The sequence below is a fragment of the Netta rufina genome (genome assembly GCF_964035555.1).
Source record: "Netta rufina genome assembly, chromosome: 24".
NCBI classification, from domain to species: Eukaryota; Metazoa; Chordata; class Aves; order Anseriformes; family Anatidae; genus Netta; species Netta rufina.
This window is the reverse complement of record NC_140148.1, coordinates 5,058,312-5,317,947: the sequence shown is the minus strand read 5'-3', so window position 1 is coordinate 5,317,947 and position 259,636 is coordinate 5,058,312. Positions and strand designations below refer to the sequence as shown.

Below are 259,636 nucleotides of genomic sequence, written 5' to 3'. Positions count from 1 at the left end.
TTTTGGGCTGCTGCTGTATTTTCGGGGGATGTCAGCAGTTGTCCATGTTGCTTTTGGTGCTCCCTGCTCAGACCCTTGTCCACTCCTGAGTGTGTGCTGGGCAGCTGGGCCTAGTTTACATCTCCCTGTGTCATTTACAGCCTATCTGCCTCCTGGCCCTGCTCTCATGGAGCAGATGCCTGGTATCAGCCCTCTGGGGCCATCCTCGTGTGCCGCTTGTGCGTCGTGTGAGCACAGGCTGGGGCTGGGACCATCGGGTGCTCAGCCCTGCACTGGGGACTGGAACTCAGCAGGGCTCACAGCTCACCCCAGATGTGTTCAGCATCTCAGTGCTGTTAACTCCTGTAGGGCCAAGGGAAGTCATTTATCCGTGGGCAATCCTCTTGTATGCAAGAAAAAAACAACAGGAAACACCAGGAAAAAAACACCACCAACAACAACAAAAACATTTCTGGGTACTAGTGATGTTTTGGGTGTTGACAAAGCTACATCTCATGTCCTGCCACCATCCCTCTACCACCAGCCCCACCTTGTTGCTCTCAGAGCACAATTTGGTGCTAGCATGGTCCTGGGAGAACCTGCGATCTGGGTCTGGATTTGTCCACAATACCCAGCCCTCTTTCCTCCTTCCACAGTGTTCATAACCCTTCTTAGGGAGCTGTGCTGAATTTGGCTGCAGCAGCCAGTGTGGTGGCAGCATGCACCTTGTGGTCCAGGCCAGCAACCCTGCCACAGAGCATCGGCATCCCTGGGAGGCATCAGGACAGGTCGTAGGAGCACACAGCACCCGAGGAGCAGAAGGTAAAGCCAAGGCAGCTCCTAAACCCTCTCCCAGCTACTGGTGGAAATGGGAAGGCACTGGACTGACGTAGGCCCAGGGAAAGAGGAAGCAGCCCTGTCAAAGAGCATCCAGGCATCCCGCGGTGTGCTGGCTCTCTGCGGAAGCTGAACAGGGCAGGGGGTAATGGAGGGCTGGGCCTGGGAGCCACCAGGTTTGGAAAACACCGGGAAGGGTTTCCTGCAGCTGCTGGGGGCCAGGGGCATCGCCCACACACTTGGCAGGCTGCCGTGTTGGGGCTCAGCCGTCCCACCCAGGCAGTGCCAGGAGCTGCCCCATCACCTCCCATATAGGGCCTGGCCCCATGGCCTTGCTGCAGTGCAGCCTTGGCAGAGAGGTCCCATGGAGGATGAAGGCTCCTGCCTGGTGCTCCTACCACCTCCTGCAGTGCCTGGTGGCCTTGTGCCTACCATGAGGGCAGCATGGGGAGCAACCCAGTGCCCAGCTGGGCCCTGGGGGCCAGGCTCACCATCTCCTGGAGCTGCTCAAGCCCTGAATTGATCAAGCCAGGGGCCCAGGCTGCAGCAGGCTCGGTGCCTGTGGGGCTGGCGGCATGCTCGGCACAGCACCGCACGTCCCAAGGCTTGGGGGCTGCAGCCTCAGCTCTGGAGCCAAGTGCTCGGCCGCTCTTTCACAGCACAGGGAGGGCTTTGTCCTAGGAAGGGGACATCTGTCAGCCCTCTGGGGTGGCTCCATTCCCAGCTCCAGCCTCTCCAGAGCTGGGTGTAAAGGCCAGCAGTCCTGCTGCCACAGTGGGCACACCTGTGCACCGATGGCCATCAGCATGCATCACCCCTTGCCTGCCAGAGAGCAGAGCCTTGGGGCTGCTCTGCCAACCGCTCTGGTCACTGTGGGCACGTCCCTGAGCCGGGCATGTCCCCCAGGCTGTTTACCCGCAGGCCGGGATGCAGGATGCAGCCCAGCAGCGTGGGAAGGAGCCAGTTCTCAGGCAGGCTGATCCCAACGGGGAGTGCAGCTGGAAAACACTGACCTGCAGCGGGTCCGGGGCTATCATGCGAGCTCTTGGAGCCATGGCTGAGCACGCAGCCTTGTGCACAGGCTGGGAATTTTCCACGGAAATGGTTGTTCCCTGGGAATGGGGACTGTGCGCAGCTGGGCCTGACCCTGCTCCCTGCAGAGCGGCTGGAATTACCCCCCAGAGGCCCGGCCACAGGGGCAGCCGAGCTGTAGCAGTGGTGCAGCGGGTAAACTGAGGCACAGCCACGATGGTGGGGACTGTGGCTCCGTCCTGGGCACGAGTTCATCGGGGCTCAGCAATGGGGCTGTCAGCCAGGAGAGCGATCACAGCCCAGCCCCTGCATCATCCCCGTTTGTCCCCATCCCGCCTGACTCCCAAGGGGCCTTGGAGCATTGAGCAACAGGGCCCCACTGGGGTGACCCAGCCCTGCCCCCAGTGTCCCTGTCCCCATCCTGCTCCTGGTGTCCCCATCCCTGCCCTGTTCCCAGTGTCCCTCTCCCCATCCCCAAAGCATCTGACACTGTCCTGCGTGACATCCTTGCCTCCAAGTTGGAGAGACGTGGATGTGATGGATGGGCTGCTCGGGGGATGAGGAAGTGGCTGTGTGGTCACGCTCAAAATGCTCAAAAGTGCTCAGCTCTGGGCCTCCAGCACCAGCAGGACATGGAGCTGCTGGAGAGGGTCCGGGGCAGGCCGTGAGGATGTTCAGGGGCTGGGGCAGCTCCGCTGTGAGGCCAGGCTGAGAGCTGGGGGGGTTCAGCCTGGGGAGGGGAAGGCCCCGGGGAGAGCTCCCAGGGGGCTGTCAGGGCCTGAAGGGGGCTGCAGGACAGCTGGGGAGGGACTGTTTGTTGGGGTGCAGTGACAGGGTGAGGGAGAATTAAACAGAGGGGGGCTTGAGACGAGATCAAAGGGACAAATCCTTCACTCTGAGGGCGGTGAGGCCCTGGCCCAGGCTGCCCCGAGGAGCTGTGGGTGCCCCATCCCAGGGCCGGCTGGGGCTGGGGGCAGCCAGGGCGGTGTAACCCCAACACCTTCACGGTCCCTCAGCCCCCAGCCCGCCTCAGCTCCGCCGTGGGTGGGTTCATGGGGCCGGGGGGGGGTTGGTTACGGGGCTCCGCGCATGCGTTCCCCGACGCCCCCTTGCCCGGGCTCGGCGAGCCCGCCGCGGCGGAGCGAGGGGGAGGCTGCCGGGACCGCCGCGGCCATGAGCCGGAGCGGAGACGGGCGGCGGCGGCGTGAGTGAGGGGAGACCGGGGAGGGGGCTGAGAGGGGACCGGGGGCTGAGGGGAGGCTGAAGGGGTCGGGGGGCTCCTCGCTGCACGCCCGCAGCGCCCCCGGCGCCCTTCGTGCCCCGAGGGGGGGACCCGCGGCTGTCCCCGCGCTGGGTCCTGCCCGGAGGTGGCTTTTAGCGGCGGGGGCTGGGAGCGAGGTTTTCCCCAGGGAAGGAATGGAGAAGCTCGTCGCAGCGTTTGGTGTTGGAGATGTGCTGTAGCAGGCGGACTTTGAAGCGGTTTCACGGCCCTCGGTGGTAAATGTGGCTGTTTCGTGCCATAAGAACTCGTATGGAAGGCGGCAGCCCCTAGGAACAGGTATTTTGGCTCTTTAAGAGGCACCAGCAGTGGCACCCCGGGCACTGACAGCACCTAGAGGTGGCCGTGCCACCCACGGCTGGGTCTGGGCTGAGCCGAGCGCTGGGCTCCCCGTTACGGCTGCTGTTGCGTCTCCAGAACAAGCTACAAAATGCACGGTGCCCTGCGGTCCTTGGCCAGGTACACGCTTATAACGCTGCTGCCACGCTTAGCCCCGTCTCAAGGTAGACTTGTGCAGCGGTGCTGCTTGGCGTTTCTGCCTGGGCAGTCTGAATGCAGGGTGCCAAGAGAAAAATTCAGCCCCTGCATCAGCTAACGATGCTGTTGTTATCAAAGTTTTGGCCTCTGCTAGGCCTTTCACCTGTTGTTTGAAAATTTTGCAAGGATCACATCTGTACGGTTATTTTTAGTATTTTATTTTACTTTTTTTTTTTTATCCAGTTCCCTTTGTGCTGGGAGGAATCCATTCTGACTTTCTGGCTGTTGAGACCTTGCTTCCTAGGGAAGTGCTAATTTTGTTCCACTATCCAATTGATTGCAAACAGGAGACTGTGTATAGATTTAATTAGGGCATGTACGTCCAATATGGATTCTTGAGCAACAATTGGTAGCACTGGATTCAGCTCTTTTACTGGATGTTTAGTTAGCCCTTACCAATAAGAGGGAAAACAAAACACTTGCGTTTTATAGGCAATTGTTCTTGATATTTCCGTGTCTCATTTCCATGCTTTCTGCACTCTGTAAGCCAGGGATAATTGGTAGAAAAAATTCCTGTTCCTTTTCTGTTAGAAAGCTGTTTCTCAGTGACGTTCAGCAAGCCTGCTGTCAGTGCAGTTACTCAAACCCACCTTTGTTGAGCTCATTGCAAATGAGAAAAAACGACATTGTTGTCAAGAGTTGTGGCTAGGAAAATAAAAGGTGCCCTTCTCCTTGGTTTGGATTCTTTTGAAGAATGCACTGAAGTTATCCGTATGCTTTCCTGGGGGAACAAGAAAGCTCTGCTCTGATATATGAAGCTAGATAAGTAAGACTTTTCTTTTAAAGACAATTAATATACAAATACAGAGGTAACTTGAGCTTTATTATACCGTTCCTCGTTCTTCCCACACAGCTGAACGGAGCTGAAGGATCTGTGTTTGCAGCAATCCTAAAATCCACTTCGTTGTTTGTGGTTCCGAGGGAGCATGAGGACAGCGTTTGCGTTCCCTCTGCTGTCGCGCTCGTGACTGAGGCAGATCCCGAGGGCGTGACCGTGGGTGGGATAACTCTTGCATATTTTCTGCATCTGACGGATGCGCAGGCTGCTCGCCGGCCGTCCTCTGCTCGCTGGTCAGCGGCCAAGCTGGTACCTAGCGGATGGCCCCGGCGTTCCCGTAGTTTGAACACGGTGCCTTGCTGAGTGAAGTGTTGGCAGCCAGGATCTGAGAGCAGGCTCCGACCCTCCTGCGGCCGCCGGCTTTTTGCCATGCCTGCAGCTGTGACACAGCCGCGGTAAGGGAAGCGCCGGGCGCGGAGCAGCGCTGGGGCTGAGCTGATGCGTGGTGGGGCTGGGCACCGTGGCTGCGTGCTGCCGGTCACTCGTGTTGAGCTTGGTGTCAGGCTTGGGAATATTTCTGTGGTTCCTCGGAGGAGAATCACCCTTCTGCAGTGTCTTTTCCCCTCGGAAAACAGTGCCCAGAGTAATGTTTCTGAATTGAACTGGCAAAAGGATGGGGCAAACCAGAACAAGGAAAGTATTTTGTTATGCTTTGACGTACGTTTGAAGGCTTATATTTAAGATGAAACCTATTTTATAAGACCATCTCTTTTTTTTTTTTTTTTTTTTTTTCCAACTGTCAAAGACCTGTGCAGTTAGTATTCGTTGTGGTACTTGTCTTTATCGCCTGCCTTCTCTCGGCATTGTGTTTGCTTTTAAGACTGGCTTTATCGAGTTTCAATTCAGTTCAAAATGTGAAAAGTCATTAAAAAATGTAATGACTGGCTGTACCCCTTCCAAAGTGCCTACCTTTAGGACTTCAGGACTTAAGACTAAAATTGCAAGTTTTTGTTATCAGTGATGGAGCAGACTTTGGATTATCGGTAATAGAAAACATTTCTATTTAAAAAAAGCAATGTAACTAAGTGTTTTTTAAATTGATGCAGCAGCACTGAGTGGTGTGTGAGTTTGAATCGACTTACAGGTCTGAATGCGTGATTACAAATGGGGAATTGTCCTTTTCTGCCCATTTTCTAGATGGATTCCGTCAGTACCCATTCTTAGCCCTTCATAAGTGAATATTCTTGTTTGTTGCTTGGAAGAAAACATCCCAGTCATCACAGATAACATGCAGGTGATGCAAATATCGGTAAATAACTGAAAAATTAGGGTCGTAGATTGAGAGCGCTGTGGCTCACTTGGACCGAGTTAGAGAAGAGCCCAGAAGGGGTCAGGAACCATCTGACATGAAGGCTGCCAGCGGGTCTTGTCCACTGCTCAACAAAGGGAAGGCTGAAAGAAAAAATCTGGTAACTGTGTTTGTGGGGAAAACAGCTGGAGCAGCAGAATGGGCTTCAGACTAACATAGGCACAGCAAGGCTCTGGGCAAGTTCAGACCAATTTAAGAATCCAGGAAAGATTTTAGTGCGTGCTCCACGGTTTTAATTTTAGACACGTTTTTTCTAAAGAATTTTCTGTGGTTTAAAAAGATAATTAGTTTGGGAATTGTGCTGCATAGGTGAAATATTAAAAGGATTTTTCTGGCTTTGCATAGTTTTGTATCTGACAAGGACAAGATTCAAGGGCAAAAATCTTAAACTAAAATCTACTTGGTGGTGGAAAGTTTGCAATGAGTTTTTAATGTACAGAGTTGTTCACTTAGTAATGTGTTGACTGCCAGCAACTCCTCCAAGTCCCCAAAATTCCCCTAAAACAGCCTTTTTTCTTTTTCTTTTTTTTTTTTTTTTTACCGTCCAGAGCAAGCCAAGGGTGAGATCCAGAACATTTCTTGTGGTGCCTGGAATTGTCTGCAGGTGTAATTCAGACACTTAAGACCAACAAAGTAACGTAGAAACTTTATCAGGAGTAATTTTCTCCTGACAGTGGCTCTTTTGGTGGCTGCGTTACGGACCGAGCGCCTGGGACATGCGTGGGTCGGGTCCTGCTGCTCAGGAGCCTCAGTGCACCCTGCGCAGCTTTCACTGAGCAGCCCCGCTGGGGGTAAGGACGTGTTACGGTGTGGTGACCCCTCAGCTCCTTCTAAAAGCAAAACGGGGTCTGTGGAAGATGGGAAGGGAGAAACCCAGGCAGATTGTGCTCATCCCCTGACTTTTGGTGAATGTTCTTGAATCCGTTCACCAGTATTGCCCCGGCGGTCACTTGTACGCAGCCACAGGTGCACAGTGCCCCGTCCTCTGTAGCTGTACAGCTGTAGTTCCCGTTAACGCTGTGCTTTGTCCTCTTACAACAGCTTTGACAGAAGCTGGGTTCTCCCATTGGCTTCACCAACTCGTCGTGGTTTCGCTCACCTGCTGTGAGGCAGCGCAGGGCACTCGTGTCCCGATTTTCCCCGCTGGGAAGCGTCGCAGCCGGGCTGTGCCTCGCTCCTGCGTGGGAGCCGAGCGTGGCCACCAGGGCTGGGGAGCTCGTGGTTCCTTCTTCCACCAGCACGAGGGGTTTAAATGCCACAGCTCTTCCTTCGCAGCAGCCTGTCCAAAGTGCCACGCTATAGATAGTGACGGGTGATGAGCCATCCTCTGCTGCTCCTTTTGAGGCTGGGACGAGCAGGGAGATTACAGACTTGCTGTCTGCGCTGTGCCAAGCGGGAGGGAGGCGATTTGGTGGCTGTTTTTCTGATACCACTTTGGATTTTCACCAGCCTTTTTCTTGCATGTAGGCAACCAACGCGAATTACAACAGGTCTCTTGTTTGTGCTTTAGCCTGATTGCTCAGACGGACCCTCTGAATGGTGACGCAGACTCAGACAATGGTAATGATCATTAAACAGTTGGAGTAAAAAGTTGGGCGGATAATGGGCCCCTTTGTTCCCCACAGCTCGACGGGCTCTGTGAGGAGGGATGATGTCTGGCTGAAGGTGATCCTTTCTTCCCATGCTGCTTCCAGGTTTTGCTTTTCATCCTGCAAACACCTTTGGAGTGTCTCCTAGATAACAGGAGTTACTCCAGTGAGAAACATTTCATAAATGCTTCCCACTTCTTATATTTTTCCCCTTATGCTAGCTCTGGCTTTACTGCTGCTGGCCTGCGTGAGGATGCAGGGACAGCAGCTACAGGTCCCCGTGTTATGGGCGTGCTGCTGACAGCAGGTCCCTGCTCCACGGCCACGTCCCCTTCTGGGGACCAGCCCTGTTGGCTGCACTTTGTGCAGTGGTGGAGGTGCAGTGCAGGACCCCACCTAATTATTGCAGGACCCCAACTAATTATCGGCCATCCCATTTGCTCACTGGGCTTCCTGTGGGCAGTGGGGCTGGAATTGCAGCACCTCGTACTTGTGCTGCGTTCGCTTCTGACTGAAGCTGTGGCTAACAATGGTAGAGTGATAGGAATTCAGATTTTACTTACTATTTTACTTACATTACTTACATTTTACTTACTTACATTGCTCGATGTTTAAATTCTGCTTCTGGAAAGAATTACTCTTTAAACACCCAAACAATCTGTTCGCTCCCCAGTGTTTATCATCTTTTTGATTGACTGTTCACTTTCTACTAGAAGCCACAAAAATAAGTTTATCATCAAATCCCTTCTTGGAAGGGAAGGCTGCATTGTTGGATTTCCTTTTCTGTGCTACTCCTACAATAAACACAAATCCTTATCACTGTGTGGGTAGTAACACAGGTCAATCCAAATTGTGGACTGTCTGGAAGATCTGGTTGGGATTTTTAAAAACTTGGGTTTCTCTGAAATATAGTGCACCTTAGTCCGTCATTTTGAGCTAAATTGGTCTACGGCTACATGTGGCCGGGCAGGTAGGGTGCTACCAAGTATTTTCTGGGTAACGCGCTTCTGAAGGCAGTACTGAGAATGGCAAATAGTGCAGGAAAAAAAAAAAAAAAAAGCATTTTTCCTTCTGCAAATGTAGGTAGCTTCGTTCCATACCTCCATAATAATTTCTTAATGATTACATTTCAAGAAAGAACCCAGGGGTTATAATAACACGAGATACAGGGCATTCTTACTCTACAAATAAAAAGCTATATTTGGAAAAATAGTGTATTTATGGGCAAAAGCGTATCAAGGGAAATGCGATGGAAAATTTGAGTCAGATGAGCTGATGTATGAGGCATTTTCCTATGGAGTCATTGGGCTGAAAAATGTTTTATATGCCTAAACTTGAACAGATGTGTGCGCGCACACAGCCCCCCGCCGGTTTAATATTAGCCGTTCTGTTTGGATCCCTGTGATTAATTTAGAAACAGAGCTGGTTTAGTCTGTTTTCCGGGGGCTATGGGGTATTTCCAGATCATCCAGGTACTTAAGCCTGTGCCTAGCAGTAAATATGCAAGCAGCCCGGTTATTAGGAGGATCTCTTTCAAGCTTTAAATTAGGCATGTGCTTAAATGTCTCGCTGAACTGGGATTTGTGCTTTGCAGAGGAGCGAGGGGTTTCTCCCTATTAGCTTTCTGAGATGAAAATCGTTGGAGCCAGCCAGCTTTTTGCCTAAATAAGGACACGATACCAGCTTTCCGCTCTTACGGATGTTAGTTCCACCTTTTTAGTTACACGTCTGTCAGAGGACAGCCAGGATTGCATATACCTGACCCTGATGCTGTTGAGGTATGGAGAGGAGGCGTTTGTTTTAGGTGATGGGCACATTTTGCCTGCTGTGCTCCTCAAGTACAAATACAGCGTTCAGCGGTGCCGGAGAGGTGGATGACAATAGTATTTCATGATTTTCCTTTGAGTACCTTTTACCGTGTTCCTCTCAGCCATTAATCTGCCTCTGAGGATTGTTGGATTTGCCTTGCAGGTGGCTGTGCACGCTGCTTCCTCTCTCCTAAAAATCCCAGAAGCCCTCCCCAAAAAGCACCGCGACGCAACCTCATGGTTCCACTTTTTTTTTTTTTTTTCCGATTGAGCTGAACTAACGAAGGAATGTGAAAGGTGATTTGTGGTTTTCAAACCAAGGATAGCTACGGTGTGCTTCTGAAGTAGGTGGTGTGCGGGATGTCGGGCAGCTCTTGGGGCATAAAGGTGTGTTGGGTCCTGCGGTGACATCCCGGGGCTGGACAGGCTAGTCGAGCCTGGAAGGGGGATTGTACATGTATTTCTTGTGCATGGGGATGCTTCCCCTGTTACCTTGAGGGGGAGTTTCTGGCTCCCTGGGTGCTCTGGGAGCCTTGCTGTTATGTTACACGGGTGGTGCTGTGCAGGTCGGGGGTTTGGGGTGGGTGGCTTGTGCACACCGGGCTGGTACAGATGGTAGGGTGATCCTAAATGGTGTAAAAGACAAAATTATGTATGAAAAATGCGTGTCTTGCTGTTATGCTGTCATGGATGCAACATTTACTCCTGATTGTACTTAAAAATAGAAAAAAAAATGATTCTCCCACTAAATATGTTTTTTTAGGTGATTAACAAATGCCTCAATTTTAAATAAAGCAGTCAGTCGTGTACAAGAGTTCCTTTGGCTTTCAAATGCATAGCTGAACTATTTTTAAAAGGAGAAATATTTTCGTGTTAGAGACGGATTCCCAGGATATTTCAAAACCCAAAATTGAAGCGCTCGGGAGGATGTACACATCGACGTCCCGTGCAGCCATATGGCAGTGATCTTCCGAAGTCCCTGGCTCGCTTGAAGTCTTCACTCCCACTGCACTTGGAATCTGCACCTCTCCAGCAGGATCCAGCTTGATTTGTATTCCTCAGCCTGCTCCTGTGCTTTTTGCAGCCTGTAGCCAAGCCCTTATTGATCTGGATGTCTGGAAGGCCTGATTCCCTGGAGTGCTGCCTTGCGGAGCTGCTGGCAGAAACAAATCGCGGCTGCACAGGAACAGCCGCGCCGGGGTGGCCGCCTGGCCTCGCGTCCTGGTGTGGCACCGGCCCGCGGTGGGGGCTGAGACGAAAGCCCAACAGAAGCATCTTTGAAACCCCTCGCAGCATTTTGACTGCTTTGTGCTTGGAGACTCACCCACTGCATGAACAACTGTCCCTTTCTTTGGGTTTGAAGGAGCAGTGAGTAATCGACTGCATTCCACCTCCAGGCTACTCCGTTCTTTGCAGCTCCCTACCCTTTTGCCCCTTTAACCTTTCTTTTTTTTTTCCCCTACTGATCTTCCTACATCAGCCAGCGTGTGCCTGTGGTGGGTTTTGTCCTTCTCCGAAGCTGTTTGCTTCTGCTCTCTTGTTTCTGTGGTGGGGACGGCGTGGGTGATGCTGTGTCCGGGATGTGGGGAGCCACCAGTGCTCATGGAGCCGCAGCAGCGTGCTCTGAGCTCCCTGCCTTCCTTCTCCAATACTGGTCAAGTGCTGGTTGCTTCCTGGGATGTGCTGAGCAGCGCTGGAGCTTTTCTGGAGCAGCCTGTCAGCCTCAGCATCTCTCTCTCTGCGCTGAGGTCAACTCAGGGCTCATCCTTTTTAGTGGGAAATAGGATTTTATTACTTACTGGTGTATGCCTCACTTTATCTACATGCAATTTCATCTACCACTTTACTACCAGGTTACTTACAGCCATAATATTTTTCTGCTATTCTTCACAGCTGCTTGACTTCCTTGCCTGGGGTATTACCATCAGCATACGTGGTCGCTGCCCACCCTCCTACTGTCCCGTTGGCTCAGATAATTGCCTGGTCCCAGAAAAACTGCTGTGACTCCCTCCCTTGCTGGAAGTGACTGTTTACTCCCACCCTTGTTTGTTATCTCTTGCCCAGTTGTTTATCCCTGCGGGGACAGTCCCTGTTCCGGTTTGGCATTGCAGATTCCTTGTGAGAAGCCTTTGAGGAAGCCACAAGTTTTGAAAATTGAAGTGGTCTGCGCTGCCTTCTGCGAGGCTGGGAGTCCCATTACAGAAGTCTCAATGATTTTCTTTTTTTTTCTGGTGTATCATATTTGTACAGATACATCAGTAGTCTGCTAATTCTTGTCTGCATTTTAAATATTGTCTATTTTTCCTGGAAGAGTGCTGGGTTTGGAGGCCTACAAGTCACCAGGGTTTCTTTGTCTTACACAAGTGGCATCACGCTCACCTCCCTGCTGTCCCCAGGTACCAAGGCGGTTTTAGGAAGGCTGTAGCTGGCTTGCAGGTTTCCTCTTTGGTGAACGCCACCCAGGGCTGGCAACCCGCTGCTCCTCACTTTGGCTCTTTGTTTTGTGACCTCTTTTTTTTTTCCCAGCCATTTCAGTGTCAGCCAGTTTGCCAGAGTCCCCAGAGGAACAGATGGGTCTGGTTTTTGTACCGTGAGTAGAAATGCGAAGAAGGCGTTTCACTTTTCCTGTGAGCCACTGTCCCTCTGTTAGCAGCACGAAGAAGCGAGCCTGCTCCTGCTGGTGGCTTCCTGCAGGGAGGCTCCCCTCGAGGGACGCCCAGGTTGCCTGTGGCTCCAGCAGTGGTGGGACAGGAGCTGCGGTCATCATGGGTGAGCCAGATGGCAGCAGCGTGGGGCAGGTACCTTAGGAAGGGAATCCACCAAATCATTGGCAGTTCCTTGCTAGGAATTACCTCGCTTGGCAGCTGATCCCCTGTTTCTCCGAGGGAATGAGAAGTGATGCAGCTCGAGCTGCTGGAGCATCCTTTGTGGTGAGGATGTTTCCCAAGGCAAGCTTGCCCCTCTGCGAGAGCGTGGTTGGGCCGCTTGTGCCTGCCAGCGGTCAGCACACTGGTAAAGCAATCACAGGAGTAGTTTGTGACACATCCTTAAGTATATGAGGCTGTGCCTGCATTTACCTCCACAGCATCCAGTGTGCTAACGTATTTTCACAAGCTTGTATATTCCCGTGAGTATTTTATTCTTGTAATGTCACTGGGAAATTAATTGTAAGCGAACTGATGGTGAAGCCTTAGCCAGACTTGGGAGTAAAATGGTTGTCCAAAGACTGCAGAGGACTCCAGCCGATGGCTGAAAGGAGGCTGTGTTGGTAGAGGGTCTGTTCTGATATGCTCTGCTTTCTGTTTCTCTTTAGCTATAAAAGAAAACAAAAATAATTTTCATAACCCTTTGCTGTTACAGGTAACTGTCTAAGCAAGGTCTTCTAAGGCCAAACCGCTAACCTGGCCAGCGTGCTGCAGTCCTGCTGCTGCTGCTGCCCACCTGGTGTGGAGGTGAAGCTGAACATTGGGTCTCGGTGGCTCTGTAGCCTTGCTAAATGGCAGCTGTGTGCTGTCTCCCAGGCAGAGCTCAGAACATGTACAACACAGGCAGGAAGCTCATTCGGCGACTAACAAGGTTAGGTTAAGAAGTGACCACCTGCCTGGAATCCTGAAGGCTCAGAAGTAAGAAGCTGGGGGAAGTTCTGCATTGTTGGGCGGTTCTGGCAGTAGTCAAGGTGCTTTTCTCCGTCTCCAGCAGTACCAGAGAGCAGCAGGGACCGTGGTCTGTCTGAACTCAAGTGCCAAGCTTTTCAGTATGCCGCTACATCTCCAGGTCACGTGCCTGATTTAAGCAGTTTCCCTGCATTGGGGAGGCTAATGTGCATCGCAGGTGCTGCCACTTTTAATGATCCTTGTTAATAAGGAGCCTGGTGCAGTGTATGGTGGGGTAAAGTAGGCAGTTGACGTGAAATGAACTGTCTGCTGCTTTGTGCTTGGTTTAGTGCATCCTCTTCCATGAAGCACAGCGGGAAAAGGGCTTCTAGTTCTTCATAAATTAAAGTTATTTGTGGCTGTTTTCAGGAAGGCAAAAAAAATAAAGTTGTATGTGTGTTTTGGCAGCTCATGGCTGCTGTGGTGGTTGTGTGAGGAGCAGCGTGGAGGGCACAATCCATGCTTCAGCTTCCTTCCCAAGGGGTCTGTAAACGTATTCAGGTCTTTCAGGGAAAATGACAATTTGCGGCTTCTTATTTCACTCTAGGAAATAATTTCCAACAAAAAATTTCACGTAGTAAGTTTCTATCCACATTAATATTCTGTATTTTTTATCTTTGGCGAAATAAAGCTGTTCAAACTCCCATTGAACTCAAGCCGGAGTAAAATTTTAATTACAGTTCAGCAATCTGCTCGGATTCACCGCACTCCTTTTCCTCAAAACAAATTGTACTGAAAACAGATTAAGTGAAACAAACTTCTCAATTATTTCTGCAGTTTAGGAAGTTGCCGCAGCAGGCAGTATATGACAGAAGAAACAGTTTGCCTGACAAGCTTGTGTTTCTGCCGTTACCTTGTTCTAGCGCAGAGCTTCCTCTTCGCGTGGCACTCTGGAAGGAGCATCTGTGTGATCTGTACTGCACCCAGCCACGTGCAGGCTGGATACCCGGTCATACTGAAAGTGCTTTTGGAGGTCTGGGGTTCTCTGTCCTTGGCTGTCGGTCAGCATGACCCTTGTGCATAGCTGCGGTGTGCCAGTAACTTGCAGTAACCGACGGCGAGAAGGCGGCCTCCTGGCTTAGCTGGCTGCTGACAGCTTCCATCTTCCTGAGGTTAGTGCTTTCTGTCTGAGGAGCCTCACAGTCGTGTGAAGACACAGAGGTCTGGAAAGCTGTCCTGCCTGTCTGAACAGGTGGGAAGTCCTGACCAGGTTTAGCAGAGCTAATTTAAGTGCGGGACATCTTGTGAAGCGGTCTCTGGTAAGGATTTGGAATACACGTTCCATTGCAGGCTCCTCTTTTGCCTTCAGAACATCCTTTTCTGTACAGTCAAGTCACAAAGCTGCCATTGAGGAAACAATTACATGGATTTGAGTGATGCCGTTGTAGGGAGAGGTGGCATCTCTTGCTAGACCAGCTGACAGAGCTGGGAAAGAGCAGTCGTCTTGGAATCTGGGTCACAGTGAAACTGCGGCCATTCTTAAATGTTGCAGAGTGACTGATCAGGGGCGTTGTGGCAGACAGTGTCATGGCACAGGGTGTCTGTTGTATTTGTGTGTCATTCACGCCAGTTTTTGAGGCTTCCTTATGAAGCAAGCACTAGCAGAGTTCCTTTTTCCTGTCATAATACGGTGCTGGGTGAATTAGGTGTTCATACCCATTCCATTGTCTCCAGCTGAGAGCCTCTGACTTACAGGAGCAGACAGAATTGCTCTCTTTTGGCTTCTCTCTTTTTTCTTTTTTTTTTTTTTTTTCTTTTTTTCCCCCAAAATGGCTGTGAGAGTGATATTTGGGTCAGCTGCCTCGCGTGTGTCATTTTCTTTTGACACTCATCCCTCTGAGCGTGTAAGAGGAGCCTGGTGGGGAAAAGCTGTGGTGCTGTTGGCTGCAGTGGAATTAGGAGTGGTTAGAGGGGTTTTGTGGTTATTTGAGTCACTGATCACGTCACGATGGGGAAATATCTCTCATGCCTGCCTGAAACGGTGCGCGGGTGAAGATGGCCAACCTCAGACCTCACTGCGAGGGAGGCAGAGGGACCCTGTAAGTGCTCACACGCCTGGGCACGTACAAAGGTGGCTGCTCTGCAGCAGCATGTGTCCATCTTGCAGGGCTGTTTCAGGTAGGGCATTGTGCTCCGATTTGCATCCTGAGCGTGCAAACTGTTGTGGTTCTCCTGGGGTCTGCTCTTCACTTGTTTGCCTCCAGTGTAGTCCCAAGCAGTGGTGCTGGGCCTGTCGGAAGATGCTGTTTTTCCCTCTGAAAGGAGCTTAATGTCCTGAAGTGTGCTGAACCTGTAGGATTAGTCAGCAGGTGTGTACAGTAACCCAAGCCTGCTGTCACTTTGGAGTGCTGTTTGTCACTTGGTACCTGGCTTTTGTGCTATGCCCCATTGTATTGCCTTTCCATCTTTACCGTTTCACTGCCCATAGCTGTTTATGCTAAAATAACTGCTGAGGACACAGGTGTGATGGGCTTCTAAATGTTAAAAATACTGTACTGTTAGGTATTGTTTATATAGCACTGCACATGGCGTGTTGTGGGTGACTGCACACCCAAGCTTATATGGGCATTCAGCCTGCACTGTGGATGGAAAAGGTTTTATGACCCAATATCACTTTCCTGTGTATTTCAAGTCTCTGTATAACCTTTCCTCTCTGTTACATTCATTCTTAGAGGAAAAACAGCTTTACTGCTGTGGTCCCAGCCTCTTCTCAGTGACACCTAGTGCAGGGACTGCAGGTGATGGACACAGATTGAAACGCAGGAAATTCCACTTAGAGGAAGAACAACGTTTTTCTGTGAGTGTGGGCAAATGTCGGAGCCAGCTGCTCAGGGAGCTTGTGGATTATCCATCCTCGGAGGTATTCAAAGCCCGACTGGATGTGGTCCTGACTGCCCGCTCTGATCACTGCCACTTTGAGCAGCATGTTTTGCTGGGCATCTCTAGAGGTCCCCACCACAGACTCGATGAGCCTGTGAAAGGCAACTCCCCAAAAATGCATCCTTGGAGCATAGGATGTGTCTGAGTCTATAGCCATTGCTCGGGAGCCTGCCCTGGAGTTCTGTTGAGGTAGTAGGCTGAAAACAGCAGATAGAATTAGTAGTTTCAACTGCAAGTTGGCAGAATACTGTAACTTTTTAGGGTAATGCATATTGGCACAAGGAAAACCAGAGGTTGTCGAAGTATAAATGAATGACTGAGGTGAGTGGGTGCTTCTGTTGCATAAAATGAAGCTGTCACAGCGTTGGACTCGTTGGGCGTTTGGCATGCTTAGCTCTGAAGCATTTCATCAAGTGGTAGCACTTCATGTCCTGAGCCAAGGAGCACGTGTTATCTCATCGAAAGAATATCTAGCTGGGAGCAGCTCCTGGCGAGAACTTCTTGGTATCTGGAAGATGAGTGCTGAGTATCTCTGATCATCTCTCAGAAAAGCCTGCAGAATCCATTTCGTGTGGAATAAAGGGAGCCAACAGCTCAGCCAGGAGTATTTTGTAGTCCTGAATCCATCATGGCCCAACTCAGCAATTTGGTTAGTCATTTGTGTTGGTAGGAACAGTCGTTCCTGAGGACACACTGCTGACCTTGGATGTTACAAGGGTGAGCGTAGCAGTCCCTGGCTGTGCTGTGTGCAGACAGCCTGCTCTGGGTCAGGTTTTGGTTAAACACTTGGCCTTGAAACACCAGGCTTGGCTGTTTCCTCTCATATGGCTTGAGGTCCAGATTCAATCTTTTCTCAAAAAGAAATTGCCCTTTTCAAACCCTGTAAAGCCTTGTGTTCAGTGTCTGACACAGGGAAGGAGCTGGTGTATGTTCCCAACTCCTGTGCAGAGAAGAGCAAGCACAACAATGCTGGGGCCCAGTGCAGGGCAGAGCCCGAGTCAGTAAATGGTGGTGGGCCTCTGTCAGTGCTACACAAGGCCAGCTCGTATAGGAGCTGTTCAAAGTCACCTGGGCTTCACGGGCTTAGATTACATTGCAGAGAAATGCTTTGAAGTGTGTGAGACTCAAGAGGTGTTCAGACTAAAGAGAGAGCTGTGGAGAGCTTGAGCAGAGTGAGCCCGGTGGCTGTGTGAGCTCCAGCAGCAGTTCTTCATCCGTGCGAACTGTGTGAAGGGAGAAGGCTTACTGGCATACAAGCCTCAGCCCAGTACCATGCTGCTACAGCCCAGGTTTGGTCTGAGGCTGTGCCTTACTGCCCTGAGGATCGAGTGTTTCCTTGCAAAGACTGTCAAATATGCCGAGTCTCGTTGTGTAATCTGCTGACCCCTTTATTTTCTCCATTATTATATTTCACATCAGAGCGCCAGCGTCACCTGGGGCTTGCTTCTGAAGTTTCTTGGTGTCTCGAGTCAGTAGGACGGATCTGAAGCTCAACTTCCTTAAATTTATTGCACGTCTGACAGCTCTGACCCGAGCTGCTACAGAAATGCCCAAGTTGGGAGCTTGCTGTACCACTCTGCAGCTGAGCCACCTCTTCCCTGCTGGTTTGAAGGGCACTGAGTGCTGAGCCTGTATAAAAGGACACAGGCTGACAGGGACCCAAAAGCAGGACTCCAAAAATCCCTCGACGTGACAGAGACTCGACAGCTCAGCCTCTGTTTTTGATGAAGGTTTCCAGTCCCCAGTGTACCTGAGTGGGGCTTGCAGCTTGTCCTGTCCTTGTGCTGGAGCTGCCCCGATGGGCGCTGCTCTTCAGAAGGGATCTCGTGTACTCCGAGGTGTCTGCCCTGGAAACGCCGCGTCCTGGTTGCTGTAGGTGAAGTAAATGCTCGTTCTGGCCAGCACAGAACATGCAACAATTTTGTTTGAATTGTGTCACTGCGGGGGAGTGTTGCTAAAATTGTCACTTGGCTTTCCATGTTAGCACTACCTAGAGGGCACTCTGAGGCTACTGGAGGTTCATGTCTTAGCTGCACATTCCACTTTATCTTTAAGCTGAATGCTTGGGTGGATATATGTGTGTTGATTTTCAAAAAGATATGTATTTGACATCTTTATTTTTCTGACAGCACAAGAATCTTATTATATCTCTACCTCCTACCCACATTTCAGTATGCTGTTTATATTCTGCACAGAATCTGCGGTCTGATCGTTCGACGAAGGGGTTTTTAGGCTCGGGGGGGTTGGTCTGGGGATCAGCAGAACCTTGTTAACGTGCCTGGGATTTCAAGGCGCTGCTCAGAAGCTGTTCCCAAATTGACATTGATGCTGTGGCTTTTTCAGAACTGCTCTCTCTGCTTTGCCACCATGAGGCTTACGAGACGACTGGGTACTTCCAGTTACTCAGGAAAGCATTGTGTTTTGTCCGAAAAGTACCAGGCTTTTAACTCCAAAATGTTACATAATACAGATTTAAAAATAAAAATAAAAATCAGTACAGTTGTTTTCATACCGTTTTTCAGCTACACGGTGCTGCAAGCACTTCTTTAAAACACAGGAATAAAGGTAATAATGATGACTGGAATAATGGTGACTGAGCATGCCTCCTTCGCGAGTGAGGGAAGCGAGGAGCTGCCTGGGCTCTGTCACACAGGAGGATCCCCTGGTCCTTCCCCTTGTGCCCCCGGGGAGGACGGGTGCTGGAGCTGCTGGGAGCATGCTGCCAGCCTGGGTGCGTGGTGGGCTCATACTCTGTCGGTGCTGGGTATGGCCGAGGCTTTCTCCCTTCTTAATAGTGAGTTCTGACTCATTTTCCAGGTTTAAAAAAATAAAATAAAATGCAAAAATGCTGTGCTTCCTCAAAAATTGTAAATCATGCAATTTCTTACATTTCAATGTAAATGAGATTTGAATGAATAATGCTAATTATTCATTCATCCTAATTCAAATCCTATTTTAATTAGCCTCTGGGCCTAATTTCACTTTCATGCAGCATGAAACCTCTTTTGATTATCAACAGAATTGCCATGCATTTATTCTTGATTTTTTTTTTTCTGATCAGCACACATCTTTTTACACTGCTTAAAAACAAAACAAAACAAATATTTCAGCAATAAATTAATCAAATTTAATTAGGATGACACGGTAGGATATGTTTTAAGAAAAAAAAAAGTGCTCTTATAAAAACATTCCTGGTTATGATCATCTTTTGGCTTCAGAGGCTTTCTCCTATGCCTGCTGTTTAAGCGAGGTGCCGGTGTCGTGCTGAGGGTCGGTGGCATTGAGAGCTTCAGCTCCTGCTCTCCCCCAGGAGCTGGATCTCGGGGCAAGAAGGAGCACGGGGCTGTGCCGTGCCTCAGGTACGTGCAGGGGAAGCCAAGCAGGGAGCTGAAGCCCCTACTGGGGTTGTCTGTGGTCGGGGGAGGGTCTCGCAGGATTTGCCTGTGTGCCCTGGCAGCAGCCCGACAGCCGTGGCCAAAGCTGGGTGTAGCTTCCTTCTGCCCAGCCCGAGCCTGGTGTCGGACATCACGAAGGCATTTTGGATTCGGAAGGGGTTTGGGTTATGGAAGTCTTTTGGGATTCGACAGCCTGTTCTTCAAGCCTGGCTGTCGCACGGCGCACCGAGCTGTAGGTGCCGTATGTCACAGGGCACGGAGGCATCGCAGGGAGCGTTTCCCAGGAGCTGCTCTGGGCCAAGCTGCCTCCACTCCTCCTGTCCCTGCTGCATCTCGGTCACCTCACCTGGAGACAGGATTTTAAGGTAGCTGAGTAATCTGCCATTCAGAGGCGCGTTTTCTTCCCTGACCGCAGGGAGGCTATTACAGCTAGACTGGAAAGCTGGAACAAGGTGAAATTAATCCCGTGTTTAAACACATTCAGAAGCACACACGGGTTGGACAGGAGAAGCTCCACGCAAGGGGCTGTTCAGTGCTTGTGTCAGTGTTTGAACAACAGGGATGTGGTAAATCAGCTCGGAGGTTTCCTGCAGTGAAACTGTTAACTTGAAAATGATTTTTTTCTTCCATGTACCTGCTCCAAATTCTTCTTCTTCATCCTTTTTTTTTTTTTTTTTTCTTTTCCCTGTCTGGATGTCAGTATCTGCAGGGAGCTGGTGCACAGAACTTTAATTCACAGGAGCCAGCTCGCTGTCAGAGATAGCATCGTGCTGCTTGCATCCCGCGTCCTGTCTGCTCCAAGGAGCTGCCTCTGCTCTAAGTGCTGGGATGAGCTTATGACAAATACAAGGAATGAAAGTCTCTCTCAAATGCACTTTCTGGCATGACTTAAATTAGCTGAAATTGCTGACATTTTGCCTTTTTCAGATGTGTGTCAGTGTCCATAGACTTTTGCTTCAAACAATGGAAAATTATTGAGTTAAATGTTGCCAGAACAACAAATCTAGGAGACACTAAGTGTACATTAGGTGAAGGTTACTGCAGTATATCTGGTCCTGCAGTACACATGTTGTAGAGGCAGAAATATGTGTTCTCTAGCCTTGGCTGATCTCATGAAACTCAAGAATTTTAAGTGCCTAATCCTGTTTATAACTTTTTTTCCAGTTACTTCCCATTAGGATGGGCCGAGCACCTCAGTAGAACAGCGGATTAATGCCAGGTCGTTTCTCTTGAGCCTAAAGGTTTCCTAAAAGACAAAGAAGGTGCCAAACATTCTTTGCCAGCTGGTGGATTTTCCCATATTTGTATCAGCAGCGCTGCTCTGGACTGAAACTAATTTTAGAATAAATGGCACTTGCTATCAAAGAGAAACAGAGCTGTTCAGCAACTTCAAATTGTAGCAGTAAGAGCTCTCTAATCAACAGAAATCTTGGTTAGTAAATATATAGCTGATATGGCTTCCTCACTTGAAAGCTGTGGTTAATCGAAATGTAAATGTCTGCGTTGTTAGTGTCTGTGTGCATTTGTGATGCCGTCCTCAGGTAGAACACACACCTTGAAAAGGCTGACGTGTACCTTGAAAAACATGGTGCCATCCCAAGGTAGCAGCTCATCTAAAGCTCAAGATTCAGATTCCTCTCTCATATGGATACTGCTCTAATTTAAATCTTCTCTGCTAGCAGCCATCCAGGAATGAACACTGCCACCTGAAAAGTTAAAGGCTGGTTCCTGCCCTTAGTCCAAATTAAAACTGGCAACAGTGTTTGTTTTTGAGTTTACTCAGTAGCTTCCTTATAGAAAAGAATTTGGCCCTAACATTGTCAGTGAGTGAAAATTAACCCCTTTTTAAACTTTTTTTTTTCCTCATTGCTAAGTTAAAACACATCAGCTAGCAGCGTGCACGTGCCATTGTATGTTCTTGTTTGGTGTCTGGATTGATAAAGCATCTCGGTGCGAATGGGAGTGTTGTCGCTCTTAACTGTTCCCTGGGTTTGGACACAGGTGTCGCTTGAGCTCTCTGTTCAGCATATGGGAGTGTCCTCAAGCACACAGTATCTCCAGCCTCTGCTACCCATGTTGAGTCCTAATCTAAAAGAGCCACTGGAAAATGCCAAGCACAGGGGTCTGAAGCAGCCTCTCACATCTTGCTGTAACGTAGAACTCAGGGTTGCAAAGCTGAAGTCGGGGAGCTTTCTGAGACAAGGGGTCAGAGCCTGAAGCTTGGGCTTGGACCCCTCTGGTCTCTTTTGCCCATTAAAATGCTTTTTTTTTCTTTTTTTTTTTTTTCTTTCAGCCAATTCTGTCTATGGCATAGTGGTAGTATAGTTGCCTACTAAGAAGAGCGTCGATTATAAGCCTTACGTTGATTGCATGCTCAACTGACGGACACTAGGTTAAGTGAATCACCAGTAATCCATCCCTTTCTTCCCATGTTTCCCAGCTTAACAAATTGAACTCTCTAAATCTTTCACTTTCAGGCATCCTCCCCGTTCTTCAGATGGCTTTGAGACTGCTACATTCACTTTCTGACATTTAAGCAACTCTTGAAGGATGCGGGCACGGACATTGTATGCTGTCTCGCTAATAAGGAGGTAAGGTCACCCTTCTCGCTCCTGTTTGCATGTTACACTACCAAGGATTGCATTAATCACTTTTGTTCTGTTGCCAGTACTCGTTGACACCCTTGCCCATTAGGACCCTGACTCCCTTTCCTATTAACTGCTGTCCAGAGTAACTGCTCTCTTGTTCTTCTGCTTAGCTCTATGTCCTTGCATTAAGCTTGGCTAAAGCATTTTTTTTGTTGTTTCGGCGGACTCAGCCTCTCAAACAATGCGTTTTTTTGCATCACTGATATTCTTATCTTTATTTATCAGTCTGCAAACTTCTGGGCTGTTTGTTGATTTTGTCAGCAGCCATTTTCTGTTCAGGGGAAAAAGCAGACTGGTTGCCAGACCTGTTTCTAGTCTTTGTAGGACTTGCTGTAATTAAGAGTGATTGATCTTTGTTCTAATGTGGGAATCATTATTCAAGATCTTTAACTTTAATTCTCTTAACGTGTGCTTTTTTTAATACTCTATCATGCTATCTTTTTTTCTCATTGTTATGAAGTAATAAATCAAACGTTCTGCAGAACCCAACCACATCATGCCCATGCTGTTGCCTTTTCAGTTAAAGATTTTATTCTGCATTGATTGCATCCCTTCAAATTTTGTTACATTGCCTGTGAACAACTCTGTAGTTGTGTGGAAGAAGATGTAAATCTTAGTTTTCTTCCAGTCTCCTCAAATTTCTCTGCTTTGAGACCAAATAAATTTTAAGATTAGAAATACCAGAGATTTATCCAGTTCTGGTTTTAGGACCTTTCACAGAATCACAGAACGGCTGGGGTTGGAAGGGACCTCTGAAGATCATCTAGTCCAGCCCCCCTGACAAGCAGGATCACCTAGAGCACATTGCGCAGGATGGCATCCAGGTGGGTTTGGAATACCTCCAGAGAAGGAGACTCCACAACCTCTCTGGGCAACCTGTCCCAGTGCTCTGTCACCCTCACTGTAAAGTGCCCCCTTTTATTGAGCCAGAACCTCCTGTGCTTCAGTTTGTGCCCGTGGCCTCTCGTCCTGTCACTGGGCACAACAGAAAAGAGACCGGCTCCATCCTCTCGACACCCTCCCCTCGGATATTTATACACATTTATGAGGTCTTCTCTTTTTCAGGCTAAACAGGCCCAGTTCTCTCAGCCTGTCCCTGTACAACAGATGCTCCATTCCTCTCATTATCTCCATAGCCCTTTTTGAACTCACTCAGTAGTTCTATGTCCTTCTGCTACTGGGGAGCCCAGAACTAGGCACAATACTCCACATGTTGCCTCAGCAGGGCTGAGCAGAGAGGAAGGAACACCTCCCATGAGCTGCTGGCAACACTTCCGAATGCAGCCCAGTATCCCATTGGCCTTCTTGGCCACAAGGGCACATTGCTGCCTCCCAGTCAGCTGGCTGTCCACCAGGACCACCAGGTCCCTCCCTGCAGAGCTGCTCTCCAGCAGGTCAGCCCCCAGCCTGTACTGGTGCTTGGGGTTTTTCCTCCATAGGTGCAGGATCCTGCGCTTGCCCTTTTTGAACTTCATGAGGTTCCTCACGGCCCAACCCTGCAGCCTGTCAAGGTCCCTCTGAATGGCAACACAGCCCTCTGGGGTTTCAGCCACTCCTCCCACCTGTGTGTCATCAGCAAACTTGCTGAGGGTGCACTCCGTTCCATTGTCCAAGTCATTGATGAGTAAGTTGAACACTGGGCCCAGTACTGACTGCAGGGGGACACCGCTAGCTTCAGGCCTCCAACTAGAATCTGTACCACTGATCACAACCCTTCTGAGCTCTGCCATCCAGCCAATTGCCAATCCACCTCACTGTCCACTCATCTAGGCTGCACTTTCTGAGCTTGTCTATGAGGATGTTATGGGAGACAGTGTCAAAAGCCTTGCTGAAGTCAAGGCAGACCACATCCACTGCTCTCCCCTCATCTACCCAACCAGTCATCTCATCATAGAAGAATATCAGGCTGGTTAAACATGACTTCCCCTTGGTGAATCCATGCTGACTATTTCTGATCACTTTCTTATACTCCACAGATTTGGAGATGACCTCCAGGATGAGCTATTGAATCGCCTTTCCAGGGATGGAGGTGGGGCTGACTGGCCTGTAGTGGCCTGGGTCCTCTTTCTTGCCCTTTTTGAAGACTGGTGTCATATTGGCTCTCTTCCAGTCCTCAGGTACCTCTCCTGTTCTCCACAACCTTTCAGAGATGATGGAGAGTGGTCTAGCAATAACAATAGGGATTGATCTTCTTCGGCCAAGGGAAAGTCTCCCTTTCTCTGGACTTCCTCTTTTGTCTCCAGCATCTGAGATTCCTGAGGGCTGATTGTAGCAGTAAAGACTGAAGAAAAAAGGCATTCAGCAACTCTGCCTTCTTCGTATCATTTGTCACCAGGGCACCCGCCCCATTCAGCAGTGGGCCGACATTTTCCCATCTTCCTTTTTCTACTGATGTATTTAAAGAAGCCCTTCTTGTTGTCCTTGACATCCCTTGCCAGATTTAATTCCAGCTGGGACTTGGCCTTCCTTGTCACATCCCTGCATACTCTGGCAGTGTCCCTATATTCCTCCCAAGTGGTCTGTCCCTTTTTTCACATGCTGTAAACTTCCTTCTTCTGTTTGAGCTTCACCAGGAGCTCCCTGCATACCCATGCAGGTCTCCTGGCCCCTTTGCTTGCTCATAGGGATGCACTGATCTTGAGCTTGGAAGAAGTGATACTCGAATACTGACCCCCCTTCCTTCCAGGGTGCTAACCCATGGAATTCTTCCAGTTAAATCCCCGAAGAAGACAAAATCTGCTCTCCTGAAGTCCAGGGTCTCAATACTACTTTTTGCCCTGCTTCCTCCTAGCAAGATCCTGAACCTTTGACCAAGTGTTCCTCATTTTTTTCTGACTTGAAAATTTCTATTACTATTACATCTTTAACATCATCAGAGGACTGAAAGATATCGCCTGTGCTACAGCAATGTCAAATGTTTCTTTCTATCCTTAACGTTTTACCAGGTTTACTACTTAAAGCACCAGGTAGGCCCGTAGTGTTGCTAGCTTTTTGTTCATTATAATACTTTGCAGTGTCCCAGCTCTGAGTTTCCACTGATAGTGTGTTTTTGTGTGTTTTTGTTTGTTTGTTCGTTTGTTTTACTGTTAAAATGACAAACTTATATTGGTTGCTATCTAATAGGTATCTTTAACTAGATTTTCCTTCCACTCTCCCAGTGGCACTACGAGATACATATACTAAGGTCTTCTGTGCCTTAAAGGGAGACTGTTGGCCTCCCTGAGGGATTGAGCCAAAATACACAGAATGAGCACTTTGACCATAAGGTTAGAAGTGAGATGTCACTTGGGTCACACGCTGTCTCTGGCTTAGACCTGCAGGACAGCATTGGTCAGGTCACAATCTATATAAGGTTGTCCTGTCCTTAGAACAAAGATAATAGCAGTTGCGTGCCTCTCAGGCTTTGGCTGGGCAATTCGTTTCTGCCTTGCAGCAGCTGGCATTGCTCCATAGATAGAACTGTTTCCACTGTCTATGGCGGAGGCCAACATTGCCAGCTCAGACTTCAACAGCTCTTGGATGCCTTCACGCAGTTAAAACAAATCCTAATTTCAGTGGTGGGACATAGCCAGTGGTGCCCATAAAATTTCACAGGAGCTGAGCTTTTGTTCCACTATATTTAGGAGATTTCAGCCTGAAATGTAAATGTTATTTTTAACATTTGAAATACAGAGCAGCTGTGTCTTTCTCTTCTGCTTGGAAATAGCTTTGAATGCAAGTTTTGTTTGTGAAATGGCAGATAACTCTTTTTTTTTTATTTATTTATGTATATGTATAGTGGACTTCTCAAAAGCCTGCAGAGGAGACACAGGATCTTCAAGCAAATCCTGGCAGCTGGAGTTTCCCGGTAGCAGGTGATAGCACAAACAAAAGTTGTGTGTTTGGTTGTAAAATTCTAGTCTAATTCTCTTAACCGAATATTTGTGGCATTTAGGCTTAAGCCGATAAACTCAAACATCTGGGGATTTTGTTTGTTTGTTTCTTTTTAGATAAAATTATTTGACCACCATGAGTTGGAGTTTTCTGACCCGTCTGTTAGAGGAGATCCACAATCACTCAACCTTTGTTGGCAAAATCTGGCTGACAGTGTTGATTGTATTTCGGATTGTCCTAACTGCTGTGGGAGGAGAATCCATTTATTATGATGAACAAAGCAAGTTTGTGTGCAACACAGAGCAGCCTGGCTGTGAGAATGTTTGTTACGATGCTTTTGCTCCTCTTTCACATGTGAGATTTTGGGTGTTTCAGATCATTCTTGTAGCCACTCCATCTGTGATGTATTTAGGCTACGCAATTCACAAAATTGCCCGGATGGTGGAACACAGCGAAGCTGACAGAAGAATCAGAAGTAAAAGCTTCTCAACGCGCTGGAAACAACACCGTGGCTTAGAGGAAGCTGAAGATGACCACGAGGAAGACCCAATGATGTACCCAGAAATAGAGCTGGAAAGTGAACGGGAGAACAAAGAGCAGCCGGCCCCTGCCAAAGCTAAACATGATGGCAGGCGACGAATTCGTGAAGATGGACTAATGAGAATTTACGTGCTACAGCTTCTGGCAAGGACTACGTTTGAAATTGGATTTCTTGTGGGTCAGTATCTTTTGTATGGTTTTGAGGTCAGCCCCATATTTGTGTGTAGCAGAAAGCCGTGCCCGCATAAGATAGATTGCTTCATTTCAAGGCCAACTGAAAAGACCATTTTCCTGCTAATAATGTATGGGGTGAGCTGTATGTGTTTACTTTTGAATGTCTGGGAGATGCTCCATTTAGGATTTGGCACAATCCGGGACACATTAAACAACAAGAGAAAAGAGCTGGAAGATTCTGGTACTTATAACTACCCTTTTACTTGGAATACACCATCTGCTCCTCCTGGCTATAACATTGCAGTCAAGCCAGATCAGATCCAATATACTGAACTGTCCAATGCCAAAATGGCCTACAAACAGAACAAAGCCAACATAGCTCAGGAACAGCAGTATGGAAGCAATGAAGAAAACATTCCTGCTGACCTGGAAAATCTGCAGAGGGAAATTAAAGTGGCTCAGGAACGCCTGGACCTTGCGATCCAGGCTTACAACAACCAAAACAATCCCAGCAGCTCCAGAGAGAAGAAGTCCAAAGCAGGCTCAAACAAAAGCAGTGCCAGTAGCAAATCAGGAGACGGAAAGAACTGTGTCTGGATTTAACGTTGGCCGTGTTTATATATTGTTTTTTTCTCCTAGTTTATCATAACCAGCAACCCCTTGAATAATGGCTTCCATTAAGTAAATATTTGGTTCTGCTTATTTTCAGGGATACCGTTGGCTAGTGATTCAAGCTCTAAGAAAGTGTTTATACGCATATTCTAGGATTATAGAACTTTATTCTTCTGCCTTCCAAGCCAGGAGACAAATAGGTATATTTAAATCATTCTCATTGAACGGTTTATGCTGTATGTACAGTATTATAGTACATTTATTATGCACAATTTTTGTATTTGTACACTGGATCTCTGAAGTTACACATTTTTATATTAATAAGGAGAAAACAGTAGGTAGTTGTTAGCATTTTGCTAGTTTTATTACTGTGGTCCGCAGGTTTGTTGTTGTTTTTTGTTTGTTTTAAATGTAAAAACTTTCTATGCTGCATTTCAGAAGTGCCTTGAACATGCACACAGCACAGAGTCTCCAGTTATCCAGGCAGCCCATGGGTGCCAGTATCTTCATAGCAGGGCAGAGAAAGATTTGGAAAACATCTGCTAATGGTGCTCTTGACTGTATCTTTTACAAAAATGATGTGCTACTTACAAAACGGAAGTGTCAAACTATAGCTATTATGTGCTACATTTTTTTGTCCTATGGAAAATGGGGGAAAAAATGCGTGTGTGTTAGAGTACTTGTTCAGAGCAAGCCTGCCAGCCATAATGCAGAGTGGGGTCAGACCTCCCTGCAAGCTTTATTCAACAGGAGGGAAGAGAGACTTCAAACTTTTGTAAAACATTCAGTTAAAGTAAGTAGAAACTACTGTATTCAGTAATTCCACATATTTATGTGATATCTACGGAAAGATGTTTCTGAGGTCTCTTGTTACATAACACCCCACTCCCCAAGGGCATCACGTTGTTACAATACCTTTTGGGTAAGATTTTTGTATTTTCCAGAGTAATCTGATTAGATGGAGTCATGTTAATTTTGTTTCTCGATGCATTACATTGAAGAAATAACCTTCCTTCCCCCACAACTCTGTACACACAAGCTGTCTGCACAAGTTCTGTTACAAAGCCCATTCCGAATATGAATGATAATGCCTTATTCCAGACCCCTCTTCCTTCCATTATGTCCGAGGAACTTAGTTCAGACAGAGCAATATGTATAATTTAGATTTCTGCTTGAGAGACCAGTCAGATTTGGCATTCTGTGGTTTTGGCATTAAACTTGAATTTATAATTAGAAAAAAGGGGAATGCGGTATTCATCGCCTCTGGCGGTGTCTTTTTGGCAAGGATGAGCATTAATATCTGAGGGATGCTGGTAAATGTGTATGCTTTTTGCTATTATTTATAAAGTGTTCAGGGCCTTGCTCTGTTTCCTCTTCTGTTAGTTTTTTTTGTGTATTTAATTTATTTTGGGGGCCTGCTTCCAATGGGAAGGGGACTGTTCTGTTTCAAGGCTACCTCAGTCCGTAGTGCCCTTGTTACAGTCTGACCAGGAGCAGGACTGAGAAGTAAAGCTACACAGAGAACGTGTAAACCTGTACTCCATTCCTGTCTGCAGAACAGCTAAGCATAGGCTTTATGTTAAATATAAACTAAGGATAAACAGGCGTGTGCTTGCAGTTATCATCTACCCAAGCACTTGCTGAAAATAGATATTTTGCTGAATTGTTCTCCGTCTGTTTTTGCTCTGGGACACCAGACAGTCGGAGTGTCCAGGCATAGATATCTCTCCCAGCTATCTCTCAGCTCTGCCTTAGAGAGATGTAAGTGTGCCCAGAGCCAGTGCAACCCTCCACAGAACGTCAGCAAGAGCTTCCCCAGTTTGCTGCCAGCAGAAAGGTTTGGAAGAAAACTTGTTTTCTGGCTTTTTGTTTAACAGAACATCCTGGGCTCTGTGCTGGAAGAGGAGTAACCTCTGAATTTAACGCAGAGAAGTTTCCGGGTGATGTCTTTTAGATGATAAACTCAGTAAGTATATACCCACTTCTAAAAGCTGAAGTGGAGTTTCAGGCAGGGATGGCTAGCTGGTGAGATTGGACTAGCTGTGCGGGGTGAGAAAGTTTATTAATAGTGTTTCTCCAGTTAAACAGGAGTCTAAAGAGAAGTGTGCTGCCTGAGGATGGGCAGAGAGGCTTTGCCAGCAAAGAGCTGCATGTAATGGAGAAGTTGGGTGAAAAACATGTTGTCAGAAAGTACTAGGGAAAGACGTTTGGAGCCTGGAGATAAACACAGATTCATGGCTACATTCCACTCATTATCCTGAGCGCTGCATCTCAGTTGTTCTTTTCAGCTTCCCAAAAGGGTTGTGTTGCCCTTAACCCCTTGTGGTGGTTTCAGAACTCCCTTTCATCAACTGAACGGCAAGAAGCTAAAATTCTTTCCCCCTGTTGCTCTCTATGCAAACTGCATCAGTGCAGCCATTTCTTGTTAATGGCATAAAACCTGTTTGCAATCAGTTCACAACAGCTGCTTCACCTGTTGTTTATATGAGCCCTTTCCTAATTCATGATCTAAACCATTACCTGCATAAAGTTACCTTCTCAGGTCAGTCCTGTGAGCTTTTGTCCAAACCACTAAGTAATTCTCTTAGCAAGCAAAGTGTGTAGAGTATTTCAATCCCAACACTAAGTTCATTCCAAAAATGCAAAGTGATGGATCTGTTTTTATTACTGTTTTATTTCCATTTTAATTGTGTATAAAGTGCACATTTTCTTTGAAACTGTTTGTTATTAGTAGAGGATGTATGTTGAAACTCTAACTGTTCATGTCTGTGACTGTATTCAGTTTCAAAGTATTGGGTTGGATTTTTTTCCTTTTGAAGAAATGATACATGCATTACTTGAAAATGCTCTCTTGCTTTGGCTTAATGTAGCCATTCTGAAATAAATATTCAGAACAGTCTTTTGGACAAAGAAAAACACTGAACATAACTTGAGTTTGTGTTGTCGTTCTCTGGTTTTGGATGCAGTTTGGAAAAAAAAAGTATTAAATCCAGTGGATTACTGAACATTGTCTGAGACGACTTCTTTTTCCAACAGTGAATATGCTTTGGATATGAGAGTGAAGAATAGGGGTATTTCAGTGATTTGTATTGGAATACAGCTTGAAGTTTTTTAAAATTTGACCTTGTTCAGTATAATAAAGAGTGAGTTTCTAACTGCCGTTCTGCATGTGAATTGATCTTCAGTGACAAGAACAACTGAATTTAAAAAAGAAAAATGTAAACTTTGAAAGTCAGACCTTGGAAAGGGTACCACTCATGAAAACACAAAAATCTGCATTTATGCATATGAATGAGCGTGCTGATATTGTCCAGTGAACTGTGCTGCATTAGCTGCCCTAATTTAGCTGCAGTTTTTGAAGGAACATAAGGGAACTGGCTGCCCAGCTCCTTTTAAAAATTGCAGCTGAATGCCCGTCTGTTTTGCTGTCACAAAAGATAGCTTTTGTAAGTGTCCCATGCTTTCCCCTTGTTTGGCCTCGTTGAAAATTTGGCCTCAGCCTTGGAAGCGTGCATAAGGTGGCATTAACCCATTTGCCATGTCACGTAGCTACAGGAAAGCGAGGAGTGAAGTGGATTTGATGGTGTGGACCTGAGATAAAAAGCTGCTTGTTCCTCAGAAAGGTTCAGCCTCGGCCTCCCACGCGCCCCGTGCTGCTTCGGCCTGCCCTGCAGCCTGCCAGCGGCCGCGACCTCCACAGCCAGGCTGGGAAGCGCCGGCCACAGCCACATGGCACAGGTTCGGCTGTGCCATGGGTTTGGGTTCGGCTTCAGCACAGTTGGGCACAGATAATGGGGCCTGGGCTCCCACTGCCTCACCTCTGCAACTCCAGCCAGATGCTTGAACCCGCAGTTATCTTTAAGCACGTGATTATCTCTGTGTGAGTCAATGCAGCCAGCTGCAGGCATCCAGTTAAGCACATGCTGAAGTATTTCAACGTGCAGAAGCCTTGGTTTAACATCAAATTGGTGGCGAGGAATTCTGAAGTGCTTCAGGCATTTAAATATAACTGGAAAAGAAGGGTGTGAGAGCAGCGTGCTGTGCTGATGGGGTGTGTTGGGAAATCACCTCATGGAAACCATCACGCGGTGGCTGCGGTCGGTGTTGTGCTCAGCACAGGGAAACGCAGAGGTCGGGGCTGGGATCCTCTGCAGCCACCCCAGGTGTGGTCCCGCAGCTCTGTGCAGATGCCTGGTGCTGTTGGAGATGCTCCAGTGTGTTTCACGTGGCCACCAGCTGCTGCTGCCAAGGGACAGGTCCCCCGGGCTCCTGCAATGCATCTGCTAGCCCTGTGCCGGTGCCTCAGGTACGCGAGGACATCTCAGCACCATGCCCCCAGATGTGATCCTGACCGACCCTTCACACCTCTAGGCAAGTCACTGACCATGTCCCCCTTATTGTCCTCTGCTATAAAGCAAGGATAGCATGACATTTTGTACCAGGTATTGTAAGTATAAATGAGATCATCTCTCCCGAACAGTTTTCCTGCTGGAAGCAGTGGTTAGGGGGTGAATATTGTTAGCATTAAGCATTCCTGTGGGTAGTTTAGCTACAATCTTGTCACAGCTACACAATGCTCGTAGCTTAATCTGCTGATAGGTGAAGAATTCTTGCAATCAGGTGCACACCTTGCCAGCTACGAGGTTACTCCTTTGTAAAGGAGCTGTTTATTGAGACACGCATGGTTGCTCTCAGAGCGCTTGTGGCGTTCCTGATTCCTGTGAATCAGACGTGCTGTGCTTTGCACGTTGTGCAGTTACCATGAAATAGTTCCTGAAAGACCAATCTGTGTGTGTGAGTTAAATTATGTTTTGCTCTTAGTGGTGTAGCTAGACACAATCCACCTTTCCACAGCAGCGTGGAAAGGAGCACGGGGACTTCAGCTCCTTCGGGGCTTGCCATTCATTTTCTCTGTATTAGAGGAGACTTAAAATACCAGTTCATCATTGCTTGGAAAATGACATTTTGCTTTCTACAGAGTGACATTATAGTTGTTGTTTCAATTCCATGGTGATAGCTGAGGAAAAATGCCTCAGAACGGGGATTTAGAGGCACCTGATCAATGCTAATCAGTGGTATGGAACAGTACCTACACTTCAGACTTTGTTGTCCTCCCTTTTATTTTGCTATTGAACGGGGTGTTCTCATTCTTTGGCAAACGAAGAGTCTCATGTTTGCTCATGGAGGACCCAAGCCCACCACTTCCCTGGGAGCAGAACCAAGGCTCCCATGGCCGCATCTAAATTGCCTCGCGGTTGTACACCCCAGGATCTGTGCACGTTAACCCTGGTTCAGGTCTGAGAAAAGCACCTTCAGGACTTCTCCTGGTGTACCTGGGTTTCCTTTTTGTGTCCTGGGGTTCGAGGTGGTGCAGGCCCGTGCATCTTCTGTGGCACGCTTTGGCTGCAGGTTGGTCTTGGTCTCCAGGTAGAAATTAAGATCTGAATCTCTCGCCATCAATGAAATTTCATGTCAGCAAATAAACAGTGATATATTTCCACTTTGTGGAAATATTGGAAGACACATGAGTAGTGTGTTGTGCCAACTCCTAAGCTTTTATCTTGCCCTTACTTAAAAACATTGTGACTTGAGTGCTTTTTTTTTTCTTGCCCTTTATTTCTTCTGTCCAGAAATTCAGTACTGCCATTAATGACTGCTTGCCAGGCTTTGTATCTTTTTCCATGAGCTTTAAATCACGTGAAATTCCCTTGTTCTATATGGAAAATGTCACACATGGATATGGGCAGGTGCCAGGACGTATCTGTGTATCAGAGTTTTGAAGTCACCTTTGGCTGTTACTCTCCCTGACTTTTTGTGCAGGGAGGAAGGGGAGGAGACCAATTGAAGCTGAATTTAAATGTAACGGGGGAAAAACGCTTTTGCTTTATTTTGTTGATAGCAGTATTTTTTCTTTTCCTCTGAAAGTGGTTCTGCAATATTTAGTGATTTGTTGCTGCACATGTTCTCATGTTGTTCACAGAAAATTACGACAACAAATGATGGAGATCCTTTGGGTGTTTGTATTATGTCCCCTGATTGTTTCCATTGACTGGAATTAGACCACAGACCGCAGTAAATGCCACTGGTGTGTCCTGGTGAAAAGCTTTGTGAAAGTACGAAGTTACAAAGAAAAGTTTTCCATGGGACTGGGGCCTGCTGGCTGGCAAGCAGCTTAACTGGTGTTAGAAGCCCAGGGAGGTCTCCCAGCCCTTGTGTGTTAAATGCTCCCCCGCAAACAGCTGTTTTGTCTGGTTTAAATGGAGGGTGGAGAGACACATGAGAGATCCAACTGCTGCTTGGATCAGCTTCATTGCAGAGTGCCTGCCTGAAGGAGCGCGAGGAGCGTGGGGAGAGAGGCAGCAGAGGGACAGCCATCAAACCGCCTGGGGTTTGCTCAGCAAAGCAGCACGTTTCATTAATCGGTTCCTGCACTAATTGAAGGCCCATGTGGTCAGTGGTCTGGTCCCCCAGGTATGTAGGACGTTTTATAAGCTGCATAAAGAGTAGCCTCTGTTAGCTGTCCAGCCCGTTGGAATGAGCTGGGTTCTGCTGCGCTGAGTGACCCTCCAGCACAGACAGAGCCCTTTATCTAACATGTAAAGCATGAATCAGAAAATGGGGCTGATTAGTCAACCATATTTGGTAATAAACTTGTTAACGTTTCAAAAGCTCTTTGAAGGAGCTGTTGAAAAGTCAGTTTGATTACATCAGCTGCATGCTGAATCTCTATGGGCATGCAGCTGGAACGTGTTCAGCATGTGCGATTAACACATAGGTTCCCTGGCAGCGTGTGCTTTCTGTAAGCTCCAAGAGAAGGCACATAACTGTGCTTGTATGAACACACACCACTGTGAATGGTCTTAAAATGAGGTGAAAAGACAGATATGAAAATATACAGAGTGGGTTTATCAGAATTAGGGCTGCTGGATTGATATGGTAAATTTTGTGATAAGGTGAATGACTCAGAAGAGAAAATTGGTAAATATAAACTCTGTGTCTGTTACTCCCAGTCCTGTTGCAGTGCCACATAAGACATGGTGAGAGCTGAAAGGTTCGTTATTCCTTGGAGCAGTGCAGCACATGATGCAAACACAGGAGGGAGAATGGGGAATTGCCCCCCTGAGGGCAGGAGCTGTGCTCTTTGTCTTTAAAAGAGCAGTCGTGGAACAGCTCCTCATTGATATTTTTCATTGATTTTTTTCCCCTGCAAATATCAAGTGTACTAATAGAATTTACTAGTACCGTGGCACTGAGAAGCATTTTGTAAAGTCAGTGAAGGTTTGGTTGATGTTTCTGTTATCCATGCTACAGACCTGGTGTGAACCTGGATGTATGGTTCTCAGTCTCTTAAAGCAAATCTGCTTTCACTGTGGAAACGTGTTGTCTTGCCTTGTTTTTCAGTATCTCTTTTTAGCCCTCCTGCAGGTGCTGGCTGACTTCAAGCAAATTAAAGAGAACCTCAGGATGTTTCCAGTCCCATAAAACAGCAATAACCAGAAATGCTTCTGCTGAAAACCAGAATATTAGCAAAGGACTTCTGTAGCATGGCTGGGCAGCTGCTAAGATGAGGTAGCAGATCACGTAGCAGCAGCTCCAAGCCTTCCAGAAGCACCTGCAGGCTTTGGTCTTACGGGCACACAGTGGAGGATGCATGGCCAGGAGCCCCTCCGTGGCAAGAGCTAAAATAAGAGAAGACGTGTGACTATATCAAACAGAAAATGGGTTTATTAAAGGAAACGCAGGGAGCGAGGTGCAGCTGGATGTTTTGCCTCTGTGCATAGAGCATGAACGTGATTCACCTGGCACAGTTCAGATGATGTACAGTGTCTGGCACTCCAGTCAGGGAAATCCTGGCTGTTAGTTGCATAGAATAGCACCTAGATGCTGCAGGGCAGGCTGGAGACCATGGAGCTATACAGGTATAAAAACAGGCCCTTCACCATGCGTGTTACATGTAGCTAGGCAGAGGAGTGCCATGTGCTGCAGATACTCCAGAGAGGAGAGCTGAGATCTTCTGGAGCTTGAGAGACTTCAAAACTAATTTAATCAATTGCTGGTATGTAGTTACAAATCTAAATTTTTAAGAAAAAAAAAAGGAAAGAAATGCTGGTAGACCTGTGGAGGATCTAGAGTGCAGGGGAGGACCACAGGAGGCCTGCACTGTGCGTGACAGTGCACTAGAGAGCCCTGTGAGGCCTCCAGAGGCCTCTAGATTCCAGGAAGAGTCCTTATTTTGCCTCTAGGGTTCAAGAGGAGACCTGTAGGGCACCCTAGAGTGCCCTGGGAGGCCTCCAGGGCATCCTATAGGAAACTGGGGGTCACAGGGAGGCTTTCTGGGGCAGCTAGAGAGCACTGGAGCAGAATTTATGTAACCATCTCCTTAGGCTGGCTTTTACCATTTTTCTGGGATCTTCTTTCTTAATCAGAATTTCCTATTTCCTTACTGGACATCAGAACATACATACTAATAGGAAATGCAAAAAATCCTAACATTATAGAGGATCATAACTTATTATTATTATTGTTGTTGTTGTTATTATTATTATTGTTGTTGTTATTATTATTATTATTATTAAAAGCATAAAAATAAAAGCAGGTCGTTATATAACACTGTAGCTCCAACCAGCTCATCAGCAAAAAAAGGGAATAAGTGATGAAAAAACAGACTTCAGTGCCACTCATTAACCTCAAATTTCACCTTACAGCCTTGTGGCATTCTCTGAGCTCCTCCCCTGCCACGATGCTCCAGCAATGAGCTACTCTCCCTCCCCTGGTATGTCAGGGAGAAATATTCACGGACAGTGTGCTCTAGCAGACGTGCTGATGAAGGAAACTTCAGGGCAGCTTGAGAATTCTTGGAAATGCCATCTTCTGGGCAAACCAGAACGTAAAGCTTTCCTGCTTGCCCTCTGTCTGGCATTAATCTCCTATTATCTTCAAGACTAAACATAAGAATATCAAGCCTCTAATGTGGTGACAGGCCATAAGAGACCTTCCCTCTGACTAGTTTGATCTGTTTATATCTCTGCTTAATTAAATACAGAAAACTCCATATATATGCATTTGGTTGCGGTATTCTTGTGCCACGTTTCCTTTATAGCATCTCTGCCAGCCCAGTGAGGAGCCAGGAGTGGTGCTCCCCCAGAAGGTCTACCAGGACCCCCCAGTGCCCTGGAGGTCTCCCAGGGCACTCTAGAGTGCCATACGAGCCTCCTCTTGAACCCTAGAGGTAAAATAAGGACTCTTCCTGGAACCTAGAGGCCTCTGGAGGCCTTGCAGGGCTCTCTAGTGCACTCTTGGGCACACTTCAGGTATCCTGTAGTCGTCTCCTGCACTCTAGATCCTCCGTAGGTCTACAAGGGCCACCCAATGCCCTCTAGCTCCCCCGGAAAGCCCCCAGAAACCAAGACCATGGAAAGAAATGCTCAGGAAAACAGGAAAGTCAGCCTTTTCTTTGTCAGGGGCCAATTTAACTCAACAATCTCTGGTCCCTAGCTCATACAGTTTAATGTAAAGGTAATGAGTGTTTAATGCTTAGCTTGGGACTGCAGGCAGGGCCGGCAAGCTGCGGGTCCTGGTGTGTTGCGCCCTGTGCTGAGACACGATGGCCTGAGCCTGTGGGGTGGGGAGTTCAGCAGCTGCCGTCTCTCTGTGCTCTGACAGCGCCGACAAGGTGAAATGGGCCCACTGGGTATTCTCAATTAAATTTTGCTGACCTGGATTTGAACTGCTGAGCTGTAAAACAGGCTGCACCTATCTTACGCGCACGGTTCCAGAAGCAATCAGGCGTTGTTTTGAGTCATGCCAGTGTCTGCCTCGGCTCCTTATGGGTTAAAGCTCACCAGCAGCAGAAATGTGAACTCGAGCATTCAGAGGGCCGTTAATAAAGAGCAGCAGCGAGGCTGGCCAAAGCCTGGAATGACATAATCTTTGAGCTGGAAAAGACCTATAAGGCAATGCAGTCGGCATTCTGGCCAGCAGAAGATTGCTTCTTAAAGGGCATTGGGAAATTTCTTGTACAGCCCAGTCATAACAGACTAAAAGAATTGGGTTTCCCCCATTGTCCCCAGGATATTTGTCCGTCCCACCCCCACTGGAGCTGGCAGCAGTGGCGCAGCCAAAGCAGAGAACAAAAAGCCTTCAATCACATTTTCAGGCCACTGGCTGTCTTCTGGGCTAGCAAAATCCCTTCCTTCTCCATTCTGAGCACCCTCAGTGCGCTGTCTGCATGCCGAGGGGCCGCTTTCAGAGGCGAGCAGTTTCTGATGCAGCAGCTCGGTGACACATGAGCTGCCGATTACCTCCAGTGTGTGCGCGCCCCATTTCGGCATGAGGCATGCGTGGGGTCAGGCCCCAGCCCCTGCCTTGGCAGCAGAGAGGCTCCAGCCCCCCTCTGCGAGCAGTAGCCCCGGTCATGAGCAGCTTTGTCTTATTATTAGTATTATCTGACCTTTGGCTTTTCCCTTTGGTGGCTCCGAACTGCTCTCACCTGTCATTTCAGTGGCTAAGCTGGCTTTGGAGACTCAGCTCTTCCCTTCTCACCCCTCACCGCCCTGAAACTGAGAGTTTGGTGCTGTTGTAGGGGCTGGGGGGTGAATACCAACCCAGCCTGCAGTGCCCTGCGTTGGGACCTGAGCCACCAGGAGCTCCCTCCACCTGAACTCATTAACCCTCAAAGAATTATTAAAAGAGATTTTGGATTTGGCATGAGCCTGGTTTGGGTGCAGGTGTCCCTCTGCTGCTGAGGGTTCCTTCTAGCCATTAGAAATCGAGTCGCTGGTGACTCAAATGGGTCAGCAGAAGGTTTTAGCATGGATAGCTTTGTGTTTACTGAAAAATTGGGATTCAGCTTTCCTGTGCAAAATGCTTTAAGCACTGTGTAGTGCTGGGTGTGTTTACTACCCTCAAGGTGCTCGGTAGCATGACTTAGCAGGAGGGAGCCTGAGGGGTGGCGTGGTCTCTGCGACCTGTTCACAAAGCTGCGACAAGCATTTTCCAAACCATGTGTCACCCTTCAGCCTCACCCATTTCAGCTCAGCACCTCCGGAGTGGCCAGCTCAGCCTGCCCAGGTCCTGCTGCTTCACCTGACGCTGGAGTCACCTCCGCTGCAGGCGCAGTATGCTCGGCAAACCCTCAGTGGCTGGGAGCGCTGCTCCTTCCCCTGGAGCGCGTGGTCTCTGATCAGCGCACCGGAGTGCCATTTGGACTGACAGCGTTGTGTAAGCCATGCGGAGCCGAGGCAGCTCGGAGACACTCACTGCTTTTTCCCTGAACTGCCTCTTTTCCGCGCACTGATTTGTTTCTTGTTTCCAGCTGGGGCCTAAATAACGAAATTCCCACAGCAGGTGAGACAGAACCAAGATCTGCTTTCACTTGATATGTGCGTTCTCCTTTATACCTTTTATCAGATGTTTGCCTGCAGAATTTCTCTGTGGTCGCATTGAATTTTCCTGTGACAAAAAGGAAATTGTCCTAAAATGTCCCTGTGCCAAAGGAGAGCCTCAGCTCAGAGAGGCAGCCTTGCATAGCTGAATGGGGCAAGAATTATGGGGCAGGACCGCACCAAATTCTTGTTGGCCCGGTATGGGCACCGTGCACCAGTGCGCCTGGGGGAGAGCCGGATCAGGCGCTGCCCTCACCAACCCCTCTCTCTCCAGACCCCAGTCTCCCACCAGGGAAAGGCGCTGGCACAGCCGAGCAGCATCTTCCAGGGTGTGAAGTGACTAGAGCAGAAAGTGCCTGCTGCTCGGGGTGTGGGTGCAGGTAGCGCTGCAGCTCCTGGTGGGCGGTGGGGCATGGCCAGAGGGCTTCTGGCAGGGAAGGGGCAGATGGGCAGAAGACATGGCTTCAGTGTGAGCGTGCTTCTCAGCCTTCAGCGGGCTTCCTGGATGGAAAACACATGTACTGGTTTGTGGTCAGAGTTCAGCTCTGTGCCTCCAGTTATTTGCTGTATCTGCATGGAAACAAGGACATGGATTTTGAGCTGCGTTGCAGTGTGTGAAGCCAATATTTGGCGTATTGCTTGCTTTCGCCTTTTGATTTACCCCCCAACAAAAACTCCCTTCAGGGTGACATTTCTCCATTTCGTTTCACACAGCAGCATTGGCTCATGACCCTCTGACATCTCCCTCTGCTCTCTTAAGCTGACCAAAACATCTCGACTTTCTTACGGGTACAAAAGCTGAAAAATCATAGCCTCCGTCTGCTTGTGCAAGCTGCTGCTCACGTGGCACTGTGCCATGCTGTGGCCTCTGCTGCGACCATATTCCCGAGGAGTCCATGAGGATTTTCTTCCTTGCGTGTACCCTAAAAGCAAGGTCTGCCTCATTAGATTATAGCTGAAAAGTCACAGCCAGATGGTCAAACATCAGTGTCTGCAACCAAAGGAGCAGAGAGATTTTTAGGTTCAAGGGTTCCCTATTATGTAATGGCACAGACACAGAGGAGGCTGCAGAAGACTTGGCTTCTTATTTCTTTAGTTTTACTAATTATGAGAGGATTTTTTAATTTTTTTTTCCCCAGCATGGACTTTGTGATTGGCAGGATCCACCCTTAAGAGGCTCATTGCTATTTTCAGTGAAAAGACAGGGAAATAACTTTGATTTTAGCCCTCTAAGCAACAGCTGCTCTGACAAACACACCCTCCGTGCGTACCCAAGCTGTTACTCCCTGCAGGCTGTCAGGTGTGCTGTGTTACAGGAGGACACATCACACCGGGATCAGGGAGAGGGCTCTGCAAGTGACCTCTGAGGGCCTGGAAAGCCAGCACTGGCTGCACAGCAAGGACTGCCTTTGTTGGAGGAGCGTTGTGTTGGACACAGTGCCAGCAAGCCCAGAGGTTGGTGACAGCATCTCGGCATGCAGCACAGGCGTGGAAGTCTGTGGCTTCTCTCCTGGCATACGGTTAACTTTTAGTAAGTGTTGCTGAAGTGTCTTCTGGCTGGGGATGCTGAGAAGTCTGGCTCAGAGCTGCCTGTGACGACTGGGCTTTAGCCTAAACCTGGTGAGTTAAAAGTAGGAGAAAATTCTTGAGAAGGACAGGCAGCAATGGGGCAGCATGCAGCTGGCCGGTGCTCTGTGACGGCATGCTCTGGGGCAGTCCCTGTTCAAGGCAAAGGAGGGGGGTGCTGTGGTTAAAACAGAGCTGGAGAAGCTCATGGGGCAGAGGATCTGCATTGGGTACACCTGGGCGCTGGACCCTGCTGCCTCTCACAGATTTTATTGTGCTGGGGAGCTCCTCCCTTGCGCCACACACATCCAACCCCGCTGCAGCACCCTCCCTGTGAGCCCCGGCCAGGAGCCTGCTCTAAGCACGCTGCCGGAGCTGGGGTGACTTTAAGCCTTTTTTTTTTTTTTTTTTTTTTTTTTTTTTTTTTTTTTTTGTGCTCCTCACCCCGAGGGCGTTCTGTAACTCAACATCCAAAAAAAGCCTGTGGGTTATTTCTCATACACGCATCACAGTGGTATCCAGATACCAGCCCGACATTGCAGGGGGGCATGGAGGAAGATTCTCCCACCACCACCAGGGCCAAGGGGACGGTGGCTGCCTCCCCCTACTGTCACCTCGAGCCTGTCTTTGTGCCCACGTTGTTGGGGGTGTTACTGCTGTGCTGTCAGGAAGCTGGGGTCTGGGCGCTGGGCACCATGCGCTTTGGCCTCCCAGCTGCTGGGGCTGGCCATGGTTCTCTGAGCCGTCCGGTGTGGGGCTGGCTGGCAGCAGTGACAAACATGTCCCCTGTCCTACCCATATGGCTGAAGGACATCAAACAGCAGCAGCATGCTGCAGCCCTAGCCCTGGTCTGTGCCTTCATCCTCGGCCTCCGTCCTCCCAGAGCTGAGGCCCTCAAAGTGCATGTGGCCCAGCAGCGTGTCAGGGATGCCAGCGCACTGCTCCTGCCGTCCAGTCCAGGCGTGCAGATGCTCATGGACTGGACTGGGGGAGCCCTCTCGTGGCCGATGTGCCAAGGAATATGGCTGGAATGAGGAGTCTGGCTGGAATGAGGCTGGCTGGGCCGAGGAGTCTGGCAGGGCTGATCTTTGCATGACAAGACCAGAAGCCAAATCCAAGCCTCGCTGCAACCCCGGGGCCAGCAGCTCTCCCTGCTCCCAGGGCCAGGCAGGACGCTGCTGCCTCCTTGGTGCTGCTCTCCTGGGGGCTACCCCAGCCCCTTCCCCAGGGTGCAGGCTGCAGCTTCCCCAGGAGGCCAGCTGGGGATGGGGGCTCAGACAGTGCCTTGTGCTGCCTGGTGAGTGTCCCCGAGCCTGGGCCCATGGCCAGGGCTGGTCCCATGGAGGCTGCTCCAGACCCATGAGTCCCCTGGGAACACTGGCAGGACCCTGAATGGAACTGACCCAGCCCTGGGGTGTCCCTGGGGGGGGACAGGGACCTGCTCGTGTGTGCTTGCAATGGGATGGGGACAAGGTGTGGTGTCCCCTCAAAGGGACAGGGACCTGCCCATGTGCCCCTGCAGTGGGATGCCTGCTCTTGCATTCCAGAGGTGGGCAAGATGCTGGCCCCCCCCAGGAGGCAGGGGCTGGTGCACAAGCCTGCATCATGGCACAGGGAGTAGGCCACGTCCTTGTCACAGGGCAGGCACTGGGCTGTGTAGTGCTGTGCTGGGACAGGGAGCAGCCACGTCCCCGCCATGGGGCAGGGTCCCCAGACAGGCAAGGGGACAGAGTGTGGTGGCACTTACCACCAGCTGTTGCCTCCATGCTGCTCTGCTGCCCCTCAGTCGAACATGATGGTTAGGATGTCCCCAACCCACAAAGCCCACCTGGAGTGGCACATGGGGTGCAGGGAAGGAGGGTGGCGGGGAATGTGTGGGACCAGAACATCACCATGGCCATGACATCTCAGAAGAGGTGCAATTTGGGGCAGTGCACGTCACACCACCCTGCACAGCCGCTCCCACCCCACCGTGCCCCAGAGGAAGGAAGAGACCCCACTGAGTTTTCCAAGTCTTTATTGTAAATAAAGTCTGCGACATTGCAGGAGGCGTCCCGGGGGCCGGGCGACGTGCACCCAGCGGGTCCCACCAGCTCCCTGGCGCGTGCGAAGCGGGAGCGCAGGCACGAGGCGAGGTGCGGCCGGTGGGGGGGGGACGGGGAGGGCCAGGCCGAGCGCAGGGAGGGCCGGGTAGTGCGAGCGAGGCGGTGCAGGGCGGCTGGCGGGCAGCAGCGGGCCAGGGGCTTGCTGCCAGCCCCGGGGCTTCTCCTGGCATCAGCTGGGCCGGGGCTGTTCGGCTGGGCCTGGTGGGGGCTGAGGGGGGGGCTCGGGAAGCACTGGGTGCCCCCCCCTTTTTTTCTCCCCCAGTCTGGCCCTCCCCAGCGCGTGAGCGGCACTGCTTGACTGTATGGCATTAAAATCATTGAGAAAAAAAATATTTATATATATTTATATATTAATGTCCCCCAAACCAGTGACGAATGTGGCTTCTTGCTGTGAAAGTGGCAGCAGAGGAAGGACACAGCGCCCCCCTCCACACAGGGCCTGGGGAGGGGATGTCCCCTCGCAGCGGGGATCACCCCGCCACTGCAGCCCTGACAGCTTTGGGGACAGTGTGGTGACAGAGATGGTGGTGCAGGAGGACGGAGGGGACAGGGAGGGGTCCCGATACAAATACCCCCGCCCTCCACCCCCATGGCCCTCAGTCCCAGCCACGAGGCACCCACCTGCATTCACACGCGGTGGCTGAGGCACGCAAGGGGCCACCACCACCGCTGCTGAGCCCGGGGATGTCCGGCCACCCCCTCACATCCTGCTGCACCCCCACACCGGCCCACCCCATAGGGCTGGGGACATGGGGACAACAGGCACGGTGCTGGCCCTGGGTGGGGGTCCACAGCCAGTGATGCTTGAGCTAGCACAGCTGAGGCACCCTTGGGTGCTGCAGGCTCTCACAGCACACCAGGGGACAAGTCTGGGCTTAGGGACTCCAGCCCTAGGTCACCCCCCCCAGGCACCCACCCTCCCCTGCCTCCATGCTGGCTCCAGGGGATGACAGCGGGGACCTCCCCATAGTACCGAGTCTCAGCGATGCTCCGAGGGACCTGTGGAGGCCCTGAGTGCTCTGTGGGTGTGTGGTTGGGGGGGGACACCTCATGCAGGGCGCCACAGGGACAGGGGGTGGGTGACACGTACACCCCCCAACAGCCATGAGGGTGACATGTGGCACGAGCTGTGCCTGCCATGGGGACCACTGACAGGGGTAGGGTGACACGGCCCCGGGCTCACCCTGTACCTCAGCACCTGAGTGTGGCCCCTTGCCCTCCCCAGTGCCACCATTTTAAGGGTTCACCTGTCAGGGCTGGGGAGGTGGGGGGAGGACACATGACACAGGGAGAGCCTGGCACCCATGGGTGCTGGACCCCAGTGCTATGGACAGGAGGCGGAAGAGTGCAGCCATGAGATGGAGTAAAAAGGGGGGAGAAACTGGGGGGGTGGAGGGGGCAGAGAAGGGGGTTGTACACCTACTGCACATCCAGGGGGCTGCTTTTTGGTCTCCGCAGCTGGGGGTGCGGATCCAGCCCCTGGGGTGGTGGGGAACAGGCCCTGCTCTGGGGCGGGGAAGGGTTGGAAAAACAAACTGGCCTGGTAGTGGGAGATACTGGCCTGGAACTGGGGGATTCTGCCCCCAAAGCTGGAAGATGCTGATGTGGGTTTGGGGAGGGGGGAGGGAGGAATCCCAGCCCCACCCCACCCCCCAGAGCCATGCGGGTTTGGGGGCTCCTGGCACGGCCCCCCCAGGTACATTCATCGCGGTGCCATGAGTGACTCCAGCCCCGGGGGGCCTGGACATTCGTGGTGGTGCGGCAGGGGTCGAGGAGGGGGGGGTCCTGCAACCAGGCCCCCCCTGTGCTCTCCTCCCTCCTCAGGCGGACTCCTGGCAGCTGCGCCCCGTTTAATTGCTGTTAATTAGGCGCTGGAGGGGGGGGGCACGAGGCAGGGAGGCTCCGCTCAGGTCCCCCCGGACCTGCAACACAGAAGTGAGGAGCGCTTTAGTGTGGGGATGCGACACAGGGGGTGGGGGGGGGTGGGGGACACAGGGGACACTGAGCCCAAAAGAGCCAGCACCAGGGGGGGCCGCTGCCAGAGCCCTGCTCGCCTGCTGCAGGCACCCGGCAAGTTTATTCCCAGGGTTGGTCCCCCCCCCTCGGCTGGCTCTTTGAAGCTATGGGGGGGGCCACAGAGATGGAGACAGCACAGGGGCAGCCGGACACACAGCGACACGGACAGACGGGCCCATGGCGGCAGTCCCAGCCCGGGGACGGGGGTCCCGTGCCGCTGGGCCGCTGGTGCCTGACGGTGACGAGGAGACGACGGGGGGACAGGCGGCGGGGGCTACACTCCCTGCTGTGCCGGGTCGTACCTTCCTCGGCGGATGTTCCTGGGGGTGGCGGGGGGAGAGGACAGGAGCGTCAGTGTCCCCCCCATGTCTCCCTTTCTCCATTTCATGTCCCCTCCTCTGCCACTGCCCCCTGACCCATGACACCCCCTGGTTCCACGGGCAGTGGCCATAGCCCTGTGCACATAGGGGTGCTGGTGCCCGAGGACACAGCGGGACGGGGCTGGGGGGAGCCCCCCCGGGACCCCGCACCTGGGGACAGATGGGCAGGACACAGCTGGGGTCAGGGTGACAGTGAGGTCCCGGTGCTGCATGCAGGCAGGGCCAGGGGGCAAAGGGGTATGGGGACAGGGGCACCAGGCATCCTCGCATCCCCAGCGGATGGCACCAGGGCCACCTTCCCCAGTGTCATGCTGGGAGATGAGGAGGAGAAGGATGAAGCATGCGGCATCTGCTTACTTAAATCCCCAGCCAGTCCCTCCTAGGACAATGGCAGCCACCAGCACGGCTCCAGCGATGGAGCCAATAATGATATTGGTGCCACTGGGACCTGGGCCAGGGAGAAGAGGACAGGGACACAGATCAGCAGGGACAGGGCCACAGGACACCCCAGGGACCCGGCTGTGCCCAGCTGAGGCACAGTCCTGGGATGGGTGGGGAGGGAGCTGGGGACACGGTGCGAGCCCCCACACAGCGCACACTGACCCTTGTATCGCTCCGTCTCGCCTGTGGGCTTTGGCTCGGGGATGGGGTCGTAGACACTGCAGTCCTTCCCCGTCCACTCGGGCTGGCAGATGCACTTGCCCTCATTGCTGCAGACCTGTGAGGGGGCAGCATCAGCACCGAGCAATGGCCCTGCGCACCCCTGTGAGCCCCCCCCGTCCTCACCCCATGGTCAAAACAGATCTTCCCATCCCAGCTGCCGGGACAGGAGCTGAAGTTAAAGGCTGTCACTGGAAGGCATTTATGGTCAAGACACAGCATGCTGGGCCCGCAGGGCGTCCCGTCCTCCACGTAGCTCAGGTCCGAGCCGTCCACCAGCTGCACGTGGCCGCCCCTGCGGGAGGGCAGCAAGTGGGTGATGCAGGGACCCCTGCGCCCCAGGGTGGCCCCAGCCCTGTGCCCGCGGTGGCACCCACCTGCAGTCCACATAGCGGTTTTGATGGAAGAAGGTCATAGTGGCAATCTCGCCGCTGAGCTCGCCCAGCCGGGGCGTGCCCGAGATGTTGGCGCAGAGGAGGAAGCCGCAGAGCACGTCCCTGCAAGGCACGGGGGGGGGCGATGGCACCAAGGGGGATGCGTGGCAGGTGGGAGGGCGTGGGTGGGGGGCTTGCTCACTGCTTGTTGCACTGCATCCAGCCCGAGCCCTCGCGCCCGCAGTTGCCCCTCTCGGTCCCCTCCACATTGAGCTTCTCATAGCAGAAACGCTCTGCTGAGCCTGGGAGAAAGCAGGTGTCACCCATTTGCCCCCGGTTGCCCACCCCCAGCAACTCCCCCGCTGCAGGGGACGGGGCGTGGGGCTCCTCTGAGCACCCTGGGGCTTTCTGCAAAGACATCGCCACCCCATGCTCCCTGATGGGCACGAGGTATGGGATGGGCAGGGCACTTACTGCGGCCCCACAGCGCGTTGCACTGCCGGTCTCGGGTTTTGCAGCGCCCACCATAGCATCGGCCCTGGGGAGCAGGGAGCGGTGTCACGGCATGACTGGCACCCGTGGGTGAGTGCCCAAGGAGGGGGCTTGGGCGGTGCAGGGTGGCAACCCCAGGTGCGTGTGCTTGGGGCACACGACCCCAGAAACACAGCCCCAGTTGCATGAGCACGGGGATGGCTTGCACGGCACAAGAACCCATGCACACAGAGGGTTTGCAGCGCACGGGGACCATGCCTGCGGGCACACATGCACAAGGAAGACTTATGTGACATAAGGGCCATCTCTGCTGATGCACACACATGGGAAAGCCTGCAGGGTATGGCGACCATGACTGCATGCACAGGGAAATTGCGTGGCAACGTGACCATGGCTGCAGGTGCACACACTGCTGTGCAGGCATGGACGACCCCAGGCACTGGGAGGGCTTGCATGGCCCAGGGACCAGAGCTGCAGTGGGGTCCTGCTCTCCCCAGTGCATGCACCCCATGCACTGCAGCTGCCAGCACCGATGCTGGAGCCCACAGGATGTGCCCGAGCCCCTGACTGCGTCCCACAGGGCAGACTCACCTGCTCGTTTTCGCAGAAGTAGCCATCCAGCTTGTGGAGGTTGGGGGGACACTGGAGGTGGGCAAAGAAGATGGGTGAGGCCATGAGCCCCCTTGAGGCCCCACAGCCCCTCTCTGTCCCTGCCAGCCCAAGTCCTCACCTGGCTCGAGTCCCCAGTGCAGGTCTCGGGGATATCACACTCGTTCACAGCCTCCCGGCAGGACACGCCACGCGGCTCATACTGCGCAGGGGAAGGCACACGCGTCGGCACAGAAACCCCCGCAGCCCCCAGGGACTTTGTGTGCCGCAGGACACAGTCCCCGCCACCTGCCCCGCACCTTGCAGCCCTTGCAGCACAGCCCGTCGCTGCACATGGCGTCGTGGGTCAGCGTGCACTTCTTGCAGCAGTTGCCTCCGCTCTTGGCGCATTCCTGCCGGGGCCGGCGGCAAGCATGTGAGCCTGCTGCCAGCCCTGCTGCTCACCACCGGCCCCGGGCCCCGCTCACCGCCAGCGAGCCGCAGTCGCACTCCTCGCCCGCCTCCACGAAGCCGTTGCCGCACTCCGGAGGGTCCAGGAGCTGCCAGGGAGAGAGACGGCTGAAGCTGGGGGCATGCGGCTGGTGCTGGGCACAGCACTCCCACCCCCAGAGCTCCCAGGGTGGGGTGAGCCCCCCGGCACCCCAAAAGGGCTCTGCACCCCCAGGGACAGCAGGACCTGCCAACCTCTCATTTTGCAGGTAATTGTGCACCTCAGTCAGTCAATTAAGAACCGGGGCTGAAGCCAGCACCATTACCTTGCGTGTCACAGGGCTGGGGCAGGCCATGAGCCTCAGGGGACCCCCTGACCCTCCCCAGCATTGCTCACCCCCATTTTGCACCCAGCCCGGTGCCGGGCCCACTACCTTCAGGGGCTTGTTGAAGAGGCAGCTGCCACCGCCGTCCTGCAGGAACTGGTTGTACTCGTCGATGCTGCAGCGGGAAAACTTCCGTGGGAGGTAGTACCTGCGGCGGGGGGATGCGGTGACCCTGGGGAACACCAGCCCCAGGCAGCATCTCCCCACCCCGGTGCTGCGGAGTGGGCTGCCCAAAGCCAACAGGTCCATGCAGGGACGCAGCCCCCTGAGGGGCACTCACCCCGTGTCCTCCATGATGCAGCCCAGCCACGCGTCGGGACACCGGCAGTCCCCTGCGAGGAGAGAGGAGAGGAGCTGCATCCCCTGGCAGCCCCCAGGGGTGGCACCCCGTGCCTCCCGCCCGGCGGGTACCTGCCGAGGTGCGGTGCTTGTTCCACATCATGCCCACGTTCTGCCCCAGCGTCTGTGCCAGCGTCACGGCCATAGCTGCCACGTTGCCATACTGCACGGGAGGGACAGCGGGGTCACGGGGGGGGGACCCCACGCCCAGCCCACCCGCCTGCTTTCCTCACCCACCTCGTTGACCCCCCCGCCGCGGCCAGGCGAGCAGATGCCCCCCACGAAGGCGGTGCCGCTGCGGCTGCTCTGAAACGTCCGTCCCCTGCAAGGGTGAGGGAGGAGGTGATGGGCAAAGTGGCTGCTGGCTCCCAGCCCCGGGGGAGGCGGCGTGGCCACGGCGCTCACGAGAAGAGGTGGACGGTGTCGCTCTGCTCCGGCATCGCCTCACGCCGGTACTTCATGAACTCGTTCAGCGTCTCCAGCGAGTCCTCCTCCATGCGGATCCGGTCCTCGGAGGCCCACGTCTCCATGGCCACCAGCACGATGCGGGTGTTCAGCTGCTCCTTGTAGATCTGCGAGGGCAAGAAGACGGCGCTAGGGACAAACCCGCAGGGGGCCAGGGACGAACCCGCTGGGGACAGCCCCGCGCTCACCATGTCGGCCAGGTTGACCACGGACTTGGCGAAGTTGCTGGTGAGGACCACAGACTTGCGGAGCTGCAGGAACTGGGGGGAGCAGAGGTGAGGAGGACTGCAGCCAGCCCATGCTGCCCGCTCTGCTCGGCTCCTCTCAGCCCGGTGCTTACCAGCTGATGGTCATTCACCACCGCCAGCTCGATGTACTTGGTCTCGCTGTGAACTGTGTGCTGGGCTCGTCGCACCTGCCAGTAGGAGCCAGGAGCTGAGCCACTCCCCACACCCCAGGGGGATGCATGGGGCAGGACTGGCCCCACGGAGCCTCTCGCTTTGAGGGAGAGTGCAGTGAATGAGATTTTTGAGCCCTGTTTTGTGGCTCGAGGTACATTTGGGAAGCACTGGCATCATCCTACTGACAGCTGGCAGGATGGACAGAGCCTGGCTGGGGCTGAGCAGCCCCATCCCCTGCCCGGTGTCCTCCATCCCATGCCCACAGCCCTGCCACCCTCACTTGCCTGCCGCCGCCGCCGCAGCTTGGGCAAACTGCCCGAGACGTAGTGGTCCAGTGCAGCAAAGAGGCAGCCTGGAGGGAAGGGAGACAGCTGGCGGTGTGCGGGATGAAGGCACTGCCCTGCGTGCTCGGGAACAGCAGGGGGCACAGACGCAGTGGCATGGATGCCAGCCCTCAGGAGCGTGGCGCTCACCTGGCTGGGCGCAGCTTGGAGTGCGCTGGATGACGTGTGGCCGAAGGTCCTGCGGTGGGGAGAGAAGCGTCACCAACACCCAACAGCCCCCGTTCTCCAGCTCCCCGCGTCCCCAAGGCCATGTCCCACAACACCCCTGAGCCACAGCCAGACCCTGCGATGGGGAAACTGAGGCAGGGGTGAGCTCACCTGCTCGTGCTCAGCACCCGCCTGGGGTTCAATCAGGTACGTGTCCCTGCCATCCGAGAAGACACCGCTGCAAAGGAAGCCCAGAGGTGTAAGAGGATGCTGGCGGGGTGTAGCAACCACTCAAAACATCCGTTTTGACCCAAATTGTGGACTTGGGGTACTCACTGCAGGCCCTGGCAGCTGGAGAGCGCGGCGAAGGAACGGGGCCGGCCGCGGACCCGGCCCTGGTAGTAGCAGTGCTCCCCAGCACCCTGTGAGAGCCAGGAGAGGCCACTGAACCTGTGGGGCCAGCACTGCCTCTGCGGTGTGGTGAGCTCCACACGACAGGCAGGGCCAGCACCAGCCACCCGAGGAGCTATTTCTGGAAATCCCATTTGTCTTTTTCACACTGCCTCTGCTGGAGCCGTGCTGCTCCCTGCAGCCACCAGTCCCGCTTGGACCCCCCCATGGCAGCTATGGCACCGCCGGGCCCCATCCTGCCCATCGCAGGTGGCTACACCCATCGCTGGTGTCCCCTGGGGTTCACTGCCTTCCTGGCCCAGCACCCAAACAGGCACCAGCACGGTCCCGGAGCAAGGCTGTGAGCACAGCAATGTGCTGAACCGTGCCAGGGGCAAACGGGGAGCCCTTTGCAGCAGTGCCCATGGTATGCGTGTCCCTGTGTCATCTGCTGAGGCAGTGCCCAGACACCTGGTGCTGGGCACAGAGGCTCCACGAGGAGCCACCCATGGCCATCATCCACGAACCGAGGGCTGCAGCGGGCAGGAGATCGGTGCTCACAGCCCGGCATGGAACTGTGGGCCCTGTGGTGCTGCTTGGCACAGCGTGGCATGGTGCTTACTGTGCTGTGGCTGCTGTTCTTGCCCGTGCCGACGTGCCGCTCCACGTAGTGTGAGGCGAGGAGGTGGCTGCAGGGAAGAGCAGAGGGGTGAGAGGCCGTAGGGCAGCGAGCAGGAGGATGACGGAGATGGCTGTGCCCCTGCCCCATGCGCCCCCATCCTCTGGCATGCACCCATGTGCTGCCCCGTGCACCCAGCGTCACCTTGGTGCAGAAACCCTGTGGTCCAGGAAACCCAAGGCCTGCGGCCCCCCCACTATGGCACTGGCTCCTCTTATACCCCCTCTGCCTCCGGAGTGCAGCTCTGCCCACAGCCAGGCAGACTCAGGGCTTCGTTACTGGAGCTGGGAGAGCTCCAAGCGACTCCATCAAATATTAAGGACGCCTGTGCCAGCACGCCGAGCGGCACATGCTGTGCCAGGCTCCAAGTGGCCACAGTGGGGACATCTACTGTCCCCTTTCCCCAAGTGCCAGTGGGCACCAAGATGCCACCGCTTCTGCACCCCATCCCTCTTGTGGGGGCAGTGGCAGTCCCACAGCAGTCCATTCCCACCCCCCAGGACACTTACTGGTTGAGCTCGAGGTCGAGGGTGAAGGCTGAGCCGAAGGCACGCACCACGAAGCTCACCTGTGCCAGGTGCACCCCCTGCAAGAGAGTAGCAGCAGTGAGGCATGGACGGCTCCGTGCGTCCAGTGCTGGGAGAAATCCCATTGGAATCGCGAAAAATCACAGCCAGGTCTGAGCAGAGCAGAGTGTTTGCATGGCAGTGTGGGAATGAGGAGCAGCTGATGTGCCCGCTGCCACCCCAAGCCAGGATCTGGCCTTAAACCTGTCACGGATCTGGTGTCACACCAAGGAGCGTGGCAGACTTTTTGGCTCCTCGGTCCCACAGCAGCTGGGCTGGCACAGGAATGCCTCTGGCTGACATTGCCATCATGTGTTGCACGTTGCAAACCCTGCCGTGAGATCACCAGCAGCTCCTGAACCCCCCAGGCCAGGCAAGGACCGCACGCCGCGATGCAGCACGGCATCACTCCGACAGCCCCGCTCACAGTGCCCCAAAAGCCTGCGCCCATGGGTGCCCGGCACCGAGCCCTGCCCTGATAAAGGGTGCAGGCACCAAAAGCAGCCAAGGCTCCCACCTGGAGCTGATGAAGGCTTTTCTGATTTTTACCTAAAGAAAAAATAATAATCATCAGACCTCAATCATGTGATCTCTGAAGGTGTTCTTTCAATTAAAGAAAAAAAAAAAAGGAAATGAAAGGAAATCATTTTTTCACCCCAAACTTCACTAGCTGTGACCCAAGCTGCCCGTGGTCTCAGTGCTGGGAGCATCCCGGAGCAGCAGCGCTGGGGACCGGCGCGTCACCGAGCAGCATTTCGGTGGAAGCCACTGCTGCTCCCGCAGCCCGGCCGGACATCGCCAAACACACTCCGGGATGCCAAGGTGCCAAACTCCTCCGAGACAAACTCCTCCGAGCCGGTAACCAGACACCGGTGGCTGTGGGGGAGTCACCTTCGCCCTGCCCGGGGCTGCCAGAGCTCAGCCCCCAGCCCTGGCAGGGCTGCAGCAGCCCAGGCTCAGCGTGTGGAGCTGGCGCTTCACCCGCCCTGCAGCGCCCGCTGCTCGTGACCTAATTCCTGCGAGCGGCAGTGTGCCGGAGGCGGGAGCCGCGCTCTGCAGCGCCCGGCTGAGACCTGGCAAACTCCTCGCGTGGGTGAGGGGCTGCCCGGTGGCTCCTCACCTCCAGCCCACACCGTGCCCCAAAGCACCCTCGCCTCTGACACGCTGCTGTCACTCGCTGTCCCCGTGTGTCCCACAGGAGACAACGCTCGCCCCGGCTGCCACGGTCCCGAGCCACCCACCAGCCCCTGGGGGAAGCCACAGCAAGGAGAAGCCAAATCATCAGGACACACTTCTCCCATGTCTTTTTGGGGTGAAAGCCCCTGTTATCTGCTTTGCTGAACCAAAAAGCTGTGACTGCAGCATGGGTCAGGGGCACAGTGCCAAAACCAGCAGGGACAGCTGCTCCTTGGCCACCGATGGGCGTCCCTGCACCGCCAGGCGCATGGGCAGCAGCATCGGCACCGTGTCCTGCCCAGGGTGCGGGAGAGAAGCAGCCAGGTGTTAAGCTGGAAGCCAAAATCGAAGTGCTGGATGATGGTCCCGGCACCTCCAGCTCTGTGGAGGGAAGGTGATGCCCCCTTTGGGGCTGGCAGACCTGATGTGGGGTCCCCCCGTTGTCTCCCAACCCTTCCCCACCGAGGGGGTCTCCGGGCTGCAGGGGCCATGCCCAGGGCACCCCATCCTCAGGCTGCTGGCAGAGCCCTGCCAGGTGCTGCACCAAGGGCACCCGGAGCAGGAGCCACCCACCAGGTGCCAGCCATCCACGGGCACAGCTCAGCACAGGGTGACAGGGATATGGGATGGCCCCACTGGCCCCTTTGCCACCACCAAGCAGCCACACAGCGTCCCCAGAGCTGGTCCTGGGAGGGGACGTCCCAGCCGTGGATGACATTGAACCGAGACTGTGTCCTTCAGTGGGCCAAGCAGTGCAGCTGGGAGCAGCGTGCGGGGGCTCTGCTGGGACCCACGGCAGCACCCGACCCTGTCCCCTGGGGCCTGCGGCCGCACCGCCTGCCCCACGGCAGCGCTTCCTCATGCCTCTGCTTAATGCCTCCCAAAAAACCACCAGCACCGGCAGTGCTGCAGCCATCCCCTGGTGATTCTTCCCCCCCCTCCATAACATCCTCGCCGTTAGGAGGTTTTACTTAATGCCAAGCTTAAATCACCTTCGCTGCAATTTAAGCCCATTATTTCTCCTTTTATCCAGCAAGGATGTGGGGAATCGATTATTGCTGGTCTCTGCGGCTGCCGCCTCTTTGAAAGCTTCCCCCCGCGCGATGGGCTCTCACCGGCTCCCCGAAATGCAGCCATCCCCTGGCTCCAGGCAAAGCGGCCGTACCAGCGCGTGACCGCCTGCCTGGCGTGGTTTGGGGCTGGCAGGATGAGGGTCGATGGCCGGCATGGCCGTGCCGCGGGGCCACGGCTCCAATTTGGGGCCACAGCTCCTGTTTGGGGCCACGGCTCTAGCTTCGAGCGCCGAGCAGTGAGCCCATCCATTATGCATGAGCCCTGCCAGCGTGCTGCCCTTCAATCTCTCCTAACGCCCGCACGCGCACCTCCGGTACCGAGGTTTAATGGAAGCCATCAGGGCCTCGCCGGCCGGGGGGGGAAAGGCAGCAGTGGCACAGCCATCGGGCCGCTCGTGGCTGTGTGAGGCTGTGCCCGACCGTGAGGGCAGCAGGAGCCACCGCAGGCCCCGGTACGGCGGGAGCAACCCTCGCGCCCGGGGGGCCCCCAGCCCCAGCCTGAAAGAGAGCGGAGGGGGGATGCGGTTCACTTACAGGGCCTCCTCCTCCTCCTCTAGGCTCATTCCTGACCCTGGTGTCCAGCTGATGCTTCTGGACTTCTCCTCCTGAGCTCTGCCCCACTAACCTGCTGGGGTGGGTGATTTCGGAAACAACCCGCCCGTCCTGCCATCCGGCCCGCGGGAGCCTCCGCTGCGGAGCGCCGGCGTGCGCGGCGGGACCTGCGGGCGAGGAGAGGGTCGGTGGGGGGGGGGGACACGGGTGGGCTGCCGGGGGGACACGTCCTGGGGGGGGGACCCGAGGCTGGGCTGTGTCCCGGCAGGGACGTGTCCCCGAGGGACAGGGGGCTGGTGTGGGGCCGTGTCCCGGGGTGGGGGACCCGAGCATGGCGCTGTGCCCGGGAGAGGACACCGAGGGTGCCAGGTACACGGCGGGGATGCTCCGGGGGCCGTGGGGAGGGCGGCCCGTGCCGGCGGGGACACCCAGGGGACACGGGACTGGGAGAGCGACGGGTCCCGGAGGGGACAGGGAGGGGGACACCGGGAACGGCTCCGCAGCCGGAGCAACGCGGCCGGGGGCCACCTCCCGGGGGGTCACCGGGGTGGGGGGGGGAAGGACACGAACGGGGCCCGTCCCGGGGGCTCCCCCCGCGATCAACCGGGCCCGGGGGAGGGTCGGGGTCCGCCGGGGGCAGCGGGGGCCGGGGGCGGTGGGGCCGGGGCCCCTCCCGCGCGGCTGCGGGGCGGCGCTGCGGAGAAATGTGTCGATGCAGCAAAAAAGCCCGCAGCGGCGGCGGGGCCGGGAGCGGGACCGGGAGCGGGACCGGGAGCGGCACCTACCTGCCCGCGGCGTGAGCGAGAGGAGCGCGGCCAGCAGCCAGCTCCGCAGCGGGCTCATGGCTCCCTCATAATCCGCCCGCGGCGCTCCGGGCTCTGCCGCGCCGGGCGGCCCCGCGGCACCGGGCTCCCTCCGGCCCCTCCTCCGCCCGGGCCGGGCATGGGCGGCGGCGGCGGCGGCGGGGCCGAGCGGGGCCGAGCGGGGCCGAGGGAGCGGCCGCGGCCCCGTGCGCGCCGCCCCCGCCACCTGCACGCGCACTGCACCGGGCCCCGCCGCTCCCGCCCCCGCCGGCACCGGCGCCGGCACCGGCACCGGCAGGGCCCGCCCCGGGCCCGCCCCGCCGCGCCCCGCCCCCGCCCCCCGCCTGCCGCAGCGCCGCGGCCCCCCCCCGGCATTGCAGAGCGGGACCGGGCGGCACCGGAGCCCCCGCCGGTAGCGAAGGGGAGCCGGGACCGCAGCCACGGCCGCCCTTACGGCCCCCCTGGAAGCCCCCAGTCGGTACCGACCCCTCCCCAGTCGGTACCGGAGACCCCAGTCGGTGCCAGCCCCCCCCGCAGCCGGTACCAGGCGCCCCCCAGCCGGTACTGGAGCCCCCCCCGGTATCAAATCAGAGCCGGTACCGGAGCCCCGCCAGCCCTTACACCCCCCCGCAGCCGGTACCAAAGCCCCCAGTTGCCCCCAGTATCACCCCCCCAGCCTGTACCAGGCCCCCACCTCCAGCCGGTACAGGAGTCCCCAGCCGCTCCCACAGCCCCCACCAGTATCAAAACCAAGCTGGTACCAGAGCCCTGCCACCCCTTACACCCCCCCCTAAAGCCGGTACTGAAGCCCCCAGTCGGTCCCAGCCCCCCATCGGTACCGGAGCTCCCACCCGTATCAAGTCCGAGCTCTGAGCCAGGGGGCCCGGGTCAGGATGGAGGTGCCTGGGGAACTGGGGCAACCCCAGGGTGCTGCCGGGGGGTGCTGACACCCGGGGGAGCTGTGGGGTCCCCACTCACACCCCAGCTGGCCCCAATCCCCCTGCACCAGCTGGGGACACGCAGGGAAGGTAACAGCACGCCCAGGGTGCTCCCGTGCTGCCCCCGTTCTGGGGAGTGCTGCAAGGCCCCGTTTCCAACCTGGACAAAAAGACCAATTGTTTTTTTGGAAAAAAACGATGAATTCCCTTTCATTCCGCAGCAGGACACAGCCGTGGGATCAAGGGTGCAGAAGAGCAGGGGAAGGTGACATAGCCTGGAGGGGGGGAGCAGATCCACAGGAGGGACATGGCACAGACACCGGCGGTGCGGGGGTCCCGGGGGGAGCAGGAGGGGTGTGGAGCTGCACAAGTGGGTCAGCGCAAAGCTTCCCGGGGAGCAGCCGCCGCCTCCTCTCCCCGGAGCATAGCAGAAAACAGCTCAGCTGCGGCTGGACCGAGGCAGAGGCTCATTTATAATAGAGCTGATGCCTCCCCCCCCACCTCGTCTGGCTGGCGGGGAAGGCCCTGGGGACCCCCACGGCAGCGCCAAGCCCAAGGAAACGTTTCCCCGCACGTGCTGGGGCTCAGCACATCCATGGGGCTGGGGGAGGTGGAAGTTCGTCGAGGATTTTGAGCAGGGACTCATGGTCAACAACTGTGCAAAAAGGGGACAGGAGCATTTAGCAGGGGAAGCGAAGGCATGGACACACCAAGGGGCACGGAGCAGGGATGGGAGAGGCGAATTGCCCCGGCCCTCCCCATTTCCTCTCCCTGATGCTTCACAGAGCCTTAACACATCGGGAAGGGTTGCCCATGAGGCTGGGAGCGGGCTCTGGGGACTTGCCATCACCTCCGATACCACCAAACCCAGAGCGTGCTGCCACATCCCACAAAGCCTTCCCCAGGCCCAAAGAGCAGGGTGGCAGCAGGAGGGAGGGCCGTGGGTGCAGTGACAAGGGGGACAAGAGCTGCACAGGAGGGGTCTGGGCCAGCTGATGCCAGCTGGGCACCTGCTGGAAGGCTTGGGCAGTCCTCAAGGGTGCACTGAGCAGCTCAGCTGCCCTCAAGAAGTGCCAGAGTTTGGCTGTTGCACCAGGGAGGGTTTAGCTTCAGAAGGACGGCTGAAGTCCCCAGTGCAGCCTCCTGCCCAAAGCAGGGCTGTCATCCACCTCCAGGCAATACTCAGGCAGGGGGGAATTTCCAAGGCCAGACAGCCCCCCCAGTGCCCCAGGACTGTCCCACCCTCCTGGGCAGGGAGCTTTTCCTTTTCATAACCTGCACCCAAGCTCAGAAGGCCCCCCTGGGCCACCTGGCACTGCTGAAAGAAGAGATTGACTCCATCACATCCGTAATTGCCCTTTCCCAAGGCACAGGCAGCTTTTTGACACCTCTCAGTAAGGGCAGCCCACCCCAGGTCCGCTCCCTGGCCATCTCAGCAGCCTCCACCACCATCTCTTCAATTTCTCCACATCCCTCTCCACCTGGGGCCATCCCACACATGGCCGTCCCCACACTAAGCAGAGGTACAATGCCTTCCCTCCACCTGCTGACCACATTCCTAATGCAAGCCCCAGCCTGGGGGTTGTTCTGGGACTGCTGGCTCCTACTGAACCCAGTGCCCCCTGCAGCTCCTTCTCAGCAAGGCTCCTGCTCAAAGCCAGGCACCCAGCCCAAAGCCAGGGAAGATTCACACTCCTTGGAGGTAGCTGTGAGAAACGAGGCAGACAAATTTTACCCAACATACAGCAGAAGAGTATCTCTTTCACTTTATTTAAAAGTTTAAAAGTTCATTTAAAAAAAGTCAGCTTATTACCAGCTACAAACATCCGTAAACACTCAAGACATCCAACGCAGCCCCAAACCACAAGAACACAGATCTCACTGCCACAGCCCTCCTCCTCCCCATCTCTGCAACCCCAAAGACAGCGTGGAAGGGGGAACAGGCCATGCCCTGAATGGGGCAAAGAGCCTATTCCTGCTGAAGACGTACCACTAGAGACGGACCACCTCGTCAGCAGCCTGGTGAGGAGTTAAAGAAGGAAGCTACCAGCTACAAGAGGAGAGAAGATCCCAGCCCCTGAGGACAGTGAAATCACTGCAGCACCCAGCAGATCCCAACAGTTTCAGATTTGAATGCCTGCACGAGGAGGACACGCGTCACCCTACCCTACCCAGGCCAGGATGATGAGCTGCCTGTGGTGCTTCCTCACACATCCAGTGAAATGCAGCCACGAGGAGCTGGGCTGTGACTCGCAGCCGCTGGTGTCTTTCCTCCAGGGAATCAGGCAAGAAGATGTCAGAGCCTAGAGAAGGCAGCGCTGGACAGGGATGCGTTGCAACGGAGAGGTGTTGGCACATCTCAATCCCTCGGGCTCAGCCCAGGCTGTCTGGAGGAGGCTGTGCAGGCACCATCCTCACTCCAGCTCCCAGCTGGCCCTAACAGCGAGGGTGCCTTGTTAAATCCCTTTCCAGCCACTCTGCAGCTCCCATTAAGGGACCAGAGAACTGCCAGGAGGTGGTTTTAGCTTGTCCAGCTGCCAAAAAAGGTCTCAAATATAGGGAGGGGGGCTTCTTTGGTCTCTGTGCAGTAGTTCCGGCAGCTCTTGTCACCTTTGGTTGCCCACTCAAAATCTGAATTCTGCTTCAGGACTGAGCAGAGCTGAGACTCGTACCCACTGTCTCTCACATTGACATGTGTCCTTTGGAGCAAATCCCTGTCCACAGCCCGAATCCTGCTGTCTTGGACACCCGTTAGTGTAGAGAGCAGCTGGACATCCCAGTCTGACTCAGAAGAACTCTTCCTGAAGTTATCATCAGCCTGTGTATTACACGGAAGACGGTGAAGGAGCCCAGGGCACGGAGTCTGTTCCTTGCTGTGGCTGGGGAGGCTGGGTAGTTCAGGGGCTATTTTTTCTCCTGTTTTGACACAGAAGGAGCAGCAACATCTGGCTTCAGCCACAGGCAGTTTTGCAGAGGGCGACTGGCCAGCAGGACAGCTGCTCTTGCTCATTGTGGACTCCAGAGCAGGACTGAGCACATTCCTGGGTGTATTTCCATTCTCCCCTCCAAGCTTCCCATGGGAACTCATGTTCCCTCTGCTCCAGCCATGCTTGCTGACAGTGCTCACTACAGCAGTCTCTGTGGGATCAAACCCCACAGACAGAGCTTCGAGGGAACCTGGCTGTGATGCAGGGTCCACAGGGTTCCCACAAAGGCACAGATCCAAAACAGGAGGGTGATGAGGCCTGGTGGAGAGCTTTGTGCTTAGGGGCCAGCTGCCAGCCTCCACACCAGGCAAGCCTGGCTCAGGCGTCTGTCCTGCACCCTGCACACCCATCCCACCACCCACTGGGCTTGCCTGCTTACACAGTGAGCGGCCACCACCCAGCTCCAGCCTGGGCTTCTTTCCCACCTGGGTGCTCTGACTGGAGGAGAGCTGGCGTTTCCTGGAGACAGGCAGTGCTTGTGGAAGATGGCTGACAGACCCGAGCACCTGCTGGTTATCAGGTTCAGAGGAAGAAGCGATTGCCTCTCCGACATGACTGGCTGCTACACAAGTGCCCCAGGCAAACTCAGGAGCCAAGTCTGAGTCCGTATCCCCCACCACAGCAAACTCCTCCGTGGTAGCACGTGCAGCACAGACCCCTGCAGTGAGTCCTGCTCTGACAGACAGCCCCAAGGAGCAGTTCTCAGACAATCCCCCCTCTTCTCTGGGGTTACTGACCCTGTCCCTGGGCAGGCCAGAGGAGTATTCCTTGATCTTCAGCCCAGGATCAGGCTCTGCATCAAACAGATCCACAGCACCCTGCTCAGCCTGCTGGCTTTCCTTTCCCAGCTCTGCTGTCAGCTTCTCAATTCCTCCAGTAACTTGTGCTCGAGGCATTAAGTGTTCATCTGTCAGGCAGCATGGCGGCACCCTGAAAAGAACCATCCGTTAATGCTCATTCTCCCTAGGCCTGGCGACACCCTCCCCCCAGCAAGATGAAGCATTTTCTGCAGAGGCAGTAAGAAATTTTAGACAGGTAAGGCTCAGCAAACAGCGATACTGCTGCTGGCAGAGGAGACGAGCAGGCTGAGATCCTTCGTGCTGCCCAACAGCCCACGGTCTGGGCACAGGAGTGTAACAGAGCAGCAGGCTTGTGCCAGACATGGGACAGAGGAGACAGGTCTGTTCTTTCCAGTTTAAGAGGCACTAGAAGCCCACAGAGAGTTCCATGAAGCAAAGAACCCACAGAAACTGAGAAAGACCATTTCCCACAGCTTGCCTAAGCCTTGTTGGCCCAGCCAGCAACACCGTGTTGGTTTTTTAGTTAATCCCAGCCCTCAGCTCCATGCTGGCATATTCCCTGGCACAGGGCACAAACTAAGATCTAGTACTACAGTAGCACAGTGATTCAGGCCTGTTCCCGTGAGCACACCACGCAGTATGGTGCTGCTGTTCTGCTCCAGGAGTTACCACATACACAGAGACTTACTTGGCTGGCTGCTCCACAAAGTCATTGGTGAGCTGCGAAATGACACGATCCACAGGGGCGTACCGCGAGTCGTCCAGCGCGAACCGCTTGTGCTGGGGGCTCTGGAGATGCTGGAAAGTGGCAAAAGCCCTTTTAGCAACACTCATCCTTTCACAGAATTTGTAGTAACAGCCACTTCCCACAGCCTAGAGGGCACACAGTCTTTTCAGCAGATAGAGCCATTGTTCGGAAGCAGATCTGGGAAACGTAGGCAACGCTGTTACCCCCAGTTGCTTACAGCGAGTATGCTGTTCCCATAGACACCTGATGATGAGGAGGCTGTGTCTATATCTAACAGCAGCCTACAGCTTTCCCCAGCAGCTACTAAAAAGGCAGATTCCAAGTATGTACTGTCTATCACTAGAGGCTGTGCTCTGAAAGCCACATTGTTCAGCATCTTGCAGGAGATAAAAACCTCTTCTCACCTTTTTAATCAGCCTATCCCTCCCAGCTGCTGCAGAATGGGGTTCTCATCTTACATTTCAGGTAACAGGACGACCCCTGAGACTCTCCTAGCCCCAGAAATGAGCATGTCATGCTCTGATCTTCATAACTAGCTTACCCAGACCAAAAAATCTGGGTAGATATTCCATGGCTTTCACCTATAATGCAGATCCCACTACATCCACAAAGGCTGTACAAACCTGCCTTCCTTCCAAAATGGGTTTGTATTGATAACAGGGACATTGTGATCCTCTAAGCCACTGAGTGGTCTCTGTAACTTTTGCAAGGAGCCAGGTCCCAGGGGAGCCTTTACCTTTTGCAGCTCTTCAAATGTCTCTCGACAGCACTCACAAAACCCCCTCTTCTTCTTTGGCACAGTGACAGGCGTGGACTGGGGGCTCTTCTCCCCGTTGCTGTGCATCGGACAGCCCTCCACACCCCTACAAGGTAACAGCAAACATCTTCCCTGCCCTCATGTCACAGCAGCAGCAGGCACCCAGCTGCCTGCACAAGGCCAGGGACACAGCGCTGCCTTTGAGCTACAGCTGTTTAACCCAGAGCAGTGCTCCTTTCACCCACGCTCACAAGTGCTTCTCCATGCCCTGGTAGCCAGCAGGGCAGCAGGATTAAAAACTTGCACAGAAGTAGCTACAACCTACCTGGCTCTGCAAGAATTTGAGAGGTTTTTCAGAGGCTCGAATGGGCTGGAACTTTTGGGTGCCAGGAAGTTCAGGTCGGGAAAGCTTTTAAACTGGTGGTGGAAGGGCCGGAATTGCCTGAAAGAAGCACATCAGGACATCTGGCAGTGATTGTGATGGCAAGGTTAGAGAGCTGTCCTTCCCTCAGAGGGGCTCAAGGCACTGTCTCTGTTATGACAGGATACTGCCCACTGCTGTCCTTATGTGTGGCTGTTCCAGAGACTTCCTACTTCTCATTGGAGCGGGGAAATACTAAACTGGATCCCCAGTAAGCGGCACTGAGGGGGGGATGTTTTAGCCAGCAGCAGCTAGTGCAGTATTTTCAGCTACACTGCAGCATTGGAAGGCTTCAATTCCCAGACCACATTTCTCTTCCTCATACTTCAATGCAAGCAGCATGTAAAACCTAGTATTTGACCCTGTAGCTGCCTTAAATGTTGTCTTCAGAATAATTAGTTGGTACTGTGGATACCGTTAGAGTTACAGAGTTGTTAGAAACACCACAGAGATCAAATCCCCTTGTGCTGGATGCTGTAATCAAATTACAGGCCTTGACCTTTATGTGCCTCGATCTCCTTCCCCATTTCAGAGGGCTCAAACAGATTAAGTGACCTGCAAGGATCACATATGGAATCTGAGCAAGGAAGTAAACTCTGTTGTCAAGTCTCATTTAGCAACTTCTTTCACCCTGACACACAAGCCACCTAGATTATTTCTCTAAACTCCCTTTGCCTCCTCTAGGAGAGTGTCACCTTTCTGGTGAGTAACAGGGTCTTCAAAGAAGCCTTGGGGACAGAATATTCAATGCCACACAATAAGGAAAAGCAGGAATAGATTCCCTCCCTGGGAGCCCTGAAGTTTTAATATAGTTTGGCTGTGATACTTAGAATGGTCTCATTTACCTGCTCTGGTCTTCAACCTTCAGAAAAGGGGGCTTCAGTTTTCCTGCTAGAAAGACAGCTGGTTAGAAGTTACCCTGGCCAAATTCCCTACTTATTCATTCATTCCTCAACAGAAATGGGCTACAGAGCCAAGCTCATCGGTACTTCTTACACCCATGTGTGCCAAGTGCTGGCTAAGTGCAGCTAAGACAGGATCCAGCAAACAGCTCTTTGGGAAATCTGCAACAGCCCCCACCTCCAGAGCAATTTCTAGGGTGAACAAACCCTACAGGCAGTCCACTAGTGGAGTCTTTCCTCCTTTGAAAGAACATCCAGCCCCAGAGGTTTGCATCTCAAACATCTCAACAGCCTTAGTAGTCAGTGGCCTAACCCCAAACCTCCAGTTTGGACTTGAATCTTAAGAACTGTCAGGCATCCCCAGTGCAACATGCCACCAAGCATGAGAAACAAGTCTGGAAGAAACAAAGCGCAGCTACAGTCACATAAGCACAGTGCTCTGCCTCAGCCTTTCCAGTGCTGGTTTCTCCCCTGACTTTTATACAGCAGCCCAGAGTTCAGAATGGCTCAGGCCAGGACAGCCGAGTCTAATAGCTAAGAGCTGCTGGAGACACACCAACGTGATACAGAGCCAAGCCTGCCACGAGAACTCTGCTAGAGAGCAGTGCCTGGCCTTAGCTTGGTCCCTTAGGAGGTCAAACAGCAGCTATGTTTTGTACAGAGACATATCTTAAGGAAGCAGAAAAAAGCCTCAGCAGTGCATTCAGAGAAAAGGTTTTCAGAGGCAGGCAAATAACCAAGATAGGAAAAACTACCTTGCCCCTCTTGCCTTGCAGGTCTGTTCAACTCACAAGTGATAACACTGTGCTTAGCACACATATCTGAGTACAGACCTGGTTAAGAAACAGAAGAACACTAGGGTATTCCTGCTGAGCATCTGCCTGAACCTGAAACCAACACTCTCCTCTCTCTCTCCTTGCCTCTGAAGGGTGAGGTGTTTTGTTTTCTTGTGATCCTGGAACTCAGTGCTATTTTCTCTGAAGAAATTTTAACCTCATTCTCCAGAAAGGCAGAGTCCACCTGTTAGTTTCTCGAGTCTCATCCGGAGCTTGTACCAAATGTGCCGTTATGTTGCTAAAGGAGCTATTTAAGTACAGGATCAATGTTTCCACATAAATGCTGCCAAATGCTTAGCACTTCTGAGAGCAAGGCCACATTTAGGGGCCTAGATAAAACCAAGGCTGGTGGGCAGGCCCTAAGCTCTTGTGGCAGAGTGCTAAATGGTGACAAACCATTCAGCTGTCACCACAAGTCCCCAAGCAGAGTTCAAAGTGTGCCACAATTATGAGCTCTGAGCTTGCAGCAGACAATCTGGCTTACTCAACAGTTTTTCATGCTATTTTTCACATCTTTCCCACAAAACTGGAAAATAGTTTGTGTCCCACAAAGAATCCAGGTTGGAGTCTGCTTTAAGATGTTCTCCAATGAGAAAAATCTAAAAGTCACAAATAGGCACAATTATGTCACTGGTGCCAATTCCAGTGGCACAAGTGGCTCTTGTCTAATTGCAGATGAGAACCTGGGCTTCCCCCCTCCTTTGGGAGCGTTAGCCCTAGATTGTGTCTCAACAACGGATTTCAGCCTAACAGCAGTGAGTGGGTTGTGAGGAACATGCTCTCCTCTCTAGGATGCATTATTCTTCAAAACTTCTTTTGAGCCAGCGGATTCAACACACAGTGCCAGCAGCACAGTTCTTAAGTGCCTTGGGATTCTGGGAGTTGAGCTGCAAACTGTTCATGGGATTTTAAAAACACTGCCTGAAATCAAAGGCATAACATTCTCATCTGCATTAGGAGGCTGTAGCTAGACTCAGACAAGGAGTTACAAAAAATGTTCAAGAGAAACTGCCTTAAACAGTTGTGGTATCTTGCTTTGCTGAAGTTTCAGATAAATGTTCAATTTCTAAATGAGGCTTCTTCAAGCAGCTCCACATTTGAATGTGAAGGGGAACACAGCTTCCAGACTCACCTTTGCGAATTTTTGATCCAGATGCAAGGCATTTCACCTAAAGGAAAAAGAGATGCATTTAATATGGGAGCCAGTGCAGGCAGAACCGTAATTACTGATCCCGATGCAACAAACTGAGATTACAGCAGTCTCACTCACCACTTCACAGCTCTTGCATTGCAGACTATATCGCCTCCCCCTGATTATTTTGTCTCCCAAATTACCTAAAGGTACTTTAAATATGAGGCTGCCACTCTCTAATCTTCTGCCTTACCTTCTCACTGACCTCTCCAATACATTAAAAGATAGGTCAGAAAGCCAGTACACTAGCTACATACAATTTTATTTTTTAACCCTTAGTCCCCTACAAGTCAAAATCAGCACTAGCTGTGCTACAGATGAGGTTGATAACTACCATCTGTCTTGTTCTCTGCTTTTATCCCCACTTTAAGAATTCTTTGACTGTTGCCATCCCCATCAATGAACAAAAGCACCAATGCTGAATGAAAACCTAGGTCACCCTGCTTACTAACCCACTGGCATTAGATGAGCTAGGAGGAGTGCTCAAGAGCTACCAAGGGATCCCAAGCACTTCCAACTGGGCTAGAGTTAGGTCAGTTACCTCTGTCTTCTGGCTCTGCTTCCTCGATCCTGAGATGGCACGCAGCAGCTGTTGAGCATACAACAACATTTCTGTAGAGGTGGGCTGTCAAAGAGCCATAGCTCAGCAAGAGAAGGTGAGCTGTTCCCCCTGGACTGACTGCAGGGCAAGTACAACTGCCTGCATGCACTGAGAGCATGCAGTGCCTGAGCCTGCCATCACCTGGCACAGTATCACTACTACACAGGTAATTCACCCAGGAGCAAGATAAGAAAGAGTATTTTGAGGGAAGGCACCCGATGCTGCTCTTTAGCAGAGCTGGAGGCTGGCTTTGAGTCTCTGCAGAAATGAGACACTGTCAGGGATTGTTCAGCATACAGACCAGACCCCGGAATTTGAAAGCCATGACAGACTTGTAACACTGCTGCAGTTCAGCAGAGCTGGCTGCTCAGGAAGGGGTACTAGCAGTAGCAGCCTCCATCACACATCCAGACAAGCGCAGCCAAGGCTGTATGTCACTGTCATCGGACACTCAGGAACCTTTTACTCCAGACCTATTATTAGAATCAGTTTCATCATCTGTCTTTCCTATCACCCCCTCCCCATTCATCACCAAGGCAGGAAGCGCCTTCCAGCACAGGTCCTCAAACAGCAGCACTTCCTAATAAAAAACAACCAAGTCCTGCCATTATGGTGATCTGTACTTCCAGGTCAATTAGTAAAAGTGGTCTCCTTTGAAGAAATTCAGGCACCGACTGAGCTATTAACATTTCCTAAAATCACAGCCCCAGTATTTTACAACATACTCTGTGTTTGCTATTGTAAATGTGACACTAGCATGTTCTATGCATACAAAGTTAATCAAATTTTTGAAGTGCAAACCTAACCAGTGCAGCATAGCTCAAGAACCATATATTCCTCACAATTTCTTCCTTCCCCCATACCACACTCATTTCTGCCCATCCTCCTTCAAAACCACCGATTACCAGAAGCTAAATTCCAGCATACAGAGAAGGATACCATCCACGTGCAAGATCTGGACTCCCCACAATCGAGCATTGGCGAGGATACTGCTGCCACTGCAGGTGTCCTGTTCAAACAGAGAGGTGTGGCAAGGTACAGCTCAAAGCACACAGTACATGCAGCAATAGCTCTAGTTTATTGTTAATCTTGCTGTCTGATTAACAGACCAATACATAGGTATTATTAAAACGTGTGCATCAGGGCACAGAAGAAAAGGCTCATACTCATGGCTTTACCTACCCCAAATCAAAACTAGCATCTAGTTCAGATTTTTATCCCTGCTATAGTTTGAACTCCTTAAGTGGGCACTGAGATTCTTTTGGCCACTGTGATAGTGAAGACTCCAGAGGAGCCCTTTGCCCCAGCCATATGGCTTTAGTTCTTTCTAGGCTAAGAATTCATCTGTTGGTCTTACGTTAAGAATTCTTATGTGGAACAACCAAATCACTGGGACAGGCCTTGAAAGCAGCTAACATGGAAGGATGACATGGCTCCATGAAGAACAGCGTCCAGGAACACTACATAATTTTCCGCAGAGCCACAAGCAACAGCTTCATACCTTTACTAGCCCCAGAGTCTACTCCCATCAGCAGGGAGGGGCTCTGGAGAAGTGGCTGGCACTGGTTCTGCACAGCTCAGCAGTGCTGTGAACATACCCAGCTACAGGAAAGCTTATCCACGTGCTGCTCACCTGATTCTTCATGGCCTTCTGCAGCAGCTCCTTTCCCCTGCTGATCAGGGCCTGCAGAGAAAGAAGGCAAGTACTGTGCTAAAGCAGAGAGCTGCCAGGCAGCACCAAGCTGAGGACAACATGGATACCCAGTAATAACAATTTCTAGTGATACCTGCTCTCTGCTGGGGAGAGGAATCTGGCCAAGACTTCATCTCAAAGACAGCAGGACTTAGCTTTTCCAGGGAATACAAACCGCAGACACCCTTTATATCCACAGTAAGCAGCAATTCAGCCAAGGCTTGGCTTTTATTGAACAGCAGAGAATGCTCCGGAGGGAGCCAAGAGGAAGTAGAGACTTAGTTCTGAAACTCCACGTGCCAACAGGCTGGCAGGGGTTAGAACAATCCTTGCTCGTCCTTTCTGGGAAGCAAGTCTCGTTTGATAGCCTATGATTTCAGGAAATAGGTTAAGCGTATTGTAAGACAAGTGGATAGCGCTACAAGCAAGGGTGGGGAACAAACACACTATGAGTGAACCCCCTGACACCAGCCTAGGCTTCTCCAAGAGCTGCTATGCTGCAAGTGGTCCAGATCCAGCTGGCAGAGATGCCTATGGCCTGGATTCGGGTAGTAGGCTCTGCCAGCATCTCTGCTGCCCATGGCCACAGCTTCCAGCAGGCTCCAGCACTCAAGGACACTGGAGCTTTGGCTACAAGCACTGCTGATCAGAAAGCCCAGCTCCAGCAGAGTGAATAGGACCTAGAGAAAACCCTTTTTGCAAGCTGCCCTTGCAGCTCTCCTCCCACACGGCAATTGCTGTGCCTTACCCATGTCTGTCCACACACAACCACAGCCTGCAATACTTCTGATGCGGATTTATCTCGCCTACATTTCTGTGCTTTCTAAATATACCTCTGTGTCTGGATGGATTACCTGTTCTGTTGGGAAGCTAACCAAGCCCTCTATTTCCTCTACCATTTGAGTAGATATCCTTTGCTTACTATTAAAGCTGTGACATGCACATTAGAGCAGACAATGATGCAAAGGCATCATTGAACATTGGTATAGATATGCATTTATACCATAAAGAACATTGGTATAAATATGAATGATTAGGCTGAGCAGAAAAAAAACACACAACACGGTTGCTCAGAGCAGAAACAACTACCTTGAACATCAGTCTCAGGTTCTACTCTATAGATCCCTTGGGACAAACTTTGGGGTGGCGTGAACCTTGGTAGCTCTTACCTTGTCTGGTGGCTTCTGCTGAAGTCTGGTATGATTCCCCTTGGAGGTAGAAGGCATTGGGCTCTTGGCTTTTGCATCCTCTGATGTTGTGTTGCTCCTCTTCTCAGTCCGTGTCCCAGCTTTGTCTCGTTTGGCCTCTTTGTTACTGGACACCACGTAGTTGACTTCTTTGCTTAGGAAGCTTTCGGTGACCTGCAGAAAAAGGGAGAACAGAGCAGCTCTAAAATTGTCCAGCATCTCTGAGTCAGAAGAATCCTGCTAAGCAAGATCTATTGCCTTTAGCTTAACCTCTCTGCAGCTAAGGGGCTACTGAACGTACTTATCTTCACAAGTACGTCTTCCTTCCAGAGGGAGGAGAACCCATGATATGCAGACAGCGTGTCCTACAGATAAACTGCAAATAGTCATGAGAATCTTCAAACTGAGATTTACTTGGCATGATGCTATCACCTACTCCTCTAGCAGTGGTTTCAGAAAAAAAGCAGTGGCAACTTTTCAAAGCAGAGAAAGCCAACAGGTGAGAAAACAGACCTGGACATCATGCAACACTGGAAGCACTCAGTTCTGAGGACAATAGAGCACATTTTGGCAACAGAAAGCAGAAAGTAAACAGCTGGGACAAGTAGCTTAGTGAAGAACAGAGCGCCAGGGAACCAGAAAGTTGAAACACGCACACCTTTGTGCAGAAGGTAGAAGACTAAGAGGTGGAAAACATGCTTCATTTGGGGTACTAACTGTAGGCTTATCAGAAATGCAGCAGAAGGCAGTCACAGGGCACTAACACACAGGTATGGGGCACACAAGAAGACACACAATCGAACAAGGTGAAGTCATGGCTGCTGAACAAGCCAGTTCTGCTGCCCTACAGAGTCCCTGTGGACCAGGATCCCAGACCCACACATGTGAAGTGCCACAAGTGACATTATAGGCTGCCCTACAGCAGTGACTTACACTGCACGACATTAAGAAACCTGAAGGTATTAAAGACAAACTCAAAATACCCCAATCCAAATAACGCTTCGATGTGTTATCACCCCTACATCAAGGTGAAATTTAAGGCCCCACATTCAAGTCAGAGTTAATTGCTCTTAACCTGGTGCTCGAAGAACGCACAGGTTTTGGATACTACCACTGAAGGGGCACCACATTCTTGAATTCAGCATCTCCACAGCAGCAGAGGAATGAGAACTCCACCATGGGTGGGCTGCACTTCAGAGAGTGAAGTGACACGAGACAATGCCTGATAAGAAGCCCGAGGGACAGCCAAAAGGCTAAAATTAGATCCAACTACTGTGGCAGCCACGCAGAGCACTAACCACTGGGAGCAAGCATTTCTCAGGCTTGAAAACACACAGCTAAGTAAGGAGGAGGCTTTGAGGAGAGCCCTCAGAAGTTGATCGCACATGCAGGTGAAAAAAAAAAGAAAGGAAAATCATACATCAGCCTCCCCAGGACCTGATCCTGAGGCAAGAACTACGCAGAGACTTTACACCCGGGTGTAGCACTGAGGAACTTTGGAAGCTTTGGGGTGCGCATGAGAAGATCTGCCTCAAGGAGAGAGATGAGACAGCCTGGAGACAAGCAGCAACACCTCAGGGCCACAGAACAGTTGGGAGGGGAGGGGAGGGCAGCCCCGGGTCCCCCTGCTCCTGCCCGTGCCCAGGGCCCGGTCCCGGCGGCTTCTGGAGGTCTCCCCGGAGGAGCCCCCGCAGCCTCTCCTGTGCCAGCTCCGCCACCGCCAGGGCACAGAAGCTCTTCCCGGCGGTCAGAGGGCACCTCCCGGGCCCCGCTTCGTGCCCGGTGCCCCTGGGCCCGGCTCCGTCCTCCCCGCGGGGATTTACGGGCACGGCCGGGCCCCCCCCAGCTCCCCCCTCACCCCGCACGGAGGCACCGGCAGCCCTCGGGGGGGGACCCCAGCGAGCACCGGCAGCGAGAAGGGGCGCAGCGGGGTAGGTCCCGGTGCCGGTCCCGGTGCCGCTCACCCCGCCCAGGTGCCTGATGGCCGCCGCCAGGTCCCGCGCCGCCCGCCCGCTCGGCACGTCCAGGTAGAAGGACTTCCCGCGGAGCGGCCGCCCGGTGGCAGCGGGGCCCGCCATGGCGGGGAGGCTCCGCTCGGTCCCGAGCCCCCCGGCACAGCCCCGCTCTCCCCCGCCGCCGCCGTTTAAATTTCCGCTCGCCCCGCCCCTAACGGCGCCGCGGAGGGCCGCGGGCTGCCCGGGGAGCCGGGAGCGGTGGAGGCGGCGACAGCGGCGGCGGGGCTCGGTGCTGGGGAAGGGGGTGCGGGCCGGGATCCGGTGCTGCAAGGCTCAGCCCAGCCCGGTGCCGGTGCCGATCCCGGTGCCGGTCCCGGTGCAGCCCCGCGTGGCCCCTCGCGCACGCGCAGCCGGTGGCGGCGGCGCTGCAAAATGGCGGCGCCCAGCGCGGCGGCGGCGGCGACAGCGGCGGGGATCGGTGGCGGTGGCGGTGGCGGTGGCTTCGAGCCGTGGCTGGCGGCGCGGCTGGAGGCGCTGGGGCTCGACCGCGCCGTGTACGGCGCCTACATCGCGGGGCTGCTCCGCGAGGAGGAGGGCGACGAGGAGCGGCTGGAGGCGCTGCGCGGGGTGCTGGCCGCCTGCCTGGTGAGGGCCGGGGACCGAGGGGAGGGACCGGGACCGGGACCGGGACCGGGTCCCCCCCCTCACCCCCGGGTTGTGGAGCCCGGGCCGGGCTCTGTGAGGGGCGGGCGGCCGGGGCGGGCCGGTTGCGGCTGTGGGGCCGCGGTGTGAGGCCGGGGGTGAAACGTGAGGGTTGGGGCGGTCCCGGGGTGGTCCCGGGTTTGTGGCGGTTTTCAGCCCCCTCACGAGGGGAGCGGAGGGGCAGGCGCTGGGCTCTGCAGGGGGACAGCGACAGGACTCGGGGGGACGGCGTGGAGATGGGACGCGGCAGGGTCAGGGTGGTGTTGGGGATGGGTCTGCACCCAGATCGGGCACTGCGATGGGCTCCCGTGGGATGTGCTCACAGCCGGAGCTCAGGTGTTTGGACAAGGGTCTGAGATGCGCAGTCCAATTTTTAGGTAGCCCTGTGTGGAGCCAGGGGTTGGGCTCGATGGTCCTGGTGGCACCTGGCAGATAACTAGTGATGGGACTAGAGAAAACGGCCTCAAGTTGCACCAGGGGAGGTTCGGGTTGGAAATGAGGAGACGTTTCTGCTCAGAAAGAGCAGTCGGGCACTGGGATGGGGTGCCCGGGGGGAGTCGCCATCCCTGGGGGTGTTCAAGGAGAGGTTGGACGTGGTGCCTGGGGACATGGGCTAGTGGGTGATGCTGGCAGGGGGGATGGTTGGAGCAGATGATCTTGGAGCTGTTGTCCAACCTTTATGATTCTATGACCCTTCCGATTCAAATATTCTGTACTTCCTTCACACCATGGTGCCAGCTCCAAGGCTGCAGCTGCAGCTCCTGCAGGGCCTGGCTGCTTGCCGGGGTGCAGAGGGTACGAGGCTTGGGCTGCGAGCTGGTGGCTCCCAGGGGCGCAGGGCATGGCTTTGGAGGTGGTGTTCAACACCCTCTTGTCAGCTGAGCAACAGCTGTGCTAGGCTGTTAACATTCCTTAAACAGGTCTCATTTCTCCCGGTACAGCACGGTCGTACAGGAATCAGTCCCTGGGATCCAACTGGAGCTGGAATTTGTGACTGGGAGAGACTGAAGGTGCTGCCAGCCTTGCCTGGCCAGAGCCTGGAGCCTCCAGTGATGGGCAGTGCCTGCCTGCTCTGCCAGGAAAGAGTTAGGAGAGTTCACAAGAGTTTCTTCCCAATGGTCAGCTATTTTGGGGGCTGTAAGACTTTTATACCATTTGTGTTTCAGGACGTTGCATAGATGGATATTCAGTAGTATAAAATGCTCAGCAGTAAGTGCACGCTTGTATTAAGTAATGGTCTGCTCAGGTGCTGTCACTGTTTTCCCCCCAGACCGTCTGTATAGGAGCATAAAACCCAAAGGGGTTAGCTCTTTTTGTTAATATGGGTAACTTTAATTCCGTCTGTTAGCTGACTGCGTGCCATTTTAAACCAGTTTTCCTAAAATTCAGTGTGGCTCTTTACTATGTTCTGTCATCACTTCCCCACCCTGGTGGGGCATTAGCCATGAGTTTCTAAAAGAAGTTTAACAATGTCAGCATAGCCCTGTGCCTAGACTAATAGGAGGAGCAAACACTAATTCCTCTGGAGCTAGGGACAGAGTGAGACGTCTTTGGAAATGCTGTTCTAAAGCCTTGTCTGGAGCTGAGGTTAATTGCCTTACCTGTAATCACCAGACTGCTGCTTCTCATCGCCAAAGGCAGAGCCCATCTCTGAAGCCTGACCGTGCTGGTTGCAGACTTGCAGCTGGGGTGGGCCTTGTGTTTCGGTCTGGGTGCTCTTTCTGAACTGCGGAGGTACGTAGCTCGTTGCCCTTCCCTTGCCCTGCAGCTGGCTGCAGCATGCTCTGATATTTCCTGTTTTCTCTTTATTGCTGAGGTACCCTTCTCTTGCACTGTCAGCAGTGCGGTTTTTGAAGGCTGGTGTGCGGTTTTTGTGTGCATCTAGTTCTGGGCTGCCTTTCATTCGTGACAATCCCATATCTTCTGTGTTCTCTTCTGAGTCAGGGTTGACTCTCTTGCAGTTGACTTACGCTTCATGTGCAAGTTCCAGGTCAGTTTGATTATCTACTCCTGTAAAATATATTTTTGCCTCTTGAACCCTGTGACATCCTTTTTATTTCTTCTACTCAGTGTGTCTTTTCTTTATTTGTTAGACTCCAAGCTTATTTCTTTATTGATTATTGAGACACTCTTTCATTTGGTTAATTTGGGGCCTTTCTTTACAATTGTTTTCTCTGTGTTCTGTGTACAAATTCCAGGTCATCTCTTCGTTTGTTTTTGACAATCATCGCTAAAATACATTTTGAGCAGCCTCTGCACCTCATGTTCGGGTTCCTCAGTCTCTCATACATTAGTTCCCTGAGTTTATTCAAACTTCTTGTTTCAGATCGAGTTCTGTTTCCGTTCTGTTCCCCTCCTTATGCCAAACAGACTCTGGGTCACTCAGTCCATGTATATCTTCTATAGTTATTTTTTCTCTGTATGTACTGACCTCTAAGATAACATAATTTCTTGTTTGGTGACTATTGAATGAAATACATCCACAGCTACCTGAACTCCACCAGTACTAGTAGCGTTTGTTCTTCAGTTGCATACATGGGAGGTGAATCTCCCACAGATCCAGAAATCAGTGCTGGTAGAGGTCTTTATCCAGACTGCAGTAAGACAGAAGGGTTACATAGCAAACGCCCTGCACTATGTGGCAGAGCTTCTCTCTGCTTCCTTCTGTAAAGGTTTCAGCTGGGCTGTCCCATCATGTTTCTTTTTCTGTTGCTCTGTTCATGTCCATTTGCATGCTGTCATCTTGGTCTTCCGTTTCTTCCTTTTGGAATATGAAGACTGTCCAGCTCTGAGGCTGAGTTATTTCTTCATCATGTTTCAGGGATATCTGAAATGGCTCATCTTAATGTTCTCCCCACGTAGGCTACACTGGTATACAAATACTTGGTTTGTTCTTACTGCTCAAATCCTCATTAGAAGGCACAGGTATCTGCCATCATTATTAGTCTTCTGCACTTTGTTTTCCTTCCTACTTACTGCTATTCCTTTGTCAATACTTACCTGATTTTCATCTTCCTGCATGCTGAAAGCAGGCACATGGGGAATATGTCTTTCCCATCCTTCTTTCCTGGTTTAATATAAAGTTGAAATCAAGGCTGGCAAAATGGACAGTGGGCTCATATTCCCAGTGCTTGGGGTATCCCATCCTTCATGGAGGATCCTCTTACTGTGAATGTTTCTAGTGCTTCAGATCCTTCATGTCTTTGAACCTTGTTGATGTTTATTATCTTTTCACAACTTTTCACAACTTGTGTTTTTTCTCTGAGGACTGGAGTTGTTTCTATGCACATCATCTTTGGTGTGGTCTGCTCATCCGGCACGTGTGCCTGTGAGGATCTCAGAGCAGCATCTCCCAGTGTGAATGGGGTCTGTAGGTTCTTATGCTTGATCTTAGCAGACTGGGCATCATCCCATCCTCTGGGTTTACTCAAGGCAAGTTGTCTACTTCAAGTGTTGGTGTGAATCACAAACCCTTCATCCTTCTGCTATTTCTGTGTTTGCACATCACTTCAGCCTCACAGCCCCAAGTATCCTGCACACTTCTTGTAGCATCTCCTCCCTAAGCCAGGGTCCTTGTTCCTTGTTCCTGTGCTGTGCTCGTGATCTCGGTGCTCAGCAGACTTGTGTAATGGTATTACTGTGTGGTGTTCTCCTGCCATCTCTGTTACATGCAGAATTTTTTGCCTACCTGTTGTAGACCTAGGGTGGGAGGATTTCACTCTGAGTTACTCTTTATTTGTATTGCAGCAAAAGGTGAAGAGATCTTGTGTGTTTCTGTAGCTTGTCTGTCCCATGGCTGTGGAAAACTCAGCTTTTTTGCTGTCCCCATGCAGGTGAGCTTTGCTCTGCAGAATAAGCAATGTTTTCAGCGACTGTCCTGGAACTTGGAGGTGTTTTTTAGGTACCTGTTGGCCAAGTTTTCGAGATGAGAATTGTGAACTTGTTACCTGTCTGGTGGGAAGTCTGTGTGCAGAGGTTTCGTGTATTGGCTTTCAAATGCCAGTTACTGCATGCCAAGCTGGGAGAGATAGGGAAAGGGACAGCTGAGGCCTGGTTATTATGCACCTTTATAAGATATTCTTTTCTAGGCAGAGGTTATCAAGCTTTCTGCAAGTATTTAGGGCTAGCTTTTGGCATAGATAGGGTAAGCAGTGGTCATGGGTGGTAGAAAAAGTCTAGTAAGAGGCCACAACTGCTTTGGTGCCTAATTTGACCCTGCCTAAATGTAGCGCTGCTTCCGAAGGAAGAAGTATGGGAGACTGCAAGAAGCTGCAGGCCTGGACCTAGCTGGACATTAACGCCTGTGATGTGCTCAGCAGACCCACCAGGGTACCAGGGAGGGAATGGCTCAGTCCCAGCTGCCTGTGTCCTGGCCAGCTAGTTTCCATTTGGTATTAGCCCTTCTCAAGCCCCTCAAACTTTCTGCAGCTGTTTTTTCCTAAGCCGTGGGCAGATTTGCTGTTGGGTGATTTAGTGTTAATTAGCAAAAAAAAAAAAAACAAAACCACACCACAACACCTTGAAACCTTCCGCCTGCTGTACAGCTGCATATTCCCGGTCAGGTGCTCCTGGCTGTAGCTAGAGCAGCGTGTCTGCTGCTGGTGCTCGTGTTACGCTGTTGGTGAGACCCCTGAGAAGCCACAGGTGGACAGTGGGGAGAGCGTCAGTGGTGGAGGAGCAGTGCATGAAGGACCTGACCTGGTGGTGGGAATACCTCTGTGCAGCTGCTCGGGCGTGCTTCCTTTCTCCCCACGGCTTCAGGTTTTCCTTTGTAGCGACCAAGTGCATTCCACTGCCACCTCTCTCAGTCATGTTGAATGCTCCAGGCAGGTCAAGGGGCTGCCAGTATCAGTCCGTTAGTTGCTGGTGGGAGGATATAGTCTACCAGTACTACCAGAGTGGGTTCCGTTCCATGTTGTGCCCGACCCATCTCGTCTCCAGTCTCGTTTATTAGTGTCGGTGAGGAGGTGGTCTTTGACTAGCATCCCTGCAGCCCGGCTCAGGAGGAGATACGATGCTGCTTAGTAGCTGGCTAGAGTTATGGCAGCCTGCTCACCTTTCTTCGGTCATGGTAGGGCTGTTGTGCCTAGTGAGCCTGCAGCTGTGAGACCAGCATTTGTTAGGGCTGTACCTGGTGGAAAAGTAACGCGTGGTGATGATGTGGTATCTCCTGGTGTGGTGCTTGTGCTTGGGCAGCCGTGCGGAGCTCTCACCCTGAGCTGTGTCATCAAGTGAGTGCATCTCGTGACTTGCCTTGTCCTGCTGCCCCAGATTAACAGAAATCCTACATGTGTTTATTAAGTAGGGTCCATGTGAAAAACTGTATCGCTTGAGCTTATTGCCGGGTGTTCAGATTCTTTGCAGCTGGTACTTCTTATATGATTCATGCTTGTTTAAAGCAGACCAACTTTGCTCCAAGACTGAGAAGTCTCTTTTCCCTTACTAGGAAGAAGATCTCTTAAACGATGTTTGCAGGGAAGTAGTCGAGAAGTGGTCTGAATCTCAGATTGTTGACGCCAAAGAGAAAAAAGAAGGTAGTGTTGCTGCTCCATGTCTCCTTCCACGTGGTATGAGTACTTTGCAGGGCTTTACTAAGATGAGAACTGTGTGTCTGCTTGGTTAGGACCTAAAACCAATGCTGCTAATGTGTTTGCAGATCTGGCTCACTTCTCATTGCCATGGATGCTTATTTACTGTTCTGTCTTGAAACACAAAATGAGGTTGAGTAGTTTCACTTCTGGCTGTCACTAGCATTCTGCTGCTCTTTGGGCTCAGAATCCTGCAGAGGAAAAAGTTGTTTGTTTTTTCTGCAGGATTTTTAAAATTCCCTTTTGTTTAAAAAAAAAAGGCTTAATCACCACTAAATGCTAATGATGCAGCAATGACAGCTAGGGCTCTAATGGTAGGTGCAGTTATGGTATAAAATGCATATGCTTGCTTCAGTTTATGCTCATTTGGGAAGTGAGTAGTTTTACTCTACTACAGCTGCACCTACGGAGAGCTGTGCAGCCCTTTGTGCTGCTGCTCACCCCAGCAGGCATCAGGAAAGCATCCTTACTTTCCTCTTTCAAAGTCTTCTCTTAATACTGTCCTTTTTTCCCCTAAATGCTTGCAGGAGGGAAGCTCTGTTGGGCTGCTGCTGTACTAATGCTGCTACTTTCCCAATAACGCATATAGTCCTGCTAATCCTTTGTACCCTCTCTGAAGCCATCCCTTGTCTTCAGCTGCTGGCTCTGGAGTGGAAACGTCTTGTTCTTGTTGGCTGGGGGAGGCATATTCTGGTCACTGAGCAGAGCTCTGGAGCACAAGGAAGTCACGCTGAAAGGTTTTGCAGGTTTCAGCACACTGCATGGTTCAGTTAGGGGTCTTCCAACTGTACGGACCTAACTGCCAGCCTGCATGGGTGACAATGTAACATCCCTTCGGGCTAAATCTGTGTTTTTGGTTGCCTTGCATTTTTTTTTTTTTGTCAGTTCAGGTGCAGACAGAACATCATCTCTGATATTGTTCTAGAAATAGTTCTCCCCAGTGAGTCCTTGTCATGAGGGCTGCATTTAAGTAGCGCTTCTCTCGTCTAAATCTTGGGGTTTCACTTAACTGCTGAAGCACACCGCAGTTAAGTGTCTTTCCCTGAAAATTCATTGAAGTACTCTGTCCTTGGCCTCTCCTTGCCTTTGGCAGAGGACAGGAAAACGTTCTGTTATTCTTTGTATTAAAAAACCAAATCCCTCTTTTGCGGACAAGTGACTGGAACTGCTGAAGTTGCTGTTGGACTCCTGCAGCTCATACCATTGGTTTCTCACAGTGAACCAGGGATTTTCTCACCTGTCACAGAAAGAAGGTAGCAATATATGTCCTTAGAGCTAGGTTGTTAGAAATGTAAGGATTTACTGCACTGTGACTCCATAGAAGGATACATCCCAAACGGAGTCAGTATCTACTGGTTGTAACTTCTAGAAAATACATATGAGGTGTTAGCTCTTGTGGAAGAATGAAGTGTGTGAAATTAAAAACCTGGAGTGCATCTTCCAGCTTTTAAATTGAGCACAAAAGCTAAGCTGTATGGAAACCTGCCCTTGTAGAAAGGCTGCTACACGCTGCCAGTTCACATTGGAAATAAAATTGTAAGTTATTAACAAACAAACAAATGTCAAAAATAAATGCCATTTTAAGAAATGGACAGCGTGATATTAAAAGGCTAATCAACTGCTCATTTCCCTAGGTGAAAAAAGAGTATTAAACTGGTTAGTAACTTTTTTTCCCAGAATTTCTATTTAACATGATGTTAACTACATAGTTAAATAAACATACTTAGCCTCTTTTAACAAGAAGAGAATGCACTTTGGGGTGAAATGGATTTTCATTAGCTAATAGTTCTATTGATTTCGGAGTTGAATCATGAAGCTTCCCTTACTCCAGGGAGAACAGTGCCTGGGCAGTGCTGCGTGCTCAGGGGAGCTCCTCCTTGCTGCGCGGAGCCACTGCTCCAATCGCTTTGGCCAGGTGGCTTCGCATTTAGGTTGGCAGCAGGAGGGCAACGTGCTTGGCCCTGGTGGTAGGACAAGGCCTTTGGGGGCCTGCGGAGGCACAGGCGGGAGCTGCAGGAGGGAGCAGCTGGGTCTTGGTGGCCTGCATCTGCAGGGACTGACTGATGCTCTGACTCTTCTTGCCAGATGAGATCCAAGCGATTGCCAGCATGATGGAGAAGCAGGCCAAGATTGTAGTGAAGCCAAAGGAGATCTCCCAGGAAGATAAGCAAAGGAAAGCTGCCCTCCTGGCCCAGTATGCCAACGTGACGGATGAGGAGGAATATCCTTTTCCTGACACAGTCAAGATGGAGTGCCTGGGAGGACGATGATTATAAAAAATCTCCTGAAATGCCTTTCTATCTTTGCAGTGTCTAGTGGAAGAATTGGAGGAACTTGTCAGTCTTCTTTTTTCCCAGTGAAGTAGCTTCCATGGGAAAAAGCATGGAATTTCTTAGTTTGTGGAGTGCCGTGTATGCAGACACTTCTTTGAGTTCGGTCCTCCACCATTGTCACACTCCCACCAACACAGCTTGGCTGGGTAAGGTTTGTCCACTTTAGGTGCATTGCAGAAGATGAGTGAATCCGCTCCCAGCATCTGTGCGTGGTAGGTAACGTATTGAATTTCTCTCTTGCTTTCTGGCAAGAAATCTGTTGAAAAGATCCTCTTTAGAGAGAGTAAATGTAGAGTGGGAGAGCTTAAAGTTAGCTCTTCATAGTGCTGAAGAACAAGTTGTTCCATGAAGAGAAAGTTGATAAGAGTGGATCTTACCTGGCATTTGAGAAGCAGAGGGGAGTTAAACATCAGGCTTTATGCTTGTCTTGTCCTTGATCATCAACATTAGCTTTTAGCTTCTTCCTCCTGGCTTGGTAAAATTGTTATTTGATGTATTTTGATCTGAGTGTGACTATATAGACAAGCTTGTTACTGATGTCCATATTTCCTTAATTCTCTCACTGGCGACGATGAACAGGATGGATCTGTTGGGACAGCAGTAAATATTGGATCAGAGAAATGTATCCTTTGCTTCTCGATGACTTGGGCTCCTTGGAAGGAAGGCAGCATCTGTGTGAGTTTCCTGTCCTTTTTTTAATTGGTGTTGATGCTCACGGTTTCTTTAGGGCCACCATTTAAGCTGGTGATTTTTTTTTTTTTTTTTTTTTTAATGTAACCTCACCTTGCTCATAATGAAGTTAAATGTTTCATCTGCATTTCTGCTCTCCCCCCCCACTGCCTTGTGTGCACAGCTAAGACCGATCCTTTCATTTTATTTTTTTCTCCTTTATCCCTTCCTTTTCTCTCCTGTCCTTTCTGAAGTTTCACAGAACATGCTACTGATAAAGATAATTCTCCCAACATTAGTTTAATGCTAAGTGGTGTCCAGATCATATCAGGAACTAATAAAAGTGAAATAGAAACAAGATTACTGAGAAATGCCTAAGGGCATGGTGCAGTTGAACTTTGTTGGTGAACAAGGACCAAACTATCTCTTATTTTTCTCAATGCAATAATTTGGGACTTCCCTTGAACTCACCAGCTGGCAAGCTTAAGGTGGAAGCAGGTTTTATCATGGCCCAGAATTAAAATGTGGAATATTTAAATTATTCTTGTCCCTAAATTGCTGATAGGAAGAGACAGAAAAAGAGGAAGAGACAGAAAAGGAGATGCCCACTTGCTCTTCCAAATGTTATTCCTAAAGGGCTTACCATTAGTTCCTGCAGGAGAGAGGACCTGAGGCTGTGGCAGTCCTTAGTCTCACCTCTGCCTGTGTCTGCAGCCTTCCTCCATGGCGAGCAGGACAGGTAGAGCTGTGCTGCGTGGGACTATCCTTGCAGTGCCATTTCCTTTGGTTTGATGGTTACAGAGCTAGCGGGATGCGTTGTCTGCTGGCTGACAGCTCTGCCTGGGATGTCAGCTGTAATCGTAATGGACACAGCTATATGTGCATACATACACGTACATACATGTTTAAACATGCACATAAATACAGCTATAGCAAAGCTGCTCAAGGAAGCTTTACAAAATACGTTATTTTTCTACTTCTAGTTTGTAGAGGTTTCACTTTTTTTTTCAAATCAGTCTAAAGAACCTGCAGGCTTGGTTTTGAACTTGAATTTTCTAGGAAAGAACTTGCTTTTTCCATTTTCTAGGAAGCACAGGTTTAAGCTACGTGACTTTTCTGTTTGGAAAAACAAGCAGAGTTTCCTTTTCGTTTTTCCATTCCTCACTTGTTATTCCCAGATTCTTTACCTGCTTGGTGAGAATTGGGAGTCAGAAATGTTCCTTTTCTTTGCACAGCACTTTCTATAGAGTTGCTGGCTGCTGGCATGCAGGGTTTCTTTTCTTTGCAGAGCCCTTGGGTGAGAAATGAGCAGCTGAGATCTGTCTTAGGTGAATCAAGGCTGAGCTTACTGAGGCAGAACTCTGCCCTGCTCCCAGCAAGGCAGGGATCCTGCAAGGTGCAGCCGTCAGCAAGAAGCAGGAGAGCACAGGACCTGGGGGTGAAGCAGAACGGAGCTGATGCAGCCACTGCCTTTTCCTGTGCCACGGGCTGCGCTGTGACAGCAGACACCCCTTGGCCCTGACCTCCATCCCTCTTGATGGGAGGTGCGGCTCTAGGTGAAGGGGGAGGTAAGTAAAACAAAGCAACCCATGTGCTAAAAACAGTGTCTAGTGTACAGCCCCAAAATACTGCTGAAAAGATGAACTGTGCATGCTCAGACAGAGCATGTTGTTTGCCCTTAACTCACTACCAGCGCTGTTCCGAAACACCAACGTGGAGGATGTCTTGAATGCCCGAAAGCTGGAACGGGAGCTGCTGCGAGATGAGTTTCAGAAGAAAAAAGAGCAAGATAAACTCCAGCGAGAGAAGGATAAGCTAGCCAAGCAGGAGCGGAAGGAAAAGGAGAAGAAAAGGACACAAAAAGGAGAGCGAAAGCGATAGCTGGGGTTTTCTAGTTGGACTCTCAAGCGATAAAATCAATTAAGAATATGGTGTGTGTTTAAAAAGCTGCAGAAATTCTGGGCACGTGGCTGGTGACTGGTTCTCTGGAAGCATTTCCTTTTTTTTTTTTTTTTTTTTTTTAACCTAGCAAAAAAGAAATTTCAAGCACCTCTTAAACTCAAATTGTGCCATGTGCTTGTGGTGTCAAGTGTCCCAGTCGGTTATTGTGGCCAATGTCTGTACCAAAGAACAGTGAAGTGATTGTCTGTGTTTCAAATTGATCAATTTTACTTCTAACTACTTAAAGTAAAGCAAAACGAAATGTAGGAAAGGGCTTCCAAATTGGCTGCATCCTCATGCTGGCCTAGGATTTGCAGCATCAGCATTGTATGATTTGAGAACAGAGCAAAGCCCCTTTCTGACATGTAATTAAGGACATGCTGCTACAGGGTGAATGTGAATTTACACTAGCCTGAAAAATGTATTTGCAAATACATTTACTTATGCTGCCAAGAACAGTGCTATGTCTTCATTCTGGCTGAGGGAGCAGGGTTTGGATCTGACCTCAGCAAGGGCAAATGCTGTTCTGCAGCAAGAGAAAGGAAATCGTATGAAATATATATGAGTTCCAGCTATGAGACTGCTTCACCCACAGGCTCTTGGTAAGGGAAATGCCACAGTGATTTGAGTATCAGCTAGAGCAGTAGCTAATGGGTCAAGTCCTTATGCTGTTCTGAGATTTAATGCTGGTAGCTGGAAAATGGTGCTCCCTGATGTTTCATGTGGGTGAACATCGACTGTTATTTCTATACTAGCTGCCAGGGCAAATGCTTTAATACAGGCTCAGCGCTGAGCAGCTGTGGCTGCAAGCGATTTGGATGCGCTGGCTTTACCAGCAGGTCACGCTCCCCGGGCCCAGCTGTGCTCAGGAGCTGTATGTAGGGGTTGAAGGCTTCTCTTGCCCTGCAAGGGCTCGTTACCTGCCATTTCCAGCCTTCTTTGTGACAGGGTCACCTGCCTCTGGTAAGGAGAACACCAACTTCTGTACACTCATTGGTGTGTGAAGGAAGACCTGCAGTGCTTCCAGGGGCGCAGAAGTGCTGTGCCTCACCCCTGTGCTGCTTCGTGTTCTGGCCACTGCATTCACTTGCAAGGTTTGCTTTTGGCAACAGGCAGCTCCTGACCAGCCGGTGGTAGCTGTCTCTATCTCCTGCTCTCAGCACCAGTCTGATTAAAGGGTAATGCATCCTATTTAACTATTTTGCAAGTGTATCTAACTGCTTTATCTCTGGACTTGAATAATAAAGCCGGATGGCCAAGAAGCTGAGCTCCTCTCTGCGTCTTTGTGAGTGCTGGGGTCAGCAACTGGGGCGACCAGAGGTGCAGTGCAGCGTTGTGGAGCCTGCCCTCGGGCGGGTTTATGCCAGGTCCTGCAACCTCCCTTCCTCTTGCCCAACAGCAGTATTTCAGTATATCTGTTGCCGTCATGGTGCTGTTCCTCTTGTTCCTATGTGTAATGCCTCCCTTCTCCTCTCCTGCAGCCTGGCTGCATTGTACAGGAGCAGCACTGCCTTAGGCTTGGCCCCAGGACCAGGTTCTCCCAGCCTCAAGCACTGCAGTGGAGCCCTGCAGGGTTGTTGTTTTCCTGCAGCTGCCACCGGTGTGCAGCACTGCAGTGGGATGGGGGTCAGCGGGGGAATGGGGTGCTCTGACCCCAGCATTGCTGGCTGGTTCTCGCTTTCTCCTTGGTTCTGGAGTACCTCCCACAGGAAAGTTTTGGGCAGCTGTGTGTGTTAATGCTTCTCCTTGCACCTCAGCTGGTCTGGCAGCAGCCTGCAGGTGGTACAAGTTCCTTTTCTCATGTTCCAAAACTGGGCAAGGCAAACTGCAACTTGCTACTGAACCTTTACTTAGATGTGGACAGAAAGCTGAATCACAGAATTTCTAGGTTGGAAGAGACCTCAAGATCACCGAGTCCAACCTCTGACCTAACACTAACAAGTCCTCCACTAAACCATATCCCTAAGCTCTACATCTAAACGTTTTTTATTAAAGACCTCCAGGGATGGTGACTCCACCACTTTCCTGGGCAGCCTGTTCCAATGCCTCACAACCCTTTAGGTAACGAAGTTCTTCCTAACATCTAACCTAAAACTCCCCTGGTGCAACTTAAGCCCATTCCCCCTCGTCCTGTCACCAGTCACGTGGGAGAACAGACCAACCCCCACCTCGCTACAGCCTCCTTTAAGGTATCTGTAAAGAGCAATAAGGTCACCCCTGAGCCTCCTTTTCTCCAGGCTGAACAAGCCCAGCTCCCACCGCCACTCCTGGTAGGACTTGTTCTCCAGGCCCCTCACCAGCTTCGTCGCCCTTCTCTGGACTCGCTCGAGCACCACCATGTCCTTCTTGTAGCGAGGGGCCCAAAACTGAACACAGGACTCGAGGTGCGGCCTCACCAGAGTCAAGTACAAGGGGACAGTCACTTCCCTAGAAGCCTGGAGCTGTCCATCTGTATGGCTGCTGGTACACCAGAGCCTGCTACATGTCTTTTTTTTTTTCAACCTTTGCTTATAAAGGTTAAGAGAAAACAGCCCGTGTTACCCTACTTGTTACTGGACCTGACACCCATGTGCCTGTTACTGGTTCAGTCTGTCCTTTCAAAGAACAAAAAAATGAGCGGCACGTCACCCATCAAATCACATACACGTTCACTAGCCACTTGTATGGCTTTCGGAGGAGACTGCTTCCAAGCACACCACATCAGCAACCTCTCACAATGGGTGGCTCACCTCTGCTGACATCATTTGCACTGCAGCCGCAGGGTATTGGTATAAATATGCGATGTCTGGCAGGTGGGTCAGGACAGTGTTCCTGGCAGCACACCCAGCAGCACCTACAGTTACAGCCCCTCCTGTGCCCACAGAGAAGGGCCTATATTTAAGCAAGGCACCTTTTGCTGTCAGGGAAGCAGCAGCAAGGGAGGCACCCAGCCTCACGCACCCAGCAGAACTCCAGGGCCACAGTGGCAGAGACCCCCTGCTAGCCTGAAGCACTTCCGCACGGCAGCTGACCAGCATTCGGAGCTGGAAGACTAAGAGCATGGTGAAGTCTTGTGTGTGCACACAGATGTGTCAATCAACAGGACCTGAGGAACAAGTTCTGCTTTGGCCATTGGCCCACTTCAGCAGTTAATGCTTCCCAGCTTGTGATGTTACAGGTCATCCTTTAAGCTGCAAAGCTATTACCAAATGTCAATAAATTTTGGTGTTGATTCAGAGCGCTGATCGCTGATGTTAGGCTAATATTCTGGAGTGTGTTACTGCAGACCCATGAGTCCCTGCTTAGGAAGTTCCTAATCTAAAAAATTGTCATTTTACTTTCCTTGTCCTGGCACCAAGACCAAGAAATTTAGAACAGAACTCCAGACACACTCCTGAGATTTCTATTGCAGATACTGAAATTATTGCACAAGCTTTGTCTGACAGTACAGAGCTTGCAACCAAGAAAATAGAGGAAAAAAAATATATATATATACATGTATACACACACCACTTCGGATTCACTGCACTAATTTTGCCTTAGTTTGTCTAAAGTCACAGTCATTTCCTCTATTAGCATCAAGAGAGTAATTTCAGTATTACCACTGCTTGGTAACTCTTATTTCAATAACTAACTGAAAATTACAATCGCCATTAATGGAGAATGTTTTAGGAACTGACACTATGAAGAAAAACACAGAACAAATGCTCTTCAACAAAAGCTAATTTATTTCTTACCAGACAGACTACATTCAGTACAGTACTGTTTTTAACATTAACATGTCCTAGGTTAAACTTAACAAATCTTAATGCAGTGACTTGTGGTATCAAGATGTACTTTGTCCTCCTGCCCCAATAAAATCACTCTGGCAGTACTTTTGGTCATATCAGTGATCAAAACGGTTACTCTACTTTCTCCTGCATTCTCATTCAGTTTCTTTCTCACATCATCTAATGACAATTTATGTGGTGTCGTTACACCTTTTACGTATCAGGATTTCTAGAAGTAGGAAGAACACAGACATTTCAAATATCTGGGTATCTAGGCAAGCATAGCTGAATAAATTTAATCCAGACATTATAAACGCGATGCTCGAAGTGTTAAAACCCCTTATCTCCTGAGCCACATAATAACAACACTTTGTATCAATGAATAAGTTATTTATATTCCATACAAAGAGATTGAGATAAGATACGTAGATAAACACCAAGTATTAATAGCTGTCAAAAATACAGATGTAAACTAAGATATCTAAAATACGACAATCAAATCACAAACCAAACTAGTGAAAGACTAACTTCAAAAAAAAAAAAGATTTCAGAACATTGTGATACCCTCTTTTCAAAGTTTAAAGTGAAGGTATTAAAAACAACACTCATTATTTCAGCTGTTGTACAGCTTTCTAGAGGTTAATACTGTGTGCATGTCATATTTTGATTATGTTTAAATACTTTAAAAGAGGTTCTTTTTTTTTTTTTTTTTTCCCCAAGAGCATGCCCAAATGATTTGAACACATTCACTAAATTGCATGGTTTCACAACAGCAATTTTATCATCATTAATTTAGTAGAACCTGGTGCATTTCCTTTCACAAACTTAGATTCTAAAATCTCAAATTCATAAATATTAATATTTTAAATATTTAATTTTACATGAATATTGGGTACTTTTAGCATTTTCTTCCTGTTTCCAGGTATTAGTTTGATAAGGAAAACATTTTTACATCACAATCTTGTCTGATACTGGCTGGACACCACAGTAGACTACAGTCTTTAAGACTCATTATTTTAAAACCTACTTACTAAAGCAAAACTAAATGAACTTAACGGAAGAATTTTATACCAGGGCTCACCTGTAAAAGTTAAATAATATCTTAGCTGTTAGTTGTTTAGCGAGTCTGATTGTTTTAAATTAACGCATCAGTTTTTACATTCATCAGGCTTTACTACATCCTGATGCTGCCTGTAATGTTGACAGTTTAAGCAGAACTTGAGAGCCCTTAAGAAAATTCAACTTCTCATCAAGGTAGAGATTTAAATATTAATATTAGTTGTTTGAACTTCAGAAATAATTAGGAAGATTTAATGTATCATCTCTTCACACATACACACTGCAAAGTTTACTTCTGTATGCAACTGATACTTCATTAGTGCTTGCTTATTTCAGCCCTCTGATTTAGGATGCCACAGTCGTTCAGATTTTCACACACTTTTTCTTCAGGTTGTACTATCTCCTGCAGAGCTTTCTCCGTAACTACTTGTCCAGCTGAAGGTTTAGGTAGGGTCATCTGGAGCGCGCACCAGAGAGTTGTACGTGCTTTCCGTGTTGCTACACTCATCTCTTTAATTGCCAGAGCAAGTGCAAAAACATCTGTGAGGGTGAAAGGTATTTTAATCTTTATTACAGAGTTAATTCAGCAAGCATTACTGGAATTAATTCACCCTGGTGCTGATAAAAAGAGCAATACCTTTTAGGCCCTTTTTTTTAGTCTCATTTTGTGTCTTTTCCTTTAGGCCCCAATAAAAGGTATATGGAATTTAGGTACTTATTTTGTCGAAATTCCTACTTAGCTCTCATCTGTTATTAAGAGCACCTAAAGCCTTGCAATCACCTCAGTGTTTGGAAGTATTCCATGTACACACACACTGAAGGCTTCCTCCCCAAGCTCATTGCTGATTACTCACAGTGACCTCTTCAGATTAATACAGAATCACAGAATTTTCTAGGTTGGAAGAGACCTCAAGGTCATCGAGTCCAACCTCCAACCTAACGCTAACAGCCCTCCACTAAACCATATCCCTAAGCTCTACATCTAAGCGTCTTTTGAAGACTTCCAGGGATGGTGACTCCACCACTTCCCTGGGCAGCCTGTTCCAATGATACACTGGATCCTTTGCCCATCTTGCCTAATATCTCAGGCAAGACAACTGAAGGGATAGCTCATTTACAGCATTTTATTAGAGCATACAGATTATGTTCGACAAAAAAGTGACAAAACCCACCACTTTAAGATAAAACGAAGCAGAGGTGATGCAGTGGTCCATCTATATAACAGCTCAACACTTAAAACAATCATTTAACACGTAGATAATTCTTTGATTTCAATTCCAGCCTCTGTGAGGAAACAAATTTAATACCCTCTTCTAGGCACTGTAATTTTCACTCAGAACTTGCATGTTATTTTGAGATAGGGGCACACTCCAGTTAGAGCTGGTTAACACCCCATTGCATATTGGACTGCACAGAAAGCATGTGAGTACTTGCCCACACTTCCATGGGGCTTGGAAGAAGTGGAAGACGAAGATTTAAGATCTGCTCCTCCAAGCACTGATGCTCAGTAAGCATGACTGAAGTTTCATTCTACTGCAAAAAGCTGGCACATACCTTCAACTAATATTTTTGGATGCACTGTTCTAGGTGAAAGTATCTCTCTCCTGGAGATATGAGGGGTACCTCAGAAAAGGACAGGAAATAAAGGCTTAACTTCACTTCCTCACCAGCTCATCTGGCTCTCGCTCAATGGGCTGATTTCTGTGAAACCCATTCTGAGATATCTTCTGCACTGTGACCACTGATTCCTATATAGTTAACGCTATAAGTAGCTGGAAGGAGTGATACAAGAAAGTTGATGTAGGTAACTATGAAGAATCACAGATGAAATACACTTGTCCAACACAAATGTCAGTCACCTGAAGAACTCTGAAAGGATAGCTCTGGAGAAATTAAGGACAGAATACAGAGTGGGAGGATTTTATGACTGACTTTTGAATTTTCAGAATTCCAACTTTTCACACCAAACTTCGTAAAATCAAGAACAGACCACAGGAATGGTAACATCTGGACTGCCTAGAAGAAGCTAAGAAACAAGTGACACTCAGATAAACGTGTATCTCAAAGCAGTAAGATAGTAAGGTGTTTGATCACTACCACGTAAGAAGGGAAAATCCCAGAGGAATAAGGAAGAGTTGTTTTAAAGTCTTTAGCTGAAAGCAGTGTCAGAGTTACAGACATTAAAAGGTCTTTCCCCCCCTTAAAAAACAAACAAAACAAACAACAAAAAAACCCAACCTGTAACATCTAGATTCTTCTGAGAGATCTTGAACATTGCATCTAGGGCAATCTCAAAACAGAGGTATGGTCACAGATGGCTCTGGATGCTGCACTGAAAGGTTTGATGGGTGTTCTGGGTGACAGATGGCACTCCGTATAAACCCTTTTCTCATCACCACTTCTTCCAGAACTTCATTTGTTAAGTGGTCATGAACATTTACAAACAACTGCCAGATAGCTTGTACAGTTCTGCAACTCTAGTGTGTAAAAGCAGAATTTTTCAGACTCATGTTGTGCATGAAGGGGCAGATAAGAGGCAGCTCAGCTCCACCTGCTTCCCACTGAAGTAAATATGTGTTGCAACAAAAGTGAAGTAGCTGGGAGAAGAAAATACTATTGTTTGTCCTAGAATACTGGACACAATAGGCAGGTTCTGCCTTGTAAGATACTTCATATCCTATCAGATGGAATAGAAAGGTGCAGTGGAAACAGGGTTGAGCTGGAGGACACCTTTTCTCAAGCAAAACAAACCTCACATAGCAAGAAAGTTCTGCCAAAGAGAGGAGATGCACAGCTTCAAGTGTTTTCCTCAAGGCTTTCCCAGACATGCAACAAATGCAGTTACTAGATTGAATATTCTACTGTCTGAAAGTCTCCCCAGTTGCCATAACAAGCTAACATGTTAGAGACAGTCAGCAGGGAAGAGAGGTAGGCACGGAAATTGCGACCCATCTAGTTCAGTCCTCAGGTCCCACTGTACAAACCCCACTTCTTCTTCTACTGGGGAACTGATCTTGAGGACATCTTGTCTTTGCCAGTCTACTCGGTTCCAAAGAGGTCACTGATCTGGTTGAGGAGTCAACACCAACAACTTGAATGGGCTTAACAAAAAAAGTGACATGACCTTCAAGGTAAAGAGAGATGAGGACGATTGTGAAGAGGCGGAAAGGGGAACTGCTGTAGTGTAATCCTGAGAATTGCAGAACTGCATGATGGGACACACAAAAGGCATAAAGTAATCCAGATAATTCAGTTTGGAAAGCGAGTCAGGAAATGAACGGTGCAGTCACAGAAATGTAGCAAAGTTCCAATACAAGGCCATAAAGCAGAGTATTACAGGTGGCAGGACTTTAACCTGACACACCTTGGGAACAATGACAGAAGAGAAGCTGCCATTCTGCCTGTGTACTAGCAGAAGATTAAGCTGAATATTCTGTGCATTTTGGATGCCATTAAGAATAAAAACATTCTGACCAATGTGTCATTGTATATTCATCCAAAATATTACTTGCATTTTATGTCAATCTATGACAGAAATACTTAAAGAGGGAATCCATTCATAACTCTAGGCCATCTTGGTCTCTTCACAGATTCAACATTCAGATACCAAGTTGTACGCAGAAACACAAACAGGACTAGAAGGGTGATGGTAACAGGACTATGAAGGACTGGAAGAAGAAAGAGGCAATAGCTTAGTATCATCTCCAATGCCAAGCTGCATTACATAAAAAACCCACTGTCTTTTATTAGTTGCTAGTTTATTAGTCAAATAAATGCAATCAAAATTTATTTAAACGATTTGCCTCTAAAACCCAATGTTTTACCGTGTCCTCTCAAAACCATCATTTAGAAAGCATAGTCTGCCTCTCTCAAAGCTGAAAAATAATTTAAGATTGTAATTTATTTTAAAATGAAATAAAACTGTAAGATAAAAACCTTTACAAATTTTAATACAGACTTGCAACACTTGTGGAATTTTTCAGTTGCCTTATCGATGTAAGCATAGTTATACCTCTGTCATCTTGGCATCTGGGAGCTCCTTGCCTCTGTCGATTCGAAGCATTTACAATTTCATCTTTTCTACGTGACTGCACTACGTGAATTACCTCCAGGTGTTTATCAAGAGCAGTAGAAATGTTAGCATGAAGAGGAGAACTGCGAAGGCGCTCCATTTTTCCCAGCAAAGTCACAACCTAATGAACATTTCACACGTTACAAGAGTTCATGCTGTACTCACCAAGACTTACATGAAAATTAACCAGAGTAGGAAGAAAAGGTTAACAATAACCATTATTTTCCTTTGAGAACAGTTCATAAAGTTATAATTGAAGTAGTTAAACTCTTACCTGGGATTTTTTCTTCTCCAAAAACAAAGCTGTAAAATACATGGGTGTGCACATGATAACAGCAAAACCTACAATAACCAAGTATTAGGACACCTGCTTACTCGTTAATAATGGATATATTCAACTTTGAGACAAATTTGCAATGGGAGGTGGTTCCATGAAACATGCCCTCTTCTAAAACAAGATCACCATGGCCCTACTTTCTGTCAGCAATGCTGCAGCTACCTGGGTGAACACCAGTCCCACCAAGACTGGCCAGTTTTCACCCAGATGATCTCCTTGCGGCAGTGTAAACCAAACGGCAACACGGGAGAGCAGCAGTCCCAATTCCGACTGGCTAAAGCCAGATGTGGAACCACTAACTGAAGATGGGCCTTCAACACTAAAGGAGTTCTCTCAGAGAATACCAAGCAAAAACATCCAAGAATCATTGTTTTTTTTTCAGTCAGTTAAAAACCTGCATCTCTGCTGTCTTGTTTACCTTACAACAGTCACATTAGTATGAATTTTCCCTGGGTGAGTGGTTCACAGACCTCTGCAGAACCTGGTTTGCAGAAACGAACACAGAATTCCAAAACTGTAATGCTTACAGGACAATGGCTACACTTGATGATCTATAAAGAAATCTGATGATTAATGGTCATCCACAGGTTAAAAAATTACCAGGGGCTTGGAGCACAGTGCAAAGCCAAGTTCTTGATGTTTCCTCGCAAAAAGACTGTAGGCTTTTCTAAGAAAAGGACAAGCCCTGAGTTTGTAAGATGTAACAGTGGGAAACAAAAGCATTTGAACCAGGACAATTTGTCCAACCTGCCCCAAGTACCCTCAGAACAGACTGTTGGCAAGACAATTATTTTGACAACAGCATCCACAATAGCAGCTAGGGCAGCCTCCTCCTTGCCACCAGGCTCAGGAGTGAGCATTTGGGAAGAAGCAAGGTCCCACTGCCAGAACAGTCCTGCTCTCCCTTAGGTCATGTGAAAGCCTTGAAAAAACATAGGCAGAAATAATTTTTGTGAGTTACTGTGACAGCAGCAACCAGTAAACTCAAAAAGTGATGATCTACGTTAAAAAAAAAAAAAAAAAAGTGCGAAGGAAGCAAGGAGAACTTCGCATAAACAGCTGAGGAATCAGTGACTAGGAAAGGAAACAGAAGTTAAGACTCTTTGAAAATCACTAGAATTGTTTCTGAAGAAAAAGACAAATCTTAAGGAGTGGAATAGCAGGATTATATAAGCAAGTGAAATGACATAAGATGATGCTGACAGTCATTTCCCAGTCTCGCTTAGAGTAGTTGATGGTTGGATTTGATGATCTTGAAAGTCTTTCAGGCTAAATGATTCCATGTGCTACTCTTACGTCCAGATCCACAGGAGGAGTTTGGTTCTGCAAGACTCATTTTTCAGGTACCACAATCTTTTCTAACAGGATCACAGTGGCAAGTTAAATGTCTCCATTCTTTATGCTATGCCTGCATACCACGTGTCTAAAATCAAAGTCCACAAAATCATCAAAACTGGGCTGCCCCAGCAACCCAAGGGGAACCACTGAAGGCTCAAATGCTCCAATTCCCACCCCCTCACGTTTTTCAGTTTCTTCTGAACTCCAAAGAGAAATTTGCTCCCACTCGCGCCTCAGAGGCATTTCTTAAGCCTGCCCTCCCTTGTAAAGCACAACCAATACCCTTTGACTGTCACAGGGCTTGCTGAATAATTCATATCCTCATGTGGGAACAGCAGAAAGCCAGCAGCAATGTTGAGGCTGACCACTGGAGTGGCATGCTTGCAGGGAAACAGCGGAAACAGCCAGCACCGCACTGACCCTACAGCTCAGAGGTGAGAACACACCATGGAGTAAGGACTGAAGTTTCAGGCCCAGCTTCGATGCCTGTTCGTCACAAAACAACATCTGTGCATCAGGGACTATGACGCTTTACCAAGCCCATACAGACAACCTCACGACTAGAAACAACTTCATATTTACTCTCTCTGGCAAAAATAATTGTTAGCCCAGAACAGAGAGGCTTCACCAGGAAAGACTGAAGGTCCAGGCTCCAAGTATCCCCTAGCAGGATGGCATTCTCCAGTTACAAAAGAGCTGTAGATTTACATTTCCCCAGGCACAAAGGAGATGAGAGTCTGTAGAGAGTTGATTCTGGTTTAAAGTGTTTTTAATAGCTACTGATGGCACAGTGAAGAAAGCTATTGTCACTTCTTCTACAGCTATTGTTCTGGAACTGAGAGCAACTGCAAGTGGAAATCTCAAATGAGAAATGCAAAGTCTGTGACCACCAAGAGGATTTAACTGGATGCTCCACACTCTGAAGAGCTAATCCCAGATCCAGCCAACTTGAACCTTTGTGCCAATGTTTCTCTTTGGCTGTCACTCAGCTTTTTGATGTTAGAAACCAAGTTAAACAGCCCTACTGTGCTTTCAAGCATCCTTGAAACTACTTTTCAGCTGCCATCTACCAAGCATTTGTGGCTCTTCACCATGAAGTTTGGTTCCTCAAATGGCTGGACAAGATTAAGTCCTATTTTAGACAAAATCTTACAATAGTAGGACAGGGACAGGCAAGCCTTCTCAAATTCAGGAGGTAACTTCCAAACACTGCTCTTTTGGGGTTCACAAAACAGTAGTTTAAAACGTGTCCACTAAGACTTCAGCCTATCAACACATCTTGTACTATTCTCGCTACTCAGACATATGAACAAAACCAGGCGGTTGCAGAAGACTGATTTCAGCAGGCTGTGAGCAAACACAGTTCCGTGGCTTATTTTTACCTGTGCAAGACTGGTGAGACTGCACCTTAGCACCACTGCCTCTGCAGCAGCTGAGCTCAGTCGCACTGGTTCCTCCAAAAACCAGCATTTTTCAGAACAGCCACCACCTTTAATCTCATGTCCCTTAGCAAGGACGAGCTGCAGTGTCTCTGCTTTCGGCACACACTTCTCTTCCTCCTGCAGCACGGGCAGCCTGGCTCTGGCCTCTCTGCCTCAGAACAGCTGGATCAGGCCATCTCTGTTCTGTTGGCAGCACAGATTGGCGCTGCGTGTGTTTGTCTCCTCCCTCTGGTCTCCCTCGCAGAATTCTGCGCAGGCTGCTGCCTCAGAAAGCAGCACGACGTTGCACACTGGCACCATCGTTTGGCCACAGAGCCACACGCAGCCCAAACAACACCAGTCTCGTTTACAGGTTGTGGCTGTTTGGCTTAAGAAGCAAATGAATGATGTAGAAATTCAGTCTAAAGTTGCATCAAATAAACACTCTGCAGTAACAAATACACAAGACTCTTAAGCAAATATGTCGTAATGTCTTATAAATGTTAATAAACACCTGCTTTTTAGTGTGTACAAATCCACAAAGAACGTTTCTCTGCTGAGCAGGGGCAAAAGAGGTGTTCAAAACAGAAGAGCTCAAAATGCAGGCACATCTCAGAGCTGTGCAAGCAGCTTGGCTAGATTAGACTGATTACTGGCATGGCATGCACGCTTTTGAAATAGAAAACACACCTGGCATGTACATAGGTAAACGTGTGCCTCCGCTACTCAGTGGGTCTCTGCTAACAGAGCACAGAACCTGGAGCTGTAAAAATTCTAGCTGTGCCTGCTGAAGTATTATTCCCTGCACAGCCTTTAAGAACAAAGCTATTTGGAGATAAGCTGCTCTGATAAATTTACATATCTTATGCTGTACTCTAAGATCCATGTGATAAATACAGTTTTTTTATAATCTTTCTACAACTCACTCTGGCTTGTTCACGTAGCTGATCCACAATTAAGCGATCAACTCTTGATGGGTTTGATGTCAGCCTTGGAATTGGGGTGTTGTTAGTACTGGAAACTTTTTTCCCTGGGTAATTCTTAGCAAGAGCTGATTCAGTCTGCAGGAAAACAAAAGATAACTCCCTAAGAATGTAAGTTGTGCGGTGTGCTTTATTATAGAAGCAAGAAGTGTAAGATGCACAATATTTTTTCCCTGGGGTTTTGGATTTTCTGAAGTAGATAATGCAGATTCAGACACCTGGGATTTAACCATTTTGTATGACAATCACCTGCATTAAACGAACAACCAGTTTACTCAAAGCAGTTCAAATAGAGTAATTATGGAAAGATAAAGCGTGGCGTATATGTGGCATGCAGAAGTGCCACGTCTTCTCACTTCAATTACAGCCTGCATCCTTTTTTTTTTTTTCTGTAAATAGTATGGAGGCAAGCAAAAAATACAAGGCAAAAAAAAATGGGCAAACGGGTATAGACCTCATCCAAAAAAAAAAAAAAATAATTGCCTAAGTCAGCAATTAAGATTTTGTAGTTTCATCAAATTGCACAAAATATAGGCTTTTTTGTTGTTGTTGCCGCTTTATGTCAAATCAAATATTACTTACCTGTAAGAAAATTACTTTGAAAACTGACCGTAAAATTTCAAATTTCAATCTCATTCAGTCCAGTACTACGTTACTCTCAGACACCTGTAACAACAGAGACCTAACTAAATCTGTTTTAAAGTTGCCTTTCTTAGATAGTTTGGTGGTGGTCCAGGCAAGGCTGCAGCTTCATTTTCTCAAACATCAACCCTATTTCCCTCTAACTACTCTATTAAAAGCAACAATTGGCTTTTGTCACAAACTGCTTTGCAAAAATCTACATTACATCCCCATTAAATTTATTTTGTTGGACTGGGAAAACAGTCCCAGTAGTTCCACAGAGAAGCTAACAACCAAATGACCAGCCCCCAATACTCCCTGGTTACATTTGGTCACAATTCCCTCAGAGAACATGATGGTTCCAGCTTGATTCTGAATTTCCATACCACCGAAGCTGAAGAAATTAAGCTAGCTTATACATTTAACAATGGGAGCCCGAGGCACTTAGACTGATTGCCAAAAAGGGCAACTGCTTTACATAGGGAAACTGCTTCCTACAGAATTGTCTGAAGCTTTTTAGTTTAAGTGTTTTAATGTTACTGTTTCTTCAGTTTCTGGGAAAAAAATATCACGACACTTCCCCACAATATATGTTAGGTTTTAAACATCAGGGAAACAGAAAAGTGAGAAGAACACCTTGAAAGAGCTGTGATTCTTGAAAGGATTGATGTTTAGTCCTAATTCAAAATAGAATTGATGTATTTGCCTTGCAAGTTTCCAGATGCATTGTTTCTTGTGCTAGAGTGTATTTTTTTCCGTCATACAACAAACCTTTCCCTGAACCCCAAACAGAAACTGAAAATGCCACCAAATTCCTGCTCTAAGTGTAACATGCAGTACAACATTGGGTATGCTCCAAAGCAGGCTATAAACCTTCGAAACTTCTGTATTCACTCTCTGATATATATGGAAGCAAAATCTTTAAGTGTTTCAACTCATACCCATGTTCTCTAACGGGTCTGACCTTTGAGTGTGATGAGATCTTAATTAAATCTGTGCTATGGCATATTAATATACATTTTTTTTCTTTACCTTCTTTCTTTCTTTTTCCAAAGCTCTCCACTGTTCATAACACTCTTCTAGTCTAAGATGGAGCTCGCTGGCAGGTCCACTACGGGTTTTAACTTGCCTTTGAAATCCAAATGCTGGTACAAAACCAGAAAAAGAGCCATCACCATACATCATATCATTAAAGTAAGGATAGAAGCGATTTAAATCATCACAGGAGAACAAGTCATAGGACTCCATCAGAGGGACAACTGAATGGCCAAATGGACGAGCGGATCTCAAAGGGAATGTGCTTGAACCAAGCTGCGGATTACGTCTCAAGTCACCCATCATGCAATTATTGGGAAAGCTGGAGGCCTGTAGGCGAGTCACATGGTTGATGGCATTACTGTCTCCGCTTCCCTGCCTGAGACTAAACTGTCCCTGAGACTCCACTGGATCTTGGTACATGTTCTGCAACAAACCGTCTGCGTGTTTTTGTCCTTCCAGATCGTAATGTCCACTCTGTGTCTTCAACTGAAAACAGTGTTTGTTCAGATTTTCAATGATCCCAAACTGCTGAGCTGAGTAATTTTCACAGAATCCATTTGGCTGCTTTAATCTCTTGTCACTCAGATAGTCAATGAGATTATCTTCTCCAGACTTAACCAGTGCCTCCATATAAGAAGCAGACTGTGCTCGTTCTGAAGGGTTATAACGAAAATCAAGACTTGAAAAAAATGAAGGATTATCTTGACAGTACTTATGAAATAAATTACTATTTAAAGGGAGGTTTGAAGATGATAACGGGAAAGAATCATTAGGATGACTGAAATGCTTTGGAAAAGTAGATAAATGATTATTCAGTTTCACCAAAGGACTTGGGCTCTGAAATGGGACAGAAGCAGTGCTTTTACTTTGAATGTTCATCCAAGTTGGCCTTACATTAGTACCTGCTGAAGTGTTTGCTGAGTTTGGTAGTAAAGGAATTGATTTACAGTATTCAGAATTCTGAAGATCAGACTTGGAAAACTGCTGCTTATCTACACCATTTGCACAGTCGCTATTTCCTGGACAAGCTGTAAGAGATTTTAGTCCATAGTCAAATTTTTGTCCCAGATCAGTGCAGAATGAAGGCTCATTAGAAAATTGTTTTTCTGATAGAAGTCCTGCAGCCTTGGGAAATGTAAAGTTTTGCTGATCTGGAATTGTATCTTCTATTTTTTTCTGAGTACCCGATTTAACTTGAAATAATTTAGTATAGGGTTCTGTGTCCAGAGACGATGCCTCAGTTGTTCCATTTACTAACTTCTTGTTTTCTTGGAGGCTACAATTGGTGCTCTTGTTAGGCTTTGCTTTACCAGAATGAGAATACTCAGTATATCTACTATAATCCATACTTTCGTTGTATCTGTGAAACTGTGGAAGAAGTGTTTCTGCCCGCTTTTGGTGCAACTGCACATCTGCTCCTTTGGGACAGACCTTCTCTCTTCCGTAGGAGTAAGCATCAGCTCCTGAGTCTTTAATTACTTCTAAATACCCCACTTGAGGTGTAAAGGTGTTCTTTATATATGGATAGTTCTGATATATAGGTGTTGTCTTAATATTCTCACTAGTCTGCATATTGCAACAGTTAACATGCTCATTTTTAGGAGAGTATAACCATTGCTCTTCAAGGTCTATACCAGTAAACCCGTGATAACATTCATCTACTTTTTGTTGTGATGCAAGATTACCACTTTGCAAGTACTGTTTTTCAGCAGCAGATGTGGATTCACTACCATAAAAACCTTGTTGCGAAACAGCTGCAACAACTGGTCTTTTAGTTTCTGACAAGTCATGGTGGTCTGCAATTCTGGTTGCATTCATGGGCCAAACTGACTTTAAGCTGGAAGAGCAACTCCTTGAAAAACAAGAAATACACGGTTAGATTCTGTCCGTAGTGCTCCTCTTCCATTCCCAAATGCAGGAAAAAGCTTAAGCATCCAATTCTCCCCCAACCATTTCTCTTAATTGATTAAAGGATCTCTTTCTCCAACTTCTATCTACTCCTGTAACCTGCTCGGCTTCCTGTACCTGGACTAGACGGCTAATTCTGGCTTGCCTAAACCAACCCATAGACTTTGGGAGCTATGTACAATGCCTTCAAGCCTCAAGTGATGCATACATACCAAATATGTCCAACCAATTCTTTCCAAGTATTTACTATGCATTATCTCCAACATATTCCTGGTGGATAAACAGGTTAAGATTATCATACTGCTCAAAATACCCACAAGCCTTCAAAGCCACGACTGAGTTCTCCAGACAAAATGCTTCTGTGTATCATCTTGCTTATTGCTTCAGAATCTCTTGTGTTTCACACTGGCTTACGCTGCTTCTTACAGGTAAATCAACTCACTAAAAATAGGTTTCTCAGCAAATTTCCTTTCCTTCCACTAATTACCATGGATTAACACAGGAACAAACACAATGTGTCAAGGAAAGCTGTAAACAGGCTAAGTGAAAAATGGAACAGTAGCTGGTTCCAGCCGAATTTGGCAGTACTGAGAACAGAAATCCAGTCAAAACTGGCTAAAGCAAAGGAATTACCAGGTACATACTTTGATCAAGAATGACTCTCTCTAAAGTTTTCCTTCACTTCAGCAACATAACTCAGCAAACATAGAGAAACCAGTAGAGCAGTTTGGGGAAGACAGGAAGGAAGAATGGTGCCTGCCTTGGGAACCAGGTTTCCTTTCTTATCTCTTAGATCTAGAAAGCTCAGATTCAGAAAGAAATGGGACCTGAATTGTTCTGTGTCAAGTTATCGTAACTACCTAATGGTTTCTTCCAGCATTAGAACATCAGCATAATCAATGACATTTAGATATATAAATATTGCTTAAGTGGCACATCCATAAAGAAATACTCTTCCCTCCTGCCAATTCAAGAGTGTGAAAGAATACTGTTTCTATTTTTGTGTATTCTTTCTATGACTTGAAATCAATTAATAAAGAACCTAAAGCCTGAACCCTATCTTGATCTAAAAAATTAAGCCAAGGTATATGCTCAAGGAGATTTATTTTAATACAGCATTTCTAGGAGGCTCATTAAGAACTTATTTTAAAACTTCTAATAAAAGAGTTCCATAAATACCAGAAAGCCAAAAGCTACTAAACTAATATCACAAGTAAAATACTAGAAGATTAGGGTGAAGGAGGGGAAGTTGTGAAGAGTATGAGGACTTGCTTGCCAGCAGCTGACATGAAGATGACAAATAGAAAGCAGATGCAGAACAGTGAGGGTAGTTTTTGTCAGAGAAAGTGAATGACAATAGTGCTCTCACGGCAACCTACTCACCCCTCAGCACAATATGGCTGCGATTTATCTTGTTCTTCCAAGATGTTAGACACTAGACCATATAAATCTGTTTCACTGCCATAATCATTCCTTTCAGTCTGAATTCTGAGAACAAATTGCATATAAATTGAAATAATTACTTTGTTTTAAATATTTCATTAGATTTAAATCACACAAAACAACAAAAAAATCTATTCATTCAACACAAATGATCTCTGTCAAACTGCCTACCTGGACTTCACATTAATCTGGGAAGCGGCAGACTGCTTATTGTCATCTCCATACACAGACCACGGTGCATATAGAAGGGAAGGGTCCGCAGGTGCAGAGTATTCTGATGTTGAAATGGAAGAACTGTAGGTCCGAGGTAGGTCTACATTTTCTTCATTCTGCATTTTATATACAATAAAAGCATTAATTTCAATATTAAACACTTTTTATAAATATTAAATCAAATTGTCATTTCATCATTCTACCAGGTTGTACGTGAGTTTACCCCTGGGGTAACCAGATCATGAGAAAAAAACACAAACCACATGGTTGTAGTGTTATGTCAAAAAGTAACTTCTGCTCCTGGCTACTGCTCAGTGCAGATAACAATAGAAGTAAAAATTCCAGGCCGTATCAGCCATAAACTTTATGGCTATGAAATGCAAAATGAAAAGAAATCTAATATACTTAACTATCATGGCGCTTCCTACTGGCCAGACTAATCCTCCTGCTCAACAGGCTGGTTTATGTGAATGCTTGGACTCTATGGCATGCCACTCAAATACCTGTTGCAAGATCTAAGCTTCTCCTTCTCAGTTTTCTTTAGAATAGTCATTTGTTCCTCACCTTGTTACAAATGTTTATGCTAACAGAAGAACAAAGCACACATCGAAACATTATCTTCCTCAACTTCACTACCCCTTCATCTCTCACATTGAGTAACACTTCATAATATCTCTCAATCTTTTTTTAAATGCTTCATTAGACACCCTCTAACCAAGTCCTAATCCCCTCCCTTCATCCTTACACTTTATTGTTTTTGACTTTAACTCTCAGTCACAATCTCTTGATTTTGCTCCTGTGACTTTCCATTTTTTTAATCCAGGTGAGCTCAGTACAAGCAACTTCAAAAACTGCTTTTTAGCTTCAGATGTCCCTTTACTCTAAACCCATTTCCCTCTGCTGGCTCTAAACACTCCACATTTCAGCATGCCAGCGGTTAACTCTTCCATGACTTATTCAGCTAAATTTAGCACATCTGCAGCTGAAGTCCTAATTTCTCCTGCCACACATTTTGCTCCGCAGTCTCTCTTGTTGGTTAATGCTACCTCTACACATTAATCAGCTTTCTACATAAATGCCTGTGTCTTCTGTCACTCTGCATCTAAAACCATGAAATGTTCAAATGGAACTCATCTGTTGTCCTTTCCCTCTTTCCAGTACTGTCAGCCCCATTTCTGTGATGTTTGGGATGAAACAGGGAGAGAAAGTGCAAAATAAACAAAGGTTTATGGGAAGTTCACGAACTATGAAAGTTGAGAGGGAGAGAAGGGGTAGAAGGCCCTATGGTATTTGCAGTTATTCTGTTATTCTCAAATTTGAATCTCTCTTAGGGGGAGTTTTCTTGGAATTCTGGGTGCAGTGGGGATGACAGGGAAGCTTTCAAAATCTATCCCAGCACAGCAGATAGTACCAGGCAAAATCTGAAAACAAAAGTGAGGCAGCAAAAGATGGGATACACAAGTGAACAGCCTTTATTGTGACTGTACTAAAAGAGTCACTGCCATTTCTGGTGCGCATCACTACCACAGACATGTAGTGTGAACAAATCAGGCACTGTAATTGGTGTTCTCCAGTATAAGAAAAAATATTAGAAATATTTTTGACTGTTTTGCTTACAAACAACAAAAACTCTTACAAAGATATAAAAAAAAAATATAATCAACTGAACCTGTGATTTGTAGCAACCATACAATGAGCCAGAGCCCGTCATTACACTACTGAATACATCAGTCAGCCTCCCGCCAGCTTCCGTGCTACTCCAGCAGCGACTGCCACCTCTGCATGCAACTTTAGGCTATGCAAGACAAGGGGGTAAAAACAAAGAGGTAGAAGGACATAATTAAACATAGACCTGAAAGTTGTAGATCTTATACCAACTTTAACTTCTCTAACATTTTCACTTACCTGTGCATTCTGCTCATCTGAGTCCTCAGCAAGTTAGCTCTACATAACGTCATTACAACACTTTCAGATTTACTCTTAGATCCAAGTTTGATCCAACAACCATAAGAAATTCACAAGGTGCTTAAAGACAGAGGAGGTGCAGGTGAAGAGGAAACCTGTGTTCTTCGCTGGGCTTCTGAACAGCAAGAGCAGACAGGTTGTTTGGCCATCTATGCACCATGAGACACCTCTCGTCTTTGGTGATTCTTTCATTGCTGCTCTTATTGGATATGTTGTGCTACATACACACACATACATGTATTTTCAGATTTCATGAGCTGTAATTTTACTGTAACGCACACACTGTGAGCTACTGGGGAAATGTGCCCCATTCTCTAACACAGGGAAACAACCTCCACCTAAGAACCGCCCCCACCACCGCCAAACTGGATGTGCTCAGAAAGAAGCAGCCAGCAGGAAAAGGCAATGAAAACACGAAAACCTTGGCTTTTTTTCCCTTTTTCAGAACACTAAGGTACACAATAAAAATTAAAGTTAAAATACAACTGATTAGCTAAAAAAACAACAAACAAACAAACAAACAAAAGAAAACAACAAAAAAAAAACAACAAAACTTAGCTCAGAAATGAAGTTATTTGCATACTATTAAAAATGTTACTGGAGCACCTAAAATCATAGGCTCATTTAGGTTAGAAAAGCCCTTCATGATCACCAAGCCTAACCACCAGCCTGCCCGGCTGAGACCCATCACTAAAACGTGTCTGTAAGTGCCACGTCCACACGTTTAAGAGACGTGTGAGACACGTTTAAGTGACAGGTTTAAATACCCCCAGGAACAGGGATGCCACCAGTCCATGGGCAGCCTGCTCAATGTCTCATCACCACTTCAGTGAAGAAGTTTGTCCTGACATCCACTCTAAACCTCCTCTGGCACAACTCGAGGCTGCTGCCTCGCATCCTAGCACTTATCGCCTGAGAAGAGACCGGCAGCCACCTCACTGCCACCTCCTGTCAGGAGCCACAGACGAGGCCTCCCCTCGGCCTCCTGCTCCAGACCAAGCAGCCCCTGCTCCCTCAGCTGCTCCTCACAATTCATTTTCCAGTCCCTTCACCAGCTTCATTGCTCGTCCCTGCATTTGTAACGCTTTCTACTTTCAGAAAATATACAAGTTTGACAGTGCTAACATTCCGAAATTATTTGGAATTAGCGCTCTTCTCTAAAATGTTTTATCTATAGGTCCATGAGAGGAAAACGCGGTCCAGCGTGAGCTTTTTTCTTGTTTACATCGCAATTACACCAATGTATTTTAATACATTGGTTTCTTCAGAACACACAAAACCAGAAACAATGTGAAAAAATGTGACTTTTTAATCCAAATTACGCCATGTTTTCTCCTCAGTAATCTCCTCATCCAGGAGGGTCACACAGCACTTACTGTGTACTTGGCACGGCGTGTGATCTCAGAGAACGAGGGCACACAGGGACACACGGACACGGGGAGCCCCTACGGACGGGTTACACCTCCCCATCCCCACCATCATTTTTCCCAAATAAATTTTTATACGGCTCTTTGGAGCTTGGCTTTGCAGCGCCTCATGCCAGTACTGGCAGCCTGCACCCCTCACAGGCGGTGCCCACGGCCAAGTCCCAGCAGTGAGGGCGCTGAGGGAAGCGGGCTGGTGACAGGAATCCCAGCGGGGCACAGCGCCTCGCCCTCCTCCAGTCCTGCTCCGTTACCGGCACCCCAATTTCCCCGCCTGGGTTCTGACAGGAAAAGTGCAGCGACCCGGCCTCCCGGGCCTCGCAGCCGGCTCCTCAGGCTCTCCCGGCCGCCCTGCAGCTCGCCTCACCTCCATGGGTGCCCAGGACGGCTCCTCCCGGCCCCCAGCGCTACCGGTCCCCGGCGCTGCCGCCCCCTCCCCGCCCCGCCATGGCGGCTGCCTGAGGCCTGAGGCGGCCGTTAGCCTCCGCCGGGGCAACCGCCGGCCCCGCCCCGCGCGCCCGACGCGATTGGCCGGCTCCAGAGGGAGCGGGCCAATGAGGAGCCGTTCTGGCGCCTCGCGCCTCCCCGCGCCGCGTGAGCGCGCCGCTTCTCCACGCGGCTGTTCGGGCGTCGAGAGTTACGGGGAAACGGGGCTGTATTCCGATTGGCTCCTGCCTGACAAGGAGTAGCCAATGAGAAATCAGCTCGCTCCATCCTCCCGCCCGTAGCGGCTGCCGGCCGGCCTATGAGGGCCCTCGAGGGAATTTTTCACCCGGAGACAGCGGCTGCGGTGTTGGGGCGGCCTCGCGCTGCCCCCCTGAGGCGCTGCCCCCCTGAGGCGCTGCCCCCCTGAGGCGCTGCCCCCCTCAGGCGCTGCCCCCCTCAGGCGCTGCCCCCCTCAGGCGCTGCCCCCCTCAGGCGCTGCCCGCGGCGGCTGCTGTGTGCCGGGCACTGGCAGCAGGGCATTCCCGGGGCCCTCTGGGTCTGTGGGCAGCCCTCCCAGCGCCCGCTGCGCCGTGCCTAAAAAAAAAAAACAAAAACATAACAAAACAAACACACAAACAAAAAAACACCTAAAACCCCTGAAACCAAACCCAGCTTGGTTTTCACTGCTCCAGCTATTTCTGTGCGATCTAGGGATGCTGTTTTTGCTGCCGTAACTGCACGCTGACTCTTTTTGGATAGAGGCACGGATGTTTTCTTATGACTCGATGACTTGTTTTGATGCATCACTCCCATCCCTGCCCAGCCTGCCTCCAGCGCACCACAGCAGGTTCACAGGCAGGTCACTGGGACAAGCCTGGCTGCTGCAAAACGCTTTGTGCTGGGCCTGATCCTGCCCCCTGCGCCTCCCTAAGCTCACCAGGGACCGGGACCACCCTGCCTGCCCTGGGATTCAGGCCACAGCTGTTTGCCTCCCAGGTTTTGCCTGGGGAGACCGCAGGGTGAGCGGCAAAGGTGTTGGTTCTGTAACATTCACAGCTCTCCAGCATCATCACCCCTCACTCCCTGCCCCACAGAAATCCAAGAGAAACTTGTGTGGCCATAGTGTTTGGTTTGGGAAGATTTGCTTTTTTTTTTTTTTTTTTTTTTTTTTTCTCCCCTAAAAATAAAGGTGAAATATGGGGACATTGAGGGCAAGTGACAAACTTGACATCCTACCCTTGCCATTCCCTCATGTGCCCTCTTGTTCCCCAGATCCCATCCTGAAGCCCAAGCAGCCACAGCCCTCAGCAGCCTCCAGGCCTCCCTCCTTATGCAATCTATCTCCATGCAGTTTCCCCTCTGCATTGAGATTGGAGCTGGAGCTGGAGCAGGATCCTTCCTCCCCAGCCACAGGACTACACAGACAGAGGCCAGGTAGAGCCCCAGGAGTGGCAGGCCCTGCTGGGGAGGAGCTGGAGTGTGATGGAAGGAAGGGCTCCTGGTGCTGTCCCTAACACACCAAGAATGATCATGGCGATTCCTGCCTCCCTGTGCACTCATCCACCTCCAGCCCTCTCTTGCTTTCTCCTCAGTTCAAGCCCTCCACCTATTCCCCTCGCTCTACCCTTCTCTCCACATCTCCATCTACTTCCACCTTCCATTCACCCATTGCTCCATCCCTTCTTCTATCCATCCAGAGCAGTAACAATCAGTGAACCAGGCTGGCACTGGATTTCCAAGGCTTAACCCACAGGTCCCAGTGCCACGAGCATTCTTCTACCATTTGCTGGAGCTGGGGGCTCTGTAGTAGTGCCCCGGCCTGATTCCAGAGGAGCTGGGCCACAAAGGCTGCCCTGATGGATTCGTTAGTGGCTGTGTAAGGGCAAAGCAGGGACTCAACAGGTACTACTTGCCAGCAGTCAGATTTTACATGACTGAACCAGCGTTTTCTGTCTTGGAGACTGCAAATTTTCTACTAAGTTAATAATAGTGCATTAAAATGGGCTGCACACACTGCAAAATCATTTATCAGGAGCCATAAGCACATTCAGTTAAAGTAGGAAGAGTTGCTGCAAATCAAAATCTGCCCAGCAGCCTGGACTTCGGCTGGGGTCTTAGGTGTTACGAGACCATACTATAAGTTGGCTGTGAGCTGTAGAGAGGTCCATAACAGGACTATCTCCCTGCAGATGCGGAGGTCATATTTCCTGTGCTTGTTTCTGTAGGAGACTTTTCAAGGCCATAGGGCAGAGAGCTTTGGGAAGCTCAGAGTGCTGAGAAAATCCCCCCCCGTTACACTATTTAGCCAGAGTTCACAGCTTGGGGTGCAGCAATACGGTACCTGACTCCTGCAAGGAGGACCCTTCAGGCCAGGCAGCTTTGCCAACTGCAGAGGAAAATGCTGTTTCATCTGACTGGTGTTTACATGTCAGCCTCACAGCTGGTTTTACATTTAACTGAGGCCACGAAGCAAACCCCCACCAGCAGAACTGCCCAGCAGATACCTGCCCTAAGCTGACAGGCTATTTGCACTACTGCAGGTGTTAGCTATATAGCCACTGCAAAATGTTTTTAGTTGCTGCTTTTATTTCCATTGTCTTGATGTCCTTGTAAAGCATCTAACTTGGCAGAGCTCATGTCCACCAACAATACATAGCAAATTGCAGCCATACCTGTCAGTTCTTAGTTGGAGATTCCTGGAGCACCAGCTTACAGTTGCCTGCTGAAGGGACCCCGTTTTCCCCATGCATGAAGTCTGCATTCCCCGCTCTGTTACCACTGACATTACTACCTGTTCAAGGCAGCTAACTGGCAGTTAAATCAATATTAATATTTTATTATGTTGTCAAAGCCCTGCACAGGAAGTTGATGTAACAGGTTGCTAATGCACTAGAACTCGTGCCCAGAATTGATTTCCAGGCCATTGAGGTCAGCTTTGGAGACAGTATTGAACCTTGCTTTGGAGTCCAACTGTTTGCTGCCTTCCTCCTTCAAAGCAGTCAAGACAAAAGACCATAATTGGAATTTCATTCTCCCATGGAACATTACACTGGGGGATGCAGCTCTCTTCATCTCTCAGTGTGAGACAGTTTACCCGATATGATTTGTTCTTAAGAGAAAAGCACTGCTTCAGCCAAATCCCAGGATGGGGGGCCCCCATGCAGATCCATATCCAGAAGTCTGGTTGCCAAGATTCAGTGAGTACTCAAATTGGACCAGACTACGCCAGCTGCCTGTAGAAGCAAGACTTGCATGGGCTGAAAACAGCCATGTCAGGAGCGAAGGCCAAGCAACTTGCTTTACAAGCCCCTGGCCCTCCCTGCCAAAGAATGGGCTTGATTCCAGGCTCCAGCACACTGTACAAGACTGGAGTAGTAGTGCTAAACTCCTCTTACCTGGCTTTCTGATTGCACCCAGCTGTAATTTTTAGCACAAACCACAACATGGCAAGATGCTGTTAGTATAAGCCATATGCAATTGAATGGAAAGGCAGTTCAAGAAAAGGTAAGTAATTGGATTTACCAATTATTGGAGAATGCCACAGCACCCCATTTAAAGTATTATCTGCTGCTAAATGATGCACTGCCTACTAGCAGCAATTTGAAAGATTGAAGTCCCTCTTATTCCACAAAGAATTGTGAAACTGCTCATTGAAAGCTCTGTAAAACTCCTTGTCCAGGGGCCTGGAGATGTGAAGGGTCTCCGAGCCCCACCTGACCCCTGCTGCAGCCAGCTGACCTCCTGCCGCACCCTGCCAGCCCCCAGTGCTGCTCTCTCATTCCCCCACCTCAAAGGAAGAGAAAGGAAAATATGATGTAAAGGGCTCATGGATTGAGATACGGTCTGGGAGATTCCTCACCAATTATTGTCACAGGCAAAACAGATTCAGCTGAGGGAGATTAATATGATTTATTGCTTAGTACTAGCAGTAGAGCAGTGAGAAACAAAAAGCAAACTTAAAAATCACCTTTGTCCTCCATCCACCTTCCTCTCTACCTCTTTCCCCTGGGCAGCAAAGGTAGTGGGGGCTGCAGTCAGCCCAGCACACTTCATCTGCTGCTCCTTCATGGTCACTCCCTTCCCCTGCTCCAGCGTGGGGTCTCCCATGGGGCTGGGACTCCATGCTGATCCTACGTGGGCTTTTCACAGGCTGCAGCTCTTCAAGAACTCCTCCAATACATGTCTGTACTATGGGGTCACAGAATGACCTGGGTTGGAAGGGACCTCAAAGATCATCCAGTTCAACCCCCCCGACATAGGCAGGGATGCCACACACTAGATGAGGTTGTTCATGGCTTCACCCAGCCTGCTCTTGAACGCCTCCAGGGATGGCACATCCAAAACCTCTCTGGGCAACCTGTTCCAGTGCCTCACCACCCTCTGAGTGAAGAATTTCCTTCTAACCTCTAATCCAAATCCCCCCTCTTTTAGTTTAACACCATTCCCCCTTGTCCTGTCATTATCTGACTGAACAAAGAGTCGCTCTCCATCTTTTTTATAAGTCCCCTTTAACGATTGAAAGACCGCAGTGGTCGCCCTGCAGCCTTGTCTTCTGTAGGCTGAACATCCCCAGCTCTCTCAGTCTTTCTTCACAGCAGAGCTGCTCCAGTCCTTTGATCATCTTTGTGGCCTCTTCTGCACCCATTCTAACAGCTCCAAATCCTTCCTGTGCTGGGGGCCGCAGACCTGGACACAGTGCTCCCAGCGAGGCCTCACAAGGGCAGAGCGGAGGGGTCCAACTGCCTGAACACGGGTCCCCCACGGGCAGCAGCTCCCCCCAGATCCCCTACTCCTTGTGTGGGCTCCTCTCCATGGGCCGCATCTCCCGTGGGGGCTCTCCATGGACCACAGCCTCCTCCAGACCACATCCACCTGCTCCACTGCAGAGATCTGCTCCGCTGCGGGACCCAGGGGCTGCAGCGGGACAGCCTGCCCCACCAGGGGCCTCTCCACAGGCCGCAGGGGAACTTGTGCAGCGTGCCTGGAGCACCTCTTGCATTGCCCTCGGTGCTTGTGGGCTTGTTTCTCTCTACATTTTCCCACTTCCCTGCTGCTGCCCAGGGTTTTTTTACGCTCCTTCGGAGCCGTGGGCTGATCCTCCAGCCCTTAGGGACGAAAAACCTATGGGTTTATTCGGGTGCCCGCAGCCCTTGGCCCATCGCCGGGCCCCGGCTGCTTGCCCGGCGCCTGCGCTGCGCCGCCCCATGGCGGCTCCGGGGCGGGCCCGGCGCTGCGGAGCGGCTGAGAGGCGGTGCTGCGGGCTGAGGGCAGCGACAAGATGGCGGGGCGGGTGAGTGAGGGGAGGAGAAGGGGGGGGGGTGGGGGAACGCGGCTCCTTGCCGCTTTCGGTGCGGCCCCTTCGGGTCGCTTTTCTCCTCTTTGAGCGGTTTACGGAGGGGTGGTTTCTCGCAGGGCAGTCGCTTAGTAGGGTTGGGGTGCCGGGAGGAGGTGGTGAGCCCTCTCCTCGGGTAGTGGGGTTTTGGGGGTCCCTGAGGGTGCGGTGAGGCTGTGGGGGGCTCTCTGGCTGTGGGGTCCTCCAGGGGTGCTGTGAGGCCGTGGTGACCCCTTGACGAGGGGGATCCCTCAGGGGTACCGTGAAGCCTGGTGACCCCTCTCCCTTTGGGGTGCGGGATAGGATTTAGGATCCCTCAAGGGTGCGGTGGGGTTCCTGCGGGGGAGCAGGGGGCTACCTTAGGGTCTCCTGAGGGTGCTGTGAAGCTCTGGTGAACCCTCGGTGCTGTGGGTGAGGTTCTCGGATGACTAGGAGCACCGTGAGGCTTTGGATGTGCCCTCGCCCTACAGGGTTTGTGGCAGGATGATTGGGTCCCCTAAGAGCCCCGATGGTACTTTGGTGCTTGGGAGCAGCTTTAAGGTTCCCTAAGGATGCTGTGAGGTTATAATGGCCCTCTAGTGCTGTGGGGAGCAGGTTTTTGGGGTGCCCCAGGTGATCCTTTTCCTGATTGTGGAGTTTGGGGTGGGATTGTTGGGTCCCTTCGGGGTGCTCTGAGGCCCTGGTGGGATATGGGGCAGGTTTTCTGTGGCCCTACTGAGTCCTCTGGCCTGTGGGCACTGGCCAAGCACCATCCTGTGACGTGGGTCCAAGCTATGCTGTGTTAAAACACCCCTTAAGGTTTGTGCGGGGTTTTACTGCACACTTATTAAAAAAATAATAATAAATCGTTAGTGACTGACTGCTTAGGTAAAATTAGCAAGTGGTCAAAAAGGCCTTAAATTATAAAAGGACAGTCTTGTCTGTTAAATCACTTTGGTATTGCCTGGTATATCCCCTCTGTTTTCAGGTCCAACCTCCAAGAGCTGCAAGCCGCAGTTAAGGTTGCTCAGCTCTGTGCCGTGAGCTCAGTCATCCTCTGCTGGACACCAGCTTGTGAAAGGCACATTTCCCGTTACTGCCTGCTTCAGGCTGAAGTCTTCTGTCTTGACCCAACAGTCTCATTGATTGGGGAATAGGTTTTCTGGTGTTTTTTTTTTTTTTTGTTTGTTTGTTTTTTTCTATGGTGTTTTTGTCTGGTGGAAGCAACAGCAGATGGTGCAGTGTTGTGGTGTAGAGCAGAGGGGAAAAATTTGGCCCAGTGATAAGCTATGCGTCACAGGTGAGCAGATCTGCTGGAGTGCCACCTCAAAAATGCTGCTGTTAATTGAGGAAAAAAAAGTGTTAACGCACTCTTTCTATTATGAAGAGTTTTTCTTCTGTCCTTGCTCCAGATCTGTGGTCTCACTTTCTTCCTTCTACCTTTCTTCATCATCCCAGTGTTTGCTGCAGTGATCCCAGGAGCTAATCTAGGAGGAATCTGTGTTCTGTTTGACTAGCGTTTTTCAGTTTTCTTGTCTTGCCAAAATCAGGAGCCCAGTGCTTTCATCTGTTGAAAGATCATTTTAGCCGTAACGAATGATACTGTTCTGATATTCCCTGTAGCCTAAACTAATCTGGCTGCTGCCGTCTTGTCTTATCCCTGCTTGCTGGGTACCCTGTGCCTATTTGGCTTGCTGAGTTGACAGAGGACCATCCACATGGTTCGCTGGGTTAGTTTTCAGTTGCCCTGGTGTGCTGGAAAGGCTTCATGAATGGTCTGAGTGGTGGTGACTGAGGTTGCAGGGAGTAAGGAGAGGGATCATCCCCAACTTTTCCTGCTGCTGTGAGCTCTTTCTGTGCTTTTGTGCTCGCAAGAACCTGAAAAATCTGCCTTTATTTGGCTAACTTGGTTGTGTTGTGGAGAAAAGGGGGGATGTATACAAATTTAGGAGAAAGATTGGAGCTTTGTTGTCACGTAATCTGGCAGATCATGAGGGTGATACTTTCTTTGGGTTACCAGGAAGCCTCTTGCTATTCAGTATTCTCATGAATTATCTATAAATATAATTGTTGCGGAATTATCAGATTATTTAATGCCGTGAGGAGTGTTCTTAAGCAAAGTGTTTCATACCATTTTTTGAGCCTGGTCCAATCTTGCACTATGGTGAATGCTGTTAATGTAAATTAATAAACAAGCTGTCTGCTCCCTCCAGCTTGCATGTGGGATAGCAACAGCTCGAAAAATGATGCAGAGGTCAGATGAGCAAGCAACAGCATACGTTTCGGATGTGATACTGGACCTGTTGTGAACCTTGTCTATGTAAGTAAGGCACAGTGGGTAGGAGGATGGAGGTGTGTGATATCTCTAGATACAGCAGGTGAGTCTGATGCTGGAACACTGATGCTGTTCTGTTGTCAACATTTTAAAAAGGTGCTTAAACCTGGAGAACGCATAGAGAAAGCTTTACTGAGTACACATGGCCTGAAAAAATGTCCTGCAATGCAACCTAGAGCTTAGTCTATTTTATTAGACTCAGGTGATTTGACTTCTGAATGCATACTTCTGCAGACAGAAATGAATGGGTTTCTTGAGGTAGAAGAGAGACAAAATCGTCTGCTAACGTTTTAAATAATGTATACAAATGATAGAGCAAATATTATTAATGCCCAGTGCAGTTTGAGATATATTCCTCTACTCCCTTAATTGCATTGGCTTTCCTCAGTTGCAAGGCGGATACAGTGGTTAACGGTGATGGAAGCTTACAGGAAAAATAGTTTATGCTGATTAGAAATAATGGCTGCTTCTGTTCCAATTTGTCCTGTATCTCTGCATGCAGTCACGAGGTACGCAGGCAGCCCCTTGAGCATGCAAGGACGTCGGTCAGTATCTGCGAGAGAGGAGGGAACGCATAAAGCTGTCTGGCTGCGTATGTGGTCAGTTCCCTTGCACTGAGACTGGACCTCTGGAAGATGGTTGGTGCTGTAGGCTGTTGACGTGCACCTCGTTAGGAATTACTTCTCAAAGGGATGTAGAAAGGCCAGATGATTTTTTTTAGCATGTGGCGCGTTTCGAGACTTCTCAGCCTTATTCCGGCCAGTGTCAGGCTGCTGATGCAGAACGAGCTGTGTTTCTGTTTGTATCTGCAGCAGATTGAGGAGGTACGTAGATGAGTGGCGTAGGGAATGAAGCAGGGTTACATGGCTGCAGTTCTACCCTTACAACTGGCAGGATGGCTTCTTTCAGAGAGGAAGTCATGCGTGCTGAATGTTGACCGGATAGAGTGGAAGTTGGTGATGATCCCCATCAGACTGGTGTGTGTCTTGTGAAGGATTATTACAGTTCTGTGATAGCTGCAACTTGTGTAACCCAACCTTTGTTTTTTTTATTTGCTGTTTGGGACTCACATATGTAAGTTAAGCATCACACGGTATTCCTGTTGGCACAGTAGTAGGAGACACTGGCCTGTTTGCCTCTCAGAAGAAATTCCGATCTGTATTTGGTTGGAGATGATTTTGGTTTCATTCAGTTAATCGTAGTCTTTAGTTTATCTTGCAGAACTGTATCATAACCTCTCTAGAAGAGCGTGTGACTTGCGCGGAAAGTGCATTGCAGATATCTGTTGAAATCGACTGTCAGATAGAGAAAATACAGCAGTTGTGGGAATGGCAGCAAGGGACAGGCTGTACCCCTCGGTGTAACGTGACGCTGGAGACATTGCTGGACTAACACATGCTCTCCTGTACTCCATGCAGTCAAAGGACAATTTTAGGTTGGGTAGTTTGGTAGAAGCTTTGAAATAACAAGGGTAGGTTTCATGTTTATTAAAGCTATGAATTCTGATTTCTTACCTCTTCTGCTTACATATGGAACCTCACTTCATAGGTGCAGGTGTCATTAGGCAACATAAGAAACGTTTGGGAATCAGCTTGGTTCTTTCTTAGTGTCATACTCATTCTTCTGTCATCACTTACACTTCTGGAAATATCAAAAAGCATAGTGTAAAGGACTTTTTTTTTTTTTTTTTAGCAGTGTTTTAGGGAAATGGAAGAAAAAATCTGAATGGTTTAGATCTCTTCTGCAGCTGTGTTTTTGTGAACTCATCGCAAATACACTTGTGTGTTCTTACAGGACTGCTGGTTTATGAAAACCCATGCTAGATTATTTGGAGTAAAATTCTGCCAGCTGTGAGACCACACAAATGATTGCGGCCATGGGATATCTGACCTTGTCATTTTTGATTACCTTTAATTTGTTGCTTGGCGTAGCGTTATAGAAACTGTGTCCCCAAGCTTATTCTGAGTAATACAATGCAACAGGGAGATGTCAGTGTGGCCTCTCATCGTCTGCTTTTGAAGATGTTGGTATGTCACTTCCTTTCTTGCCAAGGCAGGCCAGAATTTGCCATCTGTAGCCAAGGAGCTGAAAAAAACCTGGAAAAAATCAAAAAATCCTTTTGTGGTTTCCTTTAAGTGTGAATTTCGTAAATGCTGCTCTCTTCCATAACAAGATCTTCTCTCTTCCTATCCTTGGTTCTTAGAGCGCAGAGGTTGTTCAGGGGAGGACCCTGTGGTCTGGGAGATGCCCTTGCTGTAAATTTGGAGGAGCTCATAACTGTTACAACATTGGCTCTGCTTAAATCTCCAGAAAAGCAGTCCTTGGAAAATAGTCATGGTTACATTCTGCTAAATTGCCTGCCAGGCAGGACGTGGTTTTCAGTGGAATAAAATTTTTGTTGATTCATTTTTTTTTTATGTGAAAATGTACTAGAAATCTGAAAAGTAAAATACAGCTTTTTATGGTAGGTCTTCGTCTTTTTCTGATCCAGGTGGGAGTTGGTGGCTGCTGGCCAAACGCACTCCGAGGGGACAAGCTTTAGGAGAGCTGATGCAGTGACTGTTAGCTGACCCCTGAATGCTGTGACAGATAGTGACAAGGTAGTAACTGAAATATTTTGGAGAGACCAAGTTCAGAGTGTGGTCTCTGTGATGCAGCCATTTGCCAGGCATATCCGTCAGGACGTTGTCTCAAATCCAGGCTGTTCTCTGGCAGAGACCTGATTTTGTGAAGTTTTCCTTACTGGCCATTTCCACAAGTTTCTTGACTTTCAGGAGTTGGAGAGTTGTGTTGGAGAAGAGCTGTGAACAGAAAAATTCAAGCAAGGAACACTGCCACTATGGTTAATAGAAAAGCCGTCAGCACAGTATCCTGTTCCTCTGGGTTGGAGCCAACTGGTACGACTGCTTGTTAAATCAAGGCTGAATTTATCGCTCTTCTTGCACTCTTGTGCCCTGTTCCAGTGCTGGCGTGCTCTTTCGTATGTATGTAGGGCAGGTAGTTCAGAAGGGTTAAGTATTTGCGGCATAAAAAGATAGAACCCGTTTCTGCAGTCTCCTGGGCTGCAGTAAGGCAGTGACCTTCTATCAGAAAAAATCTGGAGTAAGTTATGCCCTAGAGTTGTGTGAAGTTACTTGCTTTTTCTGTAGAAGCGAGCTGCTTGTAATTGGGGAGCACTTGGTACAGTTGTCAGCATCCTGGAATAGGTCAGTGCTGGATACAGCGCGTCACTGGTGGGCTGAGTTGGAAATAAGCAAGGGATGGCAGCATCTCAGGCTGTCACAGGGCAAATCCCAAGTTCAAGAGAATATTTTTAGTCTTGTCTTTGTTGCCATTGAGTAATTTTTCTAAATAAATGGAAGGAATTTGCATCCAGCAGGTGTCTTCCCAGCTAGCGTGTCAGTTCTCTGACGTGCATCCTAGGCTAATATCTTATGGTTGCGTAAAGTTTTGTTCTTTTAAGGGTTTTTCAAAGAGGTTTAGATGAAACATGACAAGTAGCGATTCCCTGTAATTAAATAGTTGATTGCTTGGCTCTTGGAAGAAATGTGAGGCAACATCAACTCCAAAAATGGAGGTGTTAATTACAAATGCAGGTATTCTGGGTCATTATTTCTTAATTGGAAAGTGGAGCTGGTGCTTTCACGCTCAGGGAACAGCTTTCTGATTATATGGTAGAGCAGCACGGGTACAGATATATTTTCTGATAATACTGTGAAGAACTGATACGGAGAAAGACATCTTTGTGGGGCAGAACAACCTGTTTAATTAGATTATAGACACTATACTGGTATCTTGTAGTTCTCCTTCAGCACACTTTTTCTCATGTGCCTTTTGACCAGGCAAACCTTTTAGTCTTGTAACTATGTTTTTTGGTTTTGATAACACTGCAAAGTACTGGCAGTAGTATAGCCAAATCCCCAAAGCTACATTCAGGTTCTTAACTGCACCCAATAAAATAGCACTGGACTAACAGAGCTCCCTGCAGAACTGACATCACCTGGCTGTAAACTACGCAAACAAAAAGTAAGCAGAAGTCACCACCCTACTAAAAAATAAAAAATAAAAAAAAATCCCCTAATTGCTAAGCTAGGTGCCTTTGTGCTAATAAAATGGCTTTCAGGTGGTAAGATGGAAGTAATCTCTGTATTGCTGCTCAGGCCCGTGAGGGAAGCAGGCATCTGCTGTTAGATGAAGCAAATGGAAAATGTGTTAAATGTGTGTGTTGTGTATCTGTATACAGAAGAAGGCTCGTTGGGGTCTCTATTGCTGCCGCCCCTAATGCAATCATTCCTCTTTTAATAGGAGAAGATTGATGTTTATGAGCTTGTCACAGAGGGAGAATGCAGCTCCTTCCAGATCTGAACAAAAGCTTCCAGCCAACTAACCTAGCAGTCACAAGGAGCAGATGGGAAGGACGGTGCTGAGCCGCCTCAGGGCTGTCTGTCCTGGGGGACCCCATGCGTGACCCGCTGGGCGCTGCAGGGCTCTTTGCGCGGCTGTAGATCAGGAAAGGAAGCTGTCATGCCAAGGTGACTCTTTTTTTCCAAATGGACATTTGTAGGTGTTTGTTCTTTTCTTGTGCAAGCAGGGCTGCAGAACTCTGGGAGCTTTTTCAGAGGATTTTTCTGTCCAGAAAAACCTTAAACTAGTTATTAACTCCTTTAGAGTTGTTTTTTTTTTTTTTTTTAATTTTTAATTTTAGAAACACAGCATTTAGGGCATCTGTTGCTGAGTGTACTCCCTGTTGTAGGCATCATATTGTCATCCCTTTCATAATTTTCACATAATTTTAGTTTTGTCTGTACTGCTTCCTGCTACAGGCTATTACAGTGCTGCCTTCCTCTGCTGGTTAGGAACCCTTTCTTAACTGCCAGTGGTTAGCAGTGGTAGCGTTGGTATCATTCTATACCTATTTCTTCTGTCCTTTAGGGTAGAGTCATTTTTTGTCTCTGTTATTTAGCTCTATGGTATGTGTGTATTTAGAGAGAAAGTAGTTATAATCCTCTTCCAGCCTTCTGTGCTGGAAGAGCTTAATTTGTCTCCTTCTCCCAGGCTATTGCTGACCCAGCTCTGCCTCAGCTCATCTTTCTGCATGCTAGTGCTGGTGCTTGTCATCTGCGTGCAGCAGGCTCCTGCTGTTTGCAATTTTAATGTTCATTGCTTTGTTGTTTTCTTTCCTTGGATTCTGTTGCCACTTGATGCGTTGGATCTTTTTATACAAACTGCATTGGGCGATGCCTCACGCACACCTGCTTTCCATCAGGAGCATAGTCTTACATATTGCTGTAGGGTTTTACGTTGCAGCATCTCAGTTCTCTTGTTTTTCTTCAGAGCTCCTTTAGTATCTTCAGTTTCCGTTTTGATATTCAACGGATTTTATTTGCAGAGGTGAGTGAGCGTTTCCCTTCCAGCCCCTCTGCCTGAGTCAGCCGTGGTCCCACGCAGGCAGGAGTGCACCCGCTTCTGCCCTGGTAAGTGGGCACTCGGCTTTCTTCGTCCATGCCTCTGCTCTGGACCAGAGGCCTAAAGGTACTTTGGCATTTAACAGCTGGCATGGGAGAGCTGAGATGCTTTTTGCAACAGGCAATCCCCATTTGTACACAGATGCAGAGGAAACTTCACTTTCTATTACTCAGAGCTGTTTGACATTGCCTAGCACTTGTTTGCCAACATCTGCATGGCAGCTATGACGTGTATGTACACACAGATATACGTGCAGACCTCTGTGCATATGTTTTTGCACAAAAGATTTTAAACATACAATGCTTTAACAATATTTGTCATATAAACAACTAGTGCAGAGAGCAAAACCTGCCTCAGCTTCAGAAGCTGTTTCATAATCCCCTGGTTAGGATTAGAACATTAAATGAGTTAAGCTGTTTCACATGAAGAGCATCTTTGCCTTAGCATTTAATGTTTTCACTCTTTTATTCGCCAACAACTGCCAGGTAGTAGCTCACTGCTATTGTGTACCACCAACTTACCTCCTGTGGGGTCTGAGTAATGGGAAGCATGTTTTACTTTAGCTTCCTCTATCATCAGCCTTAACAATTCACAAATATTAACCATATTTTTTGTGTTCTGTGCTCACCCACGCTACTCTTCTGTAATATTCCAGAGATCTTATTATTCATTCTCTTTCCCAGTTAGTGCAGTGCTTTGTTTTTGCTTAGGATGCTAGTCTTGCAATTCAGGATGAGAAGAGGCATTTTTATCTATGCATAAAAATACCCAAATAACTTCACATTGCTTTCTGGGCTGAGCTCTCCCAAAAGACAAGGACAGCTCAGTGTCACGTTTTACTCGAGGAAAACTGCAATCAGTGCAACTTTGAAAACCAGGCTCTGAAAGATCAGACATCGTGGTATTCACTTGGGTTAGAAAGCTATTTGTTCTTTGGGGTAAGTTTTACTTTATAAAAGTAAAACATGTCAGGATCATTGAGCCTCCCAGTGCTGCATCTTCATGGCTAGCATCAATGGCAGAGGAATAGAGGCAACATTGCTGCTGTGTCAGAAATCCGAGGGTGAGGTCCTTTGTGTCTGTCTTTCAGTGTAAGATTTATCAATGCGTTGTGCAGTCACATTTTTCTCTTGGCAAACAGGGGTGTTATTGGAGTAGAGCTCTGCATAGGTACGGTTTGGCGGCCGGTACTGCAGTACCGGAGGGGGTGATGGATGCTTCAGGAAGGAGGCACTGCCTCGAACTGGAGTCACCTCCACGGAGCTTCCCTGTCCTTGGAGTCCTCTCCCTGGATAAATCAGAGCAGCAGCTGGAGGCGGAGAAGACTTCTCTTGCTCCTTTAAGCCTGATAAGTGTCTGCTGTGGGCACAGGACCTGGGAAGATGTATGTGGGTCACCTTCAAGCCAGTGGTGACAGCCGTGGTGTGCAGCAGGTGCCGTTTGCTGTCTGCTGCAAGATCAGCTCTGGTGCCTTGCTGGAACTGAGATTCGTGTTGTCTTGACTAGTTTCTAGCAGTAACCTACTAACTAGCTTAAACAGGGCTTGTGTAAATATACTTGAAGGTTTCCTAAACATACTTGCAGGGATTTTGCTCCCTCTGTTTGCTGCTGTGCGGTGCTGGGGAAAGGCACGGCCTTCAGTTTGTGCTGGGGGCACCCAAACTGTGAGAGCTCCAAGTGTTCCCTTACAGCACTGCCACTATAGCACAGGGCAGCCCGCTGGGCTCCAGCAGCTCCTGTAACGCCCTGGACTTGTGCCTTTATGCCAGAAACCATACAAAGGAGCTGCCAGTGCCCACATCCTTGCTCAATTGCTGGACAGACAAGTGCCCCTGTAATGGTGCTGAGGATACGAGTGGGGAGGTAAGAGGAGGCCTCTGGAACTGTGTGTTCCTCCATCCTCTCTGGGTGCTTTTTGGTTTAGTTGTCTTCTACATGGCCGGATTTCCTCAAATTGTCCCTTGGACACTCAGGAAAACCTGCTTCGGTTGAGCGACATCCTTTTCTTGCGCGAGCTGCGTGGTGCTAAAAACGCTTGTGTATCATTAACATATTGAAGTTTTCTGAAATCGTTTTGTAGCTTCTGGAGAGTACGAACTGCAGAGCTGGGAGCACCGCGAAGCTGCTAGGTACAGCAGGAGATGTTGGTCGGTGCTAAGGGAGAAACGGGCTTGTGCCAAGCGCAGGAGGAGGTGCTGGGATGGCTGCCATGGGCTGTGCTGGTACTGCTGCAGAAGAAGCTAGGGTTCACCACGCATCAACATCTATCGTGTTGTCCTGCTGGGGAAAGGAACACTTGGTGCTGGATTTGAAATGCGTTCCTTTATATTTATGCAGGTCCTTAAAGCAAAGCTTGCACGTTCCCAGAGGCGGACAGAAATAACGCAGAGGAGTGGCAGCTCTGCCAGGCGCTCGTGGTTCGTGTAGGAAGCAGTTTGTCAGCGAGGATTAAAAACGCATTTGAGTACTAGTGCTGTAAAAAGGCTTAATCCAGGAGCTCTGTGGATGGTTTTCTCCAGAAATATCCTACCTAATGCATTTATCAGGGCATGCTCTTCGGAAAATAGTCCCCTCACAAATGAAAGGTGAACTGATAAAGCAGTGAATGCTTTTGCAGGTGACGAGCCTTAACAGGCAGGGTGTGTATTTCAGAAGTCCGCTGATATCCACGATTTTTTATTACAAGAATATTTAATTAAAGTCTCTTACTACACTTCAGATTCTGGTAGATAAAATGATTTAAAGGCTGAAAACAGATTTATTTTCTGTTGTCACATATGTCAAGGGCAACTAGGCATTACTCAGTAAAAATAATGAATTAATTCATTTCTAAATAGCAAATGCTCTAGAAGAGTTGCGTTGTTACATAAAAAGCTGATCTGTTGCAGGGTATGCTTGCTCCAATACACGTGGAGAAGAATTTTTTGTGATTCAGTTCTCAAGTGGCTCAGAGGACTGTGGGGGTGAAGGCTGAGCAGGATGGCAATGCGTGGGGAATCAGCAAGGCACGTGTGTGTGAATTTAAGGGTATCTTGAGAGAAAACCCATTTCAGATTGCCCTTAGCAGTAAGCTGTCACTGGCAAATGGTTTCTGTTGCCCTGGCTGCAAATTTGTATTTGGCAAATAGTTGGGCTCTAATTAAAAAAAAAAAAAAAAAAAAAAGACATCCTGGGCAGTCAAATTTAGGTTTGCTCTGCATTAAAAATTTCACTCTGTAGCTAACAATAGAGATCTCACTCTTTCCATCGTTTCTTCTATTTCTAGAGGCATTTTGAGCTCAATTTTGATCTTTCAGCCATTGTTCTCTGGCATAATTCTGCAGAAGCAAATGGGGCTGGGGATGTAGGAAGGGGGTGAGGTTTCTCTTTGGTGCTCCTTGGCCACCCTGCTGAGGCGCTTTCTTGGGATGGGGCAGCAGAATATTGGCTATCAGGTTATTTTAGCTGCTGATCCCCTTGTAAAAGTAGAGGAAAAAGCTGAACATAGTCTCTTGAAATAGGACTGCTCCTTTGACTTAAACAAAAACGGCTGGGGGGTATACACCCCCACAAAATTTGTTGCAATAATATTTAAGTAGCGATAGGCTGGAGCTGGCAGCCTAACTTAATTTTCTTCTATTTATTACTGATCTGTAATGTTTCTTATAGAGTAGGAAATATCATTTGCATCTTGATGCATTTGTAGAAGAGTTTTATGGAGATTGAGTGGAGCTGGGGAGCAGCTGGCTCAGAACTAAGCCTTCCTGCAGTCTTTCAGCGATGCCCTGTGCTGCACCTCCAGCATGGAGGTCTCGGATCTTAGTTTGCTGAGTAATGTGAGGGAAGCAGGAAAGTAGCATCTTCATTCTGCCCTCTTTTCCCCATGTTGTGCACCTCTAACCCAGCACAGCAGTGTGAGATGGGGTTACCCAGGCTTGTAGGGCTCTGCCAGCAGCTGCTGTGTTGTACCAGCTTTCAGAAAGCCCCAGGGTGGTGTTACCTGGCAAGAAACATCTGCCAGAGAGCACTTTGCTACCTTCAGGCAGGCTGCAAAGTTCATGGAAGTTCCATGAACACCAGGGTTCATTAACAAGTTAACATCATTTGCCTTGCAGGCTTTCTCCTAGGTAGTTTTTTGTTATTTTTCCTGAAATATTGGGTATACTAGGCTGTACTGCAAAGGTCTTGGTTACAACCCTCTTTGTCAGTCGGATGAATTTGGAGAAACCATGAAGAGAAAGAGGAACTTATCAGTGGTGGTGGACTATGCCCTCACAGTATGTCAGTACTCGTGAGACCAGTTTGTGTTTTATGGGTTTACAGAAGCTTTGACACTTGCCTTAGTAAAGGAGAAAAATACAATGGTGATATTTACTTTATTTTTTTTTTCCCCTTCCCTCTCTTTCTCATAGTCTATGCAAGCAGCGAGGTGTCCCACCGATGAGCTGTCAGTAACAAACTGTGCTGTGGTGAATGAGAAGGACTTCCCATCTGGACAGTAAGTGTGCGGCGTTGCTCTTTCAACTTTTAACCAAAAAGGGATTGTTTTCATAATTTGGGTGGAGGTGAAATGGAATTTCACGTTTGGGAACGTAAATACAGTATGTTAATTGACAAAAGTTCTGTACCTTTAGAAAACAAAACTTTGGATGTGCCTCTTTATCAGCAACGGAGATATTAAAAATGTCATTTTCTGTGAAATGTTTCCAGCTTGGGAAATGGAGCTGCTTAAGTAAACACTTAATAAACACTTCTTAGTGAAGGAATTCAGGCCTTTGTAGACTTTTTTTGTTGTTGTTGCTGTTACATAGTTAGAATATTTGAGCTAATGGGTAATATTCAAATAGATTATTGTTTAATTGTGTTACTAGGGGCATCTTCCCGCTTCCTCATCATACTGGGATACTGAGTAGTGTCAGCAGAAACCATCTCTTATTCTAGGGGTTTGCATACACAATAACAGGGCAAGACAACCAGAGTGTGGGCACAGCAATTTGGATACTTTAATTACGAGTCTGTGTGAGTGATAGAAGCTGAGTCTGGGCTTTACTTTTCTGAGAAAGGCAGAAAACACATTAATTTTTCAGCATGGAATGTACAGAAGGGCTTTGCATCGAAGGAAGCCAATTTGAATTACTCAGTTCCCTTGCTTTGCTGCAGCAGCGAGGTGGCTCTCTAAAGGACTTCCGAATGCAGATTGCAGACAAGTAATTAGTATCAGCTGAAAGAGAGAGCATCACACATAGTAGGAGGCTAAAGGGCTTGGATTTTTAAAATGGGAAACAATGTTTAACAAATGATTATGATATGCTTTGGGCTTTAGCATAAAATACCTGGCCCAGATAAATTCTGCTAAGGGCGGAAAATGAGTGGCTGTGAACTGCAGGGAGCACAGGGGCCCTGCGTTTGCAGCCTTGCCTCTGTGCTGTCAGTCGGCTGCGCTGCTACCCTGGAGAGCTCCTGCATTGCACGGAGCTGGCCTGGCCTCCTGCTGCTCAACAGAACTGTGGTTGCACAACCCCACCTGTAGTGTCAAACGAACACAAACCACTTCACTCCCAAAACAGCAAAACTTTTAGTTGGAAGCAGGCAAAGGCATCTGCTCGAAGATAGCGGTGTGCTGCTCTCTTCAAATGATGTTTTTCCTCAAGTAGATTTTCTTTTTCAAAGTAATGCACTTGGAAAAATACTTGAACTGAGCATTGTACCTCATACATTATAAAAATCTTAATTTCCTGAAGTGTGGATGTCCTAGAAGGACCCAGCTTCCAGGCCTGCAGCAGCCAGCTGTTTTCCTTTCAGTCTGAGAACCCCCTCTCATTATCCAAGCGTGCAGGCAGTGGTATCCTGAGACTTGCTTGGTAAGCAGGCTGGTCGCAGTTCTGACTGAGCTGATTCTCCCCAGGAGAGCTGCCTATTTCTAGAAATTGGGGCTTATGAAGAAAGCAGCATATGTTTGGTTGTGAACAGATGCTATAAATTGTTTGGAAAAGTATAAGACTAGAGTACAGAGAAACATCTCAGCATTCAGCTACTACTGAAAGATGTAGTCATTCTGCTGCATTGCAGATATACTGGGCAAGACCATCCTTAAGATCTGCTGCAGTACTGTGCGTGCTGTCAGCAGTTTGGGTTTGTATTGCCCTAACCATGACTGGCTGCAGAGATTATTTATTATTATTTTATTTTTTGCTAACAGCTACACGAAGGGCTTTGTTTTCACACTTAGGTTTGGTGCTCATGGTCTAGAGACCCTGACCTTAGATCAGTGAGATGGTTTATCCCCAGCATGCCACTGTAGATATTTTCACGCTTCATTTTCCACACCCTGTGTTTTGGGGAAGTATGAATCATGATTTTATGACGCAGGAGTTCACGGGATGCGATGCATTGCTGTAGTTGCATTGCTGGTTTGGTAAGTAGCACTGTCTGTTACTGTGACATACTTCTCTCCTGAGGACTCCAGAAGTATTTTGGAGAGAGAAGCAGATGCTGAAAGCAACCGGACAGTGAATGGGACAGCAGTCTGGGAGGAGGCCAGGGTGTTTTATGTGAATGGCTTTTTTTTTTTCCCATTGGCAACTGACTATTCTTACCTTTATTCCTGTCTTTTATATGGGGAAACCATTCCTATTATCTCATGCCTGTTTAGTTATCTGGGTTGAAGAACCTCGCTGGATAATTTGCATGGGTTTCCATCATCCACCCGAAAAGGATGCCTGTAACAACATGGGCAGATACTTACTGAATTCTTAAGATGCTCATCGGGTTCTTTACAAAGATGTGCAAGGTATCCTCTCCCGTACAAGAGCCTTGTTCTTTCTTCACCACCATAATATTAACCTGCGTGTCCATTAGTTGGTACCTGTTACAGTTTCTGTTGGCTTGCTCAGCCTGGCTAGCAGGCTTACTGAGTGGAGGTATTCCCTGGGAGCCCTTAAGAACCTGCATTACAGTTGTGCTTTGGTGCTGATGGTTTCAAGCAAGGCTTTGCCTGTGAATTAGAGCAGCAATTTCATCCATCAGAGCTCTTGGGAAATAGCAGGCCCAGGTGACTCATTACTCCTTTTATTAGGTTATAAGCAGAAGCTGTTAAAGAGGTGTAGATTTCCCCCACGAGTCTCTGTGAGCATTCCAAGCTTCTTCCTGGTGAACATCAATGTTGGAAAGTGCATTTTCATTTTCCTGCTGTTGCCATATTTTGAACGTTCTTAATACTTCAGTTGTTTGCAGTCTGTGGGAAACTCTCTGCTTCTGCTGTCGCTGAGAAGAGATGTGGCTGTTCTTGAAGAGTCTGTCAGGATTTGACCTTTTCTAATCTTATTATTTGGCTATAGTTTTTTGTTTTGTTTTGTTTTTCTCTCTCCAGAAAGCTGATAGATTTTTTCTTTTCTCCCGTGTTTTTTTTTTCCCCTTTCTGGACGTCTGCTTGACCTCCGTCAGGCTGTGCTGTCCAGTGTGCTGGGAGAGGTTTTTGTGAGGGCCAGGGCCTCACCGCCCTCATACGAAATAAGTTCTTCCTTATATCTAATCTGAATCTCCTCTCTTTCAGTTTAAAGCCATTCCCCCTTGTTCTATCACCACACTCCCTGAAAAAGGGTCCCTCCCCAGCCCCCTTTAGGTGCAGAAGGCTGCCATAAGCTCTCCCTGGAGCCTTCCCTTCTGCAGGCTGCACACCCCCAACACCATCACCCTGTCTCTGCAGCACAAGTGCTCAGCCCTTTGCTCATCTTCATGGCCGTCCTCTGGAGTCGTTCTGGTAGGTCCATGTCCTCCTTGTGCTGGAGGCCCCAGGGCTGAACACAATATCTATTTCCTATTACAAATTTAAAACAAAACTGCCCTTGGAGCAACATACGGTCTGGAAGGATGGTTGCCCTTGGCCTGCTGGCAGCACTCTTCCTACAGCAGCCCAACCTGCTGGCGGTCATCGGTGCTGCAAGGGCACGGTGCTGGCTCATGCTCAGCCTGTGTGCCAGGATCCCAGCCCCTTGCCTGCAAAGCCGCTTCCTGGCCAGTTGGCCCCACTCCGTGCTGCTGCGGGACTTTGCGTTTCCTTTGGTTGGACTCCGTGGTGTTTGTGTCAGCCCACGTCTCCAGACGAAGCCCAGCTGAGTGGGAGCACAGCCACCAGATGGGTCAGGCTGTCCTCCTGGTTTTGTGCCATCCACAGACCCGCTAGGGGGATGCTCTGTCCTGTCACCCAGGTTTAAGGTAGCTTTGAGATGGTGTTGGCCCTGGTATGGGCACCTGGGGTACACGGCCGGTGCCTGGTCTGAAGCTGGTGAGGACAGATTTCTCCTTTGTAAATTCATGGTGACTACGCCCAGTTGCTTTCTTGCCTTTCAGTACGTTTGGTTTCCAGGATTAGTTGCTCCATCATCTTCCCAGGTGTAAGGTGAGGCTGACCAGCCTTCTAGTTCCTTGGATCCTCCTCCTTGCCATTCTTCAGGATAGGAGTAACATCTACTTCCTTCCAGTCCTCTGATCACCACGAAGCCACCTTAAATGCCTTTTTCTCCCTTGCTGAGATTGTAAAGAACCAAACTACCTAACAGGTTTCTGGGTTTAAGCTTGGGGCAGGAGGAAATGGGGAAGGGCGCACATCTCTACTGCTGGGGATGGGGTACCAGTGGGTGACTTAGGGCCAGAACCAGTAAAGAACCAAATCACTTGTCTGCCTGGTGGAGCAGGCACAAACCTACTGCTGCATTTCTAATGCTTTCTTACCCTGTTGTGCCACCAGTGCAGAAATTCCTGCAAGGTTTCGCGAGCTGCCCGGTGTGCACACTAAAGCTAGTGATGGCTGGTCATCCTGGTCTGCAGGCCACTTGTTTGCTCTAGTGTCAGAGGACTGCGTACTTTCTCCACGTGGCTGAAGCTGTCGTGCATGTGCAGTGTAGCCAACGTATGTATGTGCAGATCTGCTTTTGGACGGTGCTGGAGTCACTGTGTGTGCAAACAAAGATGTGTGGAGCGTGTGTGTGTGTAGCATGTTCACTGGAGGATGGCTGGGAGCACAGGCTTTGGCTGTTAGTGTGATCTGTCTAGCCCTCTGCCTCTAACCATGGGTAAGAGGCTCAGGAAGAGGGGACACCACAGGTCACAGCAGTCAGTGGCCTTGTGCCTCCTGCGGGTCGTCGAACTGCAGGTGGCTGCAAGGAACAAACCTGATTCGGCCATCGCCCCTGCTGCCAGCGCGCACAAATCCCACCTTCCTTTCCTTTTACTTTCGTGTGCCAAAAGGAAGTCTGCCTATCATATGGTAAGAGCTATCAGGCATGGGTTTTGGGTATTTCCCTTCCTGATGGCTTAGCCTTTGAGAGTGACAGACAGGCATGTGCAGTTGTTGCCTCTGTGTCTGCTTCTGGTGGTTTGTTTGTATTGCTCTGTTTTACCAGTAGTGTTTCTGGTCTTCAGGTCCTGTGCAAGGATCTGTAGGCCCTAGCAAATGGGAGGGACAGCCTCAGTGCCTATTGGATTTTACTTTAGTACAGGACTTGCTTCTATTTTTTTTCAGCGATCAAACTTCTAACCGATGTACTAAGATCCTTTTATAGGCTTTGCATCTATTTCATATGAAAATTTCAGCTGGGATATATATACATGTATTAACTTGTATTGGGGTAAAATCTTATTGTTTTGGTGTTATATGCTTTAGATGTGAACCTGGTGTTGATTTTAAATGTAGCAGCCTTTGTCTTTGTGGTTATAGTTTGGTTCTATCATGTTTGTACAGAGCAATTCCTGAAGTAAAAGGCTACTGGTGGGGGAATTTAAATAGTAATTATTAGCCTTTATTTTTTTTCCTGTTACAGGACCAGGTATAAGCTGGCTCATCTCTTTTGAATGCTTCTAGCACTGGGAGAATGCACGGGGATATATATTGGAGTAAAATATTGTTCTCTCTTCTAGACATGTTGTTGTGAAGACTTCTCCCAACCACAAATACGTTTTCACGCTGAGAACCCATCCCTCTGTTGTTCCTGGCAGCATCGCGTTCAGCTTGCCCCAGGTACTGCCTGGTTTGACTTACTGTTTTCCTGGAGAATAAGCGTCTTTTGCATTTTGGATTGAAGAGAGCTAGACTAATTGGAGGGAGATGCCTCCATAAATGTGTACTGCAAATTTGATTTCTGAAAGCAAAAGTTCAAAGAGGCATTTACTATAGCTGAAGCGAGCTTGTTTATATTCATTTGTATGTTTAGCATATTCTGGAAAATACTGGTAAAGGTATAATTTAATCTTTTTAAAACCCACCTGAAACTTTCAAAAAGAAAAGCATAAGCAATGTCTTCTATTGGTTTTGAATTGTTCTCTGGTTTTCTTTTGTTTTAGAGGGTTTTCTTTGCTGTGTTTTTCTTTCAAAGACCTGCAGGAAGTTTTCTTGACTATGTTGAGTGTTAGGATTTCTAGAGGAGATGTGCAATTAAATGCATAAAATAGATTTAACTATTCACCTCTTTCTTAATTAAGTTACTGCATGCTAAATGATGCTTAGATAAATAATTGATACAATTAACTTCTAAGTAGAAAAATTAATCTTGTAGCCATCAACTGACTTACACAGTGAGTTGCATAAACATAGAACAGCAACAAACACGGTCACTAGCTTAATGCTTTTGTATTTGTCTGCTGGTAAGTAGTCTAGAAGCTGGGTCTCTGCTGAGTGTCTGTGCTGCAGACAGACTTTGTTCCTCAACAGATGACTTGGCATAGGCCCCAAAACCACTTTTTGCTTTTTGACGTGTTGTTCAAATTCAAATTTGTCCGGATGAGTGGGTGCAGAGAATGTTAAGTTACCATATGTCCAGTTAAGATTTATGATGCCAAAACTGAAAACCAGCTATCAGTAGAAGTTATTTGTATCACAGAGTTGAAATAAAAGTATTTGTAGTCTAGAATTGATTTTTTTCTTAGATTCTGGTAGTTATTGTTGATCTGAGAAAGTTCTGCTAAGGTATAGGTATTTTGCTTGCCCCTAAAAAGCACCTCTACACCTGTAGGCGTTACAGCTGCTGGTAGATGTATATTCTGTTTGAGTGTTCTTAGTGCTGGGGTTTAACTTCCAGGATTTGTTAAAGCTTTGGATAACTGCAGCCAATGTTACACAAAATGCAAATTTACCTCAAGTCCCATCTCATGTATTCGTGGAGGGTCACGTAATGGACACTGAGGCTCTGAGAACTCCAAGGAAGTCTGGTCTGCATTTGTTATGTACATGAAGTTCTTGACCACCTTCAGATTGTAATAAACCAAACTCTCAAGCTGAAATAGTAAACCATGGAAAATTTTGTATACTGGAAAGAGCAAAAGATGAAGGGCAGTGCGGTAATGACAGACTTCCTAGCAGAAAGATGAACACAGGGATTGAGCTGTATCTCTTGCCACAGAGATATCCAAAACAATCATTCTAGCTAAACTTGGCTTTCCTTCCTGTTCCAAAAGCTGGTGATAGCCTTAACTTGGAGGGTTCAAGCAAAGCCCAAGAATCATGGGAGTACTGGTGTGCTGGCCCACCGTTTTTGTACTGGTGGTCCCTGGTGCTTGATATTTTAGGTAGAGGTGAGTTTAGGGTATCTTTTGCTGAAGAACTGGAGTGTTAAGAGGAAGGGAGGGATTCTTACTGGCCATGCAGTTAAATGCTGTAAAGAATGTGATTAAGTATGGAAGCACAGTTTGGTTTTACTTTCTCAGGAATACCAGCACATAAAACTTCCTGTTCTGGGCTTTGGTTCTAACAGGTTGATCCCTGTTAGCCAAGGAAATTACTTCCTTAAGCCTAACTCCAGTTTTGAACCGTGAACATATTGGAGAGGAAGCATGGGGGAGTTTTTTTTTTTTTTTTTTTTTTTTTTTTTAAAAAAAAAGGTCATTGTACGCCTTCTACCACACTTGTTCCTACCAGGATAAAAAGTCAAACATAAATGACCATGAAGAACAACATTTCAAACGCAATGTTAGCAGAGCCTTGTGTAATGATACTTACATACTTTTGTGATTCGTGCCTCTCTAAGGTTGAGATATTTAAGAGAGAGTGAATACTGCATCGTTTGGAATGTGGATTGTAAATACACACTAGCCAGCCTGTATCACAAGAAGCATTGCAAAAATACCATTTTTGCAATTATTGAACAATAACTTCTGGCATTATAAAGGTCATGAATTTTCATGTCACGTAGTTACTGAACCATTTCCCAATTCTCATGTAGTTCTGCGCTGCACAAATCTTTTTAAAGGAGTTTGAAGGAAGCTAATGATTTTGGACAGCTCCATTCTTACTAGTTCTCTGAAAAAAAATAATTTTTTAAAGTTATAACTTCACATTGTAACAATTTCCTGCAACTACTCTTTATGTGTAAGCTTTTAAAATAATTCACAAGTAGCCTTTCTTGCCTGTTGTGCTACCTCTTCTATGATTGATCATCAATGGAGTTTTAGTAGGAAAGAAGAAGAATGTCAAAAAAAACAAATAAAACAAACAAACAAAAAAACAACAAACACCAACCAACCAAAAAAGCCCTCAACAACAACAAAAATAACTCACAGAAAACTCTAAAACATCCTATATGATAACTTTAACATCCAAGACAGTGGTGTGATTAATTATATGAAAGAAATGGGACACGATCACCTCCCAAGATCAGAAAATAGGATTATTAATAGAAATGATTCCTTTATTTTGACTTGTTTCCTGTTAATTTGAGGGTCTTTATAAGGTCTGGTTCTGTCCTTTTTTCTCCTTAGGGTTCTCATGGTGGGGAGGTGGGAGCTGTTTTGTTAAGTAAGGATGCTGGCTTTGAGTAGATGTGTTCTGTTGAAAGACAAGGTTTCTGAAGTTTGTCTTGTTCTTACAGAGAAAATGGGCTGGACTTTCCATTGGACAAGAGATAGACGGTAAGTCAGACCGCAGCATGATCATAATGGATTCTGTGCTTCCATACTGAAGTGAAACTGAGGTAGAAAATCCCAGACCTTTGACCCTTCTTCAAGTAACATGTGGCCCTCGTTGGTCAGAGGGAATTGCCCCTGTGTCTGCAGGCTTCCTGTCTCTTAAAATTTGCAAAACCTAGACAAGTATTTTGACTTACCTTCAGACATCTGCCAGTTTACCTCTGTATGGAACGTCAGTGTCCCCACAGATGTGAACATTGAACATGTATGCTGGGTAGTCTGCCCTTGTGGCTTTGGAGAACACTTACCAGCTAGCAGAAAGCTGATGTTATAGTTGAGGATATTCTTTGCACCTAAACTTTTGAGAATGGGGAAGTTTTAAGAGCTGTCAAAGGCCAGCAGTCTGCTCTGGATTTGCTGGCATGATGAGATTTGTGAATAGCACTGATGTTTTCACTGATACTGACAGGAATATTGCTTAAGGGAGAGCCTCCAGATCATCAACATATGAATATAATCTCAAAAGATAATGCTGGTTTTCTTAATGTCAATGTCAAGCTTGCTGGAGTGCAGGAAACCATGACCCTGTGCAGGAAAACACCACGGTGTGCCTGTCAGGCGACTCTAGTAAGAGCAGTGTATTTCTCATGCAGAGAGTCATTTGAATGTTGGTGTTTGTACATACTCATTTACAGAGTTTCTTGCCTTCCTGTTTTACCTGAGCTCTTGCAGGAATGTGGGAGGCATGAGTGTTTTCTGCCAGTCAGTGATGAGGGTGGCATTTACACTTCTGTGTTCTCTTCAGTGTTTCTTGATCACGAGGCTGCAAAATTGAGACCAGTGTGCATAGTTCCTGTATGCTTAGGCACTTTATTAAACAAATGCCTTTCAGGTCAAAGGTACTTCACTGTACCAGAAATATAAATGACTCTGTGAGAATACATATGCAAATTCAGCTGCAGAGTGCAGCTGCTTTTTTAAAAATAAAATAAAAAGAGGATGTCTCCTCATGCAAGTTACGCTTAAGGTATGCCACCCACAGGCCAATGCTGCAGAACAGTGCTTTTGAGAGCCCTGAGTCTTTTCATTGTTTTGTGTTTGCTTGGTGCCTGATTGGTATTGTCTGTGTGTCTGTGTTTGATGCTCAGCTTATGGACAGACCATCCACAGGAAGGCTGAAATCTATAGCTTCTTGCTGTCACTCCCCTTTTGAACATGTTAAGCAGTAAATGCCTTTCTGCTCAAGGATGCCATGATGCCAGTTTTGACAAGAAGTGAAGGATTCTGCGTTGTGATGAAGGGAAAGGGCTGCATCTTGAGTTCATGCAAACTGAAGATTTGTATTCCGCTGCTCAGGTTTTAATGGAGCCTGATGCCTCTTTGCTAATGTTCAAAGAGGCTGATTTGTATCTCTCAGCTTGCATGCTCTGTCCTTCACTTGCACACAGTTACCTCTGGTAAAGCTGTGGATGTGAAGCAGTTTGGGAGGCTCACCCAGCCTCACTCCAGTCAGTTTCCCAGCTTCTTTGGTCTCAGCGAGGTCATAGGGATGGATCATTACTTGGGTGAGCAGTATGAACTCTGTCAATCCCTTTCTGGAGTGACAAGCTGGAGTGGGTCTGTTTGCCTCTGTGTACAACATGCCTCATAGGTCTTGCTTTGAAGTTGTGTGGTGGTTTTTTTCTTTTGGTAGCTAAGTTAGTATTTTTTTTTTACACTGAAGAATCACCCCTCTTTGATTTTCTTGAGGTTGGGGGCAGACTCAGGATTAACTTCTTTCTCACCCTTATTTGTTTGTTGATCAGTAATGTGTGCCAGCTGGCTTACAGATAAATGCTTTTCGATATGAAAATTATTTGGGAAAATGAACACTAATATTTAGCACGATCAGTTGTTAGAACAGATTTGTGATTGGACTTGTACAAGACCCTGCTAGAAACTTACAAACCTTGTGGGAATGTGTTCTGTTTTTTAAAAAAACTGAAGTAATTTCAAGCAGGGTGACTGAATGTCACGTGACTGCCTGCTGAGTAGCTGAGTGTAGAGGATCCATAAAGCTGTTCTGCAGATAGGGAGACATTCAGAAAACGAGTGACTCCCCAGGGCTCCCTTTCTGTCTTGTTCCCCCGATGAGGTGAGAGCTGTACTTTAAGGTGCAGTCCTGTGTTTAGTGGGATGGTGCTGCTGAGCCCCCCGGGCTTCCCAGGTGAGCAGATCTCAAAACAGTGTCTTTGGGGAAAGAGGACTCAGTGCTGAGCCCCTCAGGTAGGGGCTGGCATTTGTCTTTAGTACAGCTCGGCTTTGCCAGCTCCTGTGCTGGAGGTGCTGACAGGGCCGCAGCGGGGTTCTCCTCTGTCCCAGGCCTCCCCAGCGCTCAGTCCTTGCTGTGAGGACTGCCCCTGGCCTGCTGACACCTCGGTTCTGGGGTGTTCTGTCCTGAAACTTTTTTTTTTCTGACAAAGCTGTGGGGTGAGGTGAGGTGGGTGAAGGGAAGTCAGCGCCCTGCAGTGACCTGAAGGGAAAGCCCCCCGCGCTCCCTCACAGGACCCACGGCTCTCCCTCTTTAGCAGCAGCTTATGTGATTGCCCTGCTGCCATATCCCTTACCAAGCTATTAAAGATACCTCAGTTCAGGAAGGAGTTTTAGTGTTTCTTCTTCACCCAGTTTCCCAGAAGGTAGCTCCTTTGGTAGCTCATTTCCAGATGGCCTTGTGTGCCAGGAAGGCTGTTAAACGTGCATGCTGTGATGACCGATGTGTCTTCTGGTTTCATCTTAAGCAAGAGGCAGGTTCTTTTCCTTCCCTATATGAGTGTGTCCTGTCTCATAGCATGGTGGGTGCGGGTATTAACCTGCCATCTTCCCAGAAGTCTGCAGGATTTGACTGGAACCATTCTGTTGCTGAGAGGCGTGATGGGGTACAGCAAGCCCTGCGAGAGGTGCATGTCCCTTATTCGCCTCCTACTGCTTTACTTTAGCTGTGACTTCTGTAGCAGGCAGGACTTTATTCTCCAGATTCAAAGCAAGCCTGTAATGTACTTCAGTGTTCTGGAGAAACTGCTTCCGTCCTTTGTGAGTTATTAGGAGTGCCTGCTTTGTGAGATGCTGCCTTTCTAATTGCCTCTGTTGAGGCAGTAGCCCTGACGTGAGCTGTGTTCTTTACTTTTATCCTTCTTCCTCCAGCAGCAATGGTCCCAAGTGTCCTCCTGGTTTTGACCTGATGTAACTTGAGAGCTGCGGGGACTGGAGGCAGTTGGCAATGGCAGCAAAGTAACTTTGTCACTTTGCTTTCTGCCTACATCCAAGGGCTGTTCAGTTGGTTCTGGATTGCCAGAGGTGTCCTGGTGAAAGCTAGGATGGGCCCAAGTGTGCCTCGGGCAGGAGTTGTTCCCTGTGTCAGAGAGGAAGGCTGGGTGGTGCCTCATTCTGGGCTGTAGAAGCCTGCTAATTTATCTGCAGGTTCAAGTGCAGTAATACAATTGAACTTTCTGCCACCTAGTCTGCAGACAAGATAGTCAATCTCTTGCTACTGGAAAACAATTATGACCTCTGGTTGTTGCTTTTTCAGGTAAGACACGCTTCCTTAGGGCTTTCTGAAGATATCTTCCAAAGTCTTACATGCTGAGGGGAAGCTATTGTGGTTCTACGGTGTGTGTGAACTTGCTTTCACTGTCCTTATCCCCAAGGCTTGTGCTTGAGCTGTTTCAAAGGACATTATTAGAGACTTTAAAGAAACGCAGGGATTCTCAGTAAAGACAAATTTGCTGTGGTTTTGCTCCTGTAGTAGAAGACGGATGCAAGAGAAATGAGATTTTCTATCTGAAATGGGATATTCACTTTTATGAAATAATCATTCAGAATGGAAGAATATACACTGCTAAACATATAGCATATTTAATAGATTGTGGGGAGACCTGGGGAGACCTTGCTTTATGAAATGTGTTTTTTTAATATTTTTATATATTTTTATTTTTACAGTTTCCTTATATACTTTCGACAAGGCGAAGCAGTGTATTGGCACGATGACGGTTGAGATAGATTTTCTGCAGAAGAAGAACATTGACTCCAACCCCTATGACACAGACAAGATGGCTGCAGAATTCATCCAGCAGTTCAACAGCCAAGCCTTCTCAATAGGCCAGCAGGTGTGATTTTCTTTTGGTTCTGTTCTTTCTTTTAAAGGCTAAAAAGATCTTAAGTAACATTAAGTGCTTGTATAAGCAATGGTATAAAATACTGAAGAGTATCTAAGTAATTAGACTTCAGCTGCAGAGGTCAGCTAAGAAGCAGAAATTGTTTACTGTGTAATTGGTATCTTCTTAAACATTGAACCATCATGATTTTCACTGAAAGCAGAAGCAGAGTGGTTTAAAATCTGCCTTTTTCTTACCTAAATAAATGTATCTTTGTGAGGAAAATCGGGAGGCTTGAGAAACCTGGGTTCTCTCTGCACCTTAGCCTGTTTGGCTATAAGCATGGCAGCTCCTGGAATCTTTCGAGAAGTAACTTTTGTCTTCCTTATATACAAAATCAGAAATGAATGCCATCTTTAATTAATTCTCCATAGCATCTTTGGTGTGCAGTGTATTTTATTGTAACATTCATTACTGCTCTACAGCTTCCAGTGGTAAGATAGGCGTGAAACATTTGACTTAGGGATTTCTGAAAACTGATGTTCCTATAATAGAGCCTCTCAGCTCTGTAATAGATGGGTTTCTGCCCCTAAGAACTTCTGCGATAGCCTCTGGTTTGTCACATTCTTAGGACAGATTGAGGGCTTCCTGTGGTGGTAGTTTGCAACATGCAGGGCCTGAATCTTAAATCAGTTGGAAATGTAACCTTGGAGGAAAGGAGACAGCATGCTCTTTTCTATGTGATGGGACCCCACTTCTCGTAATGTTCATTCTGTTACTTGCCTTAAAGTTAATTCTGTCCAGTTCCACTCTAGCACTGTTTTTGAGGTATTCTTGTCAAACTGAAAAATGAAACATCAAAAAGATTTGAGCTTATTTGTTCTTGCAGCAAAGAAAGGAAAAGAAGTTTTTTCTTGGAAGAAGGCAATTCTTTGTATTTATCCACTTGACTTCATGGTGTGCTTTTTTTGTTCTGTAATCCGTAAGTATGGGACATGAAAAGGACATGTTCAGTATGCCCAACCTTTACAGAATAAAAAGAAGTAGAATTTGTGGGGTGGTAAGCTTTGTCCTCAAGCTTTTTTCTCTTCATATCTTAGCAGCTTTGTCAAAATCTTATTAGCATTTTAATTACTTAAAATCAACTTCTGTTTCTTCTTTCCACAGCTTGTGTTCAATTTTAATGACAAACTTTTTGGCCTGGTGGTAAAGGACATGGAAGGTATGGATCCCAGCATCCTCAAAGGAGAGTCTGGAGCAAGTAAAAAACAAAAGGTAGGGACGCAGGATTCATGTTCATTCCCTAGGGTTTGCAGAGGCTCAAGTATGGAGCAGGTGTTGCTACAATGAGGAACTGAGGTTACTCACATGTGGAGAAGTTATTTTGGTTCCATCTGGCTGCTGCTTTTTCCTTGGAGAAGATAATTGTCTTCAGTTTCATGCAGTCTCGTGTGCTTGTGTAGTTGGGAGCTTAGAGTTGCACCCACTAAAGTGCAGAGCTGGGTGAGATACGAGTATCTTTTGGACATTATATGCTAATTTATGGAAACCTTCTCTCTTGAGAAGAACAACTCTTTTTGTTGAGTTTTGATTTTTCTTTTGTACACTGCACATATTTTTTTCTCTTGCTAGACCTTGCTGAAATAAAACAGTTGGTTATGAACTAAATAAATAACTTAAAAAAGCCAACTTATACCCAATGAACTACTGCATTCAGAGTTAAATAATATTTAATAAAATTGCTTTTAGAGGATGTGTTGGTATTTCATGTTCCTTCCAAAAACTCTTGTACTAGATCTCTTTCAGCTGTTTCTCTCCTGCTGAGATCTGCATGGAGATACTGAAGAAGAATCTGAAGTTGAGTCTAATAGCTTAAATTTAACTATTTGTTTTTTTTCCCTTTTTTCAGATTGAGATTGGTTTGGTTCTTGGAAATAGTCAAGTGGCCTTTGAAAAAGCTGAGAACTCCTCTCTCAATTTGATCGGTAAGTGCATCTTTATCCAAAGAGACAAGTACTGCTTGTACTGCTTGAAGTTTGCTGCTTTTCAGGCCTCAAGGACTTGTATACCAAAAGTTTGTTTCTTCCTATTATATGAGTTGACCTAATATATTGAAAACTGCATCTTAAAATGTCTTGTAGCAGATGATTGTACTTGATCCCCTAGGAGCCTTTCACAGATCCTTTAGAATGCAGTTAGTACATGGCCAGGTGCCTATGGGAACCCACTGCGCTGAGAAGGCGCTGTCCTTCCTACAGACCGCTTCTTCTAGCAGGGACTGTATGGAAGCCACTGTCAGCCCACTATGTAGCTCCACAGCTGGCTGAGGGGCTAGGGCAGTTCTGCAGGCCTCTTGCCATGCTTATTGCCATGGCGTATCTGAAATACACGGTGATGCAAGGAGAAAGGTGTCCATTGTTGAGAGACAGATGATAACAAATTACATCAGAAGCGAGGAGGTAAGCCTGATTGCTCTGGACTCATAAGGGTGGATTAGAGAGGCATCATGGACCAGGACTTCCAGTGAAATACAGCAGCTAGTTGAAATGTTTTAACGGTTTTAAACATCAGAGAATTATATTTTTAGGAACACTAACAAGCCAACACCTGTTTAACTTTAAACAGTAGAGAAAAGGGAAAGTGAAAACTTTTTTTTTGAACGAGAAGCAAACATTTCAGAATGAGTGCAGAGCTTCTGACAGTCCCATCACTAATGAGATCCCTTCTCCAAGGAGAACCTTAAAAAGATGCTAGAAGGTAGCTTCGGAAGAGCACTTCATTTTTCTTGACTTCTGAAAATCCTGCTCTTCAGAAATTGATGACAGCTGCAAAATAAAGCACAGCATTTTTATTATGTGAGATTTATATTAACCGCTTGCACGTTAACAAAACATAGATTAATTAAAACTATGAACTTCTTGTTTTAAGAAGCACGTTCTAAGGTCTCAGGAAAACAAATCTTTGTGTACAATTTCAGATTTTACTGGCCAACAAATAGGGAATAATTGGTGCATCCTTCTTACATTCATTTAGAAAGAAACTCGCGTAGAGCTAGAGAGGAGTCTGGTGCTTTCCCACAGACCCACCAGCTTGAATGTTAGGGGACCTGGACCACAGAGTGGGCAGTGAGGGCATCTTCCCTGCATGTGGCTGTGTGCACTCCCTGGGGTCATGGTAGCTGCCCTGCAGAACAGGTAGACACTGTTAGTCTGGCTGTTCCTTTTCCTATCTGTGTTATGAAGTCGACAATACTTAGTAAGCCTGTAGTTACAAATGCTTCTCTTGGTGGTAAGATGGCTCTAGGTATTCCTTGCTGAGTATGATAAGAATGCCTGCTCAGTACAGGAATATGTATATTTTTTCTTATTTTCTTTTCCTCTAAATTTCCTTTTACTAGAGCCCATGAACTAAGGAATCTTTTGTTTTTGCTGCTGCTCTTCCACGGATATGTGGCAGGGCCCTTGCAGCAGATGAAGGGTGCTGTGAGTGAGGACTCGGTGAACCCAGGCAGCTCAGTGACTTGTCCAATAATTAGGGTTTTTGTAGTAGGTTTGTGTTCAAAGAACAGCTCTGCTTGACTGTGAGTACTCAGTACCTTTGAGTATTTGGACACTTAGGACAAGAGAATTTAACTCATTCAGCATTGCGGGAGCTGTGGCAAAGGCAGTTTTGACCCTGCACTGAAGTATTATCTTTCCTCAAGTGTGAGGCTGTGACTTTGTGCTCTGTAGTTGTCTGCTTAATAAGCTACAGTTGTTGCAGAAGGGGGAAGACATGAAGCTGTTCTGTAACCTCACATCTTACGTGGACATTTTTATCTGAAAGCACAGCCAGTTATCTATACTGGAGAAAATAAAACAAGCACTAGAGACCTGTGGGATGGGGTTGTAAATGACTAATTAAGCATATTAACAAGGATACAAGTTCTAAGAGCACTGAATGAAGTTTGCATGAACAGCTATTTCATGCCTGCAATTACATGGTTACAGCCCATTTAGTTTTGACCATGTTTTGATTGGACAGCTGGAGGTGAATATTAACATAATCCAATTTATTACATCAGAGCAAGCAGTGGTATTTTATTTGGTCAATATTCAAAGCCATAAAATGACCTGCGATCTTCTTCCTAGCCTGGATAGGTGTGAAGAGTGGTCCTGTGGGAGTGTTAATTGATTGGAAATAGGAAACCTTCACTGTGATTTTATTCCGTTGCCTGCAGACAAGACAAAAGAGTTGCTTATGCCTCAATTTACTTCCTTCTGATTGCTACTTTATGTAATCTCCTCATTGATCTGAGGCAGAGCTACTTAATGTGCTTTGTTAGTCTCTGGAGAATTGTAAAGTTGTGAATAATTAAATTCTGGGAGAGGAGATAAAAATAAAAATAAGTGTCATTGAGGACTGCTTTCATTAATGGCCTTTATTTTCTTCAGCAGATAAGAATTGTGATTGTTAAAAAAAAATAATGCTAATTCAGTTTCCTGTTTGTAGCATGAAATTGTGTTATAAACCCAACAAATGATGATGTTTTAGTTCAACCTACAAGAATTTTATTGTGATCAGATGCAGCCAGAAGGGGGGAGTGTAGGCCAAGTTCTGGAGGAAAAGTAACGTGCCTGGCTGAGGGGTCTAGTCTGAAGACTGCAGTGGAGCAGTGAGATGGTAAATATATAGCAATCAGTGAATCAAATGATCACTGCTGTCCTGCATGGTTCTGTGTGTTAGTGCTGGATGTTAGAGCTGGTAAAATGTTGTCCCTACTGTATTAGAGGCATACTCTCGTTTATTTTGTTGAGCTAAGTATTGAAGTGTTTCTTCTAGGTGTATTTAGACCAAGGTTATTATTGGTCTAGTTCAGCTAACAGGGAACTTCTGCTTAGTGTGCTTACTGCACTTTTAGATGCGTAAAATTAGGGGATGCTTTGTTCCCAGAGTCAATCCTGTAAAGCACTGTGCATCTCCCAGAAAATATGACGTTCAATTTCAGCAAGAATTAAGGAATATTTTGAGAATCTTTGATTCTTCCCTGGGATTTTAATATTGCTGTTTGCTTCTCTGGTAGCTAAGCAAAGTGATGTAGCTAAAAGCCATTCAGACATGTTTATCTCACTCATGTGAGCATCAGTGCTTGTTTATAAATTCCCCTCACATAAATTTAAGGCAAATCTACGTGGATCTGTCTGGTAGCATCTCAGCTGTACTCTTATTGTAGTATTTGTGCTTATTGTCTACATCCTAAATTACTTTTAAGCTTCTCTGAAAAGGGAGCAGGGAGCTCTCTAAGACTAAAACTTAGGTGGATTTTGTCAGCAAAAGGGAAAGGAAGGCTGTTAGAATATTGCACAGAGATTGCTAAACCTGTGCTTAGGGAATCTGGCTCAATTTGAACCATCTCTAGCAGAGGTAATCAAACAAATGGGGAAAATGAGCAGTGGTAATTTGCCAGGACTGGCTTTTATTCTCCTGAGTTGTACAGGAACTCAAAGGTGAAATAGCTGAACTTGTAATAGTTTTGTGGAACCTTGCTTAAAATTGCTCTGGTGTCCAAGGACTGGAAGATGGCAAGTGCTGTCAGTCATAGAATCCTAGAAAGGTTTGGTTTGGAAGGGACCTTAAAGACCACCTAATTCCAATCCCTGCCCTGGGCAGGGACCCCTCTTGCCAGCACAGGCTGTCCCCAGCCCCATTCAGCCTGGCCTTGGGTACTGCCAGGGATGGAGCACCCACAGCTCCTCCGGGCAGCCTGGGCCAGGGCCTCACCGCCCTCATAGTAAAGAATTTCTTCCTAATAGCTAGCCTAAATCTGCCCTCTTTTAGCTTAAAACCATTCCCCCTTGTCCTGTCACCACACAAAAAGCAAAAAGTCCCTCTTCCACAGCTTTCCTGTAAACCCTCTTCAGGCACTGGAGGGCCCCTGTAAGCTTTCCCCAGAGTCTTCTCCTCTCCAGGCTGAACAACCCCAATGCCCTCAGCCTGGCTGCACCATGGAGCTGTTCCAGCCACTGAGCATCCTCATGGTCTTCTCTGCACCCACTCCAGCACCTCCACATCTTTCTGGGGGTCCCAGAGCTAAGCACTCTGCTCCTGGTGGGGTCTCTTGAGAGCAGAGCAGAGGAGAATTCAGAAAGATTCCGCAAAAGGTCTGGAAAGCTACAGATCTTAAACCTGAAATCCGCACAGGAAAAAAAAATCAACCCAAACTATAATAAAGAATCAAATTCACTGGTATCTATGTAAAGGTGATACCCTTGGAAGGGTCAGCCTATCTTCCTGTAAGGGAAGTCCTACCTAATGATCCTACTGGAATTTGTTACAGGAATAGGGGCTGACATGGTCTGCTTGTTTTTCAAAACTCTTTCAGCGATTCCTTATCGAAGTTTTTTTGAAAAGAAACTAAACAGAAATGGATGAACAATGAAAAGCTAGAGGTAAATAGCCAGTGCCAGTGGAGTTCAGCATGAATCTCTGCTGGAGCCTTTGCTTTTCATTATAATTATTAAATAAGCTGGAATAAAGGCTGAGTAATGAGGTGGCAAAGCTTGCTCCTGTGGGGCTGAGTGACTAAGAAATAAAATGGCAGAGGAAATTCAATATAAATAAACATAAAGTGATGCGTGGGAGGAAAAACATTCCTAACTTCAGTCAAATATAATTGCTACTTAAGGCCAAGATCCCAGGTATGAAAGATTGAAGGAAATGCTGGGTCTGTGCTTGGAAGCTGCCTGGCTCTTGTTAAGAATTATTAAGCATAGATGTTAAGAAGTATTACCTCTAATAATCAAGAAATGTGAACAAAGCGTAGCATAATTTTGCATCTATATTTAAAATGCAGATGATCCTCAGTGTGCACAGTTTGGGTCTGCTTGTCTCTCAAAGGATGTAGCAGAAATAGAGAAGAGAGCAGGGAGGAGAGCAACACGGATGCTCAAGTGTGGAGCAGCAACTGTGTAAGGACTGAAGAGCGAGTTAGGACTGTTGTGTCTGGAAAAGGTACAACCGAGGAGAACTCAGGACAAGTCTGATGCTACCTGAAGTGGCCTGAAAGAGAGAGAACCAAATGCTGCAGGGTGTTCAGAGTTTACATAGGTTTAAAGGGGCCTAGATAAATTTGTGGCAGAGAAATCCATTGAGGATTATTAAATGAATAGGAACAATTCCTGGCTTGAAGTCCCTGAACAGGAACAGGTAAAGGCTGGGGAAATCGTGCACCAAGCAAGCTGAGCAGCTGGTTCAGCATGCTTGTTACAATGAGTCCTCCAAACTAATGTCTGCAAGGGAACATTGGTTTACCTGCACACAGGTCTGACCTGGTGGAGCCTTTCTGGTGTTTGTATTTTTATTTAATGTAATTCTGCTATGCCACATGTTTGAAATGGTTTCTTTTTTTTACAGGTAAATCAAAGACCAAGGAGAACCGTCAGTCGATCATCAACCCAGACTGGAATTTTGAGAAAATGGGAATTGGTGGCCTTGACAAAGAATTCTCAGATATTTTCCGACGAGCTTTTGCTTCACGAGTGTTTCCACCTGAAATTGTAGAGCAAATGGGTAAGTATGATAGAGAGAAATATGTCTGGGGTAGAGGATGCAGACCCATTTCTGGTTTGGAAAGACTGGAAATCAACTAACAACCTTATGCTATAACGTGGCAGTTACTTAGAGATCTAAAAGACTAACAAAGCCTTTTCTTCCACTGTTGCTCCTGAATGTCTTTCGTACTCCTGTTACTTGGCTAAAAAAGGGGGACAAAGAAGCAACTTGAATGCTCAACACTGTACATGAAATGTCTGAGCAAATGAAATATATGGTTTAACTGAATACTTTTCTGTTGGAACCCAAACACTGCCTATTCTTCTGCATGCTTCATTTATTCATAGCAATGAGATTGAATGCTCCCATTTCTAACTTACTGGCAATGGGCTTTCTGTACAAATCAAAGGAAATTCTGTCCTTAATGATCCTGCCTTATGTATAGTATCTATTGTTCTGGCAATTGCACTATGAACTTATGTCCTTCTCACAGCATTAGCCCAATAAACAGAGTGTCCTGTGTGATCTTGGATTGGTCTGATTTGAAATTCTGCAGAGGATGCACAGGCCATGGCACGTCTTGGAGTTTGTGAAATAAAAGCACAGATTCTTAAATATAGCCTTTTTGGGTCTAGGGTAGAAAAGGCAGTCCCATTACTTTGTAAACATGTGCTGGCAGGCAGATAAATGGTACTGATTTTAAAAGTAATTTTATTAAGCAATATGCAGCTGCAAGTATCTTATTTTGTCCCATAAAGTAGCTAGGGATGGTATAGCTAGTCTTCATTCTCTGAAAATAATCTTTGTGGGATCATATTTAAACGTGGAATTCGGAGCTACATAATTTCTAAGTATGTTTATATTTCTTGATCCACCTTCTCTCTCCCCACAAATGAAGCAATCATGATTTTGATTACAAAACAGATTTTGATCAGAAGATATGTCCTGTTTGTGTGTGGCTGTATCAAGTGTGTCCGCTTCCAGTGTTTGTGGAATTAATGTTAAAGTAAACTTCTCTGTGAGGTGTGTTAGGTCTTTTCTTAGTGGTTTAAACACTTAAGGAGAAACATTGAAGAAACCCTGTAGGCTAAATCCAGTTAGTGCATGATTCTCTCTACTGCTTTTTTTTACTTCATATTGATCTGTTAAGGACTTCTGTGGGCTGATTGTGCTTTTTTTTTTTTTTTTTTTTTTGTGGCTGTGATCAAATCATGATGTCTCTGCCACAGCTTGAAGACAGCAACAGCTTGAATTTGTTGGTATTTATCTGCTCTGCAGAGGGAAGTGGTGTTAGCTATGGAAAGAAAAGCTCTTTTACTGGGACACTGTCCTGTTCAGAAATGTTGCTGGCAGCTGGCCTTCGGGTGGACCAGCATCCCCTCACTTGAAGTATTTTGACCTTCTGAAGCAGCTACATGTATGTTCATAGCAGCAGTGCAGAATCTTTGACTATACGTGGAGGTAAAGACTTGGAATTCTCATTGGTGTCATTTGACTGTAATGAGAAATGCACTACTAGACTAGAGATAATTAGAGCTTGTTTTCGTTTTGTTATAACATCCATTATTCAACTTCCATGGCTGAATGCAATCTGGCAGCATGCTAAGCAGGGATGTGTCAAGGTTTGATTGCATTTGCTTGGTGTTATTGGGGGTTGAATCAGCCTGACAGCTGGGCACTGTTTGGTAATAGCACACAGCAGCTAGCTTTGCCATGAAGGACCTGCATCTCTAACAGGTACCACTTGCAACGGTCAGAAACCTTGCTGGCTACATGAGGTTGTGGAGCAGCTTTGCAGGGTGTGCTGCTCAGATGGTTCCTCTCATTAATTGGGGTTGCTTAATACAGGAAGAAGAAACCTCTCTGAAGGACCACTAGTATTTTGATTACCCTGGGCAATGAATTAAAGGTGTGCCATATTATTTATATAAATACATATACCCTTACTTGTGCGTGTTTACACACATACTATGTAAAGAAAAATTTTTCTGGTAAGAAGTTAAACTCCAAACAGAACTCTCTAGCTCTCCGATTAACCCTAGGGCTAAAGAGCTTATCTGAAATTTGAAATAACAGAACTTTCTGACATTCATTTTCTTTGCCTTAGTTATAACTTGCTCTTAACTATATTTCAGATCTGAAATGTCAGTGTGACAGCTGTTCACCTTTGTATATAATTTATTGGGAAAGGAAAAGAAAGAATTCGCCTGCTATCTGGTGCTCTGGTGCTCACCCACTTCTGTTTTTTGCCCAGTGCTTACAGACTGCAACTTCCATGCCAAACGCAATAAATATTTCTGTCCTGTAACTACACAGAGGCAGTATAGACCCTTCAAAAATTGCTTGCAATTTGTGTGTGGTTTATCTAACTTCCAAGGAATGTTCTGGGTTTGCAGCATATAAATCAATGTTAGTTAACCATATCATCCGAGGGTGTAAATGCTACTCTGATGCTACAATCTCTGGTTTGTCCAAGAAAAGATATCCAAGATCAACCTCAGCTGGTCATTAAACATTTCCATAGCTCCCTGCTGCCCTGGAAAGGGGCAATTTCCTTTTTGCTACCCACGCCTTTCCCATGTTCATATCCATCACTTCTGTTGTGGCGGGCTTGTATGCCTCTGTAAAGAGCTAAAACATTTGAAAGCAAGAAAAAAAGCGTGCGTGTGTGAGCAGTCAGCATTCGGTTCCCTGGTTGGCTTGCTGGGACACAGCCACACAGATGGCAGCCGGAGGGGTAAGGGACATCACAGTAGGACTTCATCAGTTTAAGCTGAGTGCTTTTTTTTTTAAGGCTACAATTCAATTTGCTGGAGATTCTTTAGTATTATGAACATGGTGTAGTTATCTTTTTACTTAGTACTAGGCTCTTAATAACCATGTGACTGCCAAATGGAAATAAATTCTTACCTGGATGAGAACTGAGAAAGTACCTTGAAACAAAAGGAATGCTCCTTTTCAGTGCCATCCTGGAGTCTTCAGTATTGTAGGGATGATGCTTTTAAGGCAGGAAACTAATATTTGCAGGGGGCCGATAGAGGTAAGGTGGAAGTCTTTGTAACAAAGGTAACTTAATGTATGAATTACTTGTGTGTTCACTTCACACATCTTGCAGGGCTTTCTGTTGTGCTTATGTGTAACTGCACAAAGGGTACCAAAGTTACTCAAGTCAAAACAGCGTGCCGGTAGGAGAGGGGAAAAGGACAGGCCTAAAAAGCAGTATCTGTGGGGAACTGCCCCTGTTTCTTGAGCCCTTTCTGGTTCTCTATGATGTTTAACTCAAAGTAAAGCCACACAACTACATTGTGAACAGCGGCCTTACAATTGATTGATCCCCATTTAGTTCCCTTAAGACTGATTTTGGTTTTTCTTTTATTGCTATTAAAAGCATCCTCTCATTCAAGCTAGAGCCCCTCCTTATTATTTGATAACTATTATGTTGCTGAATACATGTTATAATCATTCTTGTCTTTTTAAAACTGTAACAGACCTTTTTTTTTCTTCCTTCAACTTCAACCATTTAGATAAAATTTTTGAAATGTATATCTCCAGGCACTGAATATCAACAAGACCAAAAACGTTTTCTCAGACCTGAAAGAAACTGCCAGTGCTGAACTCTGTTTTCCTTTCTAAAGAACGCTCCAGTGTCTCCATATATTTGAAACATGGTCTTTTAGCAGAGGAGTGTTTTTTATGACTTACATGGCACATCAGTGGCCCTAGAAAAATTAGATTTCAGCTGCACAGGTTGTTACAGTTTAGTAACAGGTACAGAAATGTTTGGTGTTACAAATTGCATTCTTTGTGAGAAATTGAAATGGAACCCAAATTCTCTGTGCTCTCCTGTTACCACCAATAAACAGGTTCAATCAGACTTTTTAGAGGTGATTTTTATTTCCTGGTAACCAGCTTGTGCTCTGACCCCTTAGGATCGGTCAGTCTCAGTGCTCCATGTGAAGTACAGCTCGCTATGGTAAAGTAAGGCATTAATGAAGCACTGTGACTTGGAGATGTGTCTTTTAAGGTATCTTTAAAATTAATGCACTAATGTTCTTGAAGTACTCAGATGCTATAAGAGAAAAATAGCACTGGGAAGGATCTCATGCAGTCTATTTTTAAAATAGGATATTTGTTATGAAAAATCACAGTCAGGCAAGTCTAACCTGTAACTGGTGGTAAAAATACCCTAACTTCCTAATGCACCCTATTCCACTGCTTAGGAGTATCCTTACTGTCAAAACTTTCCAATTGCTTATACTCAGCCTTGCAGCTGTTTATTATATATGGTAGATATGAAATGTTTTTTGTTAGGTTTTTGGAGGGGACTTTTACATACTTGTCCGTTTCTCTTCAGTATTCTGAAGGCTAGCACCTAGATTTTGAAACCCTTTCTCATAGTCTCAATCTGTAGGTCACTGATCATTGTTATTTCTGTTCCCTGGGTCATTCTTCACTGCTTGGCAGTGTGATGACCCAAGCAGGGTTCAGTAACTGTCAGAGGTGCTCATGAATTCTGGGTGGATTGGCAGGTTTTCTCTGTGCCTTGGTGTATGTTCTTATGTATAATCCTCAGTATGATGACATGTTTCGTTTTGCAACATGCAGGTTATTATTCCTACCCAAATGTAGAAACTTGTGCATTGAGTTACATTTAAAAAGAGAAAAAAAAAAATTAATCTTGCCTTTCAGTGTAATAAAAACATTGTATAGTAGTAAATCCAGGAGGGATCCTTTCTCTTTGTGCTTCAAAGTTGTTGTTTTGTTTTTTTTTTATCCACTTTTCATCTACCTTTAACTTCATTCAGACAGTGTCTTTCATACATGCTTATGAAGATGTATAAGACCTTTTTATAGTTTTATAAAGGTTTAGATCTCCCCTCATTTTGCTCTTTTTTTTTTTCCCCTTCAAACCCTCCGCGTGACTTCATATGCTTAACTAGGGGGAAGTTGTCTTTAGACCAATCTAATAAATTCTTTTTGGCTATTGCTCTTATCTTTGTTTTCTTCTACCTACTTAGAAGGACATAATACCAGAATTCTCTAGGAATTAAGTTAGTTATAGGTCTATACAACAAAATGAGAAAATATTTGAAGTTGGAAGGGATCTCTCAAAATTGTTTAGCCCAGCCCCACGACATCTTTTCTTTCCCCAGCTCTTCTTTCCCTTTGTAGCATTAAGGGTGACACTTACTTCCTTCCCCCGCCCCAGCGTCTTATCCATGCTGTACAGGTTCTCAGTGACTTTAAGATGATTTCACTTGCTGCTTCACAGTGCTCCTGGGTGAAGTTCTTGCCCAGGTATAACCTGTAAGTATCAAGTGCTCCTGTGGGCATGTTCTGGTTATCTGCCTATTTGGTGCTTAGACCCTGCCTGCCTGTCACTGACATTAGTGTTGGCTGCCATGCGACATGAAGTCAGCACCCAAGTAGGAAGTGTTTTGCAGTTTGAACTGAGCATTGTCTGTTATTGGCTTTTCTTCTTATTTGAGAGTTGGACCAACGCTTTGTGACTTCTTCTCCTGATGTGATGGTGAGATAAGTGCTCACCTCACATCAAAACACGTGGCTCCATGCAGCCATCGTGGCTGAATCTGGTTAGCGGAACTCCAAAAATAATTGCTCAAAGCTCAGGGGTCAGTCAAATCCTACCTGAATTCAGGAATTAAGAGCAATTAAAAAAAATCACAACAATATGTCACAGTATAAATCCATAATTTGTTCACATTTTGAATTTCTGGATGCATTTCTTGTCTGCGTCTCAGAATGGATGCAGTAGAACTGGAAAAATGCTGGAGCCAGGGCATCATTGGGATGCTTCAGGAATCTTGGGGTCCTACGTTTGGGCTGGGGCAGTCCCAAGCACAACCACAGGCTGGGTGTTGAATGGATTGAGAGCAGCTCTGAGGAGAAGGACCTGGGGGTGCTGGTGGCTGAGAAGTTCAACATAAGCCGGCAATGTGTGCTTGCTGCCCAGAAAGCCAGCCGTACGCTGGCCTGCTGCACCAAAAGCAGTGTGGGCAGCAGAACAAGGGAGGGGATTGTGCCCCTCTGCTCCACTCTCATGAGGGCCCCCCTGGAGCCCTGCGTTCATCTCTGGGCCCCCAGCACCAGCAGGACATGGAACTGTTGGAGAGGGTCCGGGGCAGGCCGTGAGGATGGTCAGGAGCTGGGGCAGCTCCGCTGTGGGGCCAGGCTGAGAGCTGGGGGGGTTCGGCCTGGGGAGGGGAAGGCCCCGGGGAGAGCTCCCAGGGGGCTGTCAGGGCCTGAAGGGGGCTGCAGGACAGCTGGGGAGGGACAACTCGTCAGGGAGTGTGGTGATAAAGCAAGGAGTAATGGCTTTAAACTAAAAAAGGGTAGATTTAGGTTAGATATAAGGAAGGAATTCTTCCCTCTGAGAGTGGTGAGGCCCTGGCCTAAGCTGCCCAGAGGAGCTGTGGGTGCCCCATCCCTGGAGGTGCCCAAGGCCAGGCTGGATGGGGTTGGGGGCAGCCTGTGCTGGCGAGAGGGGTCCCTGCCCATGGTCGGGACTTGGAACTGGATGAGCTCTAAGGTCCCTTCCAATCCAAAACATTCTGTGTTTTTGTGATTCTATGATAATGGGCTCAGAAAACCTTGTAAACATGGAATCAGTTGGCTTGGAGATCTTCAGCCTTGCAAAGAGACCAGTGGGTGTTTGCTTTTCCAACCTGGGGATTTGGATATGTGGAATGACGCCCAGAGATGGCAGACTTGGAACAAAGGAAGGGGATGCTTCACTGAAACTGCCACAAAGAATTTATGCTATTTTGTATTGATGACTATGGTCATCCCCAGACACTGAGCTATAAGGACTCTTGCACTTACTTTGTATGGCTGCAGTTGTGGTGTCCCTTAGCACGTGTCACCGCAGCTTGGCAAGTGCAATTTTGCTCTGGCTGGAAAACCAGGCCTTGGGACATCCCAGTGACCCTGTTATGTTGGTACTTGTTTACTCAGAGGTGCTCTGTGGGTAAGTATTCCAAAAGGTATTTGCAAATTCCTTCATGTCGACTTGAAGTAGACAGAAACGATCCAGCTTTTTTCCAAAAAGTAGAAAATGCCGACGAGATTTATGGCTATTAACATGCAGGTGGGATCTGACTGTAAACATTAGCTGTTGCGTTCAGCAATCTGTCCAAGGACTCTGCATAATCTTTACCTTCAATTGACATCATTGTTGCAGCTCTGCTCTCAGAGAGGCAGAGGCATTTGCTTTTATTTTTTTGGTTGCAGATATGACTTCTTTTTAAGATGGGTTTGTTTTGTACATATTCTTATCAAAATCCCTTTTTCAGAGAGTCATGATTTTGTTTGTGTAGCCAAAGGCATTCTGTTGGAAACTTCTCTAAAGCTGATTTATTTTCTTTTTTATCACATTCCATCAGAAATTGATAAATGTCCTGCCATTGTTGTAAATCTAGTTATTGCCTCTTTATACATGTACGTATTAAACTTCTCACAGCCAAACAAGACATGATGAGAAAGGTGAAGGACTCCTTTCAAAGATCTAGGAAGAACTTACTGGCTTTGTTGTCCTCTCTTTACAGTGGCAAATGACTTATGTCAAGCAACTGGCTATTGAGAGTCCACTTAAAATAAAAGCTTCTGTGTCAGGTGTAGCCCCTTGCCTGTCTAGTCTTTGAAATGAAAGCAGAAACAAGTTACTTCAGTCTTGCTACTTGTCAGTAGCACGTAAATCCTACAGGAAGATTAACTGTAGGCAATGATGTAGGCTGAAATAATGTTGGGCTTACAGGTTGAGAGGAGGGGGAAATTCCACCCAAGAGTTGGAAAATCTTGTCCATGTGGCAGGTGAAGTCTGGGGACCGTGATCTTACTCTAACCTGCCTGAAGATTAATGTACAAAGATAAGCATCTCTCCCTGATGTATTCAGGATCAGTACTTTGCTATCGATGTAGGTTTCTGATAGGTGCATCTGAATGATACAATCACACCAGAATGCTTTGATTTTAATTAAAAGGGGAATTACAGTCCCAAGTAGAAAATCCCTGTTATACTTAAACATTTCTTCTGATCTTTTAAAAGAATGAGTAGTGAGAGTCGAACAAGTAAACTTCATCCTGTCTCCGGGTAAATGACATTCTGGTTCAAAATAGTATTTAATTTCTCTCAGTAATGCTCTTACCAGTTTTTAAGATTTTCCCCTTATATTTTATGTGGAAGACTTCTCATATGGGTACAGTTTAGTTCCCCTTATCCTGTTTATTCAGCCTCTAACCTTATGACATTCAATCGCATAATTAAGTATCCCATTACAGGAATGACCTTTGATTTTTAAGTCCGAATGGTGAGCTTAATGAGTTAGATGTCTGCACTGCTAATAATTTGTGTTTATAAGATACTCATAATAGTATTGACATTTGGCTGCATTGGTGAGATCAGCAGAGTAAAGATAAACTTAATCAAAATTCTTGTGTGGGGCATAGGATCCCGCTGTGATTTGAGACGTAACATTTGTAGTTTGTCATCACCTGTCTATTTTAATAAAGTCCTGCTTGTGTTTAAAGCTTCAATTTTAGCCAGGTGAACATAGCTATACAGAACATCTCTACTGGAGTAGCTTGTGACAATTTCATTTGAAGAGGAACTAATTACTTCAGTTTCAGGAATGCTTTTCCACCTGAGCAAGACCTGGCTCTTGGAGGTCCCTAGCAGTGTGAGCCCAGTGTGAACCAAGCCTTAGGCAGATGGTTAGTGATATCATCCACGTTCTGATGTGGGGAATCACCCATGTGTGATTTGCTGAAAAGTGAGCGTGGAGGGACCAAAACGGGCTGGGCTTGTCTTTGTCAGGTAACTATTACATTGTCCCTGGGGTCCTGCTGGGTCCCAGGGCTGCTCTTTTTGCTCAGGTGGGGTGAGTGGCTAATGACCGAGCACAGCCCGAGGATTTAAGTGGCTGCTGAAGCTGCAGCCTAACTTTGAGAAGCCTTCTTTCTTTACTGTTTCCGCAACAGTTTCTGTCCTTTCAGCAACTCATTTTTATTTTTATTTTTTTTTAACTTATCAGGTAAAAGTTAACACTTCCTCAGGATAAGTAAGTTGGAATAAGAAGAGGGGAAAATCCAAGGAGGCTTTCCAAGCAAACTTGTCCAAAGGCTGTCTGGTTTCCCCAGAGTCATCCAGCTAGAGCCCTTCGCTAAGACCGTATTAGTACATGCAGACAAAGAGAATATTTGGGCTCTATAAGAAGTTCTTTCTTAGAAGAAGAAAGTAAAAGAAAGCTGTAGAAGAGATGCTTCTTGGAGGTTGTATGTCTTTCTAGGAGAGTTTCTTAACTGAGAGAACTAGAAAAAAAAATTTAGAGCAGTCCATTCTCTGTAGCATTGTGCTTTTTTTTTTTTTTTTTTAAAGTTATACTAGGGAAAAATGAGATTGTACAGTACAATTTTTCTACCTTGAGTAAGGGTGCTCCCAGGAGTGTTTGTGTGCACGTGCCCCAACTTGTTGGTAGCCTTCTGATGGCCTCTCCTCTTTGAGCACATTGGAGCTTTCTGAGCACCAGTGACTGCCTTTGCTTAGGATTTCCTTTAAAAGCTTCACTCATCATCAAAATCCTGCTTTGTGCTATTTGGCTACATAGGTGATCATGTTCCTCCACAAAACATGTTAACAATACCTTTCATGACATTGATTTGACAGGAATAGCTTTTAATTTATCTATGCCTCATTCATTCCTGTGTGAAACTGGTCTTTGCTGACAGTATGTGGTGTTTGTAGTTTTTGACTTCAAGATTCCCTGAAATTTGACTGATGAATTCCTCTTAACCAGATCTTTTTTTTTTTTTTTTTTTTTCTGCGCAGAGAAGCACAGAGAAATCCTTTAGCTTTATTATTGTGCTTATCTGGTGCAGCAGGGTCTCTTTTGGAGGTTTTGGTAGGGATCAGAAGCTCTTCGTAGTGATGTTCTCTTGAGGCTTTATTTTCATGTATGAACAACCTGAAAGAGTGAGTAGCGCATGCAGATAATAGAAAACATTTTGTATTGAGCAGTTATTCAGATTGAAATTAATTCTTTATCGCTCTAAGATTCGTGAGTTAATGCAATTAAATCACACTTGAGCATTGGTAAGTTAATGAAGGAGAAAAGCACTCATTCTTTAAATGCAGGATGTTGCTGTGAGGTCTGAGAAGCAGTGAGGACTTTGCTAGTGAGGTATGCAGCATGGGGGGAACTTAGCATGTAATTAAGATGAGATGGAAAGCAGGAGGGAATAGTTATTCCGTGTGAATGACAACTTGATGGGCCCAAGCTCGTTAAGTTTTTGATGATGCTAGAAACTGCACTCAGGTCCCCTAAGTCTGAGCTCTGGGCCATCAGTTTGCTTTTTTTTTTTTTGCTGTTAATGTGTATCTTAAGCACTGCAGGGCACTTGTTGCATGTTTTACATGCTTTAAAAAGTCGAATGGCAAGAATGCAATCTAAAAATTAATGCCTTATGAGTGTTGTCTACAGTATGGAACTGTTTTCACTAATAAGTGTGTTTTTTCCACAAACAATTAGTACTTGAAAGTTTCTAAGTTTTAGATAAATCTAATCTTCTTGAAAGGAAACACAGTTTTTTGTCTTCAAACATACTGATATCTTGTATTCCTCACTCGTTGTCCAGAACACATGTAGGGTTTTTGCACAGAAATTGGATGAAGCAAGAGCAAAGGAGATGGTGCCACTGGATTCCTTGCCCTGTAATTAAACACTTGTGTTCAAAGTGGGGATTTCTTGCTGATGGAAGCTGCTCTGGGCAGATTCCAACCATAGGTGACAGTGGATACAGCTTCCTCCAGGTCTTTTTCCTTGGGATGTCCTGTGGGTCTGGCAGGTGAGGATGACTCTGGAGGAAGGCTCTGCCAGTGTGTTGGTGCTGTGTCTGGCTAGGGATCTAAAACACGAGAGGGTGGTCTGCAGTCAGAATATCCAGGTATCCATGAATAATCCAGAAGTATCCCAGAATACCAGGTATCCACGCAGGCTGTTTCACTCTCTGCATGCACACCTTTATCTCTTCTTTGCACATGGGAAAGACAGTGAGGACCTAACACTTCTTCCTGTGCTAGGAAGAAATAAATCATTAAAACACTTGCTGTGTCCTGAAAGTTCAAAATAATTTTACTTGTAGTTTTGGGTAAAAATAATAAGAAAATCGAAAGATAGAGGTCTATTGGAAATACTAGGATCTAGACAAAATAAGTTACATATATCTCTCTTCTTTTTCCTTACCGCTGTCTGACCAGACAACATCCAAACTTGCTCTTCTACTAACTCAGTCTTCTACATGCCTTTTAATTTGGGCAACATACATGTATAGCTCCCATGTCTTCATTTCTCTAGATGATGTCTGTTTTTCTTTTCTGTTTTCATAGTTAGATGCCTTTGCTATAAAGCTGTGGCTTTGTTTATTAGAGGGGTCTGGTGCTCAGTATTTAAAATACGGTGCTTATACATCATCATTGCTCTCCTGTTTCAGGATTTTCCAATGCTAGTTAGTCCCTTTGGATTGCTTCCAGGAGGAAAAAAAAAAGTTTTGTTTTGATGCATTTGTTTTTTTCTGTCTGGCTAGATCTTGTCTAAATGCTGGTAGTCCCATTAAATGACTAAAACCAGTTTCATAGCAGACGTGTTGGTACCATGAACTTCTTAGCATAGTATAAGGCAGAGCATAAAATACTCAACTGTAAGAATAGTATTCAGCTGTAAGAGTAGTGTAAGAATACTGGAGTTTTTCAGGTCTTCTAGTTACATGTCAAGTTCTCTCTTTTTTTTTTTTTTTTTTTTTTGCCTCTAATGGTTCTAGTTCCTAGAAGCCTTTTTCAGTTTTCTCAATACTTGTTCTAAAAACCTGGAACCAGACCTAGACTCCTTTAAGCCCAATGCAGGGTTAAAAATTTAGGCATTATTACATGATATCCCATGCTTTTCTGATTCATGAATCAGATTAATCTGCTTTACTTACATCTATGTTGAGAGTTCAGCATCAGTTGAGTAACTTTGATTTGATGCTTCATTTTCTTTACATATCTGAAAATTAAACTCAGCTGAATCTCTTCTGTAAAGGAATGCTGCTCATATGTGTTTTGTGCCCCTGTAAGAGAAGAGAGAAATGAATCAGATATCCTAAATTGTTAATTTAATTTAATTGTCCTAAATTGTTAATGCATCTTTCCTTGGTGTTCATGGTGTATAGGTGATGTTTTAAAAAATAAAATAAAAAATTTCTGCAGCCCCTCACTATCCGGGGATGATGATCATCCTAGAACCTACTCTGGGGTTTTGTTGAACTGAGAAGTATATTATTTACCTGCTTAACAGGCACCTGTTTATTGAGCATTCCGCTGACAAGCAGTTATAGTTCAGGCTCTCAATCCTTAGCTCTTAATTTAGCATGCTTAATATATAGGGTGAGCATTTGTGCTGTTATGAGCTTTGGGTTATTTTTTGTTGGCCGTTGCCAGATTGGTGGAATGAGTTTGATCCAGTCTGTCAATTCTATGTTTGTATTTCACTGCTAAAGATGATATGATGCAGAGCTCAGGCTAATGCACATCTCTGCAAGGTCACTGTAAAAGCATCCTTATTGTAAGCAGCAATTCCCTCTTTACTGTATTGCTCTTTCCTTTGTAAGCCTGCTTTCTAAACTTCTTCCCTCTTGTTCTAGGCTGCAAGCATGTGAAAGGCATTCTGTTATATGGACCTCCAGGCTGTGGTAAAACACTTATGGCGAGACAGATTGGCAAGATGCTGAATGCCAGAGAACCAAAGGTGGTCAATGGTCCAGAAATCCTCAATAAATACGTGGGCGAGTCTGAGGCCAACATCCGCAAGCTGTTTGCTGATGCAGAAGAAGAACAAAGAAGGGTAATGCAAACATAGATAAATAGCATGGTCAGGATGAATGTGCCTTAAAGAATGACTGGAAAGGAAGTTTATAATCAGAAAATTGCTGCTTGCATTAAAAGATTGAGTCACTGCTTCACTTGTGATTATAGTTACTCCTTGCAAGTCACTGAATATTAGTATTCTACGGATTCACACAATTTCAGTTGGAAGAAAAATAAAACCTAAACCATTAGCACCTGAAAAGGTAGCTGGTCTTCCTATTAGCTATGCCGAAGATAGACAGTTTGTTTAACTTCCATGTGGAGTTATTTTAAGATAATACAGTAGGGCCCATCCTGCTGTGTTTTGTATTATACAATGTGTCAGCTGCTCAGAAAGTGCTTAAAAATAGGGTCATAAACATTTTGCTCCATTTTTTGCTTTTCTTCTTTTTTTTTTTTTTTTTTTTTTTTTTTTTTTTTTTGAAACAGTCCATTTGGAGTTTTGCTAGTAGGTTCAGGTGGTGCATAAACTAGGACAAATTTCAAGTAAGTTCTCATGTCTTCAAGTTTTTGGTTTACAGGATTATAGTGTAGGTACATTATAATAATATTAAGTGTACATTTTAGTATTATAATAAATACACCCTTAATTTTTCTCAGCAGAAAACTAATGGATAAGAATATTGTCTCAGAACCAGAGTATGGATCTTTGAAAGTGGAACTGGAAACAAAGATTTTGTTCTTTTTCCAAACTTTTTTTTTTTTAATCAATTGATTGAGCTGGCAATGAGAATCCTAGTCTTTGAATGTGTAAAAACTTTTTTTCCTTTGTGCTTTAGTAATTTTTCCTGTCACTTAATTGTGATTAAGATTTTATGGTAAAGAAGCTATATTTTCAGGTAAATTGCTACTAAATAGTGATGTCTGTTCAGAAGACATTTGCAAAGGAGACTGTATACCTTAATTTTATGTCAGACAGTGCTGCAGGTTCTGAAATTACTTAATTTTCTTCTGCAAAAGATTTATTAATCTGAGCTTTACATGGGAACACATACAGATGTAAACAATCTCCTTTTCTCTGGTTGTTGCGATATAACTGAAAGCTGTGAGCTGCTTTTCCTTTGCAATAACACACCTGTTAAAATAGACTTTATATTGGCTGGAGGGGATGGTCTTGATGACAAGTTGTGAGATTAAAAAGGTCTCAAAAAGGTTGGTATTGTAATGACTTGTGTCTGGGGCAGATTGCCAGTGACAGCACGTTTACCCATTATTAGCATGGTCTCCACTGTCCACAATAGCTGTTGTAGAGGTAGAATTTGAAGGGGAAAAGCTTCATAATATGGTCACAAAAAGTATCCTGTTCTTTTACCAGCTGCAACTGCTTCACCTTTGAGTGAACCTGGGAAGAAGCAGTTCTATTCCTGATTGGCACTGAACAAATGAACTCCTTGAAAATACTAAGAACACAGTTACTGTGGCAAGATGTGTATTTCCTAACTTTGTGACCTGGGCTATTTCCAACATTGGGCGCATCCTTCCACAGATGTATTTTGTTCTTCATCTCTTTTTCAGCTGGCTTCCACAGATACCAAGTCCTGTGACCTTTGAGCTGTGTCTTCTGCCTTTTGGGCTTGTGCTTTTCATGTTCATTCTACTCCTGTCCACTGAAACACTGCTTCTCTTAGGACTGTCAGCTGTGAAATCTTGTGTTAGGACAAAGCCCACCAACAAGACAGCAAGATGATATTCTGAAAAGGGGTCTGATGCATAGCATGTGATACTAAAAACACTTGCAGATATCAATGTTTTGTATCTCTGATCTTATTGAGAAATTACTGTTTTGTTTGGATTGCTTTCAATGGTGACATGGCATTCCTGACGTGTTTTTCTCTCCAATAGCTTGGAGCAAACAGCGGTGTTCATATCATCATTTTTGATGAAATTGATGCAATCTGCAAGCAGAGAGGAAGCATGGCGGGTAGCACTGGAGTCCATGATACTGTTGTAAATCAGTTGCTGTCTAAAATTGATGGAGTAGAACAACTCAATAACATCCTAGTGATTGGTATGATAATGCTGTCTTTCTTATTACGGGGTCAGGTTGAAAAATGCTGTTTTGTTTGCTGCAAGTCAGCTAACTTACCATTGCTGATATTGGATGTGTTTGGACTCATCTGAATGACTGTTATTTGACAAGCAACAGTGGCATATTTAAAGGGAGATGTAATTGACTGATATTACTGTTTTAAAGAATTTTCTCATTTCACTTTTAATAGCAAGTGTTTGATTAAGAAAACTTGCAAGGAATAATACGCACTGGTATGTTGACATATGAAGGACTGGGGCTTTTTTAGCTATCTTTTTGAGTTGTTGTGATGCCAGGACTTGGGTAGGTTTGATCCCTATTGCCCTGACTCTACTTTAGGGCATGGCTTTTTCCAATATTTCTCAAAATGTCTGTCCTGTTTGTTTTTCTGAGACTCTGAGGTCTCGTGTTAGCTTTAGGGAGCATATTCAGGAGATGGAGGCCGATTTAGTTAGCTGAGTTAATGCTTATTTCGGTTTTAATTTTGCACTTAGGAATGACCAACAGACCTGACCTGATTGATGAAGCTCTGCTGAGACCAGGGAGACTTGAGGTGAAAATGGAGATTGGTAAGCAAACTAGTATATGTCAATACATAAGCTCACATTAACTTAGTCAGCAAATTAAAATACCATTTTAGATTTACCAATTGATAAGCCATTGACCTGATCATAGAATCATTTAGGTTGGAAAAGACCTCTAAGATCATCAAGGCCAACTGTTGACCTAGCAATAACAAGTCTATCACTAAACTATGGCCCTCAGAAACACATCTGTGAGTCTTTTAAATACGTCCAGGGATGGTGATTCAACTACATCCCTGGGTAGCCTGTTCCAATGCTTTACAACCCCTGTGGTGAAGAATTTTTTCCTAATATACAACCTAAGCCTCCCCAGGTGGAACTTCAGACTTTCTTCTTGTCCTAGTGTTGGGAGAAGAGACCAACGCCCAACATGCGGCAGCCTCCGTTGAGGTACTTGTAAGAGAGCAATGAGCCTCTGCTTCTCCAGGCTAAACAACCCCAGCCCCCTCAGCCACTCCTCATACGACTGTTCACCAGCTTCGTTGCCCTTCTTTAGACATACTCCAGCACCTCAATGTCCTTCTAGTGAGAGGCCCAAAACTGAACACAGTGTTTGAGGTGCAGCCTCACCAGAGCCGTGTATGGGGGGATGATCACCTCCCTGGTCCTGCTGGCTTCACCAGTTCTGATGCAAGCTGGGATGCTGTTGGCCTTGGCCACCTGAGTTCACTGCTGAGTCGTATTCAGCTTGCTATTAAGCAGTATCAGATTCTGTCCAGCAGAATTGGGTAGGGATGGGCAGGCAGGACCCTGAATCTCTTGCACTAATGAAAGGAACAAAGAAAGCACTGGACCACTCCTAGGTGGAAACTGCAGAACTGTTGATCTTGTAATGTGTGAGAGCAGTTCTTGACTTGGAGAAACATCCTTCTATTTGTATAAAGTGATAATGGTGAATTTAACCTTAGTAACTGCAAATGTTAAATAGCATTGGCTAAACGTTTCAGACTGGCTTATTCCAGAAGGTCTAGATTGCTTGCAACAACAGAACTAAAAACATGCGAAAGAGCGCTCTTAGCCATTTATTTTAGTGATTTGGAAAAGGTTAATATCTGTTAGTAATTTAGAAGGGACTTTTTTAATTGTACACGTTTACTTGATACCGACTCCAAATTAATAGATTATTTATTATAACCTATGTGTGTTTTTTTTTTTTTTTTTTTTTTAAGAAATTAAGCCTGCATCAGCTTAGATTCAGGAAAACAAGTCTTAACTTCTGATCTTACAGACAAAGTCTCATTAGTGAAGATGAAGTCTTGAAGGGTGTTTAAAGGTTGGAAGCACAGTTTTAGATTTGTGATTTGAAAGAGTCCATAAAACATTTTCCTGTGAACTTCATACACACAAATGTTATGAAATATTTTCTGTACTCTGAGCTATGCACTGAATAGTCTAAAGGTAAAAATAAATAAAATCTCAAAATGTAGTGAACCGTATGAGAATCGCAGGCAAAGAAGGCCATTAACATTGCTAAGGCGAGTTTCCTTTCAGTTGCGGAAGATTAGATGGAAATGTCCATATAACCCTAAAAATCATATGACATACTACATGGGAAGATAAGAGTTTGTAATTATTGGTCTAAAATGTTGGGAAACTCTTGAAATGGAACTTTCAGTGTAATGTTAAGTGTTTGCTAGGGATTTTTTTTCTTATCCTTAAAGGGTAACATCACTCTTTCAAAGATCCAGAAACACAAAGAGATTTTGTGATAGCTGAAAAGTGAAGATTTTAGGCAAAAGAAGAGAAGCTGATGACTATGAAGGGAGCCGCAGAGGTAACCTAGGCAGTAAACTGATGTCGATGCTCCAGAGTTAATGCTAATTACTCTGAATTTGATCACTGCAGGAAATAGTTTGTATTAGGCAGTATTGTGTGTATATCTCATAAGAGATGTGAGGACTAGAGAAGCAACTGGAGCACTAGCTAAGACTTAAAATCTTGTGGAGCACAGGCAGCACAGATGGTTTCTAAAATTTAGAAGGCTTATGAGACTAAGGTATTCAGTTGGATGCGGGAAAAAAAATATTAAGAGACTTGTGCCTATTCCTGGCATAGTATGCAAAAAAGGAAACTTGGACAAAGAAGAGTAGAGCAGTGCATGGAGTTGTTAGTGGCCAAGCTGACGAATAATCATGAGAAAGAACTAGCACTAGCAAAAATTATCATTTACAGTCTTTACAAAATGACACAGCTACAAGGAATTGAAGGGAAGTCTCAGCAAAGAAAGTGTGTTTTAGGGATGAAGAACTGTATATACAATAGTGGTTGCCTTTGTGCAATCTCGTGCTTAAAAACAAATGTGTAGGAGCAACTGTTTTTACTAAAACCAGGTAAGAGTTATTATTTATTTATTGTGTTATTTATTTATTTATTGTGTTGCAGGTGTATTACTTGCATCTTTAGCTGACAAAGTTAAATTAAATAAATTGCAGTCTGAGCAATACTTCCCTAGAACATCGGATCCTTGTAATAAAGGCTCTGGAGGAAAATGAGCTGAAGTATAGTGTGGTTTTACCAAGAGAATGTTGTGCCAGATGGACACCTTACTTTAAAGAAAAACACTATGTTGCTAAGATGCAATCTGGGAAATAATCACTTATATCTGAGAAAATTAAGATTTTATGAAAATTGCAAGGTGGAACTGCGTTTAAGGATGCCAGGCTGACCAGATTGCTCTTGTGTACGGTGAATTCCTGGTATGGAAGCCTGAGAGCAATGAACTTGAAGGAAATTAAATTTAGGCTGTTTCTCTGTGTAGTGTGGGGGTGATGCCAAGGGCAAACTGCATACTTTCAAACATTTTTTTAAAAATATCCTACTTATGAATGAATTGCTTATATTGAGAAAGAGCCTTTGGAAGCAGGACCATTGAAGAGAGGTAAGGTTTTGCTGCAGCTGCTGTGCTGAGACACTGACTGGGATGCGCTCTGTTTAAAATCTCAGGTTTGCCGGACGAGAAGGGTAGATTTCAAATTCTCCATATCCACACAGTACGGATGCGGGAACATCAGCTGCTGGCTGAAGATGTGGACATTGCAGAGCTGGCAGTTGAGACTAAGAACTTCAGTGGTGCTGAATTAGAAGGCTTAGTTCGAGCTGCTCAGTCTACTGCTATGAACAGACATATCAAGGTCAGTCCTATCATCTCATGTTGAGGGGAAGGAAAAAGAGAAAATATGTAGAGTCTTTTATTGTATGTTTACTTCCAAATGGATAATGTCATCTCAGCTCCATCCATTCTAGAGGAAGATTGCCTTGCTTTTTTCCATCCTTTGCTGATTATGGGAGGTCAGTGTATCTTTAAGTAGAAAGAAGTTATCAGGACCATGAAATGTCAGGTTATATTAATCCAGATGAAGAACACAGTATTCGATGGTGTTGAAATATGAGATGATTAGTTCATGAAGAAAGAGGCTGAAGGATGTAACCTCGCCAGCGGCCAAGAATTGGTGTGAATTACTGCAGAAGAGAGCCTTTGACATTAGTTGCCCAGCACTGATTTTTTTTAAATAAAAAGTCTGTTCAGCCTAAGATATGAAGAAAACAAATTATGCTTTCATTTCAGCAAGAAAAATAATTTGGTTGCTTTGACATTTATATCTATTGGGAGCTCTTGTTCTTTCTGCTTATGTTTTATATAGCCAAGAAAATTTGTTTGTTTCCTATAACCAAAAGCACAAACATGAACAGTTTCTCATTTTCTTGTGTTCTGTCTCAAAAAAGAAATCACATCTGGAGGTATTTTCATCCCCTTATATTTTCATCCATTTAAAAGCAAAGCGTTTTCCTTTTAATAATTAGTTTAACTTAGAATTGATGCATTTTCTTTGCTTGAATTTTGGGTGAATTTTGGGACTATTAGCATTTTGATATGATCCCTGCAGTGCCAACTTTTGCTGTGGGAGAGGAGACAAGGGCAATAATGAATATAAAAGAGCTGTCTCCTCCTTTAGGTGTGTATGTGATTAACATCTTAGTAATGTACATATTACTATATGTACTATGTGTACTATTACTATGTATTAATATGTGTATTCCATGTGTCAAGCAACCACACTTGTTTTTCTTCTCAAACAGTTTGACAGTATTTTTGGATAATCTTACTGTTTATTATGAAGACATCTTCAGCCAAATGATACACTAAGGTCTTTCATTCTCTCCTATGAGTACTGCAAAACTTAAAATATACATCACATGCCTGACCTAGATTTCAGAAGCACTTGTGTGGAAGCCACAAAACAAATAGCGTTTGAAAATCAAATGGAATTATCCTTCTGAATCATTTAAGTTCTTCTGATAACCTTTCAAAATACTTCAATGTTAAAAATTAAAATGTACAATCCATTAAAGGTTAGGAAAGAAAGGAAGCTTCCTATTTGTACGTGTACAACTTGAGGAATATATTAATAGCGTTTTGAGTACATTTGCTTCCCTCTGCAAAACAGAAGAGTGATTAACGTGCACTAAAGATCCTCTTATATTCTTAGCATCCTCTATTTCTGCTGGGTGAGCGTTTTTGTGAGGAGGGGCTCTATCATTTCAGCTGTTCTTGGGTTACAAATATTTTTTAGGCCAGTCTGGGTTACTGAAGTTGCTGTTTAGAAGCTGCTTTTGTTACTCTACAAGATAAGCATAATGTGTTTCCTTCACATGCTCAAGTGCAGTCCCTGTTCTTGTAGATCATGCTAGTCAGAAGATAATGTCTTTTAGATGTGTTTGAGAGGGAATATTATTTGACTTTTCCATCACCTTGGTCTTAGGAAAAGGCGATAGAGGTTTCTCTGCCTTCTGAGAAATGCCTTGAAATCCCAAGTTTTTACCTCCTGAACAGAGAGATCATGTAGGGCCATCATGCTCTCAGGTAAAAGCATGTAGTGTGGAAAGATGCAGGTAAGTTTCAATGAAAGTTGTTTTGGAATCTAGAGGAATTTCTTATGGTATAGTTTGAAGTACAGAAATTATGAAAGGACTTTCAAGACAGCAGTAAGTCAAGCATAGGAGAATTTAGATCTTTTGCCTCATCTCCGATTTACTTTATGTTTTAAAAAAAATGTTTCTGCTTTGCCACTTAGCAGTTAGATGAATTGCTTTTCTCAGACCAACTTCTGCCCTCCTTTTGTGACTAATCCTCTTTCTGATATCTGTAACTCCACTCAGGATTCTCAGCAGACTGCACCGATAGGATTAGTCTGTAATAGCCAGTGTTTGTACGACACTTAGTGGAAAAGTTGCTTCAAATCTATGTAATTCCTGATTGTTGCCCAAGGCAATCAATATACTTGCAGATCTAGAAATAATCCTAGTAAGTGGAGCTGCTCCATATTGTAGAGCTGCAGCCATAGTCAGTAATACATCCGAATGAAGCCTACAGCTTTAAAGGCTACTCTCAATATGTTTTTAATTCTTGAAAACCTCTTCTAGCTCCAGTCTGAGCAGCTTTGAGCTATCTCCTCAGTCACAACTAGAGGGTACTAGAAATGATTTACAAGAAAAGATCGCAGTAGTGCTTTGTCTTCTGTATGTTTGTTTCCAGTCACTAGGTTTTAAATGCTGCTGCTGTTCCCAAACTGCCCAAAAAGGAGAGCAATGTGAGCTGAGCTTTGTAGCTTACTTAGTAAACAAATTAGTAAACAAATGTAGCTTGTTTATTCCAAGTAATGCTGCTGATAGTGCTGCCTTGGGAACATTCACAGCTTTGGTTGGACTGAAGCAAATAAAGACAAACTAGTAAGAAGTCTAATATTTACCAATCCCCTTAAAGACTTTCATGTAGGGAGAGGAAAGTGAATCGTTTGAAGTTGTCAAAAGTGGAGTGGGCAAATTTAGAGTTGGGTTTAACCAAACCTGAATTTGTCTTTCTGAAAAAAAATCACAAAATGGAAGAGGCTTCACCACCTTCCTAGTTAGCACCTGGACTGTGCAATAAAGAAATATTTCTATAGCCTCTAAAGGCCGGGGGGGAGTGGTTCCTTACTCTAAAGGGGAACCTACATAACTCCTCTACATTACAGAAATCTAAATTTAAGTGAGATTAGTCCCATATCGGCACTAGTGTCTGCTTCACTGACAGATGGTTTAAAGAGGTAAGGCAGCAGCAAGGATGGTGCAGAGCTTCTGTCCTGTTCATATCTGGGGTTGCTTCTCTGAGCAGTGGGATCATGGCCATGCTCTTCACTTTTCACCCAGTGGGATGTAACAATTGTTACTCAATGACTTTTGGGGGCCGGCGGATGGCTGTGGATCTGAAGGTGATGATTGCTCCGGTGGTACTCAGCAGATGTTCAACAACTTTTAAAAAGCATTTTTGTTGTTGCATACCATCTATGGGGTTGAATCCTTGGATGGAAGCTGCTAAGGGGTCAGGTGCAGTAGTGCTGCACTTCACTGTGTTTTGTTGCCCTCTTCAGGCCAGCAACAAAGTGGAAGTGGATATGGAGAAGGCAGAAAGCTTGCGTGTGACAAGAGGAGACTTCTTTGCGTCTTTGGAGAACGACATCAAACCGGTGAGTAGGCAGCATGCGACTTGGGTGATAGAGTCACGCAGTACAGTTAATGATGCAAGAGAGCAACTTCCTTCTGGGATCAGATGTGCTGTAATTCACTGTGGTCTGAAGTATTGTATCCTGTGTTGTAGGAAGGAGAGCAGGGAGCTGCTCTCTGCCTGCAACAGTAAGGCTCTATTTTATACCTTTTCTTCTATGCAAGAATCTTAAAAAGCAATAGAACAAATAAAGCAGCACAGTTTCTTCTCCTTGTTGTATGTACACTCTCCCTTTTATGCTACTTCAGTCAATTGATGTCAGCTTTCATGTGGACTGTAACAGGAGACTTAAGCCCCGTTTTTGAGAATTTAAATTTTGAGAATTTAAATGACATAGATTCAAAACACATTGGTGACTTGCACTGATTAGAATATGTGCTGAGGATACATGTAAAATAAATGCTGCCTCTCTTAATATAGGCATTTGGAACCAACCAGGAAGACTATGCGAGTTATATCATGAATGGTATTATTAAGTGGGGTGATCCAGTAACAAGGGTATTGGATGATGGGGAGCTGCTTGTTCAACAGACCAAGAACAGTGACCGTACTCCACTTGTTAGCGTTCTTCTAGAAGGTAAAGTTATAAAATAAATAAATAAATAAATAAATATGTATTTAAAAAGAAAGAAACTTGTGTAAATAATTTTTATCTGTTGCCCACATGGTGGCTGTTATATCCTGCAACTGCATGTAGAAGTAACATATAGCAGGAAAAATAGAATTAATTTCCTTCTCTATATTGGGTGAAATTAGTTTAGATATTAACACTGGCTTCTCAGCATGAAATTTGAGGGGATGATCTAAGTCCTGGTCTTGGAACAACAGAAAAGTGAGTGTATGCGGTTGATCTAAATGTGGATGTTTTACAGTTCAAACATCTTTAGCTGAGTTAGGTATCACTATTCGATTTCAAGTCATTGGAGATCTCAACAGTGTTATCAACTGAGTTCAAATAACAGTTCATCTGGCCACTTTTAGGTGTGTACTGTTAGAGGAGGATTGCCCTCCATCAGCACTGTTGTTGACTATGAAGAGTCTAGGAAGCTAGTTCAGTATCTCTGTTGCAGATATTAAAGTGTACGTTATTTACCACTTCCCTCTTTCTTTTTCCTGAAGTCTAAAAGTTTGGATTGCTTCTATTGCTTAGTGGTTTGTTGCTTTGAAATTAAACCCTGAATAGCTTCCCCTGAATAATTCTGTGTTTGTGGTCAGCATATTTCAACATATTGCTTGTATGCAATACCTTACTGTATTCCAGATTGATTTGTACTCAGTGTATAGATTCAGATGTGTTTTGGTCTTTGAATTATCCTAGTGTGAATTCAGACAAATTATAAGTTGTCTTTGTCAATATTTACTTGGCATTCATGCTGTTTGCTTGTTTACCATGGTACCTCCAGAAAACATATCTCTAAGGGGCATGAAAGTGGTTCAGAAAGATTCTGCAAAATACAAACACATACTAATTTTGCTGCAGTGCCCTCTTCTATAACATATGTCTCATTCTCTTTTGTGTTTGTTTCATGGCAAATCAGACTGCATGTGCTCAAATAGTTGCATTAATTTCCTTCTTTCTGCAATCCAGTCCTCCAGATGAGGGAGCGTTCCCTCTGCAAGTAGAAGAAAAGGGCACTTCACACTGCAAATACCTGTGAAAAAAATCATAATCATATTTAAAATATCATCCATGCTGAGCCTTACCAGAACTGTTTTCTCCTTTGATTTTTTTTAATTTTGTTTTTCCTTTGGATCAGGTCCCCCCCACAGTGGGAAGACTGCTTTAGCAGCAAAAATAGCTGAGGAATCCAACTTCCCCTTTATCAAGATCTGTTCTCCTGATAAGATGATTGGATTTTCTGAAACAGCCAAGTGCCAGGCTATGAAGAAGGTACTTCTGCACCCTCCTCTTTTGTTTGATGACAATTCAATTCTGTGTGCTGTAGTAGATTGAAAAGTGAATATTCCTTGAGATTGTGCTTTCTTTCCTCTGTAGGTCCTAAATTCCTATACACGTGTTTGTTTATAAAACTAAATGAATGTTTTTGGGGCACTGACACTCAGTGACTCATCCCATGACACTTAGTTTCTTTAGAAACCCTTTTGAAAAACCCAGCAAACACTGGCCAGTGACTGTTAAACAAAATTACAGCAGTTCAGTAAGCTCTATGTATCACCAAACAGATCTTGTGAAAAAATGTAAATGGATATATTGCTTTGTGTAAAAACAGTGTTGTGTTAAAGCAGTGCTATTCCCCATCTTCTGAAAGCCTTCTGTAATAATGTACTAGGCCACCCAAATACTCAGCAAGTGCACTGTGGAATTCTGGAAGAGTAAAGTCAGTTGTTGTGTGTAGTGTCCAAATGCTTTAGGTTCTACAGTAGTCTTCTCTTTATATTTAATTCAATAGAAGTCTCTTCAGTTGAAGTTCCATGGCAGAATCACTAGTATTATAGATTATTCTAGCTGCAGGAAAACTTTTTTTTTTTTGGTATTGCTTGTGGTCAGTTGTAATTCCATATGTGATCACAAAGAAATGTTCATTGTGTGTTTGGAATTTATTTTCCTAATTAATAATCTGCTAATAAATGAATGCAGAGGGTTCTGGTTAAACTCCTGCTGCTGAACAGAAAGCAAAGAAGTGGCACCTTTGAAGATGCTACCTGTGCATGTTGCCATTGAGTTAATTAGCTGCTTTGATAATTATGTTCCAGGCACTGAAAGATCAAAGGAAGCTCTTTAGATAGAAAGAATCACATTTGTTCTGGATGTTTTCAGGGTGCCTGACAGGGTAGACCTGAAAGAAGGCAAGGATCTTGCTGAAAGTAGCATGTATAAATTCATAGCTCACAGGCCTTTTGCTCATGTGTCTTCAAAAAAAAAAGTTTGCTTGCTTTGTCCCAGCTGAGGAGATTTCATGTGATTGCTTTGAATAAAGTCTCAGGGTGGTTTGTGCATGGATTATTTGGTTCTGGAAGGGAAAATGTCAAGGTTCTGGCCCAGTCAGGTCTGATATATAGTCATAACTAAAAATGGAACAAAACATCTGAGCAGTGATGAGCAAGCCTGGAGCTTTGTCTCCAAAGATGAAGATAGGAAAGGCTCAGGGTTGCACTTGGAAGGAGCAGATCCTGCCCGAATTAAACTAGGAACAGTTTTGAGGTGACAAAGTTAGTTTAAATTAGAGGTTTAACAACTTGGAGAGCAGGGGAAATGCAGACAAATTGAACAACTTAGATTGTTTCAAGTAGTCAAATGGAAGAAAAGAAATTTCATTTACAGAAGCAATTTACTCTTCTGGCTGAATTATACTGGATTAGGCAGGTAAATGAGATATGTTACTCTAAGAATAAAGAAATAACCCATTGCAAGATTGCGTAGTTTTTAAGAGAAGCAGTGTGCTCACAGCTGGAAGCCCAGTTTGTAATTTAGATTCTAAAAGGATCATTCTGGATTTCACTTGAATCCAGGGTATGCTGGAGGTAGGCTGGCAATACCACTGAAGTCCTTAGTGCTACTCGTAGTTTAAATCCAATCTTTGCAGTTGCTGCTCTGTAAAGGGTGATATGGAGGCTTAATCACTAGGTCTTGTTATAACCAATATCCAGCCTGTATATAAAAACTTCATAATTGCATTATGATCGTGGCGGTGGGTTTTTTTGTCTGTGTGTGTGTGTATTGTTATATTCTCAGTATTGCCCCAGCTCCAAAAACCAAAGGAAGGGTGTTCTGTTTTGTCTATTCTTTACAATCAAATGCAGCAGCAGCTGGCTTTTTTGCAAAATGTATTGGGTAAATAAACAAAGCTCATCTCTGAATTTGAGATTGTCAGTGCTTTATTAAATGCAGGTAGAGTCTAGTCTTGTGGTATTTATGTTCTTTATTCTGTTTATTCTTCTAAATATTGCTGTGCTTAGTTAAAAACAAATCAACAGTTCCAATCGTGACTATTGTAGTTTTGCCGATGAGATTTAACAGTGAGTCATTTTGCTGTTTTTATTAGATCTTTGATGATGCGTACAAGTCCCAGCTAAGCTGTGTTGTTGTGGACGACATTGAGAGACTCCTAGGTGAGTTAGGACAATGGGGAGTGTGTTGTCCGTTGTGCAGAAATACTGAAATATTTGCAGTATTGAAATATCACAAACCAGAAGTGGTTTGGAACTGTTTACTTTAGGAGCTTTGAGCTGCTTTCTGTTACAGTCAAGTGGTTTATATGTGCAACTGCTTAATGGGCATTAAAATGCATTTTTCATTTCAGATTACGTTCCAATTGGACCACGGTTCTCTAATCTGGTATTGCAAGCCCTTCTTGTACTGCTAAAGAAGGCCCCCCCTCAGGTAAGAAAGTAATCGAGGAGGGAGATGCCTTATTCCTGTAATAATTTTGACAGTGGAGGGCTTTGTGTCTTGCTGATAACTGCTGTGCTGCCAGTGGTATTAGTGCTATTGTCTCTGATTCAGACAAGTTAATCCTAGCCTGCTGCTGTTCATTCAGTTAGACATTTCTAGGATAACCACAAAGGATTCATCATTAATTATCTAATTATTTAAGGGTGAATCTTACGGAGTTAGCCCTAGAAATACTAACAAAGGAAACAGGTTAAACCTTTACCATGTAAACTTCAAACATGCAAGCAGTGAGCTTTCTGATTTCACTAAGGAGCAGTACACTCCAAATTGATCCCTGGCTCAAGCACGTGCTCCCTTCTTATTTAGAGTTGATTTCTGAGTAATGTATGATTGGGGATGCTAGGGTTTTAATTTGTTCTTAACTTGAAATTATCAGGTGTTAATTAAAAAAAGGTGAGTAAGGCTCCAGATTTTACATCTCTTTCTGGCCCTGTCAATTTGTACTTTTTTGACTTGACAAGATTTAAGAAAATCAGAAGCAATAATGTTTCTGAAGCTTGCACTGAATGAGACGAGCATGGAGGGACGCTTCTTTTTTGTTTGCCATTTTTCCTGTCATTCACTAGAATTCTGTGCTGTGTGTGAAAGTATCTGCATGAATAAGTAACATGCTAACAGGAAAACCTTGAAAGTTGGTGTCAGGTAAAAGTAGAGAAACACAGCCTGGCTGAACTCTTTTTTTTTTTTTTTTTTTTGTCATTTTTAATATCCTGGAAACAGTTATGTATGCATGAGTATTGTTTTCATTAGATAGTTTGGTGAAAAGACCTTTCAAATCTAGAACTTTGAACTAAATTGTAATGCCACAGACCCTGAAGTTCCCCTTGTGGCTGTCAACCTGGGAGAACAAAGATTTCTCCCAGTGAGCTGTCTGTGCCATGTGAAGCCTCTGATATCAAACTTGGATTCTGTTATCATGTAAGTTGGAACAGAAAGGCTGGCTGTGTGCAGCTGCACAACCCTGTTTTTGATAGCTGTAATCTCATGTAATCGTTAACCTATTGCTAGGTATTCCCATAGTACTAGGAAATGATTATTCCCATAGATCAGCAGGAAAAAATAGAACATGATTTGGCTCAGTAGTCCAAGGAATTTATAATATTAGGCTTTGCATTTTATCACTGTCCTCTGAATGTATTTTGCTGCTTAGTTGCACTTTTGTTGGCACCCAAGTCTCCCCGAAAGCAGGATGCCGGGCTTGAAGCTCTCAGATATTTGCCAAGTTTATGCATGTTGCTAGAGATTTGTACTTTGCAATGTTTGAAATGCCCTCAAGGCTGGAAGACTTTGGGTTGACAGCCAATATTATGGTGACTTAAGCCATAAATTGTTGGAGGGTAAAGAGTTTTCTGAGGAAATGTCACTGTTTGATTGATGCTTTTTTTTCTTTTCTTTTAAGTGTCCACTATTGGCTACTGTAGAAATTCGGACATGAGGTTAGAAGGGCCTTTTATGCTGACCTACTTTTGCTGTTCTGATCATAGGGCTCTTTCTAGCATGTTTGTTTCCTGTGAGCTCTCTGTGATAATCATGTCATCTGGGGATTATTTCTTTCATTAAAAAAAAAAAAAAAAAAACACCAAACACAACTGTGTATAAGATGTGGATTCATGCAGGAAAAGGCCAAGAGTTCTCTGCTGTGAACCTTTACTGTGAAAAAGATTGAATGTGGGCAAGGAGACTCTTAAGGCTTTTAAGCTCAAATGAGAAACCCACAAGGGAGATAATACTGCTGGTTAATCATTGCCCTTCGAAGTTCCCTCTGAGATCACTAGTTCCCTTGGGGAGCAATTTATTTGGAAGGAATGGCTGGTTTCAAGGGTTTTGGTTGTAATTTGAGATGCAGATAAATGCTTTAAATGTACATGAGTAGCATCAGTGGTACTAACCTGCTCCATGAGGTCAAACCGACGCAAATCTCTGTGGGATTGGGGTCATGGTTTAGGTTCATTCCTCATTCCTTGTAAAAACAGTGTCCTGGCTCATACCATACACCATACGTGTCCCAGTGCTGGGAGAAATTGTTGGCAACGTGCTGGGGAGGCAGTACCTGGCTTCCTTTTCTGTCAGTAGTTGCAGGGGCCCAAAATACGAACGCAGGTGATTTGAAAAGCTTAAGAATGGGAACGACAAAGCAGTTGAAAGTGCAAGCAAGGAATGAGTGGGAAGCAGAGAGCATTCCGGCAGTGCAGCTTTGCTGCTCCCATCTTTGTGGCCCAGATTATGTATTCACACAGTGTTGTCACATCACTTGCAGAGTATACTTAATGTGCAAGCAGCTTCCTACAATTACTGTAGGCTATGTGTGTAAGAAGAGCATTTCTGGGATGATATCTTATTAATTATGCATTGAGGTATATGTCTCTGTTAAATTGGTTTATGAAAGCTGCTTCCCAGATTTCCCTCCTCTTATTGCAACTGTATTATTTTAACGCAGTGTGTGAAGGGCACATTCTCAAACCTTCTGTTTTTCTAGCTTGTTTGTACTTTGCAGAAGTTTTGGGAGTAAACATGTTAGACTTAAAAAAAAAAAAAAAAAAAAAAAAAAATTAGAAACGTTTGTCATTTTGCTTTAAATTCCCAGTCACTGCTCATGACTGCTAGTTCCTCTGAGCAATGCTTAAATAGTGGTATCTATTACTTGTTCAAGAAGACTGAAAAACATTGCATTTTGTTTAGTATCTTTTTTTAAACCAATTAAAAAGCTTTTCTAAAATGGACTGAAGAGAAGAAAATAAACCATGTTCTCTTGGGTCTTTATTTCAATCAAGTTTCACTGTGTTGTGCAGGAGAAGAGGCTGGGGGGGATAGAAAAACTGAAAAGGACTGTCGCAGCGGGGAGCCAAGCGGGAGAAAAGGACTTCTCTGAGAACTAAGCAGCAGCAGCTCCGAAAGCCGAAGCTGCTTCATCTACATGCAGAGTCACACAAGGCATGGAGACGCTCACCAGCCCCACAGAGGTTTCACATGTGCTTCCCTGCTGGTTCCTGTGAAAAGCTAACAATTGGCTCAAAGGGTGAAAGACCATTGCAGCATCCCCGCGCTAAGCTGGACGTACAATTTGTGCAGTGTTATGAAATGTCTGGCTTAGCGAGATGCTCTCGAACACTCTTGTGGATGCCCTTCCACTGTTCCCAGAGGCCCCCAGCCCCTTTCCTCTCCGGGACACAGGAGGCTTTTGCAGATTTATGAAAGTTGATGGGGGAAAGAGGAAAATAATCTCCTTGTTTGATATAATCCCACATACATTCCCGATTCCACGTCACTTGGAAGCAACTCCAATCAATAGAGATGTTACGCTTACACCTGTAAACCTGGGGAACTGCATTTTCTCCCATTACGTGTGAAGAATCTCAAAACATATACTTAAAAATATAGAAGGGGCCAAAGTTGAGTGAGCAGCCAATGAGTATCCAACAGAGGCACTTCAGTATCCACCAGCACTTGGCTGTAGAGTATTTTAAGCTCCCTTTGCCTGGGGCTGGTGAGATGTGCTGAAATGATGTAATTTGAGACTCTGCTGACACGCTGGGACTTCATTTGCTTGTAGCAGTCTACGAAATTCATTTATGATCTAGTTTGTCTTAGGTAGTCAATACAATAATATGGTGCCTCTTAGGAAGTGAGTGCTAAGAAGAATCAATCTCATAATGCTTGAAAATGTAGTCATTGAAAACTACTCCCTTTTTTGAACTTTGAACGCTGTAGTTGTCTGGTTATGGTTATGTCCTTTAGTCAGATAAAATCCGTGTAGTAGAGAGAGGTGAAATCTGGGGTTACCCCACTTCTAGAATGCAGTGGGGGCAAGTTGCACATCTATGTCTCCTTAGTGTGGAGGGAGCCTGGGCTTCCAACTGAGGCACCTCTATTGTCTAAAAACAGGTGTGAGGAATCCAGACTTCGGTGGTGTGCTTGTATCTAATCTCCGTTAATGGAGGAACTAGTCCTAAAACTGTCCTGATAATGAGTCTGAAATAAAATGATCTTAAGCTGTTGAAAAACCAAGTTCCTTCTTATGTGGTAGCTACGCCTAATCTTTGGAGGTTCACCTCGAATCCTGATCTTTTACAGGCCAAACATGGCGTATGGCCTTTGCGATGGCTGTTGCAGAAATTAAGGATCAAAAAAATTTAAGTTTCTGAAAACAGGGGCAATTTAGCAGTGCATCTTAATAGCAAGAATAAATCCACTGATACATGGTGGTGGGTTGTCACTGCAGAGTAATTGGCTGAGGTCAGCTTTTGACAACTTGGCCTTATGGCTTTGCATGCTTTCGTGGCAATGCCTGGGGCAAAACATTTCTGACTTGTAGGTTTTCCAGTTGTTTGCTGAGCAAGTTGCCTGAAACTTTGGAAAGTACAAGGGACTCCTGACACTTAATTTTCTTTTAGTAATTGGTACAGCAGAGATTACGCTTGTTTGACGGTAAATGGTTTTCCAGTGGTTGAAGTTCAGAGGTAGCAGGTTGAAGTGCGTGTCTTTTGAAGAAAGCAGGGAAAACGAATGCTTTGCGTGGAACAGTTAAAAACTTGAAGTACAGTTTTGCGGTTCAGCCCTCTGTTCTAATGAGTTTTCTACCATTCAGTCACTTGTGGGTCTTGAGTGTGGTTCCTAACAGTCATGTGAAACCTGCTGAGGGATCAGCCCTCTCCTAGCTTGTCCTGTTACTTTTGAACCTTGTTAAGCTTTTGTGTTCTTAGTGGTGGTATTGTTTACATTGAACAGAACTGTATGGTGAAAGTGAGTATCCTTTTGTTTGCTTTAAAACAAATGCATGATAATTTATGTAGTGCTGTGTAGTTTTTATGGTGAGAAAGAGCAGTTTTACTCCCTCATCTCCTCCACTGCAGCGCCGCTGATTTTACGGACCTTTCTGTTTACCCTCTTCCCCTGTTAATTTACCAAGAGTCTATTTATGGAAGTTATTCCATGTTTCTGTGTATCTTCATTGCTTTCCTCTAATTTCTCCAGCTCAGTGCTATTTGAAATGACAAGGATTGCATACCGTCTCTGCAGTAAGAGCACTGTGGATTCACACTGTAGAATAATGACTTCTGTTTTTCTCTTTTCCCATTTTAACAGTTTTTAAGTGTTTGCACTTTGAGTAATGCTTAGCATTGAGCTGACACTTCCACAGAACTTGCCACAATGACTGATTCCAGTGGCTTTCCTAAACTGTAATAAGTCGCTCAGAGTCATTTTTGTGTGTCCAGTAATTGTCCTCTGGCCTGGTTTACAGCAAGTTTGGGATTCATGTGAATAAATGTGGCCATAGCAAGTTTGGTTTTCTACAGCTGAACTAGTTGTTTAGAAAACAGATTGCTGTGTGAGCACAGAGCTGCTCTGGGAGGAGGTTAAGTGTCATCTGGGCTTTGTTAACGAAAAGGAAGTATAGAAAATGAAATCATATGTAGAAACATGGAGTTAGAGTAGGTGGAATTTGCCTCACTGATTACATTTTGTACAGAAATGTCTTCTGTTTTCTAAATGTTAGTCTTCTTCTGGTGAGACCTTTTAGTCTCTAGTGAAGTTTCTATGGAGACTCCATTTTTGGTGTTATCAAGTATGTATTTCTTCAATGTAGAAGTTGCTCAGGTAGCATCCTTCACGTAGTTAATGTGCAAGCTTGTTACTTCCTTGACCAATGTCTTATCTGCTGTGCCATGAACAGTGCATGTGCTATTAGCTGTACTTTGGGAACAGAAACTGCCTTGCTTGAGTGCAGCTGAGGATTTGTTGTGGTGTTTGTTTTTGTTTTTCAAATACAGTGCTCATAGTCCATGAGAAACTGTTATTAATATGTCCCTTACCCAAGCTGTTCTGGATTGTAAGAGTTGTGTAGGTTTCACATGCAGTAAAAAACTTACAAAACCAACCAAACAACAACAACAAGACAAACAAAAACAAAACAAAAACAACTGCTGTAGTTTGTAAAGCAGATAGTCTTGGTGGTGTAGTTTTGCAAGAGTGGGCTGGTGCATCTTTCGGAGGTCTGGGTTCTGTTCTAGAGTCTCTCTGACTTCCTTTGTATCTTGGTAACTTACCTGTATAATGAGGAAACTGTTTGAAGGTGCATAACAGCATACATATGTCTTTTTACATTTTATTTTAATAAGATAGCAAGATTTAGGCAGAAATTATTTACTGTGAGGGTGGTGAGGCCCAGGCTGCCCAGAGAAGCTGTGGGTGCCCCATCCTTGGAGGTGCTCAAGGCCAGGCTGGATGGGGCTGGGTGCAGCCTGGGCTGGTGGTGGGGGTCCCTGCCCAGGGCAGGGGTTGGAATAAGATGGGCTTTAGGGTCCTTTCCAACCCTACCCATTCTAGGATTCTAGGATTTCTCCTAATGGGGCTTATAATTTTTACTGACACGTACATCAGATATGTCAGTATTATTTATAAATCGAACAAAAACATGGAGGGTAGTGTGCTATAGAAGAGCCATGAAGGCAAAGTAAATCAGAATTGAGATGAAACTGTCTCCATCAAATCTGCTGATAAGCTCTGTTTCTGCATTCCTCTCGTGGAAGATTTTAAACATGCATCAGTTCTGCTGTCACATGTGCTGTTATCCCAAGTATATCTTAGCAAGTGGAAGGCACCTTTTAACCTTTTCCTTGGGTGGTAACTTCAGAGCAAATGTCAGAGGCACTCCGTAGTGTTTGTTATCACACTTCTGTGGTGCACGATCAGATGAGGATTTTAGTGTCCTTGGAGAACTCATTTCACACAGCTTCCAAGCCTGCGTTTAAAGTCTGTTTTACCAACCCCTTCCAAAGATGAAGACCACTGAAATTTTCAGTGTGTGTAAGTGAAAAACTTGTCTGTTGCTGAGCATCATTTATTCTTCTCAGTCTAACTTCTTCAGATTAAAATAAGAACCCAGTGGGGGTTTTGTAATTCCTCGGTTTATGCTCCTTGTAGCAGCATAGATTCAAATCCCATTTGCTTACTCTCCACTGAGGGCATAGTTTTGTCATCTTTGCATTCATGATCTTAATGAATTGCTCAGACCTGGCTCCAGTTTGTAAAAGTGATAAAATATTTTTCTTTAAAAATGTTTCCCTGGCTATAGAATGGCCATAAAAAAGGAAACAAAACATGCAGTTTTAAAGCTTTAGACCTGCAGAACAGAGGAGAAGCAGCAGCCTGCTGAACTGTTGTACTTTGCCACGCTTTCTGTGGATGTCATATGCTCAGGGCACCCTACAGGTATTTTTGAACACTCAGACCTTATTCTGCTTGCTCTGCTCCCCAGTTTTAAACCTGCTATTTCTCTCGTCAGCTCACAAATTGGCTGCTTTTCCCCATTAGGTTTCTCAGGTTGTTCCCGTGTGAAGAGGTGTCTGAATCGTGAGTGCAGTACCTCCTGAAGTGTAGGCAGCGATTTCTGCACAGCAGTGTTAGCGCAGTGTTCCCCTGACCGTGCCTTTGTGCAAAGCTTGTGACCTGGGGCATGCTCTGGTTTCAACCTGCCAGACATTTCTTCCTTGTGCTGTCTTGAGCTAAAAAATAAACTTGAAGTGAGCACTTGAGTTAGTTACTGGTTCTGGGGCTTTTGTATTGTCCATCACCCAAAGCAGGAGCGTAATCTGCCCAAACACAAAAGGTCAGTGACATACAATGGCAGTCGGGAAAAAGCATTTGTCTGGCTGTGAAGATGCCTGGTCTTCATCAAAGTTGTATTAAGTTTAAACAGGTTTTCACCCTTTGTCAAAGGAATGCAAAGCAGTTTGACTGCTCTGTAGGGATAATTTTTGTTGGTGTTTTTCTGTTGTCTTTTTTTTAACGATCACTGAACAGATGTTTTGTGGCCTAAAGTCAAATCTAGAACTTTGCTCTTTGGGTCTGAGCACCAGCTGAACTTCTGTACAGCAAATGAGAAGGATACTGGGCCAGCCAGGCATCGTCATAGTCTGTGGGCTTTTTGTTTGCTGAGTTGGACTGATCAAAGCTGATACAATAATGAGAGCCTTCCATCAGCCATCACCGGTCAGTGTCTGAGCACTGTGTGGTAACATTCACATGGCATATGCAGGATGGACAAGCAAAAGTTGATTTTTATTGGCGGTTGATGTTTTCTGTTCTTTGTTCCCTAACTCTGTTATTTATAAACCCTGTTATTGCACAGGCCAGCTTGGAATTGGTGTGCTCTCTTGGTTTGAGCATGGAGGCAGCCAGACATTCTGCTGTCCTTTTATACAACCACACTGGCAATGAGAAATCTTCTGAACTTATGGCAAGCTTTGCTATTAAAGTGTGAGTTGTAAAAACATTGGAACTGTCAGTACAGTGCCAGAGAATGTCACTAAACCCACAGGATTTCTTTAAAAATAAAAATGAAAAAGGGGGGGGGGGGGGGGAAGAGAGGATGATCCTCTGAGAAGTTGTCTGTAATTGAGCTTTTGGGAGTGGAGCTTTAATCATGCTTTTAAATTTAATGAGGATTCAGCTATTTATAATGACAAATTTAGCAGAAAAGGTAAGATAGGAAAGCTGTGAGTATTGGTGGATTCTGTGTATCTTAATTTTTGGACTCCATTGGTGCAATTACGCCAGACTTCTGGAATCTGATCCTAGTCTTGTATGATGGATGTTGACAACTTTCACTTACTGAGAGGTGTAATGCTATTAATTTTATTTTAAGTGGTATTTTTAAATGGTCACTTTCTATTTTTCATTTGTTGTTAGCTGAAGCTTTCCAAGGTTGGTTCCTCTCTTCTTTTGTTTCTCCTTTTGTGATACTTACTCTGTTGTGTGGACAGGGTCGCAAGCTTCTCATCATTGGAACTACCAGTCGCAAAGATGTCCTGCAGGAAATGGAAATGTTGAATGCTTTCAGTACCACAATCCATGTGCCCAACATTGCAACAGGGGAACAGCTGATGGAGGCTTTGGAGGTGAGAAAAGTTAATGGATGACAAACAATCTCAAAACTTGCTGGAAATGAATGATTTTCCAGTAGATCTGCATTTTGGAATGCTGTCCCACTTAACTGTGTCATAACAAGTATAAAGCTTCTCTGAATTACTTTTTCATATGAAAAATGAAGGCAGAATGAGAGAACAGTAGGTCTAGGAAAAAAGTTTGTGGAGTGGATTGAAAGATTTGAAGGATATGGAAGTGGTTAGCGAATATCTTTGGGATACTTAAAGTGGAGGGTGCTAAGCTTTCATGAACAGGAAAGTCAAATGAAGGTGATTGGTGCTGAAGATACAGATTCTTTGTAAATCTGCACTCTAAATGGCTTATTCCATGCCATAGGGGAAATTGTAGTGAAAACTGAAGGCTGTTAAAATAAGTTTAACAGGCAAATCTTTTGTGCAACCTGTTACCACTGTGATAATATCACCAAAGCCTGACAGATAAAGCCACTCTTGCAACAGGTTTGGAAACTTACTGTGACTTGAGCCACTGTGTTCCTCCTGGACTCTAATCTGGAGAAATCCTGGAATGAATCATAAAAGCAAATAAGTAACTGGCTGATAAAAGATGCTATGAAAAGAACAATTGTGGAATAAAAGAATTTAAGTGTTTTGCCTTGTCTGAAGACATCGCAACAAATTGTCCTTCTAAGCTAGAAAATGCACACTAGCTTCTTGTTTGCTTTGTCCTGAGTTAGGTAGCATTATTCCTAATGACGGTATCCTGACTTATTTATTTTTCCAGCTCCTGGGTAACTTCAAAGACAAGGAACGCAGCACCATTGCACAGAACGTCAAAGGGATGTCTGTTTGGATCGGTATCAAGAAGCTGCTGATGCTGATAGAAATGTCATTACAAGTAAGAATTTTTCTGGTCCAGGAAGGAGTGGGGTAAATATAGCAGTCTCAGGGGTTCCCACTTGTCTGCAGACTCCTATTTCAGCTTTGTGGTGGGAACCTTTGGAGAAAGGTCTTTTCTCCAAAAAGACCTTCGGTGAGAAGAAATTTTCAGAACAAAGAAATCTCCAGGTCTTGGTCCATGGAGAGATCTTTAAAAACCACAGTGCCTATAGGCTGTTTAGAACTGCATTTCAGAGGAGAGCATCTGGCAACTAGAGGGATTGGATTAACTTACCTTTTGTGAAATTTCTTCTCTACACCCAGCATGCTAAGCTTGCAGATAGCAATCACTTAGTGTTGTGTTTTTTTTTCTTTTTTTTTTTCTTTTTTAAAAAAAAGGTGCCTGTGCAGGTGTATGTGCTCTTTCCCTGAAGAAGATAAATCTGTCAGGCTGTTCAGCTGCTCTTCTCTTTATTTTCCACTTTCAGCACTTTAAAGAAAATAATTGCAGAGGGTAGAAATATGTAGCTCTTAACCCTCCCCCGCACCCATCATCTATGCCTGCAAGCCAGCCATCAAGCTCGTGCTCGACAGTATATGCATGCTAAAAATGAGAGGGTGTAGCATGCAGCCCTAATCCTCTGCGGCTGACATTTCAGCGCCCTTCTGAGTCCTCCCCCCCCCTCACACGCTCTCTTTTCACATCAAATGGATTTAGCGCAGCTGAGTGAACTGTCCTTAGATCTTCCTAGGAGAGGCTGAGCATAAGCTAAGAGGCATGTAGTTTAGCAGCATATAAGTCATGTATCCCTCTGTTCACTATTCACAATTCTGTTAAAACTTGCACAGCACTAAGGATATGCTCTGACTAGATGTCACCTCAGGGAATAAAGTCATTTATCTAGATTACTTTTTCCTCTTCTTCCTTGGCTTTTAATTCCATACCTACAGGCAAGTCAGTAAGTCATTGCTCACATGTATTAAATGTATTTAAGGGGTGCAGGCCTCAGGGACTGCCTGGCTCTCTTGCAGTCCATTTCACTTAGCCTTGACAATGGATTCCTTCTTCTGACGCAGGACGTTTTCTTTTGCTGCTCTGACCTTAAGTGTTTGTTTTTGTCAAAAGTGAAGGTGAAGGTTATGTAAACTGTGGACAGTTGTGTATCTGATGTGTGGGTGGAGATGCTTACCCCAGACTTGTTCACAGCATCACCCTGTGGCTGCACACCTAGGACACTGTAGACAGGGAGTCTTCAGGCCCTGGGCAGTGCAGACAGGTAAACTGGTGTTGTGCATTTTTTTTGAACCAGGTAACAATTTTGTAGATGAGCCTATGACCAGTCAGGCTGGGAGGAGATGGGCAGAACTCCCGTGTTCATGCCACTCCTGAAACGTGGAAGAAGTACAAAAGGAAGGGCTGTTACTGCCAGCATAGGTGGCTGGTAACCCACCTGTGTTTACTATACAAGGGTGGTTGGTAGTGACGTGACTTCTTACTACATTCAATTTTGGTGAATAGTACAAGGAGGTTAAATACAAAGACGTTCTGTTGTGAAAGATCTGAGCTGTTTACGTGTCTCCATCTTCAGAACTGCTATTAGTAAGGAAAGCGGTACAGGTATGTCACTAAATAGAAGAATATTACCACGGTAATACCCGATTTGGTTTGCTTTTCCTGGAAAGGAGAACTTTATTAAATGAGATACTTAATTTTTCACTGAGCTAGAACACAGCGTTTTAGAAAGAGAAAGATGAGAAACCTAAGATCCTTAATAATTCCAAGTGATGGACAATGTTTCTCAAAATGCAAGTGATTAGGTCCCATGGTGAATGAATTCTTTGCAAAAATAGTCTTCCTTCCTTCCTTCTCTGTGGTCACTGAATTTGTGTTTTTGTTTTACTAGACTCGTAAACCTAACGTGTTCTATATGTAGATATTCTTACACTGTTTAAATGACTTCCAGTTTGTTTAAAAGTCAAATCTTGCTCAACTTCTCTCAGTATCAATATCTTCTCTTGGAGTATCATAAACCACTGCATTGCTTTGATGCCTTGGGTTGCTTTGTTACCTTGTTTACAAACCTTGTAAACCCACACTTTTTGGCAGCTTAATTTCCTTCAAACTGTGCTAATGTTTTACTTCGCTGTTTACTTTAATGTTGAACTGTTTGCATTTAGTGTCATATAGTTTGGTCATCTTGTTTACACTGTGAGTCCTGGAATGATGTTCAGTTCTTGTTCAAAAGAAGTGTTTGATCAATGGATACACTCATGGTCTGCCGTGCGAATCCAGAAAAGTTTAGTTTAGAAGTGTCCTTGGCTGCTGTACATGGACCTCTTCATAGTGCTATCGGGTGCCACTATAGCTACACTCTGGCCTAACCCTGCAACCTTACCCTGGGGTGCTGCTGCATACATGAGCCTTCATTTTCCACAGCTAGAGGACTGGTTCTGTCTGCTTATTTTGCCTGCCCATCTTGTTGCTCTTGGATTAAATTGTCAGGTCTTGCTCCTTCTCAGAGTAGCAACCTGACTGAGCCAGGCAGCTCTCCAGAAAGCCCCTTTCTGAACCTCAAGCATCTCCTGATTTGGTACTTTCTGTTTAGCAGAAATAAAACTTGCATTACAGACAAACAGCTTAGATGATTTTAACATACATGGGAATTTATTTTGAAAAGCATCATAAAATACAGTGTATGTTATACTAAACAATATACTGAGACCTATTAAGAGTTTGCATTTTGTGATAGCTTTACAGGAGTACTGTGCTACCCAAGGGCATGCACATCTTGCTGGAGTATCTCTTCTTCTCATGACTGAAGATTTATGAAGTCTCTCCAGTTTCCTTTTCCTCTAAGGACTCCCAGGCATGTCCTGAAAATGGTGATTTACCAAGAAGGAGCAGCCGTTTTCTTACCACCTCTTTGAGACCTCTATGGGTTGTGTCACAGAGCTGTTCTTCACTCTGTTCTTCTAGAAAACCTTTCACCCTGTTTGATAGGAGCATTTCTCCTTTCACAGGTCACTAGAGGCTCTGCTCAAGAGTCCTGAACCTGTGTCCCCTTTGCACTCTGACACCATCTTCTGCTCCTCTCAGGACAGCTAAACCTTTTGCTTTCATGTCTGTGTTTTTTGAATTAGCTGTTTGATCAGGTTTGTCTTTGTTGCCTTTCAGATCCATGCTCTAGTCTTTTGGACAAGATATTGTGTAGGTAGATGGATACTGTTCTTCCCAAAAGATTCTGTAGAAGCTCTGTTAGTACAGATGATGGACAAAGTGTTTTACCATAGCCACTTTCTTGTGTCTGAGTGAAATGAGTTGAGGGGGCAGTATCTTTGACTAGGAAGATGGAGCAGTGGCATTGGCAAATCTGAAGCTGATGGCCTTAGCACACATATTCTAGTAATAAAAAGATTCATTTTTATAGACCCATCTCAGATTATGTTGATGTGTTTTTTTTAACAACTATTGGATCGGTCCTTTGTTGTCGTTTCCAGCTTTTAAGTTTTGAGGGTTCATCTGACTATTCCATGGATTCCTAACTTTGCACTATCTACCTGCATCTTCTTTGCAGGTAGATAGTACTCTTGACCCCTGTGTCGGTCACTGAGATAAGTCATCTTGGATTGAGCCATGGCCTTTGAAGGTTCTGTGTGAGGTTGTCTTTCTGTCAGCTTCGGGCTTTTTGTTGGTGGTCAAAAGTCATACCTTGCTCCATCTCAGTGTTCACGGTTCCTCAGGTAAGGTAGAGATGTGAAAGGTTTTCTCTTTACTCCGTAAACTGTCTGGTTTTGTGGCCCCTGTAGTAAGTGTCTTGACTCTTCACACGCTGTTTTATGCACTAGGCTGTTGGCACTGGTAGCCAAAATATTTTTGATGCTTATACAAATTTTGTTGCTCAGCGATGGTTCTGTATGGGGTACAGGTATCTAAGTAGAGAATTGTTCCTCCAACCATCAAAGCTGCCTTTCTCTGGTTTCACTTATTTGCAGAATACTTAGAATCACAGTATTGTTCTGGTTGGAAGGGGCCTCAGGACATCATCTAGATCAAAGCAGGGTCAGCACTGAATTCAGACCTTCATGTTCATCTCACCAGCCTCTATTACCTCAACAGTATATAGGAGCCAGGCCCTTGTGGCTCCAACATGAATGATAAATTTTGTGGTTTTTTTTTGTTTGTTTTTTTTTTTTGAGTATTGCAAGCAAGGCAATTCTTCACAGTTCATTTGCCCAGCTCTTCTAGTTTTCTCATGGATAATCTGAGAGTTTAGATCATGTGAGAAGTCAAATCTGAGGACTTGGTGGGCTGCCACTTGGGTTACTCCTCTGAAGAAGTCCTTTCTTTTAGAAGTGGACACGTTGATGTGATCTTTTTGGACTTCAGCAAGGCTTTTGACACGGTTTCCCATAGGATCCTACTGGACAAAATGTCCAGCATACAGCTAAACAAAAACATCATACAGTGGGTGAGCAATTGGCTGATGGGCAGGGCTCAAAGGGTTGTGGTAAATGGGACGTAGGGGTAAATGGGATGTAGGTTGCCCCTGGGATGGGGCAATGCTGGCTATACTGGGCTGGCAGACTGGGCGATGAGATGCTGGAGAGCAGCCCCGCAGAGAGGGATCTGGGGGTTGTGGTTGACAGCAAGTTGAATATGAGCCAGCAGTGTGCCCTGGCAGCCAGGAAGGCCAACCGTATCCTGGGATGCATCAAGCACAGCATCGCTAGTTGGTCGAGGGAGGTGATTGTCCTGCTCTACTCTGTGCTGGTGCGGCCTCACCTCGAGTACTGTGTGCAGTTCTGGGCACCACAGTACAAGAAGGACATTAAACTGTTGGAGAGTGTCCAGAGGAGGGTGATGAAGATGGTGAAGGGCCTAGAGGGGAAGACGTATGAGGAGTGGCTGAGGACATTGGCCCTGTTCAGCCTGGAGGAGACTGAGGGGAGACCTCATCACAGCCTACAACTTCCTCATGAGGGGGAGTGGAGAGGCAGGTGACCTATTCTCTGTAAACACCAATGATAGGACCCACAGGAATGGTGTTAAGCTGAGGCAGGGGAAGTTTAGGCTGGACATCAGGAAGAGGGTCTTCACCGAGAGGGTGGTTGCACACTGGAACAGGCTCCCCAGGGACGTAGTCACTGCACCAAGCCTGTCTGAATTTAAAAAGTGATTGGACTGTGCACTTAGTCACATGGTCTAAACTTCTGGGCAGACCTGTGTGGTGCCAGGAGTTGGACTTGATGATCCTTATGGTCCCTTCCAACTCAGGATATTCTATTGATTCTATTGATCTTTACTGCCAGTATCTACAAAAATGCTATAGGTCTTACCTGAGAAGGTCAGGGATCCTTCTCACATGCACTCCTCTACTTCTCCTCTACTTCTCCTCTACTTCTCCTCTACTTCTCCTCTACTTCTCCTCTACTTCTCCTCTACTTCTCCTCTACTTCTCCTCTACTTCTCCTCTACTTCTCCTCTACTTCTCCTCTACTTCTCCTCTACTTCTCCTCTACTTCTCCTCTACTTCTCCTCTACTTCTCCTCTACTTCTCCTCTACTTCTCCTCTACTTCTCCTCTACTTCTCCTCTACTTCTCCTCTACTTCTCCTCTACTTCTCCTCTACTTCTCCTCTACTTCTCCTCTACTTCTCCTCTACTTCTCCTCTACTTCTCCTCTACTTCTCCTCTACTTCTCCTCTACTTCTCCTCTACTTCTCCTCTACTTCTCCTCTACTTCTCCTCTACTTCTCCTCTACTTCTCCTCTACTTCTCCTCTACTTCTCCTCTACTTCTCCTCTACTTCTCCTCTACTTCTCCTCTACTTCTCCTCTACTTCTCCTCTACTTCTCCTCTACTTCTCCTCTACTTCTCCTCTACTTCTCCTCTACTTCTCCTCTACTTCTCCTCTACTTCTCCTCTACTTCTCCTCTACTTCTCGTCAAAGATCAGATATAATTCATCCTTCTCAAAGTATTTCCTTTTTCCATCTGTCTTTAAATTTGTTGAGAGAGTACACATTCTCTCTCAGGTAAAACTTTTTGTTTAAGCTTGGTCTTGGCAGCTCTGGCTCCCAGGTTTGCTTTGGCTCTTTGTGTAACTTCAGGTTTCAGCCAGTTTTGATCTTCCTCTCCAGAACTTGTATGGAGTGCTTTACCAAGCTCCCAGCTATCCATCACTGTGCTGGTGCTGTCTGGTTCTCTAGGAGGGACCGTTTGTGGCCTTCTGCCCTTTGAGTGGATGCTGCTGAGAGCAGTTAGGTACTAAACATCTGTGCTCTGCTAATTGAACCTGATTCCCACTATAGTGTTTTTTTTCCCATCTTTGTCTAATCCAACACCCTGCTGTAAGCATGATCAACTAAAATAGGGTTCTCAGGGCTGTGCCCAGTTGGGTCTTGAATATCTCCAAGGATGGGCACTCCGTAACCTCTACAGGCAGTCCTTGACAGTACTGAATCACCCTCAAAGTAAAAAGCTTTCTCTTATGTTTACATGGAATTTCCTGTAGTTCAGTTTGTATCTGTGATATCTTGTCCCGTCAACAGGCACCACTCAGAAGAGTCTGCCTTCTCTACTCCTTCCTGCCTTGTCTTTCTGCATGTTGATAAGATTTACCCTCAGGATCCCAGTCCCAAGCCTTCTTTTCTCCAGGGTAACCAATCCTAGCTCTAACAGCCTGTCCTTTTATGACAGATGCTCAAGTCATCCTTGTGGCCCCTTGCTGAACTCTGTCCACTATGTCCCTATCACTCTTGTACTAGGAAGTGCTGAACTGGGCACTGTGCTCCAGGTGTTGTCTCACCAGTGTTGAGTAGGGGAAAGAACCATCTCCCTTTGGTCTGGTAGCAAGGCCCTTCCTGACATAGCCCAGGATGCTCTTGGCCATCTTTGTTGCAAGGACCTGTTGCTGGTTCATCTTCAGCTTCCTTCAGAGCCCTCAGGGCCTTTGCTCAAAGCCACTTTCTAGCCCCTTGTCCACCAGCCTCTACTGATGCGTGGGGTTATCCTGCTCAGGAGCAGGACTTTGTGTTTCCCTCTGTTGAACTGCATGGCATTTGTGGCAGTCGGTATCTCTGTGCTGTTGAGGTCTCCCTGAATGAAAGCACCACCACCAGGTGCATCAGTCACAGCTCTCTGTTTTGCCCTCTGCAAACTTGCTGAGGGTGCACTCTGTCCCCAGATCCTCCTCACTAATAAAGAGGTTAAGCAGTATTGGATCCCACACAGGTGCCCGGGATTTACTACTAGTGACTGGCTTCCAGCTGCACTTGATGCCACTGATCACAACCCTTTGAGCCCAGCAGTTTAGCCATTTTCAGCCCATCATGCTGTCCCAGTCAGTCTGTGCTTCAGCAGTAAATGGCACTTGGTTTGGGTGGACACCTGGAGATGTGGTCACACCTCTGTCAGTGTTAGCCATTCTGGAAATATCCAGAACTAAAACAAGAGAAGTGGTTCAGCTGTCACAGGATCACAGGATAGATGGGGTTGGAAGGGACCTCCGGGCGTTACATGGTGCAGCCTCCTGCTTAAGCAGGGCCAGCTACTTGGTCAGGCCAGAGTCATTTGGATGGAGATGATCTAAGGCCAGGTGAAAGTCAGGCTTAGTCTTACAGTCTGGGATTATACATGTGGATTCCTCCAGAGAAAGGGGTTTTGCAGGTAACGTGTGTTCGGGATGTGTGGCTCATGTGGCTCACACTTCAGTTGTGACAGAAACAAGAGAACAGAAGTAGTGATGGATGTGCTTTCCCTTTGTGGCCAAGTGTCAGCTGGGAGAGATGGCAGAGAAGAGTTAGGCCAGAAGGGATACTACAGACACCATCTTTCTGGTTATGTGGCACAACAGTACCTTTCTTAATGCCCGTGTAGCACACATTTCAAACATTGTTTTAGGTAGTAGGGCAGCCTTTCATTTCTTCTAGAATCCTGAACATTGCATGTTAAAAACCCAACTTAGTAGCTCAGTGATCCTCAGTAAGTTCCATTAAATCAACTTGTTTCAGTGAATTTATTTTTGTGATCTAAAAATAATTCATAGCTGGTATTGACCTTGCTGAGATGCTTCAAAACGATAGGAAGTTACAGATTTTTAGCTTTTCTTAGCAGAAAGCAGAAATTCTCCTTAGCTGTTTCTTTCCTGCCTGCATCACCGGTAATACTGCTGTTATTTTAGGATTTATTTTCTTCCAGGTTGTTTTTAAAGATATTTGTATTGCCCTCAATTGCAGTGGTCATGGCTTTAAATAGATGGCTTATGCACATCTGGAATTGGTGGAAATTTTCCTTTAGGGATATAACGTGATGTAGGAGCTAAATTCCCCTCTTCTGCATCTTTTGTGGGAGGCCAGGGTACACACTCAAAGTGTTTGCCTGTTGTATTTTTTCCTATTTGTTTATTTGTTTATTTATTTTTATTTTTCCCTGGGATAAGTCCTGCTTTTACTTTCTAGTAGAGCATTTGCTCATTTATTACCAAGTGGTAGAGTTGGAAAAGGTCATAACAAGTCAACTTGATAGTACCATTCACTGACTGTTTTAAGAATGAACCCACTTTATTTCTGGCAGTGTACGAAAGATGCAAAGGGTTGCTGAAGATAGAATATACAAATATAAACAGAACTTGGAGCTTCTAGGCCAAATGAACTGCTGCAATACAATACTGTTGTCCCTCAGCACCTGTACCAAGGCAGACCCCTATTTAATATCAGTGATGTAGACAGTGGAACCGAGTGCATCCTCATCAAGTTTGCTGTTGACGCCAAGCTGAGTGGTGCAGTTGATACAGCAGAAGGAAGGGATGCCATCCAGAGGGAGCTAGACGAGCTTGAGAAGTGAGTCCTTGTGAGCCTCATGAGGTTCAACAAGTCCAAGTGCAAGGTGCTGCACCTGGGTCAGGGCAATCCCAGACATGAGCACAGACTGTGATCATGCTCTGCATGAGAGCAGCCCTGCAGAGATGGACTTGGGGGTTCTGGTGGATGAAAAGCTTGACAATGAGCCAGCCTTGTGAACTTACAGAACAGAAATCCAAATGCATCCTGGGCTGCATCAACAAAAAAGTGGCCAGCAGGTGGAGGGAGGGGATTGTCTCCCCTCTGTGCTGCTCTTTGTGAGACCTGCAGGGAGGTTGGAACTAGATGATCTTTAAGGTCCCTTCTAACCCAAGACCTTCTATGATTCTGTGAACATGAAGATACTCTGAGTCCCAAGTTTACAACTTCCAAATGTTTATAGTGCTAACTCACAGTAACCTGACCTCGACGAAGGAGGGATTTCAGAGTGAAATCTTCAGTACAATTTCTGTAATCTTCAAAAACAAAAATAGGATTCTGTGATTCCTCAGGTTTGTTCCATGCTTTTCGTTTTTGTATCTTGGGGCAGTCAGTGATGGTCTTCTACCTCAGAGAAGATCATCAAGCCTATGCGTCAGCACAAAGAACTAGTGCAGTCACGGACTGTCTTCTGATGGCAGCTTAGATCTCTACCTTTTTTGCAGACTTTTTTCCCACTTTCCCAGCATGGAGATAGAAACAACTGGGGAAAGGCAGGATTGATCTTTAGGGGGTTGTTGTGGTTTAACCCAGCCAGCAGCTAAGTACCACACAGCCGTTCATTCACCCTCCCTCTCTGGCATGGGGGATTAGGATAGAAAAGAAAATAATAATAATAATGATAATAGTACTACTACTACTAATGTGTACAAAACAAGTGATGCACAATGCAATTGCTCACCACCCGCTGACCAATGCCCAGCCTATCCCCGAGCAGCCGGCCCCCCGGTCCCAGCTAGCCACCCCTATATATTGTTTAGCATGACCCCAGATGGTATGGAATACCCCTTTGGCCAGTTTGGGTCAGCTGTCCTGGGTCTGTCCCCTCTCAGCTCCTGCTGCACCCCCAGCCTGCCCGCTGGCAGGACAGAGCGAGAAGCTGAGATGTCCTTGGCTTGGTGTAAGCATTGCTCTGCAACAATTAAAACATCGGCGTGTTATCAGCACTCTTCTCATCCTACTGCAAGACATAGCACCCTACCAGCTACTCAGAGGAAAATTAACTCTATCCTAGCTGAAACCAGGACAGGGGTGTTCCTGGTTGATGCAGCCACAGCACAAAATTGGTACTGCAAGTTCTGAAAGCCTCGTGCAGTTATTCAGCTTTCCCTAACATGCTAACCCACCACGTACAGCTCCTCTCTAGTGCTTTGCTGCTGGAGCTGTAAGGAGGAAGGAAGGCAGAGGAAAAGAGGGTGCATCTTCAGTTCCTTCTGCTTCTGACTTTAATTTATACTGCCGCATCTCTGCCAAAGGGCAGATAGAAGCAGACTTAGTGTATGCCTGGCTTGTGCTTAGTCAAGCTAGAAACCTCTGTGAGGGATCATAGAGTCATTAAGGTTGTAAAAGCCCTCCAAGATCATCTGGTCCAACCATCGCCCTACCACCACTGTCACCTGATGTCGTTAAACATCAGGTCCAACCTTTCCTTGAACACCCCCAGGGACGGTGACTCCACCACTTCCCTGGGCAACCCGTTCCAATGCCTGACTGCTCTTTCTGAGAAGAAATGTCTCCTAATTCCCAAACTAAACCTCCCCTGGCACAACTTGAAGCCATTCCCTCTAGTCCTGTCACTAGTTGTCTGCGAGAAGTGGCTGACCCCCAGCTCCCCACACCTTCCTTTCAGGAGTAGTAGAGAGCAACAAGGTCTGCCCTGAGCCTCCTCTTTTCCAGACCAAACACCCCCAGTTTCCTCAGCCACTCCTCACAGGATTTGTGTTCCAGGCCCTTCACCAGCTTCGTAGCCCTGCTCTGGACGTGCTCCAGAGTCTCGAAGTCTTTCCTGTAGTGAGGGGCCCAAACCTGAACACAGTACTCGAGGTGCAGCCTCACCAGAGCAGAGTACAGGGGGATGATCACCTCCCTGGCCCTACTGGCTGCACTATTCCTGTTACAAGCCAGGATGCCATCGGCCTTCTTGGCCACCTGTGCACACTGCTGGCTCATGTTCAGGTGAGTATCAGTCAGCACCCCAGGATCCTTTTCTTCTGCTCAGCATGAAGCTGGGATGAAACTACTGTGAAGATTGCAATTAAAACAGAAATACCTAATAGAAATGGTTGTGTACATTTCCAGCATGACCATGCTATGCTTGTGCTGATCAGTTTTGTCTCTTGATACAGTGCTCTGTCTTGACTGCTTACCTGTAGAACTTCTGGAAAAGCAGGCTTATCTCTGGCCAGGATAAAGCATGGGCAACCGGACTCATGCACGTTTGTAGTTGTCTTTGTGGCTGCCTGGGGTAGCTTGCTTCATATACTAATGAAGATCTGTCTTGTTTGGTATGTAGATGGATCCTGAGTACCGAGTGAAAAAGTTCTTGGCTCTTTTGAGAGAAGAAGGAACGTAAGTACCTTATGTTAAAGCATTGATTAAAACTCTATTGTCTGTGCAGAAACAAGGCTGCTGCTTCCTGTTAAGGGTAAACTGCACAAGAGTATATCTGATATCAGTGTTGGCCCCTCCTGTATTTACAGAACTATATATAAGTTCTTACTGCTGTATGCCAGTTTTTTTGGGAGAGGGAGGTTCTGAAGACTTTTTGAGAATGTGAGAATATGCATGCCTGAATTCTTCACTTTTCTTAATTTACGTGTGACTTCTAAAGTTTAAATGAGAGACTGGACAACAATTTAAGTTAAATCAAAAGAGATTCTGCTAGAATTGAAATCCATCTGTTTATCTCAAATCTGGAACTTTGTCTTCTAATGCATGTAGGGCAGTATCTGTGCTGGGGAAACTTACAACAGTATCTGTCTTGGCTACATGTGAGTGAGTGGTGCTTTTATACATGTGCATGCTTTCTTGATGGATTTGTTTTCCTTTGCTAGAGTTCCCTAAACTGAAGATGGACCAAGTGCAAGATCAACAGCTGGAAAAGTGACCAACCTGGAGAATATACACTGGGATCTTTACTCTTCTGTGTTCAACACACTGGACAAAGTGAAATGCTCCCCTGTTTACAAGAACCCAATGTGGAATTTGCATGTTTAGTGCAATACAGTATCTTTATTCTTTGTCTTTAATATACAGATGTCATGTGGAAGTGTCTTCTAGAACACTGCTTCTGTCTCTGTGCAGGCAAGGCTGCATTCTCATTTGATTTTAGCATGAGGGAAATGTTCTGTAAGTTTTGGAGTTAATGCTCACTTGTGTCCATCATCCACTTACTAAGATAGGGAAAGAAAATGTGACTTCTAGTAAAACCCAGTAGTCTGTGTTGAAGGCTTATTAAAGTACTACTCTGTTGTTCTGATTTGATGAACACTCTCTTCAGCATTTTTCTTTGTCATTGTATGCCTCACTGAACACTGAGGCTGCTAACCCAAAGTCAATGACCACAATAATTGAGCTCTAGAATTTCCTACATGCTAATATCCATTTTTACCCATTTTCAGGCCCAGGTATTTTGTGGCCTGATGAGAGAGAGACTGGCTACTGATATTAAGGACTGGAAGATGGCAGGAAAGTATGTTGATCAGAGTAGAGGAAACTTTCAAATCCAGTATTTTAAGGCATTAACGCTAGTTAAATCAAAAACAGTTTTAGAGATGCCGATTATAACCTGAAAGCTCATTTGTGCAGTGTAGATGGCAGTTTGGGCATTTGCAGGTCTCCTTATTATCCCACTTTTCTGCCATGTTACCAAAGGATGAAATTCCTCCTTAGAAATGAAGAGGAAGCCAAGCTCTGTGGATGCACGAGATGTGTATTGCCATGTTTTTTGCACTGAAACAAAGGAATGTATCAAACTTTGCTATGTGGTCTTTCCCCAATAGTCATCTTGCATCAATGAGGTGCTGCTGCTGATGACTGCGTGAGGATACTCCCCTCTGGTTCTTTGGCTCCACACGTTTAATAAGGTTCATGGAACATACCTCAATTTGGTGGGGCATGAAATCAAAGCCATTTATGAGATCTTAGTCAGTGTAGTTTCCTTAACTTGACTAGACATGCTGCTCAACACTAGCAGCTTGTACCCAAAGAGGTGTTCCCAGGGAAGGAGGGTGCTTTACATTCTTTAAGGCCCAAAGGTGAAGGTACTCAAGTCCTTATTGCATACTTACAGCAATCGGAGTATTTTAGTCACTCCACTCTAGTTTCTTTTCCTTTGGCAGTGCTGTTGTATTGTGATGACATTGTGAGTCCCAGTGATTATTATTCCTCTCATTTTGTGTACGATCTTGTGACTTTTTGTTCCTTTCTTTCTTCTGCTGGTTCTAGCAGAACACATTAACTTATATTTCAGAGTAAATGATGTAAACCTTATTGTGTCTATGTCCAGAATTGATGAATAAATATCTTGTTCAATTGCACATTACTGGATTCAATAAAAAAGCACAACTATTTGTGGTGGTCTGGGGGACATCTGTGTCTTTGGCGTTAGTCAAACAGAGGTGTATATGTAGAGTGCTGATGAAGATAAGAAAATGATTCCAGGGCTGCTGCTGCCAGAGGGATGCTAAAGAGTTTGTGCCTGAGTATCGATGGACTGAATAGATCCCAAAGTCTGGATAGCTTGACCACAGGTAGTCCTAAAGGAGTTGGCCAAGAAGACCATTTTAAACCAATCAGTCCGTTTTAGTTTTCTGAACCTTGCACTGCTGAGGAAATCCCAAAGATGCATGTATGTGTACATGTGTGATTTATCACTTGAAGAAGGCCACGTTGGAAAACCAGGAAGAACTGATGGGCACAACCTGTTGTGTGGGTCTCCATCTAAGGAGTTTCCTGCAGGTGGCGAAAGAGAATGAGTCCTATCACATTTTGTTTTAGATGCTGTGCCTGGGCAAGAGTGGCTTTACTGTGAGAACTACATTGCTTTGAACAGTACTGGCCAAATTCTTCATTGCCTACCTTATCCTGATGTTGTGGCTTTTTTTTTTCCCCATGAACCTTGCAGAAATGTGACTGTCTTACAAACTGAGCTGCTAGGCAAAGGCAAAAATGTTTGGAAGTGTTGGGGTGTCTTTTTGAGAGGGAGAATGGTGTGGGGAAAGGGATGGGATGATGGACAAAGCTTCCACTCATAAAGCTGTTAAGCGCAAAAAGCCTGACAAGGGCAGACTTCTCAGTTGTGTGGATTGTAACCGTGCCTTGCTGATGCTTGTGTAATTCCGAAGGTATCACTGCTGCTGTGCTGGAGGAGGTGGCCCTCACAGAATTGTGCTGTGTCCAGTGTGGTGCAGTGAAACAGGGCTAGGAATTGGTAATCCACAAGCAGCACTATGCAAGAAGCAAATAGCACACTGCAAGAAGGTGAATGTGTTTGGTTTGTTTATAAATTGGGGATCAGTATAGAAATACAGATTTATTATCATCTTTTTTTAAGCCTTAAAATAGGGAATTTAGGCCGCTGCTTTTGAAAATTGCATGCACTTAAAAGTACTAATAAGGTGTGGGAGATGTTGCAGAAACACCCACACAATTATTCATGCACAGGAAAAGATGTTTTAAGTAAGTGACAAACTGTGGGTATCAGTCTGTCCTAAAGGTGATTCAGTGACAGCCTGAAACTGCTTTAGTGGGGGGAAAATTTGAAGGTTAAAGGCTATTTTAATCTAGTAACCTAGTGGTGTATGCGCATTATGGGATTATGGGAAGTCCCTCTATAAATAAAGACCTTAGTAGTCAGCTCTAAAATCTCGTCACTGGCTGTATTTTGCCATCATTGTCTTGCATTCATGTGGCTGTCCCTGTGTGTAACAGGGTGAGCAGCCACCACTCCTGTGGATGTCATTAGGCAGAATCTAAAGCACCTTAAAAGGCAAACCATACGAGCTGGCAAGTGCACTTTTTTTTTTAACCTTCTCTTTAATGATGTACCACAAAAAAATGCAAGTTGAAATATATTTTTCTCCAAATATATATATTTATATAATATATAATCTTAGTTAACTCAAGTATATACATTGTATAATAAATAATGCTTATAAAAAGAGAATTTTTCTGAATATAAAATAAAAAAAAATCAACCTCTACAACTTTATACAAAACTTTGGATACAGCAGATTGATGGAAAAAGATCTTCCATTCAGTGCTAGAATACCTGGCTACAGTAAAATAATTACAAGGCAATAAATGTTCTATTTAATATTAAATACCTTTTCTCGATTAAAAACAAAAACAACAACAACAAAAAAACAACACAAAAGGAGTTTTGTTTAAAGTCAGGTACTTGGAGTCTTTCCAGACGTAGAATTTAATATATACGTTAAATAGAATGCATGTCAGAAGATGGCTGATTTCTGGAACGTGGAGGTTTCTTAGAGCTCTGCTGTGATCTTTAATTTTAGAAAACTAATGCTTATCAGGGCGTTCAAACCCAGTAGCTCTTCATCATGCTCTACAGAGGAGGGACTAAGAATTTTGGTCCGATCACAGGTGTGAGTGTCAGGGCCATGTACTGTGCTCTCTATATGAGGGGTCTTCCATCATTTTATTGCTCTTTGCAGGACAATCTACTACTCCTTCCTGTGGACAAAGAAATGAGTGGAGTAGAAGACACAGCTATAGAGTTTTAGACATTTTTTGCAACTTCTGTGTTAAACCACTGACACATGAGAATTGGCATGGGAACATGGTTATGTGGGTCCCCTTATATTGGAAGAGCCTGCCAGGAAAAAGAGAATTTTTGTTTTGTTTTGTTTTTTAATTTCAATGTCAATACACTATGAAAACATGAGCCCAAAGCAAGGGACAATGGGGTCAAGGAGCACTGGTGAGTGGGAAGAGGGACAAATGCTGGTTCTTCTGCACTGGGATGGGTTATGGGATGTGTGCGGCCACACGTGGGGCCCAAATCCCTGCTAATGGCATGGAGCCTCTGTGCTTGACGTGGTCCCATCATGAATGAGTTGCTGATAACTTAAATCCCAAGGGAAGGAGAGGCTGTGCCTGGGATTGTGACTATTCTATGCAGATGGATAAAAGTCTCCCTTCCCCATCTGCCCTTGCCTCTCATGCTGGATGAAGTGGTTTGAACAAGTCTGTCAGATGGGAGAAGGCAAGAAGGCTTGGGCAGGCATTTCTTCTTGCTATAGCTTCTGTCTCCTCATCCATTGTTCATGCTGAAAGCTGGTGTAGCAGCTAGCCTGGCAGACACCCTGTTATCAGAGAGGTGCTCTGAGCTCACTCTGGAACATAAAAAGTCATACTAGGGAATGCCTGGTAAATGGGTGCATCAGCGGTGTGCACCTGCCCAGATCACATCTTTGGCTGCCCTGGAAACATGGCAGCAAAACCTTAAAAATCTTCTCAGCAGCTGCACGGCAAAGAGCACGCTGGAGCAGTGGTGTGACCCTGCGTGAGAGATTGCAGCTTTACCACACGGGCCCTGCTCTTCCCTGGGACTTGGGCCAAATGCTGGAGGAGCATCTCTGGATTCTGGTTTCCTGCTGTGCTCCTCAGGGGAATTTGGGGAGGTGGCTTTGGAGCATGGGGAGCAGAGCGAGTGAAGGGGAGACTGGCTGTAAGGCTGTGTGTGTACTCAGGTTTGTTTCTCCAGCATAACCTAGAGCTGGAAAGAAGGGGCCTGGCTGCTGGGGGTTGGCTCGTTCCCTGCTCCTCGCCACAGCTGCTGAGGCCAGGCCAGCCCATGCCAGCAGGTGGGGGAACATGGAGTTGTTCTCCTTTCACTGTGTTAAATTCATTTCCACTTGAAACCCTGCATGAACATCTAGGTGGGCCAGACCTGCAGAGGAGGTCAGAGCTGAAAGCTGTGTGTGTTGCGTTACAGCACACCGATGGCCGTGGCTGTGCGGGCCTGTTGTGTCTCTGCTCTGCCCCTGCTTCTCCCCAGACAGCCTCTCATGCCAAGCAGCATGAGAAAAGTCAGCAGATAAGTGATCTCATGTGTCTGCGGTGTCGGGTCTAGCCTCGAACTGTCTTGTGTGGGTGAGGCTGGGTGATGCTGTGAGTCCCCTTGGCAGCGCTGTGGCTGGTGGTAGGAGGGTGTCTGCTCCGACCAAATTGGCCAAGAGCACTAGGATTTTTTTGTGCCATCCTCTGAAGTGTGAGGCCACCATGTAGAGGCTGATCCCAGGGCTGGTGACCCCCTGGCCCTGCTCTGTAGCAACCTCCCAACAGTTGGAAACCTGCCTGTGTTTACTTGCAGGTGTGGACGTCATAGACACGTATGCACTCCTGGCAACTCACGTAGCAGCACCAGTGGAAGATGCAGTGACACTTCTCCTTCCGTTTCTCAGTTCTGGTGTTATGGCCACGACCACAGCACAGCAAGTCACAGCCGTCGATCCCATGCGAGGTGACGTTGCATGTTCTGTCCCTTGTCCCAAAGGATCCTGTCTCTGGGTTGGGCTCACAAAAATTGGGGGAGTTCTCATAGTAGACCAGATCCCGCTCTGTCGGTGGCTTGAAAAGAGCATACTTGGCCCTAAGAGTTTCTACCCATCCCCGAGATTCCCGGTGCTTTTCAACCACCATCTCAGAAGCACTGTCATATTTATCCTTCAGGTAGTCACCAATGGCCCGAAAGTCAGGCTGGGCCCACCAGCAGGTCTTGACTTCACAGCTTCCCGAGAGACCATGGCACTTGCACTTCAGGTGCATGTGGTCCAGAATGGTCTGTCCAGGGGAGAGAAAACAGGCAGTCAGCAGTGGATTACAGTGCCGCGAGCTGGTTTTGAATCACCCGCCTCTGCTACCTGGATTCAAACATCTGAGCTTGGTCTGGAAGGTGTAGGGTAGCAGTTAATGCATGGGAGCTCTGGCATGTGGCAGAAATATCTCTAGCTAGATATGTAGCATTGGAAAAAACACTGCTAAGGTGGGCAGCTTCTCTAATCCTCAATCTAATGCCAAAGTCTGATCCTTTCAAGAGAAGTGTTGGGATCCTCCCTGTCCTATATGTTGGACAATGAGAACCCAGAGCAGTTGAGGGCTGGAGGATGTCTCTGACACCCAGATGTGGACTGACCCCCTTGTCATGGCTTTGCTAACAACCCTTCATTTTTTGCCCTGAGTGTACTGGTTTGCACTAGAAAAGGAATGAAATTGTGAATCTAGGGTAATTATACACTCTCTTCCCCAGAAATCTCATCCATGTGGTGCAACATGATCACTGATTTTTATTGAAATTGTTAGACCTGTTTGTGTTTTTTTTTTTTTCTTTTTTAATTTATTTTTTATTTTTTAAACAGGAAACTCGAATCATTTAACACAAGTTAGAGATTTGAGCTCTTGCCCTTCCACTTCTGTCTACTGTATTATGGAACAGTGATCTCGAGAGTTTGCTCTAAGCAAGGTCTCAAGCTAATGTGGTTAAAACACACTCAGTTTGCAAATGGCCTCGAGCAGACAGCGGCACAGGTGCCTGCTTACAGCCCGAGTCCCCAGGCTGGGGCTGGTTGTGCTGGGCATGAGGTGTGCTTTAGCTCTCCTTAACCTCCACCTTCAGGTTAAGAAACCTGCACCTACAGAGAGTGGAAATGCTGTGCCCTGGAAACACCCCTAGAAAGCTCCTGCTTGGGCACTGTTGCGGTCCAGTTCTGGAGCCAGACTGGGCCATCCTTGCAGGCATGGATGGCCTCCACTGGGCCCGCCGAGCACTCACCGTCCTGCCGGCCTCGTTATTGTGTCTGTTCATGGCCGAGCGGGCGTCTGGCCGGTTCTCTCGAGCATCTGCGAATTCCCGGGACACCAGTACACCAAAGTCGGCATCCTCGCTGCATCCCCCCCATTTCCAGCCGTCTCCTGGAGGCCCTTTGTGGTGGGAATCACAGCCGCAGATCGTGGACGTGCCCTCGGCACAGGAGCGGGTCACAGCGAAGGCCACACCGGCTGACGCGATGGCATGGACAAAGGCAGACTCTCGCGTGGCTGGGAATAAAGAGAGCCCATGGGATTATCTGTCATGGTAGCACTTTTTTTTTTTTTTTTTTTCCTTCCCAACATTCTCCAGTGTCTTCCAAATCTCATTAAGTCACTAAACACTATTTTACTCATTTTGCAATGAATATTTTTGAATACAGTGCTGCTGGCTGGCATTGCTTTTTGAAACACGTAGGCAGGAGCAGCAGTTAGGAGAGAAGCGTGGCTCCAGCTCTGTGTATCACAAGTGAGGTATGTGATCCAGCACAGGGGACCCTGCTTAAACAAAATGACCGTGAGAGCTTAAAGGGCCTCATGAAAGAGTTACTGGAGTAATTAATAAATACCCTGGTCTAGTGGGAGGTCTCCCTGCCACTAATAAACTGCCTAATACCAGTTCCCAGTGGGTGGGAACTTGAGCTTTAGGGTCCCTTCCAACCCAAACCATTCTGTTATTCCATTCTGGGATTGTTTCTGGTCTGGAAACCCAAAGAGGACTAAGGGACTCAGTGCCTGGAATTAGCCCAAGGAGAGATGAAGTAACTTCTCTACATGCTGAAATGGAGAAAAGGCAGATACAGATGATACAGAATAGATGAACAAAGCCTAAGCACTAGTGATTATAGTTAAATTAATCTAGACTAAATGAAGTGACCGTACAGCAGTGGATGCTATTAGCCACCAAAAAACCTTCCTGTCACCACTGAATTCCATGCATGATGGCACCAAAGCTGTCCCAGAGATGCTGCACACCAGCCCAAGCAGCTGCGAGCAAAGACAGACTGTGGGGCTGCAGACTGGGGCCCTCCTCACACACTGTGGCTTGGATACACTGTCCCCATTTTAACTTATATTTCAGAATTAAGCTTGGACTTTCTCACCCAGAAAATGAGTTCCTGGATGAGGTCCCTTCTGACCTTTTGCAGGCAGCAAGAGACTGTCGAGGTGTCCAGCCTGCCATGAGAGTAACAGCAGAGGTTTTTTCACCTCCTGGTGGGGGACAGACAACAGGATGGGGCAGGCTGAGAGCTCAAGATGGGATGCTGGGCCTGGCTGAGTCACTTCTGCTTCAGCTTCACGTGTCAGAGTATCTTTCCAGGCTGAAATGCCTTTGTAGAGTGGTTAACTGTTCACCTACACACATTTAACCCACCTGGCTCTGTAGTAGACTAAAACCAGCTGAGGGTGTGAAGAAAACCTTGCAGTTGCTCATTAATTAGTAAACAATCCTGGAGGAAATCAAAGCAGATGAAGCTCAAGTGTGACGAAGGAGGCGAAATTCTGAGTCTGTAACTATTGGCATTCTCCATGTACACAGTCACAGTGAATAAATTTTGACAGGGACAAAGCTAGAGAACTCCTGAAAGCACTGAATGCTGAATAAAAGGTTAAATAAAATGTCCAGGATGCCCGAGTGAGCTGGGAGCTAGGAAGGGCAGCATGTGTAGATTCTCTGTGCTAAGAGAGAGGAAATGTTTCAGAAGAACAAAGATATACCCGGAATCCACATGAAGATGAAGGTGCAGGGGGTTTAATGAACTGTAGCATCTCTGTCCATCACCTCTTCCAACCGTTGCCACGGCAGGGGGACTTTCAAGACCTCCCCTTCTCCAGTTGTTCTGTGGGGTCTTAATCCAGAAAGGACGTGGACTTTGGATGACAGCAGCCAAAATGCACATGGGTATGGGAAAGACACCAAAACCCATAAAAATGTTTACATTGACTTGATGCTTCAGCTTGTTGGCTCAGAACTGGACAGTGAGATTGAGCACACCCTCAGCAAGTTTGCCAATGACACCAGTCTGTGTGGTGCGGCTGACACACTGGAGGGAAGGGATGGATGCCATCCAGAGGGACCTGGACAGGCCTGAGAGATGGGGCTGTGTGAACCCATGGCCCTGCACTTTGGTTGGGGCAATCCCAAGCACAATCACAGGCTGGGTGGAGAATGGATTGAGAGCAGCCCTGAGGACAAGGAGCTGGGGTGTGTTGGTGGACGAGAAGCTCGATGTGAGCTGGCAATGTGTGCTTGCAGCCCAGAAAGCCACCCGTACCCTGGCTGCACCAAAAGCAGCGTGGGCAGCAGGGTGAGGGAGGGGATTGTGCCCCTCTGCTCTGCTCTCGTGAGATCCCACCTGGAGTCCTGTGTTCAGCTCTGGGCCCCCAGCACCAAAACTGCCTGCTCTGTGCCTGAAGCCTGCAAGCTCACATCAGGTGCCTGAAGCCAAGAAGCTGCTGCCATTCTTTGTGCTCTGAAACCCCTCCAGCAGTCCTGCATGCTGCACTGCGCTGTCTGAGCATCACAGCCATTCCTTCCTCACCCAGTGATGGGTTCCAGAAACATGAGGACAATCTGATTATGATGAGTTGTTCTGGGCAGAAATGAGCAAAGCCCAATATTGAAGTGCACCCCTTAGATGGCAGTGTGGGTGGCTCTCCCGAATAGCACACCCAAAGCAGTAGCTGGCATGAAGCAATCAAGACAGATTTTCCTAGCTTCCTGCTACCAGACAAAACTTACGAGATGTTAGAAGCACCAAAGAAAAAATACTATAAATGAATATAGCCCTGTTGAGGTTCTCTTTGTCTGTTCTTGGTCCAAACTGCAGAGCATTTTCTGGAAAAGAGATCTCACAGCTATTCAGTCAAGACCTGGTCATGGAGAACTTCAGGACTGACTTCCCTGCATCCCTCATGCAACTGTGCTGCTGAGGCAGAGGTGAGTGCGTTGTCTGAAGAATGAATGAAGAGAACAGGGAGAGGCCACCAAAAACACTGAAGACCTAGATCTAGCTTTAGACAATGGAAAAGGGGATGCCCTTGTCTGCTCTTAAGTGTACAAATAAATGGTGGCATTTTCCTACCATGTGTTCTTTGAATTTAATGCCACCTCATGCTGGTGCTCTGACTGATAGCCCTTTTAAAGCAGGCAAAGGTCTAACTTCTTTGAATTTTCAACCTGAATCAGTTTTTTTTTAAGCCCAGTCAATTTAGATCCTTTGTTCCTGAGCTCACATTGGTTTTTACTTCAAGTAGCCTTTTATGGTTCTTGCATTTATTTCATGGTATTTTTTTTCAGAGCAAACCTGACATTTTACTATGTTTCAACATTTGTTTATTTTTTCCATAACATGTTGCCTGCTCACTCATCAGACTGTCTACCCATCTCTGCATTTATTCCTGTGTTTGATTCCTCTCTCCGGCATAGTGAGGAGAAGCAAATGGTTGTGCCCAGCTGAGGACTGTGACATGAAACTTTGCTCCCTGGACTTGAGAGTCTGGGGTCTTGCTTTAGTGACCTGGATGCTCAGCTACGGGGCTCTGCTAGAGATGTTTTTGCATTTTGGAAGTAATATCTCATTCTCAATTTTTTTCCTTAGGGACATTTTTTGGTCACACTGGTTCAAAGCATCTATGGTTGAACCTTACTTCCTAGTGGGTCAAAGTCTGCATAGGTACAGCACCCTGGTGAATGACACTGGTGTGCTTTAACCACCCATGGCATCTCATAAAGATGAGAGCTTCTCCCTCTGGGATAAGGTTGTCTCAAAACATCTCCAATGGATATAGTGGAAGTGCCTTTCTCTTCCTGAGAAAGCTGGAATGGCCCAAGGCAAAATTCGGCAGCCCTTGATGGCCATTTTCTCTGCTTGCACTCTCTGCACAAGGCCTTTGTCTTCTTCCTCTGTGAATTTATGCAGCTAATTTAGCACTTTTTCATAAATTCTTTTTATCTCCTTCAAAGTGTCTTTCCTTCTGCTCATTTACATTTCATCTTGTCCTCAAATATAGCTTCTAGCCCTATCTTCTGCATTGTGTGGGGTAGGAAAGGGAAGCAATAGGGATGTTTGGATGCTATCTAAGCAGCTCAGAGACCGAGTGGCCCAATGTACAGGAGAGTGGAGTTGTGATCAAGGTGGATAGTCAGTGACTGGGATATTCCAAGTACTGCTTCTGGTGCATGGTGCCTCGGGTACACTGCAGGAGACATTTCCAGGTGACTCATGGGTGTAACTTGCCTAAGTTATCAGGGCAGTATTCAATGGATGTGGGATGAAAACAGAATTTTTCCCTGACTCAAGACTCTGGACACCGTCCCGTCTTCCCAGAGCAGGGGTCATGCTCTTGCCTCCTGCCCTGGGGAGGTATTGGTTGTGCCAGTTTTTGCTCCTTGGCCTGTAGTTTTCACTGCTGAGGTGCAATCTAGCTCCTGGAGCATCCAAAAATCAAGCCTCTCAAGCAAATCTAATTTCACCTCTTGTAGGCACTAGAAAGAGGCAACTCACGGGTATGTGCCAGACAAAGAAACATGTCTCTGATCTGACGTTGGGAGCTCTTATCAATGATGCCAAACATAGTCCTAAATCAGGGCTGCTCAATCCTGTCTTTGCTGGTGGGATTGTGCCATAGTTTTCACTTTTTTTTACTGAAATTCTTCTCTCCTTGACATTCCTGCCTCCAATATGCCAGTACAGGTCCAGCCTCTGTCTGTCAAGGCAAAGCCTGTTTTCCTTAGTTATTTTTTATTGCTGCTCATAGGGGGACCACTGGGGGCTGTGGGCCACAGGTTGAAAATCACTGATCTAACTCAAATTTTTCAGCCTGACAAAGGCTATTTGGGTGGCCTGTGATCTAAAGCAGATCAGATTAGATGAGCTTGTGAGCCCTTCTGGCCTCAAACCAGGACAGCTTGAGGACAGAGGGGGAGGACACCAACCACTCTGCTTGCTGACGTGGCTTTGCTTTGCACCCTGAGGGTAGGGGAAAGCAATGGGCACAGGCTGAAGAGCCACTGCGTGTTTCGAAGGTCTCTCGTTAAAGAGCATGTCACTGGGACAGCGGGCTGTGTGACAGTGGCTGTGTTGGCGCTGTGGACAGTCCCCATGAGCTCAGCTGGGCTGCACCGCGCTCACCGGGCAGTGGCACAGCATGCACCAGGGGCCACTCGATGGCCACCGACCCCAACCCCTCCAAGCCAGCCCCTGCAAATGGTGTTGGGGCAGGGAGGGGGTGGCAGGGAGCGAGCTGCAAACACAAATGCGTCGCCTAGAAATTCTCCCCTGGGTCTGGGCGAGGAGCCGGGAGAATTTCCCAGAGATGAAATGAGGGAGCAGAGTTCCCAGAACCAGGGGAGGGGCTCGCGAGGGAGGATTAGAGCGATCTTGACAGTGCACCACTGCGACTGTCTCCCAGCCAGGCCCGTTACCTGCTGGGACACTCAATTTGCCATTGTTCCCGCGGTGTCACACTGTATTACCAGCATAATGCAGAATGTTTCCGCCGGCCAGCGTACCCACGGCACAGAGCACTGGCATTCCCCAGGAGCACCTCGTAGCAACGGGGCAATGTTCCCCTGTCCTGCCGTCACCCTCCAATCCCGCCAGCCGGGCTGGGAAATCCCTATTGATGGCTCTCCCCAGCCCCCCGCCACCGGATCAGAATGGCTAAAGGGCGTGTGAATGGTGCAGCAATTTGAAACGACTGCAGTGCTGGGATGGTATCGCTCGCCCTGCCTCACAGTAGGGGAGGAAGCTTAGCTCTTTCTCATCAGTATAAGCTTATTTTTCTCTCTCCCTCTCTCCTTTCCCTCCCCCTCCCTTTAAGCTGTTGAGTTTATATCAAGACGGCCCCTGATCCCACACACCCCTGTTTAGATGCAAATGACTGCAAGTGTCATGGCTGAGAAAAGCCATGGGTTATCTTGGTGCGGTCTGCCTGCCTTTTCACAGCTCGTGTCAGGGGCTTAGCCGAACGCACAAGGACCCCGAAGGCAGCCCGGGCCCAGCTGCTTTTCTGCACCTGGCCCGGCCGCCGTCACGCTCCTCACGGCCGCGCACGGCAAGCGAAGGACCGGTGGAACCCGCAGCAGGCTTGAGCCTGCCTCAGAGCTGAGGAGCACCCTCTGGAGAGCTGTCGGCATCCTCCTGGAGACAGAGAGCGAGCAAAGGGCGGCTGCTTCATGAGGAGATGGGGGAAGAGCGGATCCCCTGGTGTGCAAGAGGTGGAGAAGCAGGCGAGGCCGCTGAGGCTCCTGCTGAGCTTGGTCCTGCAGGCCCAGCCCTGCCCGCAGCCTCTCCTCTGTCCTGGAGATGGTCACCAGGTGCCTGTGGTGCCATCCCGCCCCTTGCGCTCACAAGAGGCTCCTTTTGGGCACTGTGCTTCAGCCAAAATCCCAGATTTCATCGCTAACACAGGGAATTATTGCTTGCTGTCCCAGCATGGCAGTGAGTCACGTGGCTGTTGGCTCAGCCTTGGCTTTGGTGTAGGACTTGGCTGGAACAGACATTGTCTTTTAACAAAAACTGACCTTATTTTAAGAAAAAAAGAGAGAGAGAAAAGAGAGAGAGGGAATCAGGTTTTTCTTCCCTCTTTGTCCTAAAGCTGCCCCAGACTGCACACCTGCAGTATAAATCATGCTGGAGAATTTGCTTGTAAAAACATGATCTTACCATCTTACCCCAGATTCTGGGGTTGTTTTTTTCTTTTTCTTTTCTTTTCTTTTCTTTTCTTTTCTTTTCTTTTCTTTTCTTTTCTTTTCTTTTCTTTTCTTTTCTTTTCTTTTCTTTTCTTTTCTTTTCTTTTCTTTTCTTTTCTTTTCTTTTCTTTTCTTTTCTTTTCTTTTTCTTTTTCTTTTTTGTGGCCCAGGTTAGAAAAAAAAGACATGCAAAAAAGAAAACTCTAAGGAAGATAATCAGTGGCCTGAGGAAATCTAAGGCTTGCCAGCTACTGCTGCCCCTGTGAGCTGGAATTTTGGGTAGGGCAGTGGCACATGGGTGGAAACCAGGTTGTTCAAGGCAGAGCCCTCAGCAGAGGTTGGTGCTCAGCAGCCCATGAACAGGATCATTTCAGCCCCCAAGGTTTCTGCTGTGCTGTAATGGCAATGAATTTGTGTGAAGCCACACAAGAGACTGCAGAAGGAGATTAGAGTCCTATGGTTCAGCTGGAATGAGAAGTGAAATGGGGATGTGATGCGAGGCTGTGAGAAGATGCAGGGGCAGGAATCCCCTTGACTGTTTCAAGGATGGATGCCAGCGCTTGAATGATGTGCCCAGAGGGAGGCAAAGGCAAGAGCAACCAAGAGGAGGCTTCAACCTGTGTGCCATAAGAGGGGTCTGTGCAGCTGAGCTGCAGCACATGGCTCCCTTGTTTTCCTGCACTGTTCTGCTCTTTAGACTAAGTTTGATCAAATGGAAGCAACTGTAATTAATATTTTCATAGTTCCTTTAAAATGGAATTATCCCCAATTTCTTTTCAACCTGTATTAGACATGATTTTCTGTGCTACTATAGTGAGAAATACACCTTTGAAGTTTTTTTTTTCTATAATACCAATTTTTTTTCAGTCTACCAAAGGGAGAAATAAATGAGATTAACCTAAATGTCACTCTGATACTTAGAAGTGATTCCATCCAGATAGTTATCATAGCTTAAATATGGGCTATTTTGGGCTTTTATTTGATGTCTATTGGTCTAGTGTGCAGTGCAAACTGCAATAATTATTGTGATCTTAGTTTGAGCTTTACTATTAATTAATGGTTCTTAATTTGTGGGGCTACACCCCTCTGTGTGTCCTGGCTAGGACTGTGGTTACCTGAAAGCCAACAAGTTGAATGCGGCGATAATCACTACAGGTGCTCAGGGTCTGGCTGGGTGTAAAACACACAGGTGGGGGTTGTAGATCTTGATTCTGGGTTATGGGCTTACAACTCTTGATTTTGTTGTTTCTGCAGCTAGGGAAGGTGGGACTACAGCCCAGGAGACAGTGATGTTATGAACAAACCAGATGTGTCCAGCAACCTCTTCCACGGCCCCCTCAGCAGGGACAAGCAATGTTGGTCCCCAGGTTCATCACAGCCAATGTGTTCTATTGGCAGGACAGAAACATTTTTATTGCCAACATTAGCTCTTAATTCAGCTGAGAAAAATGGCTGAAAACATTGCATTTTTCCCTACAGCTACTCATGCTGCAAACCTTGGGAACTGCTAAGTACTACTTAAGGTTACTCATTGGTACATAGATGAAATGAATCCAAACCCTTCTCTGCTCATTAATTATCAAGGCAGCAGTGAAAAGACATTAGCACATTTTAAAAATGTAAATAATAACCACAATCAAGTGGCTTGGACTTTGATGTATCATGATTTCTGGATGATATTGTTTATTTTTAACCGTTCTACTTACATGTTAGTAAGACGTGAGAATTAATGTTTTTCAAGCTAATTCCTAGCAATACAATCTAGAAGACTATTGATACATTATGGGTTGATTGGGAAAGCTGTATAGCAAATATGCTCAATATTTTTTCTTCTGTCAGAAGAGTTTCAGAGCTATAGGTGATATTTTATTTTGTCAGCTTGGACTGCATGGAAATGTCGAGGCATGTTAGCATATGAGGTTTTGCTCTAGTCCCTGCAGCTGAAAGAATCTTAAAATATTCTTCATAAATTCAAAGTTCAGTTTGCTCATTAAAGGGAGGATGGTTCAAATCCAAATTTTTAGTGCTTTAACGATGACAGAAATGGTGGTGAGAGATTTTTCAGTGCCTGAATGCTATAATAGTTCTTTCATAACATGCTTAAAATTTTTATGGTAGTTTTAGGGGAAGTTAAGAATTTCTGATCTTGTAAGTGCTGAAGTTTAGGACATGTATTTATTAGGTAGCAAGTTTGAGTGTGACAAGCCTTGGTGACAAATTGCTTGATTGTTAATATAGCAGTTATCCCAAAATCATCCTGGTAAAGCACATAGAAATTGAATCTCGTGGTCCCTATTAGCACTCTAATGTGACTTCACAATCCTCATTTCAATAAAGATTCTTATTTTAATCCAGATGAGTCATTTTCTTTGAAATATGCTACTGATATTGCAGGAAACTGCACTGTTATTGGAAGGTTGAATCTTGAAAAAAAAAACATAAACTATTTACATGCAGAACATTGTAAGTTTGTAGTAAAGATTCACAGTTATGTGACACTGCAGGAGGCTATTAGGAAGTAGTCTAAAGTCCTAGCTTTCAACCCTAATTTCTCCAGCTTCTTAAAAGGCTGTACCATGAGGTTCCCCTTTCCAAAGTAGCACTGTAAGAATAATTTATTTGAATACATGAATTCTTTGAATATATGGACTTCACTGAATTGTAGTAATTCAGGGTGTATTGACACCAATGAAGCTAAACTTTAGAAATGATTTTGGTTGTATTTACGAAGCTATGAAACCAAGCTGACAATGTCGCTTGTCCCTCAGTATGGAGTCAAGAGAAGGCATGCGATGGACATCCTGGCTTTCATACCTCCCCTCTTGCATTTGAGCAGTCACCTTCAGAAAGACATTTCTAGTTTGGTTCTCACAACAAAGTCTTCCAGAAGTCTCCTTTCAGACTGCATTTTTCTGCAGCTAGATAGGTGCCTAGCTATCTTGGTGCCCAATATCTCACTTTTCTCAGTGTAACGCCCAGACCTCACTGGGATTTCCAACCTTATTGTGCCTCATCAACATGTTTCCAGTGTTCCCAATCTGTGCATCTGGAAAGGTGGCCTTTCAGGAGGAAATGATGAGGAGGAGCAAGCACTTGTGTTTGGAGAGAGGAGAGGGAAAATCATTTTGTTCTATGGAAGAAAGAAACTGGAGAAATTAGGGTTGAAAGCTAAGACATCAGAATCTTTTCCAACAGTCTCAACGTGTTCCCAGCAGGATGTTCAGGGTGTGTTTTGGCTGAAAACCAAATGGAAAGGAGACAGCTCTCTCTGCCATGGCAGTTGCATCTCCCCCAAGCCCACGACTTTGCTGTTTACCTTTGTCCAGGACAGGCCCAAAGATTGCCAGGCTGTCATCAATGGTGGTGCAGTTCCAGCGGCGGCCTCGGAACTGGTGCTGGCACTCCTGGATGCCCAGCTTCACCCCCTCTGCCACGCTGGGCATGATTTCTATGTAGTTCCGGCAGAAGCGGAGCTGCTTTGGGACGAGGCCAGGGATGGAGCCGCAGAGGATGGGCTGGGACCCCAGGGAGCTGTACTGCTGGCCTAATGCGAGGGACCTGCAAAGGAGAGAGAACAATGTGAGGGGTGGGAAACCATGTGGCATCATTCTTCCTGCCCCTGCATCAGTCCCCAGGGGAATTCGATGCGTCGGAATGATCCAATAATCCAGGGAGAGTGAGTCTTGAAAAAGAGGGATTTTGTAAGAAAACAAGAGACTTCTTACTGCATAGCACAGAAGGACTTTCACACCTGAAGATACCCTGGGCTGCAGAAGTGCATGCATTAATTTATCATTCTTTGTGGACACAGAGGGAGGGATTCAGCTCCCTACATGGAAGCACCTAAAGCCATTCACAGTGGTCCCAAGTATCTGAGACTTCCCCAAGGGGCTGATGGATCTGACAAGTGCCCTGCAGGGAGCTGTACCAAGGGGAGGCTGGGCTGTCAGGAGACACTGACGTGAGGGTTTCTAAAATTTGGCCAGTGTGGAAAGTGTCCTGTCTAATGCTGAGTTCATCACCACATACTGGAGAGAGGCTGGTCTGGAGTCAGGCATGTCAATGTCATGTGGTCGAGCCTCTCAATGGTCCCAGAAGATGTTGAACGACTATGGTTCCACCCTGACAGACATCAGCCTCTAGCTGCATCTGTGAGCCAGACAGGAGGCTGGAGATGCATGGTGAAGGTGCTGGACAGCAGATTGGACCAGGTATTTTCCTACTGGTCTAAGGAGCTGTCGGGTCCCAAGCAGAAAACATGTGGATCAGATTGTTTATTTGTCCAGAAATGATCAATGCAGGGTGAAGACATATTTGCTGAAAAAGATACCTGCTATTACACAAAAACAAGGATAGTCCTGCAGCTACTGCTGCTCAGCATCCAAGCCCCCTTCAGTGTATATCCAGAACATGTGGTAAAACCTGTGAATGAGCAGGTGGCTCTGTAAAGGAGAAACATGAAGCACTCAGTTGCTTCCAGTACAGAAATCTCAGTCCAGATGTTATCATGGGCAAATACCAAAGAGCTTTGACTTAATATGTCCATATCTCTCTTGTATTGGGGAGTTGAGAGTTGAATAGAGGATGCCAGATGAAGTATCTTTTTCTGCACACTGCTTTGTAGTTGGCCTGCCCTCACTCTGCATTGCTGCATGGGGTTATTTCTCCCCAGATTCCTTGGTTGAACTGCACAATATTCCTGTTACATGACATTCCTGTTCCATTGCCCAGTCAGTAGAGGTCCCTTTGAATGGCATCACAAACTGGGGTATGAACCATTACTCCCAATATTTTTTTCTTTCCTGCCCACTCATACCTGAAGAATGCTTGTGAGCTAATCAATCATTTTATAACCACAGATTAATTCACGTTGGCAGAGACCTCAGGAGGTCTCCAGTCCAATCTCCTGCCCAAAGCAAAGCCAGTTTTAAAGCTAGATTTTGTTTCTCAGGGCCTTGTCCTTCTAGAATTTGAAAACAACCAAGGATAGAGATACCACTGCCTTATGGGACCTGTGGTTGACTATGCTTGTCCTGAAATGCTCATGTTAAACCAAATGTGCTTATTTCAACAACTGCCAAACATCACTTTTCAAGAGGTTGCAAATGACTCATCAGTTAGTCCCAAATTGGTCATGGCAGCCAGAGAGGCTATTTGCACTAATATATCCTGATATCCAGCTCAAATGCTGAGATTGCACTTGATCAATATGCTGTAGAATTCTCAGCCAATTCCCAGGGTCATTACTTTGCATGTTAAACAAACAGATGGAAATGGCAGAGACTCCTGCCCCCAATGAGCTGAGTGTCTTCTGCTGTTTTCCTCACCCCACATCTCACTTTTCCCTGGAGGATGCCTAGGCCTGAGGCACATCCCATAGAAACATGGGGATCTTCATCAAAACTTGTTGTAGGATAAGCAGGTGCAGTAAAAGTTGGTTTGCTGGGAACAATATTGGATAATAAATGGCTCTGGGAGAGCCCTTGTTGCTGATTTGACACCCGTAAGTGGTTGCATTAATTGCACCCTAAAGATTGTAGGATGAAAAGGAAATCCCAGGGTACCAGCTATGGAGAGAAGTCACTTTGGCCCATTTTTCCTGCACCTCCCCTGCTCAGCAACCCCACAGCAGGACAGTTCTGCAGCTGCCAACACTTCAGGGCAGAGCACAGGATATAATTTTCTGACGTCATCTCCAACACGCAGCAGAAGGACACACGACAGAGGGGCATGAAGATACCGTTGGGAGGCAGCACAGTATAATGGGCCGTGCACGAGGACTGGTTCCCAGAGCTGCTTTGTGCTTCCAGCTCCCACCTACTGAAATTTGATCAGGGAAGACAGCATTGCTGGGAAGACCTGTCAGCTCTAAGCAACAGTTGTAAATAATCTTAACCTCATCATCCATCCAGCAGGGCCAGCAATGATGGAAACAAGCAGGGTGCTTGAGTTGCCTTCTCCCAGACATCTGCTCTCGCCGATGGATTCATCTGTTCAGAGATTCCCTGCACTGTTTTACACAGTGTTAGAGGTGAATTCTGTATTCAGTGTCAGAGCTCACAAGGCTTTGCCTGTGGCAGAGGTTTCTTGCAGCAGTGGTGTTGGGTTGCCCTGGTGTGCTGGCCATCGGCTCCACCCCGTTTCATGTGTGCAGGCTACTGGTGCTGCTGCTCACCAACAAAAATCTTGCCCTAATTTCTTATTTGGATCATAAATTTGATCTTTGGGGTGCTTTAACACCAGTGGGCAGCTCACCTCCACCACATTGCTCTCTCACTCTCTCTCCTCAAAATAACAGGACAAGAAAATACAATGAAAAAAGTCTCATGGGTTGAGATAAGGACAGGGAGATCACTCACCAATTATCATCATGGGAAAAACAGTCTCAGAATAGGGAGATTAATGAAATTTATTGCCAACTAATGACAGATGAGAGTAGTGAGAAACAAAAGGCAAACTAAAAACACCTTCGCCCCATCCACCCGCTTCTACATCCTCCCCATATGCGGTGCAGGGGTACGGAGAATGGGGGTTGTGGTTAGTCTATATGCTTCAAATCTGCCACGCCTCCATGGTCACTCTCTGCCCCTGCTCCAACGTGGGGTCCCTCCCACAAGATTTCGTCCTTCCTGAACTGGTCTTGTGTGGGCTTCCCACAGGCAGCAGCTCTTCAAGAACAGCTCCCACATGGCTCCATACCACCGGGTCCATCCATCAGGAGCAAACTGCTCCAACCTGGGTCCCCTGTGGATGGCAGCTCCCCTCAGATCCCCTGTTCCTGCATGGGCTCCTCTCCATGGGCTGCAGCTCTGGCCTGGGGCCTGTTCCTGTGGGGGCTCTCCATGGGCCGCAGCCTCCTCCAGGCCACATCCACCTGCTCCACCGGGGGCTCCTCGACGGGCTGCAGCATGGGGCTCCATGTGAGACCCATGGGCTGCAGGGGGACAGCCTGCTCCACCAGGGGCCTCTCCACACACCACAGGGGATCTTCTGCTCTGTGCATGGAGCACCTCCTGCCCTCCTGCTGCACTGACCTTGGTGGCTGTAGGTCTGGTTCTCTTGACCTTTTCTCACTCCTATCCCCCAGCTGCTGTTGTACAGCATTTATTTATTTATTTATTTATTTTTATTATTAAATTTGCTCTCACAGGGGCACAGCCAAGAACACTCATTGGCTTGGCTCTGGCCAGCAGCAGGTCCCTTTGGAGCTGGCTGGAGCTGGCCCTTATCTAACATGGTGCAGCTGCTGGACTCTTCTCACAGAGGCCACCCCTGCAGCCCCCCTGCTACCAAATCCTTTCCACGTAAACTCAATGCAATCATTCTGGGAAACAGACCCCATACTTTCCTGTCTTTCTTTCCATGCTGGCAGCCTTCCTTGCTATCAGAGCCTACATTTCTCTAGTTCCCATTGCATCAAAGGGAAATAGCCTTGTGTATTTTCCCAGCATCAACTCACAACCCAGACATTTTGCATGCTCGAGGGCAGAAGCCATAAAAGCCAGACAGTTCTGCCTGTCCGGGGGACTCCCTTTCATCCCTTCGTGTACAAGTGTGAGTGGACAGATGTGCACATAAAGGTAGGCTTTTGTGTGTGTGCGTGTGAGCACAGTGCACAACACAAGGAGCATGAGTGCCTATGGCAAACACATGGGAAATCCCTTTTTTCTTTCTTTGCTTAATCCCTTAAATCTCTCAGGAGTCCCGACACTGTCTGTCAGGCCAGTGACTCCTTTTGTTCCCGTCCAATAGCACTAGAGTGAGCAGAGCAGTGGAACCAGCAGCCTCGAGTTGACCCTCCATGACTCCCATTGGTTAGGGATGAACTTTTGAAGCCCTGGAAGGAGATGGGCTTGTGCAGACCCTTGTGGATAGGTGCGTCCTTGAAGAGGTGACTCATGTCTTTGCACTGCCTCAGTGTGGAAGATAATGTGCCCACCTCTCAGCTTCATCCTTCCTACAGAGATGACTGACAAACTCATCTGTTTGGGTCACTGGTTGGACATGGTAAAGAGAAAAATTTAACCTAATAGTATTTGACAGGAGCAGGATTTGATCAGATTAGAATTGCACCAAAACATATAAGTTTTTTATGTTTGCAATGTTTGGAATTTCTATGTTATGGAATTTTTAGGATGAACAATAAGAAAGGTTTTCTGCTAGCAATAGCAAAAGTTTCTAGGACATTTATTTTCTTCTTTTCTCTCTGCAAGAGAGTGGAAGCTGCATTACCCAGGGCCCTCAGGACCGCACATTGCCCCACAGGCTGTCTGTCAGAGCTGGGTTTTGCTGCTGCAATGTGCTGTAAAGGAGCTCTTTCTAGCTCCAAACTCAGCAGCTGAACACAGCTGAATCTACATTGCACTTTTTTCCATTTTTTTCCCACCATACTGTAGACCTCACCAGCCCTCTGGCCAGCCGGACAGGAAAGCTTTGGGCCATAGAACTGCATGTCTCCAAGGGTGCGTCTTGTCCTAAGGAGCTGGACACTCCCAACATTGCAACCCTTCCTTGTCTCCTCTGATAGATCTCCCATGGAAATGTAGACATGCTCTGGGGATCCTGTACAACACTGTGACATTTCCCTTAACTAACTCAGTAAAAGGAACTTGTGTTTTCATCCTGGGAGCTCTCAGCAGACTTAAAGGGCCATGCAGAAATACATGGTAGTGAACATCACAGATGATGCCGCTGGTGGTGATTTCAGTGCTGAAGTGAGGTCACAGCAATCACTGGGCCTATGGGACATACATTTGTAAGTGCTATGTGCCTGGAAGCTCAGACTTTATTTGGCTGCCTCCTATCCTGGAGCCTGGGCTGACCTGCACAAAGAGCCAAGTACATGGGTCTGCTGTGTGAGTGCTCGGGGACATAGCATAGCCACCTTTTCTCTCTGTCTCAGAACTGATTAAATAATAAGTGCTTTTCCTAAACTCTTTGAGATCCATGGCTAGAAACAGTCCTTGAGGGCACCAAGGACCTGGTAGAAAGGAGGCTCTTTTAAACCGCCCTCCCACAGCAACTAAAGCCACTGCAGCATAACATTACAAAGCAAATGTCTTCTTGTGCCCTCTACCATCCTTTCAGTGCCCCAGTATGGATCCCTGCAATATATGTAACACACTGGGAGAACTACGAATCAGCAGGACAAAAGCAGATCACAGTTCAGGTTTCTTGTTTGCCACCTGCTAAGAGAAAACCTTTCTCTGCCTGAAGGATTTTTCTTTGTACCATTTTCAGATGTATTTTGTCATTTTCCAGTTCTGGGCCATGTTCTGCTTAAAATGGACAATTGTACAGTCTGGCATCCTACCATTTTACAGTGCTCAGTGATGTCGGGATGATACATTGAAATGCACACTAGGAGACAGCAGTTTTCATTCTGTCTCTTTCTCCGTATTTAGTGCTGCGTGAGCCCTTCCTAGCTGCCAATTAAGGTATTTTGCCTTTCCTAGCAGGGGCATCATCACACACTTGCTTTCCAGGTAAGAAAGGGTTGTACAAAATCACTGCAAGCTGATGTTACAACATTGCATGTTAAACAAAAATTTTCCAGCCAGACATCCAGACCTTGTTGGTTTCATTTTGGTACGTTTTTAACTGTCTGACTAGCTCAGCCTAGCTCATGGGTCTCACTCCAGCAGATGACTTTGTCAGAGGTGCCCTTATATACAAAGTGCTTCCAAGCTGCTAATTCTGTTCTGCTGCCTGACCTTAGAGGGGCTATTATGTCTGGTATAATATTCAAATATTTTAATTCTTGCAGATTGCTGACTACAGCTCTTTGTGAATAGAGTAAGACACAAATTTTGGGGTTTGTCTAAAGATCAAGAGCAGCATGAGGGATATTTTTGCAAGTAAAAACATGCAATATATATATGAGCTTGAGAAATGCCAAGTCTTGACTGAATAGGCAGATCAGATGAAAAGACGACAGAATTTGAATATGGAACACTATATTTTGCTAGAGAACTGGATATTATTAATGATCCCACATCTTTGTTCACAAATCACCTGCTACTTAATCTGTGCTGAACATGCCTTGAGTGGGCCCTTCTGTCCCTGGTATGAGATATCACAATTACCGCAGACTCTCCACCAAACTTTGCAGTCGTTGCTAAGCTATAAAAAGCAGACCGAAAATTAATATGAGAGAGAGATATTCAACTGCCTAAGCATTGGAAGCTGATCCCCCAGATGAGGGCAAGTCTCATGGGCATGAGCATGGATGTAGTTTTGCTGTATTACAGCCCTTGAAATGCTCTGTAGACATTACACGGTAGTGTGATGTGAACTTTTGAACACGAGGGCTTTTTTCCACTTGGTGTGTTTTCAAATTGCCTCATTAACTAGCTTGTATGAACTGCATGATCTGCACAAAATCAAGCAGCCCACAAGGCCAGTTTCTGCCCAATTAAGATTCTGCCTTAATTTAGTCACACCTGAGGACCAGAAACCTTTCTAAAACCTTTACAAAAGCAAACGTTCACTTAGAGTTTCTCCCAAAGCCATGGTTGCTTAGAAATAGGCTAAGTATCCATCTGGGAGCTCTCCCAAAGGAACATCCCAGGTTGTTTCAATCCCTCTAGGTCCCTCATACATGACTTTTGTTTATTGTCCATAAAACTAAGTCGTGCTCTATGAAGTCATTGTTTACTATTTACAGCTACGGAGATCCTCTTCAAGGAGGGCTTAATCCTTCCACCAAGCATTGCAGGACAGAGAGACTTTCCCAGTGCTGGGAAAGTGACCCATGGGAGGATTAAGCAGAGGCTAGGGGTGGCCAGCCCATGTTGTTTAGGGGCATATGTTTCATAGCACCTGCTGGTTAGAAATTTGGCAACGTGCTCCATTCACAGAGAAATGTCGATTATTTCTAGAAGAAGGCAAGGGGAAAGCTCTTAATGATTATGATCCTCTGAGAGAGGTATTGTTGATGCATGTGCTTGTATTTTGAGATATCAGAATGATGATTTCTCAGGTGCTACAGAGATGCTAAAAAGAAGGCTGCTTAGGGTTTGAGAAAGTAGAAGGAAGGGCTAGTATTTTATTTTAGTTTGCCATCAACACTGATGTTGAAACTGAAACACATCACAGACTATATCTACACAAAATCAAACAAAAAACCTTCCTCATGTTGGCCGAATACCAAATAGCCTGGTCATTCTGGAGTGATGGTCTAATTTCCCTGTGACCTATTATTCAAAAGTATCACAAGTAACAAAGCAGCCAAGCTCAATAAAGCCATTCTTAGAGTTGACTAACACATGACAATGGCACTAGTTTAGGGGCTTCTCTAAGTGGGGCAAAGTACCACAATTTCACTAAAGAAAGAATTGCAAGGCCTCTGGCTACTCTCCAAGAATCTTGCAGCATGAAGCACATGAGTGTGTTGTTGCTGAAGTGTGCAGAGGTTGATGCACTCTGAATTCACCCCTGGGCTTGCTGTGAGCATGTTTCCATCCTGTCTGTCATCTGTGTGTTTTGGAAATAATGTCCAAGATGGTGAAATATCTTTTGCAAGAGGCTAGGGGATCAGGTCCTGCTAGGTATGAAGAGCTGCCAAATCACAGAGGGGCACTAGTGAACTGTCATCTGTTGATGTTATGCCTAACAGGAAGCAAGCTGGAAAAGCTTGGGCTGTGGGACACTAACTCAATCCACTGGCATCTGCTGACAGATACAGAAGAGGCCAAACTAACTGTTCTGCCTGCTCTGTGATCCTAGGAGCTACTGCCAGATCTTGGAAAGTCAAGCAGTGCACAAGAAGGAAAAGAGTGAAGAAAAAATTAAATGCTACTTATGTCACAAAACTTGCCTCAAGGTCACCGGAGGCTGGCTTCATACAGAAGAAAATACCTGGGCCAGCAGCAGCCTCTGAAGAGAGATGGCGAGTGTGATTCCTCTGACTAGATGTGTGGGTCTGCCTGGCTGAAAGGGCCGAATACCAAGCCTGACTGCAGACATGTAAAATTTGGGGAGGAAGATCCCCCTGCACTCCCAAGCTTGTGGATTTGCAGCTGTTAGCAGCAGTCATCTGGGGAGTACTCCAGTGACCCAGGAGAGAGCCCAGACTAGAGCATTGCTGGGCTGAACATGAACTGCTGCATTATGTTAATGCTGATTGCTAAATTGTCTCATCCTCAAATCTGTCAGGAAAGGAAAGACCAAGGGAAGTGTGCTTTCAAAGTCCTGCATTGGAAAGGTCTGGACCACTCAAAGTTGGACGGATGGGTGAACTCAGCCCCAACACCAACACATAAAGAAGACAAATTTTTCTGATTTCTATGAGATGGGGGGGGTCCCCAGCCAGTTTCCTAAGGGCTCAGAAAGCATCAGAGTAGGGTGATGGGTCTGATAAAGAGTGGGTTGACAGAAACAGTACAGCACAAAAAAAGTATATTATGCACTAGGGAAAAGGGGCCAATTCAGGCAATATGAATGAAGTGCCAGTGAGTGGACGGATGGAAGAGAAGGCAGGAGAAGGCTCGCCATGTAGGCAGACTTCAGGATTACTTTAACCTCTGAATATTTAATCCCAGAGAGATAAGAATGAGAAGAATGGCAATGGGTATAGTTATATTTCAAGAAGGGAAAGCCAGAGAAGGAAAAAGGTAGGATGAGACTGAAGGAAACATCAAGATGAGCATTGGAAGGAGGTAGCAGGGGAGGAGCTTGCTATGCTCAGTTCTGGTAGACCTCTGTGAGTGTTCATATTCATGTTTACATTCAACATCAACCACCATTTTGCGTAGTTCCTACTGTACATTTTCAATCATTAGAAGAAATTGCCAAATGATGCCCTGTAACAATAAAGCATCCCTCCTAAAAAGCGCAGTCCTATGTTTGTTTTTTGTTTGTTTGTTTGTTTGTTTTTTCTTTTCTTCCTCTATTCTAAAAAAAGTCACTGATGTGAGTGAGATGTGGTTTCCCTCTTGCCCCTCATAAGTTGCATCCACACTCACAGGCTTAGTGAAGCTTAAGGGCATATAGGGGTGCAAGGAAGATGCTTCACTCAGAAGCCAAACATTCATTGAGGGTTTATATCATGAAATGGTTTCTTAGCTGAAAGTAAAAGTTACACATTGATGGTGTGGTCAGTTATTTCAACACTTAATCTCCAAATATATTTTCTTCAATAACCCACTGACCTACCAAATAATCTGCATAGTATTTACCATCTCAAATGCCTGCATTTTGCAGATAATGTCCCTTGCTAATCACAAGGTAGGAATGCGCTAATCCTCAGCTTCTGTCTGCTGGATTATTTTACAGGCAGTCAGAGGATGTAAGCACGAGGACCTGGCTGAGCTCCCATGCATTGAGCAGCAACAATGCGCTCTTCCACTGACACATTTGGTTTGGGGTGAGTGTGTGGCATGTGAAAGATGACTGAATCCCACTTCTGACAAGAAGATGAAAACTTCTGTGTGAGGTCAATGTCCTGGAGATAGGACACTAATTCTAGGAGGGGACCATCTCCTTATAAAGTAGCTTCTCAGTATGCAAGCTCTGGGAATCAGGTGTTTTCCCACTGAAGACTGGTCTGCTCTAATTTTGAGGTTAGGACTTTTTTCACATTCATGTTCCTCCTCTCAGACAATGGAAGTCTGTTGCACATCATGGACCATCTTTGGTAGAAAAGACTGACTTACAGTCACACCACAGTCTCCATCTAGATCACCTCCAAATGTAGGAGCCAACCCCTGGTGAGCACTTGGCTGTGTAGCTCCTGGATGCAAGGCAACCTGTCTCCCTCTGCATCTGGCTTGAACAAAATGTACTAGAGGAAGCCTTGTGCTCTGAAACTGCTAATTGGCCAACATCATTTGGGCAAGATAAAAATGGCACTGGGTGGTGTTTGGAGAGTCATGTATTCAAATGGAAATACCTGTGACCCTTTTCCCTTTTTTTTTTTTTTTTTTTTTTTGATGCTGCTAGCCTTGCTGTAAGGACTTTTAGGACCACTAAGCAGTGTCACCAAGTAGCTGTGTGCTGGCTGGTTCACACAGCTCCACGATGTAACAGCCTATGGTGGTCCCAACAATGCCAGATGTGAACCAAAATTATTGCACATTTGAAACTTACTATGAACTGCTCCTGCCATCCCACACTGTCCATTGCAGTTGGCCATTATCTGGAGGGATGGTAAATACCCAGGGTGGTACTGTCTGATGCCATAGGCATCAATCCTTTTTGGGCAGGGTATGGGCACAGAGTGAATTTTCTAACATGCCTGATGCACAGCACTCCGAGGAGATCCACTCTGGTGGGCCTGGGAGGAGGCAATGACTTGCAAGCAATTGGAACAGATGCAAGGAGTGGCAGAGCTCTCACTCAAAGATTGTGAATTTTGGGGTTGAATGGAAGAGCAAGTGCAGAAAAGAAGGTGGAGGCATCCAGCTGAAAAAAATCACCATGGTGGTTCAGCCATTTGAGGGTTAAAATCCTTGCAGCACTAAATCATTTTTTAAACAGTTGATTAAAAGATGTAAAGATTGTGGGAGTCGTTTGTTTCTGAGTTCACTCATAGTTCCTACCACTGAAATGGCTCAACATGTCTGGTTTGTACCCAAATCAGCGGTTGCTTGTGACACCAACAAGGCAAACCACTTACTGGGCTTTGTCAGTGTGGGTTTAACACATCGAGGGAAATTGAGGGTACTCTCTTGGTGTTGGTGACACCAGACTGGGAACTCTGCATGCAGTTTTAGGTCCTTTTAGGTGAACTAGAGAAGTAAAGAAAGTGGTTGGTCTCCAACAGATAAGATCATGATAGTCAGGGGTTGAGAGCATGTTGTGCAGCAGGAGATAAGGAGGGAACAGAGCTAGTTTAGGAAGGACAAGAGAAGGCTGAAGGGTGTCTAAAAGGCCTACAACTGTATGTGGGGAAGTTGCAAATGTGATGGAGCCAAACTCTTCCCATGGTACTGGGTGATATAACAAGCTGAGTTTTGAAGTTCAGATTGGCATTAGGAAAAATTCCCCTTGCTGGAGGGTGCTGTTACCCTTGGGGGGGGGTCTCCATCCTAAGGGGTTTGTAGGGTTCAGCTGGACAAGACCCCAGCTGCCTTGGGATGATGCTGGGGATGGCCCTGCCCCACAGAAAATTGGACTGGAGACCCTGAGGGTCCCTTCCCACCAGCACTGCTATCCTTGGCCTGTAACAAGCTCAGATTTAAAGGCAGAATGGAAAGTATCTATACCCTCAAAGGCACAGCTGTTATATCTGGGAGTGAGGCAGGAGTGTGCTGGCAGAGGCTGCATGAGAAGGAAACACAGTTTGGGACAGAGAAGGAGAAGGAAGGGAGAGCACAGCTCCTGGGACAATTGTATAGGTTGAAAATCCCTATGCCTCAACAGCTGTATGAGGACACAAGATGATGAATACCTCTAAAATAACTGCAGCAGAATCTCACTTTTGGTCAGCATTTCAGTGGTACCTGCCTGTTCCCTGTGTTTGCTGCCAAGGCAAACTAGTAGACTGTATTTTGACAAGGAGAAAACAACCTCAGATTTAAACATGCATGAACTCTGTTGCTAGTTGGACACAGAATTCACACACCAGTCTATTTGCAGAGGTTTATATCTCATGCCTTCTGACAGGATGGAGGTGGCAGCTCTCATCCGCGAGAAGCATCCTTCTTTAGACAGCCCTGTCAAAAATGAACACCCAGCTCTGAAATATACAGGAATTAACCTGAAGATAGCTGAAATTCAGTGCTACCATTTGTGTGCTCCTTGGTCTGGTCTGGCAGGGACTGTCAGGTCCATGGGCCCTTACACTGATTGCTACCAGGTTTCAGAAGAGCACAAGTTCTTTGATACGAAAGCCTTTAGGGAAGTTCAAATAGTGTCAGTACAAACAGGTCTAGACTAAGACCAGAAATAATTTGGCATGTGAAGATTCATCTGGATGATGAGATGGGTGCAAGGGCCAGGACATGCTGGGTGCTGTTATGCAGGGTCAAAGTTTCACAACACATCGATTTATCTTTCTTCCTAACCTGGCTGTCGCTCACACCAAACTGATGGGACCTCCTGTTTTCTCTGTCACTGAGACCAGGTTCACTTCTGCACTTTAAACTCCATGTGGCTGCACCCAGTCTTACTGGGTGTAGAAAAGCGGGCACCAATGGGGCACGGTTAATCTGGTGGTGTGAAGTTACTGTAGGGAAGATAAATTATACTCAGCCCCACTGACTACACAGAGACTTAGGGAATGACGTTTCAAATTCGGTCAAATGAAGTTGTCCTTGAGGCCCAAATAATTCAATGCCCAAGGGTTTTTCTGAGTGATGACCAGCTATAGAGGAGAATCACCAAGGGCAGACCTCTAAGGCCTGAACAAGGGCAGATCTGCAGTGAGATTTTTGCCACATGAACTGAGTTCAATCTTGTTTTTATTCCATTTTGTTCCTAGATCCTTTTCTCCTGTGGGCATAGGATGAGCTGCACTTGCATGTATGAACTTCCCACCCAACACCCACACCCCTGAATCTCCTCTGCCAATATGTCATGCAGCGTTCACTGTAGAAGTTGTAGCTGAACTGCAATAAAATAAAATAGGATGACTTATATGCCTTGCCTACCCAGGTGTTCCCTCTGCCAATTACTTTACTTTCAATTGTGCTGAGTTCTGATGACTTAGAAAGTCATTTTGTTTTTCTTTGATCAGAAGAGAGGAGAGACCTACCACAAGTGAAAGGGTGGGAGAATGGCTGGCAGGGAGCACCAGGTGTTGACAAAGGGGAGAGATGGAGCATTGGTTCTGCCCCCTTCTGAGAGGGGTAAATTGTTAGACTGACTTTGCTGTATGAGGTACCTAATGTCTAGGTAGAAGTCAGCTGAATGAGGCTGAAGAAATGCAAAACCTCTGGAGGACACCTAATCTGAACTTCCATATTCATCTCTTAGGTAGTGCAATGATATTTGGAACATGGAAAGCTCAGAAATATCTATTGAAAGGGTAGTAGAAGGTGCCAGATATCAAGGTTCTTCAAGAATGACCCTAGTGATGGTCATCATGCGGCTGTGATTGCCCAGCTGCCTGCTGTGGCACTCTGCTTTTTCCTTGTCATGACAAAACCTCTCTCTGCTACCAAGACAGGAGGTAGGATGAACTGCGATAGGAAGTGGCTGGCTCTAAGATGAGTAATGAGCCGGAAACTGGGTCTAAGGCATCATGACTTGCTGGCACTGACCAAACCTGTAGGCAGCAACCCAGGGACAGTGCAGATACAGCTGATGCCTGATGTGCAGCTTTCACAAATGGTCACTCTTTCTGCTACACCCATTGCTACAAGACCATCTACTCAAAATTGCAATGTAAATGTACTATTGATATTGTCATATCAAATGTGACATCTAACAGCAGATGGCTTGTATAGAAGTCAGTGCAGTACTTTGTTGAAGCTTGTGTAGACTGTAAGTCATAGCCTTGTATAATGGTATCTCTATGAGAATGCAACCATCTCCTTTTACATTCAGTAAAGCTAAATAAGACATCCAAGGGGGAAGACGGCAGTGTCATGTTTATGAAATTGGATTACTCAGCTCCCAGGCTCTGAAGGTTGCCTACAGCTTCTCTCCTGGACATGCTAAGGATGGTTTTGTACTTCTGTTGCCTTCATTGAGTTCTGGCCAAGTATATGCTCTCTTATCCAGTCAAGAGCAAATGAAGCAGCAGCCATTACTGCAGAAACTAGAGTGTTTTATGCCTCCTCCTTGTTCTAAATGGGATGTTAAACATGGAGAGGGGACAAAAGAGCAATAGCAGTGAGCTGAGGCTGTGGCTTATGTTGACAGTTTGATTGGTCTATTGGAAAGACTTGTGAGAGATTATTTAGTTACAGTGAGAAGAACGGGAAGATTAAGACTTTCTGTCCGGCAGAAGAGGGCAAGACAATGCCTGGCGAGTAGGAATTCAGACCAGTAAAATGCAAAGGCACAAGTCAAAGAAAAAGATGAATGTCGAACACTTGTTGCAGATTCTATAACTGGATGTCTTCAGATCCAGCTTGTCCTTTTCTGAAAAGAACAGTTTGAGCCAATACAAATGAATCTCTCACCCTTGGGGTAAAAAGATCAAATTCAGTGGTTGCAGCACACAGACCTGCCTGGTTTTGCAAAAAAAGGATTTTTTTTTTTTTTTTAATTTATTTTTTATTTTTCTGTCTTACAACTTCATAAAAAGGGAAAGCCCAGATGGTCTGTGTTTTGGTGGGATTTATGCCATAATGGTCCTCTGTGCTGATCTATAGTGGCTGTGCTGTCAGAAGCAGCAAAATAAAGTGAATGGTCTTGGGCAGCATTAGAGAAGCTTGGATACAGATGTAGTGTGAGGGGGACTTATCCCTTATTTCCCCTCTAAACTGAAGTTAATTCCTCCATTAGCTTTTGGTAAAATGTCATTAAGTTATTACACATGGAGGGACATAGGAAATAACATGACAACTACAGATCACACATGAATCCCAGAGTCCGTAGTGCAGGGGACAGAGGAGGATGTTGTGTTCCCCATAATGGCTATACTGAACATCCTCCCAGTACATGCCAATGGCATGTGATGCTGAAGTGTTTTCCTCAAAGAGCACTGAGGAATGTTGCTCTGTCCCCTGTGGATTTTTCTTTGTCCTACCTCCTCTGCTGGATCTGCTTCATTCCTTTTTTTATCCAAACAAGCTTTGTAAAGCAGTTAGCTTTAAGCATTTTTCATGTGCTCTGCCTGGCGTGTTGCAGAAGCATCCACAGTGAGCAAACACCAGGGGAAACTGGGGTCTGCTTCCACCACGCTAGGAGACTGGCCAGTTCCCCCCCATGTCCTGCAGTGTCTGTCTTCTGAGCACCTTCTTAATAGTCTCAGTTGGGTTTTGAGTCATGATAGCTCAAAAGCAGAGAGCCCTGCTGCAGGGCCCAGAGCAGACCTGCATCTCAAGCTGGGCCCTGTAGCAACTGCAACATCTCTGAGAAGAGTGTCCCTGGACCAAACTTGTATCGGTTAACTGATCTAGTTCAGACTTTCTGCATAGCCTTTGCATCTTTTAGTTCCCCATCCTTACTGGGGATAATTTGCTTTGGAGAGCAAATGTGTGGAGAAAGCATACTTCTCAGGCATTTGCTATAGCTGTGCTACAAGCATGGCTCATGCCCTGCACACCCAGTTTGTAAAGCAGCTTCCACACTTTTCCCATGTAGACAAAGCCCTTTTTGTCGAAGACTAAGATATTTCCTAGATCGGGACTTTGGTTGCCTCCTCTTAGCTCATGTGAACAGTTGTGTAGCATGGAGCTAGGAGTGCGTGGCTGGGAGTGAGTTGACGTGACTTTCATGAGAGCAGTCCAGACACCTGTATGTGCTGACATTAGTTTCTGACAAGAAGATGAGGAACACAAGACATTGTGGTTGAGAAGACTGTGGCAAAGTTATGTCCTCAGAAGGAAGACCTGCAGCTTCTGCTAAACTATTGCTTTTTTTTTTTTTTTTTTTTTTTTTTTGAGTGAAAAGAGTCCAAAGTGAACAAAATAATAATAATTTATGTTCCCCAGGATCGTTTCTTATTGTACAGACACAAACACTGTCTCTAGTCACATGGAATTAATAAGTAGCAACCATCATTTCAAGCTAGCAAGTCTTCAAAAGCATTTACCTTCTTGCAGGGGCCTGGCACCAAGGTGCACCAGAGATAGTGGTGTAGATGTGGTTGGAAATCTAGTGATGATAGTTAAAAAATCAATTAAGTTCAGATGCTTGTGTCAAACGGAAGGAAGATTAAGATACTGGCAGTGTTTAAATGACATGCACAGGAGTTTCAATCACACAGGCTAAGAAGAGCTCTTCACTGCCATCAGTTCTTTTTGGAGGCAGAAAAAAGTGTGTTGCTGGACATTTCACTGCCAAAAGGAGAGAGGAGAATGTGAAGCAAACTGGCTAATGGAAAAGCAAGAACTACCAATGCTGGAAGAATGTGGTTATAAAACCAGTAAGGCTACAGCAATATTAATTCATCTGTTACAGTGAGTCATTGTCAGGTTGTATCTATCTGTAAAGTAGGATTGCCAGATTATGATTGCATTTGGTAAATGGTTTAAAATAACTTCCAGCAAAGAATACTAAAACATCCAGAAAATTCTAGATTAACAGATTAGAGCAGTTTGATCACATAGTCCCACTGTTATAATGCAGCTTGATGACATCCCATAGCCCCTCAGCTTTGGGTTCTCTGAGTCATGTTTGGTTAAAACAACAAATATTTCTTATGTTAAAAGGTGGATGCCATGTACCTGGCCATATTTACTCTATCCATTAGTCTGGACAGGGAAATGTGTGTGAGGAGAACTGAGCTTCTGATTAATATGCTGGGCAAGGAGAGCAATACCTGTTGTGAAAAAACACAACAGGATGGCAGTAACAGACTTCTGGAAGCTCTGGCCCAACCTGTGATGTGAAGCAGGATAACCACTAACACTAGGCCTCCAAGGGTGAAGCTTTCCTACCTCCATAGGCACCTGCCCAACAGCTGCAGCACTTGTGCATTATTCTTTCCAGGGATAATGCACATAAGTCTATGGGGCCTGATGGGATTCATACTAGGGTACTGAAAGAGCTGGCTGATGTTGTTGCAAGATCTCTCAGTTGTTTTTCAACAGTCGTGGGAATCTGGAGAGGTCCCAGTCAACTGGAAGCTGGTAAATGTTGTTCCAATTTTCAAGAAGGATAAGAAAGAAGACACTGGAAATTACAGGCCTGTAGTTTCACTTCAGTGCCTGGTAAAAATATGGAGAAAATTATTCTGGGAGTTATTGAAAGACAACAGTCATTAGTCACAGCCACCATGAGTTCACAAGGGGCAAGTCCTTCTTAATGAACTCACTTCTCTTTTACAACAACGCTACCCATTTAGTTAGTCAGTAGATGCGGTGTTTTTTTTTTTTTTGTTTTGTTTTGTTTTGTTTTTTAAATTTTGGTAAGGCTTTTGATTCTATCTCTTAAAGTTTCCTTCTGGACAAAATGTCCATCCATACAGCTAGACAAGTACATAATATGATGAGTGAACAATTGGCTGCTGGGTCAAGTTCAAAGGGATAGAGTAAATTGAGTTACATCAGGCTGGTGGCTGGTCACTAGCAGGGTTCCTCAGGGCTCTATTTTGGGGCCAGTTTTCTTCAGTGTTATAAATTACCTGAGTGCAAGACTTGAATGCATACTAAATAAGTTTGCAGATGACACTAAATTAGGAGGAGCTGTTGACTCCCTCAAGAGTAGAGAGGCCTTGCACAGAAATTTTGGCGGACTACAGGGCTGGAAAGTCACCAGCCATATGAAGTTTAACAAGAGAAAGGACTGCATCCTGGATTCTGGGATGGGGCAACCCTGGGTATATGTACAGACTAGGAGATGAGAGGCTAGAGAGTAGCCATGTGAAAAGGAATATGGATGTTGTGGTCAACAACAAGTTGAACATGAGTCAACAGTTCTAAATACACTTCAAGGGTTCAGCATATTTGATCAGGTCATAAACAGCCCCCTCCAAGATGTAGCTGACCCTTGGTCTTTCTGTTGGGTGATCCTAAATATGATTGATATTACATCTTGCAAACGTGGAACAAAATTGGCATATCAATAGAACCACCTTCAGCAGTCACATGTGGGAAACTACAGCATAGGTTGCAGAAGATTACAGAGCAAATCTTCTTGGAATCCCTGTCCAGACGCATCACAGACAAGAATATAATTGGGAACATCCAGCATGGATCTACCATAAGAAAATTGTGCCTCACCAATCTGACAGCTCTGTGATGAGGTGACTGGCTCTGTGGTGAGGGAAGAGCAGTGAATAACATTTACTGAAGCTTTATTAAGCCCTTTGAGATTATCTCCCATAGCATCTCTATTGCAAAAATGGTGAAATATGGACTAGAGAGATAGACTGTAAGGTGGCTGTGCCACTGGGTTCAAAGGCTAGTGGCTCAAAATCTAACTGGCAGCTGACTATGGTATGCTGGAGGGCAGGGCTGGTCTTTGAAAGAGTATTCTCAACAGGCTGAGAAATGTGCTGACGGGAACCTTATGGGGCTTAGAGAAAGCAGATGCAAAGCCCTGCTTCCAGGGTGGGATGGCCCCATGCAACAGGACAGAATGGGTGTTGATTCACTATAACGCAGCTTTTCAGAAAAGAACTGGTGTATCCCCGTGGGCAGTAAGTAGAGCAGGAGTCAACAGTGTGTCCTCCCGTGAAAAAAAGGTCACCCCACATCCTGGGCCTGCATTAGCAAGAAAGCAACTAGGAAGTCAAGGGATGTGGTTATTTGCCTGTGCTTAGCACGTGAGTCTTATCTGGAGATAATTTTGGGCTCCCTAGAACAAGAAAGATATAGACATATAGATGGGAGTCCAGTAGAGTCCACCATGATGGTCAGGGGGCTGCTTTGTGTAGCACCTCCAGGTAAGAGACCTACAGATGATTCTTTTAACCTAAATTATTCTATGATATGATTAGTCACTGAGCACTCCACAAGGCTGATACGCTTGCTTGCTCAGTGTGGCTGTGAAGTTCTTAGTGACAGACACTTGTCTCTGAGCTGTAGATATCTAAATATTAGTTGTCAAAGCTGCAGCTGGTTGTGCTAGTTCATCCTCTGGTCAATAAAGAACAGGCACCTGTGGGAGGGTGCTTTTCATTGCACTCCAAAAAAAGTACCTGTGACTGGATGATAACTCACCTTCAGTGATGCCTCAATGATCAATTTAGACTGAATAGATGGCTGGCTGAGGGAACTAACCCTTAGGTGTCCCCATTAGGAACATCTCCATCTAAGCTAGCCACTTAGGCTCCCTTTGTAACAAATGGAGAAAATGATGTGCTTTTAGAACATGATGCACTGACCTGTTTTACCTGTTTGCTTCTGGATGAGGTTCTCTGGACCACAGTCTAGACATGTAGTCTAGACACAGGGCTTTAAATTGTGCCTACACATCTGTCTTATATGGCTTTTACTGACTTTTGATTTCCACAAACGCTGTATGAGGGTGCAAGCAAAAACCACGAAGGGTGTTTTTTAAAAGGTAAGTAGGAAAAGCCAATATGCTGTTTAAAAAGCCACAGAGATGTTTCTCACACAAGCTAGCACAGGAACACGTACCTTACCCATAGCAGTGCCCTGCAAAACCAGAGCCCTGCACACTGTTTACAGAAAAATTCAGAAAAGCTGTTTTGGAATCCTTGAATGTCACGGACTTCTGTTCATTTCTCATTGCTCAGGGTGGGTTTGACTATAACAGAAATACGGGAATGCTCAATGCTCAGTGAACAGAGTCACCCATGCATGAGTTGTGTACCATTACCTGTATCACCACAGTTCCTCTATCTGCATGCATAAATGCTATGCAGGTAACTTATTTAGGTAAGTGAAGTGACAGTTGAGCTTCTGAGCAACAAAAGACTTTTCTATTAAGATGAGAGCAGATTCAGAGGGTGAGGCACGGAATGGATGGAGTTAAAAGAGTCCAGCAGGTGAACGCTTAGCTCTGCCTTACAGTTCTAGACATTGTGTGGGCAGGTAAGAAGAATAAAGAGCATTTAAATTATCTTCTCATTACTCTGTGTGGAACAACGAAACAACTGTGCAGCTGATGGAGGAGCAAAGATGTTTTGAGGCCACTATGCTGGTTAATGGACTGGAGCACCTGACACATGAGGAGAGTCTGTGAGAGCTGGAACTGTGTATCTAGGGTAGAGAAGGCTCTGGGGGGTTCTTGTCAATGTATAAATACCTGATGGCAGAGAGAAGATACAGCTGGGCTTCTCTGAGTGTCTAGTAACAGGACAAGAGACAATGAGGACAAATTGAAACACATGAAATTCTGTCTGAACAGAAGAAAATTCTTACTGTATGGGTGGTTGAACACTGGGACAAGTTACCTAGGGAGATCATGGAGTGTCCCTCCTTGGGACATATTCATTGTGTCAGCTGGACACAATCCTGGGCAACCTGCTCTGTTTTCTATTTGACTCTATTTTGAGCAGGAGGGTTGGGCTACCTTGTCTCCAGAAGCCATTTACAACCTGAGCTGTTCTGTGGTTTTGTGACTAAATATTTAGTCCAGCAGCAAGACACCATGGATTTAATGCTGATGGATTGAAAGCATTGTCATGGGGCTGCTGGGACAAAACTTACTGAAAAAGTCCTGGGATTTATTACATTGTGAGGGGAGGATGGAGAGACATATGGCAGGGGAAGACAGGACAAAAAACAGTATGTACCAAGTGGTTTGAATGCCATTGCCACAATGGCAATGACTCTTGCAAGCACTCCCACTCATTTGCCTGTTTGAATTTTCTTAGATTGCTGGAAGCAGGAACTGGCATCTGTTCTGTTTGTCCAGAGACAGCATAACCCAACCTGCTAAGGCATTCCTTCTCACCCTCCTCTCTATCTCTCATTTCTCCTCTTTTCTCCCTGTGTCCTCCTCAGTCTGGCACTGTCAACACAGATGGGAACTGCCAAGGCAAAATCACAAAGTTACAAAATTATGTAAGGCTGAACCAAAATTGAAATAAACCATGCTTTTTTAACACCTGTCCTAGAAATCCTCTTGTTTCCAGTTGGGGAGTTATCACCTGACATCACCTGTTGAAAATCCAACCCTAAAATCCATTCTGTTTTTAATGGGAGAGCCTCTGATTCCACAGATATCTTTCCTTTGCATACACTTCACTCAGTCACATTCAGTCCTCCTACTCCTGGTGTTGCCTCCGTTCCTTTGATCTGTTACTCATTGCAGTCCTCTTGCCTCCTACTCTTGCCTTAACTATCCCTCCTCTTCTCACGTCACCTGCACCTTTGCTTTCCTGTTTCCAACCATCCCGTTCCCCCCTTCTCTGCCTCCAAGACCTATTCAAGGCACTGAAAGTTTTTGTTTGTTTCTTTATAACCTGCCTCCTGGTATTCATGCAGCTCTTGTTTGTCACCTGAGCCATGTTGCCTCCCTTTAAAGCTCCCACTGTCTCCCCAGCTCTGTTTTTCTCTCCAGAAGTCAGTGGATGTACTCTATCCTCAGCTGTCCTGCCCATGTCCTTGAAGAAACAGCTTGGTCCAATGTCCTTTTCTACTACCAACCCTCTTTACAGTCTCCCAAGTTGTCTTTACTCCCTTGAAGCCAGTCTTCTTCTGCATGATCCTGACCTCCACATCTCTCATCCTTGGTGCTTCTACATTAACACCCTGCTGACCACTCTTTGTTCTTGTGGTCCTTTTTCCTTCTTGTAGGGGGACTGCAGCTTTCTCCTGAGGTTTTATAATGCTTTCTGAGCTGGTCAAGTTAGAGCCCTGGCAAAGGCCAATTTGAGTCCAGTTGGTGGGACACTCAGCTTTCCTCTGCTGCTTGATCATGAGGTGAGTGAGCAAACAGCAATAAGTACAGTTATCTGCCAAAGCTTGTGCAACCTCCAGATGTATTTCCTCAACAGACCCACATCAGCCTACATGCAAATTTGCAAATGTTTTTCATATTACCCCACTTACCAGGCTTTGGTGATGGTACCAGCACTGTTGACTGGCCCTGGAAATACCTTCTTTACTGCAGTGTGGGAACAAGGTGGTCCCTGGTTTGGAGCCAGGAGAAAGAGGGTTTGCAGAGGGTCATTTCGGTAGCACTGCTGGCCACAGAGCTTGGTGGTGACATGAGTGATTGCTATGGAGGAACTGGGGGCAGGACCTGAGTGCTCCTCAGGCCAGTATGGGCACGATGTCCAGCTGAAATGTCAGGGTCTCAAGTAGCCTTGCGGAGAAGTCCTCTCCTAGCCTGGACAGAGAAGGGGACTCTGGCAAACCACGACCTAAATCAGCTCATGGGGTTGCCCAGCCAAGGTACAGGGAGCAGGGTCAGACCTGAGCCCTTTGCTTGTGCCAAGCCCAGTTCCCTCTAATGTCAGAGGCTCTTTGCTGGAGGAGTCCCCACAACAAAGTGCTTCATAACAGAGCAAGCAGATCCCTCCAGATTACTATCATTTCCTCTTGTCTGAGCATGGCGTTAAGCAAATGAATCTGCAGTTGCATCCCTCGCATTATCTCTCTGCCTACTGGTGTGTGGATTAGTGTTGCTGCAGCAACAGCAGTTTTGTAAGATGAGCCCATTTTGGGAGAGCTGCTCCAGTTTGGGTGACTCAGGGCTCTGTCATGGGCTTGAAAGTGATTTGGCATCTGCCTCCACCCCTTTGTTTTGGCATCTCACAAGGTTCAGCTCTGACTTATTTGCCAGCAAATGCTAGAAGGATTGGAGGAAGGGGGGTAGGGCCTGGGAGTTAGAATCTGCTTCTCTTCCTAATGAATGCAGCCTGAATAAAGTTGCTGACAAGGGTGTGCGTCCAGGAACTGGGATCCTTTATGTTCTGTGTATCAGATATAAATGTTATGTTCAGTAATGCCTGGTCAAAGCAATGTCACTCTCAGTTTAGAAAACACAATCAAGTGATTCGCCATGGGAGAGAACGTATTCTGCACGGGCTGTGATAATATTATTCACTCCGTAATTTACATAAATGCATATAATTTGCATATGCAAATCTTTGGCTTCCAGGCTGTGCCTGCAATAAACACAGCAAGATTTTTCAGCACTGCAGAATCTTTTCTCCAAAGAGTGAGATGCTGAAATTCATCTGGAGATCCACTCACTCCAAACTGCCAGGGCTGTGGCTCTGCATATAGACTGCCTGTGACTAAGACCACATCATTTGTTGGTGCTGCTGCTGCCTCTTCCAACACTCACACTGCCAGTCCTGTCTGAAAAGCATTTGCAGCAATGGGAGAAACCACGACTCAAATTTGCCTTCCCTTCTGCATCTTCTCCCAGAATGGTGCCATTGGAAGGCTGTGTTTCCTACCAGGGAAGAGGAGGTGGTGGGACAGTCATTCCACTGGTGGGAGTCTCACAGAAATCAAGGGAAGGAAAAGAGACTTCTCAAGCTAGGTCTGCAGGGATTCTGGCTATCCCCTGTTGGTCAGCCAATCCCTCTCTGCATGCCTCCAATTGGGGTGTTGCTTTAGAGAGGCCTTGGCAGTGGTTGACTTCATTAAGTGGTTAGTACCAACTCTCTGGAAATCACCCACTGTGAGGCACCAATGTCAGCATCAGAAAGCATTTGCCCAATGATCAGATACTACAAGAATATCCCATTTAACACTGTGGATGGGAATTACCATATCCACCCAACTGTCCCACAGTTTGGGATGTGATCTAAGCTGTATGCTTGTGTTACTTCTTTTTGGAGACTTCTTCAGTGAGCCCTGAGACAGGGATTGAAGATAACAGGGGTGATTGTACTCTTATGAATGGCCTGAGGTTACCCCAAGAAGGATATGCCCTGACCTACGAGGAGACAGCAAGTGCTGTGGGCTCATCCAGTGCAATATATCTGGGACTAAGGCACCTAACTCTGTCACATCTGGATGAACTCGCTCTTAAAGTGTTTTATGTCAGATGAAGCGTGGGAAAGCCCAGCTGAATCTTTTGAAAGCCAGATCTACCATTAGTCCTTGTGGTTTATTGTTGTGATAAATGAAACCTCAGCCACTCTCCTCCCATGGAGAAGACGGCAGCACTCAGAGAAGAGGTGTGCTGTTTTCTAGAAAGATGCCCTAATATTGCAGAATATATTGAACCAGTCAACACACTGGGTCTGCTTCAAAGGTCAAGCTACCAGTATCCTGTTTTCCTTAGCAAGTTATCTTTGCTATGTATATCTGAAGGTTCCAGCAGTCCTGTTTTTCTGGATTCAGGAAATCCTTGGATTTCCTGAGCTGAAGCTAATTACTGGACTATTATGTTTAAGGGCTACCAGTGATATGATTCTCAGTAATTTTCTCTAAGTCATTTCTTACCCCATGATATATGTAGCCCTCAAAGCACTGCCTGGGTACAAGTTCCACAATCTAACTACGCACTCCTCCCTGAAGGTTTAAACCCAAGGGCTGATAATTTCTTTAGCACACTTTGGTTCTTGTATCCCGAGAAATAACCTTCTTTTCCTAGGCACACAATTGTCATCATTCAAGATCTGCACGGCCTGTATGGTATTCATTCATAATTGTCTTCCCCCAAGCTAAGAATCTAAGGTAAATATTGTCTCATCTTCTGAAGCAATTCAACCCTTTTGCTTGCTTGTTGCTGTTGGCTTGTCTCTGTGATTTTCTCATTTCATAAACCATTTTTGGAAAATGCAATGATCAGACTGCAAACAGACCTCAGGATGCAATAACGGACTGAAATAATGACATGCTGATACTTTCTGTTTTGAGAAAAAATCCAGCAACAGCTCCTAACAGACCTGCTGTCAATTGACAAACATGTTCATAGAAAGCTGAGCAGCAAGGTGCAAAGCTTGTAGATGGTTTACAACTCTGCACATTAATTATTGAGCACTGAACTAGCAATTGCAGAGAACTGTTCATTACACAATTGCATAATAATGGACATAATTTCCAAGATGGTTGTAATAGAAAGTTTAACCTCTATCTGTGTTGTGCAGATTAGGGATCCTTATCCCAGTTTTCATTACTTCACAGTCATTGACAATTAATCTGGTATTTTATCATCCAATGAGTGCCATCCATTCCTGCCTTCTGTGGTCACCTTTATGTTGGACCACCCAGAGTAATGTGTTACATCTGCAAGCTTTGTCACATCACTGTTTACATCTTGCATACATTTTATGGTCAGGAAACCAATTGGAAAGAATCAATCTGAAAAATGATATCTGTTCTTAAAGGTCTGATTCTTGCTGAGAAACTTCACCCAGAAATTTGTTCTTTTTAATCACTGGGGACCTGGCATTCTTTCTGGCCAAGGTCAGGTGTATTGTGCTTAACTGAGTTCAGAATACCCTGGAAAACTTGGTGGAAGATAGGAACTTCTTATTTTGTTATACAGTGCATAATGTCAGGCAGAAGTGGGCTGTTGATTATTACTAAGAATCCTGAAGCCTGATATTACTCAAGAAATGGCTGAATGCATGCAGTAAGAGAGAAGCACAATTAGAACACAGGTAGGGTTGGACACCAAAGACACAAAATCTGGAGGCCGTAAGACAACAGATGCTGTACTGATCATTGTTAAGGATGTGTCCATAAGCCTCTGACCCAGGACATGTGGGTTAGACTAAATAAAAGTAATTATTGCAGTGCAGGTAAGCGCATTAGTACTAGCGGTATGGTGGAAGACACCACCATGGCAATGCCATGTCTACCTTGCTTCTGGTAACAACTGTGTTTAAAGGCAGCAAAGTTAATGTAGCAAATGTTATTTCTGAACATCTGGGAGGACTTGTTTTTTCCTCCGGATATGAAGGGTCGATTTTCAAGAACTTCAAGAACCAGACCTTTTAGCGTTTAGATTATAGCACTATCATCATTGTCTCTTCCTGTTATCTAGCTATTCCTACTTTACCATGTAGTTCCTTAGTACAAGATACCATGTATCTGATCATGACACAGCTGAGGTATGGGATATCTGAACTATTGGCTGAAGCTGAAACAATATCTCCTACAATAACATAAATATTTGTGTGAGGTTTGCAGGTAGGTCATGACCCAGATACATTGCACATGCAGATGATGAGAGTCATCTGATGAACTTGCAGACATTTCAGCTGAGACCATTGTCCTGGTCTGCCACCATAGTCCAAGGAGGAAAACAAGCTCTCATCTCATTTTAGACTTCTGCAATTCAAAAATCACAGAATCACAAAATTGTAGCATGATATAAATGTGCCCTTGTCAGTAAGGCAGCTAAGATGTAGCTGCAGATGTCTCCAGCAGGATGAGAGGGATAAGGAGTGAGGAGTTCAGTGGTACCCAATGGGACCACGATGGAGTTGTGAAATGCCCCCTGTGACAGTTTTCAAGGATCACTGCAAATTTGTTAACTATTATTCTTCACAATTGCTAGAAAGTAATTGCAAGAAAACTGGAGGTTTACGAGACATAGAAATGGGATCAGAACAGAAAAAAAATCAAGAATTTATCAGCTAACACTAACCCCTTCTGTTTTAAACTTGAAGAATCTATTTGTTGAAATGGAAGAGGAAGATCTCTGGTGTCTGAGCCAAAGCAATACTACAGTGGCTCAGGAAAAGTATCTCTCTTTCAAAAATAAAAGGTCCAAGTACTGGGAAAGATGCCAGTTAAACTTGATTACATTTGTAAGATTAATTAAAACCAGAAAGGTTCAGAGAACTGTGAAAAAGACAAATTAGCAAATCAGGAAACCTATCTTTAGAAAAGGAATTAGAAAGAGTTTCTCTCCTTTTCTATAGAAAAATTTGCTTAGCAAATCATAGTTCTTTCATGTCTTCAGAGATGGCAAAGCAACTGCACTAACAGTCCTGGAGATGAACAATTTTGTTACAGGGTAAATATTCTGTTTTTTTCAAGCCCTTTCAGCCAAAGGTGGCTCACAGTTTTTTCTTTGGTGACAGTGGAGATAGATATGCATTATTATTATTATTAATAACAAATGTATTTTATCAACAAAAATGTGTAAACTCATGTGCAGTCAGAGCATGTGTAGTGTTAAAGAGGCACATTAATCATAGCAAAATTTTTCTTAGCCTTTGCCCCATGGTTGGTACTAGGAAGTGATTTTCACCATGTTGCACTCTGGATGTAGCCTTTAGCCTGAAAATTCCAGGAAACAGGCTTAAATAATATAGCCTGATACCCCCATATCAGAAGCATTTCATTATGTTCAGTATTACTCTAATATTAACCTCCAAACTTTAGTAATATTAAACCACTTCCATTTGTAGATACGAAATGAATCTTAGGTCATCAAAAAAATTAAATTGCATCTGCCAGCAGGAGGCTAAAATTAAATTTTGACTAAGAGACATAAGCTAATCTGTGTGTATATGGGATATGTAAATTAAACATACAGCCAACTTTCTGACTAATACTTCCCATTTCAGATCCTTTAGGAAAATCACGGATAGATCCACTGAGTGATACTGGGAACTGATAATGAATGAGATTATAGACATGTGCAGCAGCTGATTTACATCAGGTTTGTCTCATCCCAGCAACAGCCAGTGGAGAATAGGTATTTAGATTGCATAAATTGAGTCGCTCTGTCCATAGACAGAGAGCAGTAAGATGATTTCATCCTTCCCAAGATCAGATCTAAAGTAGGTTAATTTGAGGTCTTCTTTATAGAGAGGCAACATCTTTCCTACAGCAGCAAATTGTGCCTTGATGATTTGCATACAGTAGGATCCTATCTTTGTGGAAGATAAATCCCATTGCACTTTTGCCATAGATAAGTATTTTCACAAGTAAATTATAACTCTTCAGATCTATGCCACATTGGGCACAGTTTCCATTACAAGCTTCATTTAGAGTCATTGCCTTTAGGAAACTGAGAGTAAGAGTGTGATTATAGAATGAATGCCAGCATACAAGATTCTTATTTCCCAAGTTTGACTGTATGTCTTGAGACATGATGGTATCCATATGGACACACATAAAATCAGCTCAGAATCCATCTTCAGAAACCTTCACCATGAGTTTCATAGTGTAAAAATGATAGCAGCAATATGAAAGTATTTTTTGGATGCACAAGAAGGCCTTCACTTTTGTCAAACACTTTGCTGCCTGGCTGAACTCTGAACACAGAATTCTTTCTATTTTAATGTTCAAAAGTGTGCACTGACACACTGTCAGATACAAAAACCAGCCAAACACTTGAAGACAACAACTTGTATGAGGACAGCAACTACCAGCTGCCAGCAACCTACCAGACTAGACTGGGATGCTTCATGAAGGCCTAGCAAAAATTTCTAAACATCTTCAAGTTGAGACAAATTACCATAAACTCTACTTTGTTTGGACAAATCAGATCTACAATGCTAAGAGAGTTAGCAGCTGGACACTAATACCACTGCTAACCCAACTGACCAGAATTTATGTACATTAAGTATGCGCTGATTAAAGCAGCTTCATTCTCACGATGCAAAGGGAGTACTGCACTCTTGTTCATATTGAGATTTCTGCTGGCAAATCGACTAACAGCTTCTGCGTAAACATTAGGTAAGATGCATTTCTAGATGACTGGCCTGTCTGCTGATGATCGCTAGAAATTGAGATGTATAGCACACATCAGATGAAGACATTTTTCAGTTGAATGAATTTTCCAGTTGAATACACAACAGAGATAACGGAAAGTGTTGTGCATTATTTCTACTTATTTTCATTACACATGGCAGTTCTTCATTCTTTAATATTTTATATTTAAAGTTTTCTTTGACGTTCCTCATAAGTTACTGCTTGGATCTTCTCCTGCCTTTTCCTACAAAATCCAAACACTGGTTTAAGTTAAACTGTTTACTTAGCAGTGGGAGGGCCCAATGAGCATCACTGAGACCCTATCACCAGTGTCAGATGGGAGATGGCTTTCTACCTGCTTGTTAATGTCCCTGCTTTGTGGGTAGTGTTCAATGGACCTACATGACAGCAGTGGAAATCAAGTACCCGCAGAGCAATACCTGAATTATGAAAGTGTAATGTAAAAGTCAGAAGCAATTGAGTGACCTAGAGTCAAATCCTTTGCAGGCTCTGTGTATTGTGCCTGCAGGAAGAAAGGAAGGGCTGAAGGCATTCTTGCATCTCTCCTGGTCTTACAGAGCCAGTAAAGCAGTGACTGAAGTGCAGCAGCTTGAGATCTACAGGCCCAAAATCAAACTAGTGAGAAAACGTTAGCTAAAGACCTGTAATGACACATACCTGGGCACAGAAGATGTGTAGTGCATAGCAGGGGTGGCATGAGTGGCCATCAGGTTTCTCCTTGACACAGGTGTTGGGCTATATGTTGTCATTGAAAGCCTTGAGCTGTAACATGGCTGAGTTTGCTTAAATGTGTCCAGGATCCCAATGAAACCCCTCCTGCCCACCACCACATATAGTGGGGACTCCATATTACAAGAACTGTCTAATACCGCATCTTTTGTAGCACTGCTCTTATCCCTGGAAAAGGGTGTATCATAGACTGAGAAATGATGATTGGAAGAATCCCTGGAGGTCTCTAGTCATAGAATCATATAATCATAGATTGGTATGTATTGGAAGGGACCTTATATATCACCTAATTCCAACCCCTGCCATGGGCAGGGTCACCTTCCTGCCATGGGCAGGGTCACCTTCCACTAGACCAGGTTTCTCGAAGTTCCATCCAACCTGGCCTTAAACACTTCCAGGGATGGGACATACACAACTTCTCTGGGCAACCTGTTCCAACGTCTCACCACCCTCATAGTAAATAATTTATTTTTTACATCTAATCTAAACCTACTCTCTTTTAGTTTAAAACACCTGCTTTTAGTCCAAGCATCTGCTCAGAGCAGGACCCTCCCCTGCACCAGCCCAGAGTGGTGGGGCTTGCTGCAGCCAGGTCCTGCAAATGTCCAAAGATGGAGCCTCCTCACCTCCACGATCAGCTGGCCCAGGTTTGCACCACCCTTTCAAGCAAGGAGGGTCTCCTCATGTCCAGCAATTGTCCCTTGATATATCATCTGACACTAGGGGGAAAAGACTGTCTCCATCATGTTTGTAACAGCCCTTTAAGAAACCATAGGCTGCTACTGAATAGCCCTCAGTATCCTCTTGGCCACAGTAAATGAGCCCAGATCCCACCATCTTCCCTGGTGAGCGATGTGCCCTAGATCCTCATCATCCTGGAAGCATCCACTGATCAGTCTTTAGTTTTTCTACATGCCTCTTGAACTGGGTGGCCAAGTCTCTACACAGCATTACAGGTGCAGGCCCCTCAAGTGCCAGGCAGAGGCTAACAGCTTTCCTCCACCTGCCGGCCACACTCTTTCTCCCAATGTAGCTCATCACACAGTTCATTTTGCTTGGGATAAGCAAAACTGTGAGTTCACATTGCTGCTGGTCCTTTTCACCACTGCTCTTACTCATTTGGTTCCCTGCCTGCATGCATACAACTGTGTTGGAGAGGTGTGACATGTCTACCTGACCACATCAAGGTGAGTGGTCACATCAAGATGAGAGCTGAGAAGACAAGACAAGAATGTAGAATGGCTGCCATGTGAATTCTACAGCACCCCACAGGCAGCCCTGAGCTACCAGTACCAAGGAGCCAGAATTCACCCCTGAATTTCCAGTGTTTTTCCAGAGGTTCTCTTAGGCAGGTGCTTAATTTTGTCATGTACTGCTTTTAATGAATGATTCAAATGAAAAGCAATCGGCTTGCAATTAAACTGCTTCTTAAATGTTATTTGTGACCATTTAAATTTGCTTCTAAATTTAGTTACAAGAATGTTAAGAGATCCCTGACTTAAGGGCAGAGACACTTTTAAGTCAATATATGTGAGTCAGAGCATTTCTCCACGTGTTGGAGCCATCTGGCTCCAAGCTCATGTTGGCCCTGCAGGACAGATTGGATCCCTGGGGCTGGGACACTCCAGCTGAATGGCTTGTTTTCAAGAGAATGAGACTTCCTGATGTTTAGGGAAATTCATGCTTTTCTTATTGCTCCTTACTATTGTGTTCTAGTAGCATATTGAAGCTGTTACTGTACTCAGGACTCCAGTGCACTGCACTGTGTAATATAGGTGAGACAGAAAACTGACAAGAGACGCTGACCATGATAAAACTTTGCAAAGGCTTTAAATGTGTTGAAGTTCACAAGGCAGTATATCCTCAGAATCTCTGTTCTGGCAATGTTTGGGGTTGCCCAAGTGTGCTGGCAGTACAGCACAGCTGGTAAGCCTGAATTTCTGCTTGAGTGTTTGGACAAAACTCAGATATATTGTCTGATATTTGGGTGGTCCTGTGCAGACCCAGGAGTTGGACTAGTTGGACTTGATGGTCCTTGCAGATACCTTCAAACTCAGGATATTCTATGATTATGATTCTACAATCCTGGAAAGCTCTCACTATGTATCATGGACTAATCATGCTGTTTGTCTGGGTGGTGATATGGATACCTCTGGGTCATGCCTGTTTGCAAAAAAATGCTGAGGAAAGCCTTTAAAACCATAAGATCTTTGTCACTTGTGTCCACTTAGTTGCTTACAGCTGTTTTCATGAGCAGCCACGCATCACCCCAGTGTCTCTCCTATTAGCTCTGGCCTCACTGCAGTCCTGGAGTAGCTTCACCTAGAGCTCTGGCAGCCAAGCTTTGACACACCTAGGGGAAACAGTCTGCAGTGTTACCCACCAGCTGCCTGCCTCTCCCTGCTGGGAAGTGTTAACACAGCAGAAGGTGGCACATGGTTATGCCTCAACTCTTCCAGTTCTGAGCTTTGTGTGCTAGTGCAAGCTGCTGGTGGAGGGACTTTGGTTTCAGGTGCCAGAACAGGAGTGGGAACAGCACTGCTGGGCTTGCAGGATAAGTGCCATCAGCTCTGTCACTGACACTTTCCATTATTACCTTATTCATTTTCCCCCAGAACTGGATGGATTTTAAGCCATGGGAAGATTATATGTGGGGGTCTTCTATTTCCTTTGTAGTGCTGCAGCAGCTGGATTTGCATCAGGAAATCCACTCTTGTAGTGGATTCTGCAATGCAATTTTAAGTATTCCTTTTGAACAAAGCTTTAAGGGCTGCATGCATATAACCCACAGGCTACAGCATATAAATGTATGAACCTTCAGAGACTGTCAGGAGTGTGAAGTCTCCCGTTCATTCCAAAAAGGTAAGACACTGAAAGCTAAAGAAGACAAGCTACATGTCACCTCAAACTGCATCTACATGCAAATGCTTTTCACATGTGTTTTTCCTAATGAGGAGCTACTGTGGGACTGGTGAGAACATGATTTTAAGTTTCTGTCTGCCTTTTTCTAGGGGCCCAAGGCCACCGGGCTCCTCAGAGAGCTGCCAAAGCCTCGAGACTCTCTTGGAAATGTGTCTAAAGGATGGAAATAAAATTTAATAACATATCATGGACAAAGTGATTCTGCCAATTGCCAAATGATCTACTTAGAGGCAAAAAAATACTGGATGGGAATATGTAGGTATATGTAGGTGAGAGCCACAGCTATGGGCAGTGACCTATTGATTTTGTGTCCTCAGGAGCTCTGAGAGGACTGGGGCTGATTTCTTTACCTCCTGTTTTCACCACTGGCTCCAAATCTGGCTCCTTTCCCCAGGCTAGTCACATGCCAAATGTTTTGAGAATTCTTGCCCCATTCAAAGGTGAATGATGCTGATGGAAGAGGAGAGCATTTGGTGTTTTTTTTTTTTTTTTTTTTTCTCAATTCATGGGTGGAGTTGTCTCCCTGATTGTCTTCTTCAGCCCCTGCACACATATTAGCATTCTGGCAGCACTTTCTAGCTGTTTCTTGGGCCTCAATATCTCTGTCAGACTGCACTGACAGAGCTCTGGGCAGGGGACGTATTTTCCCCTTCATCTAAATTTTTCAGGGCATTACCAGAAAACTTTTCGTACAGCTGTCATTCTGTCTATATGCTTCATTGACAAGTCTGTCATACCTTGATCCTCCCCATCTCACACATATGCTGTTATCCCTGCTGTTAGCAGAGCATTTGGGATTAAAAAACTGACTGCAGGTGTGATTGGTGTCACCATCTTCCTGTCAGCTGGCACCTAAGAGGTCTGTTGGCATGACCCAAGGCTGCTGGCTGTGGAGCTCATGTGCCAGCCCTGGCCTCGGTGCTCACTTTTCTTCCATTTGTGCCATCACTGCATGGCCAGGAAGGACAGCAGTCCTGGCTCTCCATGGCTTCACCACATCTCTCCATCTTTTCCTTCTTTGTCTCCCTTTTAGCAGCGGTAACCCAGACAGTGCAAGCATTGGACACATATCTGTGGAAGCTTTTACTGGCTTCAGTTCCTCATGTCAGCATTCTCAAAGGTAGCACATAGACAACCTTTTCCCATCTGTGCCCCATTTGTTCCTTTTCACTGCTGTAATAGGATAAAGGCATGTGAAAAGTTGGCCCTATGGCAAAATAGCAGCCCCTGCTCACTGAAAACTACTTCTATGGTCTGTACTACCCCTGGATCTTGCTCAGGCATAGTCTGGAAGAATTCTGGTTGTTAAGGGACAGGTGACTGAACACCACGGGCTGTGAACTCCAGGCCCTGTCCCTGTTGGCTTTACAGCCCAGCAGCTCCAACATCCCGCTGCTACCAGCAGGCCTGGGCACTGCAGACCTGGGAATGCACCACAAAGTCATTTATTTTGCATAACACCTTTTCAGACTTCACCCACATGCTCCCCATGCCAAATCTCTCTGCCTGGCATGTAGCATTTCACCACTGAGGCCGGGGACAGGATCCACTCTCTAACATGATGGCATGTGAGCTGAAAGGTTGCTGTTGAACTGTGCACTCTCTAGATAGTATGACCAGAGGGGACGGATCCTTTCCTGAGCACTCAGTGAAAATAAAAATCCTCTGCAGATTCGTCTTTTTGCTTTTACCCCTTCTATCACACTGTCACTGCTCTCCTGCTTGCCTGCATCATCTGACTGCACTGTGGAGCAGTGGGATTATTACAGCCATCCCTGAGCCCATTTAGGAGGTGCCACGACCCTGTTCTTATTGCACTTCTTCTCCTTTAGCATGTTCAGACACTTCCTCCTCACTACAGGAATATTTTTTCCCCATTTATGCCCCAAAGCAGAAATTATCCATTTTGATTTTGCTGCAGAAATATTTCCCATACAGGAGAAATATACCTAGAAAGGTTGCCCTAGCATGACTGGGCACTGTCAGCAGTTTCGGGGTCCTGCAAGCAGCACAGCATTCCCGAACATCTCGGATTAAGCAGAGATGGATTTATACAAGGATAAGAAAGCACTAATGATGTCCTGTCCTGCCTGGCTTGGACACCTGTGGGAACCCGGTGCAGGGGACTGGGCTGATCCATTTCCCATCTTTGCTTCCCTTCCTGTGTCTTGGGGCATGTTGAACCCCGCAAATGGGATTCATCCCCCAAAGGCTGCTCTATGCTTGCCTGAAGAGCGGTGGATTGAAAAGACAACCTGAAAAGCACGTGTTTTTTCACACTATATATCACAGTATGCTAGAGCACACAGTACATAAAAACTCATCTCCACAGGGCAGACATTTAAACCTTTGGTGAGACAGAAGAAGACTTTTAAATTTTGCGTGCTGTAAGAAGCATTGTCTCTGCCTGAGCAATCAGGAAACCATGGCCCCCAGTATTTCTCTCCTGCTCCTTCAGCCTTCAAGAAACCTTGAAAACCCTTTGCTGTTTCTCATAGCCTCTCCCTTATCCTTCGGCCCTATACAGGGCATTTCACCACACCGTTTTAGTGCAGTAAAAATGCTTCAGCACTTTGGATATTGCCAGAATTGCCCCAGATATGCCAGATGCAGATTTATTGAACAAAATTCTGTGAGTAGTTTGTTTGACTCCCACCTTTCCCATGGACACTGCTTGCCATGCCCTCAGTATTTCCATCCATGACCAGCAATCTTACGTGTCCTCTGTATTGTTCATTTTGGGTGAACTTCTGTGGTTTGGGGGAAGGCACATAGTGCAGACACCTGTCTGCAGTGTCTTCTCCTGAAAACAGGGAAAAGCATTTTGGTGATGGGAACATTTTCACTTCACAGGGAAAATCAGACCTTTTTGTCAAGGAGATTTGGGTTCCTCTCTCTGAGAGTCAAATTCCTCCCAATTCAGGTGTTAAATCCTAATTTGTATCTGAGCCTGAGGCAGGTCAGGGACCAGTAAAACCCTGGAGGGCTGACACCAGTGCCAGGAACCATTGCACCATCCAGTTTCCAGTAGCAGATTGTTGCCTTTAGATCCAGCCACGCAATTTTGACCTGTGCTACAACCCACCGCGCACCCCCACTCAGACACGCTGGTCCCCAGATTAAGGAAAAAAGAGATACCAGGAATCAAAGTGATGTGGTCTTTATTTCAGTAGGCTCCCCTGCCCCAGGCTTAAGCCTTGAAGTTAAGCAGCCACGCTCAGGGCGAGGAAATCATTTAATTCTTTGGGAAAACATGCTGTGATTTAGCCATTTCATGAACCTGCATAGCTTTTAAACGCTTCCTGAGCGAAGACTTCTCATTGTATGCTTAGTCTTTCTCTTCTGGAACTGCACATTTTCATTCTCAAAGTCCACAATAATAAGCAGATTATTTAAAAAATTAGCTTTCCTTTCACATTTCTAAATATTCCCAGATATGGCAGTCCATTTCCAAGTTCACTCCCGCCTACTTCTTGCCATCTCCATGTTGGCACTGAAAGGATCTAATTCAGTAATAAAAAAAAAAAAAAGACTTTTCTGGAAAGGTGAAAATAACTGAAGAATCTCAGTAGTGCCAATTCCAACATCTCCCTCTTTGCCCTACGGATCTTTAGGCTTATAGACCCTACCTGGCACACACAAAACTTAATGAGATATATTCCAATGAGAAATCGTACATGATAAAGACAGAAATTATCTGAAATACTCTGTTATGCAACTTGCTGTCTGCTGTGTTTAAATGACCTCAAATGTTGTATTCCCTATTTTTCTCATTTTAAACTGCTCCCAATTACCTTTTGTTTATATAGTTATTTATATTGTTTTATTTATTTTTTAAAATAAGCAACTCAGATAATTTAACAGCCACATTATAAGATATAACCAATTATTTTATTATTGTTATTTTTATTGTTAGTGCAAGAAAATAAGCGACATTTCCATAATTAGAAAGAATAAAACCCATCTTTGAGGAATTTTGCTAATGAATATTTTCTCAGGTGCCATTTGTGTTCTCAGCTTATTTGCTGAACTAAATTCACATAACAGAATACAACAAAAGAAGAGAAAGAAGTCCAAAAACTGCAGCAGCCGAAGAGAAAATAGAATTATTTTTTTTTAATAAACATTGATCATAGTTTAATGGAAAAGAAGAAAATACCTGCTAAACAGTCATGCAACAGACAAAAATTATATTGCACAAGAAAATAAAAACACATCCCTTAACATTTAAAACAAATGCCTATTTCTACTGTGACGAAAATGGAGAAATTAAGAGTGGTGGGGAAGACTCCATTTGAGCAAAAGGAAACGAAGACATTGCCCTTTAAAAATAATCCCCAAACTTTTCATTAATTACCAGTCAAATCTGAAGAAATTATGCTTAGAATCAAACATGCAATCATGGCCAGCTCAGCAGTGCTAAGGTTGAAAAGGAAGGAACACGCATACACAAAAATCCCATAGCTAATAATTAATTAATTCATTAATCAATCATAGAAAGAGGGAAGGGGGGAAGAAATCTTACCACCAAATTGGGTAACCGGCTAAGACCTTTGTGCCACTGAAGAGAAAAGATAAAATTAATCCAAGCAGGTGGTAATCCATTAGTCCAGGCTGGTGCAAGGGGAAAATCTCAGCGAAGTTTTCAGAAAAACATTAAGTGTGAAAATGAAGAACAGCCCCCCTTCCAGGAAAAAAAAAAAAAAAAAAAAAAAAAGGAAAAGAAAAAAAGAAAAAAAAGAGTTAAACAAAGTCCCTTGAAGTGCGGATGACTTTCTGGCTTGTCAGAAACACACCTCTCCAAGCCTTTTCCCTGTAGATCATCCAAAAGCGTCTATTAAAAAGTGCAGGGCTTGGGGATGTCAGCAGGCAGCCAATCAGACCGCATGGCCCAAGGTAAGGGATGAGTCTCAGCTCAGGGCTGTCAATCATGTTCTCCTCCCCCTCCACCCCACAACTTTGTTCCTAGCCCTCGCTTCCACAGACAAACCATCTTCGCAAGAGACCTTACTGAGGCAGTGAGATTGTTGGTGGGTGTTTTCCTTTTTTTAATTTTTAATTTTTTAATATATGTTTTTAAGTTCATTTAGCAACTCAGGATGCACAGACTCTGCTTCTGACTTGGCATGCCAAGACTTTGCAAGGTAAGGATGAAGGGTGATTGTGATTGCGCTTAATTTCACGGTGGGGGTGAGATAGGCAACTTATTCTTTAGATGGAGAGGGATGTGAACATTAACCCTTGCAGGAGCACCAAAGAAGCAAAATAACCCTCTGATGGCATGTCAATATGTTGATCTGAGTCACATGGACAAAACTGGTTGTAAACTTTAAATGAAATCTGCATTGCCCAGGATTTTCAAAGTGTGTGGGTGGGATGGATGGAGGAGGGAGGCAGTGGCAGTCCGGATTTCTTTTGAGAAAAAAATGCCATGTCATGATGAGAGCAGAGGAAACAGAAGGGAAGATGTCCCATTATTCAGTTTCCTGTGAAGTGCATCCCTGGATGCAGAAAGATGAAAATATTAACCATAAAAAATACATGCATGCGATAAAAGTAAAAATAAACAAAAAATAACCACAAGCAATGTCAGTTCTCTAAAGATGTTGCATGTTCCAAATAGATTCAGCAAAGATTTTCCTTGAACAACCTTATTATTATGTAGGGAGGCTGTTTTTACAGGAGCTATTGTTTCAGGGTAGCAGATCTAGGGCTTAACTCAACAGAAACAAGGGAGAATTCAAAAAAAGGTGTTTTTGCTCACTGAGCATCCTCAGCAGTCCTGTTGCAGGCAATGAAGCTGCCCAGTTTATAACCACATGTAGATTAGCTGCTTTAGGAGCCTCTGCAAATTTTGTGCAGAGCAATGGCTGTAACAGAGGTCCAAGATCTTGGGCAGCCCAATGCATCTCATGGTTTTGAATGTTATAGAGCTTCTCCTGCTATTAAGGCTCTGAGTGCAAATGCATTATTTGTTGCTATTTGATTACCGGGATGCACCTGCCTCATCCTACTGTGTTTCTTGATACCCACTTAGAGATTTTAGTATATTTGGACACCGAGGTAGTCCCAAGCTGTTCTCCTAAGTGGTAGTCAGTTTCTTGACCATCATTCACCCAAGAAAGGACATCCCATAGCTGTCTTCTCTCTGCTCACCTCTTCATTAGTCCCTGCATCTGCAGCAAGCACTATCAGGCCAAGCTTCTCCAGGCTCAGTACAACAGCTTTACCAGCCCTCTATGACCCCCTGTATATAGAGATGTCAAAGCAGGCTCATTCCTCTTGTGAAATTTCAAGTCCCAAATGATTTATTAGGTGTAGTTTGTCCTGGAAAATCTCTTACCTGACACCCAGCTATGTTTTACTGAATACAGTCACTTGTGTTTAATTAAACAATGATTTTCAAACAGGCATTTGGAAATAGACAGGTTTAATCTACAGTCCAGGTTTTTAGATCTGAAGCATTGACCCTGGCATGAGTCTGACTTACTACTACTGTCCTGAACAAATTTTTGTCACAGCTTTGGGGATCAGGAACTTTTCCCCAGCAGATACTTAAGATGTAGCCCACCTTTTCTGGGCTTCAAGTAAGTTCAGTGTGATGCATGAAGGTGGTCCTGTGTTTCTGTCCCTCTGGTCCCAGTGCCAGAGAACCATCACAGACACTTCTATTTTACTGTAACTGATACAGCCATGGAGTGGGTGAATTACCACTAATGAGCCTATAAAGATTTATCTGACAACAACAGACCATAAATTGCAGCACGAATTTGCCCCTCTATTGGTGAATTTTTTGGAGCTCCACAAACAGAATAATGATTGAAAGTACTGAATAAAAGCACTTCGGTAATTAAAATGTCAAATTGTTGAAGAGGTGGAAAAAGGAGAGACTAAAGTGATATCTCAGGTGATACTACAGGTAATTGGCATCCCATGGGGGAAAAAATCCCAAATACTGCAGACATGCAACTGGAGAAAGCTTTTGAAATCTGAATGGAGTGACTGGTTAGAGCATGTGTGGACACTTGGAGAGACAACAGAGAAAGAGGATTTCCCTACCAACGAGGTCTTGGAGGCTGGGAAATTTCTGTCCATCAGACACTGGGAAAAAATAAAAAGGGCTCGTTATTCACTTCCTGACACTACAGTTTATAAATCAAGCAAATAACAAACCATGAAGTGATTCTTCTGCAGACAACCAACCGTAGGAAGTAATCTATGACCCCAAACCTGGAGACTTTATTTGCTGTTTACTCAGAAAAGTTGTGCATTGGACAGAGATGTCAGTGTTGCCTCAGGCAATGCTGTATTACAACGGCAGAGATGGCACCCACCCACACCCCAGTAACTGCCCAGCATCACATCAATGTGGCCACAGGCTGTTTTTGAAAGATGAATAGCATATTGGTTAAGATTTGATTCCAAGTGCACTGAAGCCAAGGGAAAGCTCTCTTTAGACTCTGACAGGTATCTGGTGAAGATTCATGTGAGTTGCTGGTCCTCCCTGCCTTTTAACTTCTTCCACTGCTCTCTCTCTCTTTTTTTTTTTTTTTTTTTTTTTTTTTTTTTTTAATTCTCTCTGAAAATCTTGAACTGTTTGCTCAGCCTCAGGAGGAAATCATGATGTCCTCCCAAAAGGGAATATGTATTTTGAGTGTGCTTTGGCTTGGAGATCCTGTGAGATTTTGAGAGCTGAAGGTCCCTGTTGGCCCCGTGCCTTTACACATGAGTCCTATTTGCCCCTACTGAAATGAGTAGAAAAATGAAGAAAAAAAAAAGACGTCTACAGTTGACTAGTTTAGTTCCATGAAATGTTAAAATGGCAGTCATTTCTCACCAAGGAGTATGATCCATCTCACATGGGTGAAGAATATGTTGTCTGTGAAGCGAACAGACTTACTTTCAGTCTTTTCTGCTGTAAAGTGAAAATCCAATATGAACATGCTAAAATTATCCCGGGGATTTTTCATACTAACCCGAACAAATACTTCTAACTTCTACATCAAACATTAATTTGAAATGTATTTTCTAAGAGTAAATGGCAGTTATCCCAAAGGGTACAATTTCAAACTTTTACTCACAGGTATCTCCATGTGCTGCTGAGTGACAGTTTTATTTTCATTGAGGTCTCTTCAATCACATTGGTCTGTCTGGTTTGGCAATATTGATTCTTTCAGACCAGTTTCAGTATGCTCAAAAAGAAGAAAAGAGGAAAAAAAAAAAAGAAAAAAAAAGAGGCATCCAGAGGTTTGTCTACTGGCATTTCTTGAGGCATTCCTCAATAAAATTCCTGTTGCCTTTATAACATCAATATGAATGGCCTTCTGTATTGTGCTAATGCTGTGGTACAACCCACTGCAAATTTGCCTGCTGTAGGTACCGAGGCACTGAGGGGGATCCTCTGGTTTCTTCTAATAACAGTCCAGAAAAGTAGCGTTCTAATGGCATTGAAAACACACTTGTCTTTCCCCTTGGCATAACCCAGAATGGTGCTATAACTTTTGTAACTTTTCCTTCTCTTAGTTTCTCTTCTTTTTTTTCTGTCAGAATCTACCAGCAGAAAGAAATGAAGAGCCTTGGGAAGGTGACGGGACCATGGAGTCTCCTGGATTTGCTCTCACTATGTGTTTCAATGTACCGAACCACCAATGAGTGTGAGACCCAGGAACTAAAACCTTTCCTGCTATGGTGCAGCTGCCCTTGGTGGAATTACCCCATGGTCAATGTGATGTGAACAGGCTGACTCAAACCACACATGAAGAGATGGATGACCTGTGCTTGATGCTGATGGAGGGGATTCAGATGCCTAATTCTGTGTGTTGGGGAAGGCGGAGAACATAAGAGACCTGTGATCCATGGTGCAGCACTAAGCAATGGCACCGGAGTGCTAGATTTCCATATCAGCTCTGTTTCAGTGCTGGAGGGTGCCTTACCTGGATGCTAGAAGTTGAATTGCATATTTGGGCAGTTCGGGGCATAGCCAGAAATAGAAACTGAGAAGGAGTGTTCCTCAGTACCATGGACCTTTGGGGGGTCTCAAGTCCCAGAAACCTCTGAATTTGTTGTTTTGAAGACCCATATTTTGGTCTTAGTATCTAAAATTTAGGTAAAATAGCAAATTAGTTTTTTGATGGCTCTAGTCCTCAGTCCTAAAGTAAATCCTTATTGGAAAGTATGTAAGAGCTGAAGAAATCCTTCCCCAAACCATGAATGAACCATCTGAGTCCCTTCCATTTTAAACTGCTCAAATCCTATGTGTTTCTGAGGGTAGTGTTTACTGCTGATAGGTAATACAGACTTTTTTTCTCAGTTTTCATGGCCACATTGCTTCTCTTTTAGATCCTTATGTTTCCTCAGGCTCTAACAAACTGTCCTCCTTTGCTGCTTCCAGTTCTTCATATTCACATTTAATGTTAGCTGGACACACCAAGGCAGCATGTCCTTTCCTCAACGAGAAACAGCATCCTGAGCAGATTTGCCTAAAGAAGGACCTCCACAGATATTACATGACTTCTGGTCTTTGGACAGGAACATATTTGCCTAATTCCATGTATCTTCTCAACATATTCCATCACCAGTGATGTGGGGAACATGCTCCAGGATCCTGATACTTCATGGACCCACCTAGCATACCACTCAATCCTGTTAGGTGCCTCATCTCTATGTTTAGAGACACAAATGGCAAAGTTTAAGTCTATCTCCAAGTAAGCCTAAGGTTTATGCAGAGCTGCAGAAAGGCTGCCTTTCATGTTTGCCTGTCTGCTACATCCAATGGAGCCCTGCCTGCAGGTGATGTGTAAAGCTGTTAGGTGCCTACAAGAAAGGTAACAGGGTACTTGCATCCACTGCAATAGGAAGATGGATCTTTACCTGTTCAGGTGAGCAGTACAATGTTGTTGCTGCTTGATGTTTTTCTGGAAAGTTCTCTTTGCTGAAGACACAGGCATAAAGCAGGGAAAAGCCAGACTTTAGCTGAAGGTCTGATGGCTGCTGAAAGGATGGTGATGGAAAGCTCTTAGTTTAGGAAAACAACCTAAACCTCCCTTCATTTTTTCACACTCTTCATAAGCCATGTTACAGAAATCCTACATTACTTGATCAATATTTTCTGTATCCCAGAGATGCTAGAAGCTCTTTTGTACCAAACTTTCACTGAGATATCCCTCAAGGTCTCATGACCCAGAGACTGAGACTTCTGTGTTGGCTTTTGTTTTGTTTTGCTTTGTTTGTTTAGAAACAAGAGATCAATTGTTCAAAACACTAGTGGAATGACCTGTTGTAGTACCTGTTGTCATATCCAAACTCAAGGCATTTGGGTTGTGCTCTTGGCTTTGCCAGTTACTCCTTGTATGATTTTAAATGCACAGGTTCCTTATTTGTGCATGTATTTATTACTTGGAAAACTTTGGAAATAATTGGTCCTGTGTGTTTCCTATTAATTCCTTCAGGAAGGAACTGTCTCACCCTTTGTTTGTGAATACCTTAGCTAGAACATCAAGGAACAGCTATGAACCACAGACTTAATAATAAAAATATTTTTATTATTATTAATAGTACTGCTGTTACTAAACATATGAGCAAAATGGGAATCCCAATCCTTGTATTTGAAGGGCAGAGGGAACGACAAATGGTGCTCCTTGTGGTTAAGTATTTCTCTTCCTATTTATTATTTTGTTCTATGCCTATAACTTGTTTTATATCTTATTCATTACCTGTAACTTGTTCTATGTATATTCACATATATCTTATTCTACTCATATATCTCCTTCTTGATCATAGGAAGTTCATGAACTGCAAATATTGACTGCTGCTTCCTCTACCCCTACCAATAAGAGAGAAATCTAAGGATGTTTTTTCTCAGTGCCTGGGTGTCACTGAACCGGAGCTGTTATAGACTTTCAATATAAACATCTTTCTTTCACTGTTATTTACTTTAGCACCTTTTAGCACCTAACAGTTCAAACTCTAGTTAGATTTTTCAGATATTTCCTCCATTTTGCCATGGAAATGTTCAGAGAAAAAAATCACCTGACGAAGCCCTAAGTCATAGTTTTGTCTTTTTTTTTTTTTTTTTTTTTTTTTTTTAGACAACTTAGAGCACAGAGAGCTAGCACGGAAACACTTCTCAAACTTCAGTAAATACAAGGGCATAAATACTATGTTTAATGGCATATTTTTTTCCTGAAACAGTACCATTCCACACTGTATGACGTCCCACACTTGCTTTAGCAACAGGCTTAAAAAGAGGTGGTAGTTGTGATAAAGCTTTTAAGTCTTCTCTATTATCTTTCTATTTTTACCACGACATCTGTACTCTCTTCTGAGGTAAGGAGGCATTTTAGTCTGGTAGGGGAGGACACTTGTCCCATCAGCCATCACTTGTTAGTGGGACCATTGTTTCCAGATAATTTATAGGGTTCTGTTCAGACTTCACCTGAGTGGCTCCAGGCAGGCTAACACCCAGTAGGAAAGGTCTCAGGAAGACCTCTTGCACATTGTTGTGATCATTCATTGGTTTGAAGCAATAGTTCAGGATGCAGTAGTGCCATGACTAGGGTGGTTGAGTGTAGCCCTGATTACCAACATGTGTGTATGCGGTCTACATGTAGCTGTGTGTGGGCAAACATAGATGGCTGAGGGTGGATATGTAGATCCATGATCATAGGTGTCTGTAGTCTTGTTGATGGGGAAGGAGCCTCAAGACAATTCCCAGAGCTTTCTGGGGAACTGGTCCACTATAAAAAGCACTGCATGGTTAGTGCATGTTGTGTCTCTGAAATTATGTAGTGCAGAGCAGTTTTACACCTTCTAAACACATAAGGTGTAAAACATGAGGCCAGCCTTGCTCTACAGGAGAGGCAGAGCTGCCTTTCACAACTGCAGTAAATCTGACTAATTGGACTAGCTGAGCATATGAAGAAACTATGCCGCAGGTCTTGGGCTTGTTTGAAGACAGCTCTGTCTACCCTGACATCTGGAGGAATGCATCACAGGGATGGGGGGAAGGGATGGAGAGCAAAGGGAGCAGAGTCATTCCTCTGTCTTCTTTCCTTCCCTGGGACTCCAGACTAACAATATCCTGGAGGCTGAAGAATACTTGGTGAAAAATGAGACTAGGTATTTTTGCTGCAGGCTGTGACTTTCCACAATGTTTTAGCTGGAAAGCATGAGGCCCAGTGATGCAGGCAAGTGCTTGTGCTGTTGGAGCAAAAGGAGCCACATGCATTTATGTCAATATTGCGTATCTCCTGGGCTGTTTGGTCAGCCATGCTGTAGGGTAACAGTAGGCATGGCCACTGGAGCAATGTTGGGGCTGGAGACCTTCTCCTTACTGAGATTCTACTACCTGCCCAGGCTACAGTACCCATCTATACTTGTACCCATATTCTCGCACACCAAATCTGAGCATTCCAGCAGGGAAGTGTCCAGCATAGACAATACAACACAAGAGAAAGTATAAGCGATATTTTTTTTTGCTTTTATAAATGTCTTCAAGGAGCTGTATCCCATCCCAGCCTGCAAATGCTAATGGTAAAGAGAAGGTAAATGTTGATGACCTTGATCTCAGTCTTTCTTGCACCTTGGGTTATCACTTGCATTCACAAAGAGGGTGTGAGATCTGTGTTGGATGTGGCATTGCTGTGCACCGCCAAGAATTTGACTGCCCAAGGCACTGCAGGCCCCCAGCAGCCTTGCTGTGCCTGAATCCTTGTTGTAGGAGGAGCTCTTCACAGACTTGGCTTGCTACGTAGCATCTAGCCACATACAGGCATGAAAGCATGGGTTCCAGGTCCAGACTGACCTATGTCCCTTCTGAGGGACATGAGCTGGGCTAGGACTGAGTCTGAGTTCGATTTGCACTGGCTTTGGGATCAGCTTTGGGCTGGGACTGGCTTTGGGCTTGGTTTTGCTGGGCTGGGGCTGGCCTGGGCTGGGGGATGAGAGAGGCAAGGGCAGCTGGCTGGAGGCTGGCAGGAGGTCTGGAGCAGTGCCTGCAGAGCAGCCTGGTAGGGATTCAATCCGGGCCTTTGGCAAGGGAAGTTTTAATGACACAACAACAACAACAAAAGAGGAAAGGGGGGAAAGGAAGAAAAGGCTCCTGCAGGGCTCGTTGCCACGGAGACCCCAAGGAAGTTTGAACCAGTCCTGCTCTTTTCACAGCCGCCTTTGAGCCAAGGAGGGAATTATGGCTGGCGATAAAAGAAGACATGTGGCCCTTTGCTCACAGGGACCGGCCTCTGCAGTTACGAGTCTTCAGCTCATTTTCCCCCTTGTCTCCTCCTGCAATTATACATTCAGATCTCAGGAAAAAAAAATCTAGGGCAAGTCGTGCACCCTTTGCCCTGGGGACCCATCCCTGGAGGGCAGGCCGCTATCTCTTTCAGCCCATTCTTCCCCCTGCCACAGCACGCCACCCCCGTTTCCTCCGTAGTTATGAAAATGTTACGTGCTCAGAGCAGATAAACAGCTTGCGCTGACTGTCATAGCATCGGCCCCATCATGAAACAGCCTCCCCAAGCAAGGGGGGCTGAAGACCTTTTCCAGGGGAGCTGCAGACAGTTTTCTTGATTGCCACAGCTCTTGTTATTGGGGGAAGATCTATTTTGATTGACCCATGGGGATGCTGGAAATTAAGGTGAAAGGGATAAATTTGCCTTGGCTAAGATCTGTGCCTTCTCTAGTTTCTCTGGTGACAGTTGTAAATAAATGCAAGACAAAAAGTTGTGTTGCAGCACTCAGGTGCTTGACTCTTCCTCATTGATGTCCCAGAGCTGGGTACTTGCACTTCCAGTCAATAGCATAATATGCTGCAAAAATTCCTGCTTGGGTCTGCTTGACACTATATGCAAGGGACAAAAAGGCAAAGGGATGGCAGAGGCGCCAGCAGGAGAAATGTGTCTCTGACAGGCAGAGCCCAGCACTGGAGCAAAGCACACCACAGCTTGTAGCTGTCATCTCCTTTCCAGCTGGACTCATCTGGGATAGCAGAACCCAATTCTCTTTTTCCATGTGCTGTCAGGGTTATTTGGCTCTTCTGTCAAAGTCTTGGACCTTTGGTGTTGAAAGTCTCATGGTGAGCTATGGAAGAGCAGGTACAGCTGGGGATGGTGAATTGGTGGTGAATAAGGCTGGGTTCTGCTCTCCCTGCAAACTCTTAGGACATTGCTCCAGAGCCCATTTCTCCCTTTTTCCACAGCTGATCTGTGGTGTTGGGTGCTGTGACTGAAGACCGAGGGACAGAGAGGAGAGGCCAGACGAGGTTGGGCAACCTGCTCCCAGCTTCCACCCTGCAGTGGTCTTCTGCCATTGACAGCCACTCCTGGAGCCAAACACTGAACAGGACTGGAGGTTTCAAACTGCCAATACTGGGGCTGCACTGATGGAGTTGATATGGTTGTGCAGATTTATTTTCTTTCCATAAGCTTCCTAGGTCTCCTTTTAAACCAAGAATTCTCTTTGAATGAATATTATTGCTTGTCTAGGCTGTGGGATCTCCATCCTTGGGGATTTTGGAGAGACAGGCAGACAAAACTATGAGAAGCTTTCTGACATTAGCCTTGCTTTCAGTGGGAGGTTGAATTAGAGACATCCAGACATCCCTTCCCACCTGTACTTCTATGAGTTGATGAGGATATTGTATTAACTGTTTAGTTTATTTTGTGTATGTGCACGCACTTAATAATTATAATACCAAACATTTAAATAGTCCAGAAAAACTTCACAAGAGTCATATGACTGATATGACAAAGCCAAGATAACACGTATTTACTCTCCCTGGCTTCATGCAGCATGTAAGGAGTGTGGTAGTCCATCTAAATACCATATAAGTATTATATGCAAAATGTAAGCAAAAGTTTGTCCTCTGGAAGCTGTCCTGAAAGAGGACATCACAGTATAAATTTATATGTGAATCCTGACCAGAAGCTGAGTGGAATCTGGTCAACTTCCCATTCCCACTTATGAACCTCTCTGCCAAGAAGAAACATTCTCTGAATGAAGCGATATTAATATCATTAACTGAAAAGCAGCTGGAACAATTGCGAATTACTTGGACAAATGTTTGCAGACATGTTTTAGCCTGCCTTTGCCACATTTTAGCCTTCTGTGTAGCTACAACTTTCATACCCTCCTCTGTTCCCCAGACATACAATCATGCATCCCACCTTCTTAGCTCCCAAATGAGCCTTTATTTCTTAGCTCCTACCATGGACCTGTTTTGCAGAGCAGCTGATAATTTCCAGGCTTTGTGCTTAGTGCTTTCACAGTGCCTGAGGACACCCTTTCCTGCTTTCTTCAGAGGAAAATAAAAGGAAATTGCACGCCTTAGAGTGTATGAGCATGATTTTTCATCATGTAGTTTGGCAAACGTGCTGCTCTTGAAGGTTGTGTGGCCAGGGGAAGCTGCTATTGGAACCTTGTTTTTGATCCCTGTAAATCCACTTCTGTTCCATAAAAAGACAGAAAAGCCCACTGGAGCATCCCCCAGCCAGTGTGATCCTCTCTGTACCCACCCTGTGTTGTTTCCCAGTCCCAGACAGAGCAGTGAGGGTTTCTCAGGCTTGCCTTGGTGACTGTCCTAATTTAAATTTCTCTGTCACAGTGTTGTAATTATCCTTCTGGGCTTACCCCCTCAGCTATCCTGGTATCCTGTTTGTGGCCTATGTGATGAATCACAGCAAAGGACTACTGAACTGGTGTAAAAATACCCACTGTCCCTTTTTTTATGCGTGAATCTCTGTGTATAACAGGGTCATCTTCATATATTGCTCGCTTTGTTTTATCACATTTCACATTACCACATTAACACAAAGTGCATACAGGAATTAGTTGCTTTTCCCTGTATCAGAGTAGGATCATTGTCTCTACAATCACAACTGTATCAGAGCTGGGATGTGCATCTTATTGTCCCTGCTTATACTTTTGCAACCAGTGACTGATACTCAGTTGCCAGTGTTTCTCAAAGACCATCTTTATTTTAAAGGAAGACTGTTAAAACATGCAGTGCAGGCAGCACAGTAATTAATGGTGACCTGTAGACCATCTGCAGCTCACGAATGCTCTCTGTGGGTTGTGATCTGGGGAATAAACATAATTGGAGGGGGGTGACTTGCCAGAAGAGAATACATGTAGGAGCATAGGACACAGTGCCATCCAGTGGACCTGCCACAGCCGACCATGTAGCATTAAGAAGTAGTGTGTCCATTTGCGATGTGTTTAAGATCTGGGCTTTATGTGATGTTTCCCTGGTACTGCTGCAAACAAACATGGGCTTCTCAGCAAAGGTATGTACAGGTAACATATTATAACTCTGAAAACATCTTCCCCGTGGTTTTAGGTACCTAACAGTGCTGGTCATTTAAGTACGGGATATTCTGTAAGGATGCAGGAGAACAACTCTTCTGGAAAAAAACATACACAAGGGACTGGTTCATCGCATCCTGTCTCCATCACTCTGTGATGGCACTGCTCCAGGGGATGCAGGGGTAGAAAAGTCCAAGTTAACACTCACCTGTGTGCTTAGTAGCACTGTGAGGGCTGAGAGACCTCCCTCTGCAAACAGACACCTACATGCCTCATCTTAGATTTGGGGAGAAAAGGACTCCAGAAATGGTACAGTGGGTGGGAGAGGCAGAGGAAAATAGCAAGAACCTTTGCAAATTGCCTGGAAAGATTTCTCCTGGAAAAGGCCCTCCAAAGGAGGCCTTGCTCCTTGCGTGATTCTTGAGGGCACAGTACCACCTGCTGGCAACGCGATGGATGGTAGCATAGAGAGGGATGGGATACAGTGAAAATAAAATCCAGCCCTGGCAGCTTGCCTTTTTTCCAGAATTAGAGCAGTCCTCACATTTGCTATTCACTCAGTCTAGTTTTAAGTATTTAAGTTGTAAACTTAGGTGTTAAAGTCAAGTTGTCTTTGTGAGGGTGATTTATCTCTCAGATAGTCAGAATTGCTAATGTTCAGGCTACAACATTTTTCCATCTGCAAAAGGAAAGGAACACAAATTACAAAGCAGAGTCCAGTTCACCAAATCTCTGTGAAGAGTTTAATTTAGTAGATTTTAATTGCTTTTTACTTGGAGCTTTATTACACTGTAGTTCAAATTGTAACATTTTCAACCCTTCCCCTTTTCTTCACCTGGGTGGGCATTGCATCAACACTTCTACCTTCCCTCTTGGCCCGAATTTATTTCTATTCTGTCCTTTTCTATTAATCTCAGCACATTGTTTAACCTCTAACTCTCAAAGGCTCTACCACATTTAAATTTATTTGCCTAAGAAATAGGAAATGATTGATTTGAGGCTGAACAGCTAATAGTTCATTCCCACTCTCAGAACACTCAAGTCTAGCAGGCACGCTCACTCTTTGTTTCCTCTTAATCACTTTCTTGCTCCTGTTCATTGCTGTTTGTCTTGTCCTTGGTTATTTCACAGAACAGTTTCTATCTTCTAGAGTGTGTAGCTGATTGCAAATAAAGCTACTATCCCACACAATGTGGCCAGGAAACTGTGGCTTAAAGCAAACCCAGAGGATTTAAAACACAACTTCTGAAAACATTTATTAAGCTCTGTGGGCTCAAATATGATCTAGGACTTGGTCCCACGCTTGGAACATGGCCCCGCTGGTCGAGGATAGGGAAGTGTCAGGATGCTTCATGGTTGGCTGACTCTCTGGATGTTGTTTTCCTAAACCTGACTCAGACTATCTAAGTGCACCTGACTGATGAGTTGTATGTTAAGTGCTTTGAAAACAGTGATTTGTCCATACCTGCAAAATTATCGACTTGTACCAATGCACCAACTGGCAGTTGTGGGCATACCTGGCAAAAGTGGAAAAGGGACCAAAGTGAAGACTACAGAGCTGAATTTAAGATGCTTTGGGTAAGGTCCAGCTCACATAAGCTCAGAAGCTGACAGTTCAGGACTCAGTTCAAGCAGGTGGTCTAAAATGTAGTTCATGCTGTGGCTGAAGGCTTTGTCTACCAGACTACACGTGAGTCTGGGGCTGGATGTTCCTGGAGAAAACTCCATGAGACATTGTGAGCCCAGCTAACTGTTGACAAAAGACGACTGTTCTCCACATCTTTTGTCTCTCCACCAAGGGTTGTGCACCCATACATCCCACCAGGAGCCAGCATGATGCCCTCAGGGCCCTAAAAAGGACCAGTTCTGCTCCTTGATTTGGTAGCATATGGCAACAATAGCCTGTCCAAAGTATTGGTAAGGAACATGCTGTTGGGAGCAGAAGGGGGGTGGAGAAAGCAGGGATAGAGTGATTCCTCTTTAGGCAGCAGTGAAGTGTGAGACTGGCTGTTTCTCCTTTATTGGCACCTTCAGCTTCTCCTGTTGGAGCCCAGCAACTCTACATGGACTGCTTGAATATTAGTTAAGATCAATAGTTATTTTCCATCCACCTGAGACAGCTCCGTTTAGACCCTTCTAAACTGCTGGTCTTTCCCTAGGACCTTGGCAAAATTGACAGTGTTTTGGCATGACTAGACCTTCCATGGACAGCAAAATGGGTGAAATCATCCTTTCCAAGTTTCTGTTGTATAACCTGTCTTCCTGGGCAGATGGTAGAGATCCCCTCTCTGAGATGGACTTTGGTCTTGGTGGGGCTCACTAAGACTTAAAAATCCTCAGCTAGGGCTGGTGGGGCTCTCCCCTACTAGGTGACCTCTCCTCTACTCTCCTCTTTCCTCAAAGAAACTTGCTCTCCTTTTCTATCTTGAGCAATCACACAGAAGTGTAGGCTCTGCTGACCCCTCATTTTGGCTCTGCATGCTTCATTTTTAGACTTCAGTGTCACCAGCCTTCCTAGCTGTCCCAACACACCATTTTGTCTGGACAAACAACACCCAGATGGCTCACTCCAAACTGCATCCAAGGAACACTCCATCTCCTTATCCTGAATTGCTGCACTAATGTAGAATGGCAGGATTTTTTACTGTTAAAAGGAGGGGAGGAAATCTAGGGTTTCAGTTTGTATTCAGGTCCAGACTGGAAATTAGATTGTAAAATCCAGCATAGAGTAGTGGAGGTGGGTGTGCTCACAGTACAGGTCACAGCACTTTTCACGGAGCTTCTTACTGTGGTGAGAGAAAGACTCTGGAGAACATGTACTTCAAGGCTGCAAGCCATCCTCCAGGTCCAGAGATTCCTGTTGATACTCCTCCCTTTTGCTTTATCTGCATCTATCTCAACTATTGCTTCATGGGGTCATTGTCTTCCTTGTCAGTGTCCCCCTGCCCTGGTCAAATTTCTGTCCATGGGACAACCATAAGTCTGTAGCTACCCACCACCATGGGTGACTGTGGATCCAACTATTGGTCCATGGCCCTGTTGCCTGTCCAGACAAGACTACTCTAGGAAGTCCCCACCAGCTGCTTGGATGCCCTCAGGGAGTGGTGGGCATTTTCAGAGAAATTTCATCAGGTTCCCTTCTGCTTTTCCCTTGTTTTCAGTTTTACAAACTTTGTAATTTGATTTTACTTTTGATCTATTTCCCAATTTTCCCAGTTTTCTGTTTTGATTTTCAAATTGGGCTCATGTCCAGCAGGGACAATGTGCAAAAGCAGATTCCTTGGGAAAAGTACAAGAACAGAATGTGCAAGTAGAAACACTTCCCCTGAAAAATGGCCTAGATAGTAAGAATTTGCAGCTCAGGGACTTCCCCAGCCCAAGGTGGTGTTGATGGTTTTAGTAACAGTATTTGTTCTTTTCCATAAACCTACGTGGTTTCCCTTAAACCTTTGCTTTTATGACACAGTATAGCCATCAGTCCCACAAATCCTGGTAACAATACCTTGGTTGTGTGAAGAACTGCATCCAGTGATTTATTTATTTATTTATTTTAAATACCAACAGCTGCCTTAATTTGATGCCGCAATAGTTACCTGTTCTTGCTCACTCTTTTTCAGCCACTGAAAGACCTCTACTCTATTCCTATCAATTGGCTTCTTTCCAAACTGAAGAATCCCAACCTACTCAGTAGCTCCTTCTACAGATGCCCTTATCTGTCTTCAATCACCCTTCCTGTAATTTTCTGAACTTTTCCTAGTCCTATTGCACTGTATTTGAGATGGAAGTGGGGGCTGACCTATGCCTGTAGTTGGACTTAAAGCGCCATGAAATCAGACTGCCTACAGGCAACAGTTACTGTTTCTTGCCATTCCTTCTTACATGAACTAAGGAATGTTATAAGCCATGCAGATAAATGATCAGCTGAGTGTTAGCAAAACTGCAGAGCAATGCTTAGTCAAGAAGTAAAAAATCAGTTATTGCCCTAAAAGATTACCTGTGATGGGCTGAGGATTTAGTCACTCTTTAGTTGATAGCTGGGGGAAAACAGCACCATTTTTATAGGATGATGCAACAAAATGGGACATAGGATGTCTACAATTTGAACATCCATATCTGAGCTAATTCATTCATTTTTCTTTATGGACAATGAGTTTCCAGTATACAATAGGTGCTTAATTAAGTACAATCTTCTATAAAAATATCATCTCAAATCTCCAGGATGGACATCATGCTGGATAGAACATCAGGAATTACTGCTAGAGACCAAGACAGGAAACATAACTGGAATACATGCTCTTCTAGTCTCCCCACTGACAGTGAATAACCTGGAGAATCAGAGCATGTACTGGGAAAAATGAAGATAATCGAAAGTACTGAATAATGACGTTACTAAAAGAGGACACTTCAGCTGGAAGACCTGGGATCTGTCAAAATAGTGAATGCAATTCTTACTTGGTCAGTTGCCAAGTTGTCTGTGGTTGTAATTCCTAACAGCCATGGTAAAGATCACTTGGGCAGTTCAAGCACACTCTGTACATGCTGTGGCCTGGAGTTAGGAGGTTTGGTGGAGTCCAAGTATGGCTACTCACGGTATTGGTGCTGGCTCGACTCAAAGCTTCCTTCTGCTATGAAAGGAAGGGGTTTTTGTTTCACAGGTTAAGATACCTGTGCAAGCCATGGTCATTCCATGGAGTCTCAGGTACCCTCCTCAATGTATGGGGCCTGCTGCCAGGCTCTTTGATCAGGAAAGGGTTAGATGGGCTAATGTACAACTTAATGTAGAGTAGGGTGGATTTTGCAAAGCCCCTGGGTGGCAACGTGTAAGCATTGGCTTTGCCAATATGTATGATCAATGTCTGAGTATCCTACGAAGCCAAACTCCAGCATAAAAATAGTAGGAATTTTTCTTTAGTTCTCATGAATAAAAATAACATTTCTCCAAAGTGTTACAATTTGTGCCTCTTTCTTCTCTGTCCATTAATATCTAGTGGCAACTGAATTTCAATTAAAAGCTCCTTAAAACTCCATAGATGAAAAAGCTATATGAATTGTGGGTATTAACTACATACTAATATCTCTACACTTGCTATGAATGGCCACAGGACTGTGAATATTGCTCAACTCAACAGTTGATTGAATTTACAAAAACTATTTGTTTTAGAAGAAATATGGCTATTCTACCTTGGCAAATGTCATCCCTGAAACTGCTTTTCAAAACAGCACAGATCAAATCACCTCTGAAATAAAATAATTTAACTGGACAGAGATCTACAATGACAAGTCCTGAAGCATCCTTGCTAGGAATTTGCATAAAGCAACAAGCCAGGACAGAAAACAACTGTTCTTTCTCCAGTCTTCTCTGAGTTTTACTGGCTTGTCAACTCCATGACAAAAGCTAAGCATTGACCATGCACTGGGCAGGTGGAAGAAGTGGAGCAGTTAGAACAGTGTTCTCACCTATACAGATAGACATGTTCAGGTACCCTTTTCCTCATTTTCCTTCCCCTGATGTTCTGTTGTGCCCTTCTCCTCCCAAGTCCTCAGCACACCTGACCCTGCACCTTTCCTCTCAGAAAGCCTTTTCCATTCTTTCTGTCAGCACAAAGCATTACTTGGCAGATGTGCTAAGCCACCCATATCTCTTGTCTTGGGCTTGCATCATGCCCATCCCCACTACCAAGTTCTCCTTCACATCTGTCCTGTCCCTCCTGACTCCTTCTCTGCTTCAGACTCCAACTTACTTTTC

The 259,636-nt window shown here is 46.0% G+C and overlaps 7 protein-coding genes across 14 annotated transcripts; 3 read left to right on the top strand and 4 right to left on the bottom strand.

Annotated features, from left to right (window-relative positions):
• Nucleotides 1–4,792: 4,792 nt before the first annotated feature.
• GJC1 (gap junction protein gamma 1) lies at nt 4,793–27,075 on the top strand. Of its 2 annotated transcripts, XM_084301362.1 has the most exons (4): nt 4,793–4,897; nt 21,614–21,727; nt 25,563–25,638; nt 25,774–27,075. In XM_084301362.1, exon 4 carries the CDS (start codon nt 25,793–25,795, stop codon nt 26,972–26,974), a length of 1,182 nt encoding a protein of 393 aa, XP_084157488.1. In that variant the 5' UTR covers nt 4,793–4,897; nt 21,614–21,727; nt 25,563–25,638; nt 25,774–25,792; the 3' UTR covers nt 26,975–27,075. The 2 variants fall into 2 exon arrangements, with proteins under 2 accessions (XP_084157488.1, XP_084157489.1); XM_084301363.1 differs by lacking the exons at nt 4,793–4,897; nt 21,614–21,727 and adding an exon at nt 22,496–22,608.
• A 14,890-nt stretch (nt 27,076–41,965) lies between these two features.
• On the bottom strand, nt 41,966–54,560 carry ADAM11 (ADAM metallopeptidase domain 11). Of its 3 annotated transcripts, none has more exons than XM_084300970.1 (27): nt 54,302–54,560; nt 53,499–53,683; nt 50,659–50,735; nt 50,093–50,159; nt 49,417–49,502; nt 49,252–49,318; nt 49,063–49,111; nt 48,874–48,941; nt 48,529–48,603; nt 48,377–48,448; nt 48,129–48,295; nt 47,961–48,045; nt 47,796–47,886; nt 47,665–47,716; nt 47,433–47,532; nt 47,037–47,108; nt 46,869–46,961; nt 46,691–46,771; nt 46,552–46,602; nt 45,943–46,006; nt 45,671–45,770; nt 45,472–45,591; nt 45,221–45,389; nt 45,038–45,152; nt 44,792–44,882; nt 44,062–44,374; nt 41,966–43,960 (listed from the first exon to the last, which is right to left on the bottom strand). In XM_084300970.1, exons 1-26 carry the CDS (start codon nt 54,357–54,359, stop codon nt 44,329–44,331), a joined length of 2,301 nt encoding a protein of 766 aa, XP_084157096.1. In that variant the 5' UTR covers nt 54,360–54,560; the 3' UTR covers nt 41,966–43,960; nt 44,062–44,328. The 3 variants fall into 3 exon arrangements, with proteins under 3 accessions (XP_084157096.1, XP_084157097.1, XP_084157098.1); XM_084300971.1 differs by having other exon boundaries at nt 44,357–44,374; XM_084300972.1 differs by having other exon boundaries at nt 53,590–53,683.
• A 2,531-nt stretch (nt 54,561–57,091) lies between these two features.
• On the bottom strand, nt 57,092–69,468 carry DBF4B (DBF4B-CDC7 kinase regulatory subunit). Of its 4 annotated transcripts, XM_084301271.1 has the most exons (11): nt 69,346–69,468; nt 67,364–67,555; nt 66,135–66,185; nt 65,441–65,510; nt 64,442–64,512; nt 63,841–63,877; nt 61,816–61,858; nt 60,875–60,991; nt 60,529–60,655; nt 59,733–59,842; nt 57,092–59,174 (listed from the first exon to the last, which is right to left on the bottom strand). In XM_084301271.1, exons 1-11 carry the CDS (start codon nt 69,457–69,459, stop codon nt 57,779–57,781), a joined length of 2,328 nt encoding a protein of 775 aa, XP_084157397.1. In that variant the 5' UTR covers nt 69,460–69,468; the 3' UTR covers nt 57,092–57,778. The 4 variants fall into 4 exon arrangements, with proteins under 4 accessions (XP_084157397.1, XP_084157395.1, XP_084157394.1 ...); XM_084301269.1 differs by lacking the exons at nt 67,364–67,555; nt 69,346–69,468 and adding an exon at nt 66,289–66,641 and having other exon boundaries at nt 61,816–61,861; nt 66,135–66,212; XM_084301268.1 differs by lacking the exons at nt 67,364–67,555; nt 69,346–69,468 and adding an exon at nt 66,289–66,641 and having other exon boundaries at nt 61,816–61,861.
• Nucleotides 69,469–69,622: 154 nt separating this feature from the next.
• Nucleotides 69,623–81,834, top strand: CCDC43 (coiled-coil domain containing 43). Of its 2 annotated transcripts, none has more exons than XM_084301273.1 (5): nt 69,623–69,981; nt 75,485–75,572; nt 77,712–77,847; nt 78,523–78,581; nt 80,322–81,834. In XM_084301273.1, exons 1-5 carry the CDS (start codon nt 69,769–69,771, stop codon nt 80,507–80,509), a joined length of 684 nt encoding a protein of 227 aa, XP_084157399.1. In that variant the 5' UTR covers nt 69,623–69,768; the 3' UTR covers nt 80,510–81,834. The 2 variants fall into 2 exon arrangements, with proteins under 2 accessions (XP_084157399.1, XP_084157398.1); XM_084301272.1 differs by lacking the exon at nt 80,322–81,834 and adding an exon at nt 79,917–80,269 and having other exon boundaries at nt 78,523–78,634.
• A 3,859-nt stretch (nt 81,835–85,693) lies between these two features.
• Nucleotides 85,694–102,513, bottom strand: MEIOC (meiosis specific with coiled-coil domain; the record flags this gene model as incomplete). The annotated part of the gene is made up of 8 exons (XM_084301147.1): nt 85,694–85,917; nt 89,390–89,570; nt 93,472–93,606; nt 95,182–97,039; nt 98,479–98,583; nt 98,710–98,867; nt 100,421–100,546; nt 102,508–102,513. The coding sequence occupies 8 exons, from the start codon at nt 102,511–102,513 to the stop codon at nt 85,694–85,696; spliced, it is 2,793 nt and encodes a 930-aa protein (XP_084157273.1).
• A 5,290-nt stretch (nt 102,514–107,803) lies between these two features.
• NSF (N-ethylmaleimide sensitive factor, vesicle fusing ATPase) lies at nt 107,804–189,866 on the top strand. Its single transcript, XM_084301359.1, has 21 exons — nt 107,804–107,856; nt 120,070–120,155; nt 125,573–125,672; nt 128,515–128,554; nt 132,527–132,693; nt 133,849–133,956; nt 134,591–134,666; nt 140,074–140,229; nt 152,905–153,104; nt 154,970–155,135; nt 155,651–155,725; nt 158,684–158,871; nt 162,148–162,243; nt 162,702–162,858; nt 164,039–164,172; nt 166,286–166,352; nt 166,544–166,623; nt 175,458–175,592; nt 176,362–176,475; nt 187,808–187,863; nt 188,349–189,866. Exons 1-21 carry the CDS (start codon nt 107,845–107,847, stop codon nt 188,356–188,358), a joined length of 2,223 nt encoding a protein of 740 aa, XP_084157485.1. The 5' UTR covers nt 107,804–107,844; the 3' UTR covers nt 188,359–189,866.
• Nucleotides 189,867–193,623: 3,757 nt separating this feature from the next.
• Nucleotides 193,624–242,193, bottom strand: WNT3 (Wnt family member 3; the record flags this gene model as incomplete). The annotated part of the gene is made up of 4 exons (XM_084301251.1): nt 193,624–194,103; nt 195,092–195,357; nt 205,140–205,381; nt 242,114–242,193. 4 exons carry the CDS (start codon nt 242,191–242,193, stop codon nt 193,624–193,626), a joined length of 1,068 nt encoding a protein of 355 aa, XP_084157377.1.
• Nucleotides 242,194–259,636: the final 17,443 nt, after the last annotated feature.

Excerpts from the sequence above, each read along its gene's own strand:
- GJC1 (XM_084301362.1), top strand. The coding sequence starts at position 25,793 with ATGAGTTGGAGTTTTCTGACCCGTCTGTTAGAGGAGATCCACAATCAC.
- ADAM11 (XM_084300970.1), bottom strand. The coding sequence starts at position 54,359 with ATGAGCCCGCTGCGGAGCTGGCTGCTGGCCGCGCTCCTCTCGCTCACG. Across the intron at positions 49,503-50,092 it reads AGAACAGCAGCCACAGCACA|GGTGCTGGGGAGCACTGCTA; the intron begins GTAAGCACCATG and ends TGGCTCTCACAG. Across the intron at positions 49,319-49,416 it reads TCCAGCTGCCAGGGCCTGCA|CGGTGTCTTCTCGGATGGCA; the intron begins GTGAGTACCCCA and ends CTTCCTTTGCAG.
- DBF4B (XM_084301271.1), bottom strand. The coding sequence starts at position 69,459 with ATGGCGGGCCCCGCTGCCACCGGGCGGCCGCTCCGCGGGAAGTCCTTC. Across the intron at positions 64,513-65,440 it reads CCAGATCTTGCACGTGGATG|AAATGTTGTTGTATGCTCAA; the intron begins GTATCCTTCTCT and ends CCACCTCTACAG. Across the intron at positions 60,992-61,815 it reads AAGGTTGAAGACCAGAGCAG|GCAATTCCGGCCCTTCCACC; the intron begins GTAAATGAGACC and ends TGCTTCTTTCAG.
- CCDC43 (XM_084301272.1), top strand. The coding sequence starts at position 69,769 with ATGGCGGCGCCCAGCGCGGCGGCGGCGGCGACAGCGGCGGGGATCGGT. Across the intron at positions 77,848-78,522 it reads AACGTGACGGATGAGGAGGA|TGGCGACGATGAACAGGATG; the intron begins ATATCCTTTTCC and ends TAATTCTCTCAC. Across the intron at positions 78,635-79,916 it reads GGAAGGAAGGCAGCATCTGT|AGCCCTTGGGTGAGAAATGA; the intron begins GTGAGTTTCCTG and ends TTTTCTTTGCAG.
- NSF (XM_084301359.1), top strand. Across the intron at positions 132,694-133,848 it reads CCTTCTCAATAGGCCAGCAG|CTTGTGTTCAATTTTAATGA; the intron begins GTGTGATTTTCT and ends TTCTTTCCACAG. Across the intron at positions 164,173-166,285 it reads AGTGCCAGGCTATGAAGAAG|ATCTTTGATGATGCGTACAA; the intron begins GTACTTCTGCAC and ends TGTTTTTATTAG.